The sequence below is a fragment of the Labrus mixtus genome, chromosome 11 (assembly GCF_963584025.1).
Source record: "Labrus mixtus chromosome 11, fLabMix1.1, whole genome shotgun sequence".
Lineage (NCBI taxonomy): Eukaryota > Metazoa > Chordata > Actinopteri > Labriformes > Labridae > Labrus > Labrus mixtus.
This window is the reverse complement of record NC_083622.1, coordinates 27,020,120-27,297,120: the sequence shown is the minus strand read 5'-3', so window position 1 is coordinate 27,297,120 and position 277,001 is coordinate 27,020,120. Positions and strand designations below refer to the sequence as shown.

At 40.3% G+C, this 277,001-nt stretch overlaps 5 protein-coding genes across 14 annotated transcripts; 3 read left to right on the top strand and 2 right to left on the bottom strand.

Moving 5' to 3' along the window:
- Positions 1-24,798: 24,798 nt before the first annotated feature.
- Positions 24,799-35,441, bottom strand: LOC132984338 (galanin receptor type 1-like). Its single transcript, XM_061051137.1, has 3 exons — positions 34,073-35,441; positions 33,911-33,976; positions 24,799-25,687 (listed from the first exon to the last, which is right to left on the bottom strand). Exons 1-3 carry the CDS (start codon positions 34,736-34,738, stop codon positions 25,367-25,369), a joined length of 1,053 nt encoding a protein of 350 aa, XP_060907120.1. The 5' UTR covers positions 34,739-35,441; the 3' UTR covers positions 24,799-25,366.
- A 10,796-nt stretch (positions 35,442-46,237) lies between these two features.
- Positions 46,238-95,390, top strand: LOC132984346 (myelin basic protein-like). The gene is made up of 4 exons (XM_061051147.1): positions 46,238-46,497; positions 60,560-60,618; positions 72,933-73,044; positions 95,092-95,390. Exons 2-4 carry the CDS (start codon positions 60,574-60,576, stop codon positions 95,388-95,390), a joined length of 456 nt encoding a protein of 151 aa, XP_060907130.1. The 5' UTR covers positions 46,238-46,497; positions 60,560-60,573.
- LOC132984347 (myelin basic protein-like) lies at positions 95,376-114,299 on the top strand. 8 transcript variants are annotated; one of them, XM_061051149.1, is made up of 7 exons: positions 95,376-95,646; positions 105,355-105,459; positions 105,647-105,673; positions 106,452-106,481; positions 108,438-108,521; positions 108,680-108,698; positions 112,709-114,299. In XM_061051149.1, the coding sequence occupies exons 1-6, from the start codon at positions 95,527-95,529 to the stop codon at positions 108,680-108,682; spliced, it is 369 nt and encodes a 122-aa protein (XP_060907132.1). In that variant the 5' UTR covers positions 95,376-95,526; the 3' UTR covers positions 108,683-108,698; positions 112,709-114,299. The 8 variants fall into 8 exon arrangements, with proteins under 8 accessions (XP_060907132.1, XP_060907137.1, XP_060907136.1 ...); XM_061051154.1 differs by lacking the exon at positions 106,452-106,481 and having other exon boundaries at positions 108,447-108,521; XM_061051153.1 differs by lacking the exon at positions 106,452-106,481.
- A 2,819-nt stretch (positions 114,300-117,118) lies between these two features.
- On the bottom strand, positions 117,119-181,983 carry LOC132984342 (zinc finger protein 236-like). Its single transcript, XM_061051140.1, has 32 exons — positions 181,895-181,983; positions 179,604-179,737; positions 176,900-177,064; positions 176,601-176,779; positions 174,693-174,823; positions 172,784-172,956; positions 167,737-167,859; positions 167,222-167,395; positions 166,216-166,396; positions 165,566-165,838; positions 164,641-164,844; positions 164,306-164,429; positions 162,089-162,349; positions 160,840-161,072; positions 160,090-160,197; positions 158,347-158,489; positions 157,731-157,834; positions 152,295-152,446; positions 151,469-151,645; positions 150,848-151,151; positions 147,570-147,673; positions 146,088-146,516; positions 142,795-142,940; positions 139,019-139,250; positions 138,749-138,922; positions 136,959-137,117; positions 132,260-132,417; positions 131,011-131,139; positions 129,508-129,702; positions 126,506-126,635; positions 121,558-121,731; positions 117,119-118,158 (listed from the first exon to the last, which is right to left on the bottom strand). The coding sequence occupies exons 1-32, from the start codon at positions 181,944-181,946 to the stop codon at positions 118,037-118,039; spliced, it is 5,547 nt and encodes a 1,848-aa protein (XP_060907123.1). The 5' UTR covers positions 181,947-181,983; the 3' UTR covers positions 117,119-118,036.
- Positions 181,984-207,473: 25,490 nt separating this feature from the next.
- On the top strand, positions 207,474-259,886 carry LOC132984337 (zinc finger protein 516-like). Of its 3 annotated transcripts, XM_061051136.1 has the most exons (6): positions 209,809-210,282; positions 237,888-240,213; positions 243,981-245,303; positions 249,843-249,947; positions 253,065-253,135; positions 255,796-259,886. In XM_061051136.1, exons 2-6 carry the CDS (start codon positions 238,446-238,448, stop codon positions 255,853-255,855), a joined length of 3,327 nt encoding a protein of 1,108 aa, XP_060907119.1. In that variant the 5' UTR covers positions 209,809-210,282; positions 237,888-238,445; the 3' UTR covers positions 255,856-259,886. The 3 variants fall into 3 exon arrangements, with proteins under 3 accessions (XP_060907118.1, XP_060907119.1, XP_060907117.1); XM_061051135.1 differs by lacking the exons at positions 209,809-210,282; positions 253,065-253,135 and adding an exon at positions 207,474-207,558; XM_061051134.1 differs by lacking the exon at positions 253,065-253,135.
- Positions 259,887-277,001: the final 17,115 nt, after the last annotated feature.

Genomic DNA, 277,001 nt, shown 5'->3' with positions numbered 1-277,001 from the left:
AACTATATGTGAAATACATATGCAAACCCCTGCCTTCCGGTTGAGAGCCCAAGGCACACCCGCCGAAGTGTCCTTGGGCAAGGCACCTAACCCCGAATTACTCAAGCTGCTTCATGGGTGGCGTTTGCACATTCAAATCTAAATTGTTGCACATTTATTGTTAAATAAATAATTGTTCATTTTCAATTAAGTCTCTCCTGATTGAAATGGCAGAGGCTGCTGTGTAGAGTGACCATCAGAAGTATCTCATCCCATTTATACAAAGCAAAGTCTTTGGGGGATTAGACTCCATTGTGACGACTTCATGTACTCTGAAGGGTAATGAGGCCGACAGCAGGATAAGAGACCCCCCTATGGAATCTAGACACTGGTGGTGGTGAAGATGAATGAAGGCTATGATGAGCCTGGACCTGGACTCTGCTGAGCTGGAATGGAGGTGACTGGGGCGGTGGTGGGTTGCAGCGGTTGCCCTGAAATGACAGAATGACTGTGGAAGAGAGAGAACTGTTAACATTTTGCAGGATGATTGGTTGGTTAATTACTTAAAGAATAAACACCCATTATGAGCTGATCACCAGAGCAGGTAGACAGAGGAAGTAGTTTAGGTTGAAGTGAAAGGATGAATTAATTTGTGAAAGAATATAACCAGTCTTGTCTGAACTTACGCTGAACTCCATCAGTGTGTGAATGGTGTGACCTCTGTTAACACTTTGAGTAGTCAGAATACCAGAAAAGCGCCATACAAGCTCAAGTCCATTTAAAGCTAACTAGCTTTTGTTCATATTTCGTGGGTCTATAAGTCTGAGCAATTATTTGATCATTTACAAACCTTGAGTTTGATGTTGAACATAAACACGATTCAAAATGAATCTGTCAGGGTGTGATTGGGGACTATGTTGGGTGTAATTTCCTGAATGAACTGAAAAAACAGTAATAACACTGCAAGAACATGGCATGTACAGACATTTCATATATTTGGTGAATGAAGTCTTTTCATTTTGAGTACAAACACAAGAAGGGAGGTAATGACTTATAAAGATATCTTAACTAAATCTCATTACAGAATTGATACCTTTTGTACTTTTGGTTAATTGAACTTTAATAGAACATGCAAACCGTACTTGCTTCTAATGAAGGGAACTCACTTTGCCTTTATACATTCACTACATGTTCAATCCAAATGCTATAGTTCCCCTTAATCTTACGAGTTAATTAGCATTTTTCCCAGACAAGTACAGCAGAGTGAAAGAGTAAGATGCAGTCTCTATTGATTAGAAATCCTTAAGTTGCCTGCCCTGTCTGCTCTTTTTTCCATCTTGTGCTTTCTAACTGATCATGATCAGGAGGCATATGTGGAGATGAATCTACAGACGGGGAATGTTGATGTGTGTGGCATCATAAATCGCTCAGAGGCCAGCAGCTGACACCTGCATGACATCACAAGCATAACGTCCCACACTGAAAACACTTTGTGTAGATTATGTTTGACTTCACTCACAAAGTAGTTTTATGAGGTTTATCTGAAAAAGTAGAATTTAAAAGAAACATTTATTCCCCATTTACATTAAATTTAACTCCATTGATGATTAATTGATTTCACCTGACAGGAAGGGTTTGAAAAAGAAACTACAGCTGTTAGATGTCTAGAGAGTACAAGTAAAATAATACACTGAATTTGTATGGAAGTAAGGGGTTTGAATACCTGTATTACAGCTGTTTTATCAGAGGTGCACTGCATTAAGGTAAGGTCAATGTTTGGTGCCCGAGTATAGAGTGTGCAGGAGGAGAGGGAAGAAACACCTTGGTGTTGAGTAGACTGAGAAAATCAGAGTGTGAACTTGCAGAACAAAAACTGGTTTGAGGAGAAGCAGAAGTATCTGTAGTTACATTTGTGTTTTGGTTAGTGGACAGAGACCGCAGCAGCTCTGGCTCTAAATGATGTCACCAGTGCAAAGGGAAGCAGAGACTTGTTGTTCAGTCTTCTTTATTCAGACTATGTTGTTAACAAACTTCTTTTTTTTTTTTCCTAAGTGACTGGGCTTATAAAGATGGGTCCTCACGTTAATTTCTAGTGCTTCCTGACAATTTATAGTAAGTATTCCTCATTTTGTTCTGGCATGTCTACCCCCAAGTCCCCCAGTTTGAATAATTAGACCAAAATATCTTTCTCCCTTTATTTGGGTAAGTGGCAGTAGTCAGATTCTAATGGTACAGTTAACATTGAGTGTTGACCGGTAAGATGCAGGAGGTCTACTCTACTCTCAGTATAGTAAAGTTTATGCGATGTTGAAGGCTCCTACGGCACGTTGTGGGAGAATCCCGGTAAAGAGAGGTATGTTGATTTGATGCATTGTTTTAGAACAGTTTATAAATTATATCCCCAGGTACGACTGCAGGCCACCACAATGGCAGAGGAGTTTATGCTAACACAGTATTGGCTGTGAGCTCAATGCTGGTGACCATGTTTGATTAAAGAGAGGAAATGCCCCGTTCTACGAGGGTGCAAAAGGATGCATTGCACCCTCATAAAATTTCTGCTCTAATTTTTTTTCTAGAACTGGGCCTGGACAACATTTATAAATGTGACTCCAGTTCCTCAGATACACACAGACAAATTTGGCTAATAATTGTGCACACAATGTAGGCCTGTCATCACTAGGCTCCATCCTTGTTTTCTAAAAAAACATAATAAACACAGTTCTCTCTTCCTGCCCGTATCTGTCCCACACACGCACGCACACACACACACACACACACACACACACACACACAGTAATGTATGTAGTGTAAAGCACTTTTTGTAAAATGTTAAGTTAAATTATTGTGGTGTCATTTTGTATTAAGGCATACAGTTGGAAACAGCCTGCTCTCCTCAAGGAGGACCCGGGGTTGCTGTTTGAAGTTGAGTTGAGCCATTAACAGTTGGTAGAGAGAGAGTCAGATTGTTCAGATTGATTTTTGCACATAAAACATTGGAGTGAACACGTCATGTTTGGGTTTATAGGTCATGAGACAACTAAAGTCATCCTAACAAACAAAATATCAACTGTATACATCAATTATTAACTTCCACATGATTTACAATTTTAGATCAAACAAACCCTCAAACAGGAATAAATAATTATCCAAATAATAGTGTCAAATTATCAATTTCATTGTAACAGTCAAAAATGTTTTTTACTCACAGACTGAGAAGTATTTAAACGGAGGGGGGCGGCTGTTGGTAGAGTCGGTCAGCTGGAAGGTCGGGGGTTTGATCCCAAGTTCCTGCAACAACATGTCCGATGTGTCCTTGGGCAAGATACTTAACCCCAAGTTGCTCCAGCTGCTTTGTTGGCGGTGTATGAATGTGTATGAATGAGATTAACTTCTGACGATAAACTGGGCAATAAAAAAAGTGGAAATTTAAGATTTTGGTGTTCTGTCCTGAAATACCTTCGTAACATTTTGTGGTTGAGGATTCAGCAACCATATATAGTAAGTTACTGAGGGTGAGCACTGTGTACTTTCACTTTTCTTTCTACCTTTTATACTTTTTAAACTGTACCTCCAACTGTTTTGTGATGTTTTTAACTGGGTGTGTGTGTGGTGGAATGTTCGGGGCTAGTCGTGAGTGACATCATCGATCGAGTGGGACACAGTTCTGAGATAGTTTCACAATCTTCCGAACAAATTGCTCTGCTGATCACAATTTTCAATCCACACAAATAAATTTACTCTCAAAATGTAGGAAAACTTGTCCTCTCTCACTCATTAAGTTTTCAGGACAAACAGAGTAACGGTTTTGACACTGAGCTTCAAAGTGGCAGGTGGTCTGTATCTATCTTTATGGAGGTTATCTTCGCAGCTATTGGCTAGTTACATGGTCTTGGCAAACAATTTTTCACATAGCAACAGAAACTTCGGCCAATCACGTGTACACTGTGTTTCCCGCTCACAACGGCTATAATATAAGGCTTCTATCACAATAGAGATTTGTCACAATTAGGACATCCATCAGGACAGGAGCAATGGTAAGGATTAAATATTATAAATATATTATAGCCTTGATGCTAGAAATGTTAGCCTACTGTCTGATGTTTATATTATTTAATTGCGAAAGAATGTTATATAGCCTAAGACATATAATTATTAGATGTCGAGAAAACAAAGTTAGAACTTAAAGTTAAAATTGAACAAGTTGCCACTCTTTTGACTTAACTCAAACGTCGGTTGGATTGAGCCTTTATAATAGTTCAATATATTAACTAATTATATCAATTGCCAAAATTCGATAGAGAAAATCTCATATAACAGAGAGCATTGTATCATGAGGTTATCTTCGCAGCGATTGGCTAGTTACATGGTCACGGCAACCGACTACGTCACATAGTAGAAACTTCAGCCAATCACATAAACACTGTGTTTGCTGCTCAAAAACGGCTGTAAGGCTGCTGTGATTAGATGGGTTTCTTGTATACAAACAGTACTGGGCGCACGCAGCCAGGGGGCAAAAAGAACCCTTTAGTTAGCCATGATAAGTCAATTGATATCAATGTAGATGCCGTATTGTTTGTAAGTTCTTGTTGATCATCTGTTTTGTTTTTCATCTGGATCATAAATCTGAAAAAAAAACTTGCTGAAATGTCCATGAATTTCGCTTGTTGTGTTGGTTGTTTGGGATGTCTTGTCTACAATATAACATAATGCAAATCCCTAGACGCATATAATTATATACTTTGTGGTCATGTGCAAGATGTAAAGTTTTATGACACAAGTTCAGGGTTTTGCGTTTTGAGGGCAGGTGTCCTGCCCAGCCAGAGAAGTGTTCCCCTCTGCTACAAAAGAGAACAGGGTAGGTGAAAAAATCACTGTGTTTGAAACAGTGAAGATGGGATCGGCTTGGGATACATCCTTCGGGGAAACACCCTACACAGGGCAGCCCCTCCCTACGGGATAACAATGACGGCAGAAGAGCTCTTGTCACTGTGGCAGATGCATGGGGAGGACGTTGTTAAAGCCCATGAGCCCTCCAAGGTCGATGGCAGAAATGAAGGGGCTGCCAGGGTTGTTCACCCTACAGGGAAAGGTGGTGGAGGTCAGTATAACACACACACACACACACACACACAGACAGACTGATAGATGTGATTTTGTTGATACTTAAGTCTGTGCATGGTAAATGTTTAATACCAACAAATCATTTCTTCCATTCAGCTATCCACCATTAGACCCGTCAATGTTGGTAGGGACAGGGTCCCAATGAGGGAAATTGTCCTAGAACAAGTAAGTTAGAGTAATAAATATTAAGTAAGCTCTCTCATTTACCCTGTGTCTCCCTGTCTCTTTGTTTATTGTGTGTTAGCAGGATGGACAGCTTCAGCATTGGAGTGACATAGAGAGAATAAAAGCACCTATAATGTAATGATGAAGCACCTTCAGAGATGGAGGTAAAATGTGCCAAGATTTCTTTAAGTAAAAGGGAAATTAGGGATGAGAATGCACTAGATGAACTCGTCCTAACTGCTACACTGGAGATAAGCTCAAATGGTAAGGAACCTGTGTACGACGATCGACCAGAGTCAAGCTCTTCATTGCCTGAGGAGGAGTTGAGGAGGATGCATCAAAATGTGAGAGATCTGTAGAGGGACATGTAAGCAGCACTTTTGATGAAAATTGAATTGTTTTGTAATATGAATGTTTGGCCTGTTTTAGGTAACTCATTTATTCTATCATTGTGGAATGATTTACATCCAAAAATGGGTTGTCGTTTCAAATGTATGCATACTGGATCAAAGCCCCATAAAACGTAGTACTGTTTTTCTATTTATTTAAGGAAAGTAAGGTATCAGCCTATGGAGGGAGGCAGCGCTGTTCCCAGTGGCTGTGGGTGTCTGCCTGAGCGTTAGCCACCTGAAGGGACAGGACGATGGATTCGGTTTTAAGACTCAGTCCACACAGTATACAGCTCTTTTGGTAGGTTTTTATCAAGTCTCAGCTAGTTATTGATTTCAAAAGGAGGAAATGCAGCTAACAGACACTCCAGTCCTCTGCTTTTTTGCTAGTGTCTCGTTTTACCTGCTCGTTTGCTGCCCTTAGAAAACAGACGAGGTCTGCAGCTCTGTAAACTGGTATTTGTGTGGTTGTTCTTTTCTTACCTAATGTGGTATCCTAAACTAGCCACAGTTACAGGTATAATCGTCAAATTGGAGGGAACTTTTCTAAAGTGCAAATACACATGCACAGATTCAAACAATAAACAACTATTTTAATAAGGCCTACTATGTTTTTTTCAGCTTTGTGTACAATTAAAATGAAAGGAGCAACATTCAAAAAATTGGACTGAGCTGTCTTTTTTTTCTAAATAAAACGAACTCTAGTTTTGTTTAATAGCTTGCCATGAGGCACAAATTGTAGCTGTTTTCCAGATGATTTGGTTGTTGCACCAATCACTGTCTTGAAAAAGGCAGTTTTAACTCAATTTCTTGCCACCAGGTGACCAACTGCCGGGGGGAAGATGAGGTGTTGGGGAAACCTGGGTGGATGCATCTCCTCCAGGAGAATGGGGACCTCCACCTCATTTCCGAGGAGATGTGGAGCAGATTGTTTGTTCATTTAAAGAAACTCCCCTTGCCAATCCAGATTTCTGTTAAGGGGGGTGGGGGGGTGGCAGGGAAAAAATGGGGAGGAATAGGAGAAGTTGGAGAAAGAGATGAAGGAGGATGAAGAAGGGAAGAACAAGGGAGAAGAATAGGAGGAGGAAAAAGGGGAAGTTCAATGTTTTTATTTTAAAAATGCTATGTTGATGTTCAATGTGTGTGTGGTTAGTTCTTGTATGTTAAAATATGTATATATGTTATTTGTTAAAAAATAATAAATAAATACTGTAATTGAGTAAGGGTTGAGTTTACTTGGACAAAGTGACTGTAAAATTAAAACACAACATTAACTACAACAAAGGAATAACAAAAAAGAAGAAGCCTATTATTGTTTGAGCGATGGTGAGTCAGTGTGAGGCGGTGAAACTAAAGTATGTATTGGGGAAAGGGTACGTCCTTCGGGGATACACCCTACATGGGTCAGCCCCTCCCTATGGAATTTCTGTCACACAAGGGACTAGGCTATTTAAAAGTGCTCCTATAGAAATAAGCGATCAATTAATTACTACTACTTCTTCTACTACAAATACTTCTACTTGTTCTTTTTTCATTCAGCAGTGTTTTACTTCTTCATCTACTAATACTTCTGCTGCTTCTGCTAATTCTTCTTCGTTCAGCAGTGTTTCGCAAAACATTTCAGCGGTCAGCATTCCCAAGCATTTTCCATAGGTAAATGCAAATTGTCTAGTTAATTGTTTGACAGCCCAATTTTATGAAACTTGATTTTTAAAATGATATTGTAAACTTCCTCACATGAGAATCTGGGAAACCAAACACAACTTTTCTTTGAATTTAGGTTGCACCAGTAGAACTGTAAAACCTTTTCATTACGTACAATAAATTGTACATTTGAATATTGAAATATATTAATAAATGCTGGTGGCGCTATGGTTTTTGTGTTAGTTTCATTCTGATTTCTACATCAGTGATTACATGCACAGTCCGGTCTTCTAAGGTCCGGGATAATGAAGGTGAGATGACGCTGATGAAATATATGTGGCGGACTTTTATTTACTTTATTTTTTTTACGTTTATATATCGTCATATTAAAAGTAACTTACTGAAAACGGCTCACTACATGAAAGCAAAAATAAAACTGCCAGTTTGAATGATTATGATGATGTGGATCTGCATGTATCTATCAATTCACCACTTCGCCGTCTGTGTCGCCAATTTCCCATGCCCCCAAAATGTACGTACGCCTGGGTCGGAGTTTGCTTACCGGTGCGCACATTTTACCGTCAGGTTTGTTTTTACAGATCACAAACTTTGCGTGGGAAATGGCGTACGCCAGTTTCAGGCCCCATTTTGTGCATACACAACATTTATAAATGAGACCCCTAGGGCCTAATGTAGAAAAAGCCCCGTTTCCACCAAGCAGTTCAGTTCAGTTCGTCACGGTACAGCATTTTGTGGCGTTTCCACTATCAAAAGTCAGGAAAGGTCCCCAAATTACCATCCCGTACCGTCTTTTTGCTACCCTCGTGTTGGGGTGCAAAGTCTACCGATCCGACCCGAAAAGGTGGAGCTAAACACTGCAGTCTGTTGATTGGTCGAAAGAATCGTCACTTTCTGTGCAACAGCGGTAATGAAGGACGGTTGTATTTTTCCTTGCGGCCTCGTCTGAAACAAAGCTTCATTGCGTTTTGTAACAAAGAACCACAAGCCGATGAGAAAGACCACGAACTGCTGGATGTCCTCAAATTGTTGCTCTTTGTTTACTGTGTCACGTTCTTCTTCTTCTTCGTCAAATTTATTAGCGGGGTATACATTTTCGCTTCCAAATATTTACTACAAAACAAAAATATTTCTAGAAATAAGTAAATATTTACATTAAGCCTGAATATCGAAATCTTGAAAAACACGTAGCCTATCTTTACGTGTGCAATTATTTTATGTTTTGCAGTCCCGAGCACATGTGAGCAGGGAAAAGATGGGGCAATCTGGGAAATAATACAACCTTGAGGACACTCAGGGAGGCAACAGTCCCAAAATGTCCTCACCAAATCCGCAGGTTTCCACAGCTCACGCGAGGCGCAATATTGAGGACGCTCTGAGCGCTTTCTTGTTGCCGAGCTGATGAAGGCCTTCATTGCCCTGCTGTACGTGAGAGGAGCGTACAACAAGAACATTGAGTTGGAGAGCTTTTGGTCATGAGGAGTGGCGACTGGCGTTCTTCAGGGTCATGATGCAGAGGAACCGTTTTAGGGAGATAATGTGTTACCTGCGCTTTGACAAAAAGGATGACAGGCATGCCCGTCTGTGCAGTGACAAATTTGCCCTGATGTCTGAGGCGTGGGGTGGATTTGCTACAAACCTGGGGCGTGCATTACTGTGGATGAGCAGCTGTTCCCCACCAAAGCACGGTGCCGCTTTACTCAGTATATGGCGAATAAGCCAGACAAATTCGGTATAAAGTTCTGGTTAGCTGCAGCTGTTGAGACCAGATACTTTTTGAACGGCTTCCCATACCTCGGCAAAGACGACACGAGACCGGCTCATCAACGTCTGGGGGAGAATGTGGTGATGAAGCTGGTGGAGCCATACGTGGGAAAGGGAAGGAATGCAACAACAGACAGTTTTGTCACATCCCTCACCCTGGACAAAAACCTGCTGTGGAAAAACACACCAGCCTGGTCGGTACAGTCAACAAGGCCAGACGAGAGCTGCCGCCTTCAGTCCAGGAGCAGAGAGGGGGAGCTGTTTACCACGAAGGTGCTCAGGCATGAGCGGGTAACCCTGACGGTGTACCAGGGGAAACCAAGAAAGAGTGTCGCACTCCTTAGCACCAAGAACCCAACTGTCTCCATTGGAAGTGATAGGAAGAGAAAGTGAGAGACTGTCACTTTCTACAACGTCACCAAGGTAAGCTATTTTATCATTTTACTTTATCATTTCATCAGGCTACTCTATTATTATAATAATAATAATTATCATTTTTATTATCAGGTCGGGGTTGATGTGCTGGACCAGGTCGTGCGTACGTTGTTCAAATTTCCGCAATGACGGGGAAATGACGGGGAAACAACCCCATTTGCAGAGAGGAGGAGGAGCTTCAATAAAAAAAGTTTCCTCTCATTATTTTGCAGTGTTTTTATTCAAATGCATAGCCTAATATAACCAACAATATAAAAAAACAGCGCACTAAAAAAATCTCACCTAAAGCACTTCTTTGGGTGAGATGGGACAGCTGAGAGGTGTGTTGTTAGCGGTGGGGAGATCATCGAATTGCCCCAACTGCAAACCGAGTCATCACCGCCCCACACCCCTCTGGAAGTCTGTTCAACTAGAGCAGGGGTCCCCAAACTTTTTTCTTTGAGGGCCACATAACTTTGCCTTTCTCTGACGGGGGGCCAGGGTCTGTCTGTAACAGAAAATAACATGTGCTGGAGTGACTACCGGGTATTATTGTGGAGATGGATTTCATCCCAGGAGATTTTATTATGATTATATATTTGCTATGCCTACTGATGCAAGTTTACTTTCAGGATATTTGTTTATTATGCCTAATGCTAGATAATTTTATTATTTTGTTATGCACTTTAGCCTAATTACACGTGAGCATTACTTATATCTATTACTAGATATGTAGCCTATTGAAGAGCATTATTAGTTCCATAATTACATTTTTTCATACTAATTTTGCAAATCAAGTCTGAAAAGAGGGCTTACCTATTATGCATGTTCATCAGTGTGAACTGTGTGCCTGCATCTGGCTGGTGAGGAGTTCAATGTTAGGTTCCATTCTAGTCACAGCCAGTCTCAAAGACTGATGCAAATGTTCATCAGTAAGCCTTGATCTCATCTGAGTTTTCAGCAGTTTCATGCGTGAAAAGGTTTGCTCGCAGATATATGTGCTGCCAAAAAGTGTGGACATCTTCATAGCATGCTTTTTGATGTTTGGGTAATTGTCTTTTGGGAGTGCCGCATAGAATTCAATGAGATTGTTGGGCTTGAATGCGTCTTTCAGAGCATCACAATTCTGTAACTCGGCCAACTCAAACTGATAAGCAGGCAGGGCTTCGTCAATGTCGGCAACAAAGGGGTTCTGGAAAAGACGGATTTCCTTCGAGTGAACATGTAATTCACGGAATCGCGCACTGAACTCCGTCTTCAGTATTTCCAGTGCTTCCAAACACTTTTCAGTTGGAAACGGGACCGCTGGTTTCTCAGCAGAGAGTTTTTGGGTAGCAGGGAGATGGGTGAAGTTTTGCTTTTGCACCTGTCCCACAAGCAGCACTAGTTTCACCTCAAATGATTTTATGTGGGAATACATGTCACAAACCAGCTTCCCCTTGCCTTGGAGCTGCAAGTTAAGGCCGTTTAACAGTTCTGTCATGTCCAATAGAAAAGCAAGATACCATTTCCATTCTGAGTCGATCAACTCCGGGACAGTCTTCCCTTTTGTCAGGAGAAAGGCGTTGATTTCGGCTCATTTCTACCCCGGCTCAACCATCTGATTTCAGTGTGGTAAAGCACATCTCCGTGCACAGACTCTAGTTCGGAGAGAAATTCTTGAAACTGTCTGTGTTTCAGTCCGTTTGCCCTGATGAAGTTTATGCATGACACCACAACCTTCATGACAGCATCCCACTTTAGCACTTTGCAGCACAGTGCTTGCTGGTGAATAAGGCAGTGAAATTGGAGCGGTGGAGCAAGACCTCTTTGCGCCATTTCGCTGTTCATGCACCCTACTATCCCCCTAGACGTGCCCACCATACTCGGAGCCCCGTCGGTGGTGATGCTGGCCAGCTTTGACCAGTCAAGGTCCAACTCTTCCATGGTTTGGCACACTTTACCGAAAATATCCTCCCTTGTAGTTGTACCTTTGAGACTTTGGAGGGCTACCAGCTCCTCGGACACTTCAAAGTTTGCGCTAACTCCACAAATAAAAATGAGCAGCTGTGCTGTGTCCTGCACGTCATTGCTCTCATCAAGTGCTAACGAAATAAAATGAAATTCTTTCGTTTTCTCCTGCAGCTGGGCATATACATTACCCCCCATTTCTTCAATTCGTCTGGTGATTGTACTTGCTGACAGACTCACTGCATTGAAGACATATTTTTTATCGGGGCACACCTCCTCTGCAACGGCACTCATACATTTCTTGACAAACTCTCCATCATTAAAGGTTCTACCGCAGCTAGCTATCAGTTTAGCAACGTGATAGCTGGCCCGAACGGCTGACTGGTTCAGCTGAACTTGGCGTACAAATGTACTTTGCTGAGCTAACAGTCCAGTTTTCAGCTTTGACAGTTTGTCTTTGGCCTTGCAAGCTTTCATACTTGTCTTTATGGCGGCGCAGATTGTATTCTTTGAACACAGACACAGCTTCCTGACAGATGAGACACACAGCCTTTTCTTTCCATTGAACAAAAAAATAATCATTTGTCCACTGCTGGTTAAATATCCTGCATTCCGAATCAATTTTTCTCTTCCCTAACCTTTTCGCCATTTTTTTGTGTTGTTGAGGTTTCTAGCAGGCTCACTTCTCCTGATCGGCCTCGGATGCGCTATCAACACGGAACGTCACTTGTCGTCAAATGTCACGTTCTGTGCGTTTGTGAAAAAGTTACTTACAAATTCATTTACTAATAGATAATATTGGAAATAGTTAACAGCTAAGGAACATTTTATTTAAAAAGCCAGACTTTTACAGGTCTATAATAAAAAAAATATATATATATATATGTACAATTTTTATTTTCAAAATGCAATTTTGGAATTGTTCTGAGGGCCGGGCCAAATGTGGGGAGGGGCCGTATCCGGCCCGCGGGCCGTAGTTTGGGGACCCCTAGACTAGAGTCTTGTTTAAATCACAGATGATCTAAACTTAAACTTAACCTACAGTCTTCACGTCAGAACAGATGCAGCCTGCAGCAGGTTGGCCGTGTAGCCAACGTCGTTGGCCAGCAGCCACTGGAAGGTCTGGCCCCGGTACTGACCAAACAGCATCTTCATCCTGCTGAGGACGAGCCGCTGGTCAGACGGGTCCCCTCCCAGCGCTGTGACCCGGGCCCGAGCGTCGCCCTCTGGCCAGAGGGCAGTGGGGGGGCCGGTTGGCTGGCCTGGCCTGGCTGGCCCTGGCCTTCACCTTCTGGGCCACCTGTACGTTCTCAGGGCTGGCCTGGAGCCGCAGATCAGTGGAACACGCCAGGTACACAAAGGCAGGTTTGAAATCCATTTTTCTACACAAGAGAACAGAACATGTGAGAAGCTGGAGGAACATCATCATTTCCCATGGCTGGGAATATCACAGTTTGCATACATGCTGACAGAGAAAAGGATCAGGCAGAGTGTGATTTAAAGCTAGTGAATCCTCCCCATACTCTGACTGATTCAGCTCAACAGGACACCATTACAGTCACTTCATATGGCTTTACAGACGCTTCATATGATTTAAACGATTCTTTTCAGTGTTTCCGCTATGGGCAGTGTAACTGCACACGGTCTGAATAGATGCAATTTTATATAATCTCTGACAGACTGTTACAACCTTATAACGTCCACAGACTGACTTCGAATGAATGAAAAGTTTAAACAGAAACATGTTCAGTGGGTAATTCCTTTAAAAATGAATAGAAATAAGCAGCGACATTCAACTGAAGCTAAAACAGCGTCCCGTATACACTACAGTAGCACCAAACTTAAGCTAGCTTCGTCTCTTTAATTAACTGTTTTCACAATGTAAAAATAGTGATAACAGCCTCCTAACTTTGAACTCAAAGCTACCGTAACACAAAACGAACCGTTAGGAGGCTATCGTCTTTTAGCCCCTCGGCACATTAAGCTCGTTTACTAACGTTTATGACATCGTCTCAATACGTACACTCAGGTTACATTAATCCAACCAAGTCTGTTAATGTGCACACGGAAAAGTATTGAATGTAAACAAAGAGAAAAGCTTCTTACCTTTTAATGTCGAGTGTGTAGAATAACGTCTGCTCTCTCTCAGTAGCGATAACAGACTGACAGCCTCCGTTCACGTAGAGTTGAACCGCGAGGGATGTTAGTATTCAAGACAATTCTCACTAATCGGACTGTCGCTACTAGACAAGACAATATCGCCCCTTCGATCTCTCTTGAAAACCTGCATTCTGTGTCACCTCTCTCAGGTATTCAGCCCGTTTGCTGATTAGCGTAATGCAGGAGCAGCTCATGCGCTCGGCCACTCCTTTTTTATGATACTCACTGCTGAGAAGATAATTCAAAGTGCCCCATTTTAGTAATTTTCGTATAATGATATCAACCTTTACGTTGCTCATTATACATAGGTTTTTAATACAATTCAGGGAAAATAAGTATTACACATATTTAATTTATAAAAAATCTCAAAATATTTTTCAATACATTTCCCCCTTCTTCCCAAAACGTCTCGCGGGCCGTATGTAACCTGCTGTCGGGCCGGATGTTTGACATCCCTGCACTAGAATATTCTGAACATACACTTCAGATTAATGGATGTTTTCCTCTTACATTTCCTCTTCCCTTTGCTGTTTTAACTTTCTTTTCAAAGGCACCTAGGTTGAGAGGAGCACTCACTGACACTCTTGCAAAACCAAGCATGCTTTAGGTGCTGTTATAAAAGCACATATTTAAAAATATAATTACTGAACTAGAAACCCTGATAATCATCATCTATCACTTGATGACAGATCTGTGCTAGAGGCCTTTATCAACCTTTCAAATCTCTTTTGAAACATTTTTTATCTTCAGTTAATGATATCTGAATATGAAAAATGTATTACATGACTCCTAACTGACCTTGGCCATGGTGAGGTATGTTACCGGGCGGTAACTAGTGCATTAATATTCCGACCTGTGTACCAGATAGTATGGTAGGTGCTACATTCAGGGTGATTGGCAGTAGCTGATGGCTCAGCAATGGAGTAAAGGAAAAGGAATTAAGACCATCATCAGGGACCTCTTCAGCCTTTGTTGCCATGAAGGCACAAACCTGTCCTGAATACAAAGCAGGCAATTTACAGTCAGGCTACAAGACTGTATAACTGCTGTTCAGTATATACTTAAACCTTTTCCACAGTCACGCAACGTATTGATTCCCTGTGTGTAAATGACAGGGTATCATGTAGAAATAAGGAAGACTTTCAAACAAATCTTAAATACCTGGGGAGTTAAGGTTTTGTTTTTTCACTTCAAAATAAAAAAACAGAACTTTGACCAATAGGCTACTTGTTTTAGCACTACTTTGTGTTTCTTGCTATTTTCTCCCTGCTGTGACTAAAAAACATTTGGTATTATAAACCATTGGTTCCAGGTCCTTTGTTTCTTCCAATAAAGTATATCCATTTTATTCATGTGTAATGCAAGGCCCGTTTATTTATACAGCATATTTCAGCAACAAGGCAATTCAAAGCGCTTCACACAAGACATCCAAAGCATCATGACAAAGGGCAGAGGAACACATTAAAAGAGACATCACTCATTCAAACAAAACCTTTGAAGAAAGCTTAAACTGAAGCTGAAATATAAAAAGTGTTATATAAAAATAAGAGTAAAAGTTACAGTTCAGTTGGAGTTAGAGGTAAATCTTGTTAAAACAGGTGAGTCTTCAACCTTAATTTAAAAGAACTGAAAGTTTCAGCAGACCTTCAGTTTTCTGAGTTTGTTCCTGATATATGGAGCATAGAAACTGAACCCTGCTTCTCCATGTTTGGTTCTGTCTCTGGGGACAGAAAGCAGACCTGTCCTAGATGACCTGAGTGGTCTGGATGGTTCATAGTTAATAAGGTCACCAAGTAACATGGCCCCAAACTATTAACTGCTTTAAACCAGCAGCAGTACATTAAAATATATTCTCTGACAGACTGGGCGCCAGTGTAAAGATCTCAGAAGTGCAGGATGTGATTCACTTTCTGATTTAGGCAGACCTGTAAAGACACTTTTACATTAATCTAGTCGACTGAAGATATATGGACATGTTTTTCCAGGTCCTGCAGGGACATAAGATGTCTAATTCTTTATATATTCTTCAGTTGATAGGCAGACTTCTGCAATTGTCTTAATGTGACTTTTAAAACTCAGGTCTGAGTCCATCACTACACCCAGATTTCTTGCCTGGTCTGTGGTTTTCAATTTTACTGACTGAAGCCGAGTGCTGACTCTTTATCGTTCCTTCTTTGCTCTTAAAACAATCACCCTGTACCTGTATGGATTTCTCTTTTTTATTGTCTTGCTTTATTTATGGACAGCTTGGATGTAGCACTAACATATGGATGATGTATAATGCTATGTATGCTTTTGTGTCCTTGGCACAGGGTTTAGATTAATTATTTGTAATTTGTGTACCTCCTCTCTGGTTGTGTGTGTGTTTGTGTGTTCTGGAGAGGGGGTGGGCGTGTATGTCCATGGTATGTCCACTAATTTATATTTTCTATGCATTTATCCAGTGCTTGTATGAGGCAAGATAGATATGTGTGTCATCTGTGTTATGTTAACTGATTTTGTTGTTTTTTGAGCTAGTGGGAGCATAAAGATGTTAAACAGAAGAGGCCCCATCAGGGAACTGTGGGGAACTCCACATTACATGCAGATTAGATTGCCAATTTGGCAAGACTGCCTTATTATTTGTGGAAAAATAAATTCAGCTTCAGATGCTGTCATCGGTTCTGAGGCTTTCGTGTTTTATTTTTTTTGTATTGTGTGTAAGTGAGTCAGCCTGTGCTCTTGAGGTTGGCGAAGCCCATGCTGTTTCCCTAATGCTTTTCTGGGAATGTGTGTGAGACATGGAGCTCTTAAAAGAAAATTTCATTTGGGAAGGGCTTTGAAGTACCCATGTAACTCATAATCACTGCTGCCTGAAAGCAATGCAACATGTGAAGAAAAGAAGTCCTGCTTTATGTGTTATGTTGTCCAACTATCAACAGCTTATGTGTACGCTGATTGCAGTCTTTCCTATAAACTTCACAGCTGCTCCTTCATTGTACAGTTGTTTGTGTTTGCCATCAGCAGCAAACACATGGTGTTTTATCACTTATCCTACATTAAGAAAAATAAATGATCTTAATTAATCCATATTTCTAAAAGCTGTTCTCTAACCTTGTTTTCACTATAAGCTGATAAGTCGTTATTACAAGAACATAAACAAGCTTGACGTTCACTTCCACTGCAGATATGGAACCAGATTTATGTCAAAACTAGACAGAGCAATTAAAGCTACCCAGAAGTAAATATATTGTTTCACATGCCCAGATATTATGTGCCATGCACATAATAAAACTTATTGCATTTTATTATTTGCGTTGCAGTAAATATATATTTGCGGCAGCTTTATTGGATTAACTTGTTTTATATACCTTGTATAGGAGCCATGTTTAGGAGTATGAAGTGCAAAACACAAATTGTTCCAGCAGGTGTCACCTTTAGGTTAAGGTGATACTCTAGGTAGGAACTTTCCCTGGGGTGTCAGGTGCTGCTACATGTATCTTTCAAATGTATAATTTCAAAGGTTATAAATGCAGATAGTCACATACTGGTGACACTTTTAATGTGGCTGTATCCTGGAGATGTGGCGTGAGGAAAACTCTTGCTCCATCCATGTCCATTAAATCAGCCAGCTTAGAGAAAATGAGGATGAGTTGTCTGTATGTGGGCAGAGTTTGCAATATGCTTGTTTATGACTGAGGGTCTGACGGTGGTAGTGATATTTTAGTCTCTGCTTCAGTCAAGTGTTTTTCTGCTCAGAGGGAGCTTTTTGTCTGATCTTTTGTGGCATAAAATCAGTTTAAATGGCTCCAGCAAACCTCAAATTGTGATTTTATGATTAGTTATAATATGTCCTTCATTCCTGAATTGAAATAAAGAGGTATTATTCAAAAGAAATCTATAAAAAGGATTGAAATTGGATTAATTGTCTCTCCATTGTTCTTTCTCATTATATTTCTTTAATGGATACAGAATCCATTCATTCCATTTTAATCGAAATTATTTAATGAAACATTTTCAATCTGAGTCCTATAGTGTCAAATATAGCCATTGATGTGAAGTATTTGTCCCCTTAATTAGAAACTGTACAGGTCATTTCACCTCCAATCACTGTAAGTTTCATGTTCTGTTACAAGCATGGCAGAGCTGTATCAATCTCACGATTGACACCACTGTTTTCATGTCTTGTGTGAAGTCAACATTGACATTGTGATGTTGCCCAGACCATGATAACCTAAAAAATAATAAAATTGGTCTTCAAACTTCATCCAATTTTGGTACAAAAACATAATTTTCAAATATTAATTATGTGCAAAAATCCCAAATGTTTGGGATTGATTTTGAAGCTTTTGTCAGATTTTGTCTTGCCCCTTTCAGATGGACATCTGAAAAATATTCTATATATAATATATATGCAAAATATTGAGAATATCAGGACATACATATGCAATCACATCATCTGATGTCAGTCACAGGGAGAGCATCTGTTGGAGTTAAGTCCATACCAGGCCCATCTTATGACAAAGAAACTGCCACCATGACTCTAAAATTTGCAAAATGATGTTAGAAAATATGTACATAATTCATGATCGAATAAAGTCCAAGCAAGCTAGTTAATTCTCCCATCGTAAAGTGTATCTATTATAGCAAGGCAAAAGTCAGCCAGTCTGGCAGTTTATAATCGCTGTTGTGAATTTTAATCAATTGAATAGACAAAAGTACAAGTCCTGTGTAACAAAGATTTGTAAATTAGCTGTGCCTTACATCAAATTGATCATATTTATTCAGTGCCAACAGAACAGTGCTTGTTCTCCAAGCTCGAGTGTCCCTGTGTTTGTTGCCTCTGTGTTTAATGAAAGTCTGGTGACTGTCTGAGATATGAGATTCACTATCAGAACATAGGTTTTACACAAGGAGATTGGAGTTTATTAGTTTTTCAAGTGCACACAAAAGGGACTCATTAGGAGATTGTCATCATTTGGTCTGGTGTAGTTTTGTGTATTTCAGAGTTTCAATATCTTTTTCTTGTTTTTGATCTCATTCTTCCCTGGTGTTGTTTCTTTCCCTTGTGTGTTATCTTAATGTTTCCTTATTTAGTCTTGAGTGTTTTTGTTTTGTAATTTCTTATCCCTGTGTTCCCCTGTCTAGTGTGTATTTTATTGTTAAATTATTGAGTTCTCTGGTTGGTCCGGCTGGTTGTCTTGGTTCCAGGCTTTAATCTCAAGGATTTTGTGAAATGTCAATGGAGGGTTGGAAATGGGAATTTTAATTCTGGAACCAGAGCCGCGGAAAAAGTGGGAGGTCACTGTTGAGCTCTATAGCTTTATCAACCTAGAAAGAAGGTAGTCTGCTGTCATGTTAATTAGCTTTTCTTTTTTTTTAAACCCATGAGGGTGAGTGATACATAGTTTAAAGTCCAAGTGATGATGAACTCCATATCAACAAGATCCAACACCAGTCATGAATGTATAGATCACTCTCGTAAGCATTAATCTCAGTACAGGTTTACAAAACCAGCTATGGTCAGAGGTCGTTCTCTCACACTCTGGAATGAGGTCCCATATTATATCAGGACAACAACCTCAGTTATGCATTTCAAGCAGGCGTATAAACATCTCCTGATGAATGAACAGACAGTTAATTAATTTAACTGATGAGTTAATTTCAGTTATTCCCCTGCACCTCTAATTGTCTGTGTTAATGTTAAGTCTGACTGTTGGTTGTGTCTGTTGTCTGATGTGATCTTTGTTTTTATGTGCTGCAGAACAGGAATCTGCTCAGTGTTAACTGAGTTGGACCCGTTTAATTGTAACTTGTAATGTTACTATTAATCTTTACTGTATGATGAATGAAATGAAAAATAAAACACTTGTGGAGTGCCTCATACCATTCAGATTTCTGAAGGTGGTTTCCTATTAGGGATCCGGTCCCAGATCCGAGTACACTTGACCCCAAGGTGGGTTCATTTGATCAGTGCATGGGAATACCAGCTTATGTCATTTTGGAGCTGCTTCTGGCCTGCAGAGGGTGCTATATGAAACGTCTTAGTTATTGACTGGAGGGACGGAGATGTGGAATTGAATGATTATCAGTTTTTTTAGCAACCTGCAACACTGACCACTGCACAGAAAATAAAGTAACGTAAACTACACTCACTAAACAGCACCAAACCCACACAAATGCTTAGGTCTATATAATTTTGGTTCACTTTATTTCAATTCAATTTATTATCTACAAATGGTTTTGTCATGATTTGGTCTTGTTTAGTTATGTGCTTTGTGTTTTGATACAGGAGGTGAGGTTAAGATTATACAATTAGACAATAATAAATTTGCTATAAGTATCTGTAGCTGCTGTTAGCTTAGTTAGCATTGCAGCTTTGCTTTTAGCTTACCGCTACGGGAGCTGTGCTCATAGTTGGATTTCTGATTTTGACATCTCAAACTAGCTCAGGAGCTTATTCACTGGGAGGTTAAAGTTGTTGTGGTTGGTGATGGGGAGGTGGGGGGAGTACAGTAAGTGGGAAAGACTATTTTTATTCTGATGATGGGGGAGAAGTTGACGATACACTAATAGCTAGAAGTAGAAGGAAAATCAGGCTGATCCCAAGAGGCATGAGTGTGGGTGGTGGTGGTGGTGAGGAATTGGGACACACATAAAAATACACCTCACCAATGTATCCCCTGTCATATAATAGTCTCTGTAGGTTTTGTTTCCTGTCTGCATTGCAGGTCTGAAGTCCTTGTCTTCCTGGTGCCCATAGGGATTATGTTTTCCAGAAAATACTTTTCACCCATGTCCAGTGACAATTAACCCCCAACCCCCCAATTGTGGTGTATTTCTGTTGCATTTGTCATATGAGGTTTTGTGTGTTTTTAACTTTGCATCTAGTATGCATTAGCAGCTTGTTTTCTTTAAAGGCATTTGTATCAGTCCTATGTAGCACGTTATCTCATTTGCAGCAGGTTTCCATTGTTGTATATGGACTTTTGATAGTCTTGAATCAAAAGACTACTTGCACTATTATGAATTTTCAGCGCGTTTCTCCCAAAAAACTTTCAGGCTGTTGCAGTGTTTGCCCTGGTCGACCACCATGACAACAAATACCATACTGAAACAGTGTGCAAGAAACCATCTCCAGCTACATCCGGGACAATTCTGGTCAAATGTGGTGTAGCAACAATGTGCCTTATTGTTTCATGTAAAGAAAAAAATCAAATAATAATACAGCAACTGTTTCTACTTTTTTCAGCTGTATCTGAGATTTTCTTTCCTATTTGAGAAACTGAACGTGGGTAACGTTTCTGTTCACTGGGGCCTATTTTATGACCATTAGAAACTTTATCTGTGAAAAAAGACCCTTCATGCTAGATATTTACAGCACAGCACATCATGGGAAGACAGGCTGTTTTTCTCAGGCCTCTCAGGGATCATTGGGATGATTCGATGCCAGGAAATTTACTCCACTTGTGTGTTATCAGCTAAACCAAACTCTGAGCGGAATCCAACTGGTGGGAGCCTTCCTCTTCTTCTTAATTATATTGTATAACGTGAGTAGCACTGCATGCAGAAAAAAAAGCCCTTCAGAATACCATCCAGACATCGCATTACTCTTTCTCTTGTGTTGCATTTCAGGCAAGGATAGATAACATAGTCAAGAATAGATATTTTTTTTTTCCCCTCCTATTCAGATAAGTTATGTGGAATAGCTAAAGAAAAACACCATAGAATCTCAGTGGAGCTCATAAACCAATGAAATCTGTACAAACAGGATCATTCAAGTAGATGTATAAAAACCTATAGCTATGAAATGATATATTGCCAAACGCCAGACCGCCAAACAACTGATTCCATCAGATTTATTCAGCGCTATGCTCCTTAAGCGAAGATGATTGTTATGTACATAATACATATTACAGAAAAAATACCAAAAATTACAATTGTAATTGGTTTAAATATGGGTTACAAGAAATGTGTAAGACTCACACCCTCCCCCCACCCAATATAATATTAAGTTTAAAAAAACATTAGAAATGTGAGCTGAGAGGCACTGTATTTCATTAAAGAGAGAATGCAATGTCTTATGGTTTAGGATGTTTCCATGCATCAACCTTTTAGCAGTAGGTTTGTAGTCCCCGACTAGAGCAGTGTGCAGATAGTAAGGATTGGGGTGTATAAATAAAAAGACAAGGTAACACATTTTTTATATCCGAAAGAAATAAGAATGTGCTGAAAAGCTAATACCAACATTTAATAATCTGCTACCATCTACAGCACGTTATGTGCAAACAGTTTGCATGTGGAGTATTTGTATTCAGCCCGCACCATGATGTCTGTAGTTTGTTAGTAAATGGCTACATTTGAGAGACTCATTTATGATGCTATTTGAGATAAGTTTGTAAGGTTCCAAACTTAAGATGGATTTATTTATTTATTTGTATACAAACCTGAGACATAACTTAGTTTAGATGACTTTCTTCTTGCTCTGTCACTCTCTCTCTTTCTCAGCATCTGCAACCGTCCTCTTCCTCCTAGCCTCAGCTATTGTATCAACCAGCACAGAGAGCTAACTGGCTTCTTTTTATCACTGAAGGCTGCTCTGTGAACTGTAGTGCCGTAAAACCGTATACGCACTTCTTGCTAGATGACCTCGACCCGGACGCCATTCTCCAGTTATTGTGCTATTAAATCCACCTTTGAAACTACTATTTAAAGGTGGAAAAGTTACACATTGTTGCTTTAAGTGTTAAAAAAATTGAGCAGAAATCTTTTGTTCATGTGCTCTTTATATGGATAATTTGAAGAAAACAACACTCGATGTGTTTCAGAAACACATCACAGAAAAGTCATTCATTCACATGTAGTCCTACTGAAGCTCCACAACAAAGCCTCGAGTTCACACAGCTTTAATTAGATTCCTTCACAAATGCCCACTTTAAAAATGAATATTCTTAGTCCTGCGTGTGCATGATAGAGCATTCCCATCTTTGCAGTCAGTCAAGTGAGCAAAGTCATCAGCTTCACCTCCTCAGCTGTGTGGGAATAATGGTTGACTTACTCCTGGGATCCTCACGGACAGGGAGGATGAGAGTCGTCTGATTGCACGGATTAGTTCCTTCTCTCAAGATGAAGTTAGTGTTAATCAGCTGCTGCAGCAAAAAAAAAACAGCAGCAGCAGGCTCGCTCCCCTCCATGACAAACTGTTACCGAACCACAAGCTGAATATCCACAATGAACATAACTTGGGATCCTTCATACACAGTGGCAATCAAATGCATTCCAACATTTCTGAAAATGTACATAGGAAACTGTAGGTCCAATGGTCTCGCTTTTTCAATATTTTGTGTGTACTGGTGTAAAGCTGTGGAGGCTTGGCTCATCACATACACATTGTATACGACTTAAAAGTCATTTATTTTCACTCATGTTTCAAGTTTAGAAAAGAAAATAGCTACCAGCAAGGTGCAAAACAAGTAGAGAGCTCTATATTTTAAACCACCTGACTTAATCATACAACACATCACAAGCACAAAACTGTTTACATAGCAAAACATTATGTGCATATTTGCTTCACTATTAATATACAACGTACTGAGTTTTAAAACAATGGCATTCTTTTTTTTTTCTCAGGTGAAGTTGAAACTTTTTGTCAGCTGTTTAAGGAAAATTTAAAATGTGATCAATTGCACTGTCTTTACTCAATCTAGCTCTACTGTACCTCATAACAACTCTTAACTTCTCCACACTCTGTCTTCTGTTTTTCCTAATGTAAAAATAAAAGTAGGGAAATGAGTTAAACCAGGCATCACTCAGCAGATATTAGGTACTCCTTTTTCAGTCTACCAACAGCTTGCTTAGTCACGTTGACCGCATGCTGAACTCAAGGGAAATGTTTGACATAGATATTGTCTATAGCTTAACCTCGTTTTTTTCACTAAAATATGAAAAAAAGTTGCTTTGGTTGTCATTTAAAGTTTGTCAGCACAATAATTACCACTCCAGATCAACAACAAGTTAGCTAAAACGCTAATGCAAATGACGATCAAGTACTAGCCTACATTTCAGTAGAATTGGTTAAAAAGTTATTTTGCCCACTATAGCCTAAATGTTTTTGTATCTGTCAGGGGCTACATGTTTGAATGTTCAGTTCTGGGAATTCAGAAACATTCAAGCAGTGAGGAACAGCAGTGAAAGCTGTTTTTCTGAAAAAAGTGTACAAGCCATGTTTCCATAGTGACATTCAATGACACCTGCCAAAAAATGGAAACATGGCTCCTGAGCGTTTTACAATGTCCTTTAGGTAGTAATGTAAAGAATAGAGAGGTTTTAGAGACCACTCTAGTCTGTTTGCAACCATTGAAGAAACTGTCATTTGTTTTTATCACCCAACCAAACGATCCTTTGCCTGACTGATCTGACGAGTCATAAGCCCTTCTCTTGCTAGCAAAACAAACAAACTGCTATGCTACAGGTTTTTGATTGAATTCATATTTTATGTTATTTGAAAATAGGATTCCAAAGCAAAATAAGGCAAGCGAAGGGGTTTGATGTGATTGCTTAGTCATCTTTTCTTCTAACACAACAACATATCCAACTTAATCACTCCATCAGCCACGTTTCAAGTATTGAAAAAAAGTCTAAATGTATCCACAATTCATGGAAAAACTGGTCCACTCCAACTCTGGACAGTAATTATTATAGTTCATGTACATTCAACAAAGCAATGTCTACTTACATCATGAAACATTTTGGCAATGTTACGACATTTACATTCTTTATAATGTGGAGGAACAGCAAGTTACACATTTTCTCTTCAACGCGTTCTTCACATGAAACAATCTGATTCACAGTATAACAGCGAACACTCTAAGTCCCAGTGTCCACCTGTCGTTTTTTTCTGAGCGGCAGCGTCTTTTTTCAATTGTTTTCAAAGATGAGAGAGGGTTTGCAGCAGCAGGTGGTCGCCTGGGGAAAATGCACCGCGCTCAGCGTCTTTTTTTCCCGAGCGCTCCACCGCTTTTGCGCGGCTGAATCTTTCAACTTTTCAGAAAGGCACCGTCGATGTCACCGGCGCTCTTTTCCAAAATGTATGATATTCCCCCTTTTTTTTTCTGCCTATGGATCGTGTCTTGTTCCCATATCCTCTAGGCTCCGTGCCTGATGGGTAAATAAACTATCTAAAATGATAAAGCATACATTAAAAAAAATAACAGCGGCTGTTGTCTACAGACTGTTGTCATGTTTTCTTCTCAGCGCATAAACGCTTCATGCATGTGCTCCTGAGCGCACAGCCAGTGCTTTTCAGCCCGGAAAAAAATGTTAGGTGGACAAAGGGCCCAATGGTCATACTAACAGAGCATTACAGGGATTAGCAACTGTAGCGTATTTATGCAGTTTTAGAGCAGTATTCCAACTATGTTGTGACTCGATGTAGCATAACTTGTATTGTTATTATGTCAATCATATGAAACATTTTATTGGCTACCTTTGAAGTGTGACAGAATGTTAGTCATTCACTTTGAATGTACTGGTCAGGGAATATACCTTGATGTGACACGTAGATGTCTACAATGTAAATGAGTTCAGTCTAGAAACAGGATCAATTTCCTGAGTTCAGACCGTACTTGTTTTTATTACGACAGAAGAGAAGCAGAAAACAGAGACTGATCAAAAAGCGAGTAATCATGTTCTCCCTTCTCCTCTATTTCATGTTTTAATGAACAGCGCTCATGTGGAATTGTTCAGCTGTGGCTTTTGCTGTAGCCAAGCAAACATCCAAATATTCAGACATTGGTGCAGTTGGTCGAGGGTGGAGTGTCCGCCTTGCTGCGGATCTCCTTGATGTCGTTGAGTGGGGAGCCACTGGAACCGATCTGACACTTAAACACCTGCTTGTACGCCTTCCTGAAGTTCTCTGACAGGAATGCGTAGATGACCGGGTTGACCGATGAGTTGCTGTAAGCCAGGCAATGGGCGGCCACCCGTAGTACGAAAGAAGCTTGGTTTAACGGGAAGGTCCCGAACTCCACCCAGAGGTGAACGACGTGATGAGGGAGCCAAGAGAGGCAGAACACCACCACCACCACCAGGACCGTCTGAGCAGTCTGGAAACACAAATTAGAAAAAGACAGGAGTAGGAGAGAGATTAGTAAGTGCCCTTGGTGGAGACAGCAGTGATAACATTAATGATGTACTCAGGTTTAAGTATAATTCTGGATAAAAGAATAAATTAAAGTTTTAAGAGGATAGCACCTTGTACAAATGTCTGCTTTATAATTCTGGTACTGAAGGCTTTATTCCTAGTCCTATTCATTCCATGCTTCAATTCAACCTTTGCCATGTGCACACATGGACTACATCTCCATCTTGCTACACCTTAAGTAAATTCATTTCTGTCACCTTCACTGGATCATTTTGTAATTGCCTTTTTTAATGTAAAATACAGATTAGGTGAAGAGAGACGCTAAGTTTAAGAAGGGCTGCAGCTCAGATCAGAACCGCTTTAGTTCACAACCTTTTACTGGAGATACTTTTAGCCTTTCTAGATAAGTTTGAAATAGTGCACTTCTCTCCACAGCCTTCTTACTCACTCGTATTTCCTCAAAAATCGAATTTCAAATTTGACTCACATTTGTATAAGGTCACAACTAGCATATATTTTAATCCTTTCTCAATGCAAATGATCATAAATACCTCCAGGCGCTAAAGAGTTAAAGTGCACATGTCCATCACTAACATAATTAATGTTTCACTTTTCTCTTCAACATCACAATGTCTGGTTGAAGGGCTGCTGCTGCTGCTGCTCGGGGTCTACGTGGCAGTTTCACACTTAGTTCTTGTCAAAACATTTTTGCAAAAAACGTATTAATTTTCTATACTTTAGTTAATATAACACCACACATTTCACTGGCTTGATCATAAACTTGGTGGTTTGCACATTATATGTTGTGTTTTGTTTTGCGAATCTGGCTTCTTGATCTTTCACTGCTAGCTTACTTGTGTCCTTACCACAGACAGCAACAAACTTGTTTTAATAAAAAAACATATTTAATTTGGCACATTTGGGCGCATCAGCCTCTTTTATTATCGGCTCTTGGCTTTCTTGGGGCGGAGGGATCAACCAATGTCAACGACCAAACGTAATTACGGAACCAATGTTAAGCTTGTGTTTCCAGTTGGACAAGGACCTCCCTGACCATGCCTCTTGGCAGTGGGAGAACATATTGGCTTTAATGAAACACCACTCTAATAATTATGTATAGCAAGTGCAGCCTGTGTGATCTTTTTAATGTCACTGTACACCGGTCCTCGCAGCCCAGCCCACCATGAATTTTCCTGGTTCTCCAGATTAGCCACTACGGGCCTGTGCTAAAGTGTAGGTATATACTATTGGCTTAGTTAGTTACTTGGCAGCAGATACATATACAATGATAAATGAAGAATATCAAATTTACCACAGTACATACAAATAAACTGGACTGGACAATAAGAGGGACTTTACTTAAAAACTTGATTTACCTCATCTGTTGCTAAATATTACTTGTTCCCTTTTACCAATTGGCATCCAGACATTATCAATGAACGCAATTGACTAAAAATGCCAAATTAATTTTATGGGAAGTCTAAGGTTAAAAGTGGTAAATGTTTTCACTTCAGTCATGACTCAGCAAAACCAAAGGCTAAAGCCTGAGTGAGTCATCATTAAAAAGTAATTACATGCTGACTGATCTGCAGAGCCCCTCGACTGCATGTCAGGGTGGATGTAGTCCAGAACTAATTATTTCCAGTCACGTATAAAAATACACATAAATCAGAAGGGCCTAGTGTTTATTAGAAATCTTCTTTCTGTGTATTTTTCTTTCAAGGAAACATGGACTGTAAAGATACAATGTGCTCAAACATCTCCAGTCTGGCTTTTACAGAAATCATTACGAGCTTATTTAAATTGAGTGATATATTCCCCCCCGGAAACCCTCAGCAGGCATGATTATCCCCACTCACATCATCTTATAGGTTCTAATGCAGGTCACAAAGGATTGTATCACCTCTCATTAAGATTTACTGTGTATGATTATCCAATGGCCATTACTGCTACCAACAGTTCACCAAGGTGAGAACGATCAAAAGGTAATTTAAAACATCAGAATTAAATATGACTTCATTCAGATAATCACATTTCTGAAATGGTTAACTTGTCAATACGAATGTAAAACAGATGCTTGTCCAATCTGATGAAATGATTTGTGATAATCCTTTGAAAATGACAGTTGAGTGCAATATTGATCGATTGGGGTGTACAATAAATCTGAAAACTGCACCTTTCATATCAGAGAAAACTTCACCAACTGGATTGTATCATATTTGAAAATAAAGGTCAATATTGACCTTTGATATCAGCGTTACACACACACACACACACACACACACACACACACACACACACACACTGTCGACATAAATAGCCAGGGAGAGGTTCCCACAGTTCCCTTGGAGCTGTGTGTATTACACTTCTTGTTTGAATAGCCTCCATAACACTTTCATATCTTCACCTCACCCCGGAGAGCCATCAGTCAGGCTAATACAAACAACAGCATCACCACAGGAAGAAAGTTCTGAGTTGTGCTTTCACAACTGGATCATCTGAAGAAGACTGGGTCGTTTGGACATTTGGGAACATTGCAATAGCATTCTGATGCAGAACAACACAAACAAGCCGAGTTGTTAGTATCAGTAACAGTAAAAGCTGGAGTAGAATATGCAGAAGCAGTAGTAGGTTAGTAATTCATGACCGAAAACAGCAATTTATGATAATCAGCATTGAAATAGTGATAGGCTAACTCTACCCAACATCTCCATCAAATTCAACATCAGCAGAACATCATAGAACTCGACAACATCTCCTAGTTCAACAACTGGTTTAGTGTCAAGAATTTTGTCCAGCCTGTCGAACCAGAGGGATTTTAATTGCATTTTGTACCTTTGGGTAAAGCCATTGGAGTTTCTTGGCCTTCACCTGACACTGCTTGTTGAAAAGACTCTCTCATTCATGCGTTGACTCACAAGTTTGTAAACTATGGCGTCCAACTTTTGACAAATATGCTCATCTGCCCAAATGACAATAAAGTCACAATGCCAAGTGTGACTAGTACAAATGGCGTTAGTTTACCTCCCAAGTGCAAAAAGGAAGCTGTGACGTAAAGGCCATAAATACAGCACCGTGGTGGTGATTGGTTTGGATAGGCCTGCACAATATGACAAAATTATGCCATGTGCTATAACATTTTTCTATATTGCAATAACGATATGAATAGCGCTAACTATAAATACATTTAAAAAAAGAGTGCATTAGCCATAACTCAGTTTGTTTTGCTATCTGCTGTTTAATACAATATCTGTGTTTGCAACATATCCCCCCTAAATCCAAATAAATCCTCGAAACCTTGAATATTACACTTGTGCCTCCCTCTAGTAGTTGCAATGTACATATACTGAGGGAGGAAGCATTGCTTGACTACATGGAAGTTTTTTTAATTGTGTTTATTACAAAGGGTCATATCTCAATAACGATTAATTTCACAGCCCTAACTTTGGACCGCTTCACAACATTGAATTATAAACACAAAGAAAACCAAGGGGAAAATGCAACAATGCATAAATGGGTTATCAGAATTGGAACAAAGCAAACACGGTGGGTTACAGTGTGAAAGCACTCTAATAGAAATACATGCCTCACAGCCTCTCCTCTCCAGACATATTCTCTCTTTTAACCATTTTGTCAGACACTTTTGGATGATAGAATTTTGAAAAAGCATTAAAACTGTCTGTTTCTCTCACTCAATTTCTATTTTGTCACACGTCATAGTGTCAAAGTTAGCTGATGGAAGTGAATATAAAGACACAAACAGGAAAACAAGCAGTAACATGAAAAACTAGGAACTTTAATCAAAGCAATTGGCTACAGGAAACTCCTCAGCCAAGAAAGCTTAAGTGATGATGAGCTTTTCACATCTGTATGTGAGGTTCACAGTGTTTGTAGCAACTATTCACAAAGTGATTGTTAATTCTTTAAGGTCTCTTGTACCTGTAGTTCATATTGTGTTGTGTTTTAGCCATGGACCAGAATCAAAGTCAGCAGTTAGACTGATAAATATATACATGTATATAGCCTACAGTCATATCACATTAGTATCATTCAAGGTAGCCTCTCTGTCAAACATTAGCTTTAGTCTACTGTCCTGTTATTCTTTATATTCTGTACACATGCTGTTGAACAATCTCTAGAACACTGTGCAATATTTTAATTTTCATAATCCTCATCAAATCCACCAAAAACTTCTCCCACACCATCGATGGCTCCACAGTGCTCCCTTCCCCCCACATCCGTAACCTTGGTGTCATCTTGGGCCAAACCCTCTCCTACGACAAACACATCACCAAAACAGCCTTTTTCCACCTCAGAAACATCACCCGCCACCGCCCATCCCTCGCATTTTCAGCTGCCAAGACCCTCACCCACGCATTCATCACCTCCAGATTAGACTACTGCAACAGTCTCTTCTATGGATCACCATCACACTCACTCAAGAAACTCCAATACATTCAGAACTCCGCAGCCCGTCTCCTCACACACTCCCGCACCAGAGACCACATCACCCTCGTTCTTCATGACCTCCACTGGCTCCCCATCCCCCAGCGTATCAACTTCAAGCTCCTCATCATCACCTTCAAAGCCCCCCACAACCTGGGGACAGGGCTTTCTCTGTTGCCGCTCCCACCCTCTGGAACTCTCTCCCAAAAAACATCAGAGACTCCCCCACACTCACCTCCTTCAAGAAATCCCTCAAAAACTCACCTCTTCAACACTGCCTACCACCACTAACCCCCCCCCCCCCCCCCCCCCCCCCCCCCCCCCCCCCCCACCCCCACATTACTTCTTCATTGTACTGTCCTCGTCGCTTTTTTGTTTTGTTTTATGGTTTTATGTTTTGTCAAAGCGTCTTTGAGTTCTTAGAAAAGCGCTATAAAAAACCAATGTATTATTATTATCATCTATAACCATCTGTGAGTCCCCTCTGGATATTTGACTGACTGACTCGTATCATTGAGGTGAAACTCATAAACATACCGTTTAATTACTGGCTTTTTAGCCTTTTGTTCAACACTGACAATTCCAGTAAAAGGTTATGTGAGGGTTTGCCAAGAAAAATGAATTCCAACACTCTGGAAAAACCAAGTATACAAACCAGAAGCCATGAATCCAAAAACCAACAAGATTTCTGATTGTCTTTGTTGGATCACAACATAAAAAACCAGAGGGGAAAATAGATTTATATAGAGCAGAGGACTTCCAGATGGATTAAGAAAGATTTATTACTGGCTTTGGGGATTTGGCTCATAAACAATCTCATTTAAATGAATCATATTCCTACTTTGGGTGCCCCAGGGTGATAAGAAGTTTCCTTCGCCATATTTCACAGCAACAGTGGGAGTAACCTTGCTCTTCCCAGCTGTCACAGCCTTGATATTTAACAGGGCGGTGGTGAGCTGCAGAGACTGGAGTGAGCCACCAAAAACTATTGATTCAACACTTATCTGAACAAACTGACGAAGGGGTCATTTGTTTATTTGTCTCATTTGATTCTTGTATTTTGTAAAATGCACCCCTTGCTAGTGTGACATATTGGGTCTGAGACATAAAAAACAGCTTGCAAGTACAACACCACTTGTTATAGATTAATGGCCCTTCACTACTCAATTCTAATTTCCTTCAGAATAACCATGTTTGGATTGGTTTATTCAGATAAACATCATCATTTTATAAAAAACCATATTTTATATTAATAGCTCACTTTTTTATTGGTACACAGTATTCAGGGGTCGATATTTTATTTATAACTCATCCAGTTTGAAATGATTGAGCCTGAGAGTTTCAGAACATTTGCATGATGAGGGGTGTTGTGGAGTTGATTGACAGATGGACATGTTGGAGCTGTTTGTCAGGACTTTTAAGATCTCCTCAACTCCGCTTCTTTGCCTGTTACTAGACTGAAAGTTAGGTTGAGATAACATTTCCAACATGGCCACCACCATCATTGGGCAAAATAAGGTATTTGGAAACCAATGGGTGACGTCACTGAGACTACATCCATGTTTTATACAGTCTAACCCAATGCAAATACCACAGCCAACAGCTCTCTATGTTTAGTTTGTATCTGTATGAGATGAAATAACTTATCATACGTTACTAGATGGAGGTCATTTGTATTCATCCTTTTATAATTGTTAAAGTGCTAGGACATGAGGAACTAACACTACAGGCATACAGAAGCTGGTAGAGAGAGCATCAGCTGATTAAGGAGCCAGGATGTTCTTCACAGATGCTGCTCTGTTGAACACACGCAGCTTTTTGCAATTACAATAATGAAGGTTCAAACAACTTGTGTCTCCCCACAAGGCAAATGCCAGACTAACTAAACAACTACACTGAGATAAATGAAACAGGACTGGGCTTCATCTGCTGACTTTAAAGCACTGTTTGTAGAGTATTGTTCGTTTTTAACATGGAGGAAATGTTGCACTGATAGTCTTGTGTAAAAAAGGTTGAGCTAGTAAATTACCAGGAAAATCTAAATGTCCTTTTTCCCTTTCTGCAGTTGTTTTAAGGCTTATGTAACACAGCACTTATGTATGGAGGAACACATTCAATCACAATAACATGCTTCTCAAACCCTCCCCTCCCACAAAACCAGGAGCCTGAACTCCTGCTTTCATGATACGAGGCAGTTATCAGATCAGACTGCAATACTGACCAGCTGTGACGGACATTTTACAGACAGACGGACAGACGGACGGATCAGCAATCATGCAGGCAAAAACTGATAACCGGCTCTCTGGAAAGCTTAATGACCTCCACCAAGAAAAGTCTTAATGGCAGTTTGATGACACATTTGCTATTTGGCCACTTATACATGAGTGTGTCAGTTAACAGCAGCCGTCTGTTGGGGCAGCAGCATCAGGGCTTGTGACTCTAAAAAGCTTAACAAGCTGATTAGGAGGGCTGGCTCTGTGCTGGGGACTGCTGTGGAGCCCCTGGAGGTGGTGATGGGGAGAAGGATGACACAGAAACTGTTGAACATTATGGACAATAACATGCATCCCTTACACAATCTCGTGTGTGAACAAAAGAGTGTTTTTAGTGGGAGGCTACGGCAGCTAAGCTGCAAAAAGGACAGATTTAAAAATACTTTTTTACCTACTGCAATTGTACTTTATAACGACTCCCCTTTAAGTAAGGACAGAAGACATTTAAACTTTTAAACTTTAGCCTGAGTTGCATATATCATATATCAAACTGTATTGTGGGCTCATGTTTTTTTGTATGGGTGGGACATGTATGTATATATGTGTTATGTTGTGTGTTTGTATGTATGCTGGCTGCTGGAACACCTAAATTTCCCTGCTGGGATGAATAAAGTATATCTTATCTTTATCTTATCTTATTATAACACTGATATTAATCCTTCTGTCCCCCTAGGAATAAACAGAGATGATGGAATACAGACTGTTGAAGTGGTGGAAATGTCACAAGCTATGGTATACACGACACCAGGCCGCCCCGAATAATTCTGTTCAAAGCTATCAGTCAATGTAGCTGTGATATATAGCTTCCTTAAGGTCAAGAGCACTGACCCCAGCTTTGAATGAGACCATATGTCAAGAGGAGAAAAGGCTGCAGCTCTGTTAACCATGAAGGCACTGATAGAGATACATGAAGTATTTCTGCAGAGATGCCTCTTTTGAAGGTAAGAACATCTCACCCTCTTTATAAATATTATTGCAATCTTCAGATTTCAATACAGTAAAATGCATTTTGGTAACATTTCTACGGAAGCCCTGAGCAGCCAAACATTTTTATTTTTTCCGTGTTTTCCCTTCATGAGTCATTTTTCTGCTGTTTTCTTGATACGGTATCTCCATTTTTAAAGCCAGTATGTCTAGATAAGAACGCTGGTTTTCTCGTGATAAAGACTTCTTTTCCTGAGATCTCGAGAAAGCTACCCCGAGTCAACTCAATGTCACAGGACAAAAGATTAATAAGTCAAGAACTCGAGACAAAACAACTGAAATTCAGCGGTTATCAGATCAGAAATGAAAGGCAAGGTTCAAAGTTATATATTTGAAAAAATATGTTACACTGTTTCAAAAACCTTTCTACAAAGGTAAATACATATTGTATTTAATTCAACTGGTTGAACATCCACCATCATTTCTATCTAGTGGTTATTCTGTGTTTAGAGATAAGCTGTTAAAGAGTAATGAATACATACCTTTTTCTTTGATGCCTCTGACTTTTTGGACATATTTCTTAGTTTTTTGTGCAAGTGATTTAAAACCTGTAATCAAGGAAATAGGGTCAGTATTTATTTGTGAGTGTTCAAACATTTTCATGATTATTAAATAACCCGAGTAAAAACGAGGACTTGTCTTACCTTGGCATAGCAGAAGGTAATCAGCAGCAGGGGCAACACATAACCAAACACAAAGGTGCAAAATACATAGATCTTCTTCTGGTTTTGATCCGGCCACACTTCCCAGCAGAAGGTGTGATTCTCTCCTCTGTGGAAGATGTTTTGGTAATACATGATCGGCGCAGCCATGGCCAGAGAGAGAATCCAAATCACCACCACTCCGATCAGAGCGTGCTTTGCCACCCGGATAGAGGAGGACTTCCTCGAGTGCACGATGGCGATGTACCGGTCCACAGACATGGCAGACAGAGTGAAGATGCTCACGAGCATGGACACGGTGAAGAAGTAGTGGATGAATTTGCAAATAAAAGCGCCCAGGACCCACGTCGGCATCATGTAAATAGTGGACTGGAAAGGGATGCAGAAGAGCAGGTAGGAGAGGTCTGCTATGCTCAGGTTGAGGATGAAGATGTTGGTGGTGCTCCGTGGTTTGCCCGGTTTGCTCCGGGCCAACACGGTGATCACCATGGAGTTACCCAGAACACCGAGCGTAAAGATGATTCCGAAAACCAGCAGCGTAATGAAGTTATCTGTGCCAATCCCGAATAAAAGTTTCTGGTCCTCTTCCTCCGCTCTGCTCAGGTTCCACGGCTCCCCCAAGAGCCAAACAGACTCGGACGAGTTCATGATTCCCTTTCCCTCTCGAAGCGAACTTAATATTTGCTGTAAATTACCTGTGGGAGGTCTGTATGTTGCTGCTGCATCATGACATAGTATATGAAGCGTGTTGGATCCAGTGCGTCTCCCTTCGCGCTCCTGTAAATACTGGTTTTCCTTGCTTGCCTAATTATTTAAATGTTTCATGGAATCCACAGCTCTGTTTTTTTAAAGTTACATTCAAATGATTTAGCAATATATGTTTCTGTAAAGACTGAATCAGTCTTTCCGTGGCGCGCGTCTTGGAGTCTTGGTGCGCATGGAGCGTGTGCGCTCAGTCAACGCGCTGATCTGACTCTGAAGCCTGTTTCCCTGCGCCTGGACTTTTCCTCCACAGTATAGCAGGGGTTGGGCTGTCTCATCACGTCAGCAGCCCTCGCACCACCTCCCAAGAAATGCGAGGGGGAAAAAATCTTCAGGATCTGTTTGGTCTTACACGTCTCTGAAACCATCCCTGGATTTCAGAGGCAAAAGTCATTTTCTCAGTCGCACTCTATCAGTGTCAACACATTCTAGCCTATGTGCAAAATTATTGTTATTAGAAGGTAGGGTTGAAAAAATTGCTGTATAGCACAAAATGAAAAGATGTGTTATATGTGTTAATCTTGATTGCTTTCTTTGAATGTTTAAGGTCAATGCTGTCACAAAGAACTGAGTTATATTAAAGGATGCATCTCAGAAACAGTACATGCAAAAGGAAATATAGACTTGAATATTTTCAAAATGTCTTCTTTTATTCTAACAGACTGCTTTCCAGACTTCAAGAAGGATTCTGTAAATCCTGGAGTGAGTCCCACATGAAGAAGAGGGATCCATATGGATATAAAAAGCAAAAGGATACAACAATTAAAAAAATAATCCTTAAAGGCTTTATAGGTGATTTTTTGATCCAGCAGATGTCGCCCTTGAGCACCAGCATGAAACCAAAACAACTTGCGGTGCATTGTTGTGTTAGCATGCTAATGCTAGCGATCTTTATTATGCTCGTATCTTCACACTGCATGTAAATTTACCTGAAATGAGCGTGATCTAGAAACACAGTTAAGCAGTGAGTACAGTATGTTATTCTTCTTTTCTCTAGTCCCTCAATTAAACAACTTTTATACACGACGGGAGGAGTCAGCCGGCCGTCCCAACGATGTAAACAAACTGAAGATAGGACTCTGAAAACTCTGAAAACATCACAGACAGTGGGACTCGGGTGTTACACCCATTGTAGACAGTCATGACTCACAGAGTTATTTTCAGAGGATATACTTGATTTCTATTACATGTAAGTGTGAAAAATCACATATAAAGCCTTTAAGCACTTCAATTACTATTCCTTTACATTGATGCTGACAGATGTCTTAGTATTTCCAACAGACGTCAGATGTCATGAGTTCAAATAGCGGAAAATAATTATAGTCTTTGACCGAAGGGCAAACTGAGCGCCCTCAGGATCAACAGATTCCCCAGAAGACTAAAGGGTCATATTATAGTCCAAGTTTATGAATTTTTCATTTGTGAACTCTTGGCTTATTCTTGACTGATGGGAAACCCCATTGAGTTAAATTCAGCGGAGACACAGTATTGAAATACTGAAGCGTTTATCTCCAGAATCACACAAACCTGTCCATCATGCTGCTGTCATAATCTACATTTAATCAATAAGAGAGGCAAGCTGGCCATGCACAGGAGCTGTTGGATCATTTCTATTGAGTTGTTTGCTGATTATTTTTTCAGCTAAGTCTAACTGAGTTTGAAACGGTCAGGAAGTTGTTAAACCATATTCCCAATCTCAACACCTCAGCGCTAAAATGGGACTTAGTATGTTTGACAGTTAATTACTGTATTTAATCCATTAATAGCAATGACCTGCCCACGAGCTCAAATAAAAAATATTAGCCTTTTTATCAAACGTGGATTGTTTTCAGTTTGGATACATTTTTAAGCTTAACACTGTGTTTTCTTTAGGGCCCGACCCATATGTACTTTTTGGGGCCGATATTGATATTGGGGTGAAAAAAAAATCATATCATATATATATAATCATATATAAATCATATCATATCAGCTGATATCATTTTTAGATCTATTTCAGTCTTTAGAGATAAATAAAGATATGCATGTTTATTGTGTTGATCCCATAAATGCAGTTATCAAACACTTGTGGAGAGATATATTATGAAGACAACATGGTCACTCAACTGAAAAGTAACTGCACATGTGTGTGCATCACAGCTTGACACTTTGGAGGTCGATGATGTTTGTTGTAATCCATATATGACACTCTGCTGGTGACGCCTAGAAATAGATCTGCTAGTGTAATACAATAATACTTAAATGAATGCTATCTGACTAAAATTAGCCAAAACCGTGACTGGATATGCTAATATCATCTGGCTGATAAATTGGTCAGGGCTCTAATCTTTTTTTTTTGCCAATTATAACACAGCTGTATAAAATACTTGATTACGCATAGCAACGGTCTGCCATCCCTCAACAGATCTTTGTTGGAAGAACAAACCATTATAATGAGACGGATGCAGATTCCAACAGGCTTTTTGTGTAGGTGAAGAAATAAATACATTTTAAATCAAATGTATTGCCGTGCAATAAGCGGGATAATGTATGAGTAAATGGGTTGTTATTTTGGAGAAAGCCTGGGGTCTTGTCTCACCCTGAAGAGGTTCCTCCACCATAAGAACCTGCTCACTACATTATACCTTATTTATATGATGAACCAGTATGGATGTCAATGTGACACCTTATAAAGAATTATTTTGGGGCTTTTAATACCTTCATTTTTAAATAGATAATACAGTGGATAGAGTCAGAAACGAGTGAGAGAGAGAGTGGGGAATGAAAGGGGCCACAGGTCAGATTCGAACCTGGCCCGTCCACTTTTAAGGACCTCAGTAAATGGGGCGCGCACACTAGCTGCTAGTCTACCGGTGCCCACATCTTTATTCTTAAACATGCAATAAGTTCACATTTTCTGTCACTTGGGGGCAGCAGAGAAAAGTAATGATCACAACATTGACTTATTTTCTCCTCTTAAATTAAATGTTGATCTTATTTTGAATAAATTATGTATCATGCACCCTTAAAGTTGTATGGGTGCTGAGAGAATGCAACAAAAGAAACCTCATTCACTGTTGCTGTAGGATTGAGAATCAGTGGCTAAAAGACAATCTGTTGGAGTGTGCCTGTGCCTTGGGTGAACAACATTGTTGCTTGGAGCCTCTTTGTTGATTCTCTGGCTTTCACTACCTTCCCTGGCTTCATGACTCTGTTTTTATGAAACGTCAAACCCTCTGTTTTCCCAGGAGAGGCATTTAAAAACACAAGTGGGTCAAAAAAGAAAAAGAAAAATTTTGTGAATTGATGTACTCATGTGTTGTATAAAAAAGCAATGTAAAAATACAGCACTGTTTTTCATTGGCACACACACACACACACACACACACACACACACATATACTTAAATATGCAGCAGATTATAATTGCTTTATTTTGAATTTTGCTCATTAATAGCTTACCTAACAGTCATCAATGATTTTTCAGTATGATTTACTGCTGTTCTGTGAAATATTTGACGCTGACAGATTATTTCAGCAGCATGGAGAAATGCAGGTTTCATAGTACTTAGTGATTGGCTTCATGTCAGAAGACACTTTCCTTTCCACTTTCTGTTGTTTGCTTTTCTTTTCCTTACCAACATAACCATTGACAATGGTTTTTGTCCCATGACACTTTTCTGTACTCGAAGACAAAATTGGGCCGCAGATTCAATGAGTTGTGCCGACAGTGGTGGCAGCAGATCTGAATGGAGGTAAGAAAGAGTTAGGACAGACTCATTTATTTGTTTCTGTTTCAGAGCCCACTGTGCCTCCAAGCTAACAGAAAAGTTTCTGACTGGAGAGAGGGCATGTGTGGAGCACACACACATCAAAGTCATCCATCCATCTATTCATTTGGACAAGATTTGATTAAATGTAATCTCCAAAGGGTCAGTAATCATTGTTATTCAAAGGTCAGAAACACAACAACAACAACAACAACAACAACAACCAATTCAGAAGAGATAGATTAGACTATTGACATTTTGACATTTATATTTATGTTCTTCAACTTTTGCCCTTTGACATTTTTGACATTTTTGAATGCTTCAATTTTAAGACTAATATTATTGTAATACACAAAATATGCTTTAGCAGCAGCTGGTTACCTCAGTTTAACCCAGAGACTTGAAACATGTCAAAACATCTGGCCTAGCTCCGCTCTGTTCAACTGTACCAATAAAGGCAGGGTTGCTAATTTTCCAAAACTAGCATGATTTTGAAAGTAGCATTCCCTCAGTGCGCCGTCTGCAACCCTGCATTTAACTGCCTGCAAGCACAACTAAAAGCTCAAAATTGAAAATGTTTTGTCATTTTTTTAAAATCCAGAATCAATCAAATCTGTCTCAAAATCTCAGTAAAGTGCAGTTATGTTCCATACAGATCAGCTTTATTTTCTAAAATATCACCCTCATCTTAAAAACAGATTACAAGAAAATAAGTAAATGGCTGTCACAAAGTTGGGAGGCCTACAAGAGACAGATTAACCCAAGAACAAGCAACATCTATACCAGAAGAGTCAATATAACCCAGCTTTAACTCTCCTTGTACTGTATGCGTTTAGCTCAGAAAAAGCTGTCATTTCCTACATTTCCCAAAATGCACCTAAATTGCAGCGTGTGATAAACATCCCTGTCAGCTGAAAAAAAATTGAACCAAGACGATTTCATCAGGGCCGTTTTCTGAGCATTTGGAAAGTTTCCTTCAGAGCCAAAGACGACATAACACAACCTTTTCCACAGCAATATTCACCCTTAATCTTTTTCATCTTAAATGCAGACGAAAGCATAACGGAAAGCAAAGAGGAGTTTTCCTCAGATGCTATTCAGAATTTGGACACCCTGCAGCATCCCTGTCAGTTGACTGTTATTTCCCTTTTTTATTATCAATTTAAGAATATTTAATGGATATCTTCCACTAGATGGGGCTATACTATATTTAAGATATGTATTTAAGACATGTTTCAATCCAGCTTTGACTAGAATTAAAATATTGTAGATATGTGTTTGAATATATTGGCCCCTCTGAAAGACTGTCTGCTGCTGCCATTGGCTCTAACTCCCCCTCAGCATGTTTTTTTATGGAGTCATCAGTGGAACTAATGAGAACACTGTACCAGCCAATTTGAGTTGGCAAAGTCACCCTGGTTGATCTCTGTGGATCCAAACAGAAATTGCATATAGCTAGAACATTTGGAGATGCGTAATCACACTGATATCTCTGTACGGTCAGTTCCAAACAAACTCAGCCTTTAAATCTGGTTTTCTGCTTTTTCTGACGCACATCAGGGATCACGTTCGTATGGATTTCTTTCAGCAGGCAATGCTATTTTTCGAATTACAACTGCTGCCTCAGTTTCAGTGTCCTGGAATTGTATTACACATGCTGCACCGCACATTTACTGTCAGAAAAAGATAAAGCAGGTCAATTTCATTGCATTTTTCCCTTTTATTGGAGAGGGAAATTAAAGAAGCAAACAAGAAATGCATCTTGCCCGTTTCTCCATGTAAACCTTGTCTGAAAGTATGTGAGGGTTGTGAATTTAGGCACTCAACAGGCTGAAGGCTATAAAGTATAAGAGAGTATTTTACTGTGAAAAGAAACTCATGCAGAGGAAACTAAATCCTACTATAGATGTATCTATATATAAACGTTTTGGACATCACACATGCATCATTTAACCCATCATACATCTGTACCTATCAGCCTTGTAAGTTCATCCTTGTGTGAGATGATGAGATGATTTGTCATTATTACCATCCAATGCAGGGGGCTGCGGCTTTGCTCTATGTGAGATGTTATCTAGCTTTAGCTCCCCCCCCCCCCGACACACACACACACTTCTACACGATTAAACCTAAAAGGTGAAACCAGGCGATGTTTAATATCCATCAGGTTTCTTGGAGGTCATTAGTCAAATGTGTAGAGATAAGGTGCAACTGTTCATACAATGTCCTTAAGTGCCATTTGAGTTGAGGTAGTACCTTTTTTATAAACATTCATTAACCGTGAACATTAAGAATGAATGGATGTCACAGCAGTGAAACGTGACGTCTCTACTTCAGATCAAAAGAACTGAAAGCTTAAAATTGTCACTTTCTGTTCCTACTACACGCTTGGTCAGTGTTGCCTCCGCTTATGTGTTTATCAAGAGAAACATCTGTCCTGCTCAGATGAAAATAAGTTGTTTTGCAACCTTTTGCAGTCTAGACATTTTATGGATTTGTATATACAAGCAACTATCTTTTTTAAGATGGAGCTTGAGTGCCCAAAGGTATGGAGATAAGCCAGCAACCTATCATTAGCCTATACCTGCAGTATAGGCTTTACCAGGATGCACCTGAGAAACCTGCAGCCCTCGTTCTGTCTGCTCCCACTGTGACACAAAGATAACATACCTCCTAACAATGGTGAGCATGCAAACACACTGATGAGTATCAAACCCAAACGTAACTAAGGGTAAAAAGCACTTTATAAAAGCGTTTATTGTCAGGTTTCTATAAACACTACACAGTAAGCGTTGCCCCATGTAACCCCATGTAAAACATGAATATGAGGCAGAACAATCATCTTTTCCATTTACTTAATTAAATTATTCAACTGTGTGTAATGACGCCTTTACTCATCACCAAGTACTCACTCAAAGAGCAATCCACTTAACAAGGGCAGATACAGGTGCTTTCCCTTTTGTGCATTTTCACTGTGCACGTGGCCCTAGCATCATGTAGCCAGCTGGAAGCAGACAGGTTACCGTTTAGTCCTTTTTCTGAAATAGACCTTCAAAATAAAAAAATATTATTTTAGTCATTAAATTTGTTCTGGAAATGTTCTGAAGTAGCATGACTTATTTCATTGTTAAGCTGTGTTTTGATATAAAGGCAGCGCAAAGAAAGTACTTTCAACTCATATTCAAACATGTTTGATTATAAAGAGAATGGTCTTGATTGGGTTTTTTTTTGTCAGAATGAGAGGTTTTTTTAGATTAAATTTGGGGTACATGAAGAGCCATTTGTTTCTCTGCTCGATGCAGGACTGTGCCAATGTCCTTATTTTTTTCTACCAAGGCAATTTCAGTTGCATCGAGGTCACTGTGGCCCAGGAGAGGGGGTCGGATGGAGTTAAAAGGGCACACATGTGGTCTGATGTTCAAATCAGAACATTGCGATCAAACTTTTGCACAATGAAAGCTAAGTTATCCAATTGAGATGTTCAGAAAAAAAGTCATTTTGTTAAGTTTTGCTGTAGGTTCCTGCTGTTTTTTTTCTTCCTGTCAGCATAAAAAGAAGCATTGGTTTGGGCCCTGTTTGTGGTTCTTTTCATCTACAAAACAGCATGAGATAGCACACTATGTACAGAGAGCGGAAAATTCTTCAAGCTACATCTAAATGAAGCTTTTAGCCAAGGATCAGGAGAAATGCATGAGAACCTTCAATCACGCTAATTACCTTCCAGACAAACACAAGAGGAGAGCAGGACACCTGGATTTATTTCCAGCGTGCAATCATGCAAAACATCTAGCAATACATAAAAACATAAAAACATGAGGATGCCGTCTGCTCAAGGCATGTAATTCACCATCTGGTCTTGTCTGCAACTGGTGAAAACCGACAGCCTGAGCATCTTGTGGGGTTTGTTTCCACTCAGCGATAGAGGATGGAGTTATATCTACATTTATTTTACAATGTTTGAACACATATGTATATTTGCAAGCAATAAGCAAATGTTTCTCTCTCTCCTGAAACATAAAAGACAAACAACTCCTCCTCCCCCTGTATTACTGTGATAGATAACTACTCATGCTTGTTCGACTCATCTCTGGCTATTTCCATGACAACCAGTTGCTGTATTAATGTTGAAATTGGTCCAGACTCTAAGCTAATGGGTTATTATTACATGACTGCTGATGTTGAGTCAATTTTTCTGCCTGAGGCTGATCTCCCTTGATAACCCAACCCCCCCCCCCCCCCCCCCCCCCCCCCCCCCAACAACACCACCACCTCCACCTACTCCTCACTGCTAAACTCTGGAATAACAAAGGCCGTCAGGAGCTCTGCTTTTAGCTGGATGCAGGTCTTCTGATGATTCGATTTCTCTGGTCATCGCTGCGTTATCATATATCAGCATCAAATCTGATCATCTACACTGAGGTGCAAGACTGAGCAGTACACAAAGTCCTTTCTTTGAAATAACAATGCACACTCATATACATGAAACAGTTGCACATGCTTACAATTATAGACATAAATTGGACATATTATTATATATTTTTTAAGATATCTTTTATCGTCTCATTTGTTAGTGTTTTTTCTGTTAAGTGTTCGAATGTGATTGTAGCTGCTGTGACATAATTTCCTTTAAATTATTAACAAAGTATCTAACCATCCATCCATCCTGTGATGGTCATTAAAGAATCAATATTCTGAATGTTATTTCAGTGTGGAAGATAATATATTGTTATTTTAGGTCATTCATGAATGCAGTTTTAATGGTTGACGCTGACAGATTATTTCAGCAGCATGGAGAAATGCAGGTTTCATAGTACTTAGTGATTGGCTTCATGTCAGAAGACACTTTCCTTTCCACTTTCTGTTGTTTGTCATGTTCATTTATATTAGCTTTTTTAAATTTCACAGATTTTCCTCATGTCTCTTCCCCCTCTCTCTTTTTTTCCTGTAGTATAAAGGGAGAGCAGCTTATTGTAGTGCTTTAATTAAAATAAGTGAACTTTACACTCTACTAAAGCCAGCTGAGTTAACAAACAGAAAAAAAAATCGATTGGATTTGTAGGTTTTTGAAACATCCTAATACAAACCTGTCAGTCACAGTCTCACACAATCACATCTGAGAGAGCGTGGATCCAGACTGGACTGAGCTAAAAACATAATCACAAACAACGTCAATTGACAAAGAAATATACAATAGTGTGCTATATGATTAAAAAAAAAAAACCCTAGGACTATCTCCCCAAATAACCCACTAAAACAATACAATGGAAACTACAGTTACATACAGATCAACTAGAATAACATGTGTTCACTGCCATGCTGTATGAAAGGATATTGTGCAGAGGCTGTTGTGATAAGTCAATAACGGCTGCATTGTGCTATTGAAAAAAACCAAAGCTGAGATTCATGTCAATCAAGAAGGACCAAAAATGTATTCAGATAAAGTTGGTCATATTTTGTTTAATAGCAGCTGCAGTAGAATATACTCCATTACAGCAAAATAGCTTCAAAGAAATCACAAATGAAAACATCCCTATAAGACCAATGAGATGATCGCTATAAGTTTACAAGAGATGATAGTAGCAAGCAGTAACTTCTGTCCATGAAAACCCTTCAATGTTACATCTCCGCCGTCCGAATTAAACTACAAATTACATAGCCTACTTTAAAGACTTCTGTGAAACATTATCTGCAAATGTGTCATTACTTCTATCACACTTAGAGACAATATTTTACTAAAGCTTCAAGGGCTCCTCCCCACCGGATCATTGATGGACGGCTTGCCTGAACAACACCCCACATACATACAGCATAACAATGAGTAAGGTCTTTTGCTTTTTGTAACATAACAAAGAGTAAGGTCTTTTACCTGCTTTTTGTAAAGTGTCTCGAGATAACACTTGTTATGAGTTGACGCTATACAAATAAAAATGTATTGATTGATTGATTGATTATACAATGCATTTTTCATATTTGTCAAAAGTAATAGAATAAATGTAATATTTATTTTCCAAGTCGAAATATTAAGACAACAAAATAGTGAGCCCTCATGATTTTTTTGTCTGTTGCTTCAGGTGCATTGCCGACAAATTGCAGGGACAAATGAGTCTGTGGGGGTTTGGACTTGACCCTGATGATGATTGTTTCAAGCACAACTCAGACTAGTCAACACAAGCTATCACACTGTGCTCAAACTCGCTGTCAGTATTCACTACTTTTGTCACGGTGAGTCAACGGGACGTCTCAGGGAGCGGCTGCTGCTTCACCACACAAGAACAAAAAAAATTGACTATGTAAGGATGCTACAGAGAACACTACAAACTAGAGGAACAAATCTAGGTCTAAAATCTCAAGACTGCTATATGAAAGTGTCTTGTTTTGCCCCTGACTCACATGTTTCCAGTGTAAGGATGAATGTCAAAGAACATCCAGTTTAATAACTGTCTGAGTATTTTAGTTTTTGATCAAAATGACGGGGATAACTTGTGTGTGTGTGAAATGAAATCAGAGATGAAGAACATTTGTTTGTGTTAGAAAAAATCTGTGAGTGAGCTAGATGAGAGAGCACAAATTAAAATAAATGAGCATATTTCAGACATTTCTTTAGGAGTCATTATATAAGTAAGCATCAGCACTTCATTGTGTTAATTTTTAAATAAAAACAAATACACTAAGAATTGTAACACGTGTGCTACCTTTATGTTGGTAGTATAAACCCCCCTGTGAGGATCTTTCATTTTGTGTCCATTTTGGCGCCCCCTGTGGACAAAGTATTAACCTACTTCTTATATTTTTGCATATCTTGTCCACAATATAAGTGATAATTTTTTCCCAACAATAAAAACAAATCTCATCCTGCTATCTAGTAGCAATCAAATGTCTCAGTGATTGTAAACTTATGTTGTGGAAAATGTTAAAAAGGAGGCTTTTTCTTCTTACACCCTGCAGTGGTGGGATTTCAGCCTTAATAATAAGCCTATACTGTAGCCCTCAATATAAAATCAATGTGGTTGCTGATGGCCTTGTGCTTTTTTTTTTTTTTTTTACCATATAGGCTATAGAGGCATCGGTATTGATTTTAATTTTTGTTTTAGAACCAGTAGAAACTCCTCACATTAACTTTTAACCAGATCAGATTCATCGAGCTTGAAATGGTGTGCTGCTATTCAGAGACTATTTGGTATTTTGTGTCAGACAAAAAAGGCTACCCTGCATAAGAATGAGAATTTCTTACAAGTGAACTTTAGTTGATGAAAGGTGCTTGCCTGTAGGATGGATTGTATCCAATAGGCCTAGTAATAAATCCTTTAAACCATGGGTATAAAGAAGTTGCTGTTATTTAATGTCACCCATCTTATCCTCAATAACAGTGCTCGTAAGGTTTAATTTTTAAGCTCCTGCAGGCTGCCTGTCATTTTGCTGCTGATAACACACAGCAGAATGGTGCAGCTGCAGAGATGACAGAATGAGCAAACCCAGTCATTTTTTTTTGCGAGTCTGGTGTAGGCTAATGTTTCAAAATCACGACCCTCTGTCGCGGGTTTACTCCTCGACATGAACCATAAGTCTGATCATGCACAGACGTGCACCAACGTGCTTTTTAGCTCACATTTCTTGGCGGACTTAAAGCTGCATTCCGCCCCACCCCTTACAAACAACATCATCACCACTGTACCTAAATCAGGAAGCATCGAGACACGTTTGTTTGTTTCTCTGTTTCTGTTTTTTTTTTGTACGGAGACACTTTTGGTGATTACAGCAACGTCGACCGATACAGAGGGAAAATACGTAGACCTGATTGTTGATGATCACCGTCGACTACTCAGAAGACTGACAGTCTGGTTACATCCAGTGCAAGGCTCAGCTGTGGATGCATTTGACACAGACTAACCGGAGAAGGGTATGTGCACAGTCAAACTGGTTAAATACACATCAATATATTCATAAAGCATGTGTAAAGACAGACACATTTAGGTGTTTACGTCACTGTCGCTTTATTGCTGTTTTTACACGGCGCAGGATACGGGGGTGTAACGATAGTAAATGTGATCCACGTCGACTTGTTTACAGTGTGAAACAGCCGTTTCGAAACCTGCACGGAAAATATGCTCGGAATGCAATTTTCTACTTCGTCCAAGTCGACCTCGCTCTTTATTAACGTAGCCTACGTAGTAAGTGTTATTAAAAAAACAAAAAAAGCATCCCTGCCACCAGACAGTGTCACTGCTTTGTCATGTGCTTTGACAGCGTCGCCCCCTCCCTGCTGCTCTGTCGTCCCACCAATCCCAGTAAACAAATACAGCATCTTAATGCTTCTTCACTTTTAAGGCGATATTAAAGACAATGTCATTAAGTTCAAGGTACGACGTCAATATCTAGGTAGTTTTCTGAAATTCGGCTGACAAATAATATGTGAAGCAGTAGGTGTTAAACCGAACAACACTGTTGTTTTTTTTATTTGCGTCACATTGTTTACTATCGGACACCTCAGTGTTTTGGTGGCTGTGGACTACTGGCAAGACAACAACTGTGTCACCTATCATTTGAAATATATTTGTAGCAGTTTGGAGATTAATTAGGCAGATTTGTCAGTGTCCTGCTCTTCAGCAGTAAATGTTAGCATTGCTTTAAGCTAATTGAAATGTTTTGACATTCCAGACACATGGGTTTATTTGAATATCATTTCAGGCTAGTAGTCACAAACATAAATCAATGGACTTAAAACCTGTTGCCATGTCATATTTAATGTTCAATGCACATGAAATTCACTTCACATACATCTGTTAAACTTTGTGTTTGAGTATGAATTTGTGTTTGTGTATGAATTATTAACCAACTATGCCTTTACAATTTGTATAGGCCTGACAAGTCAAAAGTAAATGATGTGTTTAATCATCTTTAAATATGTTAGGTCTTCCATTGTGTTTCTTTTTGTTCTGTCAGCATTGCTTTCAGGAGACCAGAACATACAATGTAAAGCCTTGAGGAAATTAAGTATTACATCATTCTGCATACTAAGCAAGGACTGGTCTGTAGCAAGCTCCCCTTGTTACTCCACTTTACATGAAAACAGTGCATGCTTGTAACAGAAACCACACAGGTCCTGTTGGTCTGCATTGAAGAGCAGCTGCTTACCACTGCACTATTGGTCTGCTGAGAAGTGCTGGGATAACAGTATGACATGTCTTTTTATTTTTACACCTATAGCTGGTATTTCCATGAAAAAAACGATGGTTTCAAATTGGTGACATGCTCTCAAGTAAACTGTCGCTGCTACTTACTTGGTCTATAAATAAAGTAGTCGCACATCTGTCTGAACAGCACTGATTTATAAAAGCTGGCAACCCTGAATTTCCTGCAGCTAGGGAGCACTCTTCAAGGTAACCTCTGGCCTTAATAGCCTATAGGTTTAATGCTCTCAGTTGACAGACAGAAAACAAAGCTAATCATGTTAGTTGATACAGAGGAATCACATCTTATCAGTTGCAGTGTGAAACTTCACTGTCACACACTGTAAGATACTGTTATTAGTCTAATGTTTAATTGTTGATGCAGATCAGAGCTCAACTGATAAGTTAAGTACTTCTGATGAATTCTGTGGAATAAAAAGCTTTGGAATACTTTCTCATTTGTACCTTAACCTTCACATATTTCGCATAGAGACTTCTGTTTGCCTTGAACTACCTGAGCTGGGAAAGCCACAGGAATGCATTCCTTTGCATTTCATTGGAGTTGGCTCAGCTCAGTCAGTTGAGAAATTGAGCAAAAGAGGTTTTCTAAGACGTCATGTGTGTCGCTTTCCATTCCTTATTGCTTATGGACAAGGACAGCTTATAGCAGCAGGCCTCAAGTGTAGTTTTTGTATCAATTGAAAAGATTTATTTAAGTTGGCTATATTATATATAGTGAGTGAAGTTTCCCCATCATGCTCAATAATCTTCTAAAACTTGAGTTCACACTCTTATCTGCATTCTGCAGGTAGAGCACTGAGGTTTGACAACTTCCGTCCTTGCCTTGACTGAGAAACTTCCTCTGTTTTCTCATTTCCCCTCCCGTCTGTGCATGTTCTTGGCAGACAGGTTGAGTCACATTACCTGCTATATGAACACCCCTTGCACAACAGCGCAGCAGTCTTGCTAGCTTTTTGCAAGGCGTGGTGCTATACTGACAGCATATTCTGCTAACAGCAGTGGCGTCACAGCTTGCGATAACTCAGGCTCCTCGTAGTGGTTGCAGCAGATGGTTGAGTGGAATATTTTGCCTCCAGATCCAAGCTGAGAGGTTGCAGCTTGGATTATTAGATGGAAACCTCAGGTTGTGTATTTACATTGAGAAGTATCGAGTTCACACTTGAAGCTCCAGGCTGTATCACCATGACACCCCAGGGACTGACTGATGGTGACCATGCATAACAAAGAAAAACAAATATATGCCTGATTAACACAGCAATAGCTTTATACAACATGGCACCCCTGGGAGTGTTGATTTTCCGCTGTAGTCTAATATTCCCTCAGAGCCATATGTGGCCTTTCAAGAGGAAAGTTCCACAGCAGTCTGCTCAGAAAAAAAAACAAAAAAACAGTTGTGCTGATAAAAGCCCTTAATTTGTCTACACACTGAACCTCTGTAGCATCAATAGAGTGGGTGTGCAGAAAAGAAGATATAATAACTTTTTACCATTAACCTGATATGGCATCTATGTCTGGATATGAGTTCTGAGTATTTTTAGGTTTTACTAATTCTACAGTCTGTTGTTGGCTGTTGTAATAGGGTACTTACCTAAAACCAGTTATTGTTTTAATGGTGTAGTCCGACCAATTTATCGGCCAGCCGATAATATTGGCAGATATATGCATATCCAGTGACTATCGGTATCAGATCATTTTATCGCAGGTACACCGATATTACGAGATTTATTCACCAGTCAAATAGCATTTCATGAAATAGCATATGTGATCAACGTATACTCTCAGTTACTTTCCAGTTGAGTGACCGTCTTGTTTTGTTATAATTTCCACAAGTGTTTGATATGCATTTTTGGGATCAACGAAATACACATGTGTATCTATATCTATCAATATACAGATCGATCGAACACAGATCTAATTAAGATATCTGTCGATATATCGGTGTCAGATTTTTTCTCTCCAAAATTGATATACTGTAGGTATCGGCCCAAAAAGCCCTATTTTTCGGTATCCTTGCTGATATGTATGTTTGCATTTTTTTGTATTTTTGGAAAACTTGTTACACTATCAGAACAACTGTAATTTCCAGGGGAAACATAGAAATTGTCATGGTATGATATCTCTGTCAGAAGAAAGTCTGATTATTTGCTGTGGTATGAGTGAATTAACATTGTTTTAGGGAGGCAATAATGTTTATTTATTGACTAACTATTAGCCAGTTGAGTCGAAAGGCATCTACACATCCCTGTTTAATAAAGGATTTGTATACTGCATCAGAGTGCCGTGGACTTTCAGTTCAGACTGCCTTTCTTCGCAGTGAGCTTTGTTAGTAATTAGGACAGTCATTTATTATTTAGCCTTTGTTTATTTATTTTTCTATGCACATAACTCCTGTAAATTTATGTCCTCACATTTTTCAGGGTGGCCTGTATGTGTGAAATGAAACTGCCACATTTTTCATTTTTCACCCAGCCTCCGAGTAGATTTTCCACAAGAAGCTTTTGGTGAGCTGATGTGATATCGAGCAGCAACATTTTCAGGAAAATTCACCACAAGCAAGTGGGCAGGGGTGATGACATTTATATCCTACGAGCACCGACAACCAGCATGATCTTTAAGAACTAAAGCTGCTTCATGTGCCTCTCTGCTCAGCAGTAAACATATTCCACTTACTTGTTGATGCTATAAATACATCAAACTACAAGCAGCATTGATGTTAAGGCACAAACTGTAATCAGTGTCAGACTGTTTGTCCACTATTTCTGCACCAGTCATGTCCTGACTCCTGAGATCCCAACCCCTCCTGTCCAAAGACTTCAGAGATGCCTGTCCTGAAATTTAAATTACCAGTAGTGCATGTATGATAAAGGCTTACGAAAGCAACGATGTGTTAGCTGCAGCTGGACCCGCTCACAGATGTTTCTTCTCTGGGTGGTGAAGCTGTTGTAGTACAGCCAGACGCTCATGGCTGACTGGTCACTAGGCTTACAAAACTCTGACATCTTGGCTCGTCTGGCCCACATACAACCATCCTCACTTAGTCCCATGTGTAGTGCTGTAAACCAGACTGGCATTGTTATGTAGGGCGAGTCATGATGATTATGTTACAACAGCTGTTTTGAGAATCAATGTAGGGCTTTATCCATTACTTACGACGTAACATGTGCCAACCAGCATCCCATTCCTCTGCTAATGTGTCAAGAATTTGAAAAATGAATACACTCAGTTCATGTGAAGTCATAGGATCAGTTTGGTTCTACAGCTTGGTGTTTGTGGTCCTCTTTGTGCATTCTCTCCAGACGGTGGGTAGGTTGGTTTGTAACACCGAAGACACAGAAGAGTTTGGAGACGTCACAACTTATCAACTGTTAGCTAATCCTCACCCTCCCTAGTCACTGTTGCATTGCTTGTGGTTTACAATAATGCTGACAGACTTCAAGCTCAGACTTTAAAGTAATATTTGAGACAAAGGGAGGTAACAAGAAAGAAGCCTTAGTCCAGCAGCAATGTGACCAATTGTATTCCTTTTCACCAGCAGTAGCTACTGTAGGCCTATATCTATGAAAGCTAACATTAGGCCCATCAAAAACCAGTCACAGTAACTATTGAATAATTGCAGCTCATTCATAATGAGTAAGTCTGAGTGTTTATGTGCTGATCCGTAACATATACACTTAGAGACTAATGCTACATTGTCACGTCCAATGAAAAAGTCAACATGTCCCCCAACTTGTTCAAAGGAACAGAAATTTTACGAGATAAAAAGCATTGTAATTGTCACTTCAGATTTTTAATTTGACTAAACCTATGTAATATTTTGTTGTTGTTGATTATATACATTACCTCAAATCGTTCTTACAATTATCAAAGCCAGAGAGAGCCGTGATTTGATTGTTGTAACAGGATAAACCTTAATTCAACCCACAAATGTAGAAATTATATTACAGCGGCAAACATCAAGGAAAGAAAAAAAAAAGAACCCAGTGCGTAATTAAAAATGAAAAGAGACGAAATATAGCTTCAGCTGTTACTAATGTAGTCTGAACATTCACAGTTATATAGAAAAAGACTATCATGCAGACGGTGTACAAATTGAACATGTTGATGCACCAAGTAAGTTTCTTGTGTTATTGCACATAACTATCAGGGGATATTATAATGGTGAGCACGCATTTCACGCTTATAAAATCGGCAGAATACCTTCGAGTCATCTCCCACCTGAGGTCGGATCCAGTCTCTTTCTCTCTCTTCCTAGTATTCTAGTATTGCATTGTCACTCTGTCGGTCTGGTAACACTGGCCAAACCCTACACTAATAAGCGGGTTTCCAGCCCCGCTCGCCCAAACGAGTGCAAGCGCCAAAGAGATTACGAGGTGCATTGGTGTTTTTGTAAAATAAATCGTGTGAGAATCGTATCGTGAACCCAGTATCGCGAGATGAGTGAATCGTGACATCCCTAATGGAAGATATTGTAATATGATGTTATTGCACAATTAGTTGGAGTGAATTGTTTCCAGCGTGTGTTTTGTGATCTACTGGGAGTTGGCTTTAGTTTAAGAGTCTGACTGCAGCAGAAAGGACCGACCTGCGGTATCTCTCCTTGGAGCGATACCTAGGAGCTGCCCAGTGCTGTGACTGTAGCATGCAGGGGGTGGGAAAGGTTCTCCTTTAGTAATGATAGCTTTGCCATCATCCCCCTGTCTCCCACCACCTCCACAGTGTTGAGGTTACAGTTGTTACGCAACTAGAGGGCAGGTTTGTAACATAAAAACCCGAAGTTATTTCCACAGTCCCCAAACCAAACAACAGTCTAGAACAGAGCTGGTTTTCTTTACCATCTTGTCAGTCTGTTCCTGTTTGCAGCCGTAACACTCTATTCAGGATGGCTGATGCCCCCACATAAGTCATGAAAAGTCCTCAGAGTGCTCCCTGCACTATGAAGGACCTGAGTCTCTTCAGCAGAAGGAGTCTGCTCTGGCCTTTTCTTATACAGTGTGTTGGTTTCGTCAGTCCAGTTTATTGTTCAGGTGAACACCCAGGTACCATAAGAGTTCCTCCTCAGCTGTGGTCTGTTTCTCCACTAGCTGCCACTCAAACAATAGAGATGGGGGGCATCTTCTATGGTAATTTCCAGTTCAACCTCAGACTCTGTCATGATGGCTGCTGCTCTGTGTCTCAGTACTGATATCACAAGACAGTTTTCACCCACACAGGAAATATTGTGACATTTTAATATCACAAGATCTTGTGGCACGAGATCTCAGCACACCTCTCGTATAAAGCCAGGTGCTGTGTTTGCTATTCATCAAGTCTTTAAACATATTAGACTGTTACTCAGACTGTACTATCAACCTTAGGTACATTTTATTGTCTCATCATTACTTGTATATTACATGCTTTGTTTATGTTCTGAATTCCTTCTTATAGGCTGTTTCGCCATTTGAAGATAATAATATGTTCCTGTTCCTAATTTATAATTAGTAGTTTTTCACGTTAATCATTACAAGAGGAAATGCTTGAAGGACATGACTAACAAGTGTGTTGGGCAAATTTAACTCCCACTGATAAGGTGGTCACAGTTTCACACTGGCAAATAAAAAAAAAAAAAAGAACAAAGACACACACACACCGTTAGCCAGTTGTGATTAGCGTTTCTTTATAACCGAACATGTAACTCCACAAACTTAGTTAATTAAATACATGCTCCTTGACCTTGGAAGCCCCCCTGGTGAATATAGTTAGTTCTAGTCATTATTATATTGTAGATGGTGGGATGTGCTTACAGATGCGGGTAATGTAAGGGTAGATAACCACTTAATCAACTTTCTTTTTCCTTCACTTTAACCTGGATCTTTCAAACAATACACAGCTTTGTTCTGGTAGCCTCACAGAAAATGAGTGGAGGCAGAGAGAGAAGGGAAGAGAGAGGAAGTGAGAGAGGGCTAAAAAACCACCCGGGCTGGATGTCAGGCTTCCTGCAACTGAACTGTACGGAAAGATCTGCGTTTTTTACCATGTGTCATTTGTGTTTTTAGCTTTAAGTGCTGCCAGGTATGTTACAGGTGTATTTTCGCACGTGATTGGCATCTAATTGACAGCACTTGTGGGATCAGCTTGGGCGTGCTGTTCATGCCAGAGTGACCAACACAACCATGCTCAACAACTCCTGGTTGAAGAATGGGATGCCCATTCCGAAATGTGACCAGGCTGGTGACCAACATGAGGAGGAGGTGCCAAGCTGTTGTGGCTGTGTATGGATCGTCCACATGGTTCTGAGGTCCCTGACATTGTAAAATGAATGAAGTGTAAAAAACGTATTACTGTGGGAGAGTGCAATCATCCATTCCACCAAGCAACTCAAAACAGGAGTGAATACCAACAGAAGAACATTGCAAGGGATTTTGGCACATTTTTTTAGTGCGCTACTCACACATTTAGCTGTGTTGCTCATTCCACAAATGCAGGATCCTTATAAGTTATACCTCGTTGTAAAGGTGACTAATCAGGCTTTCCAACGATATAAAATACAACACACAATTAGTATTATTAAAGGGGCGAGATAATTGACCAAAATAATGTTTCCAAACTTTTTTTGAGGAGTTTAGAAAGACTCTGCTGCACTGCTTTCACAAATCAAACCAGAAGCTGTTTGGAATATCAACAGCTGTGTGACACTGGCTCGTATTTTAAGTGCATAATAAAAACAGTCAATCTTTGGTTTATCACCAGACCAGACATATGTATGATAACATGCTGTTACTTTGGCTCTCTGCAGGAACTTCCTCTGCGTCATCTCCTGTGTGTTCAGCACTACAGTGACCTCTGTCTCAGTGGAGACACTGAACCTTCCTAAATCCCAAAACAACAAAATCCCACTACCAAGTTCATACTTCCAAAACATTATTACTATTTTCATCTGTGCTTTTGTGGTTATGCTTGGAGGGAACATTTGGATGTCCATGCTGTCCAGAAAGAGCAACATACGCACACACCACATTGTTTACTTGGCTCGGCACATTCATATTTTCTGTGAGTCACAGCCCCATAAAAGTCGGTTTCATGACCGCTGACTCTTTGTTTGAGGAAGTTTCCCCCTGACAGCCAGTCCTGGTGCTTGTGAAATGCATTTGCACTGTATTGTTTTTTCAGCTCTGTTTTTGTAAATCTTTCTCCAGAATGGAAGCACAAACATACTACTACATGCTATACTGCTTCTAAACCCGATTGTTCCAACACATTTTATTGCGCTGGTTGTAGTAAAGTAATCCATTCTCCCTTTTGTCAGTGTTATAAAAAGCTCATCTTATCCTGACAGGGAGATTTATGTTGCAGGAAGGTTAATATCCCTTTGAACTTCACAGGCGCACAGCCTGTGTATTCTCCCTGAGAAAAAAAGCAAGGATTGTCTTTACTGGGTGATAAAATGTTATCTCAACCACATTTGCAGTAGACTATTTGCATTACAGGTATAGCATTCAGTAAGCGGTCCTCCTATCTGTCTTGTAGACAACTCTGCTGTCATATATCCCTTTTATTCTACAAAATGCAAAATAAGTTGTTATCCTCGCTGGGTAGAAAAAGCACCCTATTTTTATGATCCTTTCCCCATCGTTCTAGTGTGATACTGATCCATGATAAAGTCACAGAGAAGAGAAACTATAGCTAAAGTAATCCAGAATATAGAGGAAACCGAAGACATATAGGAGATGCTTTGCTTGAATTCCAGCAGACAGGTTTTCTTTTTTCCTTTTCCGAACTAATGACCCCTTTCATTATGCTTGTTGATGTAATGTAAAAACATTTGGGGGCTTGTAAGGATATGGATTCAAAATAGCCTCAGGTAATGGACAGCTCAGACACATAGATAATTGCTCATATGTGCTCTGCTGGATGGTAATGGATTCTTCATTGCCGGGCTCTGCAAAGCCACACAATGATAAGAGCTTTTTTTTTTCCACCCTAGGGATGTATTCAAAAGGCAAACAGAGACATATTAAGAAATGCACTGTGACAGATCTTGCAATTAACTGCAATTTATACAAGCTAAATTGAGAAGCAGCGATTTAATTTGTCTTTTTTTCTCTCGCTGCATGTTTTCCAACAGGTTCCTATCTCTTGCTTAATTACAGGTCAATGTGTGAGGAGAGCGTAAAAAGGCCTGAGACTGAATTGTGCGCTGCTTATAAAGGACTACAGCTCAGTTATAATTGCAGCCCTATCTCCTCTCTGACTCCCTCTCACGCTATTATGCAACAGGCTTTCACTGCAAGTCTTTGCAGAGTTCTCAGTTTTGATTGTGTAACATTCAAGAGTGAAACTGGCTGACAGGAGTCACACTCAGTCTCACAGAATCCCTGCAAAGTCTGACCATGAGCGCCAAACACTGGAGGCATCAGAGGGCATCAGTTTAAAGCTGGAACCTGCCCACAAAGACACGGTTCATGTGTGAACGTGGTTTTTGTTTTGTTTTGTTTTCCTGTTGGAAGTTCGTTGTCTTGTACCCTGATAGAGATTTCATAACGTTACGTGCAATTGTGAAATATGTTTCCTTTGACCCACAGCCTCTTCTTTATACGTATCAAATGCTCATAGGATCAGAAAAAGCCTTTTAAGCAGATTTGTTCCCTTTTGTGTGTTTCATTTGATGTATGAAAGGCTTGTACGAGTTTTGTCTTTTTATTTGTGAGAACGCTGCTTAAAAAAAAAGAAACAAACCTATTTTTAATTGCACCTACTGGTATTAACTAGAGGATCAAAGAACAACATGTCAAGCAAGGTTCAGCTTCTATGAGCCCAACCCTGATTTTTCCCCTTACTCTCCGGTTCACCTCAGATTTATGGAGTTTTAGCATCTTTGCTCTAATGGCTTTCACTATACTGTGATGCATGCTACTCTGATTAATCCCAAATGATTCATGTGTTATTGGAATTCCACACTTAACAGAAGGATGTTGTTGATATAATTGAACTGATTGAATTGATTTGAATTGAATGTATGGCTATAGGAACATGAGATAGTCCAAAAGATAGCTGGTGGGGGGGTTAGGTGCCTTGCTCAAGGGCACCTCAGCAGTGCTCAGGAAGTGGACTGGCACCTTTCCAGCTACCAAGCCAGTTTCCTGATTTGGTCCATGCTGGGACTTGAACCGGCGACCCTCCGATTCCCAACCCAAGTCCCTACAGACTGAGCTACTGCCGCCCAGAATTGATGTTAAACCTTCCCTTTATCGAGTGTTTTTGAAATACTTTGAATGGATCTCTCAACACACTTCAGTCACAATGGATTAAGCAAAGATAACAAGGTTTCCTTCATGGTTGGAGTGAGTCCAGCTGCTAAAAACATCACCTTGTGTGGAAGTGGGATCTCAGAAACTGATATCGCTGACTCTGTTTGTTAGTAGCATTATTGTCTGGATAGCTAGCTTTATTGGGCAGCATCCACACAGGAACTAAGTTTGTACCCAGTGCTTGTCATTGAAATCACCTACATTTCTCCTATTCACTTACAATACTATCAACAACTTAGTTTCCAGCAAAAAATCTCTTGAACCCACTGTCAGCTGCCTGCTCATCTTCAAACAAAAGATGAAAGTAACAAGCTAGCTAGCAAACAGGCAAGAGAACTTCACAACCGAAGAGCAAATATTAACCCAAATAAGACAGTGAATTTCAAACCAGAGCTAAAAGGGAAATTAAATATTGTGTTTATATTTGCGAGGTATACATCTAAATGAATTGCAATGTTGCTGTGTGTCTGCTGGAAGAGTAATTCGAGCCACTGCTAGCTAGCATTAGTGATTACTTGGTGAGGAACAGTATTGTAGTAGATATATCCAGGTCTAGGAATCGAGCTCGGACTTAGGCTTAGACTCAGATTCAAGCATTTACTGTATTTGGACTCTGCATGGAGTGGAGGACTCTGACTTAATTGACAAAGACTGTTTTTTTTATACTGTTGTTATAAGGCCCTAATTATTTATTCAGTTCAGAATGAGGACTGATACTTGCTCTGTCCACCTGCATGCACGTTCAGTAACATAATTAATTTAATTACCTTAATTAAAACATTTCTTAAGATGAAAAACTAAAGATTATCTTGGAACAGCTTGGACTCAACTTTAAGGACTTGGATTTGACTCTCCGGTTATGGGGACTAGACTGGGACTCGGTCAGGTAGGGACACGCCTAGACTCAGACTTGATATAGATTCTTTGGTGACTCAGACTTGAGTTGGGCTTGAGCACTGGGGATTCGACTCAACTGTGCAGGGCAGTGTTGTAGCACCAGACCTCAAGTCTCTGACTTGAAGTTTGGTGACTTGTCTACACGCTGGTGCAGGGTGATGTGTTTACATCAAGCTCCTTTCTCTCAGGTGATGACTATGCGAGGCTGTTAAAGGGGGTCTTTCAGATTTATTTGTTTCAAATTCAGTTCTCTTGGGTTTAGCTGTTAACCTTGAGCTATGTTGTTTTTATGTAAAGTCTTACATTCTTCAAACTGATTGCATTTTAATCAGCTCTGCTCCCCTGTGCTCTCTTTTCAAAGTATAATGGATACAAAACACCTCTCAATAGTTCATATGTGCTCACTGGAGGCACATGAGGCTCTGTGTTACATTTAATTAACTTGACTTGACAGTTTATAAAGAAAGGTGTTTGTGTGTGAAGAACATAAAATTGCCAAGATTCCATCATTAATTATTCTTAAAGATTATATTAACATTTTCATTGAATTCCTTTGACTGATGGTGAAGAAAGAGCGTTTTATTCTTGTGAGTTTGAAATGTAAAACTGAATTAATGAACATTCTTGGCTTTTTCATAGAGTTCCCATGCCTTCTTGTCTTGTATATTATTCATACATAACGTTAAAAGCTTGTTCCAACATCTTTTTGGGAACATCCGCACCCCATCTCTGAAGCTTATTACCAAACTGCAGAGTTGTAGGATAACCATTTTTGACATGGTACATCATAATTTTATGTCTATGTATTGTTCTACGAGAGAGAAAGACCAGAAAAGGGGGGGAAAAGTCAGGATGAAAGCCTTTTCTGTTGACTGAAAAAGCTCCTAAAAGCCAAAAATGCATGCTGTGATTATTGGAAAGTAAAGGAATTGGTCCTTCAGAGGAAGGAATGTATTTTTGTCTTTGAGTGCATACTGCTGGCTAGAGATTCATGCAATATTAAGCATTTCCATTTGATAATCTATAACCTTTTTGCTGTGCAGCTTGAAAATATGACTAAATTACCATTTTCATCAGCCTCAGCTTGTACTTTTCCATGTATCACATTTGTGTGAGGATGAAGATTCTTGGATGGTTTTATGTTTATTTGAGTTGTGTGCTCACCTCAGCCTCAGGTGGCCTCCCCAGAGGTGTTCACTTGAGTCATACTTAAAAGCAAAGGCATTGTAAAAGTGACCATGGAAACAAAACTACCAACACAGTGTCATAATTTGTTGAGACTGGCCTTCACCTTTTGATAATGCTGAATCTTAAGGAGAAGAGTTATTGAATAGGATATTTTAAAGTCCTATGTTTCCTTGTAATGCCAACACACTTCAGCAGCAGAAAGTGTTGATGAACAGACTGAAATGCAAACCCCCACAGCAAAGTAATAGGTCTGAGTTACAAAAAGGTCCATTATGAACTACGGAGATCTGCGTCTGATTTAGAGATGATGACACTAATGAAGTATCTACAAATCACTGGCAGGTGGTGCTTCACAGCAGTGGTATAACCTCAGGGCAACACAGAGCATCTGCACATAATATTGTAATGAATGTTCAAGGCATTGGAGGGCTACAGCACATGCAGAGAGGGAGTGTGGCCACAGACCAGATCTGGTTGAGAACAGCTTGATTCACTCTGATCAATCTGTGCTGCATTTGTGTGTAACCTCACCTGTGTCTGGGCTGCTGTGAAAGCTTTCAATCGAAAAAAATCAAGAGCAGACCAAACCAGTCAGCCAGAAGTTAGTTTGGCTAGAATGAACCCACAGAACTTTATCAACATAATACACAAACAACGAGAAGTATAGCACAAGTTTTACATAATGTATTAATGTGCCCGTTAAGTACAAAAATAGGCAAAATAACAAGTAAAGCGATATTCTCATAATTTGCCAGACTTTCACTCATAGGCTGATGTTTGGTGATGTCATTGACATGTGCATTATCAGTTTCTCATTGACAATAACAGATAGGACGGTGATATTCCTGCAGCTGTAACACATACGGTACTTTACACATCTTGAAACAGACTTATAGGACCAGAGATCACAGATCAGGATTAGAACATTAGACCTCAACTTTAAATGCTTTCTCTGTGCAATATAAAATCCTAGATTCAATTTGAGATGCACATACGTGTTGCCGTGGTTACAAAATGATTATCATAAATATACCTCTCATGGCTTACAGAAAAGAGAAGATCATCACTGAACAAACCACAAGCAGAAGTCTTAGTCAGTTTGTGATTTTATATTTTCAAAACAAAATCAAAGCATGGATGTCAAGGTTGATGTCAATCAATCAATACATCTTTATTTGTATAGCGCCAATTCATAACAAATGTTATCTTGAGACACTTTACAAAAGATATAAAGACCTTATTCATGGTTACATGATGTGAGATGATATTTAATAGTAGTCCACAGTAAGGAATCCAAAGTATGATGCTACATTTTCACACACTGACTCAAGATAAGCACTCTTTACATAAAATGCTGTTTGGTCTTCTCCTGGTGTTAACTCAGTCTCTGTTTCTCTTACAGTCTCTGTCAGCAGCATGGGCCAGCATCTAGTAAAGAGGGAGTCGCCTGCAGACAGCAAGGTAAACCTCCTCACTGTATTCTCTGTCACTTTTTGTGTACCTGACATAATGAGAATGTTGAAGTGTGTGGGTGAGTATGTCTGAGAACAAAACATCTGTGGAGAATTTGGTTTGAACCTTATCAAGTGTGAACGCCGGCCTTTATCAGCAGGACTTTGAACTCTGTTGATGACAAGCGGTAGAGCTCCATCAGTCATACAGGTTATTGTCCCTCCACTCAGCTAATGTGGCTTAGACTCTTTTTCTCCTCCCTCTAAAGCTTCAAAAAAGTTGCAAAAGTCAACTCTGTACAGCAAATGTGTTGAGAAGCAGTAAAGTATGACTAATGCAGAGTCTCGTCTCTTCATATGAAAATGTTTCATTGAGAGTAGAGGAGGGGGAATGAGGTGGAGAACAAATGTTGAGGGGATGACTTTGCAGTAGGGTTTTTAGTATTTTAATATATCATTTCACTTAGTATTATTGCAAACAAAAAAAAAGGCCAGCATATTTTTTATACTCAGCTTTTTTTGAAGAAAATGGAAATTCTCTAGGGATATTTTGCACATTGCATCCCCAAACAATCACCTCACAGCGACTGTATGCAACCCACTCTTAATTGAACTGTGTTGCCATAACAACATCCAAAGCATGATGAGTCTGGGTTAGCACTTATAGCTCCTCGAAAACCACAAGCCTCCCTTGCAAAATTGATTAATTACAAAATATTTGATCTGGAGCAAAGCACATCCTTGCTTGAGCATAAACCCTCTTCAGGTACACATCTTATTTACACACAAGCTTTGGCCCTGAGATCATAAGGGCTCTGGTTGGTTAGAGTAGAATTAAGTTGGCTTACGATATGACCGTCCATATACTACATGATCAAATCATTAAATCGTTGACATATTGTTATTTTGTCAAAGTTTGAGCTTTACTATCATTCAGTCTTTTTCCATCACAATCCACATATTGTTTTGTGATATTTAAGTACTCTGTCATCTTGTATTGCTGCTCAGTCAGATGTTCTGCATGAAACTGGTTTAAAGTGTAACACAGTTATTCTGGCTGTTGTACTATTTCCTGCTGCGCCAGGTCTTTTGTCCCGGCTTCAAGTGTGCAGAGCTGTTGGAAAAGCAGCGATTATTGTACTATTGTATTGTAAATACTGTCTTTGCTGAAATACAATGAATAGTTAAGTCCAATTAGATGGGGAAAAAAAAAACTTGACGGTCTTCTGGCAAATTAAGTGTAATTTTCTTCCTCTTCTCGTGAACCTTGAAAAGTCATTAAGAGCCTCACAATAGGCTCATTTAATTTCCTCGGAAGCAAGGTGCTCCAGGGCTACTTGAAGGAATATTTAGATGACTCTTCCAGTCATCTAATTAAAATGATATGTGGAAGAGATTTTATTTCAGATTTATTTTTGGGCTTATATTACTTTCTTGAGATTGGACACTGGATAGAGTCAGAAACCATTGGGTCTGAGAGGAAAACGCAGTCTTAAAACTCATTTATTCAGTCTGGCTTTTATATAGTGCATTATATAAATTCAAATCTTTACATGTATTGTCTTTTTTATCCTACTACAATTTTAAATATTCTTCTCCTATGTATTAATTTTAATATCTTATTGCTTTTATGTGTCATATTTTATTTTTTCATTTTTATACATATTTTTTAAAATTCTTATTTGAGTGCATTAGTCTCTCAATGATTTTATAAACTACTTTTTCGTCAAGAACTTTTCTGCACTCTTGTAACACACTTTGAACTGCAATTTAATTTGTCTGAAAGGTGCTATATAAATAAAGTTTGATTGATTGATTGATTGATTGATTGATTGATTGATTGTTTGTAAAATTCATCTTCAACTCACATTGATGGTCATTCAAAAGACACATGGCAAACAGCTGCAAACATGGAGTCCATCATGGGAATGTTTGGTATCAAATGGAGGAAGACCTTCTCCTGACCTCTATTTATAATTTATGGGGCGGCAGTAGCTCAGTCTGTAGGGACTTGGGTTTGGAAGGGTCGCCGTTTCAAGTCCCGGCACGGACCAAGTCCAGAAATTGGCCTGGTAGCTGGAGAGGTGCCAGTCCACTTCCTGAGCACTGCCGAGGTGCCCTTGAGCAAGGCACCCAACCCCCCCACCAGCTCAGGAGCGCCCACTGTGGGCAGCCCCCTCACTCTGAGACCTCTCCATTAGTGCATGTCCATAGGATCCTGTTTGTGCATGTGTGTGTATTTCAGCCTATGTTTGTGTAGCATGTTTACTAGACAGAGTGTAAAAACAAATTCCCCCTTGCGGGATCAATAAAGTATAAATTATTATTATTATAAGGGAGAAAGTGCTACCAAGTACACCTAACCACTGCATGGGGTCTCCTTGTGGTGTGGAGGGGAGTTAACTTAAATTAAGACCATAAAGGCTTAGGCTGCAATACTTCTTGAACACGTTTCTAGCATGTTGTGAGCAGTCCTAAACCCAAACTGTGAGCAAGGATAGAAGTACCCTTGAGTGTCAGCATGTGAGGCTTTAAGTGTAAATCCTGCTTCCTGTCTGTGTGATCTCACTAACTGCAGACTGCCTGGTCACTGTCTGTAATGGGCGGAGTGATCCTGCGACGTGCAGGGGACGAGGGGCGCCTGAACCAGCAGGGAAGCTGATAGCTCAGCTCGCAGATTGTTTGTCTCCTTTGCCTGTGAAGCACACTCGGGAGAGAGAGAGAGAAGAGCAGGAAGTGGAGAGGATTAATTTGTGGAGTGTGAAGCTGCCAGGAGAGGTGTTAGAGCAGCAAGTTGCACCTGGACTGCATTCTTATTTAGCTCCTATAATTACTTTGTACAGTATATCTCGCTAGGTCCACCATTTGCCTTCCCTTTTTCTTCCGGCTTGATCCTCGTGACAAAAAAGTCAATTTGAAGGGTCTTACAAAACAGCCGATTGTCATAGCAACAGAAAATGAACAGTGCGTGACATAGTAGGGCAGGTTGTGTTTAGACGCTTTTGTCTGAGTCGTGATCCTTCTTCCAATCCCTTATCGTTTCAGGAAGGTTGACGTGTACCCATTACACCTCGTAACAGCAGCTCTGATAAAATATTTCTCATTCGTGGTTAAAAAAAAGTTCACCCTCATATCTCACTTAGAATTGCAGCATGATAACTCAAGCCTTGATCCTACAGTTTGCTTACATTTTATCAAATGCAAGTAAGACCTCACAGAGTGCATTCTTTTCTACACTTTTATTTTCTTGCCATCAATCCCTTTTTTATTTATATTGCGCCGAATCATATCAAAAGTGATCTCATGACACTTTAAATAAGGAGCAGTTCTAGAAGGTAGAGTAATCCACAATGAGTAAGCACCTGGCAATGGTGACAAGGAAAAAACAGGCAGAAACCTCAAGTAGAACCAGACTCATGAGCAGTCACTGCAGCAAAGACTGAGATCAAACTTTATTTGTATAGCACTTTTCATAGAATAATAATGAATCACAAAGTGCTTTACATACAAACACATCAATATACAAATCAAATTTCTCAAGGGACAAACTCAAAAGACCAGAATGCAATGCTGTGTTGGCAATGTGACTACAGTAAAGGGTATGGTTGTGACTTTTCTTAATTTGAATGAAAGTACAACAGTTATAGTGCAGGTTTGCTTTTACTGTATCTTTTCCCAATCATGTCTCAACCCACAGAAATGGACCAACTGCTCATACTCATACATGTTGTTGCAGTTAATCATTTAAAAATGAGAAAAAGGTAGCATGCATATATCATTGTGTGAAATACAGGAAATAACAAACTGAAAGCGAATTACTTAATGAAAGCTGACTAAAGGAAATGACATCACATCTTTCACTGCAGAACAAACCCAACAACAAAACCAGATAATTCACTTCTTCAACATTACATCGTTTTGGTACATAGCTTCTACATTGTTCTCACGTTAATGGAAGGTATGACTACTTATTATAGAACATAGCTTTTCTGAGGTGTCATTGATTAATTCAAATAAAATAATCTTTAGAAACTTTTTGTCTCTACTGTGTGCCTGGTTGTGAATTCCTGTAAGTTAAACCGAGGAATTGACTCCTTTCTCCAGATGAGGGAGCTTGAGGCTCAGCTTGTAGACCCCATGCCTTCAGAAAATATAGGCTCCACCACTGCACTTTACCCAATTAGTCCAGCCCAGCAGGATTGTTCTTGTGTCTTCTGTTTCTCTGTGTGAGATCTGAATCACTTTTCCCACCCCCAGTCTGATCTACTTTTTCCTTCTTGTTGTGTATTTACTGGGAAAACCATTTCTGGTATTTTTTTTTTATCAAAAAGTGAAAGTGAGATACAGCATTGGTTTGAGAGAAACCAAACAATGAAATCAAGTAAAAGTCTTATTTCTGAAAATAGAATCACTTTCTTCTCGGCTTAAATAACAGGTGTAAGTGAAAATAATGGAACATCTGACATTTCACCAATGTTATTAAAGTATAAAACTGGTCTTGTGAAAGGGGTGTTTTATATCTTATTGAAAAGGTGAGATGAAATTTCTCTGCCATCTCTTAAGTTTGGAAAGGATGAAACACTGAAGCCCCAGCTATCACCAGACTTCTAGAAAGAGATTCTTTTAAATGTCTGATTGCAGCCAAACTCAGAAAGGTGTTCAAATGGCTGCACCCATCTTTCCCTGTCACTACTCAAACATAAGGAGTACTTTGGCACATTGAACCTCATCCAGTTCCCTGGTATTGAATGGATATCAGAGTGCTGAGTGGAGCTGGAGCAGCAACAGGAATCAGCGGAGACATGTCAAAAACTTTAAAGACTTAAAGCTTTAGAAACCTTTCTACCTTTCTCGTTATTTTTTCTTCACCTGATTCTCACTTGGCACTTGGACTATTTTTAATGTGGGATATTCCCAATAAAATGTCTCATGTTTGAAACAAGAGGTCCTTGATTTCAAAAGAAGACACAACTGGATTTCCCAATTTCCAGCTGAAATTACAAGAGTTGCTGGCATGTTGTATCACTGTAGCTGTAGCTAGTTAAGCGAAATGCCTCTGGCTGACTTTTAACATCTTTCTGGATCTCTTATTTAAAAGGAACTCCTGTCAAATGAGTCCAAAATATTCACAATACCCTAAAAGTCTGAGACTTAAGCTGTAAGAACTATGATCTGTTACAAAGGACCGGTAAGGTTTTTAGGTAATGTCGAGCTAGTTAGTGCCATCACTGTAAGATCAGACTGTTATTCAGTGTAACATAAACCAGAAGGCCATCGAGCATATGTGTTTACTTTTTTAACTATTTGATTAAAAAAAGTTTTTTGGGCTCAGGACTGATAGGCAAATTAAATATTATCTTGTATCTTGCCATCAAAGCAGAGGTAAAACTCCCCTAGATTTAACAATAGGACAAAAGTGATAATGTTTGCTTAAAGTCTGAGTTCAACCACCACCAACCTCCACACAGTCGGCAAATACAACAGACAATGCTGGTTGTTATTAGAACCTTTTTAAATTAAGCTTATTAGCTCAGAGCTCACCTAATTACTAACATGTTACTATCACATTTGTCCAGCCTAGAGCACACTACTATGTGGAGAAGTACAGATTTTCTATTTACAAAAAAAAAAACATCAGTTCTATCAATAATTTTTCTATATTTGGGGTTTTCATTGAGACAATATGTAGCAACCATTGGAGGATATGCATCTTACAAACTGGCTTTAACATTTCACATTTGTTGTTGCTGGGCACTCAATAGTAATCATCTGGTTGGAACATAGAAATGGCACAATTTTAAGGCAGCTCTAGTTATCTGAGATAATATACGTTTGCCTGTGTTTTATAACACAGTCTTGGCCATTAGCTGGCTGAAAGGTCACCATGTGAGGACAAAGAATAGCAGGGAGAAAACATATATAATTGGCAGGTGCGATCCTAATTGAGTTGCTGTCCTGATCTCCTCAACATGCCCACAGGGTCGGTGATGCTTCACTGTCTCCAGCACCAAGCCTTATGTTCAACGAGAGCTATATTTAATAAGCCAGCAGTAGCATGTAGTTGCGAGGACATGCTGACAACTGCTGCCCAACAACTGCCTCCTGCTGCTGCTCTGTCTCACGACGAGACGACTGCCCTCTTCTGTTTCCTCCCAACACCCCATGTGTTAATTAGGACAGACCATAACGTGTGGGACGATTTAAGAGCTGTACAATATATTCTTAAGGCGTACACAGATCTATTTTTATGTTACTGGAAGTTGTATTGTCCAAATCTCAAGCTTGAATTTTTCTGGGGCTTCTATTGCTTTCATTTCTTGTCACCAGCAGCAAACTGTTTCAAAATCACAATTAGAAACCTCTCCACTCATCCGTACATCAAATGTTTTAACATAATTCATTATTCTACAGTTTTGTGGGGAAATGATGCACTAAATGAATGTTCCACTGATTTTCCACTGAAAAATCATAGCTCAATTTAAACGTCTTGGTCCATCAATGGCTACCTCAGAAAAGTCCCCTTCTTCCACATTTTCACCAGTGTCCCTTTTAAGTTCACAATACAGATTGTACAGATTGAGGAATTGCATGTGATCGGAGTGTCTTAGTGTTTTTTTTAGTAATGTTTTTTTAAATCCCCTTTAATAATTGGTTTAATAAAAGGATCACTTATAAGTCACATTTTCAAGAGGCATATGTAAATGAGAGAAATGTAACTAATAACAAATGAATGCATTTCCAATTCTGCCTTTATTTAACTTATGGAAGAGAGGGAGCGCCGGATAGCCAAGCAGGCGCCGGGTAGCCAAGCAGGCGCCGGGTAGCCAAGCAGGCGCCGGGTAGCCAAGCAGGCGCCGGATAGCGTAGCGGGGGCCAGATAGCCTAGCAGTTATGTCTCCATATGAAGAAGCCATAGTCCTCATTGCAGCAGCCGTGGGTTTGAATCCGACCTCTGCCCTTTGCTGCATGTCATCCCCCACTCTCGTCTCTAAACACTATCTGTCAGTCTCCAGCTGTCATATCCAATAAAGGCAAAAGGGCCCTAAAAAAAACCTTTGTGGAAGATAGAAAAAAACATTAATTTAAATGTGATTGGCCATGATTGTCACAATCTCTTACATTAGTATGAAAGTGTTATTTATTTTCCAGAAGTGCACTTAGCTTGCTGCCAACACACAATGGAGAGCCACCATGACCGCCATCTGTGCCTGTCATTGGTTCTTGAACGTAGAACCTCTATTTTCTGCCTCCAATAATATGTCCTTAACAGGGTTAGAAACAGTACGTCCCTGGCAAAGATTCCTCCAGAACGCTTCAATAGTCATCCAATTAAAAATAAAGAGATACAATGCTGTTTGTAATTTTCCTGTAGGTCAAGATGAAAAATTGTCATTGTCAAATATTAACACAATCTTATTTATAGCAGAATTAATCCTGAGTTTCCTAAATGTCCAAAGATTTCAGCTGAACAATAATCGGGTCACCAGCAGCTCAGCTCATCAGACTGTAGATTAGTTTGTTATTCTGCTTTCTATACACAAACATGTGAGAGGTTGAAGCTAGAGCAAACATTGCTGTGTCTTTGCTTGAAGGTGTGTTTGAAAAAATACAAATAATACTGTTTACTTTGTGTGGTGTAATGAGTCTTTTTCTGCTCAAGTAAAAATGTGGAACTTCTATGGAGCTTAGGTAAGAGAAAATAAAAAGTTGTTTGTAAATCCATTCCCATGGTTTACAAATCTGTGCGCGCAGTGCACAAGGATTTTTAATCTGTGGGTACAGTTTATGAAACGGTGCATACAGTGTGCAAACCTGTGCACACAATTTACAAATGTGTGCACACAGTTTATGAAACCATACCCACAGATTGCAAATCCTTGGGCATGGAACCCTAAACCATGTGCACTAATTTGTAAACCGTTGGAACAGATTTACAAACATCTGGGGCTCAGTAGACTTCAATACAACATTCAATTTAATAAAATGAAACATCTTAAAGTGCATGCTAAGAAAATTAACGTCTTCTGAGACGTATACTGTTGTGATTGTATAAATAGTCATAAGCTTGTTTTTATCATTTTTGATAAATGGAAGCGAAATGTTAAATGCTGAAGTGTAATTTTAACCTGCTAGCATTTGTTTTTAACATTGAGTTTTATTTTTGTATAAGCAGCAGCAATAAAAGTGGCATTTATTTAGTTTGCAATGACTTCTTCATGTGAACATTTGATAGGATGTTACACAACCTTGTTGTGGGTGCAGGCAGCATAAATAGAACTGGCATTGATTTTGTTTGCAATGAACTTCTGAACCATACATCACTGTTGTTGGCGTTTCTCAATTTGTTACTGATGACTCCTCATGATTACTCTGATGTAACCCAACAGTACAATGTCTCCCTGGTCCAGTCTTTTTTTTTTCTTTGGTTGTCATTGCCACTTCATGAAATTAACCACATTTTATTATATATTATATTATATATATTATATTTTTAACTAATTTAGAAAATTCCACTTGAAATTGCAGTTTTTGGCTAAATCCATGTCTCTACATGGCTATCTCAGATCTACCTCTTTTCTCTCTTCAGTTGATTCCCTCAACTTCTCTGTCAGGACATTTCTTTATAAATGTGCTGTAGTGCTACCTTAGCTTACTTTTGTACTTCTTAGTTTGTTCTTCCAAACCTAAATACAAAACTATACATACATATTTCTATTATCTATTAAAAACAGTTTAAGTTTTATTCATCAAAATGTTGGCCTTCAAGACTGTTCTGTTAAGACTGTGTGGGTGGGATTTAAAAAGATGTAACTCAAAGTGCCCAGCCAACCCACTATATGCCGTCAGACTTGTATTCAAATGTTGAAGAATCCTGATTGGTGGATAAATGTACACTTACCTTAACCACAATTAGAAAAAATCTGCTCTAACTTTGGCAAAAGAAAGTAATATTAGTGTTGTACTCCATCACTCCTGTATGACAAAAGGATTTTTGAAGGTCATATATTCTGCAAAAGACACTTTACCGTGTTTTTCTAACACTAATATGTGTCCCTAATCTGTCTACAAGTCCATCCTCTCCGTCTTTTGCCTGCTCCACTTTTCAGAAAATGTGTGCTCAAACAGACCGTTTGGAGATCTTCCCTTCACAAAGGGCAGAAGGGCGAGAAAGCCCGAGCCACCCAAGCCCTTCCGGAGAGGGGTGTGGTCAGACACAGCTCATTTACATTTAAAGGTACAGACACAGAAACAGCCTGTTCTGAGCAGGGCTGAAATAAAGGGGTTTATAGACATGATCAAATACAGGATCAGAGTGGATTTAGAACAAGAAACTTTAGAGACATGTTTTGGGGAGCTCTGAGACTTATTTAAAGGATGAAAAAGAGAAATATATGTGACCTTGAAACAACTTCTAGTGGTCTCTTAAGTTTGTGATAATTTAAGGTGAAAACAAATTTGATTGTATGAGTTTTGAGAAATATGACTCAAGAGATAGGGACCACCCTCTATCCACTATTACTTCGGATTCAATATCAGGCTGTTTGAAGATATGCATTTGTTTCCCTGTAAATGAATATGATTGAAGGTCTGAACCAATTAACTGAGTCTGGATCTCTTCAAAACAAAACAAATGTACATAATAAGTGTCAGTCTTTGTGTGTTGGAAGAACATTTTTCAAAGCAACAGATGACCTTTATGTGATTTGCAGGTAAGTGCCTGCTCGTGATGCTTTTCTTCCCGCCACCACAGCTCACAGGATGGTGTCACAGTTTTTCTTCTCTGTGTGATCATAACAAGTGCCCACACTTCTTTGAGCCTGACATTCACTAACCCACACTGTCTGGAAACCTTTAATATAAGTGTACATTGTTCTGGCGAGGGGTGGAAATCTGAAATATTACTAGTGTTTAAGAATTAGCAATGAGCAACAAAAATCATCTGTGAATATACTGTATATATGCTGTAGAGCAATGGACATGACATGTGGACTTGTTCATTTTATGGGCAGCTTGAAAAAAAAATCATAATTTTTCTCTGATCCAGTTACACAAGTGTGTCTGTACTGGTGGGTATAACAATTGAACTGGCATTATGCATCAAGTTCTGACTTCAGCCTGAATCGGTCTGGCACTAATAAGGAGCTGGATCATTGTTTCAAATTGGAAACTCAACTCAAGTTGGACGTTGTTTTCATTGTAACACATATTGTGTCATTTTATTTTTAGGCTTCCTCAATATTAGGTCCCCTATTAGAAGGAGCAGCAGTGAGGGCAACAAATGTTCAGTGTAAACTGAAATGTATGCATCAATCATAAGACACTTTGAAATACACTGGCATGTTTGTCTTGATTTATGCGTTGAAATAATTTTGGGAGGTTTTTATCCTGCAGCTAATAGGACATCAAACAAATGTGATTGTGATGCAAACCCGTTTGATGATTGAATCACATCATTTCTGTTTTAAAGTCCTTATGAAATCAGTGCCGGAAGAAGACATTCACAGCTCTCATCCCATCTGACTCAGACACAAAGGAAGACTTAGTCACAGCACAGACAGCCGCTATCATTTGGTTTTAATTCACAGCTTCTGTGGTTTAATCTTAATTCTCTGCACTCAAGATTAGCACGGATTGTCTTATTAATTATTAAAAGATTCTTAAGTGACTCTTTGGTCTAATTTTGACACACTGCTGTCGATGAAGTCATCATAGCTGCCTGGAGCATTTATGATGAAAACATGCATCTACAAGTAGCTCAAATCTCATGTAAAAAAACACCACAAATAATATACAGATTCATGACACAGATTATCTGCAGTAGCTCAGTCTGTATGGACTTGGGTTGGGAGTCGGGGGGTCACTGGTTGAAGTTCTGGTGCGGACCAAAATATGGAATTGGTGTGGTAGCTGGCCGTGCTGGAGAGGTGCCAGATCACTTCCCAAGCATGTCCAAGGTGCCCTTGAGCAAGTCACTGAACCCCCAACAGCTCGGGTGCACTGCCTGCATAACAGTGTGTGGCAGCCCCACTCTGACATCTCTCCACTAATGCATGTCCACAGGTCCTGTTTGTGCATGTGTGTTTATTTCAGGCCTATGTGTGTGAGGAAACCAGAATCCTCCTCAGGGATTAATAAAGTATGTAAAATAAAAAATACATTTCCTGAAGAAAGTAGTCACAAATGTGTAAAAGAAAAAGACCTGTCATCCAAAAAATATTACATATGTGGCAGTCACCTTTGAGATAGTATCAAACAACACATTTATGTTTTAACGGTATGAATGTAATGAGCTGGTTGTATTCACAGACTGGAACCTGACAGGGTGAGACGAGACCCAGACAATGAGGGGTCTGTCTCTTGTATCTCTTTTCTTACACAGCTACTTTCTAAAGAAATGAGCAGATCTAGCTTTCATTACGCACATTAAAGTGAACATTTCCACTGATGTGTGAAGTGAGACAAGGTGAACAGATCTGCATGAATCAGTGCAGCACCTCACCTGAGTGTTTCTGCTTCGTCATGTTGGAGTCTGTAAACATTTTCTTTTTCATTCACCAATCTTCAAACACCACCATATCCCATAGCACGTTCTGTTACTTTTGCCTTCTTTTTGTAGTTTTGTAGATTTTTCTGTCTGAGTTTTTGTGTCTTTTAAACTCATTCCTCAGCTGTTACAGTCTCCTTTCTCTTTTCTCCCACAGTAAACATGACAACACCAAATAAACAAGGTTCCTGTCAGTGTATTGATATCATTAGAGTTCTCCAGATTCTGTGAATAGAGCTGCCTCCCTATAGGGTTACTATAGTAACCGTGTGATATTCTTTGAACCAGTTTGTTCTTCTTAACATTGGTGATCGATCAGGGGATAGCAGACCATTGCTATGCATAATTAGTCAATCAAGAGTCAAGTATTTTTTCACAGCCGTGTAATAAATAAAGATATATATTATAGCACATCGATCACATATTGATAAATTAATAAGTGATTAAAAATGTGAAAAGGTGACATATTCTTTTCTATACTCTTTCTTCACAGAATGAATCCACTTTAATCCAGATTAATGCAGATAATAAAATGTATTGATTTTAGAACTGGCAGCAAAAATTGGCAAATATCAATATTAATACAGCACTGTCTTTTTGAATGTGAAATAAATGGGTCAAAGTATAATTCTGAATGATAAAGTCTCTGTCGCTCTCTCACCCTCTCTCTCTCTCTCTCTCTCTCTCTCTCTCTCTTTTTGTTAGTGTCTTTCTTTGCTCTGTTGCCATGGCACCTCAGTTACTCACCTCTTCAATCTGTGTCTGTGTTCCCATTTAAGGCTTCATCACCTGAACCTGAAGCAGCGCAGACAGCAGAAGCAGAAGCAGAAGCAGAAGTAGCAGCAGCAGAAGTAGTAGCAGCAGAACCTGAATCCCAAGATGAAGTCTTTGGTAAGAGGTCAAGCCACTCCTGGAATCTGGATCTATGCATATACGACGAGATAACGAAACTAAAAACTCCCCGTCTTCTTCAGCCTTTACTATTGTAGAACAACTATAGCACAATTATTGAATCTCGTTTATTCTACAGAATTTTCGGTAAGATTAGAATAAAGAGTTAAGAAGTCAACTTTTTGATCTCCTTTTATGATTATTAGTCAGCTCTAAAAACGTTCTACATTAAAAGAAAAGTTTGTTAAGGGTAGCTCTTGCTGAGGTCACTTAAGCCATACAGAGAATTTAAAAGGTTTGTCATTTGTGAGTAATGAATCAGATAAACCTGAAATGACAGCTTGAAACCCTGAAACAGTTAGTTTTGCTTTTCCCTAAGCTACCCATGGAGTAATATCTGTTTTAGGTCTTTATCTATATCAACAGTTAAACATGCATCGTCACAACCAGGCTCAGTAGCTGTTGGTTCCATTGTGTGATGTTTGATGGACTGACCAGCCTGTTGAACAGTTAGACAATTATCCATGATGGATGAAACTGAGTGGTCTGTGGAAACCGCCCATTTCTCATACTGATTAAAAATCAAGTCTGTGTTTCATTCCCATAAGTGACTCGTCCAGTGAGAGAGGGAGGGGCTTTCAACAGGTTTTTGTAATTGCAATCTGTGCAATACTGCAGCTCAGCAGATGAGGGCAGAGTTCAATGCACAACAGAAGGGGGCTTCTGTCGATTCCATTTACTGGTTTACTTCAATACAAAAAAGATAGTTTGATGAAAAAAAGGAGATTTTATTTTATTTTATTAAGGCTTAAGCTGGAAAAATGATAGAGTATAAAGCACAGTGTATGGATGATAGATTAGAGTGTTAAGAGTGATGTCATAAAAAAATCCATAAACATTTAGCTGAGATTGCACGTTTTCCATGAAACAACATCGTCTATCTTGTTCTGAATGCATTAATGCCTCTGAGGCATCCTGTTGGCTCCTTTCAACCTTACGTCAAGAGCTGTTCAAAGATGCAGCCTCGGGTACCTCCCAGAGTGACCCACATATTGTATTTATTCATTTTATTACCTCCAATATGTGCTGTGGCCAAATGCCACTGACATCGAGTGTGTTGGCTTCTTGTTGCTGCCTGTTGGGACTTGGTTTATGTGTCAAAAAGTAAAGTTAAGGAAAAGTTTAAAACAGGGACAGTTTTATGTTTTGTTTTTTTCATGCATGATGAAAAACTCAAGACGCTGACCACATTTGTGTAGGACGAGCACAGAACGTTGAATAGACAAACGCTGTCTTTGACTCTCTGTCAGTCACTTGTCTTCAGGGTGAACTGAGGTGAAACCCAACAGAAGGAGGGTTTGGCTGTATGTCCTGCCTCAAGTAGCTACAGCTGCTTATTTTATTTTGATGCCAAAACATTGTGTGTTGAATTACATTCCTTTTACAATACTAAAAAACTTTTTTTAATAACTTGATCCTTTGAGGCGAGCAAAAAAATGTAAATTTCTGTAAACCAAAAAGTGACACAACAAAATACATTAAAACATGAACGGTAAATGGACTTGAGCTTGTAGAGCGCTTTTCTAGTCTTCTGACTAATGAACGCGCTTTACATCGCAGGTCACACCTACACATTCACACACTGACGGCAGAGGCTGCTATATAAAGTGACCATCAGAAGTAACTTATCCCATCCATACACATTCATACGCAACCGACAAAGCAGCAGGAGCAACCTGGGGTTAAGTGTCTTGCACATCGGCAATGCCTCTTGAGGCCCTAGGAAAAAGTCAATTGGGGGGCCTTCCAACCCACGTTCAGCAGGGCAACGAGAAGAGTGCTGTCAGATGGGCCCCCCTTAGGGAGGTTTCCTACCGTCATTGCAAAATGTGCACATTTGAGGCCGCTGCTTCGGGGCCCCAAGCAGTTGCCTGCTTTGCCTGTTGACAAGCAGCGCTCTTTTGTATTACATGAGATACTAAGCAGGGCTGACAGATAGAGCCCCATTAGGGGGGTTTCCTACCGTTGTGCACATTGTGCACATTTTTAGCTACTGCTGTGGTTTAAAGTTTGTTAGCCCTCGGGGGCCCCTAAGTGGCCTGTGGCCCCAAGCAGTTGCCTGCCTTGCCTGTTGACAAGCAGCGCCACTACACATCAGTGGACATGTAGCTGCAGGAGCGTGGGATCGAATCCCAGACTCTACCAACTGAGCCACTGGTTATACTAACCTGTCCATTCTTAATAATGGTTAACCCAACGACACTTACATCATGCCCAGATTACATCCAGTGGTATGAGGTGATGTCATTGAGCTTCATTAATCATAACTTTCACGGACTATGCTGTAGTTGATTAAAAGTTGTATTTCTGTGGGCATATCAGATATGAAATCGACTGCACATTCATCACGGCTGAACTCAATACACTTCAAAGCCAGTGTTGTTGATTTTGGAGAGATCTGTGATGCAAGCCCTTTTGTATTTAAAGCAATAAGCAAATAGTGTTTATTGTAAATATTGTGTTCCCTTCAATGCCTTATGTAAAAACCATAATTGTGAGCAAAAAACTTTAATCATAAAGCTTTGAGCTAAAATTACACACAGCTGTTACTGCACACAGCTGTAGCTAATCACCGCTAATTATACGTCAGGCCACATACTCTCAATTATGAACTATTTCACTCATCCAATGACTGTAGAGATTTAGAGTTTTTAAAAGAGAGAGAGTGGGCTTACAGATAGAGCGGGGAGTCTTTTTGAGAATCATTTTCTAGCTCATTGCACGAAAATCTTCATGGAGAAGTTAGCTTAAAAGTTGTCGTGTGAATGACCAACAGTGGCAAATAGAGGGCGGTTAATTATTTTTATTTAGTTTTTGTGTGAATACCATACAATTGTTTGCAATGTTTCACCTTAAATACATTCTCATTCAGGAACTCCAGGTTTAAGAGCTTTAAGGTCAGTTAAGTTTTTCTGAGAGTTACAAGTCAGATACTCACACATTAACATTTTAGATTCGACCTACTAACAGAAAAACATTTTATTATAAGGTTATTAATGACTACAACCATGTTTTCGATATCATTAAAAAAACATAATAAGCTAATGACATAAATTCCTATTAGGTATTAAGGCCAACTAAGTGAGTGAATTTCTTCAAAGTAAGTAAGTAGTTATTAAGTAGTTGAGTTGAATTAAGGATTCTAGGAAATCAACAACAAGCCTCTCTAACTTTGGATCATTATCATGGAGAAACAAGTCTGTGATTTGCCAGATACTAACTTGGCTAAAGTATACATGAACTAACCACACAGACCTGGAGATACATGTATTAGAAAAATTAGAGTAGGGGTTCAGATGGCCTAGCAGTTTGGTTATGCCCAGCATACATAGTGTTCAAGTCAGGCGACCAGGATTCAAATCTGACCTGCTGCTCTTTTCCAAGAAATGTAATTCCCCACTGTCTCTTCCTGACTTTCTAATGTAACCACTGTCCCCTCCAATGAAGGCGAAACAGCCCAGGAAAAATGAACATAAGATAATTCAAAAGTTTGATTTAGAGCAGTGGGATGTGCATTAGACAATTATCTTGACCTTTTCTGATGTACATAGTTCTCAAGTTTGGGTGATTTGTGGCTGCTAACTGTTTGATTAATCTTGTTTGTAAGGCGTAAACGAGTTGATGTAGGTTGTATTGACATTATTTTAAAATATTCGACTCAGTGGATATTTTGTTGTTTCTAATTTTACAGAGTAAAATCTGTGTCAGTAGTTGTAGGTCGGTTACATGCCCTCTTTATGTATTGTAGTGAGGACCTCAAGGATTATTGCCTTACACGACCTGCCTGTGTTAGATTGGGTACTCAGGATGTGACTGTTATATATAGATGTGGTCTACTGTGCTCAGCTTTGCTGGCTGCAGCACCTGTGAACAAATCTCATTCCCCTTTAAGACTCTGGAACCATACAGTGTAAAATTTAAAAATGCCATAGAGGTTAAAAAAAGTACCAAAAAGTACATAAGAATGTAGTGAAGTATTCTTAGATCATTGTAAGCTACTAGAATGTGACATTAACAACTACTTCCACATAAACATGTGCTATACTTTCATTTAACAACCCTAAAATGTTTAAGTGGTGCTTTGTCTTTTTTTTATTCAGTAAACTTTCTTTGATAGTTCTTGGCCTGTGTTCATTAACAATATGGATTATATTCTCCCGCGTCGGGGGAAGATCCTTCATAAAGGATGGATTACGGACGGCCTTGAAACAAAGGTCAATGTTTACCTAACGTCAAACAAAACACATTTCTCAGCCTAGTTGCAGTGTGTTTGTCTTGTGTACACGCATAGCTGCATGATAGAATCTTCCTGGGTGTATATGGATTTCAGGTCATGACAGCATTTTTCTATATGTAATCATGTCTCTTTGTTCATCGAGGGAATTTATCAGATATCCAACCCCCTGCACCCATCTGCTGTTCTCATGGATGCATTAGAGCTGGCAGAGAAGGTATACCTTGAATAAGCTCCTTTTTTTTTCAGAATGATGTGCTAGATACTTGATAACGCTCCTTCTCCTGCAACTAATTAATCTCCCATGTGTTCAAACTTGCCATTGAAGAGCATGAGACACAAGTGACACTTGAAAAAAAGCAGCCCACGCTGAACATGGTTTCATTATTTTTATGTCTTCAGGGACAACACTGATGATGGGCAAAGACATAAAGCAATCTAACATACAATAGGTTGTTGTTGATTGACTGATCTTTGAAAGGAGTCCTTGTAAAACTCAGCTTCCTCACACAGCATCTGGTCACTCAGGAAAATAAAACAACATACACAAAATGAATAAGGATGCAGGTTTAAGTTTTGAGCACTTTGTAATAACTAAGGTTTGCTTGAGGTGAAGGCAGAATTCATGGTGTGTATTTCTTTATTTGTAAAGATCAGAAAGCTGCTTCAGATTCCACTCTGTCACTTTAACTAGCATTTGATTGGTAAACTTTCTGATAGTGTAAAAATCTATTTTTTTAAAGCCATTTTCAACTCTTGCTTAGGGAACCTGGCAGTTAGGGTTCAGTTAAAACCTCATTCTTACATGTGTACCAAGGCTGATCTAATCTAGCACCATTATGTTGATTCAGGGTGTGGGCAGCAAAAAATAAAAGGAATTTCTACCAAACTGGCACTGTGGGAGTGGTTTATGAGGGGCAGGGAAGCCGTGTTTTATTGGGGCCTGTTTTGGTGGAGTTGTAATCAGCAGGCGTCATGACTCAACCCAGCCGGTTCTGCGGCTGGGGACGTCTCCGTGCAGCACTTCCTGTTTGCACTGCTTTTCCACTGAATGGCAAACACCCCCATCAGCTGTGCGGCTGTTAAAAGCCCATTATGGCTCCATTACCTGGCCCAGCCTATGGCAGGCCTCTGCTCTGCTCAACAGACCCCCTCTATCTGCCTGTTCTGTCCTGACTCTGCCTGGGTCACTGTTTCTTCATCGTCACAGGGGGAACTGAAAAAAAGGAACAGCAGTAGTAGGTAGAAAGACAGGGGAACAAGAAAAAAAATGGGATGGTCCTAATCAAGGTTTCCCAACCTGCCATTTTTTTAAAATCAATTTCGACTAAAGAGACATAAAGGGAATTTTCATTAAGCCCATTGTTTTGCACAATATAGCTGATACATTGATGGCTACACTATCATAGTTAAAGAGTCTGAAGTTGAACAAACCACAAAGTGTTCGGTATATGCAGCAGGGATCAGTCTTTTACATGTCAACAAAGACAACAATGAAGTCATTGTTTGATTGTTTTTTCAGATTAGGTTTTTTTGTCATTGATGATGTGTTGAAGTCAGCCATTGTAGGTGTTGGTCTATCAAACATAACATCCTGAAAATTGTGATTTGATTCACCTGTGAAACCAATGGCCTTCTCTTTTTTTTTCTTCTTTTTATGTAAAACACATGCCTAATGAATGTCCTTCGGTTAAGAAACATATTTATGCATTAGTCAAGTTACATATGTAAGGTAAATGGTGCATCACTTGTGTAATTTGCATTTATTATGGAACTAGCGTACACATTTACATAAACCAAAAATGATTTTACATAAAAGAACCATGATTTATTTTCTAGAAATGAAAAAGTACTTTTAGTTCCTACTTCCTACACACAACCAGGTTGTTATGTTCCTATAATAACCAAATGCTTTGCAACGTTAACCACATGTTAATTGACATCTTGCTCTTCAATATGAAAATGAAAATGGCATGATATATTTGGAAAATCAAGCTTGATATTCCTTATTTAAAATCACTTACCACCTCTTTATTTTGATAGTGTATATTTTCATAGATGGATTTTGTATTTGACATGGACATCACAATTACATTGGTTGAACCAGATGCATTGTTTGAGTGTTTAGCACACATGCTAATTCTAAATACTCACTATTGCTAACGTGACCATATTGTCAGACTAGATCATCCTAGTGTTGGAGCCGGTAGCCTAGTGGTGTCCTCCAGGTGGGCCGTACAACCTGTGGCTCCTTTCCCGCATGTCATTCCACTTTCCACTTTCTCTCTGTCCCTGATTTCTGAGTCCACTGTCCTATCTCTCCAATAAAGGCACAACACCCCAACCCTCCCCAAAAAATATTTTTTTATCCTATTCTGAAGCTAAATGCATTTGACCAAACAAACATATTTGATGAGTTTGGAGTGAAAACAGAGTGTTCACAGTGCACAGCTCATTTTTAGAACAAGGTACAGCATTTAATCCAACAAACAATGAAACAGCATGCTCCACAATATATCAGAACCGAAACAAGTACAACATTAATTTTCTTACCTGGTATCAGAAATGTAGCAGAAATCAAGTATCTAAAGCGTGTTTACATGGACGGGACAGCCGGCCGGCTCATCCCCTCGCGAATAAAAGTTGTTTAATTGAGGGACTAGAGAAAAGAAGAATAACATACTGTACTCACTGCCTATTTGAATGTCATGTAAGCGTTTCTAGATCACGGTCATTTCGGCAATTTCGGTAAATTGACATGCAGTGTAGCATTAGCATGCTAACACAACAATGCAACACAAGTTGTTTTGGTTTCATGCTGGTGCTCAAGGGCGACATCTGCTGGATCAAAAAGTCACATATTCTTCCTTCTTAAAACGTTAACATGATCCATTAAAAAGTACACAACATATCTTTGCAATGCTGTGCATCACACCTATAGTCTTTAGTCCCTTAATGCTATGAATCTTTTGATGTGATCGGATGCATTACAGTGTTGATAAGCCTTGTGAAACCTTCAAAATAAGACCTATTCCAGTGAGTACATTAAAGGATAAACATCTACCATCATTAATCTATGGGCTGCTTGGTTCACGCACAGAGAAAACAAGGATGTAAGTGTAAAGGGGCTTTAAGCTGCTTCTCTGGAGTGATTCAGAACATGGGCTTTTGTAATTAGTAAATAGTTTGTTTTTGTGCTTAACTCCCCTCCTACACACTGACTCAAGAGGAGAGCTTCAGTTAAATGAATCCATAGGGGTTACCTTAGCTCTTATGCTGAAGATCAATTGGTTCTCATGCCAAAGAGTTGGATAAAAAGTTTTCAAAGTCAAGAACAGAGTACAAGGGAGGCTATGACAACAAACGCAAAACTGTATTACCTAATATTCCTGCATGTTAATTATGGACGCTATTAACTTCTTCTTTTGTCATAAAGAGAGGAAAATGTAAGAGAGCTGCACTGACAGCGACAGAGGCAGTGGTCACTCCTGAGTGATCCAGAGGACAGCTCCTTTGGTCTCATATCACAAGAAATGACACACTGTCTGTGAAGAACTCATTTGAATTTCTGCTAAAGACTTTTTGTGAGAAAGTCAGTGTTGTGAGTATGCTATAGGAATGTTGATAAGTGTAAAATCCTCCACCCTGGATGTCATGAATTAAGGAAGGATGTGAAAATGTACATAATTATGAGCAGTGGGACGCAAAGATTAGATAAATGCACAGTGAGCAACAAATTAGATCCTATTTTTATAATCCTGTTTAAATTAAAGAAGACTCTTAGAACCCACACTTACTCCAGGCCACAAACTACATTTCATAGTCACAGGGGTTTGATCCCAATTATGATCCTGCTAACCCCACAAAAGTACTCGTACTTCATAACACCCTGAAAATGCAAACAGTGAAGAGAAATAGACGTGGTACTTAAATCAGAAAAGGCTCAACTTCTTATAACAAAGCAGTATTTGATGGAAGCTAGTAGCTGGCATGGCCACAACATAAGAGATTGTCCTCTGAAGATCATTTTCCATTTGAGATCCAATCTGTCTTAAGGTCACACTTGTGCTTCTATTCAGGATATTGAATGATATTGGTGTGAGCCAGTTATCACATATTTCATACACTTTGTGCTTCCCTCGTAATTGCTTCAGGGACATACTGGCTGCTCTTGAAAATCTTGGAACCGGCTTTAGCGGATTGTATTGATTTGGTCGAAGGCTATTGGGGTTAGTCGGAGTGTTCTTCTTTACCACTGGCCGAGAGGAAGCAGGGGCATGATCAAACACTCCCCACCTCACTGTTTTTTCATTACTTTCTCCGTAGAGGAGCCTCTGAAAACACTGATCAACCTGTAATGCAAAGAGACTAAGAGCATGCTCTTCAGAAATAAGATTTTACCCCCTGAAGGTTTTATATCAGGGTTAGATTATAAGCAAGAAGGGCTGGATGTTGGAGTGAAAGCAGGGCTGTGTGATGTGATGTAAACAGCTTGTTTTTCATTTATCGACGTGCCCTTCATCCAGCCCACACACAGCCTCCTCTGCTTCCTTCACTTATAATTGTATTTCTGTCCTAATTCTGCAGCCTTCATTGTGTCCTTTAAATACTAAATGTTTTTCTGTGGTCAGTGGAAAAAAGGGTAGGAGTAAAGTGTAGTCGTTTTTTTAATCAATGGATTTTTATGTCATCAGATTGAAATACAATATAGCAAATCTCCTGATAAGAAAGAGAAATGGCTTGTAGCTCAAAAAGCAATTTTTAGAAGGCAGATTCAGCACAAGAATCCTTCTCTTATGACCATGTCATTTTATGAGTATGATGCAATTTTTTAGCAGAAGCTAAAGTGTTTCCACCATTTGTTCAAAAATGTTAAATGATGTAATTCTTAAAATGTTAAATGCAGTGGGAAACATTGCATTTAAAGTTGGTTCAACATTGTCTTGATATTTGTTCCCATTATGTAGTGATTTGAATCAAACAAGTTTATTTTCTTTGTCACACTAGGTTATTTCGATGTCAGTGCCTCCCAGCTATAGAAAAAGGAAAGTGACATTACACCATTGTTATTGATGATGCAAGTCTCTACAAACTCCTGAGCCAATACCTGGCTATTCAGCATAACAGTCGACCGTCTGGGGCTGTACACGCAGTGTAACAGCTTTATGCTGCCTAAATGACTCTGGCGAGAGCAGTAAGAGTGATTCTTACCTAAAATTGAGTGATCTGTAGGGATAGGACTCAAATGTGGTGTTGGAAGCATACTGGTTTCTGCTGGTGTATGAGTAGAGAGCATTTCAGCCGGCATTTGCTGTATGCAGGAAAACAGCTGTGAGAGAGAGCAAAAGGGGACGGCACAATTTACTACTTTGCAATACCAGAACCCATCAGCAATATTCTATCTATGATTTAACTTCGATGAATGACGTTAAACAGATATCTACATGCAAGTGCAGGTCGATTGGTTCTTGAACTCACTTCTCAAGTTGCTATTTGATTTACTGAAAGCCACAAAAAGTTAGCTCTTCCTCACAGAAGCTATAACTTTGTGAGAAGAAAGCCGATGAGTTCCAAGATTTAAATGAAGAAAAACAAAACTAATTAAGAAATAGATTATAGAAGAACAAAAAGCGCTCCATGCTAAAGATAACTGTAGAGTCAATCATGCCAATATTTTAAATTCAGTGTATTAATTATATAAATATCATAATATGTCATATAGCTCTCTTTGTAAGTTGAGTTAGCCTTAATTGCTAAGTTTCAAAAAACTGTTTGCCATCCACTAAAACCTCTTAAGACTGTTAGAGCATCACTGACAGCGAATGCAGCACCACATTGAGAGTCTGAATGAGTTTGTCCCTGTGCTGCATATTTGTCTTCAGTACACATTTATAAGTGCAGTGGCTCAGTCATTTGTGTCTGTGGCGGAGACTGACTCTGGCTGGTACGGGCCCTGGCACTGCCAACATGAAGCACCTCCTTTCCTCTCCATTCAAAAGCTCTGATTGTTAAATGGCAACATCACTGGACCAGTGTTCTGTGGTTTGACACCATTGTTCAGATTCTCCCTCTGTCCCCTCTCACCTCTCATTCTTGCCCTCTGGCCTCTGATCTCTTTCCCTTTCTTGAAGGTTTTTTTTTCTCTAAGATGAATAATCTATAATCACACTCAGACTTCCAAAAGATTCTGCATCGACTGCATGTAATCCCCCTCCCCCTATGATCCACCTAAGCATTCCTGTTAATACAGGTGTATTCATTTCCTTGTGTCTAGAGCTTTCCTTATTGATTTCATAAAGACACACAACCCTCTCATAAGCCTTTCTGTGGATTCTCGGCCTGTGTGTTTGTGCGCTTCGTTGCAAGAGTTTATGCCTCAGTGTTGCTATGAGTTCAGTAGACCACGTCATCCAGCTTGGACCATCTGGCAGGACAATCACTGAGTGTGCATGTGTGTTAGCAGCTGGGTCTGTGGCTACAAGGGTCCAAGGGGAGGGCATGATGGGTAACCAAGAGAGTACAAAAGCACTACCCTAGCTACTGCATCCCATATGTCCAACAAGATGGACTGAAGTCCTTCCCCTCTGAGGAAAACAACAAACTCGGCCTGAAGTGGAAGAAATGCAGTAAAAGTGTCCTTGTCCATGTTTGGACATCATATGTTTAATCAAGAAGCATATTGAAGGCTCATCCACTTATAGTTCACTCTTGGCAATTAATTGTGTGTCACGGTTTACGGATGTGGTTAAACTTTGCTTCGATGCTTATATTTCACATCTGTTGGAGTTTTCCCAAGGATACAAACAGATGGAAACGTTCCACTTTTCATGCTCACCTAACGCAGCTGGCAAGGAAATCTGTGATTTGGTTGCCTGCCTTGGGTAAAAAAAAATTTAAACATGTTTGGCATTCAAAAACTTTGATAATTGTTTATCTGGGCAAGGCATATTTTTTATTAATTACACAGTATTCTTTGTAAGAATTCATTTAATATTGAACCGCTTGGTAAGACATTCATGGTTCAATACGCGGTTGTGAATTTGCGATTTTTCAGTTTTGCGTACAACTAGCTTTAAATGCATTTTATTAATCCCCATATTGGCTATGTTTGTGTGTGCCTTTGTGTTGACATCGATAGGATAAGGAAACTCCCGAGTCCCCCCCCCCGAGCTAATATTTAATCACCATGCGCTAAAGTTGGGGGACGCTGACAAGACTGGTAGCGAGCAGTGAGGAGCGGCAGCAGTATAAGGAAGTACAGCCGTCTTTCAAATCGGTGGTGTGGTGATATTTCGCTGTGTCAGCAATGAGTATAATAACAAGGAAGAGACAACAATGAACAAAGACATGATGAAAGTGATGCTCGTTTTACACATGTCGCCTACTCAAATGGAAAAATGTACAGAGTTTGGCTAAGTTTACAGAAACATACTCCAGCAAGCTGTTATGTTACTAACATGGAGCTGCTGATTGTTATACACGCCAGCTGTAACCAGCAGATGCTTCAATGTGACCTAAAACTCCTAAAAATGTAATAGTTTTAAAAAAAAAGAAAACGCTCCAATGGGTATCAGAACCGAATTGAAACCAAGGTTAGTATTGAACCCTGGGCTGATTTATATGTTGCATCCCAACCACTTATTGAGCCTTCACTGCAAAGATGCCTTTTCTATTCATTCTCTATGCACTCATGTATGTAGCCATAAGCACTTGTCTCGCTTGTGACGACTTCCCAAATGCTTCATGAGCATTTGGATCATAATTACAGATTTTCACGTTCTGTGTGATATCAGCAGATCCGAGTGCCATTAAATATCCAAAGATCAACGTGTGTTGTTGGCTATGCTATGGTGTATTAAGAAATGGAAAAGGAAGACCAATGCAATCAAGTTCAGGATCTGGGGACAGGAGATTTATTTGTGACATTTGGACTACTTCCTTTGGACACTTCCTGTGTGCCTATTGGGTGCACTTATAAAGCTTTCCACACTTAATGAAGTTGCCTGCTTGTAATCAGATTGACTGCAGTATCATAATCTGCATTCATTCATCTCAGACCAGCATATAAAGCTTTATCAGGTCTTTGCTTTATTTAAATTGAGCCTTGTTGCACTACTATATCTTTTACTGTTTTCCACTGTGTGAAAAACTGACTAGATGGCCATATCTTGGTTAGCAAGATGTAGCAATGGATGTAGGTTTACAACCATCCTGTTCTTACAAATGCTGTGTCTGTCACCTTGCTTTGGGGTCACAGGCTGTAATATTTGGAGGGTCTTGGGTCAACAGAGCTGAAGGAAGAAGTTGAAGTGTAATGTCTCAGTCGCAGCCTTTGACACAAGTATCCAACGGGCTTACAACTTCACATTTGTCCTGTCCACTTCACTGTTGAAATGTGTATTCAGGTGTCTTGGTGTCTCCAGGGGTGAGGAAATGTCCCATGCAATACACCAATGGCATCAACCCATGTTGAGCTCTATTCTTCTTCTGTGCTGACCCACTGTCCTACTCGAGACACCCATTCATACAGGCTGCCAATAAAAAACCTCATCCTCCACAAACATGTCTGTCATGACAGAGATATAGTAATGTGTGAACACACCAGCCTCAAAGTCATGATTCATGAGTCAGCTAGTAGAAAAAATGTCTTCATGTTTAAGGGCTGGAATCTGGTGGATTTATTGAGCGTCTTGTCTGGTAAACATGTCTTATTTTCCAAACTTTTGAATATGAGATTTTAGAAGTCAATCAATTTGTATTTACATAGCTCCACACATTATATCAATTCTTTGACTATTTAACATATAGATCAGGTCTAGGCTGTTCCCTATGTGTTTCATTATTTGCAGAGATCAAAAAAGTGTTTAAAGGCTTCATATGCGATTTGTCACACTTAAATATAATATAAATCAAGTATATCCTCTGAAAATAACTCTGTGAGTCATGACTGTCTACAATGGGTGTAACACCCGAGTCCCACTGTCTGTGATATTTTCAGAGTTTTCAGAGTCCTATCTTCAGTTTGTTTACATCGTTGGGACGGCCGGCTGACTCCTCCCCTCGTGTATAAAAGTTGTTTAATTGAGGGACTAGAGAAAAGAAGAATAACATGCTGTACTCACTGCTTAACTGTGTTTCTAGATCACGCTCATTTCAGGTAAATTTACATGCAGTGTGAAGATACAAGCTTAATAAAGATCGCTAGCATTAGCATGCTAACACAACAATGCACCGTGAGTAGTTTTGGTTTCATGCTGGTGCACAAGGGCGACATCTGCTGGATCAAAAAATCATATATAAAGACTTTAATCATCTATATCAGAACCCATTGGCTATCATCTGAGGATGATATTTGGTCTTGGGGATCCTCGTCCAGTATTACCATTGTTTACCCACTTAACAACTTGAGAAGCATATAGTTTGAGTTGAGACACTACATCTAAGATCTGATGGTAAGCTGCACTTACATGAAGATAGCTGATGATAGACATTTATTAAACGACTCGTACCACTGATGGGTACAGGGATTGCATTTGAGTAGATTGCAAACGGAAAGCAATACACTACAGTCACCAAAATCTGATCCGGCACCACCTACAGATCCTGCATCTTTATGCAGAATCTATAGCTAGAGAGGAATCAATCATGAGTTAGCATTAAGCGGAAGTGGCATTGAATAACTTCCTTTTAATGGCTAGAGACTTTGAGAAGAACCAGACTCATTTGTGAACAGCCATCTGCTGTGACCAGATGAGCTGACAATGTGGGATAGAGTTAGAGACGGAAAGAGATAGGTGGGTAGAGACATTGACAGACAGATACACAAACAGGCATATGTAAGCACAGCAAATTGCCAGTAAAACTTTAAGAAATACTCTTGCGGTTCAGATCGGATCACATATATGTCAGGGATCAGATTCTAAAATACACTAAAATACACACTAAAATAGGATATTTATGAGATAACTTTTCTACTCCTTTGCAAGCCATGACTCACAATGTGCATTGCAACAGCATTAGAAATCAGAATGCATCTCCGTGCATCTTAATAATGTATCACCTCTTCATTTTCTTTGCTATATACTCATTGCTACAGTTCCAATAACAATAACACAAGCCGTTAGATAAACGTGAACTCCCTTTTATTTAAAAAAAAATGCTTTTAACATAACATAAAATACACACACAGTTCGTTTAGCGGCTGTTTGAGTATACATGCACAGGCTGCTCCTGTAGCTCGTGTTGTTTGTGTCAGACGGACAATCGAGGAGAGTGAGTTCAGGGACTTTATCTTCCATTTGGATCGAACACTGAACCTACATGAACTAATTAAAAACATCCTGTATCACCCTTCTATTCACTAAGAATGTGTACAGGGATTATTGGCCGTACATTTATTTAACACCATGGTTATAAACTTGCCATTGATCTGCTGATCACATGTGGCCCGAAACCATGGGGCTGATCTGAACGTAGCAGGTATCAACACTGTGATCTGTAACTGTACTGTGATCTGTTGCACCTCTAAATATGACTTCTAATATTAATGACAAAATAATGCTATAAGTACGACTGATAATAAAGTTTGAGTCAAGCAGGTCAATGGTAGCAAGCACTCCCCAACCTTTAAAATGAGAGAGAGCAAATACTCTGTGGTAGATACAAAGTAACATGTTGTAATGAAACACGAATTCATACCGAAAAAACTAACTATACGCTTTATGAAAATAAGTTTTAAGCCTGCTGTCTGCCTGACAGGGATCTGCCTTCCCGGAGCCCTGAATGGTAAGATTCCTAAGAAGGGCCTGATAACTGAAAGCACTACCTCCCATACTGCTCATGGAGTTACAGGCTGGCCTACAATCTGAGAGGACTACGTTGCAAAGGAGTCCTCTTTTCTTCTCAAGATTTTAGAATCTTTTCTAGATTTTATAGGGAAATACATTGAGATAATGGGCTACAAGCTGGACATAGAAAGAATATGAAGATGCCAGCTGAGGCCTTGGATATAAGTTTTGGACATTTCACAGTTCTTTTACAAATTTTATTTTGCCTTCTGCTTTCTGGTTGGATGAACCCAAAAGTATTGTTGATCTGTGGATCTCTGAGAGATTAATAGTCAAGATATCTTTTAAATACTGTAGTGAATTTACAACCAGCAAAAATGGTTATATATGCTATGATCAGTCAAAAATTAAGAATAGTTTCAAAAGAGGTTTGAAAGTGATCCAGTGAGTTAAAGTTGATGTTTGTCTCTTCATAGATCAATGAGAGGAGCTGTTGGTGAGGGCTGGGCAGGGTTGTTATTTAACTTGGGAACAGTGGAAGGAAAGCCTCACAGCTGCTCAATAAATACAGAAGCTCTGACACTTTTGTCTTTGTAATAAAGTTTACAACACTTAAAACAAATGATCCAAAGGCTGCTCATGCCACATTTCATCAATACAATATAGAAGATTTAATTCTGATATTCTTTTTAATTGGACAAGGCAAGATATTTAGTCTTAACATCGTGACATCCCTCTCCATTCAAAGTCCCTGCTCAAAGTGAAGTACAAAGGTCATCAACATGGCATGAGTTCGGCCTTAAGAAGGGAGTGGTTCTTCTGTCCCTCTTATCTCGTCCAGAACAATGTCTGTAGGACTGATGTCCTGGATGCCAGATGGGGTTCAGAGACAGAGAGCTGCTTTTTACTTGAGGCTGGTGGGTGCTTCAGATCCACCATGAATGCAGTGGCAGGGAGATTTTCAGCCCCGGGTGGGAGGTTTGGTCCGGGTCCACATAGCGATGTTTTTGTTTTTTCAGAGGAATGCTTCCCGTGCTTCGATCCCACCACAGTCCTTGTTGTTGTACCAGATGCTAGGCCACACATCCTCTTCACACCGAGGAAGAGGAGGAAAAATGAGGAGATTGAGGCCCACTCTCTGCATACTTCCTCCTTTCTAGATTCTGATCTTCCCCTCTTGCACAGATCAGAATGTATTTGCTCAACCGATCAGATGCCATATGTTAATGTCTGCAGCTGATAATCACATGTAGATGGTATAGGAGAAAGTTGCGCTGATTGGTATTTTTTCTTGGCTCAATGATAAACGAAGAAGCGGCCAACCATGTATTTGTCCCCTACAATTTATTTTTCCAGCGCCTTGGCTGTCAAAGGAACTTGTACGAGTTGTCATGTAGAATTAATCAAGAAGAGGAAACAGACTGTTATCTTGTCTACCTCAGACTGCAATAATGGCTGGTTACAAGAAACAAAGTCTATTTTAAATGAGACCAGTATCTCTCGGTGCTTAAAAAGGTCACATATAGGACGACAGTTTCTGACATTACTGTCTTCTCTGGTGGCTGGAGGACCTCTCTGATGAGGCTGTGATGGGCAGGCCTGAGAAACTGTCATTATCTTGGGATTTTAATGCATGAATAAATCCAGTATTTATGACAGAGGCCAACGAAGTCAAGCAGCATTTACTCAGCGGGTTCCTGCTCTCTTTTCTTTGCAGTGTTATGCAGCAGACCACTTGATAATTGGCCCTTAGTGTTGTTTACAAGTTGCTTTTGCATAAACTGATATTCTGAAAGACTTTACAAAGGAGAAAGCAATGTGCAACATCTTTTTTTAATGTGTTTTCTTTTTCTCATTAGCTCCTGTTTAAAAGCATCTTGAAGATCAGTATCACAGAGTTATTTATCCTTTGAAAATTCCCAGTTGTTTCCGATGTTAAAAACACTGACACTCATAAACCCTAGACCCTAAACTGTCAAGCACTTAAACTTAGAGTTTTTTCAGAGTTTATTCAGCTGTCCAATGATTTCCTCTGAGAGCATTTATTAAGATAAGTCTGCATTATCAGACTGAGCGCCGCAGTTGTAATTACTGAAAATGTGTAAGGTTCACTAAGGAGAATATTGAGCTCAGCTAGGTGCTTATTAAATGCCAGACTTGAGGCACTTTTATTAAACTTAAAGAAAGATAAAGTCATGAAGGAAGAAAGTGTTTGATGTATCATAACTTAGACAGTGAGCCTAAGTCAGCACACAGAGGAGTACATGCTGTCACAATGCTGTCACTGACCCAGCCACTGAAACTAGGTATCTTTATGTATGTATGTTCTACCTGAGTCTCTAGTTCATCTTACACATGCTTCTGTAAGAGCTAAAGGTAATGATGCAGGATATAAAGCTTATTACCTGAGGAGGAATTGTTTGTCATAATATACTCAGGGAAATAAATGCAAAAGCTATGGAGGAAAAAATGAACTTTTTGAGGATATGTATTCAAAATGCAAATATGACTGCAGAAAAACAAACTGATAAAATCATCTTGTTCTTCCAGTTTCAATATCCAGCTGTCTTTGATTTTTATTTGCAGTGCCATGTGCAACTGTCTTGTAAAAGTTCAAACACCAAAATACTTTTCCAATTTCCTGCCTCGCCCTATAAAACATACAGTTTTCTTTCATTACAGCTGTAGCCAGTGTTTGTTTTCATAAGCATCTTTATAATCTTACAAACAAAGACATGTGAATCATTATCTTTTAATCGTCTATATTTGAAACCAAGGCCTGTTTGTCAGACACTGAAAACAGCTGATTACAATCACAGCGCATTAGGGGTCATTACACCGTCACTTAATAACTGACTTCTCCCAAAGACTGTCAACATTATCGATCAAGCTTCTGATACACTGTATGGTGGGTGATTACGGACTCGATAGCTCTTATCTTTAGTATACAGATGACCAGAAAACCAATAAAATCACTGGAAAGTAAATTGCATATTGAAAAATCTTGGGAAAACAACAGTAGGTCGTTAGGGTTCTGCGCTTGAAAACAATTCAAGTTGCCTGTTTGTCCACTTGGGTTGACTCTCCAGGCTGTTAAAGATGTGTCTGGCAGAAGTCTGGCTGAAACAGAAATGCCATTACCTGCCTCAGTAATCCGTGAGTCATTGGTATTAATCAACAATCCTCTCCATCCCACACATGTATTGGGCGCTAAAACCCTGACTTAATGAACCTTTAATAGGAGCACACGGGGAGTCATCTGACTAATAAGTTACTCATCAGCACATAACCTTTTATGGGCGAACAGGGTGAACATGCACTCAGTATTATGCTGCAATATTACGAGCTCTGGAGGACTGTTACGGTTCAGCCATGTCAGGTTGTTTTTCTCGATGTAATTTGTTCTTCATTGGTATGCTAGTGGTGGGCAGGCTTAGAAATAGGATCAACAGGTGACAGTTGACAGTTGAAGAAGCCTCGTGGGCATGGCCAGTGAAGGACAGAACAACAGCAGCCTTTTATTTATTCTTCTCTCTGCTGCTCCTGAGAGGGAATAACATTTTAGTATAACATCTATTGTTGGTAACAAACACAGACGAGTTATGTTTCAGATTTTCACAGATCCATAAAACACTATAAACATGCAGAGTGACTCTAATGAGGTCGCTGTTTGCTGCCCAGATCACGATCCTGCTTTTCCCCTGGTCACCGGCAGCTCATGCTGACTCCAACTCCCTGAATGAACTTTAACAGAAACCAACAGTGAGCGGTCTATTCTGGAGTTTTTTTATAACTTTGTTTTAACTGCAGTAAAAGTTTTCAGGCCAATGAAGAAAAAGAAAAATGCAACCTGCTGACTGTGTGCACAAAGACTGTCTGCCAAAAAGAAGTACTTTGGGAAAAAAAAACAGGAGAGCCAGCTAAGAAGCCCCTCACTGTTATTACATCTCAACTTGAAGACTTTTCAAAACTCAGGGGAGAGGGTGCCCAACTTTTTCTGCAGTTTTTAAAACAAAGTCACCATAATAGATCTCAAATAAGTTCTTTGCTACTTTCAAACATGTTTGCAAGATCCATTAAATATATAAAGTAGCAAGACTGAGTGTCAATGTGTTATTTACTTGTCCTATATATCCACACAGAGACAATTAGCTTAAAGCAACTCATAGATTGCACCAATTTTTCAGATAGTTTCATTTTTGCCATCAGGGTGGTTTATATGCTTCTATAATCACATTAAAACATATACACAGAGAGAATCTGACTACATATATATTTTTTTCATTTAAAAAAAACAGCCATCCATCTATTCATTATCCATACCACTTTTCCCGCGGGGGGGGCTAGAGCCGATACCAGCTGTCATTGGGCGAGAGGCGTGGTACACTCAATCACAGGGCTAACACATAGAGACAGACAACCAGCCACTCTCACATTCACACCACGGGCACTTTAGAGTCATCGGTTGACCTCATGAGCATGTATTTTTATTGTGGGAGGAAGACAGAGTACCCAGAGAGAACCCAGGCAGGCATGGGGAGAACATGCAAACCCCAACCAGAAAGTCCCTGAGTCTCTGACGGGGACCTTCCCGCTGTGTGGCAACAGCGCTAACCACTGCACCATCATGCAGCCAAAAAAAAACAGCTATGCCTTTTAAAAATAAAAAGCCTTATTATACGCTCTTCACTCTACCTTCGAGGGCAAAATGCATTTCAAATCTCTCTGAGCTGCCAGATTTCGACAGTTGTTACCCTAACCCTGAACATAGCAATGCCCATACAATGCCTCTGACCACACCTCATTTTAAAACTATGCACCAAGAGGCACACAGGTGGGATAAGGTACATTGGTCACTTAAAATGGGCGCTGGGTGAGAAATGACAACTGATTGAGTCCAAATATAGCAATGACTGTTGCGCTGTGTTCTGAGCTGCTTTGCACGAGGTGAAATATGGCACATAATCTTCATTAAAAATCTCTGAATGATGGGGCGCGTTTCTAGCTCAGTGATTACAAAGCAGGCCTGCACGATATGAGACAAAATTATGTGATGTGAGATATCATTGTTCAATATTGATGATACCGATATAAATAAAATAAAAGCTGTTTTTTTTTCTTCTACTGAACTGGCACTAATAAATCCGAGGGTAGTTTATAGCAAGCTTTAGCTTAATCTGACTGCTTCAAAATGATGTGAAAGCATGAATATTATACTCAGGCCTCCATCCAATAGATGCAATGTACACATGCTGAGAGAGAGAGCATTGCTTGATGACATTTTTTTTTATTGCCATAAATTCAGACTTCTGCGATGTGTTTATTGTGAAGTATCATATCCAGATAACGATACAATTGTGATTAATTGTGCAGCCCTCTTACAAAAAGACCGACCATGTTCGACTCCAGCCAATGGCCATTTACCGCATCATCCTTGTTTCTGACTCCACTCTCCTGTCCTTCCAATAAAGGCGTGATAGCCTATAAACCCTCATTAAAGAAAAAACTCTGATGAGATTAATCCGACATCTGCCTTAGAGCAGCTGTTAATCTGCAATAATAATTACAATGACGACTTTAGTGGCCTTTCAAAAATCTTTTTTCAAGGTGACAGGAATATAATCACCAGGACGTGAAACACAGAGTGAGAATTTAATGGCTCCTTTTGCAGCAGTGCAACGTGTGTTCATCCAGGCTGAATAGTTCAAGGTACTGGGATGATGGACCATTCAGCTAAATTGTTTTCTATGAAATACTCTTTATGGCCAAGTCATTTAAAAAAGCATACTACTTAAGTGTTTTTCTTGTCTGAAAATTGTATTTCTGATTTAAAAAATACTACTGATGGTACCAGTCTGGCAAGACGGAGAATCATATCATCCCACAGGATGAACAAATATGAACATAGCTCTGACTGAGGCATAGATGTAATATATTTTATAAGAATGATGTGTGCAGACAGGCATGGCCTTCTCAGGTCTCCTTCCCAAGAGAGCTAAAATTAGTCTCCTTCTCAACAGTCATATTTGCAACCCAATCTTCTATCTAGTACAGTATAATGTGTGATACACAAGTTTGAGGATCATCCGACCAAATAATGAAAGATTATTATGCTGACATGTTATTTGCGTGAATTCAATTTTAGACTCTAATTAACTTCTTCATGGTACCATTTGCTCTGCACCCAGGGAAAGTCGCCCGGTTGCTCTGAGTCTGAGGCCTCGAATCAGATAAGTGACACCGTGCATTGGGTTGAAAATCCATACTTATAGGAGTTATTTTAGTGACACTGGGCCCTTTGTCTCTCTGTAATAACTATGCAGCTCTGACAAACGGCCTCTGTTTTCAGCCATTATTAGCATGCAGATTCGCTGGTGTAGTGCTACACCATTTCTGCTAGTACAGTGTGTATATTGTTTTTGGAGACAGGAATGCACTGGATGTCCTCTGCAGTGGGAGCTGGCTAACTAAATGGATAGCTGTCAAAGTGCATGTTAGAGAAACAGCTGGGTTTTTTTTTCCATTTGCAAAGATGGTGCAGCATTAAAATGTCAGATAGATTTAGGTCAGTATCATCTTGAAGAAGCTTAACTTGTGAACCTGTGTAACCCAATATAAAGAATAAATGCTTCTTGTAAGCAGTCTAATGCATTAAATTGAGTTGGGAATTGTTAGCACACCTGCTACATCACTGTTTTCACTCTTAACTCTGCCCCAGAGAAACAGAGGGTGGCCTCAGAGACCAAACACTACTCAGGAATAAACACCTATACAGTGTCTTTAATGGCACATTTCCCCTGTTCCCTGTAGAGCAGGTACGATTAAATGAAGTTAAAAGTTAGCTCTGCTGGTGTCCGCTGCAGCAGGAAGGGCACTGCCTCGTCAAAAGAGCCCTTTGTGCTGCTGCGGTTTGTTGTGTGCCATGCAGGCCCGAGCCCATAGATGACCCTTGTTGTTTCTGCGCAGGCCTGGGTGAGGCAGATGCGAACCAGAACAATGGCTGCGTCTCGGAGAAGCCGGCGGTGACTGACTCCACGGGCGCTGAGGGCCCCCGCCAGCCTTGGACCGACTCCAACACAGCCGACCCTGACGCTGCCACGCCACGCCCCCACCTGGTCCGCCTCTTCTCCCGAGATGCCCCGGGCCGAGAGGACAACACCTTCAAAGAGCGACCCTCTGAATCGGACGAGCTACAGACCATCCAGGAGCACAGCGGAGCGGCTTCAGAGTGCGGGTCGGATAACCCTGAACAGGACCTAGATTAGGCTAGCTTTTTTTGTGTCCCTCCCTCCCTTTCTTTTCTCTCATCCCTCCTCTGTCTTTTGCTCTCTCATTTACGGGAGAGACAAGAACCCCACATTTGACAAATAAAAAAAAATACTACCAACCACTACTACCACCATGGCATCCGCAAGCAGCTCCGCACAGGCCGCCTTCGGGCTGGGCAGGAGGAAGAAGAACCCTGGCCTCCTGGACCAGATTGGAAACTTCTTTGGAGGGGACAAGAAGAGGAAGAGCAAGGTGAGGAAGCAAGGAGAGTGGAGGTGAAAACTCCACCCTTCTCATCTATCTCAGTTCATTCTGCTGATTTGCTCCCAGAACCACTTTTTTTTTCTTTTTTTTTTTTACTTCTGATCGTTTAATCTTGTAAGAATTAGTTGCAACATATTTGTCATATAGATTTGTGTTGGGTTTTCACGTTGTTCTTATGGTGAACCGAAGTCTGACGTTGTCCTGTGATTCCCAAAGACTGGCTGAAAGGCTTTGAATATTCACTGGATGATGGCTTTGGGTGGGGTTTGTTCTGTGCTTTATTTTCTATTACAAAGAGGCTGTGATTTTGAATCCGTAAGAGATACATTTCTATATTGCATTGTTTTTTTTGTTTTTTTCTTTTGACGGTACTGACATTAAGTAGCATATATTTCTTTCCGTTCTATTTAATGTATCTGTTGTGGATGTGATTTGGTGGAATTGCTCTCGTTGCTGCTGCTTTGCAGTTTGTTTTATTGGAACATTCGTCAAACTGGAGTTTCAGTGTCTCAGTTCTGGTACTTCCCTTAATGATGATGATGAAAATGTGAGAGTTGCCAATATCATTAAGATGTGAAAGTGGTTTATTGATCCATTAGATACTCTGCAAAGAGTTCATACTACTTCTTTTAAAAACACAGGGAGGTACCTCAATACTGTTTGCACGTTGAAGCAGTCTGCTAAGTCACTTTTTAAGATTACATATATGATCAAAGAGAAATAAGAGTCTGAGCATAGTATCATCCTCTGTTGGGGAATATATTCAAGAGTCTGCAAAGTAAGAAAATGATTTTAATTATCCTGCAGACAAGTCATTATTTAAGCCTGCTTTAGTCTTGATTAACATCGTTCTGTCGTTTTTTATTAAGAAATCTTCATTTTGACATAATGTTCATTTCAAAAACTCACAAATCAGGCCGTCTTTATCTACAAACGTGCATTCCCATGCAGTTTTAGTGTCCATGTTTGGTTGTGGGAGGGAATATTACATTTGCCCTCCAGTGTATCAAACCGTGTAGACAGCCTGGGACCAAATTCAGACATGATGATTGGCACTCTCGACAGAGCTGTTAAGAACCAGACTGCAGGTCTGTTGGTTCCACCCCATGTCCACACAATGAGCTATGCACTCTGTGGTGCCCCCTGGAGGTGGTGATGAAATGGAAATGAAACTCTTAACTCCAAATTCAGAGCCGTTTACAGCAAACATGCATTGAAATATTGATTATTCTGACAGCACTCAAGCTAAAGGCCGAAGCCTGCTATGCTTTCAAGAAGAAGCATTTTAGCTCCATATTTGTTTTTATTTTTGACCATGACTGCTGTCTTAAAAAGGGAATATTACTTGGTATTACTGCTGTGGTTCAACAAACCAAATGGTGGACCAGTGGACATAAATATTCTCCATTTTAAGCTTTTCCTCTCATTTGTATCCAGTAGAACGCTGATCAGGGTGCTATAGGAAGGTGATTGAAAAGAAAACATCCAACAGCATGAAAATATGCATTAAATCCTCCTAAGCCTTATTGTCACTTAAAAAAACTATTCAAGAAAAAAAAACTATTTTCTATAACTGTTTGCTACAAATGTTTGCTTGAGCCTTTTCTGCTGATCAGATATTGTTTTGCTTTTGGAAAATGTTCAGGGAAAAGTTTCATCCGATCAAATTGAGACGCTCTCATTCAACGTTGGGTTTGTGACCAGTTTTCTGCAGTATTTGTTTCATGTCTCTCTATGCCATAACATTGTACTTTGCTCTCCATATTGCTGACAAGTTTACTCAAACAAAGATGTAAAAATATATATATATTTATGTATTCACCAAGGGTTTGCCTTCAAATGAGGAGTGTTCACATCTCTAGTGAATGACAGGTTTGCCCCACCTCTGTTGCCTCTAGCAAATAATAATAATAATATTAATACAACCTGCACTTGATTTTCTGCTATAAAAAAACATATTTTTCCAACAATTCAGCATGAAGACAGATATTTTTTAGCTTAGACTCTGTCTGTGTGTGTGCACAGATTCTCCACAGACATTTTTAGTGTATTCTTTAAAGTTGAGGCTGCAGTATTTGTGGAAAACATTGTGTCTGTATTTTCTGTTGCATCTTGAAATGCATGCTAATTTCAGTCATTTTGAATGCTTGGCAGGTTTCCTTCGTGTGTTTTTTTTTATATTCTATCCTTTTCTGGATTTATGTACTTAGTTTGCAAACAAAGCCAGAGCCTGAGTTCTTCCAGAAAGTAAGGATAGTATATAAGACATGTTTTATAAGTTGTGAAATGACGCCAAAAACAACAAACTCCAGCCTCAGGACATGAAACAACTGCAGGAAATCTGCACTTGATTAATTTTTCAATTATAGGGATGATTATGTGCGAATAGACGTTTGCATGAACAGCAGCTAATCAAGCAGAAAAGAGGACTCTTATTGAACAGAGGGGTTTTTTATTTCATTTTATTTGCTCTTTAATTGTTTAATTCCAAGAATCAGTTGTTTGTATGTAAGATCAGGCTTTAGCAGAACAGCTCACAGTCAGAACTGAACCTCTTTGGTACCGTAGTCTAACCCATGGTGTCTTGGATGAACACAGCAGTGCATCGGTGCTGATCCCTGTCGTGTAACGCCTTCAGCTCTGCAGTGGAGACCTGTGACCGTTTGTATCTGTTGTGAACTGTTTTGACCAATGACCTGTTCCTAACCTGATCCTGTTTTTGTTTTTTTGCTTGATTAAAACTCTTTAACAACACCCTCAGCGCTCTCTTTGTTTTGTTTTGTGTTAATCCATATGTGGCTCAATATCTTGCATGTGTTTCTTTAAAAGTGTGTTTTAACTTCTCTGCTAACATCCAGCCACTTTGGTAAGATACTTTGGTAAGATACTTGATTGTTTTCTTTAAGTTCAGCCCAAAGCACAACTTAACAGTCAGTGATTCAGTGTGTTTGTGTTTGTCCGCTACCTCTAAAATGATCCACTTTAAGACAAGTATGAATTCTAGAGTTCAATCAGTCACTCAAACAAAACTGCAAAAATAGAGATATTAGGAAAGAAGAGATGCTGTTTATCTCGTATCTCAGATATGGATGACTGAAGACTGCTTTGTGCGCTTTAACAGAAAGTGACATGAAGAGAGAACCTAACACCTCTCAGTTTGTTCGCTAAAAGAGCACAGATTGTTTGTGTTCCTAACAACAAGCATGCATGAATTAAGACTGATCTGAGAGAAGCATCGACACATTTAAGTCACTTAAAGTGCGCCTAAAGACTTTGCATTTGCAAGAGTGGCATCATGTAAATCAGGATTATGTCGCGAACAAAAGGAAATAGAAATCAGCTCAGGAGTGCAGTCTGTTCTGGCTCATTTCAATTTCTATTTACAATCTGAGAGTGTGTTTGTATTCAATACTTGGTGAGATGGTCCAACAAGCAACTAGAGCCAGGCACCCTGCCACAGACAATAACTGCACAAAACAAACACTGACGAGATTTTGGATGGAAATGCATTTGAATTTAATTTCGATGCAAGCTGCAAATGAGTGATACTGCAGACGGGACGGCAGGCCAGTTTAATCAGTCACACATGAAAGAAGACAGTGAAACCTGCTCACCCTTGCTGAGCTCCAGAAATGAGAAGTGCAAACATTGCTCAAGCATTTCATTCCTGGGTTGAGAAAGGCAGATACATTCAACCTAATAAGACTTTAGGGAGTGTATGAATAATATTTGGGGGTCCGTGAACGATCACGTAATTTATTTTTTAATGAAATAAAAGCACATGCCAGAATAATAAGACTCGTTTTTAACCTTTTCCATGTCAAATTGAAAAATAGACAACCATCCTCACATTGGTATTACGGAATTAAATTACTGATTTTGGGCAAAATTTCAGATGGATGTTCAAATTTAAAACCTATTTTTGTCAGAACTAAAGTGTGAAGTTGGAAATGACATGGACATGTCATGGACACAGTCTCAGTGAGGTCACCCATTGGTTTCTGAAGGGAAGCCAATCGATGGCGGTGGCCATATTGGAAATGCTTTATCAGGCTAATTTTGGTCAACCCAGTAACAGCCACAGAACGGGAGCGAGGAGCAGGAGCCTCCTGACAAACAACTACAATGCCACCCTATTTGTGAATAACTCTTCACCTTAATATCATCAAAACATCTGGGTCATTTATTTCAATATGTTTCGATAAGAAATTAGCTATTCAGACCTTCTTTTTTTTGGAAAAAAAGAGTAAACAAATTTATTTCTGCTGTAAAATAAATGGGCATTTTAAAATGGGTGTGCATATAACGTCTGGCGTGACTTTTTGCCTCAAGTGGACATTAGAGTGTAGTCCAGGTTTTTGCACCTTCTCTTGGTAATTACCTATTGGCAAAACAAAGAAAAACCTCCTGAAAGAAACTAAAACGGCACTCTCCCCATTATAGTTTGAACACGTGCCCTAAACAATTCAATGAATATGTCTGTATAGGTTCTCAGTCGTCCAGGTCGTGGTTAATCGAGGCTCCAAACACAACTGGACTTGGTTGAAGACCTTGAAGGCGTTTCACCTCTTCAGCTGGTGGAGGGAGCTAGAAATAAAACCCTGTGTGGATCATTAGCATGCTACTGATCACGGATGGTCACATGGGAGTCGTTAGCTGAGTTGTGGACCTAGTTTAGCCTAAAGTCGTTAACACCTCGATCACATGCGGGTCATTGGGGTCACATTCTCCCATGTGACGATCATGATCGTGATCATTAGCATGCTAATGAGCCGTAGAGGCTTATATTTCTAGCTCCGTACACCTGTTAGTTCAGAACTGAAAAGGTCTTTCGGAGGAGAGGTAAAATATCTTTGAGATCTTCAGCCTAGTCCAGTTGCCTTTAGTTCAAGCTACGTTAATTGAATAAAGGTTTTTATGACCATCGTTCAATAAAAAAAAAGTGCAGTAAACAACAGTTTGAAATTACTGTTTTGATATAAATATAGTCAATTAAAAAATAAATATCACCTCTTTTGAAAAAAAATCTGACCTCCAACTGTTGTGATGTACATACAGTTCCAAATGTGTAATTAAAAAAAAAAAATTGTATCATTATTTCAATCTGACTGCACAGATAATTGCTATTTTAGCCTCCAGTAGCAGTTTGATCTTGTGAGCAAAAAGACCCGATTGCCTTTTAAGTGGAACATTGAAGTATTGTGACACACACACACCTTTGTATTTGTGTTTGGATCACCATATGACTCTATGGCAGATAGCTAGATGTGACTGTTTAAAGAAAGAAGAGCTGTTTCATCTGATTCATTCATTGCTTTAGGGCTAATACTAGGAAATGGGCTGCATATCTCAACATAGATCAGGGTTAATGGAAAATGTAAGTCTTGTTTTTCTTTTATGATGTTGATGCATGAAAATACTCTGTCATTATGAAGATGGAGATTCTCAGCTATGAATCATCAAATCTTCCGCTCATGGGATTAATTATTAAACATCCTCCATTATGAAGCAGATGCTGGCCATGATGTGATCTCTGACTTCAGCTGATTAACCTGAACTTTATGACAAGTGCTAGTTCTGTGTCCTGATTGCCATCCTGTTATATTTGTAGCTGGAGCCAGACGATTGTTAGCTTAGCTTAGCATTAAGACTTAAAAAAAGAAAGGAAACAGCTAGCCTGGCTCCCTTAATAACAGGTTGTAGACACATAATTCAACTTGTTAATCATTGAGCATTATGTTTTCTGGTCAGCACTTGACTGTTGGGTAGGTCATTTTAAATAGATGATCACTACTGAGCAGGCTGAAATATCTCACAAATAACAATATTGTATCATTGGTCGTCATGACATGTTTCATACACATATGGATGGCTAGCCATACATTTGATAACAATGAGCTCGTCATTCCCCACTGGACAATGATCAATGGCTTTTCATGTAACACATCTTATCAACATTTTAATGTTCCAGTTTTTGACCAAATACTTGCACAGCAAATCACATCTCCTGTTATTGCTAATTAGAATATCTGAACATGCTTACATGATAGACAATTTACTGATAAACATATTGTATGCATTTTGCAAAGCTAGCATTAACAATTAGCTCTCAATACACCTTTGCCTAGAAAAGGCCTGACGATGGACACTTCTTTTACCTTTTGATAGAGATAACTCAGTCATTATTCTAAACTAGGCTAACCTCTAACTTGTTAAGTTTTAAATGTAGAAAGTTGTGTATCAAACTTCTTTTCCAACTCTCAACAACAAAAACGATGTTATGTCCTAGAATGTAAAACTACTTATTTAAAGGCATTTGTTTACATAGAAATGTTTGTGTTGATCCAGTCTGTATCCTAAAATAAATCCACTTTCATTCAAGACACAGTGCAAGACAAAGCACCAGCTAAAGAAAATCCAACTCTATTAACCTGAAACCCAAAGGGAAGGTGTTACAACACTACACTATTTGTATAGCCTACATGGAATGCATACAGATTCAATGTGTGCAAATAGACAAATTAAATAGAGTTTTAGTCCATCTGCACATCCTTTTCACTTTTTGTCTCTGTTCTGTCTCATCTGACTATAAACAGAGCAATGATTGTTAGCTCCTTTTTTAAAAGAGACTACTGAAGTGGGAGTTAAATGAATCCTTGTTGCCTAGTACAAAACCCCCAATTAATTTAGGAACAGGAATGTAATAATATAACAGCTTGGTAATGACAGAATGAGTCAGTGTCACAGCTCAAGATCCAAATTTCTACATCATCATTAAAATCATGCCAGGAGCTAATGAAAACCCAATTTGCTTTTAATTGAACCCACCGTTAAATATGTGCAATATTCACCTGAAATTTAGAGGCATCTGCTGCAGGTGTGCTTTGGTGTCATCTTGGAAATGTTTCAGCTTTTTCAAATGTAAAAACAAATATAAAGAGTTTTCTAATAAGAGGGGGGGGGGAGATGAGAGGAGAAGAGATATAGAGGAGGAACTCACTCACATCAAAGGGAGACAACTGGCTGCACCAGCAGAACTCATCCTGCATTATTTGATCATCTATTTCCTCTCCCATCTCGTCCTTTTCTTTCCTCCTTCCCACCGAACAAAGGCCACTGAGGGTGCCCTATTTTCTCCCCTCCCTGTCATTTCTGCCTTCATTTCCTGTCATCATTTACATCGAGGTAAAAACAGACGCACACGGAGACACACACTTATGCATGGGGACATCATTAAAGGGGATCTGTGGCACTTTCAGAGCCTGCAATGCACAGCAACCGAGAGAGTAGATGTGCGCCCATTCAAAAGGTTCAAATAGTTGTTTATGTGGACATTGTAAATTCAATGGACATTATGTTTTTGGAATGGAAACAGTATACCCTTTAAAAACGCCACGATTGTCCAGCTAGCTATCCATGTGGTTGGATCGTGCTCCAGTTGGAAACCCGTCTTTTTTAATCTATCTTTCCTTTCCTGTATTGATCTAATGGTTGTTTTGTCGATATTGAAAAGAAAACAACCCTTAAAATACAGTGAAGGTGACATAAAATCTAACACCCCATGTCTGTCAGATTGCGTAAATGGTGGTGGTGGTGAAAGTCCCCCCCCCACCCTCACCCCCTTCTGTTGCCCTAGGCTTCTTTGATGTGAGATAATGGCTGTGAGTCATCAACAGTTTTCCTATCCACCACTCAATCCCCCTCCCCAAACACATACACATACTGGTATAACCACACACCGCACACACACAGGTATATCCACACAAACACACACACACATACACACACACAGGCACAAACACACACACACACACACACACAGGTACAAACACACACACATACACAGGTACAAACACACACACACACACACACACACACACACACACAGGTACAAACACACACACACACACAGGTACAAACACACACACACACACACACACACACACAGGTACAAACACACACACACACAGGTACAAACACACACACACACACACACACAGGTACAAACACACACACACACACACACACACACACACACACAGGTACAAACACACACACACACACACACACAGGTACAAACACACACACACACACACACACACACATACATTTTTCTGTTACATCAATGGGGTCACAGAGAAGAATGAAGGAGGCGACATTAACAGAAAAGTCTGCACATTCTGAGTGGGAGGAAATTAGATTTTTCTTGTGTGGGCTGCAGGTTGTTGATGGTGTTCAGTATTAGAAGAATTATACCTTTCACCTTTTATGTATCCGTGTTATTTTGCATGAAGATTTTGTTAATACACAAGTGTGTTTTTTTCACATTTGGAGGCCTAAAGTCAGAGCACATCACTTTATTAAGCCTTCACGCTGACACATCCTTTGTAAAGTCTGAACTCGCTGCACTGATTTTAAACTCTGGGTCGTCTTTGTTCAGATCAAGTCATTGACAAGTAAATACTGACATCTTCACCCCCTACTTTGTTCCTGTTTAATTTGTTTTTAGTCACTCGTGGACAAAGAGGTTTTTGGGTTAGGGGTTAATGAGGCGGTTGATTGAATGAATATCAGTGACTTTAGTCAGAGCATGCAAATAGCCAGAGCAGCTTTTTCCTACGATATAACTTTATACTTTTTCTTTCTTTTAAAGATTTATTTTTGGGCTTTTTGTGCCTTTAATGGATAGATAGGACAGTGGATTGAGTCGGAAATCAGGGAGAGAGAGAGTAGGGAACGACACGCAGGAAGGAAGCCATGGGTGGGATGTGAACCCGGGCCGCCCGCTTGAGACGACAGCCTCCATGCATGGGGCGCGCGCACTAACCACTGCGCCACCAGCGCCCCAACTTTATACTTTTTAAAGGGTTAAAACGTTCAACTAAATCCTAGCTTCCACACAGTCCATGTAGATTCTGAAACAGATGGGAAACACTTAAGTTTGTGCCCAAAACATCCTTACATAATAATAATAAAAAAAAAAAAAAACAATGTCCCATCCTAAACATGCCAAAAACAGATTCATTCACAATTCCACTCAAAAAGAAACATAATTGATAGTTCAGGTAAGTATCATAATTTGTTCAACCATTTTTGAGCCTGACTGTCTAACATCAGCCGACACCTTGTTTTTAAAAATCGATTCAGATATTCAGTGCAGCAGTTAGTTTGTATTTGACCTTATCAGTCCCCACATTTGAGGAGTGATGGGATGATATCTTAAACTTCACCAGTCGAAATCTACAGGTGGAAAATGGGGGGTTGGTAGTGGGGCTGAGTAGGAGTGCAGGTCGAGAGAGCAGAAATCTTGCAGATAATTGGAAGGAGGTGTTGCCACGTGACTGTCTAGAAAGAGGCATGTGAAGTGTGAAATCAGTGCAGCTCGAGCTGACTGCCTGAACTCGCTCGCAGGCGTCGCCTCATTAATTGGAAGAATATGTGATACCTCAGTGGTTAACCTTTTAATCTCACATTTATCATTTCAAAATGTTGAAAAGATCCTGATGAAACTGTATTTGAGGATACTCCAGGACTACCGGACTCCATTCCTGAGTAAGAACTCAGGAATGGAGTCCGGTCATTTTTATTTTGAGGCATAAGCACGTACATTTATTAAACAAGTAGGCCTATTGTTCTTTTTTTCTCCCCTTTCCTCTCTTTTCCTTTCCTCATCTCCTTCTCTCTTTTCCTTCTCAGGGATCTTTCCGGGGTGCTCTGTCACCAGCCCCTCAGAAAGCCTCCACCACTTCCCCACGTAAGAAGGGCCAGGAGAACGCAGTGGTCCACTTCTTCCGCACGATCGTGAGTAATAAAGATAACACTGTTCATCTGTGAAGGACTGGCAGTACCTAGAAACAGGAGTCTGCGTCAGCAGTGTTGCTACTGTCTCTGTCAGTGTTCCCTCTGTGTGTCTCTCTATGTCTTCTTTGTCTTGTCCCTCACTAACTCTGTCAAATCGTTTTACTTTTTGTCATTTACTCGTCTTCAGGTGTCCCCTGCCCCTCCCAAGTCTAGGGTGAGTCTGCTTCATCCGGCTGTTATTCATTTTGAAGTTAAAAGTTATACAGACACACAGACACACACACACACACACACACACACACACACTAAATGATAAGAAATAACAGACAATACATATTTTGTTTCTTGTAAAAATGAATAATTTCACAATTCATTACCCTCTGTATGTTTGCCGTATTTATTTTCTGGCTCAAATTAAGAAGTTTCTTTCAGTATAGTAAATACCATGTTTCAGTCAATATTGAACTTTTTTGTTCAAGTTGACAAAAATATGAATGGCAGTAGTCAAGAGAGACAGTAAGAGAAGCAGTTATCAAACTAGTGGAAGTCAAACCAGACCAAAATCAATTTCTGACAATATAAACTCACTGCAAAAGACGAGTAAAACCAAAAATAGTTTTGCTTGAAGTTTGAAATAGGTAGCATAGAGGCAGAGTACTTGAAGGCGTTCATTAAATACTGAAGTTTATTTGAATATTTCCCATACACAGTATTTCTTTCTTTCTTTCTTGCTGCTGAATGTCACTTAATCTGTACTCTTTCCTTTGTGAGCATCTTCCTTGCTCCTCTCTCCTTCCCTCTGCCTCCCTCCCCTCTCTTCCTCTTCTGCTTCCGCCCCCCGTGACCCTGTGACCTTTTCCCCCTGGACGGACCCTCCTACCTGCCTCCTTCTCCTTCCCACCATGCCTTTTCTCTGAGTAAGAAACACACTTCTATTTGTCCCCTGTCTCTTTTACCTCTTGTCCTTGTCTCTTGTCTCTCCGCACGTCCAGTGGAGAGGACTAGCAGCCAAGATAGGCCTGGTAGGTGGTTTAAAAAAAAAATCTGCAAAGACACAGGTATCATGCCTAATTAAACCGATAGGACAATTGAGGCCATCCTCTCAAACATCCTCCGAGCGTGATGCCTGTGGCTCTTTGTCCATTTAGTCTCCATCAAGCACTTTAGCCTCCATAATCTGACCGTACATCAGCGATAACGCCCTCATTTCCTTCAGACCCAAGTCCATTTTCCAATACTCCATTCCCATTTTGCAGCTCCGCAGTGTGACTTATCCCTATCATGTTCATGTATTGTATATTCATGATAACACAGACATTATTCTGCTCTTCATTACCCTTGTTTCATTTCAAAAAGTTCCTCAGAGACTGAATGAAGTGTGGCTGCCTACTGCTTCATTTAGCGACATTATCTCATTTAAGGTTCTCATATCTGTGCCAGTGAGTGTGTGTAAAGTGTGTGTGCTTGTTCTGAATCAAGAAGCAGCGGAGGGTAAAAGACAAGGACAATCTTGTGTGGAGACCATTTGAAGATGATTAGGGTGGGGCAGGGTGACCCCCTGCCCCACCCTAGGAAAGGAAGGGAATTAACCTTTTTTTTTGCCCTGAATTTGAAACCTATGAAATATAGTTGCATATATAGTAACATTACTTTCACTTGTATCTAGCCCGTTTGTCATGGGCACAGGAGAGGTACAGGATTTAACACAAACAGATTTTTGAGAAATCCATACATTTGTAATTAAGACATAAACGGTATAAAAGATGTACAGCCTTTATGTTGCTATGGTTTTATTTGTTGATTCTGGTTGCCTGATTTCTGAACAACAAGTCACCATATGTGGACCAAAGGTCAGATTCATGGTACTATGTCCCTCCCTATTCTTGTTAAAAGGTTGCTATGACATCAACTTTGTCATCACAGGAGGCCACACCCATTACAAACATTTATCAATTTAACATCATGCTATCGATTGAGAACTTGAACTCATAAGAAAAATATTTAATGATTTAATTTGAAAATGATTATTTTCTTAACTTGTCTCATGCAAATGGATATATTTTTGTAAACCCTCTACTGGCCATTAGGAGTATTGCAGGCTTAATGCACCAATGCAGTAGCTTTACTTTTAAAACCCAGTTGTTTCCACTCATGATGCACAGCCCTTGAATTGAAGAAATAAAAGTGTTACCCCTACACAAGAGAGGCTTCAAAGTTAACAATAATGATGCCGATGAGGGGCTATATATTTTTAAGAAGTAAAATAATACTTTTTGGTAAGTTTCTTTCACCTTTGGTTTTTCATCCGCGTTTTGAACAGTAATCTTTTACAATGTTGCCAAAATAAAATACATTTAATTAATTGGATTACTGTGAAAACTCAACTAAAAATGTGCTTACTAATTGGCAATTAGACACAACAGAAAACAGAAATTTCAAGAACTTATTAGCATTTGCTTTTAAGGATAAACCAGATGAGCATATGGGCAAAAAATTTCAGAAAGTAAACTGCTGTCTAAATTTCTTTTCTTTTTATTTAGTTTTTAGTTTTTCACCAAAATTCCACAAAAATAAGCGAGCAGACACTCGTCTTTAGACCAAACTTTGCTGTATTTTTGCCTTTCTAACTCATACATAATTCATACAAAATACTTGGAAGAAAACCTTGCCAGAAATGGAATAAAATGACACTCTAAATGATAGTTCATAATTCGTACACTGTGTAGTCAATGCACCTTTCCCCAAAATTTTTGGTGTGGGGTTTTTCTGGAACAAACCCTGGAAGGCTGGTGGAAGGAATGTTTTATTAGTGTGTCCTTTTCCTCTCCTTAGTTTCTTTTACTTACATTTTTACACCCTCACTCACTGAGTGATAATAACTCTGGGTCTCTCAGTTTAAAAAAGGTCAGCCTTGTCTTAATCCTCTGCTAAATAACTCTGAGGCTCTTTTAACACAGTCTCTTTCCTCCCTCTCACAGGGCGATCAGAAGTCACAGTCTGCTAAAGCCAAAAAGGGCGGTGCGGGTGACGGCAAAGGAACCCTGACTAGGATCTTCAAAATGGTAAAAAAAAAAAAAAAAACTTTCTTTTTTTAAACCCTTTCTGAGTTATCTCCCAGAGGCCTCTTTGCTCTGCCTCTCCATTCTGGAAGTGAAATCTTATTGAAAGTGGAATATTTCCATAATAACTTTTTTGCGCCTGTTTCTTTCTCCTGCCTTAGTGATGATATCAGCAGCAGAGTGAGTAACTGATACGTGCTGGAGGAGTGCTCGACTTGAACTCACTCCACATTTGTTTGAAATGCTTCAAAGACATCCTAATCTCATTACTAGAGCAGCAGTAGAATAATAACGGGCTTTTAGAGACAAGATTGATCATCATGCATGCAACAAGCTTCACGCTAGTACTGATATGATCATGCTGAACATGAAGGATCCACTTCTGAGGGGTCCAGGGGGCTATCGCTAACATACTGTACCTGCTGGAAAGTGCGGGATGGGCTGCTTATGCAACATAACACTTTTATGCAATATCATCAATCACACTGTAAACACACAATATCAATGAATGCAGGGCTAAATATCATATTATAATAATCTTACGGTATGTTTGAAGCTTGTCTTACTGTCTCTGTAGAGACAGATTTACAAAAGTATATTGCCAAATATATACAAATATTTAAACAATATTTAAACATATTTAAACAATATTTAAACATATTTAAACAATATTTAAACATATTTAAACATATTTAAACAATATTTAAACATATTTAAACATATTTAAACATATTTAAACAATATTTAAACATATTTAAACAATATTTAGTGACAACTACTCTGGAAAAAATGACAGCGAGATTTAAAATGAGTTATTTAGCGCAATTAAGCATTTATTTCATATTCATAGTCAGAATATTAATGCTACTCACAAGGTTTAAAGTAAAGTAACAGATTTTTTAAGTGAACATTTTCAGAAGTCTTGTGGCTGCTCATCAGTTGTAATTGATTTGGAAAGTTGGCATTTTGATCCCAGCTCCTGCAGTCGACATGTCGAAGTCCTCGGACAAGACACTGAACCCCACATTGCTCCTAGCAGTGTGTGAATATGTATGCACACATATTATTTCATACTGATGGGCACTTTACACAGCATCCTCTGCCATTAGTGTATGACTGTTGTGTGAATTGGTGATGTGTAGTGTTAAAGCACTTTGAGTGGTCACAACACTGGAAAAGCACATTATAAGTACAGCACTTTAACCATTTGTTCATGAAAAAATATAAGAAAACAAAGCGATCTCTGACCTACTCGATGTCATGTAGGAACCATTATGACAAAATTGGTAAATATCAATGGAGTGCACTTTTTTTTAATAGCTTTAGACCACTTAAACGCTCTTACTCTACATGTAATATTTAACCTTTCACACATTGAACACTGATTGCAGAGGCTGCTTTGCCAAGTGCCCGACTCACCATTACGAGCCAACCAATCACATCGTTCTCTCACACACGGATGACTACACCCTCAGGAGAAAAATTTGGGTTTCATTGTCTTGTCCAAGAACACTTTGAAATGTAGCAGCCAGGGATCCAACCAACCTTACAATTGAGAGCTGACCCATTCTATCTTCAAGCCCAGCAACCCGAGCATCTTCTAACTTATGTGCAAATATTCCCAAATAGGAAGTGAATACAAACTGGCAACTTCCAATGACAGTTCAAGTTTAAATAGATGGATAGTCAGTCGTGTTCATGGAGGGGATTATAAGAAAAAAAAAATGCATTTATGTGTGTTTATTTTCTGTCTGTGAATTCGTAATTCCACAACTTAGGTTTTTTTTTCAAACTCAACAACTTCCATAGCTCCCAAGGATAAATGTAAAAAAACAATCTTCTTGACACAAATGGAAGTTATGGCTCTTTGCTCATTTTTTCACGCTCCCACATCAACATTCAGTTTGAAACTGCTCACCATTCAACCAACTTTTCAGCTTTATCCCACTCATTAGCACTTGCCTCCAAACACTGAATTCATGACGGCTTGAATCTCAAATGAAGAGAGCAGCTTCTTAACCTTTGATTTGTTTTGAAACATCATGAAAAAAGACTTAAAGCTTTCCCCGCTCCACAGGTTCCCCCCCCTGTCAGCTTCTAATTAGCCAGCCTCTCTTACTGTACCTAAGATTTGTTTGTTTAGTTGGTAATGACAGTGGAGAGAAAGCTTAATTTCCCCAGAGCTGTGCCCTCAGATGTAGTGGCTAAATAGTTGTCACTGAAGTACAAGAGAGTAAACAGCTCCAGAGATGATACAGTTCTGGGACGCTCATGTTACATCCCTATGATACCGCTAATTAACATTGACAGAGGGATATAACACTACAGGCTTTAATGTCCAAATGGGACTGAGAACAAACACATATTCACTTCCTCTTGGTTTCCGTTCTTTGTCTCTGTTCGAATGCAGATCTAAAACCTAGAACTGCAGAATTTTTCACTCTTTCATGTCGGATACTGAATGTCATCTGCAATGTTTGAAAGAGTAGCTCAGAACAAAAGCCCAGTCTCTTGCCAATGTTAGTGCGTAAAGAGGGCGGGAAAAAAAACTTCTGACAATGTGGATTATCTTCTCAAGCAATCCATAAAGATTTGTCTCGTTTGTATAAGCTCTTTGTTTCCTGATCTTCTTCTCGCTCCTCTTTTTTTGATCTGAGTAAAAGAGTGCGATGGAAGAATTACCATAATGTGTGTCAGAGAAGCCTTTGTGAGAAACGCCGGATGTCGTATCTGAAACTTTGGGACAGAAAACAAGTCTTTGCCTCTGAAAAGATGAAATGACTGAAGGCCACAGAGAAAACACATTTACAATATCTGTGAAACAATATGTAATTACCTGCGGCCACTGGATAAGACATTCCTTTCAGACTGTTTGACAACTCTTTTCTCTTTATCTTAGAGACAAATGAGGCAAGAGCAAACTTAGACAAAGAAACTTTTCTGGAGATAAAAAGAAAGATTTAGGAGGTGCTTATGAAGTATGGCCTCCCATTGGAAACAAAAGCACTATATGGTGGCCCATTCTACCCAGAAATGAAAAGAAAATGGAATATTTTGAAGTTCTGGGGGAACATTGTGAGGTATTAAATATTATATTGTAAGTATTTAGTCATAACTATACAAACAGTCAGTACAGGTGGACTTAAGGTTAAAATTATAAAACATGAAACACAAGTTATTATAAATATGTCAAAAATAGATTTCTGGATATTGTGATATACTTTTGCATGAAAGTGGTGTTGTAGTCAAGACCACCGTAACCGAGACCAAAGCATACCCGAGACCAGAGTGTAAGACCAAGACATTTAGGGATTGAGACCAAGTCAAGACCAAGACCAAGGCAGGGCGAGACCGCTACAAGGCCAAGACTGTCAATATCACTGAAAGTCATCATCTTGTGTTTAGGGGGCGTGTCACTCATTTTACACTGGGAAGGTTGTGGCGGTAACCTGGCGATAATAACATCAAACTACGTATGAAATTAAGTTATTCATTCTTTTAGAAAGGGGAATTTATTCTTCTAGTTTGTAATGATGTGGCAAAAAAATAGCCTTTCAGTGTTGGTCTTGACCAGTCTTGATTAAAAATCCAGAGTCTGGGGCGCTGGTGGTTGCAGACTTTCTCAAAATATTCAACAAGTTAAAAAAAAGTCTTAGCATGTAATTTGCATTTTTTCTTTTTTCTTCTTTCAGCCTCCATAGCTATGCATCATTTTAGGCTTGATAAGCTAAACATGCTAACCTGCTCATATTGATGGACTACTCAGACGTTTATTAGGGATAAGTTCCGCTCTTATTATTTGGATGGAGAACTTTTTAAACACTCAAAGCTTTAAAATCAGGCCGATAAACATCGCTACTGCTTTAAGAATTGATGACCGAAAGTCTGATGAAATGGTTTTCTCTTTTTTTGGCTGAGACCTTTGAATATGTTCTAACCTATTATGGTGAAATGTTAAATTACTCACAGCTAAGTTATTAAATGTCACAGTGTCAGTGGTGAAGTGAATAAAACATTAGCTCAGACTTTGTGATCACAGAACATGCTTTTATCCTGTCATCACAAACTGACTAAAAACACCATTAAGCAGGACTCCTGAAACATCAGAGCAGACCCTTAATGCAGAATCAGACGTGAAGGACTTCTTACCTCCTCATATTCATCGTGTGTTGTCTTGTCTTGTTATTCAGGGAAGTAGGAGTGCTTCTCCAGCCAAACGCTGAAGTCCCACAACAACCCCCCCATCCAACAGCACGAGGGCAAAAGGTCAAGACCACGGGACTCAAGTGGGGAAAAAAAGAGGAAGAAAAGGAGGAAATCTTGTCACACCCTAACCTCACCCTCCCTTCCCTACCTCTGATAACACTCTAATTATGTACGCTAAATCCCCCATCTCACCCTAGTATCTCCCCACCCCCTTTTTGGCTGGTAGATAGCGACACAATCTGTTGCCCCCAACTCCCCCCCCCCCCCACCCCCCCAACCCTGTCCATGCATGCTTTGTGCTGAGTCTTTGCTGTCATCATGATCGGTGTGAACTGTTTGCTGAAAGTGATCCTGAAGCCGCTCACGTGTGCAGCCTGAATGACACCCCCATATCCCCCCCCGACCTATCCCCAACCTCGACTATACCCACCCCCCGCCTGCCATGGCTCTCGATTCATGTGCTTGAGTTTTCTGTGGATGTCTTTGGAGGCTTTTCTAACAAAAATGGTGGCTAAACCGAAAGCAGACCTGGAGTAGGTGAAGGTTCCGGCCGGTGAGAGTCCGACTGACTTGACCGTCATTGCCGCTTGCTGATTGGACGAAAAGAACCGGGTCGTTTCTGGTTTAGTAAAGAGCGGTTATCTGTCTTGTTGCACTTGTCTTTGTCGTTCCCCCAAAAACCCTTTTCTGTGAATCCAAACACAAACCTGTGTGTCTTTAAGTTGTGTATTGTGAAAGATAACAGATTTGACATTATTAAGAGAGCCTTGTGGTCATTGTGTGTTTTTATTCAACCTCCTGTGTTTTAGCGGTTAAAGTGTCTTGTCTTTAATGTTGATCTATGTTTGTCCTAAGAGCCCGAGGCTAGCTGTGGATGTTATGGTTAAAAAAAAATAATTTCTAAATCTTCTAAATCAATTTTATGCAAATGTGACTGAAAAAAAAGTCATTTCTAACGTGAATTTTTTTTTCACACTCTTATTTCCTGTCCATATATATCCCTTCTATTGCACTGTTTCCAGCTTTAAAAAACTGCCATAATCTGAATCTGAGGCGAGATTTGGCGTTGCATTATTCCAGATTCAGACATCTCTTCTTTGCTTCAGTGTAGTCTAGGTCACTTCTTTGTCCCTTTTGTTTGTATCTTACACAACCATTAAAAACACACAAAAAAAACCCCTAGCTCAACAACAAGTGCCTTTCCTCCTCACTACCAAAGCAACACACTGCGTTTCCTCACTGTGGGAAAAACACAAACACAATTTCAAAAAGGTGCTCTCAAACTAACTCTTTCCAAGTTTTATGAGAAAATAAAAAAAGGTTTAGAATAATATTTCAGCACCAACACCGTGCTGATGGAAACATCCTCAATGTGTTGTAAAGCAGGCGTGTGAAAAGTGTAGCCTTCATCTCTCCTTTTGTTTGTGCGTGCTTGAGCCTTTGTGAGTGCTGTGTAGTGTTTATCTGAATGGATCCTGTGGTTGAATGTAAAGATCCTCTTCATTATTGTATGTGTAATAAAACATGACCAGCCACTTAACTGAGAATAAAAAAATAAAAAATAATAAATCTCTACTCTCTGGTCCTGAAGTGTGTTTTGTTCAGTGTGGCTCAAAAAGAAGTGAAGTGGAGGGAAATAGTGTCATTAGGTCAGGTCAGAGTATGGACAGACAAAGGTATGACATAGTTCCTCTCATAGAGCCCACGAGTCATTTCGTAATCAGGATTCATGCCCAGCTTTCAGAGCTTCTGAGGACTGCAGCAGATGGAGTACCATTCAGTCAGAAGTGTGTGCACTCACTGTAATGGTGACAGAGTTCATGCATTTTTATGACATGACCAATTACAAAAGAACATGGCACTGAAAAATATGAATGAAATACACAACTTTCAATCCATATTTCAGGTCTTTAAAGGACATAATGGGAGTTATAATAATGGATCTTTTATTGTGATGTCTGCTCTTGAAAGGTGCTATACTTACTTAATGTATATCTCATAACAAAATGTTATTCAAAACAATATCTGTATTCATGGAACATAGAGGGAATGAAACACACTTCCTGTGAAACTGTGAAATCTGCTTTGACAGAGTGACCCACTTACAGAATGGGGACAATATTCAAAACACGATAAGATAAAGGGGACTAAAGGACAGGCATTGGTTAACATGTATTATTCAAACACAATACGTAAGGCAACCTTACATGTGTGGACCAGATAATTGTTTTACCAGAGAATGCAGATCTTGAGAAGAATATGCGGGATAAGAGAATGATAAATGTGAAGTATGTTCTTTTCCCCCCCAAAAGAGTTGTTCTCCATCAAAGACTGTAAATAACAGTGGGCGAAGCCTGAGTAAGTGCACCCATTGGTTACCGAAGGTGGCTTTGGAAGCCCGTCGATGACGCCTCATGTGCAGTGTGTAACATGATATTTGAGCTAATCAGACCAATTTCATTTTGTGAACCAGGTCATAAACATGTTCATTTCTGCTGTAAAAACTGACATCTGTGAATGGGTGTGTATGTGACTTCCTGGGCTTCTGCAGCCAGCCTCAAGTGGACACTTAATGTACTGCAGTTTTTTTCACTTCCTGCTGAGGTTGCTGCTTGTTCTGGATAAGTTCAAAGGACCAGGGGCGTGGCCTGGGTAGCATGGCTCACCCCTGAAATCTGATTGGCCTCTCAAGGTGACAGCTCATACTCCTAGACTATGATTGGCTATTTGGCCTAGTCAGGGCCGGACTGAAATTCAAACCTACTATTTGGGGTAGTGTTGAATACGCTGCCAGTAGCTTTAGATGCATTTCAATGCTGTTGGCCCAGATTTACATTTTTGAATGGGGATATATCTCTTATAGAATTTAGAATGGAAGATGTATTCTGGTATTTCTATATAATACTTTTACCACTCTACTGTGTTATTTTCTCAGGTGAAACAACCTTCACACACGAATGTAACATCAGTATAACACCCTCATGTTAATAGCCTAAGTAGATATGTGGAGGCAGAAATAGTAAATAAATGCATACTGTAGGTGTGTGAGAGCACAAATAGTTAATGCCACTCTAGCTTAAGTCAGTGCTCCTGTTGGGCCACCCCTGTCAAAAAAGTGTGTACACGCCCCTGCCCAGGACTTTCAAAGGAAACAGCAAGGTGGTCTAAGTTAGGCCTAAAAGCAACAAAGACAGTGGAGGAAATAATTATTTGATCCCCTGCTGATTTTGTAAGTTTGACCAATCACAAAGAAGTGAGCGGTCTATAATTTTTATGGTACCTGTATTTTAACAAACAGAGACAGAATATTAAAAAAAAGTCCAGAAAAAAAACATTGTATAAAGTTATAAATTAATTTGCATTTGATTGAAGGAAATAAGTATTTGATCCCTTACAAACCAACATGAATTCTGGCTCCCACAGACCGGTTATGTACCGGGGAGGCACTCAGATTAGTCCCGTCACTTTAAGAAAGTACTCCTAATCACTGCTCGTTATGGGTAAAAAAGACACTTGTCAACAGAATCAATCTCTTCCTTTACAACCACTCCACCACCATGGGTAAGACCAAAGAACTTTAAAAGACCTTTCAAAGGACATCAGGGACACGATTGTAGACCTGCAAAATGCTGGACTGGGCTACAAGACCATCAGCAAGAAGCTTGGTGAGAAGTAGAAACTGTTGGTGCAATTATAAGAAAATGGAAGAAATATAAAATAACCATCAATCGCCCTCTGTCTGGAGCTCCATGCAAGATCTCGCCTCGTGGGGTAAGGATGATCATGAGAAGGGTGAGGGATCAGCCCAGAACTACACGGGAGGAGCTTTGTAATGATCTCAAGGCAGCTAGGACCACAGTCACCAAGAAAACCATTGGAAACACACTGTGCCGTAATGGATTGAAATCCTTCGGTGCCTGCAAGGTCCCCCTGCTCAAGAAGGCACATGTACAGGCCCGTCTGAAGTTTGTCAATGAACACCTAAATGATTCAGAAAAGGCTTGGGAGAAGGTGATGTGGTCAGATGAGACCAAATTCAACTCTTCAGCATAAACTCCAGTTGTTGTGTTTGGAGGGAGAGAAATGCTGAATTCCAACCCAAGAACAACATCCCCACTGTCAAGTATGGAGGGGTAAACATTATGCTTTGGGGCTGTTTCTCTGCTAAGGGTACAGGACAACAAAAACTCAGTGTGAATATGATGGGATCTTGGGATGCATCTTCTTCAAAAGATATTTGTACTTATGAAAACTCTCCAAAGGGAACTTTTGATGCAGACATAAGATGTGTATGAATCCTACTCAGCATGGAAGTGAATCAACACATTTTCAAAAGTGTGAAACTCTTCTCCAATTAGAGGAGAAATCCTTAAAGACTGATATGAAACTTTAAATTAGTAGAAAAATTACTTTAATCTTCTTACTTCATTATGGACAATAGAAAATACAGCTGCAAAAAAAGAGCAAAAAACTGCTTACTTCTGTACATTGGCACGGCCTTATAACAAATGCAATATTATGCTCAAATTACATATTTCCAAATAAATTCATGTCACGCTGGTTCATCAGAAAATATATCGAATCTAACTACACATATTTACAGAATGGATCACAGTACAAATGTTGCTGCTGTGGGTCTCATTGATATGAAAAACAAATACAGTGCTTACATATTCACTCACAAGCCTCACTGCAACATGCTTGTTGCTTAACATGTTTGGTACAAACATTCTGGCTCTGTTTTGAACTAGAACAAACATGTAACATGTTTAAAATGATATTCACTTCAAAATAAAATATGTACATTATAAATATGTAAAAAAAAGAAAAGAAAAAGTGCCACAAATCTGGTTGGCCAGTTAAAAAATGATGTTCTGATGTGTTACATAGCAGTTAATGACAACAGTGCAGTTGTTTGTAGCTCTGCAGTAGTTAAACACAAGACTCTCAGAATACTGCTTCCTCGCTTTGCATTGGGGTCAACATGGGAATAACCTGCACATCCAGAAGAGAGAAGTCTATGGGATGATTGTGTTTATTAAGTCCAAACTCTCCAGAGGTCACCATATTCATGACCGACTGACAGCAGCAAAACAGATTAATGTCATTAAGCCAATCACAGGGAACCAGATCCCCCTAACTCCACAGCTTAGATCAACAACAAGGGACTGCTGCTGGGGGTGAAACCCCTCCATTTACAGAGGAGCAGAACTTCAGTAACATCCATCTTTTTTCTAACCAGATAAACCTTTGAGGGGAGGAAAGTGTTTTGGCACGGCATCATATCGATGTATGACTCGTGTGGTTTGTGTTCAGGGGAAGACATTGTGCCAGTGTTCTGATGACTCAGGAACCACTTCCAGGTCAAGGTCAGCTGTTACTTCCACCTGTGTGGCCGTTTCTTCCTCCCCCATGGACACATCGTGGACCTGACCTGAAGAGAGAAAGAGAAAAAAGAAGAGTGTGAAAAAGTTTGCATGAATCACATTCAGTAAGCCCTGTTTGACATTTACTAATCACTTTGTTTATACACCAGAAGGCCATTAACACACATTAACAGAGTCGCTCCAGCAGCTGGGACTCTATTCGAGTTGCCTGTGGCTGTCATCCAATTGCGATTTCTTCTCCTCCTGACTTCTCCAACATTTGATTTTAATATCTCACTTCCTATCAGTTTTCTCTTCTGCCTGTTACATAAACTACATGATTAGACATGCCAGATGTGGAATAAGCTCACTGTGAGTGTTGAATAGGAGCCACCTGTCATTGTACATTCAGCACTAAATAACAATATGTCTCTTTGGCACAGGCTGAGAGGTTCAGACATGCTTCATCTCCAGCTGCAAGCCACACTCTGGACTCAGTTTTACAGTGGGAGTCATTTCATTATCTTGGCTATTTTACTTCTCTGCAGCTGAAACCCTTGAAACACATATTCATTATTTTGATAGAGCATAAGTGTGCTCCTAGAAGCATGAAGGAGAATGAACAGGAGGATATTTCATGTACTTAAAATAAAAAAGATTGCTTCGATGGCACTGTTCCAGCTTAAGTACAATTTGACATTCTGCAACTATCCTGAGCAGTGAAGCTGTATTAATTTTCCTGTCAACACTTGTCAAGGCCAACGCTATGAAATCACATGAAACTGTGAAATATTCCAGAGGAATAATAATTTTAAAAGCCACGCAACAACCTGCACTGTGTTACAAACACAACACATGAACAGCATGATTTATTCTCAGAGTCACAAATCATACATTGAGGAGACAAGTGTCTACAAATATGCAAGCAGCTCTGTAGGACGGTTCTTAAAAACTTTTGATGCCTTCATCTAAATGATGTTGAAGTTTATGTGCAATTAAAAAAAGAATGTTTAGGGAGTGGGGGGGCTTTTTATGCCTTTATATAGAGTCAGTAGAGTCAGAAATCGGGGAGAGAGAGTGAGTGGGAAATGACATGCGGGAAAGGAGCCACAGGTCGGGTTTGAACCCAGGGCCGCCCCCTTGGAGGACTACAGCTTCTGTAAATGGGGCGTACACACTAACCACTAGGCTACCTGCGCCCCTTTTGTAACCAGATTGAAAAGTAATGGGAAATGTAACTCGTTCTCTGTGAGCCATCACTGTCTGCATAAAATGTCCTACGAATCCAATTTAAAGATTTTGAGACATTTTCCAGGATGAGTTAAGAAATTTGACCAGCTGATGGCACAAAGAAAACATCCCCACCTGTACATAATCTCATACATCAGTGTGAACCAAAGTGGTGGTGATATTAGCTACTGCAGAGAAATTATGTTGCTAGTTTTGCCGTACATATGCATTGCATATGCGTAATAATTCAAACTCCTGCCATACTTTAAAAAACCTTTGCAACACAAGACCATTTCTGAGGCGCCATCATGTAATATACTGAACCTTTTCTCCAGCATTTGAAGTTTTTCCTTGCCCACATGTTCCCAGAGAGGCTTCAACCTGTTTCCTGCTTTTGGTGTAAAAGGTGTAAATGGAAATCTTTGCATGGTTGCTTCAGAAAAGCAGCCAGACTTAGATTACAAACACAAGTAGGTGTTTTTTTCTCTTTTCAATCCCACTTGAGTATTTCGGTCGCATTGAGGGAGCTCTTACTGTGAGATCTGTCCTCTCCATTTGTCTGATCAGAGATGTGAAAAACAAATTCACTCTTCATACTGAAAGTTGAATAGGTTCTACGGCTGGGCTTTTCCCCTCAACTTCATGATACTATACGTATCCCGATACAGAGGCCAAGATAGGTGATACTTGTTGATTTTGTTATAATGTCCATGTCCTACACAGAATACATTAGCTGTTCCTTTTTATCGAGAATAACAGCAAAGGCAGAGTTTTAAAGCTCCTACAATTTAAAATTCAGGTCCTCGGAGGAGCTAGATATTCATAATACCAGAGCATTAATGAATGCAAACATTCTTAATTTATTCAAATTGAAAAAGCCCTGTCTGTCGTCTCTTTCTCTTTTTTTTGATGAAACAAAAATATTCTGGTTTCACTCGACTATGAGACCACATGTATTTGAAAGAACGTCCTTTAGCTTTTCCTGTAGTTTCTGTAATGAATCAAAAACGAGCTGGGATTACACAGCGTGGCTCCCACTCTTTAATCAGCTGTCTGAAGCCTTCCTTATCATCTCTGCTGTACTGGAGAACATCTTTACACAAATACCATAGAGCATAGAGCATAGTGCTTTTGTCATCTTGTGAGCTCGTTTAGAAGCTGCTGGAAATCATGACTTCAATGTGTCATTCAGTGCTGGTTAGGGCGGCACACACAGGCCCTGTGTAGTGAGTCTAGCTAGCACAACTAGCGACTAGATGAAGGTTGGTTGAATATTGCATGACTTGTGTCCAACCTCCACTTCCTGGTGTTTGCAAACATCTGAGGTGTTCCCATAATCTTTGCTTTCAGTTGTGCTGGCAGTGATAAAAGTTTCTCATCCATGCTAGTCTTTTTTAAATTTGAAACATGCGCTGCATCATGTAGTTTGGCTTCTACTGCCGCCTATCTGCTTTATTGTGAACTGCACCATAGACGCTGTGTCTTTCAAAACTGTCATCACAGCTCTGCGGCCATATGGATTCTGTGATATCTGCATCAACGCATGTATTGACGAGGAGAACAATGACGATGCATTGCCTTATTGTTCTTTTGACCACAGCCTTAGTAAAAGTAGTGGTAAGTAAAGGTCAGGAATTAGATCCCCAGCTCCTATATATATCCATACAAGCTCATTTACCATTCAAGTCCATTTAGTAGGTGTGGTTGCTTTTTGAATCATATTGCTATTTGAAACTAAATGACTTAACAGAAGTTTCAACAAAAAGTATTGCACACATTTCTCAGACATTATCTGAACTGGAATCATATGTCTACAGGTCTACAAGGACTTTTGAATGACAACAGGAAAGCAAAGGGGGGGCTTCAGCCTAAACCTTAACAAAGGCTGTCTGGGAGACATAATGACTTTACATCCAGGATATGTGTGTGCTCATATCAAAAATAAAACTGTGCTGTCAGCCTCAAGTGGAAGAAGTCATTTGAAGTCGTTTTTTTTTTGTTGCTCCAGAATATTAAAGAGTCTATGAGAGAGGATTGTGTGTGCATGCATATTTGTGATGGAAAAGCATCAAAGGAGCAACAGATACAAAACTTGACAATGAGAGGCCTACTTATATGGAGAACTAAGCTGACAAAGATGAAAAAAAAAACAGCATTCATGTAATTTTCTTCCTCCGGCTGCACAAACAGCAACCCAGGGTTTTGGTCGGTGTGTGAATTAGTGTGATGCTGCTCACCGTAGCCGTGCGCTCTCTTCATGTGGTGTTTCATGTTGCTCTTCTGGGTGAATCTGATGCTGCAAACCTCACACTTGAAGGGCTTCTTTCCAGTGTGTTTGACCATGTGGACCTGCAGAGCGCTCTTCTGGTTGAAGGCCTTATCACACTGAGTGCACTTGAAAGGACGCTCGCCTGCAACAAAAAGCACACAAACCAACGGACACATGAGAAGAGAATGCTGCTGCACTCAGATGTCTTGTGCATTTAAACGGTGCTGTCAGATTTACTGTGATTATCAAAGTTGTATTTTATATATTCCAAAGAACATGACTGAATTATTAGACTATATGTGATAGGACAACTTCAAATAAAAAAAAAAAACTACTATGCTGTCAGAGCTGTACATGTCATGAGCTCCAAATAAGGATAAACATGATTGTGCTTTCATTTATTCAATGATTTTAAATGAAAAGTGCTCTGCAGTCGTCCCACATGTTCACACACATCCCCAGCTGTACATAATGCACTCTGTGTTCATTTGTGCTCTGACATTTAAAAATCAGTGTTTAGTACATATTGTTAATATGAAAGGTTCTAGTCAGGATGATTTGAAAATGAACCAAACACTGATGCTAAATGAGAATGAGAAACTTTCTTTTTACCAGTATGCACACACAGATAGAGATACATACTTTGTGTGTATCTGGACACTGAGAACAAAATCAAATGGTACAGATAAGGGACTAGTCATCCATTGCAAACACTGAAATACAACATCTTCCTCAAGAACTTCCAGTATTTTCAAAATGTTAACATTAATAAACATGGTAATGTTCAAGGGGATTTCTATATAGTTTTGTAAATCCTGGCAGAAACAGCCGCAAGGACAACATGCTCTGTTAAAATCTCTTGAAAGTAGGGCTGCAACCAACATTTTCAGTGTGAAACGATTTCCTTTTTATGCCTTTCATAACGTCTCAGACTCCAAGGTGATGTCCTTCACGGCCCTGTTTTGTTTGACGAGCAAGTCCAGACCCAAATCAATTCTATTTATTTGCAAAGAGGACGGAGGGAAGAAGCAAATACTTCAGTGTTTGAAGGTGGAACCAGAGACGTAATTTGATTTCTTTTACTCATCTTTTCTGCTCTACTTCACAGCCGTACCCTAGTTCAGTTGTCAAAGTCTGCTGCTGACTTTTCCCTGACATATCATTTAGGAGAGGCGGGGAATCCACCAAGTCCTGAATGTGGCGCTTTTAGGAAATTGTGAATCCATTTTGTGCATGATGTCTCTTCTGATACTGTTGAGAACTACCTTTTGTCGTGCAATTTAAGTTTTATGTGCAAATCCACTTCAACACTCTAACGCCTCGAGTTCTCTTTGAACTCTTTCTGCCTATTTCCTGTTTCTTTCGTATTACTTATTGATGTGTGGGTTCAATTTTCTGCATTTATCAAGAGGAAATAGTTTAAGGGCAGCTGTGACTCAGTGGTAGAGTTGGTGGTCTTTCAACCGGAAGGTTGGGGGTTCAATCCCCAGCTCCAATGTGTCCTTGAGCAAGAGACTTAACCCCAAGTTGCTCAAATCCATTTACCATTTTTATAATTAATTATCTAATTATAAATGCTGTCAGGCTTTGTCCTGTAAGAAGTACCTACCTCTGCAGTTGGATGTCAGTATAATAATAATATAAACTTATAAAAATAGTCTAATTTTATTCTCTAAAGGAAGTTTATGTTAATAAGCTGATTATTAAAAATGTCAAAATAAATCTTTGATAACTTTTAATGTAACAGTAAGTCACCTTTAAACAACTCTGTGCACATATTAAATGATCTAAGATAAACAACCAAGAAAGGCTCCTGTTTAATACGCCATCTTTGGCTGGATAACAACCGTCACTCTCCCTTTTCAAGACTTGTCTTTTCATTCTCAAAGAGCAGCAACGAACAGTGAAACATGTAGAAAAGGAACAGGGATGGATGGGTTTGTCCTTAAACCTTTGTGATGAGTCTCCAATAGAAGAACTGAATAACAGGAAGAAAAAAAGCCCTGATGCCTTGAGGAGAGGAGATGACACACAATGTAAATTCAGAATCTCTCAAACAGTATTAAAATCAGTCCATTTAAATGGAAATAGGCCAAAAGAACCGTTTCTTTATGTAAAGTGAGACCTGATAATCATGTCGGGTGTTTGGGATTAAACAGCAAGATGATGCATTCAAGGCCTCTCCCCTGCTTATTAGCCGTGTCTGCATGAGAGAATGACCTGAGTCTGGCCGGAGGAGCCGATAGCCAATAGATATCAAATCACTGGTGCAGCTTCCTCATTTCATATTCCCTTCTTTTAAGGGCCAGGAGTCTTTGTTTATGTAGACACATTAAACATGTTGTTACAACTCAATGCTCATTTGATGTGAAAATAAAGATTTTTTTTAACAATATAGATTGTTATTTCAGAAAACACTTTGTGCCCTGAAAGTGGAGCAAACTGATTTCAAAAGTCTTTATCTTGCCCGCCCAAAAGGTTTCTCTGAACATGTTGGTATTCATTGTTGTATTTCAGACATACAACAGTATGTGGCTGATGTCACATTCATGCATGATACAGAATGTTTACATAGCTGTCTGAGCATTCTGCAGAATTCAACATGTTTCCATGGTAACCAATTGTTTCTCTTCATTCACACATCCGTCTAAATCTTCACAGTGTGATGATACGGCACATGCATGCTGGAAACAAGACTGCTGTCCTGAAATAACACAAGGAGCCAGGTTACTATAGAGACCTGAAGGTCTCACTCTTGTACAAACCAAAAAAGTAATTATGGAAAGAAATGATCTTTAGAATAAATAGAAGAAAATGAAATTAATAGAGAAATAAATGGTTTGATAATTGAAGAAATTAAAGCACAAACTCATTTCACACTTTCCCCTCAGGATTTTTTACCCCAGAAATAAAAGTCTCTAAGGGATTCTAAAAGCCTGCTAAATCTAGAGAGAAATTTAAACATCTGATGGTGACCACTGATGGAGTCACACCGTTAAATAAACTAGAGTTACGCCTCAGTGTATTTCCACACAGCAGCACACAAAGATGCAGAATGGTTCCCACAGAGGGCTCCCAGTGACCTTGACCGTTGATCTGGAAAATTGAATCAATCCAAGAAGATATTTGTGCTGAATTTGAAACTATTCCCTCCAGGCATTCACATCCGACTGTGTTTCCCACAGGCTGACAGTGAAGCTGTGGTTATTATGGTGTCAGGGGATATATATCTATTATATATATGTAGTATAAATATTAGAAAAATGACATTACCCTTAAACAAATCAAAACAATGGGATAAGTAGGCTGACATTAAACAGGAAAGGTCACGCTGAAATCATATATAGGAACAGAAAAAGTCCCCATTACTCTGTGTGTCTCTGCGGGTTATTGTCCGTAGACCCATCTCACAACATCAGGACCAACAGGTTCACACTGAGAGACTTTTGTCCTCCTCTTTGATGGTTTGAAAAAAAAAAAACATATGTTATGAAAACCCCTTCAAGCGTTGCTTATATAACATGTTCCCAAGAATAGGACCAAGTTCAGGCCATAGTGACTCTGACCTTTGACTATTGAAATGAAGTCAGCTCATCCTTATTTCACAGTGGATGTTTGTGCAAAGTTTGAAGACTTGCTGCCTAAGCCTACCCCAGATAATTTTATTTATTTATTTTATTTTACCTTTATTTAACCAGGCAGGTCATTAAAGACTTTATATGCGACTTTATAAGACTTTTTATCACTTAAATGTAATATAAATCAAGTATATCCTCTGAAAATAACTCTGTGAGTCATGACTGTCTACAATGGGTGTAACACCGGAGTCCCACTGTCTGTGATGTTTTCAGAGTTTTCAGAGTCCTATCTTCAGTTTGTTTACATCGTCGGGACGGCGGCTGACTCCTCCCCTCACGTATAAAAGTTGTTTAATTGAGGGACTAGAGAAAAGAAGAATAACATACTGTACTCACTGTTTAACTGTGTTTCTAGATCACGCTCATTTCAGGTAAATTTACATGCAGTGTGAAGATACGAGCATAATAAAGATCACTAGCATTAGCATGCTAACACAACAATGTGAGTTGTTTTGGTTTCATGCTGGTGCTCAAGGGCGACATCTGCTGGATCAAAAAATCACATATAAAGCCTTTAATAGAGAGATTCTTATTTACAACGACGGTCTGGCAAAAGACAGAAGCCTTTAGGGGGGGCTGAAAGGAAAGGTCAATGTTAAAAGGACAAACAGCACAGTTAGAAGATAGCAGCGTATAACATTTCCAAACAGTCACAGAACAAGATGAGACAAGAACAGGACAACACAAACACTTCCTCTCACCACTGTCGCCGAAGTGACATTTTAAAACTTGAATAATAGACATTATTGTAAGAATGATAAAATACACATTTCAGAAGTTTGACAACATAATACTGATGATCAGAATTGTGTTACTAAATGTAAATTATATAAAACTATTCATATGATTTTGTATATGAATACTGATTTACTTTAAGGAAACTTGAGGAACTTTTGGTTTGTATCGATCTTGGTGCTCCACAGTGGACAAAGAAAAACCTCTTATTTCTTTTTTTTTTCAACAAAAATTCTCATCCTGCTTTTAACACTCAAACAAATCTCTCTGACACCTACTCCGAGGTAGTGTTTTCACACATTAATAGTTCAGTCAAAATCACAAATCAGTCAGTTTTGATGCTAATAGTCTTGTTTTCTTTTGTAGCTCATAAACAGGAATCAATATTAATATCAGTCTGTTCCATAACCAGCTAAAACCTCCTCACAGGAGCTTTCACACACAAAAAAGTTTGGGGCTCTAAAGATGATATCAGATCATGCTAAGACTATTTCAACATTTTTTTTGTCATCACTGTGAGAGTTTGCTCCATCATCCTCGTACCTGTATGTGTCCGGTTGTGTCTCTCCAGCTGGCTGCGCTTGGCGAAGGCTTTGACGCAGGAGGAGCAGTTGAAGACTCTGGGTTTCTGGGAGCTGGGTGACGGGCCCGGCTGGTGAACTCGCTCATGTTCCTGTAGACAGAATTTAAAAAATAAAGTATTTTATGGAGTTTAAAGTGTAGTAAAGTCCCATATCTAGAGATTGATGATCTGTCTGTTCCACTCTGAGAATTTGACAAATAGATTAAAGCACATATCACATGGACTCTTGTTGGTCTGGCCACTCTAACAATGATCTTTAAGGAGGCTTTGATCCGACTCTGTGTCATCTTGAATCCTTTCTTTATGTGCTTACTGTTATTAATAATCAAATGCTGTGATCCTTGGGAAATGCTAAATCAATAGAACGCAAACTTCAACAACAATGCAACAACACATTTCACCACCAACACCACATTCTTGAGACTGATCTATCCAGATATTTAAGACTTTCTTTACATACACAGATAACATAAACAAACATATCTGATGAGAATGACTTCCTGAATTTCCTGTATAAACAAAACATTTATGACATATATGTAATAAGTTAATACTAGAAAATAAATAGGAAAAGCTTGATGGTAATTTAGCTTCATAATTAAGAATGATTCAGGGTTCTGTTTATGTATTTGCAGCAAGTTTGGCAGTAACTGCAGTTGTTTCGACTTCAGCAGCACGTTTCAGCCGTTCATTCGTTTTGGATGTTTGCGTTTGCCACGTTTCTGAATATGCTGCCAGTTTGTCTTAATGTAGCCGTGTCAGCCGTGTGCCGAGCCTTTGCACCTACCGGCCACCGTACAGGTTACACTAAAGGATCTGGAGAAAAGTGAAGCATCCAAAATCTGAAATGACTCTTTAAAGTCAAACTGTCAACTGACACTGTCAACAACAAAACCTTCCAGAATTCAAAGTCGGGTCACGTTTCACCTCAAAGTCTCACAGCTGCAGTGAACACGCACTGGGATTTTATAGAAAGAGAGAGGATGATAAATGCTGATGAAACTTTGTTTACTGTGTCACATTTATGAAAGACTGAAGGAACGGAAGAGATCACCAGAATACTGATGATTATAAAAAAGCAGACAGGCACACAGGATATGGAAACAAAGGCATAAATAAAAAGTTTGTTGATATCAAACATGCCGATGCTTGTGTAGTAATTGCATCAAGCCTATAAGGAGATAGAAGACTTTGGAGGCTGTTTTGGGGTCATTTAAGAGTCTCGGTTAATTAAAAGCGCCCTGGGTTAGTTTGAGAAAAACAGAAAAACTTTCAAACACACTAACAAAAATGAAAAGAGTTTTCACTGCTCAGTGCATCTCTGCTTCACTTACCATGCTCCCGTTCATTAAAGGTTATTTCATCACAAAGAACAACTTCTATGAATGCTGAATAGCTTTCTTACTACAAGACATGATGTGTGTTGACTGAATATCAAGATAGAGCAGTAGCTTAACTTAAAGCAACAACTTTTGTGAAACATGCTAGGTAGCTTTGTGGCTATTGAACACATCAGGTGTCTGCTAAATATCAAGCTACATATCAGTAGCCTTTGATCAGTCTCTAATCACTCTGTGTACAGCTTTAACAGATGAGATTTAGCAGGTTAAATAGTGATGTTTGTAGTTCTAATTTGTTGCAGCTATTTCAATTTGAGAGTCTTTATGCAATGTTTTCAAAATGGCTGAAAAGATTAGATTGGTCACACCTTACAATGTTTTATTGTCTTCAACTTTAATTAGTGATTTAAAAATAAGTCCTTAATCCTTGAAATGAGTTAGCATTTTATCCCTTTCGACGAGGATTCAAAGCTTGATTAGCATGAGGTAAAACGTCTTCAAGAGCTTCAAACAAGTCCAGTTGTTTTTGGATTAAACTTTGAATGACCATGACCTGGATGACTGAGAACCTCCACAGACATAAAGATGATGGTCACTGCATTGGCATGTTACACATATCCATTTCATGTTATCAGGGTCATACCATATAAAGTTCAGTTTATCCCCGGCCTGTGTGAAAGTCTCCTGATGTTCCCTAACTGATCTGGTAATATCTGCCAGCAGAAATGCCTGCAATCAATCTAAAAACTTTCCTCAAATTAAAAAGTCATATAACTAGGTTTTCTCGCTGTCATTAATCAGAAAAAGATTATTATCTAAGAACTGGACAAGTGAAAAACAACAGCCGTCTTAATGTATCTTCCACTACACGGTGCCTTTAAAATGATCTAAAAACAACATCTGAGCTCTTATTGTAAACTAATGAGCACCCAGGGGACTCGGAGAGGATGAAGCTCGGTCATTCAGACTGTAACACCCACCTATTCCAAGCCTCCTTCATATTCAGTGTGAAAGTACTGCTGAGAAAAGCCTGTGGCACAATGTCTTTTCATGGAAATATGGCATATAGTTGGGAAAGAGCTTTTATATAAGCCCTTTTGCTCCTCATCATCCCTGCTCTGGTCTGAGAGCCCTGGCATTTACGTGCTGGAGTGTCTCACCCACATCATGAGGATCGTGAGTAAAGAAAAGTACCTGTGCTCCTCTCCCCACGTCAGCTGCAAAATACCTCTCACTTTAAGTGTTTTTTGATGCGGGGAGTGACACTCCGACATCTCAAATGCCACTCGATGAATTACTCTTATTTTTGCCTCAAATGGTGAGACACATTTTGTTAATGGTATCCCATCTCTCACTGGCTCCTTCAATCTAGCGTTTTTTTTTCCCAGCCTGAAGCGGAGGACACGATGACTTAAGATAATGTTTGTGCTGAGATTGTTGAGTTACAGTTTCCATAAAAGCTTCAGAGAACCTATTACTTTTATTCATTCATATGCAATCTGAAACAAGTCCTTAAATAAATTGCTAAAACAGAAGATGCTGCATTCAATAAAATCCATCACTAAACGTTTAAAAGCAGTTAAATTGAACATTCCCATACACGCTTGAACGAGAGTTGTTACCTTCAGGTGTGTAGCTCTCTTGAAGGCCTTGTTACAGAGGCTGCAGACGTGACAGCGATCCTTGCCGTGAGCTTGCCTACAGTGGCGTCGCAGTGTGTTGACGCTCTCAAATGCCTCGCTGCAGTAGTAACACTGGTTCCGATTATCAACCTCTGTGTGGCCAGACTTCCCGCCCTTATGGCCCTCAACCGTGATCTAGATCACAGAAACAAAAAAGAACAGATTTAAAAATGAACACAAAATCTCACACCTACAAAAGCAGTGAAACTATCTGTATTATCGGTATAATACGTCAAATTCAAACACACAACCAAAGTTTCTGGAGACCAATCTTCACTTAATTTAGGCAAAATGTCAACTAATTCTGTACATCTCAATAATACCCTCTTTTTTTAGATTATTAGTTTATTGTATGTTTCTTTGAGCTGTCAATCAATTTAAAAAATGTATGGTGAGTAATCACAATATTAAAATATCCTTATCTACTTTTAAAAAGGCTAAATACTCCAAATGCAAAGAACGATTTGAAGCAGCCTGTTGCAGAAGAGCCCAAATAGATGATTTGTGATTTCAGGGCATATCAGATTTCAAATGAGGCCCAGGCCAACCTCTGGATCTTCCCAGCTAATCGTGCACACCATGATGCATGTGGAAGCCCCTCTTACACAACATCATGGATGCAAACACAGCATCACTCTACGGCATCAACTACATTAACACTTTGTACAGTTTAAGCCAACTTGAATGCATATGCACAATGTTGAGCCTGCCATTACTGCCTGAGAATAAAAGACAATGAATGGATTCCCCAGTGCAACAGATGAGTCTCTTTTTAAAACCTGCATATCTGTTCACTATCTTCTCAAGTGACAGATTTGAAGTCGGACTAAACGCATCACAGTGAATAAACTACGTCTCCACACCCTGACCCTGAGACTGACTTGATCTTGAGATGTGATCTGTGAGTATATGACGGTGAATGTGTTGAGGACTCTTACATTACATGACAGGAATCTGTGTGTTAATGATGCTTATTATTTGTACGTTCACAGTAACAGAAAAAAAAGAAAGGCTTGAGTCTTAAACGCCGTTCTCATCTTTTTCTGATTGATACAAAAAAAAAAATCCCAGCGGAGTCTGCATCAGGATTTGTTACCCCCATTTGTTCTTTAAAAGGTAATCAACGTGAATGAGGAATGTCACAACTAATTTGTGTTTAAAAGTAATTAACACATTAAGGTCTCTAGAATCAATCACATGTGGGAATGCTTTCACATTGACAGCACTAATATTTTATCTTCTTACCTCTCAATCCATTCATGTCAGCATAAAAGTTAATTGGCAGACATTTTCTTAAAATAAGCTTTCCATCGCAGCAGATTCCTGGGTTCATTGTGATGTCATCTTAAGCAGAAAGTCAGAGATGTGTAACCCCTCATTTGTTTGAAAGATACTTAACGCCTGGATATCTTACATTTCACAATACAAGAAGAACACACTCACGTTGTATCCATTGTCAGACACTCCGTTTGTGGACTGAGGATGGTGGCTGACCAGTATGACCTGCTGGCCTGAGCCGGCTGGCTGTCCTGTTAGACCAGAGTCATTCAGCACTGCAGGAAATCCTGGACCCTAAAGATTTAAAGACACTCACATTATTATATAGGCTGGATCTTTGTAACATAGAAATAAGTAAGGTCTTTTTACCTGCTTTTTGTAACATAACAATGAGTAAGGTCTTTTTACCTGCTTTTTGTAACATAACAATAAGTAAGGTCTTTTTACCTGCTTTTTGTAACATAACAATAAGTAAGGTCTTTTACCTGCTTTTTGTAACATAACAATAAGTAAGGTCTTTTACCTGCTTTTTGTAACATAACAATAAGTAAGGTCTTTTACCTGCTTTTTGTAACATAACAATAAGTAAGGTCTTTTTACCTGCTCTTTTGTAATGTTAACAGACAAAGAGTAAGGTATTTTACCTGCTTCTTGTAAAGTGTCTCGAGATAACACTTGTTATGAGTTGACGCTATACAAATAAAAATTGATTGATTGATTGATTATGTCAACTTATAGAGTCCAGCCATCTTGAGAATTAAATAGACTTTAAAGGTTATAGATGATGAAAAATAAACTTTATAAATACATTATGAGATAACCCTGTATGTCTTTTGCCTGCTCCACTTTTCAGAAAAATGTGAAACAGGCTGTCTTGGAGATTTTCCAAATGTGACATCACAAAGGGCGGTAACCCGCTGTGGGTGAATTTTTTTATTTGAATTTTATATACTTTAGTAAACCCTGAGAGGGATTCTGTGTTTACACTCTGTTATAGAGAGACATGCTTCTTACACACATAGACCCGTATTACACACATGCACAAACAGGATCTGTGGACATGCATTAGTGGAGAGATGTCAGAGTCGGGCTTCTACACAATGCTACCAGAGCATTTGAGGGTCAAGGGCACCTCTGCAGTACTCAGGAAGTGATCTGGCACCTCTCCAGCTACCAGACCAACTTCCATATTATAGTCCGCATGCGGACTTCAGCCGGCGACCCTACGGTTCCAAACCCAAGTCCCTATGGACTGAGCTACTGCCGCTTTCAAAAATCTTCACAGATGTGTTTTTGGGACATGTGAGACTTATTTAAACTTTAATATGTGACCTTTAAAAAATATCATGATTCCAATAATTGGCTAAAAATAAATGCTACATGTTAGTTTGTGTGTACTATGGATCTGTTTTACCTGTGTATTGAGATTTAGAGTGACTCCATCCAGGATACCCTGGGCATCAGCCAGTGTCAGCGTGACACTATTATCACTTGCCACACCTCCTGGTGACATCACTAGGCTCTGGGACGCAACAGTATGTGATAGGGTGGTGCTCTGTGGCAGGCTGGTAACTATCAAGAGAGAGAAAAAGCAAGGTTAGAGAGAGCATTTACACCCATTACCATCAACTAGTTAATGACACCATTTTCAATACCAGCCAGAGCTGTATTCCTTTTGTAAGACTGTATACAAACAACAGGATTTCTTGAAATGGGAACCATTACAGGCCATTAAAGTGAGCGGCTGTGGAATGAAACCTTTAAGAATGATTACGTTATTTTGTGTTTACAGTGATTACTTTAATGACACATGAAGAAGGAGCAGGTAGGTCTACCTTTAGTGCATGGTGATTCTTTTAACTATAAGCCACTGTTAATACTAATAAAAAAATACTTGAACTATGAGTTCAGATTGCATAATGTCATGATAGAAGAGATCATTTTTTAAATATTGGTTTCACTGTGAATGGGTACATCAGTCGCTTTTCTCAAGTGTTTCTGACAAAAAATCTACAGAAAGAGAGTTTGCTGTTGTATTAAACCAAACCTGGCACCATTGTCTTTTTACATTACTTGACATTACTTCAAATTCCCCTCAATTGAAAGTCAGTGTTTCATCTACACTTTGTTCTTCCTTGAATAAATGCCTCTCTGAAACAAACTACAGACAGTTATGTCTGACAGTCATATGCGTCATTTAGCTCCTTGTAATAATGAAACACAAGGAACAAAAGAAATGCTTCTGAGAGTCAAGGATGGATTCATTCCAGATGATTGAATTTGAATCAATGTAAAATAAAAATCTCTCACTCTCTCTGCTCTAGAATGGTTTGTAAGGTTACAGGCCCAATCTGAATTGAAGTGACTAGTATGCTCTTGGTGTCTCGGGGGAAGCAGCAGGGAATGTTTTTCACTTGAGTTGAGAGAGTGGGGGAGAGTAATGAAGAGAGGGAGAAGAGAGTGGAAATCTGATTAAGCTTCTTAGGTGACAGACATCCAGTCGACAGAACAATCAGGAAGCCATCTCTCACAAAACAAATCATATTTGCTCACTTCACAGCACACAAGCCCATTACTTTGTTATCCCTGAGCGGTCTCACTTTATTCTAAGTAACAATCATTCTCATTTGACTTTGCCACACACAAATGTCAATCTTTTGGATCGATTACTGTTTAGCACACATTCATACTTCATGACAGATTATTTATAGTCCTAAAAGACTGGGTATATCTTACCCATTGAATGGAGGCCTGGGTATATTTTACACATTGAATAAAGCCTGGATATATTGGCCCTGCTTTCACACCATGTTGATGCAGTCCGATGAATTATCAGCGACCCTTTATTTATTTTGGATTCAGGAGGGACATTTTGCAAACACAACTGTTCTGTAAATCATGGATAAAAGGAGATAGACATGGTAGATGTGAGTTGTAGCTTTAATAGCTAAGCTTTAATATTTGTTTATTAATCCCACTGGACTTGTATAGCCATTTTCCAGTCTTTTACACTGCAGGTTAAACCTACCAATTTCCGACTATTACATACATTGATGGCAGCGGTTGTTATGTAAAGTGGCCATCAGTACTAACTAATCCCATTTCTACACATTCATATTCCTCTGACGAAGCAGCGGGAGCAACTTGTGGTTAAGTGTCTTTCCCAAGAACACATCAGACATGTGGCTGCAGGAGCTGGGGATCAAACCTCCGACTTTCTGTTTGAGAGAGGACCGACACTACCAAAGGGTAGTGACATCAGCCGCCTCTTTAGGTCAGGTTTCATCGAAAGGTTACTGAACTAGACTGAAAAACAGGTTAAAAAAAGCAGCTATAAGTGTTTACTGCAACATACCTGAATGACTGTTTTCCCACGAGAAATAAAAGGTTGCTTTTCTGTACTCTTGTGAGGTGAGAAACGATCAATTTTTCCATAAATATTAAGAGTAGTGTAGTGGTGAATTTCCCACTGCTATAAACGAGAATTGCAGTAGCACATTGGAAAGGGCTTAGTCCATTTAGAGTTCAGGAGCATCATTCACTGCATCATCATATGATGTGACATTTAGTGTAACATTTCCACTGAGGTATGTGTGGACCTGGGTAAGACCTATTCACCCATGAAAATCTACCTCTGGGCTATTGCAGCTTCACAAATGATTTTTAATGGCTCCATATTGTGTTAACACACCATTGCATGCCGTTTCATGAAAAAGGGCATTGATTGAAGGACTGTTTGAGACGCTCCACCAATGTTTCATCCCTGGAGATATGGCTAGTTCCGTAAGCAAGGGAAGTTTCTTTTGAACCATTAAAGGAATACGAGCTGAAGTCACTCTCATGCGGTGGCCTGTGAGTCATGCCTGTCATGTGGCCTTTGTATTTGAAGAAGCTACAGCATACCGCTGTTTTGGTGAGCGCTGTTATTCGCTCTCCTGACAGACAGAAAAGGCTTTGTCATCAGTCACACATACTGAAAATACATCTCAGTCTTTTTGTCAAGATTTATTATGTGATTCATTATTTGTAGTTTCATCCAGCAAGAGTTGAGTCTCATCCTACACAAATCCCTGTTCTTTATATGATGGTGGCGCCTACATACGCTTAAAGCAGTTCAGATAAGGACCTCTCATTAAGTGTGGGTGTTCACTCCATTAAATGGGTAGCCATTAGTACGGCTCAAGAGGGTAATTGTGGTGATATATGCATTGCAGCCAGCTGGGTACATCCTACTTTGTTGCAAACCAATAGACTTAAAGTGGGAAAGTGGATCAAGTATTGTTACGACTGAGGGCAGTAGGTCACTATTGATGGCTCGATGCAAGTCAAAGGTGGCTTTTGTGTGCATTTATGGTGTTTCCACAAGAATAAAGCTGTGTGGAAAAAAGTTGACTTAAAGAGAGAAGATGGATTCTTTATAACCTGAACAGCTGGCCTTTCAAAACACTTTCTGTCCCACAGAGATTCAATATAACGTTTATAATAAAAGTAAACCACCCAAAGGTTATCAAAGGTCCAATATGGAGATCTTCATAAATGGTAACAAATAAGTCAAAGGTTGTGGCATCTTTCCGCCTGCTGACAGGTAAGCATCCTTTTTGTTGGCCAGTTGTTTTATGTTTTATACAATAAAACAAGTTAGTAGATTGGCTAGTTAGTATCATGGATCAAAATTGCTACTGAAATAACTAGGCAAGCTAAAAAAATGTCCTATCCAGTCAGCTAACCATAACTAAAGTGTGCAATTGTGGTAGATTAGCCAGCGAGCTGTAGCTTGGCTAAACTGCATGGAGGTAGTTTATTGTAAAATGAACTGTTAAAGTAATTTGCAAATGGAAAGCCAGACAGCTCAAGTATTTGACTGACATGATATCTTGCCATATAAGCTATCTAGCAATATGCCCGTGCTATTGGGCTGTCAAAACCCAGAGAAGGCCTCATTGTCTGTAACCTTTATTTCTGGTATGACCTTTTATCCTATTTGCTGGGTTTACTCTGCGTTATGGGGATCCAGCCATTCATTAAAGTCAAAATGAAGCAAGGTTCAGGAGGGTTCATCATTTATATTTTTCCTGTAAATGGACCCAAATCCTCTTAAAACAATCAGTCTATGGTAGTTAGTGTCAGCTGAGAAAGACAGGCCAGGTCTCCTTTTCAACTTACAATCGATTCACACATTGGCAGAGTGATTCTAGGTCATGTGTGAAGCATTACATCATTCAAATTTAACTAAGTGCATTTAAATTAAAATCTAAAATGTAAATATCACTCCCAACTCATTTTAGTACATAAGGGAGTAAGATGTATTTCTTTAGCTGTCAAAAGCCCTTTTCATGCTGTTTTATTTTCTGCAATATTGCTCTAACAAAGCTCAGTGATGTTGTAATATTGGTGTCCCAGTCTGTGAATTCACATTGCGTGTCGGTGTTGAGGAAGCATGGCACAGTTGGAGCTCCGTATAGACACACAGTCAGACATGCACACACACACACAGTGTTGTACTGCTGGCTCTGCTGAAACCATTTCGCCCGCTCTGTCAAGCCTCTGTTACTACCTCTGAAGACGGTATAGAGTGGGGATCACTTTGACCCCCCCCCCCCCCACCCATTACGCCTACGTGCACTCAGATTGAATCCAAAATGTCACAGGGGCGTTTAACATTACGACTTGAAACAGCAGTCTGAACAGGGCTAAAAATTTATGTGCATGGCTGGTCATGAATTACGGTAAGAGACAGGGATAGAGGTAAAAAAAATGGATAAACATAACACATCGCTAACAGTTTCATTAACACTCTCTATTAAAGTTTCGATGATGAGGTGGCACTGCGACACTATAAATTGCGATGCCAATTTGGAACTTGCTGTGGCATTTTGACTTCAAGACAAGTACATTGCAGATGAGATTTCCACACGCTGAGCAGGGTTTTGATTAAAAAACAAAGGCCACAAAATCACTTTCACTGTCTCACATAAGGACAAGACATAATATCTGCTTCAGGGACTGAACACGATTGCATTATCCTTTTGGTATTCTGTTCAACACAACACTGAGAACATTCCTTTCCAGTCACACATAGATACTAAAACACACGCGGTGTTACTCGTCCTTACCTGCCATTCCAGTGTTGTTGGGGCTCTGAGGTAGGAGGTGGTCATTTGTGATGGTCAGGGTAGCGTTAGTGGGCTGGCTGTTGAGTGGAGATGCCAGCCTGATGCTGCCGTTGATCTCAGCACCATTTGGGTGGCTATGTTGGGCAAGCAGATCCTGACCTGCGAAAAAAGCAATTACTCCACAATCAGAAACATTTAGCTCTACTTTTTACACGTGTTCCCTTTCTAAGCTTTGGTTGTTTGGCTGTAAGGAATACGAAGTCAAATAGTGTGGCTTATTTGAGGAGGGAAAGTCTTGTGTGCACCTCTGAAAGAAGGTACAGCAATATAGATAAAATGAAAGAGACTCTAAATTACTTTGGACATTTTGTTTGGAACCCCTTCACTATGATTTATCTCCATGTCTTCACGACTGCATCCAGTTTATGGAAAAAAAAAATCAATAAACTGAAAAAAAACCTACAAACTGAATGTCTTGGTGCAGCTTGAAGATTAAGAAAAACAAAACATAAGGCGTTACATAATAATAACTTGCAATAACCCTGGTCTAAAGGAAAGAACAATAAATACAGCAGAATGCTAAATGGAGGAAGGCTGAGTAGTGCCGGGAAGAATCTCTGTGCTCCAGTCACGCAGCATGAGATGATCTATGATGTCTCAAACGGGCTCAGACACTAACTACATCAACACAGCTGATACTCATATATCCTGAGCTTCTATATAGGACCAAAATATTGGTTGGTAAAGAAGGTGCATCACTCATGAGCTCTGATACTGAAGCTTTTGATCTTGTTTTGTGTAGGGGCTTCAGAATGTAAGAAAGGGTTATGAGTTATTAGTGTGTCAGTTTTCTTTTCTTTCTTCCTGCAAACATGCTTGCCTGCATGAGGAAAATCAATAAAGGTGTTTTGGATCCTACAGGGATGTTTTCTTATCCATTTGTTATTCTTTGATTGGTTCTGTAGTCGGGACAAGACAAGGTTAAGGTCCACAGCGTGATGCTCTGTGTTTGCTGTGGTCAAAAGAAGTGCTTGGCTACTTTAGTACTTTGCTTTCGTTTTAAGAAATACCCCCATAGTACCAACAAAAATACTTCATCTTCAACTGTATACAATATTCAAGGTGAATAGGAGTAACAGAGTCCAGAGTCAAGAAACTACCTCTCCCACAATCTATTGCGAATGACATCGCGTCTTCTTAAATTTTAACTTTTGTCGTTGTTACAGTGTTTACTCCGGTAACACAAGTGTTGTAATATCTTGTAGTTTGTGTTGTGGAAAATATAAATTACATTTACTGCAGCATAATAAAGTTTTTAGTACATTTGATGTTAGCTAACTAACTCGCTAGCCTGCTATCAAAACTATCTGTTCGCATTCGGTGCAGAGGGGCGGGAAACATTGCCATGGTAACAGCGAAAGCTCCACCAATCAGAGATGTTGCTTTGACACTCTACGATCGTGCAGTGTAGTTCTTTTCCCTAAATCTCAAATAAACCATGTTTTTCTTTAAATGAGGTTGAACTCATATGAACTTGTGTCTTCCACAGGAGCATAAACCATCGTTTCACACACACTCGTGGTAAGTCTACCTTGGATGGTTACGACATTATCGCTTATAATCAAATCAGCTGTGGAGAAAATGAATGGGATTTTTACTTGAGCAGCCACACTGTTGAGCCCTATAGGATAACAGTGTCGTCCCCCAGTATGACATCAGAGGCAAAAGTGGTGAATTATTACATTCCACCACTGTCTTGCTTGACCTGCATTGTATAAAGTTGTCCTGACCTGATATGGTGAGGGTGATCTCCTGAGGGTTTCCTGCAGCACCGCTGGCACACGACGCCGAGGCGAGGGCTTGAGACAGGCTGGAATTGTTGATGGTCAGCGTGATCTCCTGACCACTGGCGCCTCCAGCTACCAGCCCCGAGCTGCTCATCACATGGCTTAGATCCTGAGAACCTGTAGGATCCAAAGAAAAAACACACTTTAGCTATCCGTGTCATGTGATTTTAAAGAGGGCTTAGTCAGTTATCTCTAAAGTCATCACATATGTACCTGAAGCATCCTGCTCAGAGAGACCGGCCATTGTGACCTGAGCAGGGTTAATGGAGGAGGGCTGCAGGGCCAGGCTGGTCAGTGGGTGGAGCACAACATTTGCAGATACCGAGGGGTCAGAGGAGGACATGAGCTGGCTGCCAGAGTTGGAGACGAGACCAGTATCAACACTTAGGGGTTGAGAGAGGAGGCCGCCTTGTTGTAATGTCTGCTGCAGGAGCGCTGGGTCAATCTGTGAGAGAAATCAAAAGATACTTCTCATGAACCATCTGTGTATTCCTTATTTGCACTGCTCATCTCTGTACACGGGGAACACTATAAATACACAAAGATCACAGTTTTATAAATTCACCTTTAAACCAAGAAAGCCTACATTTATACATTCTTGTTTAAAAACGTTTCTTTTGTTATTGTATGTTTTCTTAACTTGTTTAAATTTTAAGTACATTTACAATTTTCAATTTGTATCTTTAGGTCAAACATGACACATTATATGTATGTATGCGACCTGGCACAGCTCTGCTTCTTATTCTCTGTTAATCACTCACTGTACTTCATTTTTGTGTTTTTATTTCACTCTTGATTTGGAATGGTAAACCGATGTGTCCCATACCAATAAAATCCCTTTAAATGCATTGAATAATTTACAAGATAGATTAAATGTGTTTTCGCTGAGGAAGAAGGGGGTGGTATTTTTTAGAAATGTTTTGGGGCACAGCCACAGCCGTAGGAGTGACGGTTTCTTTCTGGAAAACATTTCAGGATCATGAAGCAAAATGCAATATATTCCACATTATTACGCTTTTTGACAACTTCAAATCCATGGACTACATTTCAGTCAAAGAAGTCAGATGACATTTGTATGAATGAACAAATGTAAAAGTTGTGTTGCTTTCAGTGTGTAGTTATTCATTGCCAATGATATTCTGTCAATTCTTAGAGTTTCTGTATTTAAACTCTACCAAAAACGAATCAAAAATGATGCAGGCTACTCCTAATATATTCTTACATGTGGTTGTACAAAATGATTCTGAAGACACTGAATGCTTTTGGTTGAACAAAATCAGAACAAATTCCAGGATTAATCTATTGATCAAGCATGTGAGAATTGGATGAGCTTCATCCGACACTGTGCAGATTAGAGAAAACATTTTCATTTGTTATTTTTATAGCTGATTGAACTAAACTCATCACGGGCTTCCCATGAAGCAGCTCTGTTCAGTCTCGTTCTGGTGCTCTTTCTCCTCCAGTAGACTTCTTCGTTTGGTTTGATACAAACACACTTACAAGCTGACAAAAACAAACACCCCGTCTACAGTTGTAGAGCTGGCACCACATGATGCCATGAACAAACCATCATTATCACAAACAGTGACACACTTTATCTCACATTTAGAAACAAATCGATTGATTGCAGGACAGTGTTGACAGGGTGCTTTTCTATGAACAGGTGGTAATTGAAATGTGTCTCTCAGAAGCACTTTATTAACATTACACTCCAACAGAAAATGAAGCTGATGATGAATCAACTCGACTCCGAATATTTAGCACATTTTTAATCAGTGGAAGTAATTGAGTGAAATGATTCGGATGAGATGATAATACACCGCGGGAAGAATTAAAAAGTCGACTGCTTCAACCGCTCGATTAACTGATGAAGATGAAGGATTTTGTCTGAAAAGGCTAAAGTATTAACAAACAAGTCACAAAAAACAAACTGAATAACTTCCTGATATTGGGTTCATTAAAGGGGCTATATGTAACTTTTTACATGTATAAATCCTTTTTTATTTCCCATTAATAAGCGAACGGTTAACTGATGTGAAACAGTAGATGTTCACTGTCTATCTGTGTTGCCTGTATAAAAAGTTTCCCCGGGTTGTATTTTCTGCGAAAGCTCCAGGAAGTGACATTTTATGCTTGTTCTCAATGTCCTCCTCACTCCGCTCTGCTTACAGAGATCAACAGTACAAACTCGTCACACACTCCCGGTCTTCACCTCCATCGCCAGAGGTCGTTTTCCACACACTTCTATCCGCTCTAGGAGCTCTCAAAGGTAGACAAACTCATCACACACTCCTGCTCTCAGCCAGTGCCTGCAGAGACTGTCGTTTGTAGGATGGAGAATGAATACAGACACACAGACTCCTTCACAGACGTTCACATGTGTATGACCACTTACCTCCTCTGTAAACATTATGACGGTAAATATCCAGTGTTTCGCGGCCGATGACGATGCTCGTTTGTGTACGTACGAGCACGTATGACGAGCATGCGAGGGAGAGCGAGCAACAGGTTACTGGTGCAGTTCGCCTAACGGCCATGCGGTGTCACTACAAACGCAGTATTTTTGAAAGTTACATATAGCCCCTTTAAATAGCAGCAACAGTGTAATGGTTTGGTGTGTTCTCATAATTTGAATGTTCACAGAGCTTTTCACTTCAAAGTGTAAACAACAAGTCTACACCACTGCTCCACTTTAACTTAATAAACAAAGTTTATTTTGTATTATTAGAAATGTTGAGCAGAGAAAAGATGAGGACATAAGAAAGTTTTTTATATGTTTACTACAATCCTACATTATGAATGACCACAGCAGATAAGGCTTATATAACAGAAATATTAAACCATTAAACACTTTAATACCCAATATTTTATGTCTCTTTATATAAACCTTACTTGAATGGCCTATCATCCATTTACAACTGCAGAGTTTCAGATTTTGTATGTATTACCAGTAACCATACACCAGTGGTACTCAGCCTTGTTAGCCTGAAGAGCCACATTGACCAAAAAAATATTTCTGTAAGCCTCTTTCTTTCCTAAAGTGTGTGGGAAACACAGTGACATGATATGCAAAGAATCATTTCTGCTGACAATGTTTCCCTTTTTTAAATAATTATTTTTTTTCTCCAAGTAGGACCTAAAAGAGCCACAACTAGTCCCAAATGAGCCACATGGTGCTCGAGAGCCTCGGGTTGAGTATCACTGCCATAGACTGTAAATATTGATGGACTGAGGAAGCCTGAGTGACGTCCGCTATCTGTAACTGCAGGGGGCTCAGGAGGCTCATCGGCAGCAGCCGCCATGTTGGAAATCCAGTCTCAGCCTAACTTTCAGTCAACCTAACGACAGGCTGAGAGCTGGAGCTGAGGCGGGTTTTAAGCCTTATGACAAACCGTTACATCGTGCCGACCTGTCAATGATGTCAGCTACGGGACTAACAATGGATAACACATATCCGATAAACGGAGCAGTTACATCAAAATAAAATTGTCCCCCTGTCCGGTCTGTGCCCATCATGACAATAACTTATACGACTTTTTCCATTTTTTGTACCCGCCTGTGAACATGTTGTACTGTCAAATCTGTTTCGCCTGTCATGTGTCTGTGACTCCCAGGCTTCATGGAGCCAGCCTCAAGCAGACGGTCGAGGAACAGCAGGATTTTGCACTTCAGCTTTTGCTGCATTTTGTCAGACCGGAGATTGCTGCTTGATATTAATGCTACATTTAGGTTGGTCATTTTCTCAATGATGGTGCATACTTATAAAGTAATTAAGGAATAAGCCCGTTAAATAGACATCACCTTTTCTCATTTCTTCTCTAAGTGGTGCTTCAAATGCATTTCATGAGAAATAAGTTTCAGTTTGTCATATTAATAAAAGGCAGCTCCACTTACAGGGAACTTGATTCCTTGCCAAAATAAGTTTATGTATTGTACATCTCAATAACGTTAGATCAGTGTTATGATGACGTGGAGGATGTGTGTGTTACCTGGAGTGTGATGTTGTTGATGTTGCTGGTATCGATGCCAGAGATCTGGACGTTGGGGCACACCAGGTTGGCAGGCGTCAGCTGCAGGTGGATGCCGTCCAGTGTGGTTAGACCATCTGTTAGAGACACAGTCAGGTCTCCTGCAGCTGTAGTGCACACACACAAACACAAACACACACACACACACACACACACAAACACACAAACACACACACACACACACACACACACACACACACACACACACACACGCACACACACACACACACACACACACACGCACACGCACACACAAAGAGGCAAACATGCATATTTAGATATTTTACATCTGATATTCGCACTCATCCCATTTTGTACTAAATGTTTCTTTACCTTTGGAGCAGCAGAGGGAACTGAAAGCAGTTATTTTTTCCAGCCTCCACCTGTGCTAACATTTTATAAACAACCTTCTGCTCAGCTTATTCAACTGATCATTCCAGGGGAATACAAAGTCACAACATTTCTATTCTCAGGTCTCAAATAATGACTCCACTCTGTTCGAAGGTAAGAGCAGGTAGAGAGCCAACAGGCTTCATGAATAAAGTGACGTTTCATAGCGTGTTGGTGTAAAATAAAGAGATAGCTTTTTGTGGTCAAATACAAGAATGACCCTGGAGACACAAAGATCATATTAAGTCTCTCAAAAACAGACAGGGGTTTATGGTTACATAAACCAATAGTTTATGTAAGTTTCACAAAACAAAAAGACAGAGAGAAAGAGAACATAGAAAAACCTGGAAATGATGTCTTCCCAAATGGTAAAAGTAGAGACTTCTTCTAGAGAGGTTTAATTTTAGACAAGTCTACACTTTTTCTTTAAAGGAAGAATTTGAAACTTTTTGATCCAGTAGATGTCGCATTTGAGCATCAGCATGAAACCAAAACAAACTGTTATTTGGCCATGCCTCCTCCATACTGAAGCCTTCGCTCTCCTCCAGCGACACACATCAACTCCTCGCGTTTGCACAAGGGAGTTTTCAAATTGGAACGCACCATAATTAAGCACTAAGCACAAGCGGGGGACAGAATTGTCCTTGTTTCGAGCTGCACTGTTGTGTTATCAGGCTAATGCTAGCACTCTTTAGTTAGCTCAGATCGTGATCTAAAAACACTTAAGTGACATTCAAATAAGCAGTGAGTACAGTATCTATAGTCCCTCACTACACAAGGAGAGGAGTCATCCCGTCCCGTCCATGTAAACACGGCTCAGACAACATCACAGACAGCCGGGCTCACACTTCTCACTCACTGTAGACAGTCATGACTCAGAGAGATATTTATAGAGGATGTACTGGATCTCTGCTGTATTTATGTGTTAAATGTCACACATTCTGCCTTTTAAAAAAAGAACAACCAGAAATACAGCAGAGTAAGAGTGTAAGAAACTAGAAACTCCTGGAGCTGTGTGCAAAGTCATTTTATGGCTGCAGAATTGAGTCAGACTTCAGTCAACACATTAAACTTAGATGCATAGGAGGATAAAGGTGCATAATTCTGCATTTAAAATGCACAGAGTCTCTGTAACAGCCAGAGCACCAAGACAACAGTCCAGTATCTTCCTGAATCTGTTTGATCAAAACTTAAAAGGGTACTGTTATTTCCCTCCATGGCTATTCAAAGAGCTTGATTCAAAATGGACATAAAACTACCTTATCATATATACATTATGTATTTGATTTATCTGATAATCCTCTTTCCATTTCAAAGCTGAGTGTCATTTCTTGCCTATTCAGAACCAAACTATTTTATCCACACTTCACAAACCTCTCAGAGCAAAATCCGGATGTGTGAAAGCCTATTAAAGGTGTAAAAAAGAGAGACCCTTTAGACACCTAGATGTTTTATCCACATTCAAAATGCAGCTGTTCTGAATACAAGAATTTAATGTGAATGTTTGTCAGCTTTTGGGAGGATTTCTGCTGCCTTGACAGAGCAGATTTGTGTTGAAACTGTCAAATGGTTTCCTGTGATTGGAGGAACGGGAGCGCACAAGAAGTGGATTTTTGCTATAACAAAAAAAAAACATGCTCCTACATGTGTTGGCCTTTTAGTCAATGAGAGGGAATTTATGAGCACCAGGGCTGATGCTTCCAACTGATAACAAATAAACAGTGTGCATGATGATCCCTTCAGTATTTCATTCACCCCCATAAACTCACTGCATTTATCATCAGCATGACGTTGCCATCAGGGTAAGAGCCCAAAGCTAATAAAATGTGTTATTGGTTTTTGCAGAACAGAGCACAGACACTTTTTAGGATAATAAAATTTAGTGTCTTCATTTAAGCGTTTCAGGTCATTTCATCCTCTCCAACTTATCTCCTCAAACTGCAGTGATTGGTTTCTTGGCACACTGCTCTGCGCTACATGTGTTAATATGCTAATTATCTCATCTTATAGTGTTCCACAGTCTTACTGAACTGCCTTGGTGGGTCTCTGATTAATTGCAATGTCATAACTTTTTTGTTGAAATCCAAAATCCTGCTTGGCTTTAAGTAGGCCCGCCCACAAAAATGGCTGGGCACCTGAAAGGCCAAATAATGGGCCATCACAGGACATGATTTAAACTAAAGTATGCACATTCAATCAGTAGTGTTTGCGCTAGCCTCCTGGCTAACATTAACTCCCTCTGGGCCTTACACCAGTAACATTATTTAAAAAAAATCAACTGTAAATAAAATTAGTGTTTTTTTTCACTTAAAGAGTTAATGGTGAGTATTTAGGTTTAAATAAAATGCGGTCATTTTTGTTTAAAATTAGGATGGACCATATTTTTGCTAAACTCCATTTGACTGCCCAGAAAGTTTCCCCTTTATCGGTATGGACGGCCTTGGCTTCAAGTACCTGATTTATTTTGGAAATGTGTGTGGCTTTTATGTGAACATTTTAATTTGATCAAATTTACAAAACCTGAAATAGCCTGTAGGTGTGAATGAGGTGTTAATGGTTTGCCCTGTGATTAGCTGGCTACCTGTCCAGGATATACCCTGACTCTCAGCTAGGATCAGCTCCAACCCTTGCTACCCCCAACGAGACAAGCAGTATAGCAAACGTGTGGATGAGGGATTTGAGCTAAACTTGATCATATGATATACATTTGATTTTGTTTTTTACAATTACTTGAAAATGATATACAGCACATCATGTGTACTGAAGTCAGATTGACCTTTCTCTGGTGATCATACAGTTCTGTTTATTTAAGTGGTAGTTTTGGGATTTTATGGTTGTGTAAGTTGTGTATCCCTAAATCTTACCTGACATGGACGCAGGCAGGATGGCCCCTCCCACTAGTCCCTGTTGTAGTAGATTCTGGTCAAACTGGCTGGCTGGGAGATAAATGTTGGGGTCAGAGTTGGATGTTTGTAAGAGTCCCACAGGTTGAAGAGCATCTGAAGCCACATGCTGCTGCCCCTGGCCTGATGCCACACCCTGTCCAGCCGCTGATTCATGGCCCTGACTGGCCTGACCAGCAGAAGAGGCAGAGCGCTTTGATTTGTTTCTGTCGCTGTTCGGCCGGAGGTGACACTGGATGTGTGTTTTGCGGTGGCCGGACGTCCTGAAGCGGAGTTCACAGAATGGACATTTAAAGGGCTTGGAGCCGGTGTGGAGGCGCATGTGCACTTTTAAGCTGCCTTTTGTAGAGAAGGAGGTGGTGCACATGTGACAGCTGAACAGTTTTTGGCCTGCGAGGAGAAGGAGAGTGTTAGCTGCAGTCAGCTGAACATGAGTAGAGGCTGAATCACAGTTGGATTTTAAGCAATGTTGTGTGTTCTCTGTGACAGGCTAAATAGCTTCCTGACATCAGACTCTCATATAAAAACAGAAACTACACAATGTGTTGTTCATCATGTCACATGAAAGGATGAACAAGGCTAACTGTTTCCCTGTTTCAAGTGTTGAATGCTAAATGCTAGCTAACTGGCTGTTGGTGGTAGCTTTATATTTACTGCACAAACTTGAAAATGGAACAGCTCTTCTCATTTTACTCTTGGCAAAAAGAAACAACACAAAGTGATATTCCCCAAAATGTCAAACTGTTCATTAAAGGTCACATATTCTCCTCCTTTTCAAAAAGTGTAAATAAGTCTCAGAGCTCCTCAAAACATGTCTCTAAAGTTTCTTGTTCTAAATCCACTCTGATCCTGTATTTGATCATGCCTATAAACCCCTCTATTTCAGCCCTGCTCAGAACAGGCTATTTCTGTGTCTGTAGCTTTAAATGTAAATGAGCTGTGTCTGACCACGCCCCCTCTAGAAGGGCTCAGGTGGCTTGTGCTTTCTTGCACCATGCCCTATTGTTTACGTTGAGAAGGCAGACTCAGAGGGCAAAACAAACACCTAGCTGTGGGAGTGTCACCCACTTCGGAGAGGGGTTACTGCCCTTTGTGATGTCATGAAGGGAAATATCCAAACGGCCTGTTTAAGCACACATTTTCTATAAAGTGGAGCAGGACTTTTCTCATAATTGGGAGGTTTGTAGAGCGACTAGGGACACATATTAGTGTTAGAGAAACATGGTAAACTGTATTTTGCATATTATGTGACCCTTTATAGAAGTGTAACTTAAAGAGTTCATTAAACTGTGTGGTTCAGGCAGATCCTGTTTTGTTTCAAATGGTCTTGTCTTAACTGCCACAATGTTCCAGAAATGTAACAAACCGGTAGGCGCCTTGTAAACAGCAATTACTTCAACCTCAACCTTATGAAAGATGGAGAATAATGTGATCATGGATTACCTGTATGCGTCTTCACATGGCAGTCGAGGGTAGATTTCACTGTGAAGCTCTTCCCACACTCATCACACTTGTATGGTCTTTCGCCCGTGTGGATCCGAATGTGCCTGAATATTGAAACAGAGGGACACAGGGTAATTGTTACACATCACAAACACATATGAGAGATTCAGAGCGGGGGGAAAGACAGTGAGCGATACTTTGTTTGTTTGTATGTGTGTGTGCAGTAACGGAATCAAGAGTCCAAAAGAGCCTTTTCTATGTGTTTCTGTGTTTACCCCGAGAGCGCTCTCATCTCTTATTCCTTTAGTTCAGAATACTGTTGTTACAAAAGCTTCAAAGAAAGTTGCAGACACAGCTGGACTCCAAAAATGAAATCCTAATTCCTATGTATGACTCACTGGCCAGTATCGGAGTTGTTTAGGAAATAGAAAAGTCTGAGCTGAACAAAGTTTGAGGATGTGGTTGTAACTTTAGAGTTCTAATAACAAGCTTCCAGGGAGATGTACACATTTATACCTTTTCTAGGATAGGATAGGATAATACTTTATTGATCCCCAGAGGGGAAATTCGGGCGTCGCAGCAGCACAGACAAGTAAGCTTAAAATACACATTAAACAGAATAGATAAGATAAATAAAAATAAAAACAGGGGGTATATACAACTACAAAATGAATGATGAAGTTAACTATGCAGGGAATTGAGACAGTATATGCAGAGAATGACAAGATAAAGTGACAAAGCCTGCCTCCACACATTTTTAAACTCGTTATCTTCACTAAGGGTGGACCGATAGATCAACATGTGACTGGAACCATCCAGTTTCAGCCTGCTCGGCCCTGACCGATGACCAGCCGGTCCTCACGAGTATAGCCGATTTGGTGCCAATCAGACGCACACACACACACACACACACACATTTTTTTAGGGCGCTACTCACACGAATGCACGTTCCTTGCAAGTTATACCTCATTGTAAAGGTGACTAATCAGGCTTTCCAACGATATAAAATACAACACCAATTAGTATTATTAAAGTGGTGAAATAATTGACCAAAATAATGTTTCCAAACTTTTTTTGAGGAGTTTACATTAATATGGATAATTAACGGACATAAACATGATTAAAACTCTTTGCAAACACAAATAGCTTTCACGGAGGCAGTGACAGACAGATCATCTGGAAATGAAATACATGTACGGTAATTTGTTTATTTGCACACATTTATACACTGATGTCAAAGGCTTCATTTATTTATTTGGATGGTAAAGGGAGAGACTTCATAGTCTTCTGACTACTCAAAGTGCTTTTACACCACATGTCACACCTACCCATTCACACACTGACAGCTGACAGTTGTTGCTGCAGGAGCTGGGGATCGAACCCTCGACCATCCGGTTGAGAGACGACAACTCTACCAACTGAGCCACAGCTGCCCCATTAGCCTCAGCATAAGCTAAGAGCTATTCTCCCTGAGGGTGAGCAGAGGCAGCCAGTTAAGGTGCCTTTACACTTCTTTACATTCACACACACTCTCACACATCGTTGGTTTTGCTGACAGGAGCAATAAGGGTTCAGTATCTTGCCAAGGACACTCCGACACGCAGCAACAGCCAACCCGACCGTACAGTCTTAAAATAAAATTGAACTTGGATGCCTACCCTAAACCAAGGAATTTAGTCTATGCCAATTACAGTGAACATCCGATTCAGCAAAAATGGGGGAGAAAAAGGGGAGAAAGGGACTGTGTTGGATTTAGAGACATTAAAGGATTGGCAGTCTCATTATATCTATATATATATATATATATATATATATATATATATATAGCTGCGTTGCTCTATTTAGAAGACTTCTTAACAAACAGTAATATGTTTTACATGCTCTGTTCAGACAATTGGTCGTGTTAGATTCCACTTTGGCAGCCTCAGTTACCTAAAGCTCTGGAGACTGATTAACACATGACGTTTATCATTTTAAAAGAATGTCCCTATGTCCAAAAGAAAGTAAAGAGAGAATGTCCCTGGATTAGCTAATGAAGCTAGCTGCTTTGTTGCCAGTTACTTCTTAATCAAGAACGAACACACAAACAGCCTGCAGATAGAGATGCTTCTTCTAAAGCAGTCTGTCAAACATTGATTAAATAACTTATTTTAGCAGTTCTCCCCTTTAGCGATGGGTTAACAATGTTACCTACATTTTAACTAACAAGAGGAAAGCATGACTGCTGAATTCATTCTGGATAAACTACATATTCCAAGTTATCTTATCAATAACATATGAATTATATTCATGATTGGGAACACAATTTAACTGGTTTATTAATAATGTATTTTAATAATGGCCTGCATCATCAAATGTATAAGTTAGCATTAAAGCTGTAGAAACTTTTCTTAACTGAGCTGGTACCATAACAAGGTTGTTTTGCTAATTGTAAGCTAGTAAAATGTTCATAGGTATTTTATAATTGAGGTTTTTGAAAAGACTTTCAGACAATTTGCAACTTTGTACTGTCATTAACCGTCGTCATGATCAACTGGGCTGAGCTAAGAGAGAAGGACGGAGGTCTAACAAACTAAAAAATGTCTTCTTTAATACAGTTAGCTACAAATGCTAATCTTGGTGCAAATCTCTGTAATGAATGTGCTTCAAGACTGAGGCAATGCTTGTTTATCAGACGGCCTACTCTGAAGGTGGCTAGTGCAAATGACCTTGTAAAAATACTTACATTTTCCTTTAAAGGCTTTATATGTGATTTTTTGATCCAGCAGATGTCGCCCTTGAGCACCAGCATGAAACCAAAACAACTCGCGCTGCATTGTTGTGTTAGCATGCTAATGCTAGCGATCTTTATTATGCTCGTATCTTCACACTGCATGTAAATTTACCTGAAATGAATGTGATCTAGAAACACAGTTAATCAGTGAGTACAGTATGTTATTCTTCTTTTCTCTAGTCCCTCAATTAAACAACTTTTATACGTGAGGGGAGGAGTCAGCCGCCGTCCCGGCGATGTAAACAAACTGAAGATAGGACTCTGAAAACTCTGAAAACATCACAGACAGTGGGACTCGGGTGTTACACCCATTGTAGACAGTCATGACTCACAGAGTTATTTTCAGAGGATATATTTGATTTATATTACATTTAAGTGTGAAAAATTACATAGAAAGACTTTAAGGGATCGTAAAGAAATGTTTTACGTGTATTCAATGTTTCCATTGTAGCCATGGCGAGCAGACATTTCCCCAAGCAGACAGAAAAATAGACTCAACTCGTACCTGACGAGGTCACTGGGCTTCTTGAAGCTCTTTGGGCAGAAGTTGCAGCAGTTGGCAAACTTGGGTTCTGTTTCCAGCTCCACCGCCTTGTCTTTAATCTCGCTGATTCGGTCCCTCTCAGCTGCTGACTGGGCGAGGATCCGCTCCGACACTGAGGCCTCCTCCCCGGGGTCCTTGGCCAGCTCAGCTGCCTGCTCCTCAGTGAAAGTGATGATTTCCAAACCCCTCCTCTTTGATGCCTTTTGCTCCCCGTCCTCTTCCTCTTCATCGTCTTCTTCAATGTCTTCAGCCTCTAGACCTACAACTGAGAGAATTGTTTTGGATTATAAATGTACCTTTTCTTTGGCTTTGACTTCAAACTAGGCAGCTCAAACTGAGAAGAAGACGAGGGTAAATGGAAACATTTCAAACTTGAGTAAAAATATAAACTTGTCCTAACAGCAGGAATTAGCACGCCCAAAGTTACCTTTTGCCTTCATTTTCAAATCATTTTCATAGCCTAGACATGACAGAGTGTTCAAACTCCTTCCTGACTGTGGAGATGAAATGCAGGTTAAATGACCCTGTGTCTAAGAAGTAAAACGTAATGACACATCAAAGCGGTGTTGTTGGCGTTCTTACTTTGTTCCTCCACAGCGTGCACCTTCCTCATATGCTTTTTACACAGCAGGCTGGTCCTGAAGCTCTCGTCACACATGGAGCATTTGTAAGACTTGATGTGGATGATCATGTGGCGGTTCAGGCTGCCGTTGGTGGTGAATGAGGCGTCACAAACATTACATTTATAAGGCTTCATTCCTGTCAGGAAGAGATGAACGGGTTCAGCTGGTGTCTGCAGGTTACACTTTTATTGTTTTGGGACTTTTTACCTCAGAAAGTTAAACCAAAACAATATAAAACTTCACAACTTTTCCAAACTTTTCACTGACAACTTATTTACTGGTTATTTTTCATAGTCAATTAAACAAGGCACAATTAATAAACATGACCTGAATGTACTTCTAGTTTTTTAATTACTTACATAAATCAAATGATGTTCTAATCCTGTTCTCAATCTTTAATCAAGGATAACAAATATTACAAATACGTAGGATAAATTATTTGTTTATAAGATTTATTTTGGGGCTTTTTATACCTTTATTGGAGAGATAGGACAGTGGATAAAGTCAGAAATCAGGGAGAGAGAGAGTGGGAAATGACATGCAGGAAAAGAGCCACAGGTCGGATTTGAACCTGGGCTGCCCGCTTGGAGGACCACAGCCTCTGTACATGGGGCGCGCAAACTAACCACTGCACCCTGTATAATAACTTATTAAAGATTTGAAATGCTTTTAGAATTTTGACAGTTAACCAGGATATATTGAATCGTTTTGCATTTGTCTGACCTACTTTATAACAAAGATATTGGAAGATTTCTCAGAATTCCCATGGAATAAAGTGAGCTCACCTGTGTGTGTGTTGAGGTGAGACTTTAGAACCCCAGCTGATACAAAGGCTCTTCCGCAGAGGTGACATCTGAAGGGTTTCTCCCCTGTGTGTGAGCGCACATGCTGCTTCAGGTGGCTTGACTTCTTAAAGCCTTTATTACACCAATTACACCTGAAAAAGGAGAAAACAAACATCTTATCGAGGCTGTTTTCTGTAGTTAGAGTTTGTGGTGGACATGGTTCCTGCAAAGATTGTGTGCAGTGAAGAGCAGAAGCTTCAAGAATGTTACCTAGGCAACATGTTGTTCAGACTCTAAAGCATTGTTGTTTATTGATCATCTTTTTTCTCTAGCTTCTATTCTGCAGATCTTAACCTTTCTATGGATGATACAGTAACACAGCATGGATATATCTGTGTGTTTACCAAATGTAAATAAAATAATACAAAATAAAGATCAAATAATACTTTACTATATAAAGGTTATTCCTCGATCACATGCTGAAGCTCACAGACCGGGAGGAAAGACTCTTGTCAAACATATACAAACATATACAAACAACACGTCTGCTTCTTTGTCAGTGTTTCAGAAACGGAGCAACTCAAGACAGAATACATCATAAATGATTTCAAAACCCATGCCGTGCGACTGAGAGGTACATTCATTGGCACCATTCAACAACAAACGATGACCCTTTTTGCTGACAGCCAAGAGTCCACAATCCCTGAAGCAGCTGGCAGGTGACATTAAATGTTTTGTGTCTTGTTGTTGTTGTTGTTGTTGCTGCTGCATAGAAAGGTACGAGTAGCTGTTCATCATCACCTGTGATGTTCTGAAAAATTTTCAAGAATCAAGAGGATCCTTTTACAAGAAAGTTGTAGAGGATAGCTACCACTTTAAATCTCTGACATTCCCTGAACACTATGTGAAAAAATAAATTCTAAAGATTTGGATGAATTAATTTATATTAAATTCATTTTCTTATATTATTGCTGAAGGTTTGTCACATAGGAATATCTTACTCCACGTCATCCATCCATCCGTTATCGATACAGCTTTTTCCCGTTCGGAGTCATGGGGGGCTGGAGCCGATACCAGATGTCATTGGATTGTTCGTCAGCCAATCACAGGGCTACTCCAAGTCATGGACGCATGACGTGGAGTCAGGTATCATTAAATGTTTTTAGTTAACTATCACTGAAAAAGGTTCTGCAGGGCAACAACCTCTCCTTTGTTAACCATCAACCCTAACCTGCATACATATTAAAGGTCACATATTATTCTAATTTTCAACCACATTAAAAAAGTCTCAGAGCTCCCAAAAACATGTCTGTGAAGTGTCTTGTTCTAAATCCACTCTGACATTGTATTTGATCATGCCTATAAACCCCTCTATTTCAGCCCTGCTCAGAACAGGCTGTTTCTGTGTCTGTACCTTTAAATATGTAAATGAGCTTTGTAAGACCACGCCCGCTCTCTGGAAGGGCTTGTGTGGCTCGGGCTTTCTCGCTCCATGCCCTTTTGTTTATGGTGCGATGGCAGACTCAGAGGGCAGAACAAACACCTAGCTGTGGGAGTGTCACCCACCTGGGGGAGGAGTTACTGCCCTTTGTGATGTCATGAAGGGAAAATCTCCAAACGGCCTGTTTGAGCACACATTTTCTGGAAAGTGGAGCAGGTGAAAGACAGAAAGGATGGACTTTCCTCATAAATTAGTCAGATCTTGCCTCTCCTCTCTGTTTCCTCTCATATCTGCCATCATCTACGCCTCCCTCACCACTAGAATTGTTCCTTCATTATTCAAAACTTCAGCTGTCACTCCTATATTGAAAAAACCTGGTTCAGATCCTAACAACTTCAATAACCTCCACCCCATTTCTAACTCTAACATCTCCAAAATTCTGGAAAAAATAGTCGCCACCCAGCTACAGTCTCACTTAAATCAACATAGCCTCTATGAGCCCTTCCAGTCCGGTTTCCGCCCCCGTCACAGTACAGAAACTGCTCTACTAAAAATCACCAACGATCTCCTCATTGCTTCTGACTCCGGCTTACTTTCCATCCTCATCCTTCTTGACCTGAGTGCAGCCTTTGACACTATCTCACACCCCATCCTCCTCAGTAGACTCTCCTCCATTGGCATCACTCACACCCCCCTTACCTGGTTCCACTCTTATCTCTCAGGCCGCACTCAGTTCATACAGCTCAAATCCTTCAAATCCGAGCCTTCCCCAGTCACTACAGGTGTGCCCCAGGGCTCTGTCCTGGGGCCCCTTCTCTTCATCACCTACCTTCTCCCCCTTGGCAATATTTTCCGTAAATTCAATATACTTTTACAGTGCTTCGCGGATGACACCCAGCTCTACCTCTCCAGTAAACCAAACTCCACACTTCCACCCTCCTCCCTCACTTTTTGTTTATCTGAAATAAAATCCTGGTTCTCCTCAAACTTCCTTAAATGAAACAGTGATAAAACCGAGATCCTTCTCGTCGGCACTAAATCCATATTATCCAAAGTTGGCAGTTTCTCCCTCACTATTGACAGCTCCTCAGTTTCCCCTTCCCCTCAGGTTAAGAGTCTGGGTGTCATCCTCGACAGCACACTATCATTCAAATACCATATCAATAACATTACCCGGTCTGCATACTTCCACTTACGAAACATCAACCGTCTCCGCCCCTCCCTCACCCCCCATACTGCCTCCATCCTTGTCCACAGCCTTGTCACCTCCCGTATTGATTATTGTAATTCTCTCCTCTTCGGCCTCCCTCATAAGTCCCTCCATAAGCTCCAACTGGTTCAAAACTCTGCTGCCCGTATTGTCACCAAAACCCCCTCATACCATCACATCACCCCCATCCTACAGCAACTCCCCTGGCTCCCGGTGAAGCAAAGAATCATCTTCAAACTCCTCATGTACACCTTCAAGGCCATCCACAACCTCACCCCTCCATATCTGTCTGACCTCCTTCACATCGCCACTTCAGCCCGCTCCCTAAGATCCTCCTCCTCCATCCACCTCAACGTACCCTTTGCCCGCCTCAGCACCATGGGGGGCAGAGCTTTCAGCTGCTCTGCTCCCCAGCTCTGGAACTCTCTGCCACCTGACATTCGCAACATTGACTCGCTCCCCATCTTAAAATCCAGACTCAAAACCCATCTGTTCAAGACCTCCTACTCACTCTAACATTTTAAACTGAAATTACACTGTCCTACATTTCATTTCTTTATTGTATGCTGTCTTTTTATCGATCGCTGTTTTTAAAATGTTGATTGTTGTACAGTGTCCTTGTGTGTCTTGAAAGGCGCTTATAAATAAAATGTATTATTATTATTATTATTATAATTAAAGGGTTTGTAGAGAGACACATATTAGTTTTGAAAAAACATGGTTAAGGGTCTTTGGCATAATATGTGACCTTTAAAACCTTGAAAACAGTAACGTGAGAATGTTAAAATCTGTTTCTACCATACTCCTCCAAGATTTCATCAGATCACAGAGTTAACAGTTCCATCCCTTCTGTAAATCTAATGATGAATGACTTTAAATCAATTCAACAAAACAGGAGCGCGCCTCGGTTTTCTTTGGGTTCACACTGTTTCTACCGTTGTACAAAATGTAGCGCTGCATATTTTTAGCATGTCTGAACTACAGATTGAGATGTGATAACACAAAGAGGAGTTGTCTGAGAATAAAATGAATGTATCTCGAGGGAATACCCTTTATCTTATCTAGTGAAAGGTTTCAAATGAAAGATGCTGACGACAAAGAAAATATATTGAAGGCAGAGAGATGTAGAGAACACTGTAGAGTTTGCCTTTTATTTCCCCTGGCCCCCTTTTTTATCATGGGAATACGGTTGTTTTGGTTTTATAGAGCACATAAAAACTATTCAAACACTACATGAGGGAAAACTTAAAGCCAATAACAAACACAAACAACAATACTCAGTCCCCTGGTCTGTCTTTGATTACAAAGCATTCATGGGTCAAACAATATGAAAGCAACAGTTCACATTTCTTAAAGAACTGCTGCAATTTAGTCGAGGTGAACTGATTGACCGGCTGGTGACCAGAATCAGAGGATTTTCAGCCTGTTCGGCCGTGATGTCCAAGATCGTATCCAGAATAGGGAGATCCTGTCCCACTGAAAATGTCAGCTGCAGCTTCACTGCTCATTAGGCCTGAGTGCTGTAGTTCAATCAGACGTCAGTGTTGGTGAAGGAAAAGAAAAGCTCTCCTGAATGATCTGGATCCAAACCCCTCTCAAAGAACCCTTAGAAAAGGAGTTTCTGGTCCAATCTTTAGCCACAATGAGCTCTTTGGGGAAGCCAGAGACTTTTCATCACTGTGGCATTCAATCCATGAGGAGGCTTGATGATTGCATCAAATGACCCGGTGAGGTTGTCATGGCAAGATTTATTATCACTATGATTTCTCCTATAATACCTTGTCATGTTGAAGCCTTTTTTAATAACACGCTGAAACTAAAACCCTTGGCACCGAATATTAAATCAATAATAATTAAATGTATGACACGCTGACAGCGCAGTGGAGAGATAGAGAGAGAGAGAGAGAGGGAGAGAGCATTTGCAAATGGACATCAAGTAAGTGTGGATGTAAAACAATAACCAAACATTAAATCTTGAAGCCTAGTGCTGCTTGTCGGGTCAATCTCTGTCTCTCTGACAAAGACAAACATAAGACAAACTTTGACAGCTGTCTTATTTGAATGATCCATCCACAGACTGAACATGCAGGAGAGACTGTTGTGGACAAAAAATATTGGCAGAGACCATAGAGATGTTTCTGCCTTTAGTGTCTCTGCCCTCCGCAGAAAATATATTACTTTTGATACTGCGCTGCCATTTAAACAATGTAATACCATAAATAACACAGCTAGTGATGACAAATTCACTCACTTCTGTCATTGGAAAACTGTGTTCATCATGAAAACACCCTGCAGACTTTGATGAGAGCTATTTTAAAACAAGTTTGTTGCCCACAATGCATCACTCTGTATGGGAGAGAGGAGCTGTGTACATGTGACACATGGGCAGTGGGTTAACAGCCTCTTTGTAGATTTCAATGTGTTACAGAAACAGGACCTAGAGGTTGATTTCACACTAGGGACCGGGGCCCTGACCCAAATACGCTTAACCCCAAAGTCCGGTTCATTTGATCAGTGTGAACACAGATTTTTAAACCCACTATGTGCATACTGCCACCTGCTGTATCTGACTTTGTAGATACACAAGTGTACAAGGCACGGTACTAGACAATCATGCCTAATGTGAAAACACCCTTAGAGAAAATGAGGATGTGCAAAGAGAGCTGTGATTACAACTGCTGGTGATTTTATCGGGGGCTGGATTTCCAAAAGTGAAGATGTAGAAGCACTACCTGAAACAAGACATCATGCATGTACGAGCAAAAGAAACAAGTGTGAAGTTAACCTGTAGGCTCTTTTGCTGCTGTCCTCACTGTCATCCTGGTAGTCCTGTGTTTCAGTGGTCAGCTGAAGCTCCTCCTGACTGCTCTGCTGAAGGAGCCCATTTGTCTACATAGGAGACAAATACCCTCACTTTAACACTTCGATTAAGTTTGCTTTAGATACATTAATACATGAAATACAGTACATGGATGATGTCAGCATCATTTTGGGTATTACCACAGAGCTTAGCTAAGCCGAGAAAACACTGAAAGAAGGGGTTTATTATATACCAAGCTCTGTACCCAGTGTCATGTATAATCAATATCTAAGCCAGGCTGATAATCAAGCAAATCTTTGCAACATTTAGAAAATTAACTGTAGCTATATTCCAATCTGATTACCTTCTATTAAAGTTCATTTTTTCCTTTTAAACATTTTTTATGCAAATGTATACAGCTACTTGTTAAGACGTAATCTAATTTCCTACTCTATAAAAGATGCCTGAAGTGCACAGTGAAGACACAATGAATAATCCACTCCCCCACCGCATGATGTTTGGTTATAATTCTTCTTTCTAAAAAGGAAAACTAAAAGGGGGGTAAAAAGGGATAAGGGTCTTAAGGAGCACCAGGACTCACCACCTCAGCACTTTGAACGTGGAGCAGGTTTGGAGGGTGATAGCTCGACGACAGGGCCTGAGACTCCAGGGTGCTGGAATCCTGCAGCTGCTGAACTGTGGAGAACTGGGACTGATTGTAGCTCGATTCAGTGATGGTGAAGCCTGAGGGGAACAGCAATCAACAGAGAAGAATCCGTCTCCAGTTACTAATTGGATATTAAAGTACTTGCTGATTGTAATTACATTTTCAACACACACAAAAAACACACACAATTGAGTTTTGCAAAAACAATTCTCTGGATAAGCACTTTTATGAGCAATAGGAGAATTTTGAATAAAAATGTGAACCTAGAAGCGGACTGCCTCATAACACAGCAAATAAAAGCAACAGTGAATCTACAAGTAGGCAAAAAGGAGTTGTAGATAAAACAGTGTTTCTCTCAGCAAATTTCAAATTGAAAAATTATGCAATAATGGGAAAAATTTGGCAAGCTTGTGCCACTCATAGGAGAAATAACAGGCACAAACTGTGCCTACCATCAGTAAGGATGAATTCATTAAACGTTTATATCAATTCACTAATACTGCTGAATGCTGACTCGTATACACAACAGGAAATACAGCCTGAAGCAAAAATATAATGGATGAGCCTCGTCTGTTTTTGTAAGAAATCTGCATTAATGAATTGCAATAAGAACAACCCAAAAACACTAAGAAGGATGGACTGTAATCTGACCAGAGCAGCCATTGAAACTGTGACATGAGAGAATGTAACGGCTGCTAAAGAGTCCCTGGAAGCTAAACTATGTGTTAACGTAGCCTATACTGTATTCACTTATGATATGAAGATATTTTAAATGTTAATGGACAGTACATATAAGCAGATGTAAAAGCTAGTTACTGGATTGTATTGAAAAATGGTCACTAAGGTCTGTGTTGTTTTGTATTGTAACACTTTTGACAAGCTAAATTGAATGAACTGCTTTTATTCAATAACAAGGCGTGATCAAGACAGTGTCCTCTGTCTCAGATATCACACTTGCAGAAACTGTTCTTTTTAAAAGGGGCAGAGTCAAGCGTTTCTATTTTAAGGAAATCAAAGTGCATGAAGTCAGTAAGAGTAAATTCTCAATACAACATTCAACCATTCAGCATCCACAATGCATTATATTTCTCTATGAATTGGTTCTGTTTGTGGGCGCCTGTAAGTCCATGTGATGGGGTGGTGAACTCATCATGCAATATCCACAATACTTTAACATGGCAAGCTGTGAGGAGAGGCAGCGATATGAGGAGGCACCTCCTGCCAGAAGTCTGATTACACAGCAAGTTGACAAGAGTCAGTCGACATGGTAACAACCTGGTACAGAAGCTGGTGGGACTTAAGTAGCAGTAGTATATGTTTGAGAGCACTACACTGGATTAAGACAATCACAATGAAGAGAGAAAGGTTGGTTCCATTCTCAGAGACAGTTTATTGAATGTGACTTAAAAAAAGATTCACTTTATTGAGTAGAATTGATTTTTTTTTTTTTTATAAATAAAGATAGATACACTCAATAGTGATTTATTTAAGGTATTATAATTATGATAGTTAGTTCCACAATTTTCAGACATCCGAATAAAAATGCATACACAAGTGAACCTGGTGTGACAGAAAGTGTGTGTGTGTGTGTGTGTGTGTGTGTGTGTGTGTGTGTGTGTGTGTGTGTGTATGTGTGTGTGTGTGTGTGTGTGTGTGTGTGTGTGTGTGTGTGTGTACCTTGTGTTAGAGCTTGCTGGTCAAAGGCAGGCTGAGGGAGTGCTGGTGACTCAAACTGGCTGATATTCTGAGGCAAAGCATGCTGGGTGGTCACATATGAGTCGGACACTACGGAGACAGAGATGCAGAGCAACACAAAAGGTTAGTTTGGTACTCACAGAGACAGAGATTGATAGGATGTAACTTAATCGTCCTCTAAAGAAAAGTACAAATGGAGTCAGAGTTTATTTTAACAGCAGGTTATGTTGGATCATTGGTAATTGTTCCACTTCTTTTTCTTTCTTTCCAACATTGCTCAAGAGTTCAAAATAATTCTCAAGTGAACAACCTGTGCAAACTAAGAGAAGGACCATATCAAATCAGAGTAAGTGAAATAACAAGTATTCAAACAGATGTTCTAGTAGGCAGATATTACTCTTTGGAAAGAAGAAAAAATAACTACAGGATAAACATGACCCCCCCCCCCCCCCTTTTTTTTAAATCTAACAAAAAACCTCCTTTGAATGCAAGGCAAATCCGAGTCTATACAATATTAAAATGTAACTTCATATTAATGGGGTCAAGAGTTGTAGCCTTGACAACATGAGCTGCATTTTAAACTGACACTCAAGTTGGTGTGCTTCTGTGCGAGCCCCTTAGGATCCATTATAAAAAATGTAAGACCTGAGAGATCAATGAAGGTTGACATTCTAGTCTCTGAGGTAAAAGATGGCCACATCCTGGACCTCTTAGCCCCGCCCCCCTGCTTACCTTCTGCTTGTACGAGGTTTTGGTCAGTCAGAGGTGCTTCCAGTGTCACTTGTTGAGTTCCATTCACAACCTCCGCCTGGCCCAGTCCAAGCATGCTTTGCTGCTCTGCAGAGGAATCAGGCGGTTGTTGGAGAGAGTCTCCCTCTATTTCCACCTGCATGTCATGTGCCACAGGGCCCCCTCCTAAGGGGTCATCTGTGGACTGGGGTTGCAGCTGCTGGGCCAGTTCATACCTGGGACGAGACGAACAGAACTTCAATATTTAATAGTGATTGATGCAGTTATGTATGTTACTGTGTGTAATTGGAACTGGTTTGTATGGGAAAAAGGAATAAATTCATGAACAGACACCGTCATTATGTTAACCTGATGATACTTTTTTCTTTATGTTATTCCGACTAAAACTGGACTTCAAAAATACATGTAACATGTAAGTCTGAGTGGAATCGTTTTTAAAGTCCAATTTCTCAACACACCTAGATAGTGCAGTTTGGGGTCGATACATTCTTGCATGTATACACCTCAATATGCCTGAAACTGGCCTCTGTGTTTTGCACATACGCCACAGTTCCTTTACCGGGAACTGACCCAGAAGTTTGAACAGCTGAAATGCTTAGAGGAAACACGGGAAAAAAAACAAGATAAAGGTATTATCACGGCGAGCGCTCAAGCGAGAATCACCCGTCTTTACACAGACAAGGAGACAAAGGTTATGTTGCGTCAGCTGAAGGAGTTAAAAAATATTCAAAGTAAATGGGGCGCTGGTGGCGCAGTGGTTGGTGCGCTCCATTTATGGAGGCTGTGGTCCTTCAAGCGGGCGGCCCAGGTTCAAGTCCAGCCTGTGGCTCCTTTCCCGCATGTCATTCCCCTCCCTCTCTCCCTGATTTCCAGCTCTATCCACTGTCCTGTCTCTCCATTAAAGGAACAAAAAGCCCAAAAATAAATCCCTTAAAAAATAAATATATATATATATTCAAGTAAATGGATGCAAAGAAAACAGTTTGGCGCTTGCTATCTTGTTTGTCGCTTGTGAGGTATGTGACATAATAGGTCAACTGGAAGAAAGTTCAATGGTAAGCAGTTGAAAGGGGGCATATCGCCTCCTACTGTAGTGGAATTGGCCATACATCCGTCAATAATTAGATTTTCTCCAGTGCTTGAATCTTGTTCTAATCAAGCCAAAGCAGCCATAATAATCATCGCTCCACTTAACTGTGCAATTAAACGTAATGATCGACAAATCACGAACCTGTGTGTCTTCATGTGCTTCCTGCAGTTGGGCGACGACTTGAAGGTCTTCTGACAGTAGGGGCACATGTAAGGTCTCAGGTCACTGTGGGTGGTCATGTGGCGTCGCAGGCTGCCGCTGGTAGTGAACGTGGTGTCACACATCAGGCACTTGTACGCCTTAAGGCCCGAGTGGGTCCTGATGTGAGCCTTGAGGACTCCCGAGGAGGCAAAGCCCCGACTGCACTGCAAACACTTGTAGGGCCTTTCTCCTGTATGAGACCTGGGAAGGTACAACAGAGGTGAATGGGGTATAAATCTGCAATTCAGCATTTAGAAGTAGGAAACATTATTGTGATGTTTTGATTATGAATTATATAAAAGTGACTGGAAGGTCATAGATCATGGCAAAAGAGCGTCTGATTCTGGTCATCAGTCAAAAGTCAAAGGTCAGAGTTATCTTTATTGTCCCCACTGGGAAATTTGTTTTCAGCCGGAAACATACAACACATAGACAACACTAATAATCCACCTGACATTAGGTGCATAAATACATAAAACATGCAACCTGAAAGCCCTGCAGAGATGCTCCAGCATTTGTGCACCTTTAATATTATACAGTATATAAACATTTATTACTCGGCTGATTTCAATCAAATTCCCTGAAAACATATAATGTGTTAAAATTCGAGGTTCACCAGACGATCAGTGGAACTCTCACTGTCACATGGCTCTACTAATGGAGATGCAAGTTATTATACACCTGCCATCGCTGATGAGGAACAGCAAGCTGCAGCAGTCCAGAGAGACTGTAAGCGTTTCAGCTCCTTTATTAAGATTTGTAATAAAATAGCCTTCTTCAAGTGAAGTTGACTCAAATGCTCGAGGTTGGACATGATGCCAAGTTTAGGATGTTGTAAGTTTAGCACCACAGTGCTGTTAATTTGATGTTATGGTACATCTTTCCAAATGAACTGTAAAAGCAGGATATGTAATAATTAGAAAAGATTTGGGTTATTACTTGATTTGAGCGTTCATGTAGGGCTGAAAATTGAGGAGTGTTTTTCATAATAAATGCTGGACATCATCCAGCTGCTTCTCCTCATATCCATCTGCTCACAGCCACTCTTTCTCCTCCTTCTCTCACGTTCATTTCCTCTCACCTCCCCCGGCACTTTCTAAACATACCTCAACACATCCATTTCTCTGTTAATTGTCTTGTTTTCACATGCTTTGCTCTCTCCTGTCATTAACCTGCTGACTGTCTGATGTTCATCTTAAGTCTTAGGGTTATACTTAAAAACATTTCCTATCTATAATTTGGGACATAATACTCCTCGTTAGAGCTTGCTTCTTCAATTTGAGTTGATTTTAAGATTGTCTGGATCACTTTTACAGCATTTCATGGAGAGGCACCTGGCTTTAATGCTGAATTTCTTCTCTCCTAACAAGTCGAAGGAAGAACTCAGATTCTCTGACAGGGCCATTATAGCTGTTCCTGAATCCCAGCTCAAGACTAAACGGAGGTGAGCTTTTCCTCCAGACAGGATTTATCAGCTCTGCTATTCTCTCCTTGAAATTCTGAGGCATGTAGATTACGTGATTTACTTTAATTCTTAGAAACTGCTTCAAAAATAATTTTTTCTAAAAAAAAAAACAGTTTTCTTAGGTATTCATTTGACCCGTTTTTAATTATTGTAGTGCTTTACTGAAGTCTCTACCATGTCGAGCACTGTTCTAAAGGAGCGTCATGAGTTTGATTTAGTGTCATTAACCAAACGCTGACATTTGTGCTACATCAGGCAGGTGATGTTTTAGAAGCGATGTACTGTGAGAGACACTTATAATATTGAGTTTTATGAATCATTTAAAATTAGAAATGCATCCACCATCTGTTACATTTGAATACATTTTTTATGAAAATGATGTGCAAACAAGTTACGCGGTTAACCTGGTGATGAAGCTTATTTGATGGCTTTGAGTTGACAGGTATATCACTTTGTATTCAGTGTGGTTGTCAATCTGTTACAATGTATTTATTAGAGCATGAAGCATCTGACTTTTGAATTTTTATTTTTTATTTTGGCATAAACTTTTTTTTGTCACACTCAATTGGATGGAAATGAAAAAAAATGTATCATCTACCACAAGATAAAATAAAAAATAAAAATGTCTTAGCCCTCAAAAAGTCGTATTGCCGAAACTCCTACAGCTCATGTTGCTGAACAAGAAGTTTTACCTGACATGTTGTTTCAGATGGCTCGATTTCTTGTAGGCTTTACTACAGAACTGGCACTTGTACGGCCGGTCATTTCCCACCACCTCCAGGTATTGTTGTAACACCAAGCGAGGGTTCTGGAAGCCTGTTGAGTAAGCAACATTAAGGTCATGGTCTTCCAGGTGAAAACTGGTTTTCATTTTATGCAGACATGCAGCACATACGGTGAAACGTCAGTAAAAAAAAGTGACTGAACAAAGAATTCTGCTTTAACTAAAAATAAATATCTTCAAATGGTGAATACAGATTCAACACGTGGATGAACGTGGACCTGTCAACGCGTGGCGTGCTCTTACCATAATCAGTGATGAGGATGGGTTCCTGCAGGGGGATATCAGGCAGAGGTAGGTTACTCTTGGACACTTTGGCTTTGTTGGTTTTCCGGGGGAACTTGTGCTTCTTCTGCTGTAAGCTTTTGAAGTGAGAAGCAATGTGTGTTTTTCTGTGGCCTGATGTACGGAAGATCTTTTCACAATGAGGGCAGGGGAAGGGACGGACACCTAGAAAGAGAGGGAAAAGAACGAGGGATCAGTGTTTAGAGAATAAGTCAGATTCTGACATTTTGCTTTGATACAAAAATCAAATGTTTTTTTTTTTTAATTGCTAGAAATTATATTAAAATGTATAAATTGACTCTCCCTGAGGGGATCTGAATACATCACATAAAACTTGCACATAAACCAAAACTGTAAACAAACTCAAACATTTTAATTAAATGTCTGTAAACAAAACATTTACAAAGCCTTTCATATATTTTTCTTTGACACCAAATTAAAAAACAAGGAAAAGAGAGCATTAGCAAGAGGTGGATAAGAACGCATTTTTTAAAAGCCTTAGCTGAGAGTTAACACATAACACAGACGGTGACATTACACTGCAGTCAGAGACCAAACCAGCGTGCATATACACACGATAATAAGCCTTTTTGTGTTTGTCTTCATGCTGACATTTCATACCCAGAGGATGAATTCATGTTCTCTCACTTGGAAGCACAGAACACAATGATAGCAAACATAGGAGTGCACAGAGTGGCAATATGTACACAGGTATAGTGTTTGTAATTTGCTGTATAATTTGTGGTGACATACAGCTGAACACTAGATGATAGTGAAAGCATCACACTGAAAGCATATACAAGGGTCCTTTACATTATGTGCATACTGATTATGTTGGCACAAGGTTATGTTAGGTTTAACAGGTGTGTGATGCAAAGCTTCTCACCTGTATGCAGTCGCATGTGGACCTTCATGCTTCCAGAAGTGGAGAAGCACTTGAGACAGCACTGGCACTCAAAGGCCTTGATGCCCGTGTGCGTCTTCATGTGTGCTGTGAGGGTGCTCTTGACAGCGAAAGCTCTAAAGCACTGTTTGCACTTGAAAGGCTTCTCGTGCGTGTGGATGCGGATGTGGCGGACGAGATCGCTGGGCTTCTTGAACTCCTTGGAGCAGTACGGGCAGCCATGCCAGCGAACGCCGTTCTCCTCCCTGATGGAGCCTGGAAATGAAATAAAGAGTGAAGCAGCTGTACAGGGTTTCAAAATTAAAGTTGAGGGTGCATCAGAAAATAAAAACTACAAATCCCACTGTTGCATCCAACAAAGTGCTCTGTGGATGGAAAGTATAGCAGCAACTCTATCACTTGAGGCTGCAACATAAAGCTATTTGTTATCAAAAGACGTATACACCATCATTTAATTACACAAATGCAAATTAGTCAAGCACATCTATTTAATGTATTTTTTGTATGTAAATATGTGGTATATTTACTGCTGATTAATCAGGTATCTGTGTTGTGATTTTTGTTTTTCTTTCTTCTCTAACATGGTTAATGTTGAATGTTTTCCCCAGAAAGAGAAGTTTATGTTTTTAAACCTGGCATTTGAATAGGTTTCTTGAAGATGCTCCTTTTCTTCTCTCGGAGCGGTCTCTCGGGAGCTTGTACTTTCTTGATTTCCACAGCGGCGCCCTCCTCAGTGGTCTGGTTCTGTGACTCTCTGGATGTTGCGTCGCTGTGTGGTTGGACCACGCTCAGCCCGCTGTTCTCCAGCGCTTGCTAAGAAACAAAAACAAAAATCTTCTCAATCTCCACAGCTTCAAAGTTGCCTTCATGAACAATATAAATCAATTCTGGAAATACAAGTCGATTGTTATAACGGTATGTTTTCAACATAAATAAAAAATACATCATCATGTAAAGGTTTTATAATATGATACAGTTTCATGTTTAGCTTACACAAATGTTGCAAACGCTGACAACAATTAGCAGACACAATAAAACTATTGGCCAAAACAAAAGCCTGTGATCATAACATCCCTCTATGCTGTAGAGCGCTCGCGCCATTCAATTGGGTTGTACTCGTTCATAAAGCTTCATGTTCCAAATTCAATAACGTATCGTCTCTTTTCTCCTGGTTGGATATGTTTTCATCACTATTCAGTCAAATAAAGGAAGAGACTTGACAGAGCTCGAGCTCAAATAAACATCGATCCAGAGTCTTTGTGGAGAAGTTTCTACCCATCTCGCCCTCATTAAAATATCCCTCATGTGAGTCCTCCAATCACCAAGAAGAACATTTCCACTTAAATGGTTCTTGAGTTGTAAACTGACAGATGCTGATGTGTGTGTGTGTGCTGCTATGCCTAATTGCTGCCAGCTCACTGGGAGAAAATGTTAAAAAAAATTGGAGTTTTTTGCTCATCCTCATATCTTCAACACCGTGTGTCACACTGAGAGGTCGGAGCAGAGAAGGAGCGCTACCTCGTGATGCTTCGAGGTCTAAGGTATGTAGTTCCCAGCAGATCTGCAGGGTCCTGAATACCTCTGAGTTTTGCTCTGACAATCCAGTTGATTTAGTGAGAGTGAATGGCCTTCACTAACCTGCAGGATGTCCTGGTTAATTGCAGTTTCCAAGACCATAGCAGGCTCTGGAGGTTGCGGCTGGGCTGTCTCCACGCTGACCTGTTCAGACAGCTCCAAAAGTTGCTGGATGACATCTGTCACCCCCTCGCCGCCCTCTGACGCTCCAGGAGCTTGACCCGTCGTCTCCGTCTCCTGGGGGGGGGGGGGGGGGGGTAGATATGGAAATGGGTAAGAAAGAGAGAAAGAAAAGAAGAGGACCAAAATTGACAAAAAATGACAAGATCAGGACATGCTGTGATCTGAAAGTGAGCTCAATTTTATCAGGGGCTTCCTGTGCATTATTAAATAAAATGTGCCTACATCTGTTTGACTCAGTGGCATTTTGATTTACCATGCATCATGCCAACAGACACTACAACAATACAAACAGTGCTTGTGCTTAAATACTGAACAAAAGGTTGGTGCCTCTGTTGATAGGACATGACACATTTCTTCATACAACCATTTTGCTTAAGTTATCAGGGTTCTTTTACCGGAGTACTTGAAGGCACCTCAATCACTGAGATGTGCATCTTGCTAATGTGGGCATTCAGACTGCCCAACTTCTTGAAAGAGCAGCTGCAGTCCATGCACGGGAACAGTGGTACGCCTTTTGTCTAAAAGGGAACATAAAACAAAAACACAAAAAGATGAATGGCGGCTATCATAGGGCTATGTACAGTATCTGTTTGGCTACTAAAGCTCACATCCAATGGCTCAGTCCAGTCACTGACAAGCTTCCTGAAGTGTGGTGTCCGGCTATCCAGGTATAATGTACTCGGATAGGAAAGCAGAACCATCGCCAGTGGGTGAAATCTAGCTTATACCACTGCATTGACCCCCATTCTGTTTTGTTTGTACCTTCAAATGTGTATAGAAATACCTGAAGTGTAAGCATCATGTTTGAGTTAGAGCTGTACATAATGTTTGGCAGTTCCTCTAAAATTAAAGTTGCGATGAGACCTTGAATACTTTGTCATGTTTTTTTAGAATAAAAGTCTATCAGTCTAAGTTATATGTGTCTGAAAGTGTAAAGGACAATGCTTTGTCCACCACTGAATCTGACATGGGAAAGAGGCAGTGGTGACATTTACATAGAAAACAGTGGAGTTTGTCGAATCTGCCTCAGGGGAGCTTTGAGGAGAAAGAGAACATTCAAAACAGCCACTGGGAAATTTGATAGGGTTTGGCAGACCTTTAGACCCAACTCTGTTTAAAAATGAAGAGGGAGAAACTATTCGAAAAATTAACCACTGAGAATACATCCAGAAATGAAATGACAGAAGAAAACAAAAAGAATTCTAAGTTAAGATAGAAGTGGTGAAGCAGGGCTTTTTGAAATAAGGGCACGGTCACACTGGCCATCTGTACCGTGCCCAAGCACGCTTCAACCCTGAAGTCTAGTTTGTTTGACCAGTGTGACCGCTCTGTATCGTGCTCACGGTACACTTCCTTGGCTTTGGCACACTTTGGAGAGGTGTGCTTCGGCACGGTACACTTCATGCACGAGCACAAGCACGCGGGTACACAACGCTGACAGCCTTCATTATGGAGAAATCCAGAGTTTCATGGCTGTATCTGACTAACATGACTCAATATAAGACACAAAGTAGTGGGGGATAAGTGTGGCTGAACAGTGATTGTTTACAGAAAAAGAGAAACTCATCAGAAAGGATGAATTTGGAGCTTGTTTTCTTAGATTGTGAGGGCATCTGAGAGGTCCAGTCAGACTGTATCACAGTCATTATGGTGGCTACAGGTATGAGTAGGCTATGTTATGGAACATGCTGTAAAGGAAAGGTGGTTGGACAATGAGAGTTTCACTTCTCGTGTGGTCAAGATGTGTGTTGTCACTGTAGTGGTAATCATCCGGTGAGAGCAAAAGAGGAGACAGAGGTGAAATGGGTGTCATATGAAGAGGAGGAGGTGAGAGAGAGATTGAAGATAGAGATAGTAACAGTGAAGACAGGATCAGGACAGAAATTGGGATGTAAGAGTGTGAAGAAGGGAAACATGGCAGAAATCTAAAAGTTGAGTGGTGGGAGGTGTCGGAGGTTCAGAAGTATTTGGTTTTGTAGCAAAGGTAATTTGGTGAAAAGGGATCCATCTAAAACGGGTTATACACTTATCTCTTCTGGGTATTGAAGGTTTGCAGGTTTGTCGGCTGGCACATTAAGGAATGAAAGGTTTGGAATTGGTTGTAAAGTTCTGTTTTAAAAGGGTGTTTTATTTTCTATACATACTGTATATACCACCCCTAAAATCAAAGTCCTTTTTACGCTGTTAGAACCGATGCACATCTAAAAAGTTAATTTAATGAAATAGAAACAAGAATATGTAAGTATGGCTGCATTTGCTTTCAAAACATGTGCCTAAACACACCTTGACGTGTCAGTTGGGGAGTAACAAGCAAAAGCAGTTTAAATAAGATATTGTGTAATAGATGAGATTTTTGGCTTTTTAGCTCAAGCGTTTCTACAGAAGTGAAGAAATTAATACTTTAAATCCAATCTCAAATATGAAACATGCAGTCAAAAGTAACGGAGCAGTGTCGGTTCATACAGTGGCCGTTGTCAACAGACTGTTGTCATAGAGACAGAACGGACATGCAGTGCTTTTCTTCTCAGCAGACAAACGCTTCATCTGAGCGCACAGCCAGGGCTATGTGGCCTAACAGTGCCTTAAAGGATCCAATGAGGTCAATTATTCTTGCTTCTCTCAGATTGTATCTTTATTTCAAAGCTTTTTTGTCAGTATGTAGCTTTCATACCGGATTCCATAAATCCACAGAAGCAGTAAAGCCGGCCCCTTATGTTGATTAGGCAGATCACATGTTTGTGTTACGATACTGTAGAAGAACATAATCGCCAATAGAAAACATTAAGAAGCAGTTCACACCGAGCAACGAGGACACCTTGCTCGAGAAGATTTTCCTGAATATTTACTGTTGCGTTCACACATCGTCACACCTGGACTTTATGCAAAAGTTTTACTAGGGCGCTAGCACTCCAACAGCCCCTGTTGGAGTTCGCAAATGCAGCAAGCTAACACTTCAAACTTCACCAAGCAAAGTGAGCTGCATGTGAAAAAAAAGTATTAAAAGTTTCAGTCAGAGTGCGACACTAGGTGAAAGCACACAAGCCTTTGGAAATCTATTCAAACTTTATTTTAATTCTCAGATGCTAACTTGTATAAACCCAGTTGAATTCTTTTTTCAGCTTGCACTGGCAGTTGTCAACTAGATTAGTGTGGTACTCCATGTGCGAGCACAAAGCATCTTTTATACTTTGAGGCTTTGTTATCTTTTTGGAAAAAAAAAAAGTCCTCCAGCGCTGAGCTTTGTGGCATATCCACTGATGGGGGACCCGCTGCACCTCCTGTGATGGAGATCATTGTGTTGCTTTACAATCAGACTGCCAGAAAGCTGACCAGGTCCAGACTGCATTCACACATTATTGGAAGCAGCCTTCAACAAGGAGCTATTCCCAACACTCTCTCACCACCTTTTAATGGATTTCTCTTCAGAGAAAAAAATTCTAAAAAGGACACCAATACACAAACATATTCATTATCTGTCAACGTGGGCCTCACCTGGGGAGGACTTTGATGTATCAAACTCTTTCCACTTCTAAACCACCGGTTTCACAATGAGGAAGTGAACTCAATGACATAGAGTCGTTAGAGAGCAGAGTCCAGGCTAAATTAGGGTAGAAAGAAAATTGCATGGCTCTATAACATTAGCTGCTGTGAATTGCTTACAAAAGGTAGGAACCAAATGAGGAACAAAGAGCTGCAGTTTCATCTAGTTCCATTCCCAGCAGGACAAACAAATATTGCAGGGTGTCCCCTTGCATTCAGAGTCCCAATCTGTGAACAGGAGAGCTGTGGTCATTCAGTGTGTGAGATCGGTGTGATACAGTAAAACAACCGTTGGGCTACAAACGGAATACAATGTATATATATACAGAATTACCACAAAAAAAACAGCGTATAAAGTAGAGATAAAAATATGTGATGAACAGCAGTATGAGCTAGTCCATAATCTGAAAGCATTTAATGGTCTTTGCTCTTTTGTGGGTTTCCTTTAGTTCTCTTGCTTAACAAAGATAGGTAGCATACTAACAACATGACAACAAACACAATTTAAAAACACCAGCTATTTTACTGGAACCATTCTACATGTGACTATGTATAGGTGGGGGAGAAGGCAACAATTTCCCTTGTTAAACGAATGGTAAATGGTAAATGGACTTGTGTTTATATAGGGTTTTTCTAGTCTTCTGGCTACTCAAAGCGCTTTTAATTCCCTGACACACCAAGCAGACGGCAACGAACTAGTGATGACGAAAGCCGCCCGTGGCATCGCCTCATGTCTTGCCCAAAAAGTTGCACTAGAACACACCGCAAAGACTCCAGCCGACAGCCAACCACCACGTACTTTCTGAGCATGCCTGAGAGGAAATAACTCTCCATGCCACGCCACGGGAGTCCGTTGTTATGATACGAGAAGACCATATTCACACCGCTGTCGCACACCACTCGTATTATAGGTAGCCTACTCAAAAGTTGAAATCGGCGCTGGCGTTGTCAGCCCTGGGTCTTTTAGTGGAAAAAGAAAAGAAGAGGGCGGAGGCGTCAAATGGGTGAAACAGCGGATACGGCATGCTCAAGGGGCTTTCCCGAAACCGTTGTCGAGAGCATAGGCTGTAAATATTACGAGAGCTGGACATAAATGAAACCTCCCAACAGCCAATCAGAGAGATTCCTCTCACCGACGCCGACTCAAAATGTTGAATGGGCCAAAAAAAAGGCAGACGGGGGCCGACGGGTAACGACGGAGCCGGACTACCACAAAAACTAGGGCGACAAAAGCTCACCCGACGGTCCAACTAGGAAAGAGGGCCGACCATCTTCTCTGGTGTGGCGGGGTCTTTACACCGCAGGTCACACCTCCCCAATCACACCCTGAAGGCAGAGGCAGTTATGTAAAGAGACCATCAGTGTTAAATAATACTTTCACAAACATTCATACGCTGCCGTCGAAGCAGAGGGAGCAACTTGGGGTTAGGTGTGTTTCCCAAGGACATCAGACATGATGCTGCAGGAGCTGGGGATCTAACCAGTGACCTTCCGGTTGAGAGACGACCGACTCTGCCAACTGAGCCACAGCCACCCCACAAATGTAGTCGGTGACAAAAACATCATCTCTATTCATAAGCACTGAAAAAAAGTCAATGAGTCCTGAGGATGTAGGGAGGATGCAGTGTGTCAAACTTGTCTTTTCCTTCCAGACAGAGAGAAACATTTATGATGTGCAAATTGGAGGGGTATTCTAACGTTCTTACATTTCTCCTTTTCTTCCCTCCTCCACATTTCAAGAGCACTGACAGTCAGTCCATTATTTGACTCAAGTTAATACCTTCACTAAATGTCATGAATTGTTTTATTCCTCAACTCCCCAACCACACATGCATCTGCAGAGGTGTTTTCTGGACAGCGTTTCAGGCAGTAAGCGTGAGTGTTTGTGGATTTCACTCTTACCTCTGAATGAACTCTCTGGACGTGGGAGTGCAGGTTCCCCTTCTGGGAGAATGAGGCCGGGCAGAAAATGCAGAGGTGAGGTTTCTCTCCGGTGTGTCTCACCATGTGAGTCTGCAGCACCACCTTCTGGTTGAAAGCCTTCCCGCAATGTGAGCACTTGTAGGGCCTCTCACCTGGAGAGCAAGGTCAAGTCAAAGACGGGTTAAAGAGGAGACTGGAAACAAAGACCATCAGTTGGCTTGACTTGGTTTCCAAGCTTGCGCAAATAATTAGAATTTAAACTAGGAAGAAATTCTGGAGAAATCTTTAACATATCTTTTTTTATGAGAGATATTTATAAGCAGACGAGTACATTTCAAGCACATGATTTTACTTCAGATAAATGACTCAATACAGGGTTTATGTTTTTTGTAGAACATTTTTTTCCTCTATATTTCAGCAATGTTTGACGAAGATAATGTTTATCTTGAGTTTTTACAATCGTCACATTTCTATCTGAACTTTTGGCTGTATTACTTTTGGCAAGGAAAAAACACAAAATGAAAAACGTTGTCTATCCATAGGACACTCAACAAAATCCACAAAGTCTCTTTTCTTTGTAATTCCTCCTGCCATATCAACAATATATATATATATAAAAAAAACTCACTGGAATCATCAAACATGCTGCTAAAATCACCGAACACCATCCAAATCCAACTGTCAGAACTTTACATGCAAGCAGCAGAAAAGAAAAGCGGTCTGCATCACTGCGGACCGTTCACATCCCCTTCACCCCTCGTTTCAACTGCTCCCCTCAGGCAGCTGTTTCACAGTATCATTGGTTAAAAAGAAAACTATTTTATTCCCACTGCAATACGCATTTTGAACAAGGCCAGATAAACACTACTTTGCACATGTGTTTTCTCCTATTTATGGAACTTTTGGTGGGAATGTTTTTATGTTACTTGAGCCTCTAACCAAAGGTCATTTTCTGCCACTATGTGAAGACAATACCGTTTTTTTAATCTTGAATATATTCAAATAGCTAATGTTTTACAGATGACCCTTTAAAGTTATTATTAAAGCAGTGATTGTTTGTGTCTGAGTAGTATGACAATCCAATTGTATTCCTCGACACCTAGCCGTACTTCAAGCCCAAGTTATATGACTCAAATTAGATAGATAGATAGATAGATAGATAGGAACTTTATTAATCAATCTTGTACCCGTTCCCACTCTTCTAAACATCAGAAAGAGAGAGAGAGAGATAATTAAGCATTGTGTGTGTCTGTGTGTATTTGGCAGCCGAGTGTGTGTGTGTAGTCTTCCAAAGTGACTCTTCACCTCATCAGCTTAAGAGCTGCTTGAGATTTGAGGCACAGATGAATTGTTTCCATCCACCATTAGTCATCCAGCCAGCCAGACAAACAACTGAACATGATGTGTAAACATCATGTGGGCGGAGGCTGCTGGCTACTTTATCTGACTGAACCCAGACAGATGAACAAGCACATGCATCCACACAAAGATGTTAGAATGTTAACACTGTATGGCAACTCTCCCCACACAGGGCAGTGAGTGATGCACTGCACTAAAGGTTACAGTCCCTGAGAAAATGAAAGGGTAAACTGCTCGGTCAGAGGTGGCTATGTCATTGATTCATTTCATAAAAGTACATTTAGTCTGGAGAGACAATTGAGAGCCTTTACTTTCACTCCAACAGGTCACTGCAGTCTACTACTGTGAGCTACAGCCCCCAACCAGCAAGCTGTACAGTCCTACATAAATCTACCAGGTGGCTGTGCATTCCATCATTAATATAAAATAAATAAAAACAGGTTTGTCCAACATTAGAAACAAAACTGTTTCATCTGAGCACAATATGTTCCAAATGCATGAAATCTGAAACCCTACACTTTTGACTTACCTGTGTGTATTCGTATGTGCCTCACAAGCTGGCTGGGCTTTTTGAAAGCCTTTCCACAGTGATGGCAGCTGTTTGAGAACCCGCTGCGGTCGATGTTCTTCTTGTAGTTTCTGGAACTAGAGTTAAGCGGCCTGTGGAGAGAGGAAAATCACAGAGGATCATCAAAACAATGAAAAATGTACATGTCATATACTGTAGGATTTGTCATATACTGTTTGTGTGAATGGAACCTCTCTACTCATTTTTTCAATGACGTCATTTGGACATTGAACCTTAAAGTGTTGTCATTTGATGCAAAAATAAAGATAAAAACAAGCTCCTTGTTTGATATTATATTAAATAAGAACCCGAAACCGCTTCAATTAGAATGTATGAAAGAGCATTTTTTACAGAACAAGTGTGAAAATAAGTTTGAAAAAAAGTGCTTATTTCTATTTAAACCAGAACCGTGCTGTTTATTTTGCACTATTACTTTACCTTTTTAAATTGTTGGACCTTTCTTTCAATTTCGCACCTACCCTATTTAAATGATGTTTGCAATCTGTCTCTTGACGACCCTGAGGAAGGCCACAAGCCGAAAGGCGTCGGTCTAATTTGTTAATAAAGTTGATCATCTGGAGCTTTTTTTTTAACCTCTTCAAGCCTTTCACTCTTCATGCATTTCGGTAGTTGGTGAAGTTGTGCCAGAATAGAATAGAAATGTTTGTGTTTACAATTCTCTTTTGTCTAAAGAGATGTACAACTAAGAGGAATTACAAGCAAGGATCTAGATAGAAGGAAACAATGTCACTGTAGCTAACAAACTGCTTCAAGTCCAATCGGTCCAAGGTGATGACATTAAGCGCATGGTGAAAAGAATTGATTTTTTTCCATTTTAATCTATTTTTCTTGTTTTTGTTTCCTTGTTTATTTCATCATAAACATCTTAATCATTATCAATTGGTTGAGTGTAGAGGGCGAAGGAGTTGTAGTCCCGGATGAGGGAGTTCAGGTAAGGAAGGGGCCGTTTTTGTTGCTGTTATGTAAGCGAGCAGCAGGGTTTTGAATTTGATGCGAAACTGGCAGCCAGTGGAGGGCCACGAGCGGTAGAGTGATGTGTGCTGATTGGGGAATGCTGATGACAACTTCTGCTGCTACATTTTGAATAATCAGCAGAGGTTTGAGTGTGAAAGCTGGAAGACGTGCCAGTAAGCAGCTGCAGTAGTCAACACTAGGTGCAGGTGACACTGTGTTTTATCTGTGACCATCAGATATTCTGGGTTTCTATTTTTCCATTAGACCACATCTTTAATTTCCACGCATGCAGATTTAAGTTGATAAAGCATGAAAATGCAGAAGCGACATCCTCAAGAGCTGTTGCTGTTACCTTTGTTGTGCCTGGCACATTCTTTCACCTTGGTTTGAATGTATAGCCTCCCTTGGTGACAGTGTATGGATGTTTGGCACACAGCGTGGAGGACTGTTAGCCTTGTGGGGGCTTATTTTGGCTCTTTGGCACATTCAACTTGTGAGGCTGAATGAGAATGTACAAACTGTGTTCCCTGATTTCTTGAATGCCATGTTACATTTCACTGAATGGATACCTGCAGAACATATTTTTTATAACCAGAAGTATAATAAAAGAATAAAACATAAAGTAATAATAAAGACTTTAACTAAAAAAAAATCATAAATCTCATGTTTGTATCTCCTTAGATCTACATGGTGCAAAAACTGCACACTACTGTAATTCAGTTGGCATTAATCTTGGGAAATTATTTTTGAATAATGTCAAACACTGACTGAGGACAGATTCAGTGCATATATATTACAATCACAGTTTCTTTAACTGTTAGATTGCCTTAACTTCAAGCAGTTTTGTCTGACTTGGTCAAATGCAATAAATCAGCATCTGTAGCCCTGCCTGACCTCATCTTGGCGTGACTCTTCATGTGCTCCTTGAGGTGTGCTGACGTCTTGAACTCTTTGTCGCAGGTCTTGCAGGTGTAGACCTTGACACCTGTCAGCTCTTTGCGGTGGTCCTCCAGGTGCAGAGAGAGCTGGCTCTGAAGAACGAACTCATCCCCACACTCGGCACAGATTAAATTCTGTTAGCAAAAAGTGGGAAGGATGCAAAAAAACAAAACGACGGTGAGTTTTTTTTGTTTGTAACGGCTAGCCAATGCAAATCAGTGAATATTTCAAGTTGAATTGGTCAGCTGACTAACCTCCTCCTTCTCGTGGAGCATGACGTGAGATTTCAGGCTGGCAATGCGGGAGAACTTCTTGTGGCAGACGGGGCAGGTGAAGTCAGAGGTTGTGTGTGTGGATTTGTGGAGTGTGAGATTGAATTCCACATTAAATGTTTGTGGACAATGGTCACACCGATGAGGCTGCAGAGGAGAGGAGACAGAGTCAGAGTATTGAATTAAATAAGTGGAAATTACCTTTCACATCTCCCTCTGCACTCAGTCCATGCTGCCATCGATTCTTACTCTTGGTTGAGAGAGCCTGATTGATTGAGGTGTTACTTTATTGATATTTTGACTACATTTGTTAAGTTGAAAAGCTTTATCCTCCTACTCTTCAGATTAAAAAAAAAAACTGTCTCCTGGACTCTTGAATCCTGTTTGTACTTTGCAAATAAATAGAGTTCAAAGATAATATTCCTGTCATCATTGAATCATGAATATTTTACAAGTTGGTGTTTTCCACAGATAGATAATACCTGGGTGGTTTGCCGCCGCCCAAGTGTATTTGCCGACGTTTTTTACTTTTGATATTTTTATTTTATTTTAACCTGTTTAAGATCGGCGTTCACAATCAATGAACCAGTGGGCAAACACTCCTCACTCGCTATCTTGCGTCTTATAACCTGCAGCACATGACACATGCTTTGCAGGTGATCAGAAAGAGATAGCTGTAGCTTATCATTCATCCCTGTCCATGCCTTGATAGAGGTGCGAGATCTCATGTGAAATATGAACTTCCTCATGTCTCTGTTTTACTCTGAGCAGGTGTTTGCTGTCTACGTCGTTCTGCACTTTAGTTGTGGATCGTTTCCCTACTCCTTGTCCCCTTATGTATCATTTGTTGTGGTAACAGAATATCAGGTGAAAAAAATTAAATACCAGGTTGGTTTATTTTGACTCCTTTATAAAACTCACTGCTGATGAGAAGTATAATGTCAAAGATCAGACAGATACAGGCTTAGAGAAACAGCAGTGGGGGGGGGGGGGGGGGGGGCTATTTAAATTAAGAGAGAAAAGGTTCAGGTGAGGAGGGGGTGGTGTGTCAGTGTGTGTGTGCTTTGAAAATCGAAACATACACAAGAACACTGACTCATGTGGTGAGTGTTGACAATAATTGTTTTCAGTTGAGCAATGTGTATTGGAGCATGTTCCTACGTAGGACCACAAACATGGCAGCAGAGGGAGGAAGTTACAACAGCCACTGACACTGAATCACTTCTGTTGATCAGTAAACACTGCAGCAGAGGACATTACGACTCTGATTCAACATGTACAAGAAGGTTTGTTCTGTTCCGAGGGGTTTGCAGGGGTTTTTATAGTTTTCTCAGCTATAGTTCTGCTGTAGCAGCTGTGACTGTATGCATTTTTCCATATTGGTCTTCATCTGGGGGTCAGACTGTGTCACTGCAGCCTGACAATAGTTCCCACTGTTCAGATTTCAAAGGCAGAGTACATGTTGTGCTTGTGCACTCCACAGCTTTCCAAACATGGCAAAAAACATGTCTCACACAGTCCTGCATCGGGTCTTATTTAGAAGCTCCACCAAGAACGTTCTCATTTACATATTCTAAATTAGGGGGGGGATCTATATCCTTATAATGAAGGTTTTAGCATTGGCTCACATTGGAAGGAACACATATACGCTGACGCTGATACTGATACTGACGTATCCCTTAGTGCCAGATTGGCAAGATATTGTCGGATGACCGATATATCAGTGAGACTCCAAAGTAGTGGCACTTTTTTTTCCTCTAATGTCATTGTGCAAAAAGAAGAATAGTTATTAATTAGAGATATACAGTACATGGTAAATGGACTTGAGTTTGTATAGCCCTTTTCTAGTATTCTGACCAATCACAGCGCTTCATGTCACATTCACCCATTCACACCACATTCACTCACTGATGACCGAGGCTGCAATGTAAAGTGTTCATCATCATTAGCTAATCCAATTCATGAACACTAACATGGTGCAGGCGTAGCAGCGGGAGCATTTCGGGGTTCAATGCCTTCACCAAGGACACTTTGACATGTCACTGCAGGAGCTAGGGATCAAACCCGACCTACTCTCTACCACTGAGCCACAGCCACTCCAATGTGTGTTGTGTGAGAAGAAAATACCCCAAAAATGTCTGCCATGATACTGATAAAAGAATAGTCAAGTAAAGTAGATTCTGCACCAACACACTGTACAATATCTGTCTCACTATTCAGTAGAATGCCCTGAAATTTCTTCTGCTGAGGAGGAGATGAGCAGCATTAAAGAAGAAGGAAATCCTCAGGGCACAAAAGGAGAGTTTAGGCTCGTCCAGGAGCTGCAGCACTCCAACGACCACTTCACGAGCATCACACACATTTTAAACACACCTGGTAGGCCCAAACTGTTGGACATTTCTTTCCAAACAAGAACTTTCTTGTCGATGTCCCGGTAGGTCTTTAAACTAGACTTCAGGAAAGTGAGACACTGTTTGTTGTGATCTGATCTACCCTCCTATTGGACGTCTAAGAGTGATGTGCCTAAGTTGAAAATGTTTTATAACTTCCACACAGTGCGCACAGACAGCAAGTTGCGCTCAGTTTGGCGGGGCTAGCATACTTCAACAACACTGTCTGAAAAAATACAGACTGGTGCATGTTCTATGAAAAGGTCAATGCCTGACTATGATAGGCTGATGCTTACCTTATCATTACTCTCATGTTCACGTAGATGTTTCTGCAGCTGGCTCTCAGTGGTGAAGACCTGGGAGCAAATAGTGCACTTCTTGTCCCTGAGCTCTCCATCACTGAAACTTTCCGCCTTGGAGTCACTTGGATCTGCATCTATTGAAAAGTGTGAGAGAAAAAAAGTGTGAATGTACCAGTTTTGCACAAGAGGCCTCTTTCATGACACAGGTGCTGAAGTCTGTAGCTTTATATTTTTAATAACCGTCTGCTTCCAAAAGACTGTTTTTATACGCCCCATCATTTATTGATCCTTTCTCCAAAATAAAACTGTGTGGTCGATTGTTTTAAGAACTAGCATGCTGAAGACAAGACACTTTGGCATTAATATGAAAAATATTATTCTCAAACTATGGACATAGATATTATGGAGTTTGTATTATTTTAATGATTAGTGTATAACAGGATCCTTTGGGACCCATTTGATGCCTCTAATGCAACCTCCTTCCTGGGGTACACATGGTAGTAAAGTTGAACAGTAGCCTAAAACCCTACTAAAGTAATCTCATAGGGCTGACAATGTTAAAGTCTAATAATGACAGGAGGAGATCAAAATTGAGAGATTGAGGCAGAAACTGACACCCTCTGATATCACTCTTTATTTAGTTTTTTTATTTGTCAGGTTAATAAGCGTTTATCCTTTAAATGTTCATGTCAGGGTGGAAATAACAATAGTCAGAATATACTAACATACTGGATTTTCTAAATAAATACAAATTAAAGAGCTAAATATGTGTGTGAATTAGGTTTGAAAGACTTTACATTCATCTTATCTGTCAAGCAAGGTGTGTCAAAATCAAATACTACTGGTATATTTTTTGTTTTACTCACTATCACATGAATAAATCCATCAACAGTGATGTTTAAGTTTTTATAGGACGATTTTTGTCTGAAATTGTAAGTGTTATTTTACTTTTAATAACTTTCAAAAGCCCTCTTTTTAATATTAATTTCCCCCTTTTGTCATTGTGTGTTTGATGTATTTGTGTGTGAAACACTTTGAATAGCCTTGATGCTGAGATGTGCAAGGCTATATTTAAATTTAAATCGCCTTGCCTAACATTTAACACTAATGTTCAACAGCTTGGTACCACGCGTCCTTGGTCTGTTACTGGCTCATACATTGATAGAAAACTATGTGCCTGAATTCCATTTATTGAACACAGTATGAACTCCCTCTGGAGCTGATATAGTTTTGATGTCCAGCAGGTTCACTTATCTTGCTTCTATCCGCAAAATCATGTGGGAACGATTTGGCAACTTACGTGTCATAATAGATAGATAGATAGAATCTTTATTATCATTGTATACAGGGACACAACGAAACTTTGTTAGCAGCAATCCTAAACAGCAGCGTTTACAAAAACAACAACATACAAAAAACAACAAAAATATATATTTGTGGTGATATGAAAGAGAAATATGCAATAAGTGACCAGGGAAATTGCTGTTCAGTGAATGAATGATAATAATAATAAATAAATAGACAGTTGTGGTGACTGAAAGAATATATAGTTATTGTTCTGCAGTGACTGATTAGGTAAACACATATATATAGAGAGAGATATAGTGCAAATAAGTGAAGTTATAGTGCAGTGAAAGAGTATATACAGTTATTATTGTGCAGTGACTAGATGAATAAATACATAGACAGTTAAAGTTAAAGTGCAGTGACTGAGTAAATGATGTCTAGGTTTGGCCAAATATGTACAATATTGACATTGACACAGCTTAGCAATCTGAATGATTTCCGACACACATGTGAACACTTTGTTTGGATCATGTCACAGCTGACCAACACAACACATCCATGAGCAGCTGGACAGCTTCACTAACAACATCTAACTCACAGCTGCAAACATTTAGCGTGTTAGCCTCGATGCTACCAGTAGCAACGTAAGCTAGTTAGCAACAACAAGCTAACAAATGAATTACAAATAAACTAATTTTAAGTGTAACGACCAAATATTGACTAACACCACACGCTACCGCGGTTCTTCTCCTCCCGGACACCAATTTAGACTGGAAGCCAATAAGAAGAGGCACCGAGATGTTATTAATATCATTCCGCCTCAATCACTCCTTCGCCGCACAAAGCAAAGCCCACCCGCAATACTATATCCGGGGACTATATACACTACATTGAAGTGTCATTATAAAAGATACAGAGCTATTTAACCGAACAATGGCGGGTTATTTGGGTAGCCCAAACTCCGTATTTTTTATTAGTTGCATTTTGGTACTTGTTACCTGTGTCGTCGTTGCTTTTAACTCTCTGTTTGCGAGGCCGGCCCCGCGGCATAGTTCCAGTACTCAGGGTGGGTGTGCTGTGAACGATATGCTTTTCAAAATGGCGACTCTGTCATCTGTAGACAGCACCATGAAGACACACAGCTGCATGGAGTAGGGAGACATCTACCGTTTGAGTAATTGTACTATACAACTTCAGGTACATAAAAAAACAACTTTTCTCTTTAAATTAATGATAAACGGAGCGCGCTACATTATTGTAATCAATAACTAATTAGGCCAATTTGTTATTTAAAAGTAGCCTATATTAGATTGACTGTCAAGTTAAGTTGTTGTTTTTTTGCAGCCTACTCAGGATAAAATGACTGCATTCAATGGTATATCCTCCTTAATATAAGTGAGGAACCTGTTTGACCATAGTAATCCTTTAAATATTTCAGGAAAAATTATTGAAAAGCTTTTGCACACCCCTGTGACCCCAGAATTCTATCTATTTAGATAACATCCTGGTTGTGGAAATAAAGGTGAGTTTATAGTGGTGGAAATATAAGATAGAAGGCCTAACAATACACAAAGCCTACAGATTTTTATGAAACATAATCCTAATTCACAATGATAATTCTGACAAAAAAAACAAACAGTTGAATGAAACAGCACAGAACACAAGAATATCACATGAATAATTAAGTAGACCAATTTGATTATCTTTAATATTTTAAACTTTTCCGGCTCCCTACAAGCAACACATGTTAATTCCCAAAGCACTGCTTTTGGTACAATTTGGTGGTATTATAGAGAAAACACCACAACGTTTCTGAAAGTCACTGATAGTCCATGACACATGAACTACGAGGTATTATATGAAATAAAAACGTCATAAAGTAGCCTACTGTTTGATACGATGCCTTTAAACTCCCCTTAGCAGTTTAACTCCCATAAAAGTAACAGACATACAAATAAAAAAAAGGCACTCTCAATTGCGTGTCATTGACAATATCATACCTTGATTTTTCAACAAGGTTTGAGGGTTTGAGGCAGCTTGTAAAATGACTTTACTACATTTTATCACCAGCAGAGGGAGGCAATGAGTCATACAGTCATTTATGGACCAATAACCCCAGCCATGTCAATAAACATACTGATGGTCATGTTCGAGACTGCATCTGTAAACGACTGCCTCAACTTTGTCCTCTGGATGTGAACAACATATAGCTTCTAAGCAATTTTTTATAGGCTATGTTCTGGAAATGTAACATGCCACTTGACCTGACATCCCTACTTAAAGACACACATTAGACATGTTTCATTATTCTTTTCTTGTCCTTCTGTGTTTTTAGCTGGTATGGATACTAAGCATCTCTTAATTAGAAGTCAGGAGAGTCTATTGTTTTTAAATGGACACAAACATGCACTCTATAAATAGCGGTAGATTACAGACCATAGTTAGCAGAGCTGTGTGTTGGAAATAAGGAAGAAAGAGAGACTGAGGATGGTCAGATTTAGAGGAAGTAAAATAAGGTAACGGAAGACTAATGTGAATTTAAGGTGGAGGAATTGTGATACGTACGATACGATAAGTGTTTGCTAAATGCCTTTTAGCCTTTTCAGATCTGGATTGTTTGATGGAGTGCAGTATTATCATTCAGTCCTAATCACCAGCAGTTGTCATAAGTGAAACCAGTAGGCTTATATCTGCAGTATTAAAAAGTCAAACTCAAATCCTTACCTAGAGCATGATTATTTTACGATTACTTTGAACTAGTTGAAGGGTTTAATTGAATTATGAGCATGTTGTCTTTCATTCTGCACTTCCTGTATGGATAACCTGAGCTTACATTGTTAATGTACCCAAATTGAGACAATCATTTTCTTATCATGTTATGCAAACATAAACTGTTAGGACAAGTGTTTGTTGAGTTCAATCATAAACTTCAAGTATTCAAATATGAACTTGGTGCATGTGCTATGTAACTGTTGTTGCATGTATTTTATTTTGTTGGTTTAGTTAACAGGGAAACATGCAACAAACATTGCTTCATGGTAGTTGCCATGCATATAGGTTTCTAGCCGTGGCTGTCCCTGGATTAAAACAGAATCATTGGACTTAAATAAATACATAAATAGTGATACTTTACAAATTCAGACATTATAAACTCAATACAAAGAAGAGACTAAATAGGAATAAACAGTAAAATGAGGATTATCAGAGGGAACATGCAATGCTCTCAGACGTGCTTCAGTTTCAGCCACTGTTTGACTCGTGTCTTAAAAACTTTGAACTCGGTCAGTTTTGTTTTAAATTTCAGATGGTAATGTGTTCCTCAGGTGTGTTCCTCTTCTGTGTTCTGGTGCTCTACAGTTTCCACCCGATGTTGACTGTTCATTTTGTTTGCCAGCTGATTGTTTCTAGGGCGAGGTTGTTTACACAAGTAAAAATCTGTTTTATAAAGGAAAGGTTAAGAAAACATCTCAGTATATTTTGTTTCTTTAGAATGAGGGGATGGTGTCATCTAACTGATTTCTGATCCATTCTTCTCTCTCCCTGTTCATAGAAAGACCTGATGGGTGTAACTGTTGTTTGGTTGGCCCGACAAATATCATAACATGCATAAACCGCTGAGCTGCTTCTATGGAGGTATGTTGTCTTATTGAAAAGGAAAACAGTAATTATGTGTGTGGGCAGTTTAAGTATAACTTCTCCACATGTCTGTCAAACTCACTGTACTTTGTAATGCTTAGTAATGAGAAATATTAAGTATAAATGCTCCGCCACACACCTAAAGGAAAGAGATGAAAAGAAGTGGGAGTAGTATTAGCTTGTTGAGAAGAGAAAGGAGCGCCACCCCCGTCCAGATGTTGTTTTTTTCAGAACAACGAGGGTTTGACTTCCTATAATCTTGAAATATTCAACATGCTTGAATACATACCACAATTAATTTCAACTTTTAAATGGCAACTCATAAGTGAATACACTGTTATATGGATTTATCTTTTGATTATCCTACATATAAGCCTGATTGCCACGACAACATGTCTTCCCCATGTAGGCCTCGTTAAAAAAGGTGGGAAGCTTTGACTCTGCTGTAATTGTCTTTGTTTCTAAAAAAAAAAGGGGGAAGTCACCCCCTTGACTTGTGAATAGGCATCCAACCAAGTGCATGTTCATTGTGTAAGAACATCTGTTCCTGCCAGGCCTCCAGTCACTCTGCCTGTCCCCTCGCGGCTGCACAGGCCACTGATCTCACCGCTGAAAACAAAAGACTGGACATCTTTCTGACCTTGTGGGATTGTCCACGCCCATCTTTTTCCCTCGCTCGTTTATTTTCTCCTTTCTCTCTGGTTGTCTCTCTCCCCCTCTCACCGCAGTCAAAAGACGAGTGATCAATCATTAAAAATTGTCGTGGGCTCACGGTGCGGGGATTGTCAGGAAGCCCACCTCTGTAGAAGACAGGCTAAACTCATGATGTGAAAAACATGCTGTGAGTGAGAGAGTGTGAGGGGGCTGCTGTTGTTCAGTCGCATCTCCAGCCTTGTCATTCATGCTAACAAGACTCACCAACAACACTGACATCAATGATGCTGGCTTCTCTTTGCCACAGACTAGACATGAGTCAGACTTGAAAATGTGGTGCATGTTTGCAGCACTTTGCAGATGAGGTATCCAGTGAAAAGGGGCCTGTGCAATTAAAGATTTATTCCTTGATTTCTTAGCAATCAGAAGCTTTCATTGCATTTTAAACGACACCAGAACGGTGACAGTAAGAACAGAAACACATTTTTGATTCAGGCGTGAATCAAAAATCTTTTTAAACCAGGACATTGTTGTCTGCAGATTCAGTAGACAAAGCTTGAGTCAGACTCCCATCCCAAACAAAGGATAAATTCAGACATAAAATTCCCCCCATGTAGCACAAGGCTTGCCTTTAGCTTCCTCGATGACGTGGGGGGGGGGGGGGGGGGGGGGGGGGGGGTGAGAAGGGTGACAGGTCTTACAATGACCCCTGGAATGACCTTGTTGGGTAACATTTCACATCCTGCCAGTGTTTCTTCTCCCAGGTGTGGCAGAGACTCCCCCTGCGCTGTCAGAGAGCACCGTCCCCATCCATGGAACCAATCATTCTTTGGCATCATGGAAACAGCTTCTGACAGCCGCGGTCGCCATGGGCGTCCTCCCCTGTGACCATCCTCGACGGGGGACCACAGAGGTAAGGCCACGCTCAGCAACACTTTATGGTCTGCTGGGTCCCTTCTTTTGTAAAGAAATTATCGATTATGCAGGCTAAAGGAGTGACTTTTGACTATGCAAGGGATTTAAAAAAAAGTGTTTTATGGTACATATCCAGACCTTAAACACAGCGGAAGTTTCGATGGTTAAATATGAAATTCTGCGGCTAAGAAAGAGGAGAAAATATAGAATCTGAATAAGATACGAGGAAATGAATATTTAATATCTCACTGTCGGTAATTGACACACTGGAATGAATAAAAATTATAATGAGATATTGTTAACAGCGGTAGAGCAGAAGTGAAACAGAGAAATAAAGAAGAATAATTTTGGTTGTAGAATATAAGAACAGAAAATGAAGATGTGCATTGTATACTATACAACAGTCTGACATCTGATATGCAGACACCTTGTGTTTCAGTGTACAGGCGTGTATTTTATCAACTGCTGACACACAAAGCTCATAATGAAGTCAAATAAATGCTGTGAGATGTGACAGAGTTGGTTTGATAACCGTTAGATTTTATTTTCACTCTCCCATTGTTCCTGGTTTGTCTCTGCCTACCTTTGTCTTCTGTCTCGTGCAGTTCTCAGTGAGTGTACTGTGCAGAGGGATGTGGAGATAAGGGAGCTGTTTGTGCATATCTACTATTTAGCCTCCCACTGGGTGTTGTAGGGGAAGGAGGTAAGAGAGAGAGGGGGGGGGGGGGTGAGTGAAAAGAACAAGAAAGCATTACACAAACAAAACCATGCAGCTGATCAGGAAAAAAAAGAAGTGCACACTTAAAAAAACACACAAAATAAAGCCCAACTCTTGGTCAGCTGTGCTTGAGAGATGAAATAGCTTCGCAGGAGTGTTTTGTAATCAATAATGCATGGCTGTCCATCTTCGGGAAAAGAGAAAGCCCCTCCAAACACACCAGAGGCATCAGACACTTTTCATTTCATGCTGAAGGTCAGCAGAGCAGCATGGACGTCCCTGCAGTGCATATCACCAGGAAGTAAACACATAGAGGAAAGACTTCTACTGTTCATTTACTGCTGCCATATAGAAACATGTTTAGATTCTCCCCCGCATGCTGATTATACTCCTCTGATTAAGTGCTTTTAATGTTATTTCATCAATAATTGAATCTTATCTGTTTGGGCTGAAGGCTGTAAGTGTTATAACTTAATATTGGGTATCAAAGGAGACACTTAGTGGACACTGATAGGTCCAAATGAGGTACAGGAAAAAACACATTTTCTTTCTTTGATTTGTTAAAGTGGACTGTAGAACACAATTAGACAGTGAGTACTTTTTTTTAAATTACCCCGCGTATGCAAGCATACTTTGAAATGCAGATTTAATGTATCACTTAAAAAAAAAAAAAAACACCTAGGTAAGGTTTTCTGTGGTCCACCATATTTCTGCATGAATTTTCCTCATGTGTAATTGTGCTCACTTGCACTTCACGGCAGCTGGCTGGTTCAGTAAAAACCCCTCGACTCTGCGTTGTGCATAGAGTGATGAGCGGGAGGCTTGTCTTCCTGCTTATGCCGCCATTTTTTAATCTTCTATTATTAACAGGAACAGGAGTAAGTACTGGTCGGTCATACATTCGGCTTGTTTCGATAGTTCACACACGGCACACTCAGGCCCCACTCTCATACACTGACAAAGCATTATCATTTTGAATGAATATAAAACACACATACATTTGCACAATAATATATATATGTACTTGAACAGGAACAGAGTACGTACTGGTCAGTCATACATTTTGGCTCATTTTCATAGTTCACGTGCAGCACTCTAGAAAAAGACACAGGAAAATTTAGAAAATTTAACACAGGAGCTAGCTAGCTGGCTACTTTGTGTACAATGTTGTTAAGTAGACATTTTACCACACAGAAATTACAATCACTCACTCAGGGGTATCTTATTAACGCATCTATACATCGCAGTGTATTTATGAGTCCATAAAGTGTCAATACAAACATATATGTACAATAGTTGTACATGGTACTGTCAAAGACTAAAGGCTGCCCATTGAGTGTATGTATGACACCTGAGAGAGGGCGCCCTTGAGCCATTTACACAAAAGAAAGATAAATCTCACAGTATGCAAGTAGAATAACAGACACTATAAACTCTGTTACATCTTTTAACTCTCATATGTCCTTGTACTTCAGTTTTGTTGGTCAGCCTTGAAGGAGCAATTGTCCACTTGGAATCTATTTTTCTAACGTTTCAATGCATGATTAATCCTGAAGGGGAACCAACCACGAGCTGTCTACCAATTCAGGGGGTAGCATCCTTTTCGAAGGACGCAGGCTATGAAGGATCCAGTCTGTGTTGACCATTCAGACTGAACTGAAATGTATAGTCTGGTCTACAGAAGATTCTCTGTTTCCATCAACAGCTGTTCCCTATGGTTACTAAGCACCACTGCTGTCACCTAGCAACATTGACAGCTGCAATGGAACTAGCTTACATAGCCATCATCACATAACGTTACCTGTTATTTTACAGATACTTAACAGAAAGTTCATCTTAATTTGAATCCTCCGTGGCCTGGTCAAGTAGGACACATTAAGTTTGGTGCATTTGATGGAGCCTTCGAAATGGGAAAGCCTTCAATGAGCCGCTGGAAGCATTCAGTCTTTAAATGTGACCTTCAGAGGATGCAGCCCCTGAAATGAAACACAGCTTGTTCAGTGTGTGGTCCTTCATTTTTAATTAAGGTTTTAATTTAACAATGATTATAATTGAAAAATTAGTTCTATTGTAAAACTGTTACCTTCTTATTCTCTCATCTTTAATCTTCTTTTCTTCATTTGTAGGTATCTGAAAACGATTTTATTTATATCTGGCACACAGAATAAATACGCAGTAAGGATGAAGTGAAAAGTGTAATGAGTAGATGCCATTTTCATCTTCTCCTCATTATCATTTCATCTTATTCTTATAACTGTATTACTGTGGTAACTTGTCCTTGATGTTAATTCATCCTCACACTCCTGAGCATTTTTATCAACAGCCTTCTGCTCAGTCTGGATAGCTGTTAAATATTAATCTGCCTCTCCCTCCTTACTGCATTATGACAGTATGCTCATCACCTGCTCGGGAGCCATGGGCCTGGATCGATTTCCCACAAGCTTCCGCACATCTGGATTTTAAATTATTCTAACCACAGCACAGCACAGCCTCGCCACAGCCACTATAAATACAAACATGCAGATACACAGACTTATAAAAGAACCGAGGTGCCCCCCCCCCCCCCCCCCCCACACACACACACACACACACACACACACACATAACAGTATGTATAACTCTTTATACACAAAGCAATACAGCGTGTACTAATCCATGACTGCCTAAATGCATTGCTCTATATAGACTAAGAAGGACCATCCATTATCCCATCCCCCACTTTTATTCACACTCACACAGATACAGAGTACATAAAAAAGTAGTTATATTTGACTTCACAGATGCACATACATGCATGCATCCACCTTATCACACTGTAAAAGCCACAGCGCTATGCTAACGCTGCTGCACTGAGGTTGACACATAGGGATAATCAGCTTCCTACCACATGAAGCCCAGGCCCCATGACGGCTCCGATCAATTAGACAGCATTAAAGGCCGGGCCCAGAACAGGCCAAGGAGACTTCCTAATGTCTTCTCTTCCCTCTGCAGGGTGCTAACAAAATCCATCTTCTCCCTCGCCCCAAACCTAATTACAGGTAGAGATGCACTGTGCAAGATGAAAAGCAGGCAGACGCTTTGATAGATGGTGGGTTCCTGCAAAACAGAGCAAACAGGCAATTAACATGACAATGGGGATGAGGCAGGGGTTTCATACAAAGACACAAGAGTATGTTGGTGGTGGTGGTGGTGGTGGGGGGGGGGGGGGGGGGGGGGGGAGCAGAGGTGCACACATGTGAAGTATGCGTGTGGGTTTGGGAGACAAAGACACCAAAGTGCAAGTATAAAGGGAGTTTAGGACAAGAGCTGAAAACTTTGATGTGTTTTGAAGTCCTTTCAGTTTGTGTGTTGTGGTGAAAGAGAAACAGAAAACAGGCGTGCAGGGAGTGACCAGAGGCCTAATGGAGGTGTTGGAGTCCTGTGCGGAGATAAATAATTGATCCTTTGACAAAGTACACCTCATGAATTTTTCACAGCAGCATATTTGCGGGTGAATCATGAAGATGTGATAGCAGTAGCGGTTTAAGTTGTCAGGGGGAAACTTTGGAGGAGCTGCTCCTCTTCAAACGGTTCATAGAGCTGACCAAGCAATCTCTTATTTCTAAGACAGTTTGTGCGCTTATCTCAGCGAGAATGTGACAAGTTATACACATACACCATTTGTACTGGATTGTTTTAAGTGTCTCATTAAGAGACAACTATAAAAAAAGGTGAAGTGAAAGCAACAGTATTCACTTCCTGAGGAGTCGTAGATCATTGAACATCAGTTTTATGAGTCTGTGGTGTGACCAGTGCTGTCCTGTTTGCTGTTGTGTGCTGGGGCAGCAGGGTGGGGGGGTGGAGCAGGACTCTCTGACGGTAGTGTCAGAGTGGAGGATGCTGACTAGGTTGCAGGTCACCTGCATATCACCAACTCCACGCAGCACTAGAAAAGCACAGGACAATGTTCAGTACTAAAGGCTTACCCCCCCCCCCCCCCCCCCCCCACGATGCACCACTATCAGACGATATAACTCCTCCCTCTGAGAGTCAGACATCCTGTCTGCCATGTCAACTTATTTCACTGCTTTACCACCCTTTATTACTTATCATTCAACTTCAACTTGTGTGTGATATGTTGTATGTCTATTTTCCTTCTCCTTAGGCCTGTTGTAATTACTAATGTAATGTATTTTATTGTATTTTAAATCTTAACAATTGCATTTTAGGTTGCCTACTGACAACTGGCCGGGGACTATAGCTGGAAATTAGCCGTAAAGGCTAAAGCTGCTTCTTTTACTGTACAGTAAATTAAAGGGGACTGTCCACGAAACAATAAACAAATAAACTAAATGAAACTAAACTAAACTTATTACACTATACACCCCTTTGTATGTAACTGATCTGTACATTATTCACATGTCTTGTACATTCTCATATTTGATTTAATGCAAAAGTCATATTTTTTTAATACTCTGGATACACATGTCTGGTGCATATTCCTATTTTTACATATACGTGTTATATTTATAACTATATTACTTTGCTATATATTGTTTTTATTGTATTGTACATATAACATATATCTTTATGCTTAGATTTGTATTTAATGCTCATCTTATATCTTTATGCTTATATCTTAGATATCTGTGTTTATATTCTGTGTAGGAGCAATGCCCCCCCCTTCCCCCTCTCAGACAAAAGGCTTAACAACATTATACTTCTATAGGCATTGTGTTACACTTATGTCAGAGGTTTTATGAAAGTTAGAAAGAACTTGGCAGCCCCTTTTTTTGGGTACGCAGAATATTTAGTCTTTCACAAGGTTGTAAATCCTTTAATACAAAACTCACAAATCACAAGAGTCCAAATTCATAGTTTCAGTGTTGTTATAGACAGCCTAGCTCTGGCAAAGAAATACAAACAAAGTAAGCAAACCCAACTGAAGCAGTATCTGAAAAGTTTAAAGACTGCGAGCCTGCCAGTAAGGGGGGAGGGGAAAGTTTTCTATGGACCAGCCGCATGGGGGGGGCATGGAAGTCAGCAAAAACAAGGGTCCTTCTGATTTAAAACAAAGGTAACAACATGAGTGAGGCCATAGTGTGTCTGTGTGGACATGCAGTAAGTTGCCTCTACAAGTTAGTCTCTCCCAGTTTACTTTTTTTTTATAGAAGAGAAAGCAGGTGCATGCATTGATATCATAAATCAAATCTGGGGAGGGCCCATACACTTTCCTTTGGGCAGGCATAGTAGCACTCTTTATAACACATATTCATACTTAATGTTTTTTATTATGTCAAAAAAAAAAAAGATAATAAGAAAAGCTCCAAACCCACAGGATGATTCAAGTATGAAAAGAGAGAGTATCTCAAAAAGTCCTTACAACAGCAGTTTTGGCAGTAAGCCATGATTTCCTGTGAGAACAGCAACCGAAAAGACTTCTGTCAACATCCTATAGATAGACAGCTTCAGGCGTGTTCTCAGCGACAGCTAAGCATATAGACATGATAGACCACCTGCCACTGAAGGATAAATCCATTCTTTTTTTTTGTTCCTTTTTGTCGAGTCCCTCCGTATAAACTGTCTGTGATTCAATGACTGGCACCATATCCTCATCTTGTGTCTGTAATAACTGTCTCGTCAGTGGAGAGAGACGGTCATTCATTCAATCAGTGTTGACAGCAAGTATTGTTCTGAAAGTGGATGGTTACATATTTTTAATCTTGTAATTACATTTTCAGGAGACTCGTCTACCAGCCAGTGGTTAAAGCACCGTCAGTGGAAGATTTCACCTCCCACAACAAATACAGAAACATCACTTGTTAGGTTAGGAGCAATTTGGAATAAGATCCTGTGCTTAAGTCAGGAGCAATAAATGAAAAATAATACAAATAGTAAAATTCAAAAGACTCTTTATGAGCATTATAAGTACAATGTTCTATAATGTGTAATAATCATTATGATAATCAGTGTTTATGTTGTAATTTATGATCCTATTTAGCGTAAAAACACTGACAAAGTAAGTTGTGAAGTTTGCTACTTTTACAACATGTCAATCAGGACAGAAGTTTGTCATCCATATGTGCCTTGTTAAAGACTGAATTTGTTCTGTTCAATAAATGAAGCCCACACAATACGGCTACATCTACTTTTACAGCCTGTGTGTGCTTGTTAATCTACTCCATGTGGGTTACATTTTTTTAAATTGGTGACCCTTTGTTGACCCACTGATAATCTTCAAAAGCTGTAGATTTGAACCCCCCCCCCCTCCCCTCCCCTCCCAATCCGGTCCCCACATCTTTTGTGTAAATGAGGCGATCAGCTATTGTTCATACAGTCTATACCTTTATAAAACACTGTTGTATCGATCTGCAGCTCAGACTACATTCTAACTCAAACACACACACACACAAAAAAGTGCTGTAACCCCCTGCTTGATGGTCCATCACATGATTGAAATACACAGTAATTCCCAGTCTATGGCAGAAATGTTCCTGTGGGATTAGTGTTGTGGACAAGACTCCTTTGTTTTAGGTTTTGAGTCGAACATTCTCGCCACTCTCAAAATGATTTCACAACTACAAACCTCCTTTCTGCTCAGCCACCAGAAACCCCTGAATGTAATCATCCAAATCACCCTGGACCTGCTACCACCCTTTTTTTTTTTCTTTTTTTTTTTTTAATATATGCCATTATTCATCGGAACACAAAGAGGCTTGTGTTTTCATCGCACTAAATATTTGTGTTACATATTCAAGCTGAGAGTAATTAAGCAACAAAAAGCGTGCTTCAAATGCCAAGCTATATGTCTAGTTTGCACAATACAGTTGTGTATCAGAGAAAGGCTGTGAAAGAGAGACTCGCAAACGCTTTCAAGGGGGGGACGCTCTGGAACTTCCAATGCACATTTGTCATGCTTTTAAGTGATTTACAAATGAGAGGCATGCAGGCTTTGTGAGGGCGAGAGAGAAAGAGGAAGAGAGAGAGAGAGGAGCTTTGTGTGTCCCTGCCTCCCCGCAGTATATAGATGGAGTTGGAAATTGTGTTTGTGCGTCATCAGTGGTCATTAAAGCAGGAGATAAACCAGAGCCACTTATAGTGATGAAGGAGAGAAGGAAAAAGGCATGATGGTGATGATGATGATGAATGATTTTCCTTAGTCCTTTGTATTTTTAGTTCATCGCAGACGAGCGTAAACAAAATGGCAAGAGATTTCAAGCATTATAAATAAGTGATCAAAGTTCTAATTATACCAAACAAGTATGTTATTCTTACATTTATATTCACTTTACTGCAACTCCCCTGTTACCACACCCACTCATTCCCATGCACACAAACACACACACACACACACATAGTTTTTCATGCTCTATCAAACACACACCCTCACCACCACACAATTATAATACACAATATCTCAAGTAAACTGACAAGCTCAAAGTGAGTGACAATATTTTTCCGACTTTACCCCCCACCCACCCACCCCAACCTTTTGAACACTTTTGACTAATTTATTCTGACTTTCTTTCAGAGTGCAGGGGTGGCTTGTTGTAGCTGGGCAGCTCTTGAACAAAGATGAGAGGGAAGAGAAAAAAAAAGACAGAGGTAGAGGGAGGAGGGACCATCGAAAAAGTTGCCCATCCCCCCCAACACACACACACACACACACACACACACACACACACACACACACACACACACACATGCCTTTACCATGATTTCCTCCCTCACCTTCCTATATGAGGCCTGTGTTTATTTAACTTCAACTTAGCTTTTAACGTTCCAAAAAATAATGTGAAACACCCAAATTTATCTTTATTCATGTGACCTTTTTGGGTCTAGTGTTGATTCAAGATTTTTTTTCTTTTTTTGAAGTTTCTATGAGGCAACAGGTTTCTGTGTGTAGACGCTGCTTTCATAAACACTTGTTTCAGTGTGATCCCATGCATACATACACTCCTTTTGCCCCCAATTCTTTGTGACTGAGGTCATAAACTCACACTTTTCTATGTCAGCTGTTTTGAACATGGCTTCTGTGTCGGGGCTATTGTTACAGGCCTGTGTGTGTGTGTGTGTGTGTGTGTGTGTGTGTGTGTGTGTGTGTGTGTGTGTGTGTGTGTGTGTGTGTGTGTGTGTGTGTGTGTGTGTGTGTGTGTGTGTGTGTGTGTGTGTGTGTGTGTGTGTGTGTGTGTGTGTGTATGTGTATGTGGACTCACACTCCATACTTTGCAGAAGGGATTGGGGGTAGTTAGGGTGTTGTGAATTGGGGTGGTGCTGCCCAACCCCACCCCCCCACCCCCTACCGCCGACACACACACACACACACACACACACACACACACACACACACACACACACACACACACACACTCATCACTCCAACAAAGTACCGATATGGATAATTACAAAGTGTTTGAGCTCTCAGGGCAATACAAACAACAGCTGTCTGTGGCATAAGTAGGAAAGTCAAACACACCGTTGCGTACCCAGTCACACACGCAAACACACACTTTGGATATAATTAGCATGATCAAGATAAGTGGGGGGGCAACTCAAGACGTCTGTGTGTGATTGTGTGTGCGCTTTGTGCTTGGCAAAACAAGTATTTGTCCTTCAGATGAAGATAAAGGCGCACTAACTGGCAGGCACCAAGATGCTAAATGTTAACTGGGAGAGCCAGCACGAGGCTCCGTTGCCCCGCTTACCGCATGTTTATGTGTTCACCAGATGAGACATGACTGTATTAAAGATTGTCAAAAAGAGCAAGGCATCTCAGCCATGTGTGCTAGTTTTTTATCCCACAACTCGTGCACAGCTGGTGATGGACCTAACCTGCTTTATTCTTGGCTGGAATGACAGTGTTCTTACTCTTGGCCCTGCATCATATATTCCTGTCTTGAATGTGTAGTGAGCTGAGGATATTCCTTTTTTAATTTGTTTTACAGATGTGACTCTCTGAGGACCATTTATTAATCTGGTCTGAAAAACACAACTTAATGGTGTAAAGAACTGCTGAAGAAGAAGTTTGTTGGCAGGTGATGATTCAGGTGTTTTAGCTTTATATAAATTCAAATCTTAACATTTTTGTATCGTCTTTTTTATTCTACTACAATTTTAAATATTCTTCTCCTATGTATTAATTTTAATATCTTATTGCTTTTATGTGTCATATTTTATTTTTTCATTTTTATAAATATTTTTTAATTCTTATTGGTGTGCATTAGTCTCTCAATGATTTTATCAATGATTTTATAAACTACTTTTTCGTCAATAACTGTACTGCACTCTTGTAAAGCACTTTGAACTGCAATTTAATTTGTCTGAAAGGTGCTTTATAAATAAAGTTTGATTGATTGATTAATAAAGGTTTACTAATGTTTTTTCAGATGGGTGTCATATGTTAATGTAAAAAGTCAAATTTTCACACCACCTTAACTCTGACTTTTTTCCTGCCAGCCTCTAGTAAAATGTTGGAGTGAAGTCAAGGTGAGCTGATGTGTGGATGCAGCGAGTAACATTCAGGTACTTTTATCTCAAGGGAGTGTGCGGTGGTGATGTGACTGGTGAGATATCAGTGGAGACTTCGTCAAATAATGAAGCTGTTTTTTACTGTCTTTTCTTGCCAGTATCCTCCGCTCTATTCTTTACAACACAAATGCATCTTACTACATGTAGCATCGATACAAATGCAAAACCTTGTCATCATAGCATTGGACTCTGTTGCTTCAGCCACCTTCTTCCATTTGTTGTAAACATTACACCTTGACATGTGTGAATGAGGAAAAATATCCGGGGCAAGCTGGCTGTCCTGACATTTTCGAGAAATTGTCAGATGTTCCTATTTTCCACCTGAGGCAGTTGTCATTTTTTATGCCCAGCACTCGTGTGGGTGTGTTTGGCATGTGTTCCCATCTTGAAGACACAGAAAAACGACAGCACCTCAGAACACCTGAAAGCCGGTCTGAAGTCTACACTCTGTGGTGCAGAATGTTCCTGCTATTTAGAGGACATTTTAGAACATGGGCAGACATCGGTGAGTTCACTACAAACTTCCACTGAGCATGTTTGATTGTTCCAAATACTCAGGAGCACACATACTCCACAGTTTAATATCAGTGTATCTGCTGATACATTCACACTTAGTTTTTAATAAGATAGAGTCCTGATAGAAGGAGACTAGTTCTGTCTTAAACATACAAAAACACAAACAGAGAGTTGAATTCAAATCATTCTTGTACATACAGTATATGAGTACCAGCAGCAATCAAGCACACAGATATGGGCGCAGACTGTCCATTACACCAGAGGTTCCCAAACTTTTCTGCTGAGCCCCCATGTGGTAGATACAAATATTTTCAAGTCCCCCTATACAGGCTATATGGATATACACTAAACACACGGTCAGTCACGCTCTGTGCTAATAAATTCCTATATCTTTTAGAATTGATCTCAAGTCTACAAAAAATACAGAGTAGCAGCAAAATAAAATAACAAATGGCTTTTACAGGGGAAGCAATTAAAAGTGACACTGCAACATCAAACTTCCAAATTGTTAAGATGTAACTACATCATTACCTGAAGCAGATGTTTTTAAACCTGACTTTTTGAAAATGGACAATTCCCCCAACATAAAGAAAATGATAAAAATCCTCTTGTGAGATGTTTTACTTCCAGTCCTATAATTAATTTAAATAGTGTGGACTTATTTTGTGCTACAGATCTTCTCAAGTGTGAGTATGCCACTCTTAGTTCATTTTCAATGTTTCAATGTCCAGCTTTGATCTGTATTTTGTGTTGATTGAGGCTACAGCAGAAAAACCTATCTCACAAAGGATGTGGCAAAAAGGAGTAGGCTATGGCTCTCTTCATTACCAACCATTGTACAGGATAGGCCGAGGGCGAGTTATGACTCCTAATATTTTATTGTCTTTGTTTATCATTGTCAGCCTTTTGTCTACTTGAGAACTGTCTCACACAATTTGCCGTTCTACCAGTGCATAGTTTTCTTTTTCTTTATTTCTATCTGTTATTTCTTACAGCCTTCTGTGGACAGGTGTTGCAAATCACTTAGCATTTTTGCTATAAACACCAAGAGCAGTAAATCTGGGACTCGTGCATGGTTAAGTGTTACAGCACCAATGCTACACTATGTCCAACCAATATTTATTAGATGTAATAAATAAGGATTTAATTCATCAATGAGGTCACACTTTGAGGCCTCATGCGAAAATGTTTTCAGCATCTTTTTTTTTTTTTTTTATTCTTTCGGAGGTGTAGGAATGCCTCAGCAAAATGCAACTTCCTGTCCTGTGTGTGTTATGTGTGTTCAAATGCACAAATAACAAGCCAGCCTGCAAATGCATGTGGCTCTAAAGGCCCTGACACAGCAGGGAGATCGTCGACCGTCGGTCCTAGTTGGACTATCGCTGAGCGGTAGTTTTAGAAACCGCTCCCCTTCTTTGATTCTAATTTTAATTAATCTAATTTTCTCTCGAGCTCACAAAGTTTCCAGAGTGAAACACTGATTCATCGCTGTAACCCTTCAATGATATCACTCTGGAAATGATAAACCCACTGCTGAAGTCAGTTTCAACAATAACAGCCGTAGTTGTTTTCCAAGTTTCAGCTGCAATGTTTCAACTTTCCAGCAGTGCAGGAGAGGTAGTGAGTGTGGGGGTGGGTATGATAGTGAGGCAGATTATTTGAGTTGAGGGTTAGCTGAGTGGGTGTGTAAGCAGGTTTTTAGATTTACAGTAGTACTATTTCAGATTTTGTAAGTGTCTGCAAAGCAGCTTATATGGGGCCTGAACTCTATAGCTGCTCAAGCTACCATCATGTTTCATGGATAAATCAGAGGTGCAAGTTAAAAAAAAAAATGAAGACAGTGACACTGGGTCTCACCTAAATGTCCTCCTGTCAGCACATTTACTCAAAGCCTTTGCCAGGTACTTCTAAAATGTTAAAAAACCCCAAAGCATTAAACACATGAGCCTGACTCACACATATCTTCTTGTTACATTTTATTTTAAACAGAGCACTGTATAGTAAAACATAATAAATGTTGAAATGGTTTGTATTTAAAACTGCTTTGATTGAATTATTGAAAGCAGGCTTACAGTTCTAAACTGCGATAAAGGAATTATTTCAACATTTTAAATTAAATGACTGGAATTTCCATACTGTAGTATGATATTTTACTCACTAAGAAGTACACACACTGTTCAAATTGAGTATTTTTTTGGTGTTCTCAGTACTAGGATTTTGGAGTTTTTGGATATGTTTAATGATGTTTTCACTCTTTATGTTTGTGCACTCTTTTACTTTACTCTGCAGGTGCTGCAAAAACAGTTTCCTCTGGGGACAGACAAACCTTTTAATCATTTTAATAATCCTATTCGCCTTTAGTTTCTTAAATACGTAAACAATTAGTAAATATACATATAGGGCTACATTTCTTTACTCAGATTCTAAAACTAGTGAAAACAGAAAAATGAATCAATATGTAATGTTTTAACTAAAAATGTTACTTAACCATTTATAAAACAAATTAATACGGTTCCAGTTAGCAATGTGTAAAACTAAAAAAAAAATTGAATAGAGCATATTTGCAATCTGAAAAGAATCTGAAGCAACTTCATTACATGCACAATGACTGCACTGGTCATGCACCGCTCTTGTGATTTAGAAGTCCTCACCCCTGGCCACTTGCACATACTGTATGTTTTCTGCGCATTACCTGCTGCGTACACACAGCGGCTCATCATGAATTCATGCAAGAATTTGACTAGGGGACTAGCAGGCCAAAGCCCAGGTAAGTGTGAAAAATGTGTTTCTTTCTGTTCACACATGCATCTCACCCAAAAACAAATTGGGACATGTTGAGAAGTTTTGTGCAAGTGTGAAAACACCATTACTGTTACAGCGGCAGTTTTACAGTTATTCTTAAACAGCCTGCAGGCATTGTTCTTAGTTTAAATAGTCTTCTTTTACAGTATGTTCTCTCTTTTAACTAACAATGGTTAACTTAAATAGTTGTTGTCCACATTTCCTAGTTATGGAAATATTGCTTCAAATAACTTAAAGATATGTGAAACCCAGTGGATTATCACAGGAGTCAAAGTGCCTCACCCTCTGAAACTCCTGTGACCTCTTTTAGCAGCACACAGTGTGTATTTCTTTCAAAACAGGTTGCCCTGGAAAAAAAACAGAAGAAAGAGAGTAAACTGCTGGTCTAAGTGACACTTTAGTCTCACTGTCACAACCTAAGTCACATAAAAAACATCGGCTCACACATACAGACTTTGATCAGGTCTGTTTTGAATCGACACATTTTGTAATTGACCTCTAGTTATATCTCTACAACATACAATGTTAACATGCTGAAGAAGATATGCTCGCACGCACTTTTTGTGTGCAGGCTTATCTTCTTCCTCAGTCTGCTGTTTTTGCATTGCCCTGCACCTACTTAATGTGCCTTTAACTACCCCTTTTTCTGAAAGGTTTTGGCATGGTCACAACATACAGATTTATTGTGCACTTGTGTACAAAGTGCTATTTCTCCACTTCCCTGGCAACTTCTTAATTGTTCTTTTCCTGGTACAGAAATAAACCCCAAACCAAAGGCACTTATCAAAAAGAGCTGCAACTCAGATGATTTCTCCTAAAAAGTTTTTAATGTAACTGTTGTGAGTGAATAGAGTGAAAAGTGTAGCTGCCTTGTTATGGGATCAAATGGTCACATTTCAGCAGCGCTGCATATACAGCATGGTTGTAGAGCAGCTAAATTGGAGTAATAGAGCCTCATGCCAGACAATAATGTGAGTTAAGTCCTTTAGGGCAAGGAGCTGCAGAGATAGCCAAACAAAAGATAATCAATATCATATGGTGTGTCGCCTGGAGTCTAGACCGGCCTCTCTCCGGCATACTCATCGCATGCCTGAGAGCGATCTCGTCTACTGCCAGATTCAATGTCAGACACAATGTCAGACAGGCAACACGTACGGGCCAATGTGTTAATTACAACATCATCACACAAACAAACATGTCCGTTCTACATGACAGCTTTCAACACAGGGTAGGATTGTTTTTTTTTCAAATGTGAGAATGGGGAGATAATGTATAATGTAATCTGAAGTAGACTGTATATAAGAATAAAGACTACCTGACACATTCACCTCAAATATTGTAGGAATTGAATTTCTTCTCATTAAGGTTGGTTATTGTAGACACCATAGTGAAAAGATTTGTTAAATAAACAAAACTTGTATGACTTTATTAAAAACATTAGTCCAAGTTGTTCTAAAGTAAAAATGTCTTCATTGGTTTTATATAAACAACTACCTTAAAACTTTAAATAAAAGCCTTTTCCAATTGTTATACTAGCCTGGTGTCGCCGCACGTTATGACATATGAAGGCAGGTCTCAGTTAGAGGCCTCTTTGTATTTAATGTTCATTAGTTTGCAGATTCAAAATGTATAAAAAGGGGTGTCTGCCTCTCCCCCACAGGGCAGCAGGTTGGTGGTTGGGCTGTCAAAGCAAAGAACAAATCAAATAAGTGATTTGTAATTGAATTTCTTTATTTATATCCTTCGTTTTATACACAGTTAAATATTATTTCTGGTGCTAAATTACAATTTGATGGTGTGTCCCATATTCGCTCTGCATGAATTTAGTTTGAAATTGATTAAAGGCCCGTCTTGTATTGACGCCTGTTCCAAATAAAAGAAGGGTAATTTCATAAAATGAAGGAAATAAAAGCCTGGGCTTTTAATTGAAGTTTTGTGGTACTCAGTATTTCAACCATTCCAACTCTGACTAATAGTTACTTCTCACTTTGTTATCTCTCTTTTTCCCCTGAATTGTATTTATTTATTTATTGATCTAGTTTTCTGTTACAAATTCAATAATAAAAAAGAAGAATTGTTTTTGACAAAGAAAATATCTTGTTTTCCACCCTCAACATATTTAAATATTTATGCAATGCTTTTGTTGTTGTATGTGGTTCAATATAATGTCTGGCCTATACATCATTTGTGTAAAGTCTAAAGAAAGATTTTTTAAACATTCAATTTTTTTTTTTTCAATTTTCATGATTTCAAAGAGTTCTTAATAACTGGTATTTAAAACAGTCTTGAGCATTGAACTGAACAGAAATTCCATACATATAACATTTGTGTAGTTTAGATGAAAAATAATACCTTTCGGATTTTGAAGTATGAAAAAAAAACTTTAAATGACTTGCAGCCATTTTTCCTTCTTTGTTGTCCTCATGAATTCTTTTTAAAAACAGTTTCCACAGAAATGACAGCAAGCTCACTGACCTGAAGAGAGAAGAGGAAGTGATAGTACGTCAAGTCAGTGAAAAGGATGTTAAAATGAGTGTTTTTTTTTTAATACAGTCACTGGATACTGTAAATGCATGAACAGCAGTAGTGGTCACAGAACCCACTATAGACTCATTATTGCTTTACACTGCAGTGTGCATGTGTGGAACAAGGCTTTTAAACAGGCAGGCAAATGCAGCCGCTCAAACACAACAGACACCTTGTCCTGCACCTCACCAATTCAAAGCCAACACCCCTCCCTCCCTGCTATCTCCTTTGAACCTGTGGACTCACAGACCCTCTGTGTGTTTGAATTAAAGGGCTGAGACCAGCGTGGATACACCCCCTCCTCCACGACGAGTTGCATATAACAGGGTCGCTGTCACTGCTAAGATAAACCATGCGTGCACACGTGGCAAAGGTACAACAACAGCTCCCTGACCGACTTCCTGTTTGCCTTGTATAAGTCAGACATGGGATCCTTCTGTGAGCCTCGCAGTGCACTCACAAAAATGACAGCGGATTACATGATACAGTCCCATCGCTTTGATATTCTCTGTGTATCCCTGATGGTTGTTCTTGTCTTATTGTTTGCTCTCACTGCACCTTGTCTCTAAACATGCATGAATGCCTTTGTATGCAACAGGGAGGAGGGGGGGGGGGGGGTATGCAGCTACCTTCTGCATGTGAGCTTCTTTGGGACTTTAGTTCTCCTGCAATCATCTAGTGCACATTTTTAGTGTCATATTTTTCACATGTGCTCATGCAGAGAATGTGCACACTGCATCAGTTTGTGTATGTGTTCAGGGCTACATTGTGTGTGTGTGTGTGTGTTTGTGTGTGTGTGTGTGTGTGTGTGTGTGTGTGTGTGAGTGTTTTTTTTTTAGAGTGATAACTCTACTGAGAGGCAGGCAGACAGTTGGGAGGGTAGAGGAGGAGGAAGAGGAGGAGTACTGAAGACAATGTGAGCGCTGCAGTATGATCCTGTATCCATCAGGCTGCCTCCTGCAGTCACTGCTGCTTAAAATGCACTGCCACAGACACACACACACACACACACACATATACACACTCTTTCTCCGTCTCGCTCACTCACTCACTCACACACATACACACACACACACACACACACACACACACAGACACAGGAAATGGCCTCAATCACTGTAGCACACAGTCCACAGTTTCTCATTCCAGATGGGATTATGATGTTATTACTGCACGATTACACAGCATAACTATATTAGCAACAGAACACAAACCTGGGACTTCTCAATCAGTCACCTTCCCTTTATACTGAGAGGACTTTTCAACAAGCCTTCCGTGCCTCACACACACACACACACACACACACACACACACACTCTACACACCCTGAACTAACAACAGCAGGAGTCAGCCATTTACCTTTATCTTTACCCTTCCTGCTGCTGCTACTGCTGCTGAATGAGCTATTATGAGCTTGATTTAACAATGTTTTCGTGCTGATGGATTGCCATTTTTATGTCTCTGAATTTATGTTGATCCAGTGACGCAACAAGGTTTGTGTTTTGGGAGCCTTTTTGCAGGTGGATGTTGCAGCCCAGCTGTGAACAACGCCGCTAAAATAGCATGAATGATTACTCATGTGGGTGGATCCACTGCTCGCTTTCCCCCTCCCCACCCTATAGAATTTGATAAGATGGAGAGGAAAAGGTGGTCAAAAAGAGAAGGAGAGGGAGAGAAACAGAGGAAGGAGAGGGGCTGAGATGTGGAAATATCAAAAGAGGAGAGGAGGGGAGGGGGAGCAGTGAAACCAGGAAATAGATGAGATCCAAAAAGCTGTTTTCAGATTGAGTCAACAAGATAGTGAAAGAGAAGAGTGAGAGTGAGGGAGCTGCACTTCTTCCTGTCACCATGAAGAAGTAAAAACAAGCCTGCCTTTCTCAATTCTAACTGTAATGTATTCAAACTTAAAACGCTTTGCATCTCTCGGAAACCCCCTGATGAAGAAGAAAAGGGCATTTAACTCAACGTGTACATGAGTCTGCCAACATTTCACCTAATTGCCAGTGAAGAAGGCAAAAAATGAAATGGATTTATTTGTTTTGTACTGACTGAGCACATCTGACTTAAAGTGTTTTCTGAGCAGCTGAATTGAAAGAGGTGTGGTGTCGGGGTTCAAAGAGGCATTATTTGCCTTATTCAAAGGATGTAATGGGATATCCCATCAATATTTCACGTTGTATAGCAAGACGTGGGCTTCCTCCTGCTGCTCCGTGATACGGTATTTGCTCTTGGGCTGGTTAGGCAACAAAGCATAGACCCATCACCAAACCCCTCCCACCACCCAACACTCCCTGAGGTATCTCCTTGAGGACTCTCCTTGCCAGCTGACAATTAGCATTCAGTCGCTAATGCACTACGAGCTAATTGAGCACAAGGGGGCTGAAGGTGTCAGTCACTGGAGAAGGCTTCTGAGCCCTGCGGATCCTGGAAGCGAATGCCTGTGCCATTTTAAGACGAGAGGGGATCAAATGTATTGAACCAGTTCAGATAAAATGGGTGACATCAACAAATTAAAGTCAGTATAAGCCCTTTTAGATTAAAGGAATGTTTCTCCTATGTTTACAATATAAGGAATATGAATTTCTCTATGGTTGTTACTCACACATTTACATCATATTTGTTTATAGATTATAGATTTATAGATAACACTTAGACACACAGATGTCATAACCAGCAATGTAAATCAATGCTGCTTGGAACAGTGCACATCATTGTGTTGAATAGAAACGGGGAGCTATTATAAGAGCTGCCCTTAGGTGTGCGTTTGTGTCTGCCACGCATGCACAAGCAGCTCTGCATGCGAGAATTGTGCACATGCATGCATTGTTTGTCTGCACATGTACAGTAGAGCAGAACACTTTTTAATCCCTTGTTTTTTTAAAAAGGTGAAGGTTCACCGAGGTTTGTTTAAAAAAAAAAAAAAAAAAAAAAAATGCTGAGCGGGTGACCTGCAGTCTGAAGGGCATTTGACGAACATCAGTGGAGCTTCTCTGCCGCCCAGTTGAGAGAGAAATGAAAAAGAGAGAGAGAGAGCGGCGAGAGGAAGAGAGGACACCTTGGTGTATGTTTGGACTGACATTCCCTCTGACTTGGAAAGCAGGAATGAAGAGAGAAAAGGGCTGTTTTAAAGACTGATATCTTATAACAGGAAGTATCTGAACAGTGACTCACACACTACAGGGAGAGAGACAGCGAGGAGCCTCTGTTCATTGTGTTATAACTATGTATCACTTATGTGCATGTGTGTGTTTGGCATTATGTTCATGGGTGTGACTGGATGGTTTTCACATGCATCTAATAAGGAGCGTCAGTGGTGACATTGTGTGTATGGGAGTATCACATTTTTCAAAGCATGCAATGATGCATTTCAGTAGTGTGTGTGTGTGTGTGTGTGTGTGCAGATCACATTTCAAGAATGCATCACTGAATTTTAGCAGTTAGTATGTGTGTGGTTTCTGCTGAGGGCTTTGAGTGTGTCTTCATGTGTGTGTTGTTTTTGTGCTTAGATGATCATATTTCATAATGAACTTTCTTAAAATTCTCACGTGTCCTAAAGTGTTTTAGGATATTAGCATATTTGAGGAAACAGTGATGCATTTAAGTGCTTATGATGTGTGTGTGTGTGTGTGTGTGTGTGTGTGTGTGTGTGTGTGTGTGTGTGTGTGTGTGTGTGTGTGTGTGTGTGTGTGTGTGTGTGTGTGTGTGTGTGTGTGTGTGTGTGTGTGTGTGTGTGTGTGTGAAAGCTGAGGGAGCCCACAACGAGCTGCACAAAGCACTGCATCTGTCGTTACAATTTAAGGGGCTTGTCGCTGATACCACGTCCGTACGTCTTAACTCACTGGTACATCAGCAGTCAGCAACAAAGCTCCCTCTCACTGAACACATGCTGAGCAAACAAGCCTGACCTCTGCACAACACCCACAACAACACTGTGAAGTGACACTTATCACACACGACTTTAGTGTACAATAAACTGTACAGAAGTATTTGTATGGAAGCTACACAGCCTTGTTGTGGGAATACATAGAGTGACTATAAGACGTGCTCATAAAAGCCACAGAAGACACAGGTATATAATTATATGACTAATCACATTTATTGGGATCCGTTTGAATATTTCTACACCTTTTGATTATCACATTTATTTACATGCTTTTCTAGATTTTCCAGTCCTGCAAGGGAGTTACTTTTAACCCTTTTGTTGCCCATCAGATTATGTAAATCTTAAAACAAATAAAATACTAAATTTAGTATTTTTATGCTTGTCTGTTCAAGGAAGAGTTCCACTTTAGCTACATCCAGCCCTTTGTTGGTGTAACCACATTGAGCTTTTTCAACAACGATTGACCTTACAGAGACACGTTTTTTTTTTTTTTTGTCATTGTCAGGAGTGTGTAGAACAGGATTTGAACCTGCTTGACTGAAAATTATGTTGTTTATCTGTAAAGGGAAATGGTTTGAAAGTCACTTTAGATAGTTCAAATCTAAAAAAAAAAAAGGTCAAAGTCTGCAAGTAAAGCTAGGACAGATGTTCAATGTCTGAATGCATTTTCATTTCCTACAGGACTTTTCCACTCAAAACAGAAAACATTGCCTTGCCAGCACAGAATGAGACAATAAACTGATGGAATAAGTAAACAATGTATAAATGGATTTAATAAAAAATGGGAAGTGGGCTTTCATAGACTTCATTTAACTAGTAATTCATTTCATTTAGACTTTAATGTTGACATATTTTCTTAGGTTTCCTTCCATTGCCAAAAACGCGGCTCCACTGCATTCCTATATAAACAGATATATTCCCTCCCTTGGACACAGCTGTGGGTGTTACAAAAGGGTGGATGAGGGAGGATACTCTCAAGCCATCCATTTAGGCGACTATTCAATGACACCGTCTTTCGTTATGTCCCTTTAATTTACTGTGACATCGTTTTAAATCTAAATTCAAGAATGAGTAATACGGTATAGCCATTTTCAAACCATATACGCACTTTTTGGAGTCTTTAGTAATATCAACAACTTTTCGCTGATGAGACAAAAGCAGATAGTTCCATTTAATGCGGGAGGAACCATTCGGCTGCCGAAAAGGGGTCGTTAGGAAATGTCAAAACAGACACAGCAATACTCAGTTAACTTGTTTTTATGTTAGCTTCGTTTTTTGTGTCTAGAAATGTAACATGAGTGTATTCCTTTATTTTTGAAATGGAGTTTGTTTTTTTGGCAGTAGTTTAAACATCCGGTTGGAATCCCTGTTCACCCCTCCGAGGCAGAATAGACTCAACCTACTCAATCATGCACTTCAGCATACACTGCAAAGAGCATGCTTTCACCTTTAGGATTGTCTGTGCTTCTTGAAGTCACCCTGGATTATTCTGGTGGATAAAACAGGTATGAAACATCTCTTTTTCCCACTCTCTTGTATGCGCATTACACAGTGTGCTGGACCACATCGTGGGCTTTGAATGGGCTAGAGGTGGAAGTCGATTGTCTGATCTTGATTTATAAATAGGTTACATGCAGGAAAGGCAAGAGTTGGGTGTTTTAATTCGGAGAAAAAAAAATCTTGTGTGGCCTGTCGGTGATCATAATAAGGAAACACGGAGTCATAAGGGTGAGAAAGACACTTGTTCAATTACCTCTTTTCACACCCACAATATAACTTCGAGTAGTTAAACGACACTTGTGAATTTTACGAGTCAGTTGTGTCAATCTTTGAAAACTTAGCCTTCTTAATGTCTGTAATTAAAAAAAAACAAATGTAGGAATAGCCTTGATTCATATCCTCCACTAAACATCCCCGGGACTAGACAAACTTTCCACCAGTTTACCACTAAACACACTCATCTCCTTTTTATTTGGACAGCGATCACCTCAGCTTCAAACACACACATTTTGTGGCAAGAAGAATAAAATAACAGACATCCAAACTCATCCAGGAGATGGAGGAACACTTCCAAGTCTTCTTTTAAACACTGTTTTATTCACACGGAGAAACAGACACACAGGGTGGGAGGTGGACGCTGGGGAAATAGTGGTGGTGGTGATAGTGGTGAAGAGGGGGGGGTTATATACTAGGAAGTCTTGTCCTACATAATAGTGATGGCACAATTGCCACTGAGCAAGGCACAGGTGCCTTTAGCTGGAGAGGGTTGTGCGTTGTCACCCACCAATAAGAGGATGTGAAACCGCTGGAAGATTCTGTGACGATTCTCTTCTGCTTTCTTTTCTTTTGCGCATATTCAAGCTCCTACAACTCATCTGCATGATGTGTTGGTGTGTACGTGCGTGCGTGAGTTTAAGGTGGCGCGGGGGGGGGGGGGGGGGGGGCGTGCAAATGCGCGCCCATGTGCATGTAACTTCTTTTTTTTCTCCCCCAATTGATAATACACCTACAGGATGTGAGTCTGCTGATATAGGGACACAAAGGGGCCAAGCTGCAGCTGCTGGAGTGTGTGTGTGTGTGTGTGTGTGTGTGTGTGTGTGTGTGTGGGGGGGGTCTCTCAATGCAAGACTGTCATAACTACTGACGTTTTATGTTTTCGTTTTTTTGTTCAAATTCTCTTACGTGTACATACAGGTGACACCAATATGACATAAGTACGCATGCAGCTCAGTCACAGACAGCGCTATCTGCCTGTGGCACCAACATGTCTTTTTACGCACGTATCCCGCTGCGCATGTATTTTGTTGAGACTGCTGTGGAGCTGATTGTTCACTGTCGCCTCTTCGCCTCTTTTCTACTCTTGTGCACCTTAGACTAAATACACACAGGGACACAAACACATCGGCGGATGGACCCCGCTGATATAGGAAGCGATGGAGACATACAGGGAACATGAAACAGAGATGTTGGGAAATATAATGTCTCTCTGCGTGGACTGCAGTTTAGTGACAAGGGACAAACTTTTCTGCTTCTCATTTTCGCCCTCAATCTTGTCCTCGGTGTTTCGCTCTCTACGGGGCTTCTTTCCCTTCACGGTGCGTTCAGGTGCAACCATAGATTCCGCAATTTCCATAATCCAATTGCACGAGTTTGATCAAAAATTCAAGTAATTGTTTTAGAGACAAAAAATACAAATGCCCTAATTTTTTTTTACATAGGAAAGACACGTTGGCCTACTCAGAGTTCCCTATAGAGAGGCCCTACGTAAATTATGGGAAATAGTTTAGGCATGAGTCTAAATTAATTAATAACAACATTATTCTTAATTTCCTATTTGATGAATCTGTGAAGATTCGTTTTTCATAATTTATCCGCCAATCAGTGGGTTTCATCTCTTGATGTCAGGAAATATAATCAAGAAAGAAAAACAAAAGTTAAAGCCTACACTATTAAAGGACAATTAAAAGTCATTACAAATGAGAAACTAAGAACAGCAATGGAAAAACAATTAATCATGAACATATTGTTGCCGGTACATTTTCTTAAACCCAGATGTAGTAACTATTTCTTATTCCTTATTATTGTAAATAGGAATAATAAACCCAGATAGAGCATCTACATTCTGAACCCTCACTAAAGAAAAACAGGATAGCTTCAGGGCTTAGGCTATCTGATCTTAATAAGTAGGCTATTTGTCTACGTATGGATAAAACGGGCCTAAAAACTATCTTCTTATATGCAAATGGCATAAAAAGGAGTCTTGAAAGCTCCCAGTAGCCTATTTAGCCCTTCACTGAACTTACAATGGAATTCCTTCGTTTGTCCTGTTTTTTTTTTTTTTTACTCTGGAATATCGCCATTTCCGACCGTACCTGAAGGCAGCAGCAGAGAAACGACAAGAGACAAGAGAGAGAGAGAGACACAGCGGAGCAGCGAGGGGAGAGAGATAGAGAGAGAGAGAGAGAGAGAGAGAGAGAGAGGAACCTGTGCTGTTCTATAACACGGGGAGACAGGAATCCGTCAGAGATAACCCGATAAATATAAACTGTTACGGTTTTTGGAGAGTTGAAGCTCGGGGTCTCTGTTGTCAGTCGCTGCTCTGGAAGCTTCAGAAGAGTGTCTCCTCTTATCTCTGTGGATCTGGACTCTTTACGTGGGCTTTTTTGGAGAGCTCGCACCGGTCTCCCCTGTATCTGTGTGAGGGTTTGTGCCCAGCGGTGTTTGAACTGGTAAGGAAGTGACTGTGTGTAATTAGTATTGTTTGTTGTTTGGAGGGTGCGTTCACGGGACTGCTGCTGCTTTAAAGTAATCTTTTGACTACCACACTCTTAACCTGTAGTCATTTCCTTTACGAGTGAATTAAGAAACGGGCAGCTAAAGGACATGTGCTGCTACTTCGGCGATAAGGGTCATTTTGAGGAATGTATGCCTGATAACAAGAGTATGGGACCTTGATAAATGAAGGCAACAGAAAGTGTGTTATAGGAGCCTAATATTGGGGTAAATTGTTTTCTTACAGGATTCTAATTGTGGCATTTTAGGCGATAAAACAGTGTTATAAAGTAGCCTAAGAGACCTATAAACTTAGAAAGCAGTAGCAGGAGTTAGAATTATTGCTATACCATAGGTGATAATACTAGGTAACATCCATTAAGGGAACAGTAAACATTAAGTGCTATAACAGGTTTATAATAGGGTTGTCATAGTGATCCTCCCTAGGGGAAAGCTGGAGTAGTTATCAGAGGAGATAGTTATGTAAAAGCATAGTTTGCAGTGTTGTGTGTGTGTGTGTGTGTGTGTGTGTGTGTGTGTGTGTGTGTGTGTGTGTGTGTGTGTATTTGAGAGAGAGAGAGAGAGTCAAAACCTGCTTTTTTCCGTGCTGTTTATATTCAAGGAAAACACAAGATAAAGACAAACATGTGGGCGTTGTCTGATATGTCTTTGAAGCAATTAAGAATTTGAATTGTCACATTTGTAGGGCTGTCACACACGCACACACACATATTAACATTCCTGTTGTCACCATGTGTGTAGGTGAGTTGAAATGTTTGGTGTTTCCAGCTTCTCTCAGTGTCTTTGTCGGTTGTATTATCCTGGTACAGTAGTGACAATCTTAATAAACTCAAAATGTGCACAGTATCATGTACCGGGAGTTTTCTGTACTTGACAGCATTTTCCCCCCTCTCCTTAAATATTGACTTTCTGCAGTGTGCTGTTTTTCTGTCTTGGTGTTTAAAGATACAGTATTTTCTCCTCTGTCAGCACACACACACAGAAAGAGATAGATAGAGAGAGAGAGAGCTATGAGGAGAGGGGGAGGGAGGGAGAGAGACAGAGTGTTGTTTTGCAGACAGGATTACATTGTCTCCCCCATGTCAGATTTCAGACACTGTGTTAAACATTTCTTCTACCGCCTGCAGCTCTTACTCTGTGGTTACACCCGGCAGCAATACAGCATAGCACAAAAACAACAATCAATGACCTAAGTTTCCCAAATCAACTGTTAGATAATAAATGGTCCTTGAAAGCACCACCTGTTCTTAAAGAGTACCAGGAATAAAAGGAGCCATATAGTCAGTGAAGCATTTCTGAACATTGCATTGATTGACTTTAGGTTGGACTTGTGTTTTTTTTGTTCAGGAGAAAGCCACAAATCTACATTAAGATTTCAATGAGGGGGTGTTTTTCTGAGAGGGTTATGTCATAGGAGAGTGTCATGTCTGAGGTCACTTGTTGAGTAGCAAAAGAGGAACATGACCTATGTTTATATGTCACATGTTGTGGCTATCAGCTTACTGTTATGATTCATGTTAAATCAACAGTTTTTTACAAAGGTTACAAAATTACAGGAAAACCTTTTTTTTTGTTTTAAAGCGAGCCTGTTGGAGATGCCTCACATTCACAAACGGGTCACTCAAAAGCCACGACATTACTCGAATGAAGCTTTTTGTATTTGATTGTCGTGCCTCTTTTCATACACTGAATAAATGCTGCACACATCGAGCTCACGTCAATAGGACTGTTTGTCTTCTGTAAGCAGTGTGTGTGTGCTTACTTTTCCATCTTCATGCTTATCATGATCATGAACTTTCAACTCCACCACCACTCTTTATCTCCTTCAAAAGACTTGACTGTTTTTGCAAAGTTCACTCCCCCCCCCCTGCCCCCCCCGCCCCCCATGTATATGTAGGAGTAAAATTAGAAATTAATTTTTTTGTCTTCTCCTTTCAGAATGTGGAAGTGTTTTATTGGTGTGCTGAAAAACAATGAGGACAAGGCAGGGCTTTGTGGTGGCAGAAATGCATTTTTAACCCATGTGAATGAATGGCGCCTCACATTCCACAGCAGCAGGCCCTTCACTGAATGGCAGCACTAACTCGGCTGTTTTCATTACTCATTACTGCCTTGTGCCTTTTCACCATGGACATAGTCATTTACCTTCACCAACTCAGAGGGGGGGTCAACACTAAAACAGAACCTGTCATTGGAGATTATTTGAAGCAATATTTTATAATTGGCTATAAACCAGCCCCCTTTTTTTGTTTTTCCTCTTTTGACTGATTGATAAGTCATTGGTTCTGCTGAACATGTCCTTTTAAAAATGTATATCCATAAATTAGATCATATCTTAGATGTATGTGAAAGCTCCTGTGGTGAGTTTTAAGATGGTTATGAGACAGACTGAAATTTGTAGTGATTTAACTCTATATGACGTCCACAAGTAAACAAGACCATAAGCGAGGCTGGCTATAGTTCTACATCGATATTGTCACTTTTAATGACAGTAACGTCTGCCATTGGGTAGATGTGTGACATGGCCATTTGCAGTAAAAAAAAAAACCTTCACAGCTAATAATTCAAAATGGGTGTTGCATTTTTGCCAGAAAACTATTAGTGCACATGTAAAGGACGAGATGAACAAAGAGACGAGAGTTACCACTTTGTCCACAGGGGGCTCAAAATAGACACAAACCAAAAGGTGCTTTAAAGCTGCTATAATAAAAAAAATCTCAATAACTGTAACCATGTAAGTTGAGATGTTGAACCCAGTGAGATATCACCCAACTCTACAGTTCCCCTCAGCCTAGCAGAGATGTATTGCAACTTCAGGAAACATTTTTTGGTGGTCTGACCCCAAACCAGACTGTATTCACTTTGACCGGTCTAATAGTGAAATGAGTCATAATATTTTCCAGCAAAGTTACCTGAAAAATATACCATATAGAAAGACCAAATAACCCACTATCTAGCAAACAAAGTGGTGCAATTACCAGCTGAGTAATCAGACACTTCTCCTAAGAGTTGTTGGAGACAACACCAGAGCTTAAAGGAGAGTAAATACTGGACTTACATTCATCAATTGGCCAAAACAAAAAAGACAGATTCATGTTTCTCCATAGTGAAACTGTAAATGAACCTTTGCTAACATGTTCATCAAATCAACTTTAAAATGACATGTTTATGCTGTGTTTACAGCAATGACTTTAAAATGACCTTTCTGGTTACCTTAATGGAAGACATGTTAAAAACTAAGAGTTGTATTTGTTTTTGTAATCATAGGCACCTATCTGCTAGTATCTCCTTAGCTAAATGTTCTTGAAATGAGGGGTTTGGTTGGGTGTCTTGATCTCCCTTTGGGGCAATGAAAAGTCCTTTTTTTTATGTGCTGCTGGGAAGAATTAGCATGGACCAAGCGAGGTCTTTGTGGGTGGTTTCCGGCACTTTTTTTGGAATTCATGGCTGGAAAAGTTCCAGAGCGAGCTAGCTGGTGTATACATGTTCATGCTCATGTCATAGATTGTATCCATTGAGTTCTTTTAAGAGTTGAATTACTACCTTGCTCTGACTTCCACTTCTTTATCTCTGTCCTAGCTGCTCCTGTTAGCACTGTGTGGCTTTGAACTTTAGTGAATATGGGAAAAAGTGAAGACATCAAGTCACAAGGCAGACATGTTTTCCTGCTGAGCTGAAGCTTTTACACGTCCTGTTCTTTCTCTCATCTCTTCCTTGTTATGCTTTAGATTGTATCAGCCTCTTTGACATGAAAGCAAAGATGTATCTGCCTTCACTGGCTTAAATAACTTTCTGTGGCATATTGAGGTTGGATTATTGAGCCAGACAGAAAACAAGTGCAGACCTGTTTTAGCTGCTGTTCCTTTTTCTTCGGGGGTTTGGAATCAGAAATGAAAAAAGTACCATACAGGAAGAACTGCTCTCTTTGCTGGCGGTCCAGACAGTCCCATCATTTTAATATGAGGTTTGGTGTCTGTTCTTTGGTGACGGCATTGATTCCCTGCTGCATGGTGGGGGGTGGGGGGGTTTCCACTCTGAAAGGGCAATCTCTCTGTGTTAGCCTAGAAACACCGAGCTCCTAGATTAAATTATAAATGAGTCCTCCATGGGAAACGTAGCACTAAATCACTGGGCATTTACATTTCCTGCTTCTGTCATCCTATACATTTCTAGTTTTTTAATGCTAAAACAGTGTTTGTTGCCAGTTTTCTTGAAACTTTGTTGACATGTGGGGCGGTTAATCCCTTTATTTGGCTCTCACCTGCATCTGTCAAACCCACGTGGATCAATAAGCCATGCAGCTCTCTACAGGTATAATAGAGCGACGCCTGATGGCTGTCTAAATGAGACCCAAAGAAAATGATGTGGTAATCAGAGGATTAAGATAGGAGAGGGGTTAGTGTGTCTGAGGGGTCAGGGTATTGGGGAGGGGGAGGGGTTAGTACCACCATGGTTGTAGGATGGGGGAGACAAATGCGGTTGTAGTGTTGCATATTGCTCACCTGTTGCACGTCTTGATTCTTTTTTATTGTAGTCAGCCAAAATGATTGAGCTGAGATTGTTATAATCAAACTTAACCAATGCTACACATTCTATTGTTTTTTTTTTTTCCTCTAGAAGTTCATTCTGTATTCCAGTCGAGCAGAAAACCCCTCTGACATAGCATGTCATCATGAGACTACAGAAGTCCCCATGAATATTTCCATGTTCTAAGGGGATCTTAATATCAGATAATCTTTTTATGAACAGTTGAACATTTCACAGTGTGATTTAGTTCCTGAAATGTGAAGCTATATTATAGTTGGAAGTCAAGTGTTGACTGATTGATTCAGTGCTAGTTCTAGTAAGTGTAACTAGAATCTAGTTTCTAGATTGACAAAAAAAACCACATTATACTATATATATATAATATGTACTACAAAAGTTACAACTAATATAAGAATATCCTCGTAACAGATACAAAAAAAGCTATCAAATAAAGTGCAAATGTGTCATGAATTACAATTTGCCAGGTCAAATTTCCACTACTACTATGACCATATACAAGTTGTACAGATGTCTACAGTATGTGTGCAGAAGCTGCATCACTTTGGACAGAGATGCATCACAGTGAGTGGCTGATAATCTGATAATCAGGGCTGGGTATCGACCCCATTTATCAGTGCAGCTCTGTTTGTATTAACTTGAGGATGCTCACAGCAGCGTGGCGTTTTTTTTACACAAAAGTGGAACCACACTTCAGTTCCAATGATTCAGAGCCACACATTATTCTACATTACAAGGCTGCATTATATGTCCACCGATTTCCATTTTACACATTAATCGATGATCTGATGAAATAACAATGACTGACACACCCGCGCCGAGCCGGGCGTGCTGGATTCATCAGCTGTGTTTATCAGGTTTGGCTGACATAGTGATCATAGTTAATAGATTTCTGCCTGCATCTATGAAGTGACGCCTGGCATTGTTGCTGTGATTGGAGCGGGATTAAAGAAGAGAAATAAGTTTAGCTGGGAGAAATAGTCCAGAGAACCATGTGGCTGTGATCAGGGATTGAGAGAGAGAGAGAGAGAGAGAGAGAGAGAGAGGAACAGCACTCTTTGTCCAGCCCAGATGTCACTGTAGTAGACTATCATTATTGATCCACTGCATTAAACACACACACGCACACACACATTGATGCGCTCATTACCTTAGTGAGAAAGAATTAAAATGGGGATTTTAAAGTATAATGTCATATCTGTTACGTAAACACTGTAAGCATGCTTCATTTAAGAAATGTCTTAATAGATGTTTGATTCTTTCAAAAAAGATCATACAAAGCCCTCTGAACTATAAGATCTTTTTTAAACTATTAAAAACATATTTGATTGTGTGTTATGCATCTCGTCACTGACTAATCATTTGTGTGGAACAGGTTTTTCTCGTCTCCACATTTCTTCCACTTTGCCGGTCCAGTCTGTTTGTCTCTTTGTAAGACCGTGGCCTTCCTAATGCCCCCTTGTTCATATTTGATGGGCCACACAAACTGTTTTGCAGGGGTGACGGCCGGGCTCGGTATAGGGAGGAGGGGACATGGCACCCAAACTTAATCCAAACTCACAGCAGCCCAGAGGGTATTAAGGGGAAGGGTGGGGGTTGGGTGAACTGTTTCCTAAGCAGAGAGAGAGAGAGAGAGAGAGAGAGAGAGAGAGAGAGAGAGAGAGAGAGAGAGAGAGAGAGAGAGAGAGAGAGAGAGAGAGAGAGAGAGAGAGAGAGAGAGAGAGAGAGCGAGAGAGAGAGAGAGAGAGGCTCCTTTTTAGCATTCACCACTGTGCACCAGTTCATAAACACGCTCAAAATGGGAATTAAAAAGTCTGCAAAGTATATGCTGAATCCAAGAGTGTATCGATTAAGGGTGTGTTTTATGGTTTCCCAGGTAGAAGTCCTGCTTTATTCACAGCTGTTGACAATTGAACTAAAGGAGTAGTCAGTTTCAGGTGTCAAATTCTGTTTTCACATATTCACTAAACTCCTGAAAATGTCCAGACATTGTCAGGCTGAGCTGAATGTTTAACAACGAAACAACACATTTTTCACTCCGACTTTAATCTGATTTATTCCTGCCCGGCCCCCTTAGTAAAATTCCAAAGTAAAGCCCGGGGGAGCTGATTCAGTCAAAAAAATAGGAAAATTCCCTGAGTTTGAACCGACCGGTGATGACATTTAAATATCAAGTGACCGGTGAGCAAACGGTGTGCAACAGGTGGGAACTTTCTGCTCACCATGTGTGTTCTTCTCCCTTGTTTGTTAAACACTGTGACGTCAAATTACACGCAGCATTGATATAAAGGCATAAACTGTCATCATAGCATCAGACTGTAATTGCCTCACCCTGACCATGTTGGTGGATTAACGTCATGTCTTGCCTCCTGAGGCCCTGAGCCTACTGCGTCCCATAGGGGAAAACTTCACGCTGTGAGTTGACATATAAGAGCAGCTCGGGAAGATGTCAGACAGGCTGTCCTGAATGTTGTTTGAAATCGTCCGACTGGAGTACATGTGTGGAAACAGCTAAAGAAAGGAGTGTCACCTGTAGGAGCTCAATGCTCATGACGAGAATATTTTCAAGATTTGTTTGCTTTGTTTCTCCTGGTAGGCTGGAAGCAGAAATTCAACACAAATCCACATGAAGGACTTTATCTGTTTTGTATTTTTTACTGAAGAAAATTATTTGCAACCTTTCATTCTGACTTTTAGTTTCATTTTGATGCAAATATGTAACTGCTACCTACTCCACCCTACACACACACACACACACACACACACACACACACACACACACACACACACACACACACACACACACACTTATCTCCCATTGTTACTCATTTGAGTATGAAAAAATAACTTTTAACATGACAGACAAACGTTTATCCCCGTGCTCCTCTATGCCTCTCGGCTGACCCACATTCATCATCTATTAGTGTGTAAAGTTTTTTTTCCCCTTCTTTTGACAGACTGAACTGAACATAGTGGTTGTAGTTAGTGGAGTTTGAAGGCTAGTGATGTTGCATGTCTGACCAACTCAGGGAAACAAACTGGAAATGTCTCCAGGCTACTGCAGCTAATCATTCAGCGCACAGAGGAACTGATCGTTAGCCTAACCTTGCCGGGATTTGATCTAGCCTGTGTGTGTGTGTGTGTGTGTGTGTGGGGGGGGGGTGGGGGTGGGGGTGCAGATGTACGGAAGTTTGGACTTCATCCTGTCAGAAATGTTTGTTTTTCTGATTACAGATGGGAAAAAAAAGACATCATTCCTTTTTTTTCAGCTATGGGATCACAACTTTAATGATAAAAGTTTGCTTTTTTAAATGAGCAGGACTTTTTTTTTATGGCGCTGTAATTGACGTGCCTGCATGTCACTATTGTTTTGTCTCTTTTTTGCTGGGGGAAAAGAAAAGACATCCTGCTGTGGTAGGGCAGAGCCACTCATATGGAAATAAAGAAGGCACTTAGGAGTCTCTCTTTGGGCTGGAAACTGTTGGCCACCTCAAAAAAACAGTCACAAGAATGAATCATACTATTAAGTGACCCTATTTCTACACTAAAAAACGTCATTACCAGCCAAATAGAAGAATTTGAAAAAGTTAATTTGGGCTGTAACGTCTGAAAATATCTGTCTGTTAATTGTTCTCCTTTAACTATATATGCTACTTTGCAGTAAAGAGACTGAGCAGGCGTTAGGTTACGAGGAGTAATACAGCAGATCTGGCAGGGTCAACAAGGTTTAAGGTCACAGAGGACAGAGGTGAGGAGGAGGAGGAGGGTCGCTCATGGGCTAAAGGGTTTAACCCAAATCCACATTAGAGCTGCACTTCAATACTGAGCATGAAAGCAAGATGAATGTAGTTGCAAGCACAGGTGTAAATCCTCTTGCATCCATTTCTACTTCTCACCTGTATGCAAATACTCACGAGTAAGTCATTTCAGTGTTTTGACTGTGAGTGTCACTATGACATTATGAATTCTCTGGCAAGACCATTGCTGTATTGCATGCTTTGTTCATGTTGCAAAGAGCCGATTGCAAAGATTATTTTTGCTCTTCACTGGAAGGGCTTTCTGTTTGACAGATTACTGATGTGATGAATTACATAATATTAAAGTGAAAGTCAAAATTAACACACCACAGTGTGAGTAAAGGAGCACTTGTAGAAAAAACCCTCTGTAATGCTTTAAGACTGATAAATGTCCTCTGTGTAACTTGATGTCAGTCTTAAAAATAGGCATTTGCAAATGATTAAAACATGTGGCTGTAGATAAGACAGCAGTTGATTAGCATTTTTAGGGATACATTTTTAACTAATATTTCCCCCCTAGGCAGTTATTTTAGTCAAAAAAGGTTTTTGGTTTTTGATTGCAGGCGGTCAGCTAGTAAAAGTGGGACTGTTGCCACATTGGATTGTTTTTGCAGACGGCTGTTCAATCTTTTTTTTTCTTACTGTAGTTTCAATCAGCGCCATCAGCAATGTCACTACTGCTAGGCTAGCAAACGGCCGCTGAGAAGTTCATCTTCTTATAGCAGGCAAGTGCTGATGTTTACAAATTCAATTCATAAAAGTGATCACTGCGTGCTTAATCCATTCACTTCCCATCTTATGTGGTTCCAGGGAGCTGTAATGTAAGAATCATCCAAAATCATTGTTCAAGCATTTATCAATGGCAAATTGTCCCCTCTATTTTCCTGTCAAACGTAGGCTTTAATAATTGTGAACAGGTATTTAAGATATATATTTAAATGCCAGTTTTGTTTAAATGTTACAGGGTTTAAAAAAGGCCCTTAAAAAGAACACCCTGATTATGGGAAATGTGTTTGTCCAAGTTTGAAAAGGAAGAGAAAGGCAGGAAAGAAAAAGACAATATGATTGGCTGCACTGCCTCGCCCATGATAAACAGCTCATAGCAGGTTTCACAATGCTGCAGACGTTTCAAGTTGAAGTACTTTTAAATGACCTTTTTTGTGTGCACCTCAGTTTTTTGGTTTCATATAAATTCCTCTTGTGTGTATCACATTAAAACTGGAACTTGAAAACTGTTCTTAAAAGTGTACACATCGTTCCTATAACAGGTTGTTAGTGCTGTTAGTCTATTTACCACGTCATGGGCAGAAACACCACATTTTTCCCTCCTCTGGATGTTTGCTCCCAAATTGTGATTCCTGAGCTTCTGTTTGCCTCGTACCTCAGCCCCAGCTGCCTCTCTCTCTCGTTCTGTATGTCTATTGCTCGGGGGGGCCTTGCAACTACACAGGAAAGAAGAGACCAAAGACAGGGAGCTTTTTCACTACCCCCCACCACAACACACACAACCCCACTGCCCCACATCCACTACCAGCAGCAGCAGCAGCAGCAGCAGCAGCACCACCTTTTTCCACTGGCTCTTGATGTTGTGTAAAGAATCCCCCAGCACACTCACACCCTCCCTCCAGCTCTCCCTCTGGCCTCAGTGCCCTGTTCCCACATTGTATCCAGATGTGAGGAGGATAGTTGAAGGGAGGAAGGTATAGGGGCCCCTGGTAGTGCGCTCCTCCACCCCCCGACCTGATCTTAAAGCATCACAACAGCGCAGGTTTCCCAGTATTATCAGCTTAAAACTCAACTAAATGGGTTTAACTTGTGGAGTAAATATCCCACAATAATCTTATTTCCCACATTAAAGGCTTCTTATCTGATGTTCCACAATATCTCTACTAGTGCACACATACACAAATATCTTTATCTTCTTGGGATTGCTGTGTAATACTAGTGACCGCTTCTGTGTTTTTATTGCTTAACTAAAACCATGAAAATCTGTTCTATCTCGAGGCCGACTGGCTGTGGTCATCTAATCCCTGGCCGTAGACCTCTATTTAAAGAGCATGGCCGCTAATCCCTCCAGATTATACCTGACCAAATCCACAAAATCACCCAATTAATAGTCTTAAGAAGGGCCACAAAAGCTGTCCTTCTCTAAAAAAAAAAAAAAGAAGAAAAACCCTGAAAAATCTGACCCATTTCTGGAGTCATAATCTGAATCTCAAACAGAGAGGCAGGTGGGGTACAGAATAATCCTTGAAAATGGGAATATATCTGTTTTTTTTCTGTCTTGTAAATATGTTAGTCTACGATTTTGAGACCATTGTTATCTCCGATTTACATGACCCTCAAACTGTGCATGCTGTGGGTGTATATAATGTGGTTATTAAAGGTTGTATCGTGCCCTGATATGACCATTTGTAAATGCATATTGATTTCCTACAGTTAGGTTTGAGTCAATCCTGCTAGCAGCTGGTATGCTTAAGTCTAAATACCTAGACTGCTGGCACCACGGGCATCATTGTCCCAGATAGAGCTGATACATCCTTGGATGTATTGGGTAAATTTCGAAAGCTTGTGCTGCCAACACTTTAACTGAAGCAGCAGGTAATCCGTGCCAAGGTTCTGTATTTTTAAAACGGCTATGTTTCATCTTAAAAACCTTTTCAAGGAAATCCAAGTAATCAGAGTAGAAAAGCTCCTGTACAGCATTTAATACAACATCACAAGATCAAAACAAGTCCGCCTGATTATTTTATTGTGCCAGCTCAGCAAGGGTTATTGATTGACTCTACAACAAAGAGGCAATCAATTAGGAACCACCTTTTAAGCAATAGCAAATACATAACAGTCAGTTGACCCTGTCTGATCTGCAGTAAAAGACTATAATCACCTTTGTATTACTGCATGTTTTGTGTAAACTGAATATGACGCAAGCTCAGCTCATAATTGCTGTTATACTGTTGAGACAGTATTCACAGTGGAGCTTCTTCTGATCTCTTCATAACATGTGATCTCTCTCCATTTCTGTCCTTTTAACAATAACATGGTATATTATAGTTTTCCTGAAGTTGATATCCACGACACTATTTCATTTGCTTATCTTAGATTCACACAAATGTATGCAAGTTACCTAGAAGACTCTCTCTTGTGTGTGTGTGTGTGTGTGTGTGTGTGTGTGTGTGTGTGTGTGTGTCTAGGTGTGAATTGTCTCCATTTTTAGTAACCCATCCTGCAGTCTTTTTGAGTCAGGGTTCGGCACAGATTGTGTTGTGTAAATGTGTCCACTGGTGCGATGTGGAGAGAATGACAGTGTGCGTAATCCTCAGTCTCTTATTTCTTGTGTAACAGGAGGGACTGTCTGTTTGTAGCGTTGGCCCCACTGGCTGCTTGGCTGGCTTAATGGCTGTTTTTGCTGCCTGGCTGATGCAGGTAACTCCCGATGGAAAGCGTCTGATCTCTCCGGGGAGATCTGCGCAAACATGACTCCTTGATGCAACATTTGCTTTCTGCTGTTGCTTCTCTTGAGTTATTAGTGCAGCGTTAAGTAGATTGCAGGGTGGTGCTGTTTTTTTTCTGTGAGTTTTTGCAAAAGATAAAAAAATGATATTCATACAAAAAAAACTCAAAAATGTACAACTAATGAAAAAAATAATATTTAAACTCTCCTCTTAAAAAACAACTTTTACTGCTAATATGTTCAATTCTACAATGAGAATAGCATATATTACTATTAAAGGAGATCTATTATGATCCATGTTTAAATCCATACACATAATGTTATGATGCTGGATGTCCATACCAAACCTCTGCAAAGTTTTGATTTAACACAACATACACAGTTGTTGGCAAAATCCCCTGACGTGGTTTCCTGCTGCTCTGAACGAGACATTACGAGAAACTTGGCCAGAACCCGATGTCAGGTTTTAGCCGACGTATAAAAAAGTATAAAAGTTGTAGGACATGCCTACCCCACTGGTTTATTTAAGGACTCAAATTTGAGTTGGGGGGGGGGGGGTGCCTTAAAGAGACAGCGGCTGAAATGAAGCATTACAGGCAGAGGCTGAAGTTAGTGGATTCTACTGATGCCAGTATAAGATAAATAAAGAGGTGTTTGAGCTACACATCTGGAAATGCTTCTAAATAGATGTCCTTGACTGACTAATTAATGGTGAAAGAGAGCATATCAGATCTTCTTAAACGAATGCCTATATCCAATCTTTAGGTTCTTGACCGGATGACACACAAAAGCATTTTCTGTTTATGGTGTTTTTGAAAGTGTACAGACATTATAGGGTCATAAACTGCCTTTTCAATGAGGCACATCTATCCTTCCAGTCGCTGTCTCTGTGCCAGCCTGTTACACTGCAGTTTGTCCTAAATATCAGGGTCAGCCACAGAATGAAGACTATTGATTTATTGTTGGTGTCTAATAGTAGGATAAGCAACAGAGCAACTGTGGCTTGGTAATACTCAGTACATGTTATTATAACAACAATATTATGTCATCCTCAAATGACTGATGGTCTAACGCTTCAGCTAAACACATGTTTTATTAATGAACGCCAGAAGAGGGGAGCGGGTGAAGCAAGGTTAATGTTGAAGCTATGCTACATGATAGTGCTCACTGTTGCTGTGTTAGGGTTAGGGTTGGAGTTATATGTGTAATGTTAGCCTGCTAGGATGCTCAGAATGACCATTGTCACCATCTAACTTTTCGCATATTAGCATGCTAACACTTGTTAATGAGCACAAAACCAAAGTATAAAAAGAAAGCACGAAATACCACCCTCATGTTGGTGCTATTGGAAAAGTCAGAAGATCATCAAGTCAGCAGGATTTATAAAAAAAATAAACTCCATAGCAATCTGTCCAATAGGTGTTTAAATATTTCCGTCTGAGTCAAAGAAATAAAGTCAATTTTTTTTCCTCCCAGTGATTCCAGAAAGTAAAAATACAACAAGGTGTTCATTTGAAGGGTGTCATTAACACTGTTGGAGTAAACACAGTAAGTTAGACAGCTGAGAAGTTGACACAAATGTGTAACTATTAAAGTATCACTGTCGCTGCCTGTGGGTCATGCCATTTTAGGTGATGCATGCTTCCAGATGCTGCTCTGGCAAATCCTCCACTGTGTAAACACAGCAACTGGTGCAGCTCAGTTGTGCATGGTGTTTATTGCAAACAGGTTGAGAAATGTTCCTTTTCTACCAACGTGATGCCGCACTCTGCTTTTTGTGTATCAGCCTGCAACTGAGGGGTGAAATCAGGATTCAGCTATACTGAGTTTTTCTCCACATATTGTGCTGTACTTTGAATCATTCATCCCATGATTTTCTTTCACATCTTCGATGAAATCCACGCATTCATCTAACTTGAATTTTTTTTTCCTACTTTAGTGTACATCTTTTATGTAATTTGATCAATTATTTGTCATATTTTACATTGAAACCACTCAAACTGCATCGGTTTATCTTTTATTTCTCTGTTTTAAAGAACGTATCTTTTAGTCGAATGCTCTCAAACTTCCTTTTTAGTCTTTAATTATTCTGATTTTGATGCTTTTAAACTGGAACATCTGTTTAAAACAGGGAAAAAAATACCTCAATTTTTTTTTCAAACTCACCATTTAACACAATCTAACAAACATATGAAAACACAAAAATTAGGAATAGACACACATGTTTTGCATTGTGCTGCATAGACACACACTTTAATTTGCACTGTGCGGTGAGGGTTGATTGGGAGGTTGAGAGGTTAGAGTGTAACTAGACTAGCAGATTGTCCCTGTAGGTCTTTTAAATGAATGTTGAGAGAGTGGATTCTGGCCGACTTCCTGTGCTATATGGTTACACTGCAAAGAATATCTGTCAAAATCAGCAGGTGTATCAAGGCTATTAATCATTTAATAGTTTCAGTGACAGAACAGCAGTCAAAACTAGTAACCAGAAATACAAATTTGGTTTTGGTCCCATTTTTCCCCTCACAGTGCTAATAGTCAGAATTCCTAAAAAGTCAGAGTCTTCCTGTGCGATGGACATTTTCTGCAGAGCGCAGCCCACGGCCTGCATTTCTCTCTCTCTCTCTCTCTCTCTCTCTCTCTCTCTCTCTCTCTCTCTCTCTCTCTCTCTCTGTCTTCCTCGATCCCTCACACATCCCTCTCTCTCCCTCTCCGTCAGCTCTTGTTATCCCAATCTATCTCCTGCCGTGACTTTACATCACTATTTACCACTTATCTTCCCTCTGCTGCCCTCCCTCTCGTTATTTGCTCTGCCTTTTCTACTCTCCTTGACATGCATCTCTCCCTCTCTCTCTCTCTTCAGACACTGCCTTGTTTTCCTCACTATTAGTTTAGAGGTTTTCCACTGGGTGGGTTAACAAGCTGGCATGATTTCATCAATGTGAATCAGTCAACCTGATAAGATGTGACCCAGAAGGGATCTTTGGCTCTTTTTATACAGCCATCCATCAAGACTGCGTAGCCACTATACACTCTGTCTCACTGTGATGCCTGTCAGCCCTCGGATGAAAGAAATGTGTCATATAGTGTCAGTGTAGCTTTCTAGAAAACCTCAGTGTCCTGTATTATAGAACTTACAGTGTTTGTTAGTGTCGTCTATCTTCCCCTGTCGCAGTGTGTTTGTGTGTGTGTGTGTGTGGTGCTTTATTATTTTTGGCCCAAAAATATCCTGGGCAGATGTTTCGGACACACAAACACATGCTCGCACACACACACACACACTCTATTATATTTCTTTGGGGACATAATATGGTTATAATGGGTTTATGTTGACCCTGAATGTATTTTTTATTTCCTGTTGTATTGCCTTCCTATTCCATAATAATACCACAGGGACTTAAACAGCATGTCTGGAGGACACAATAGTGATTTTTTTTACTGTAGCAATATTCACAGTAGACCGGAACCGTTTTTATTATACATTGTTTATTACAGTATAGCTTCACATTCATCTCTACATTTTGCTTTCTTGCTGCCAGTTTGACGAATGGATGCTGCTCCTTCATCTGTTAACATGGCGCTTTTGACAGGCAGCCTGTTAGCTTAGTTTAGCACAATACAGAGGTGAGCAGCTAGCATAGGTAGCCTATGTCCAAAGCTAACAAAGTCAACTTGCCAAACTCTAGTCAAAAAAATATTTCTAATGTATTTAATGTAAAAAACAAACAAACAAATCATTATAGATAAAACATTGTGGTAGCTTGCTGACTTGATGTTACCTCAATAAGATGTTATCCTTAGGTTTTATGCTAAGTTAAGCTAGGTGTCTGCTGGTGATAGCTCCATATTTATGCTAGGTCGTAAATTGGCGGGGGTAACAGAGGAATAACAGAGGCAAAATGGCGTCTGTGAACTCAATGGAGCTGGCAGGATCTAACATTTGCAATGCGGTAACTGTGGGATGTGTAAAAATGTAAACAGGAACAACAACATTGTGATGACTGGGCTAAGTTGCGCCCCTTTTGTTGTCTTATTTCTAAACCATTAATTGTGTACTAATATGGACAGTGCCTCTCTTTCTCCTTCCTTTGAATTAAATGAAGATAAAATACTAGCTGGTGGAACAGCAGAAAGAACGCCACGCCCCTTCTGCTAATTGATGCACACATTTAACTTACTATTAAAAGGTCCTAGACCCCTCAGTACGGTACAGTCCACAGCAAAACTGTTTCTTGTTACCGTTTGAAGCAGACACTCAAGGTTATGATATGTTCAATGACTGTATTATTCGTTTTTGTTACGTTAGCTAATCCAGTTGAGAACACTGCAGGAGAGTCATTTTTTGAAAGAGCTGTCAATCATGACGTGACACGGTCTTTATTTAATTAACCAATAAGAAATACTTTGAAAAACAAACACTTTGACATATATCAGCATCAACATTATTATCAAACACAGTTTTGACAAAAATGTACTTGATGTAAATTTGATGCTGACATTTTGACCCATGTCCGAACTGTTATCAGGGATGAGGCAGGTTTCGTAACCTATGCTGCAGTGAGCAGCCAGCAGGGGGAGCTCTAAATCTTTTGACTTCTCTCCGAGGCACCTGTTGCTCTGTCCATTTTAATATGCAGTCTATGCTCTAAACATTTAAAGGAGATTCCTAAAACACCAAGATATATACATTTCACTAAAGTTAGAATATAAGAGTTCCAGTTACTTTATATGCATTTACAGCAACCACAATAGTTTTCAGTTTGTTCTGAACACACTGTTGAACTTTTATCATCCAGTTTTTGTGGAAACGTGAAGGGTTGTCTGATGAAGACATACCACCATCAGTGATAGACGAGGGATCAGAATTTATTTTGTACTATTACCAATATATAATTCTAACTATTGTTACACCTTCTCTTAACCTATCTTGTTCCATGTAAGATGTATTTATTTCAGTGGGTAATCCTATCTATAATGTTTAAGTGTTACCCAAAGGTGATTCATGGTGAGTCATCTGGCTCTGTCTTTTACTTCCTGTGGTATCACACACGTTTCACACATATGCACACACAGAGAGGATTCAATACCCAAAACGGTTTGCTGAGCTCAATAATACTTTTTCAGGGGATGGAATTGGATTTTACCCCCGGGTTACTTTGTTAGGAGTTGTGCGTGTTAGGAGGGGGGTTGGCGTGTGTGTTTGTACTTTGCAGCAGTGTGTGAACCACCTTGCAACAACAACAACTGCCTGTTGGAGCCCACACACTCTCTCTGTAGTAGAGCCATCAGGAGATTTCTGTGGAAACCCTCCCATCCTGCCTGCCAGCTTGTGTGTGTATGTGTGTGTGTGTGTGTGTGTGTGTGTGTGTGTGTGTGTGTGTGTGTGTGTGTGTGTGTGTGTGTGTGTGTGTGTGTGTGTGTGTGTGTGCGTGTGTGTGTTTGTGTGTGTGTGTTTGTGTGTGTGTGTGTATGCGCGCTCAACTGGTAAGGAAGAGATAAAGGCAGATCTGGTGCCCTTTAATGTTCACATATCTCCCCTTGACAACTCTTACAGGATGTGTTCTGCAGAATTTGCCTGGAGGTAAGGACAGGTTGAAAACAAAGTACACAGTAGGCAACAAAAAGTAAATGAGAAGTCAAGAAACATTCAAACAGGCATTTTGTATTTGCTCTTGCAGGAGAACAAAACTAGAATGCAACATATCAGTAGAATTAAGGCATGAAAATAGATGCAATTAAGCCATTAAAGAATGATATCTAAAACAAAAATCATTTTAATTCTCAAATAATTCAGATCCACACATTTTTAATACTTTCTAAAATTACAATTAGCTTGCATCTGAGAAAATGGTAGCTCTGACACATTTTCTGAAAAAAAAATTTGGATCTTAATTTATCATCAGACAGAAGGTTGAAAATGTGTTTTTGTTCCCTGCAGTCACAGCTGTGGTTCACAAATTTTGTCTCCCCTTTAGAGAGTATTTTCAAGTAACCCTGCCAACATATAAACATCAAAATGAATGAAAACACACAGACACCTTCTTTTTTCTAACAAAGTCCTTTAGAATTTAACAATGTGCGTACTATACCTCCTATTGTTATTCGTATTTGTATTTATCTTACCTATTCTGTGAATTTTGTATAACCTACTTCTCTGTCTTGCTGCTGCAGCGCCCGAATTTCCCCTCTGGGGATCAATAAAACATTATCTTATCTTATATCTTATCTTAAAAAAATCAAGAATTACAAAGTCAGCATGTGACAGAGCCAGCATGTTTTACAGAGAAAACAAAAGTGACACTGCAACATGCATCTTTAAAAAATGTTTAATGTGAAACATAATTCATTGCGATTCACTGGTGTGAATTGTGGTCTCCTTACTTGTTCTGCTTCAAACTGCCATCAACTTTAAGGTACACCACACAGTGTAGTCTCTTTTCATTAATCCCCCTTATACATGTGAACTGAGTGATCAGCTGTTACTCATAAATGTTAAAATAGTGAGTCAGCCTCCTTATAAAATCCCTCTCTTGACTGTAGCTTTTTATTTATTTACTTACTTGGATCCTGATTACTCATTGCAGAGGTTGTCTCCTGAGGTCATAAACCAAAATGTAAAATTATAATATTTATTTGAAGTCCAAGGCAAAGGAAAGCGGTATTATTAGTGAATAATAGTAAGTTAATGTGCTGCTGTCTTTTCCATATATGCTTCATTTAAAATGCCACATGATTAGTTTCCAAAGGCCCCGGTTGCAGAATAATAATAATCCATTCCAACACATACCGCTGGACATTAAAAAAAAAGAAAAAAATGTGATATCAGAAAGTGTGACAGTGTGAAGACCGGTGGCCAGCGCTGAGGTCAGCGGTCTAATTACACTTCAGAGAGAGTGATTTAGGTTCAGTTGCAGAGGTTGAGCAGGGGGGCTGCAGACGGATGGAGGAGTGCAGAAGAAGAGAGAGAGCTGGGAGAGGAGCAGACAGTTAGGCACGGTGTGATAGCGGATGGAGGAGTTTCAATTTAGATTTAAATCGAACACTATTACCACGAGTGCCTCTTCTGCTGTCGCTGCCAACTAGTAGCTGTTGCTGATTGTTTTACCTCTTGTCTGTTTCTGCTCCCGTCTAATCCCTCCTTCCTTTATACCGCCTCTCTTCATCTGTGATTTCAGTGTGAGTTACCGGGAGCTTTTCTCTCAGCTGTCTGCATGAAACTTTCCTAATTATTAGTCTGTTTGTTTCCAAACTAAAAAACCTAAAGTTCTTCTCAAAGAAACAACACACAGGAAATAAGAACAGAAATTGACAACAATAATTCATTTTATAATAAGCTAAAATGAGAGAGAGGGAAACACAAAAAAAGAAACAGTGAAATATTAGTGATGATGAAATTAACCGAGGAAAGAAAACAAGAAATTAATCAAATGAATGAAATCCTAAAATCATTGAATAATGCAAAAGATGACACTTTTACTAATACAACAACAATTATACAAAACATTAACCAAGGCTGGGAAAAATACTCCAAATGAAAAGTTAAAAAAGACAGGTCTTTAAGGGTTAAGGGGTATAAAAGACACAAAGCTCCCACCAGTGCTCAGGGACATGAGGGATATTTGAAAGAGAAGCATTTAAGGAGCTAAGTGATCTGGCTGGAACATCAAATAAAAAGCAGATCTGTGATATATGGAGGAGCGAGGTTATTTTAAGCTTCATAGAGTTTCAATCTGTGGGGTTCTTTTTTGTTTTGTTTGAGTCAAGCATTTGAAATGTTTGAATGTTTTCAGGAAAATGAACAAGATCCTATTACATAACTATAATTTGACCATCCTTACAACTAGGATTAAGATTTGGATTGATGGTTAGATAAAGGTCTAGGTCAGAGTTAAAGCTGGGTTCAGGGATTTAGGGACAAGTGATTAAAAGCAGGATACTGAGTTTATGCAGGAAGCATATCTTTTGTTTGTGAAGGGAGTTTAGATCATGTAATGATAGTTTAGCCTTTGTTGTACAGTGACAGAAGATCGCAGTGTGTGTGTGTGTTGTATGTGTGAGTGTGAGGAATGCTGCTGTGTTGAAGGATGGGGGGGGGGGGATCTACATGCAGGAGCACCCAGGGGTTAACGAGCGGTGTGAGAAAAACAGGCAGAGTTTGAGAAAGGGGGGAGTAATGCGCAATCACACAAATACACACATATGCACTATTATTCCCAAAGGGAAGCTGACGATCGGGCCCACGAGGGAGGCAGCTCTCTTTCAACAGAGGGCGATTAAAGCAGCAGGTATCACTTCATGTTGATCAGATAAGTACTCTACTTAAAGAGGAAATAATATGCAAGCAACTTTAATAAAAGCACGGTTCAGTGCCGGAAATGCTCATTGGTCAAAAATGAAAAGAAAAAAACAACAACTTACAATTGCTTACAGCATGTAACATGAACTTTTCAATTTACGACAAAGTGGGAATAACTCCTCACTCCCACTAACCTGTCCAGTAATCCCACTAGCATGGACTGGTCACCCAAAATGTGACATGACAGTATTTACCAAAACACTTGCTACTTCCTATTCACACACACACACATGCACACACACACATACACACACACACGGACCCAGTGGACACTTTTCTATCCTAAAGCTCTTCTCACGCAAATAGAGTAGGCAGGCAGGATCCCCTCTCAGTCTATTTATCAGAGGAGGGGGGTTTGAGGAAGGACAGACAGCGTGGACCCCTTCCATTGTTCTGTCTGGGTTTAAGGGATGGGGAGGGGGGGGGGGGGGGGGGGGGGGGGAGAGGGGGCAGGGATGGAACTAGGAATAGGATGGGAATTGGAGACCCCAACAATGCCACCAAGCCCCCTACTGCTCTTCCTGCTTATGAGCATGACCTGCTCTGACAGACCAGAGAGAGACAGACCCCCAAACACAGCGAAACAGACAAGAACTTTATAACTCAGAGAAAACTTCAACTAAATGGTTTGTTGATTAGAACAAAACTTTTCCTAGCTTTCAATAACGTGGGTCAACTTGCAGTTAAACTAGACAGGAGGCACATGTGAAAAATGTGATCCTAACTATGACACTTATCTGTGGATTGGGATTGCTGCATTGACTCAGTCATGTGTCATGTTTATTCTTCCAAGAGTCAAACAGAAACAACATGAAATGGCACCAATGAGCCAAACATGACCAAAACTGGAGCCTGCAAAAATAAGACGAGACAAGAATGAGCATCAGATATACATGAAATCAAAAATAAATGTAATAAAGTACTAAGTGGGTGAGGGTTAAATGCAAAGAAACAATGCATATAGTGGATATAGATATATGTTAAGTGACAAAGTAGGCTTATTGACAGTTACTGTATATGCAGTGATAATTAGAGGGGATAAAAACAGTAGCTATAAAGAATGAGAGATATTATGTGACATTAAAAGCCATTGTACGTGATAATAATGATAGCACACCATAGCGACAGTTTCCCAAAAGATAGTATAAGATAATATTGCGAGTGATATAAAAAGATTCAAACATTAGAAATGTAATGAAAGTCATAACCGCACATGATAATGAACAAAATATGTCTTAATATGACAAATGAAGTTTCCTGATTGAAAAACTACTGTTGATAAAACACATTAGATATGAAGAGTCAATCTGAAGTTGTTGTTTTTTTGTTGTTACAAACTAAACTTAGAAAAGACCTAAATGAGGGAGCATCACGTAGCCTAAACTGGACCAAAAGTGACACACAGCTGCAGCACATTCATTGCGTCCTGTCTCTAAAGGATTGTCCCATGTAGCCTGATCACACACAGAAATGCATACATGGCCAGATGTGGCTCTGTGCAAGTATGTGAGTTATGTAAGTACATCCTGGAATAAGCCCATAGCAACATAAAAAATGGAAGTATTATACACTCATTGTAGGTTTAAGGATCTTTTTTGTGTAAAAACATATTCTATAGCATCTTTTAAAAGAAGTAATTGACCTTTGTATGTGTTTGATTTTTCACTCTCATACATGCGATGTAACTGAGTCTATCCCACCGCACAGCAGTTGAACACAATCCTTTTCTTTTAACCAAAACAAGTTTGCAGAAACCTTTTTTTTTTGTTTCACAGCGGACACATTTGTCACCCTGAAAATGTCCTAAAGCTAACACCCTGTAGGTATGTGTGTATGTGTTTGTGCGCGCATCCAGCTGTGCTTCATTCCTCTTTCTCTTCATCGTGGAGCTCACAGCAGACCTCTTTGTCTGCCAGTTTAGAGCCGGGTGTGAGGTGAAGAGCAGTTTGTTCATAATGGATTATTGATTGGTCTGAGAATACACTGCCTCTGCACTGTGTGTATGTGTGTTTGTGTGTGTGTGTGTGTGTGTGTGTGTGTGTGTGTGTGTGTGTGTGTGTGTGTGTGTGTGTGTGTGTGTGTGTGTGTGTGTGTTGTGTGTGTGTGTGTGTGTGTGTGTGTGTGTGTGTGTGTGTGTGCTGAAGTCTCCATACCATCCCCTCTGTCCCACTTTTGGCACTGAATGTCTCCACTTTATGAGCGCCTGAACAGAGGATAGCAAGGTTTTGGGAAAGTGCTCTCTGTATGTCATGCTCTGTGGAGCAGTTTATGTGTTAATGCGTGTGTGCTTGTACGTGTGTGTGTGTGTGTGTGTGTGTGTGTGTGTGTGTGTGTGTGTGTGTGTGTGTGTGTGTGTGTGTGTGTGTGAGCAGCTCTCTGTATGGGCCGTTAAGCTCTCAATGCCGCCTGTATGAAACAGTGTTAAAAGCCCACAGTGTACATATAGACTTTGAAAGGATGTGTGTGGACAACACTAAAAGCCCCCACTGTTTTGCTTCTTGATTCATTAGTTTCCTTGTATATATGTATGTAAGCGTTTGTGCATGTGTGTGTGTGTGTGTGTGTGTGTGTGTGTGTGTGTGTGTGTGGGGTGGTTTTCCCCATTTTTCTTAAAACTTAAATAGTCGTCCCTGTGTTGCTGCTGTGTGTGTGTGTGTGTGTGTGTGGGGGGGGGGGGGGGACAGATCCCATCACGGCTGAAGGATGTCCCACACGAGAATGACCCTGCAGTCATTATCAGTGATCAGGTGACAGCAGGAGTGAGTCACCGTGTTATGAAAGCCAATCTCAGCACCCTTGGGTGCTGTAGATTTGTGTCAGCGCGGCCTCTGAGATGATTGCTATGATGAAGGTGCTTTCTGGCTGGATGACAGTGTGGATTCAATCAAGAGAAGGTGCTAAAGACCGCCGCTCTTTTCTAAAATATTATACAACTCTTTGTTAATTGCTTAACTTTTTAAATAATACACTCCAGTCTATCCATAAAGTAAAAGATGCTGGGGTTTATTTTCATACAGTGCATCAAATGTGTTCTGCAGGCTGAATGTGCAGGGGGCCTCTAGAGGGAGCTATTGAGCATATTGTAATGCATAACAAACAATTTTCAAGGAACAGGCAGTTTTCTTTCAAACTTTGCTGTAAGACAGAACAATAACCCAAAATAATAAACAAAAAATATTATATAGTTTAAACATTATATTTGCTGATTGTGTGTAGGTTTTTTTTTGTCAAGGTAGTATAGATGACACAATTTAAATCTGACTTTGGCACAGTTCATCTGTGTGAAAACAATTACAAAACAGAGAGCTGTACAGCTGTAAGCAGGTTCTCTCTGCTGGCCCGCCTGCACAGTTTGACACTGTTTGTTTCCAAATTCACTCCAGATGTGAACCTCAGGAGACTGCAGGCACAGAAATAGCCAGGCTGCTCTGCAAATGTAGTGCATGGATGGGAAAATAAGAGTGGATTTCCTCCTCTTCGCCCACCTCAGCTGCCATGGTGCAGCGTTCAGAAAGCAGAACAGCAGAACAGCAGAAGTTGAGCGTGCAAAGGAAGGGGGGGGGGGGGGGGGGGGTTACAAGGAACAGTTTGTTTTTATGTTTGACACTGCAGTCATTATCAGCTGAGAGTAGGGCTCCACTCACTACCAGTGAGTCATGGTGAAGCAGCTAAAGTGACCATTAATGGCATGACTGACATGAGACACATGACGGTCCCAGCAAGGGTTAGACGTGTCTGAAGTTAAAGGAAGACCATTTTCCTGCAATAAACAAAAAGTCAGTTTTCATTGCAGTCACACTACTGTTAGAAATACAAAATCATTTGAAACTTAACTTTATCCATAATGTCATTATTTTTGAGTTTAGATACCTGGAGGATGTTAAAGACAGATTGAAGTGTTCTTATGAGCTTGAGGAAGACACTGAATCTATTTATTGCACCATTATAGCCTTTAACAGAGCTTTGATGCCTCCTCCCTGTTCTGATGACTCTGATGATTCCTAATCTTGTCCGGCTCTCCTGGACAGTTTCTCCCTCCTTAAGCCCATTTTGCCATCCCCCCCCCCCCCCCCCCCCCCCCCCCCCCCAACACACACACTTTGCCCCTTCAGCGAGGAGCCTGCATTGTTTCCCTTCTGGGGGATAATCTCATTACATTTCAATTTGCACATGCGACTGTCTGGTGGATGACAGGCTTACTGTTGAATAGACCCCCCCCCCCCCCCCCCCCCCCCGACCTCCTGACACCCAATCAGCAAGGCCATTTAATAGGAAATACGATTATTAGCCTGTTTTTAGTGCAAGAAGTGGAAGAAATGACATGGTATTTATGAGTTACAGTAGGGTGTGTAGGCAGGGAGCAGATGGGACAGATGGAGGGGAAACCCACAGAGGATGGATGGATTGAGTTGGCTTTGTTTTTGCTGGTTTATGTCCATAATCACCTGATTGGTTCTAATGTCATGTGTTAGATGTTACCCCTCCAGCTTTGCTGTTCCTCACTCAAGTGTTTGTCAATGTATGACTTTTTCCTTTCTCCCTTCTCTCTACATTATAAGCTACGTTTAAGGGTGCCTGAAATGTTCTCCTTAAAGGATTCACTTTTGTGGTTTCATCCTTTCTAAACAGTTATGAATTCATTCTGAAAGCTTCTTTATTTGATAGGTACGATGCAAATTAACAAAGTTCTGATACAAAGACTTAGTCTTTGCTGGTTCTCAACTGTTGTTGCTAGAAGAACCTTTATATGTGCAGTGCATACAGCTTAGAGTATCACATGACATGTCAGTAATAGCACTAATGTCTCATTCATCTCTGTACCGGTTTGTAAATGAATGTGTAGTATGGCAACAGACTCGAAGAATTTTAATTTTGTTTTCTCACATTAAGGATTTGAATTGTATGCAGGAGAATTAATATCATAAAGCAATATTGTGAAATAGCTCAGCAGTTTTGTTCATTAATTATTCCATCATCATCAACTATGTTCTATGTTGCCCCTTTGTATTGTCTGTATATGAGCACAGTGATGCTTTGAGCTACATGTTAGCATGCTAACATGCTTTTGTCTTTGCTACAGCTGGAGCTGTTTGAAGGTCATGGGTTTTCTGATTAACTGTAAAATCAATGTGTTTGACAAATTCAAAATTTTACCTGATAATGTTAAGTCAAAAGTCTCCAAACCAAAGCAATAAGAATTCATCCAAATTCCAAAAATGACAGCGATGGCATCCTGGTCAGTTCATTTATTAAAGAAAACATCCATAAATGTGAACTTGCTGTAGAGGATTCATTTGGGTAGCATTGAAGTTATAAGGACTTTGCTTCATCCTCTGAGAAACATAAAGATATATGTAGAAAATGTGATAAACTGACTGAGAGAATATGACCTCCATTTATAGGGCAATGATCCTAAAATGGATAAATGTGGTTTCAAAGCCTTGAAACTAAATGATCTACATCTGAAAATAAATGAAGTTTCACAGTAATGCCAGCCACAGCTGCACTTCTGGCTGTAGCAGCACTTGTTAGCTGAAAGCCTTAGCTTACTAAGCACTCCAGGAGGAAGCATGGGGAACCATTGAGGCCGCGCCGATTTCAATAGCATAAATCATTCTGGATAGATAGGTGGCTCTGGTGCAGAGTAGTCATTTTCAGTGTGAGAGTTTAAGACATATGATTGTTCTTGTGCTAACTCCCCTCCTACACCACCTTATCCTCTTATGATTATGATCAATTATCCACTTATAATTAGAGGCTGGCAGTAACTCAGCTTATGGGCCCTGGCACTTTATATAATAGCCTGTAATAATGCTGTCAGTCACATTTCATATAGTCCCACTTTCAGGCGCTAAGCATCTGCTGAAATTAATACCCCAGTAAAAAACGTGTCAGTGATCAACAGTTATAACAGAAAGAGATCTTATTTAATGATGTTTCCAATGAGCGTAGAGAGCGCGAGAAAGGAGTAAGGGTGTGTTCAACCCTCACTGATTCTTGTGATAAGAATTCTACCATGCAGCAAAAACCAATAATCCATACTGAAATGTGTGAAAAGAGACCTGACAGAAGTTTGACATGTGAAAAATACAATAACGTTCAATATGTGTGTAACTAAAAGCAGGATTTTAAGGTTTCAGTATTTGAGCAAACAAATGAAATGTTTCTGAGAATATGCAAATTATGAAAATTGTCCAGCGTTTAAAGGAAAGCACAATAGTGTGAAAGCCGTTCTCTTTTTTTTCTCTTTATTTTGCTCTCTTTCTCTTTTGTTTGACTCTCTCTCTCCTTCCCCCCCCGACCCCATTCAACTCCAGTCTGAGAAATAGAGCAAAGCAAACTGTCTGAAGAGCCACTTCCTGTTGTGTACTTAAGATCCCTGTCATGTGATGGTGTCAGTTGAGGCGGGTGTGTGAGGCCAGTACGGGGAGAGAATATGGTGGCACTGCTGATCTTGCTGATGTGAACAGAGTCTCCCCCTCCCTCACCAACACTGACCCCCCCACCCCCCCACCCCCCTATTCTGTTTGTGTAAAGTGTCGACTCAGCCAGTGTGGTGTGCGAGCCCCCCTAGCCCTGCAGTAGTCATCGACATTCACAACACACAACACACACGCACACACACACACACACACACACACACACACACACACACACACACACACACACACACACACACACACACACACACACACATCCATAGAAATAGGTATGTAGTGGGTTAATTTAAATTAATTTAAAGATACGGTGAGATGTGTGCATCTGGTTTGGAAAGAGAAGGTGTTTGTGTCTGATGTGTCTCTATGACCGACAAAAGCAACAACCATCAGCAATAAGATTTATGAATCCTTCTTAGTCTAGTTTTTTTAATGCCCCATACCTGCTGCTCCAGGGCAGGTGTCAGACAAGTAACAAGCTGCAGAAACATTTTTCTACTTTTTACTAAACAAAAAAAAAAACACAGTGAGTGATACACTTAAAGCAAGATGAGCATTTTTTTTTAGAAAACACAGCTTACACATGTACAGGACAAGATCAGTGAAGAGAAAACTGGCACTGCTTTGTCTACAGGGGGCAGGAGAATCAGGGAAAACCAGAACTTTCTCACATGCACTTTAAGCCAAAACGTTTATAAGCTTTCACCAAATGGATTCAGGTATTTAAAAACGGCAGAAACTCATCTACAAGTTTGATCATCAAACAGATTTTGTATTAACTGAACCGAACCGTGTATGGAATCTGTAGCTTGTGTAATCCATTCAGAAGAAGCAATTTCCGTTTTAAAAATGTTTTTGTTGGTAGTAGACCTTATGATTATCACGACAAATCTTGTACTTAAATGTTTTGTGTTTCCCTCTAACCGTCTCCTCTTTCTCTTTAATTTTCTAGGTGGATGATATACAGAACCTGCAGGACGTGCAAGAAATGGATACTTCTTATAAACTGCTTCTAAACTGAAGAGAATGAAGAGAGGCCTGTGAAATAATGACGAAAGGAAGTGTGGAGGATTACCCTGATGGAAAGACCCCTCAAATTGTCTGTCCAATGACACGATGATGACCGGGAATTGAGGGAAACCTTTGCTTTTCTACGTACTAAGATATTCTAAAACTGCAGTCTCACCTTGAACATTTCACTACATCAGTCCAAATGATAAAGCTACACAGCATAGGTTTTCTATGATGCCAGTGGGACGTAGCTAGTTTAAGGCTCTGATTCACTGACGGATGAAGATGGATAGATGGTGACACATTGAGTAACTCCAGGGTACTAAATAAGCTGCCGTGTAAGCAGCTGGATCTCTGGATGACTGGAGGTAGATAGTATTTTTAATTGGCCAACAAAGACGCACTAGATATCCCTAGATGTGCTGCCGCAGATAGCAGTAGTTTCAAGTTTCATTGAGCTTGTGAGAGTCTAGGTCGAGAGGGTTGTTAAGTGTGAACCATGAATACTAGAGAGAGTGTTGAGTTGATGGAGACCCAGGAGGGAGGCCTGAAGGAGAAGCTGCTCGGAGGGAAAATGAACCCTGAAAATGACGTCGAAGGTGAGGATGACAAAATCTCTGGGACCTACGACTGCAACATCTGTGGACGCAGCTTCCCGTTCCTCAGTTCTTTGTCGCAGCACATGAGACGCCACACGGGGGCTCGCCCTTACAAATGCCCCTACTGTGACCACAGAGCCTCTCAGAAGGGCAACCTCAAAGTCCACATTCGCAGCCACAAACTGGGCACACTGTCTAGCCACCACTCCAACGATGATGAAGATGGCGGGGCTGAGGAGGAGGAGATGAGTGTTTCAGAAGGTCTGGATGGAGGTACGAGTCCGACTAAGAGCAGCTCGGCGTGCAACCGGATGATCAACGGGGATAGTGGTGAGGAGAGCCGGAGGAAAGTTCCAGGGAGGAGCGTGAAAAGAGAGAAGTCAGTAACCGACCAGAGGCCTTACTGTTGCCGTCTTTGTGGCTATGAGGCCCTGCGAGAGGACCAGCTCCTCAGCCACATTGAGAAGGTCCACATAACAGCGGACGCAGACGACGAGGCCACTGTTAAAGAAGAGGCTGTGACTGAAACCGATGTGCCCCAACCCCAGAGCGATGGGAGTTTCCCCTGTGAGACCTGTGGCCAAGTCTTCTCCCAGGCATGGTTTCTCAAATCACACATGAAGAAACATGCAGGCATCCTGGACCACTGCTGTCGAATCTGCGGACGGCGGTTCCGCGAAGCGTGGTTCCTCAAATCTCACATGAAAACACACAACACCAAATCCAGGTCACGGTCGAAGGTGGAGTCGGCCGAGATTCCCGCGACCATCAACGATGTCACCCAGGATCCTGACGTTATCACTTGCTCCATTACAACCAATTATCAAGTGTGTTCCAAATGTGGCAACCTGTTCCACAACAAAGAGAGCCTCAGGGCCCATGAGAAAGTCCACGGTCTCAGCTCCTGCAAGAAATCCCAAAGCCAAAACAGACTCAGCGAAGATGAGGACACACCAGCTGCTAAAAGACGTCTCCTTGACTACCTGAACCTTCAGCCTGCTCAAGAGACCCATGAAGAAGGGGAAGAAGGGGATAAGAGCGAGAACATGGTGCTTGGTGAAAGAATCCCAGAGCTAGATCCAGTCTGCAGCTACCAGGCCTGGCAATTAGCTACTAAAGGAAGGGTTGTGGAGCCCGTGGAGCCAAGTTACAAAGCCTCCTATGGGGGAGGAAGTATGGGCGAGGAAGCCCTTGCCGAAGCAGCTGTGGTCTTTGAGAAGGAAAGCAGTCGTTATGTCCTGCAGAGTCAAGAGAAACGCAGCAGCTCAGGGCGACGTAGCAGCTCTGGTTTGGGAAGCCACGCTTCATCAGGTGACCGGACACCAGAGAGCCTTAGCGACTCAGAGTACAGGCCTTCTTCTCGTCAGGACCGAAGGCGACCATCTCAGTCGCAAGCCAGGTCCAACGAGTGCTTTGAGTGTGGGAAGGTGTTTCGCAGTCGTCACCAGATGATCGTCCACCAACGGGTCCACAGAAAGGATGGGGGTAGAGCATCTGTGGGGGAGAAGGAAAGAACTGCAAGGGATGACCGATGGGGCTCGACCAGTGATCCAGAGTCAGGCTCCCCTAGCCGGCCCAGCACTCCAGGGTATGGAGACTCTCCACCAGGATCAACCCTTGGAGACCAGGCTTCAGGGATGGGTACGGCAAACTCTGGAGAGATTACAGGTTGGTTGAAACTTAAGTTTACCCTGTCCTACATTATGTAGCCTTGTGTTTTATAAATAAAGCCAATGCGGAATTACCCATAAATGGACGAGCAAGGGACAACTCAGCTTGTTGCAGAAAGGAGTCTGATTGTATGAAACTAGAGGGGAACCCTGTTTTTTATGGTCTAAATTTGTATTTTCTATTTTTCTGAATTTCAGGTTTTAATTCTGATCAAATTTAAGACACAATCAAAACAAGCAGGATATGCTTTAAGTCATAACTACCTGTAATTGACAAGGATAATGATGTAACAATGCATCCACTCATTCATCTCAATAAAGGCCAAATGGCTTAAGGCCAAGATGTTGAAATGGAGGATTAACAAAACAGGGAGTTTACTAACCAGTGGGTGATGTCACAGTGGCTACATTCATTACTCTTATTTAGTCTAAGGTTTGCCCTTTTATTTACATTTTCTGCTTTGATATGGTTTTAAATTTAAAGAATCAATGTAGAGGCCGGTTGATAAATATTTATGATTTGAGAATCATCCAGTTTTATCATTTAAACACATACTCAACATAGTTAAAGAGTTCATGATTATTTCACTGATTGTTCATATAATCTTGATAATGGACTAAGACAATAAGAACATCTTTAACAGTTAAAACAGAGATCATAGCACTGATGGTTCCTTTGGTGCTGTTTGTGTAATCGCAGAAGACGGCACCACTGCTGTTTCAGTGATCTTTTGTCTCATTTTAAAGAACAGATTCTACCTTAATTATGTAGCATTCAAACAATATATAATGATAACAATAGGAAAACATATTTGCTATGAATGGTTATGAATGATATTTGCATAAAGTCATCAATAGTAAAATGTTCTGCAGAGTTTTTAGTGCAGCCTCTTTCAAGCCTCCCACTCATGGCCTCTGACTGTCACTCTGTAGTAAACATCTGTTGATGAAACAGGCTTTATGTAGGTGCAGCTCTTCTGTCTTTATGGAGTGGGAAGTGGAGCCACCGTGTGGTAAAATGTCAACATTGCATCCCACTGAAGCTCTTTTATAGAGAGCTGCAGAAAAGAACTATCAAATATTGACAATAAAATTTAACTACCACTGACTATACTGTTTACAACAGGGCAATTATTTTCTATCACAGGGCAATAAAGCAGACAGTTAAGTTAAACCTCGTGACTTTCAGTGGCATGTCAGCAGAGAAGAAGGCATTTTTGGAATGCCTGTCATTTTTTTCACCTCCACAACCCAATAAACACTGCAGAGCAAAAAAAAAGGAAAACCTACCCATGCAAGGGCAAAACACCCATAATCATGACTAAAATAGGCTAAAGGAAGGATCCCCGTGTTTGACTTCAGAGCTTTGTGGTCTTAATATTTTATCTGAAAAATCTCCCTGAAAAGACTTTTTTTGGTGCAGGTATGGATAGTGGATAGCTAAGAGCTGTCGTGATTGCTTCCATTCCTCCCTGTTAGAACAGACATTCAAAAATAGCAGCAACATTTCTTCAGGCCTGATCGAGCAGTGAGCTATTTCAGGTCTTCCTGTCTCAGGAAACTCCCTTCGCCCCCCTTATCTGTGTGTGAATATGTTTTTTGCTCTCCTATTGATGCCATGAAAATCTGTGTCTATGTTCCCGTTTACTCTTCATTGACATTGTTTGTGGTGTAACACCTCATTTTTTAATTCTGAAACATAATAACAGCAATGTTCTCTTGCATTTGGAGGCGAGTATTACTTCCTCTTACAATTGAAGGTGTTCTCTATTGTATTCAATCACTCCAAAAGCACTGACATGATGTCTGGATTGACGAACCACTGTTTCTTGGATACATTTTTATTTTCTTTTAACAATGTATTCAAATTAATAATACAAATATAAAAGACAAAAACTACATTAACAGGAGCTCTGATTATTGTGATGTCATCAATTTAAGCCTGTTACTTGACAATTCATGATTTTCTTTTAGTTTTTGTGACGAACTTTGTCACAAACACATCATACATTAAATGAAGAGGCCATTTGTCAAGAAAGCAATCTGTCCATCCAAATGTCCCTTCTCTGTTCCTTGTGACTCTTTCCAAATATGTAAGGTCACATCTTGTGACACCTTCACTGTCTCTCATCCACTCTTCTTACCACTGAGCCAGCCAGGCTGTCCGATGTCTGAGGGATCAGTTATTTATAGAGTCACCTCCCGATTGAGAGGGATTGAGGCAACGGGGAAAGAGTCATTCAGAGGACAGTTTAGTTACAAATGTTCTGATGTCTCTTAAGTTACTTTTTGGAAATGCAAATTGGAAATTTCAGCTTAATACGCGTACCGATGGGATTCTTTCCCCCTTAGCGGTTAATACTGTGTTAACAGATTAGATCTCTGCACCGCAAATTTAACAGTGTGAGCTCACATCTGAGCATTCTTTCAAACAACTCTACACAAGTGTGAAATTGAGGTTGCTTTTGCACCGTAGCTTTCAATGTTAAGGTTTCATGGATAGTTTTGTTCTGTTTGTTCCCAGGGCACACAGTATGTTGAGATGTTTACTCCTCCTTTCACAAGACAACAGGATGTCAGCATTATAAAATACATACATACATACATGGTATTCAGTTTGTATTTTTAGGCTTGTTTGCATGTTTAAATATGAAAGAGGGACCTATGTTATTTTAAATCAGGATGGTACCAGTATTTGGATGGCAATAAGAATCCTTTGTATGTAAAACTATTAGAAATCCCTGTATGAATTACTTTTTTGATTGCTTGATCCGACTGGTCATTAATGGAGTAATAAAGAACAATATTAACCTGCTAAAAAGGAAAAATCATGCCTGACCACTTCCCTATATAAGTGCCCAGCCCTGGAGCTTCACCTTGGCAGACTTTGAGCTGTGTTGTTGCCAATATGGAAGCCAAATGAAAAACAGATGGCAGGTAGCTGGTGTTATTGTAAAGACGAGAAGGAGGAGTGCAATTTGAGCTGTTGCATCATTGGAGACTTAGGTGTGTGTGTAGGATGCTCTATTACCTGGTTTCTCTTAATTTCTGGTTTTATGTTTTATTTTTATTTTTATTATTATTGTCAACATGATGACTTCTATATATTTATTCACCGTTAATAATTACTTCCACTCTAAATTAAACGTATTCTACTCAAAGTGTGCTCTTATGTAATTATGTGTTTAATCCTAAAATTGTACGCTCTGAAAGATATAAAGTTTTCCTGTGACAACAGTAAAATTCATTTGCCAGGACAGACAGGTCACAAACGCCATCTTGTGGCAAATTTATAGAACTGCACTTTGAGAATTAACATTGATTCAACAACACTGTGCAATCTAATCCAAAACAGTTCAAAGACCTAACCATAAATAAACACATTTTATTGTTACACAACATTAAATAAAAAAAAATCCTTAATATAAAGTAATAAAATATTATCTTTATTTAACTCTATTCTACTGTGTTGTTTGTAACCAACCAATCAAAGCTTGAATCAGTAACAACAGATGATATCATTTTAATGATTAGTTGTTTATAATTGTTTTATATGTTTATTAACTTTGTAATAGAATAAGTAACAGTTAGATTTTAATAATCTGTTTGCATGTAAATGTAAAGGGGAGATTTGGGGAAAGTGGTAAACAGTGCCCCCTCGTGGCTGTGCAAGAAAACTACACTTGTCTGGAACAATATGAATAAGGCATCAATGGTTTCCTGTACATTCACTGACCATTATGTTCTCTTTTCTTTTCCCTAAAGGAGAGAAGCCTTACATCCGCAGCCTGTCAGACTTTGTCACCACAGAGCTGCAGACCCATTCAACTCATGTTCGTGTGCAACACCCGGCTGCCTCTGATGACAGACCCAGCCCCATTCCAAGCCCTAGCTCCAGCTCAGACAGGGGCACCCCCAGTGGTTACCCCAAGCTGAAGAAGGCTCTTCTACAGGGGTTGAACAACTCTGCTTCACCTTCTGCTCACCGCTCAGCACGATCGTCCCCACTCGATCCCTGCCTGACCCCTGTGGATCTCTGTGTGAGGGCCGAGGGCTGCAGGGGCGTCAACTCCCTTAACCTGGACAGGAAGAGCCTCCCTAGCCACAAGTGCTCCTTTTGCTCCCACTCCACTCGCTACCCCGAGGTGCTCTGGATGCACCAGACTGTGGCTCACCGCATCAACAGCAGTAGCTCAAATCTTGCTCCAAAATGGGCCTTGAAAAACAGCTCCAAGGGCTCCAGGGACAACTCCTTATCCTCCAAGAGACGTACTGGTCCTCCACCAGTCCTGGAGGGAAAGGAGTGTCCACCGCTGCCTTCATCCATGCGCACCCAACGCACCCAGCCCCCAAACTACTCTACTGAGGTTGTGAAGAAGAGCAAGCCTGTTAAAGCAGCCATGCCTTCGTCGTCTTCTGCTACTCCCTCCTCCTCACTCCCCAGGGGCCCCTCATCCACCTCAGGCAGTCAAGTCGTGAGAGTCCCTGTCCGAGCAGGTGGGAGCTCCAGCAGACACACGGAGGACCAGAGTCCTCAGTCTCGCTTCAGGCCCAAAGTGGATGTTTACCCTCGAGGAAGCTCGTCCTCTTCTTCCAGCTCGTTGGAGAAGAGCACCAGAGCCCTCTCCCGTTCCTCAGCCCCGAGCCCCAGTTCTGCTTCTGCATCCCGGATCTCTGACCGCTACATGATGCCTCAGGAGGGCCTCGGCTTCATGCTGACCAGCAAACACGGTCTAGCAGAGTACAGCCGAGCCAGGGGTTCCCCTCATCAGCCACTCGCCAACTCCCAGCACAGCCAGGGCCGGGCTAACGCTACGAGGCCCAGCACCATCACCCACAGCTCTGCAGCGGGACTTAACTACGGGGCCTCCCAGGCACATGGAGGCTCTACGCAGAATCCTTCCTCCTCCTCTTCCTCCTCCTCTTCTTTGCCTTCAGAGGCTCGAGGGAATGTAAAGCAGGAGCTAATTGCAGAGACACCAGAGATGCCAGCTGATGTTCTTGGCTTCCTCAAAAACTACAGTCCCCATGAGCTCGCATCTCTCTACCACCGCTGGGGTGCAGCTAACGCACTACTGGATCCCACTGGTAGGAAGTTTTTTTAAGCATATTTTCACTGAAAGGCCTATACTTATATTTCTCCTATCACCACGCAATATTGCAGGGTTTTTTGCTGATATTTTAGATTTTTGATGGCTGTTTTATATCTAGTATTAAAGTCAAGACCACCTGAACAGAGGACCCATATCAGACAAAACTAAGACCAACTGATTTGCACAGTTTAGGCCAAGATCAAGTCAAGCCGATTCCAAGCTAAGAGTACGAGCAGACAAACAAAAGCATGGCACACCTTCCCTTGATCCTGCAATCCATAGGCAATCATCTAATAACCTGAAAGATCCACTTTCCCTAAAAATGACCCCAAAAAAAGCAATTAGGATTCTGCTTTAATCATCTCTTTCATTGCCAGAAATAGCGTATATGTTTGCATGTTGAAGTTCAAAACAAGAAATGTCTGTATGGCCTGTAGCGGCTAATATTTTGTGAGTTGGTAAAAATCAACCCCAACTGAATACAATATCTTCTGTAAGGTGATTGACCTTCCATGTGAAGAGAGTAGAAAGACAGTGATTGATAGAGACAAAGAGTAGAAGCTAATGAAACTGAAAGAACATGCACTGCCGACCAAAGCATTAGGAGTTCCCCGCTCAATGCATATGCTTTGGGCTGCAGTATCTCGGTCTGTAGAGACTCGGGATGGGAGGCAGGAGGGTCACTGGTTCAAGTCTTGGTATGGAATTAGACCCTGGTTGCTGGAAAGGTGCCAGTTAACTTCCTGTGCACTGTCAGTATGCCATTGGGCAAGGCACCAAACCCCCCCCCCCAAACTGCTTGGGGCGTCCGTTCATGTTTAGCCCCCCTCACTCTGACATCTCTCCATTAGTGCATCTCCAAAATTGTATTTTTGTGCATGTGTGTGTATTTGAGGCATATGTGTGTGTGTGGCATGTCTCTAATTAACAGAGTTCATTTTTTAAAATAATTTCCCTCCGGGGGATTATAAAGTATATTAAAAAACAAACAAACAACAATATATATTTGGTCTGCAATGCACTTATAGCCAGACACACAAAGCTATGTCTCATATTTAGCTTTCTTATCCAATTGAAAGACAAGACTAAGTAAACAATGTGCCTGTCTAAGACGGGGCAAAACCTTTAAAAAAGTGGCATTAACCCATCATATAGACCAACACTGATTTCAGGCACTACAACACTATTAACATCATCAAGTGGGAGAGGCTCTTTCTCCTCATCGTCTGCTCACATAAAAAAATCCCCAGAAGATCTGTTGCATTGGAGAAAATGCCAGATGTCAAGAGTTGAAGAGGAATGTTTTCCAATGACGGAGCATTGTGATAGTTTGGAGTAGAGTTAGCGTAATCTGACACAGGAAAGAACCCAACAGACTCAGAGATCCAGACTTAACATATGAACCATATTCAATCATTGATAAATATCTACCCCCTTTAACACACACTGACTCTCTCCCTCACACTAACTCGCCATCTGGTATGAGAGTGATTGACAGACACAGCATCAAGGTTCTGAATTAGTAAGGAGAGGATCCATTGAATGCACATGCTCGCATGTTTGTTAAGATAAAATAAAAGGCTGTAACTGGGGCAGTGTGTGCGCCTGTGCATGTGTGTCCATATGTGCTTGGATTTTAGATGCAAAAGTGTGTGTGTGTGTGATTTTTTTTTACTTTGAAAGACGTGAGAGAACCTTTTGCTTCTCTCAGGTCTGCGAGGCATGCCTAGTCTCCTGCTCCACTCTCCCAGAAAGCTGTCACAAACTGTTTAGGTCACGGCTCTGCCTGACGAGAGACTCGCACAGATGCGAATGGAGCGAGGCGAAACAGGGATAGAGAGAGAGAGAGAGAGAGAGAGAGAGAGAGAGAGAGAGGGAACATGCGAGGCAGAGAGAAAGATGAGACAGAATAATTACCCCACCAGCTGCTTTGGAAATGGTCATTACCAAACATCCACGTTATTTGCCCATTTTTTCAGTTGTGTCTCTAAGGTCAAGTGGGGCTGTACAGAGCCAGAGGTCAGAGACAACAGCCCCAGAGCGGACGCATGACATCGCTGTCAGCCGTCCAGGCGCATATCGTCACCATCCGCCTTAGCCCTTTGAGTCACATGCTATAAAGTGACCTTTTTTGAGCAACTGAGTCTTTCTCCCATTTCTCCCTGTAATAAACTCGTATGAGTGTGTGTGTGTGTCTGCTTGTGTTTTCCCGTCCAGCTCTGTCTTGTCTTTCATTAGTGCATCAGTGAGAAGGGCTGGCTGCCCAGAGTACAAGTAGAGTATCCAGAGGCCAGCAGTCGGGCTGCCAGAGACACTCTCTGTCACCTCCTCCGCCTCCCTGTCCTCCTTGTCCTGCCCCCCCCCCCCCCCTTCCGTCTACATGGCACAAACACACACAAACATATACACACATCTATAGGGCACTGCCCAGGTGTAGTAAACCAGCCTCAGTGCTTTTGGGGGAGTGTAGTACAAAAATCATCTCCAGGCCCCAGGCATGTTATCTGTCAGCAGGCGAGGTCACAGGAGTGCAATGTGCATGTGTTTGTGTGCATTAGTTTGTGTTTGTTTCTAATATTCACCATTTCACCACACCGTCTTAAAACAACACCAGCAAAAAAGACGATTATTACACGACTGACATCTTTAAAACATCTCATTTAAAAATAATGAAAATGTTGAAACACAAAATACACTTATTCTGTTTGACCTCATATTGTTACAACAGGTTTATTTATGTATTCAGTCTTCTTCTACTGACACATTTGGGGCTTTATGTCCCTTAACAATTAACTTCCTGGTTGTATTTTTCTATTGCCTCATTAGAGTTTCAGAACTCCCCTTTACTGTGTGGACTAAGACATTGCCTGGTTTTCCAGACTTGATGTACATTTGTTTGATAGTACAACACATAAAGTAATGGAGACTATAGTTGGACCGAGTATAGACATTTGTCAGGCTGATAATGATGTTGAAAAGACGTATCGAGAGTCATTTTATGCAAACATCGACAAGTGTTCTAAACGATCTAGTTTGATGATCCCTTTGACACTGAGAGAGACGCCTCATTGTAACTCATGTTGTGGGCTATATAAAACAAGTACTTGATTTCTAATGTCTTATTGGCCGACGCATCAATATTGATTAATGTACTGAAAACAAAATGATGAAAGAATCATGATTGGGCCACAGGTGGACTAGCGGTTTAGGTCGTGCCCCATGTAAGGAGGCCATCGTCCTCCAAGCAGGCGGCCCCGGTCTCCAGTCTGGCCCTTGACTCCTCACCCCTCATGTCATTCCTTACTCTCTCTCCCTGGTTTGCTACTCTGTCCACTGCCCGATTGATTGAAGGCATAGTTCTTCTCACATGTTAATGAAGTGATTTAAAGATGGTCAAGGATTTTTTGTTGGGCACGGATGATGAGATCTCTTCACCACCTGAACTAACAAAGCGAAAACATCCTGATATTTATGAGTTTGAAGTCATCAAATTCAACAAGTTTCTTTTTTCATTGTGCCCTATTAACATGTGAAGCTGTCTTGTGCATATACAAATAGAGTGTTGTTGTGTCATTGTGGGTTTGTGTGTATGTGTGTGTGTGTGTGTGTGTGTGTGTGTGTGTGTGTGTGTGTGTGTGCGTGTGTGTGTGTGTATAAAAGTAGAAAGTGTGTGCAGCCTATGCCTCACCAAACACACATAAAAACAACTCTTAAAGCACACACATGCAGAAACACACACCTGACATGTGACACACGGGCAGCAGAGCAGGCACATCACAGCCGGGGCGTTTTAATTGCCTGTAATTTATGCGGTGTGTGTGTGTGTGTGTGTGTGTGTGTGTGTGCTGTGTGTGTCTGGCTGTCAGCCTCTGAGATGATGCTGTGTGACAGCTGCAGTCCAGCCCCTGGAGCTAGCCGCTCATAATGACACATTAGACATACTAATGATGCCGGCGCGAGTCCACTACTGACGCTACCTACCTCCCTCCACCACCGCCGCTCCATCCAGCCGGCCTCTGCTCTTATGTACACCCCACTCACTCTCTGCCCATTACTGACCTTTACGTCTTCATTCAATCTCCGCGAAACATGGAAATGTCTTCTGACACAGAATAAACTGATGCTGATGTTCACCTTTTCACCTGCTCTTCTTAGAGAAAGTCACATGTGAAATCTCGCATGGGAATTCAAAGCATATGTGATTTAAGGACATGTTGGCCTTTGTATGTGCACATGTAACTCAAAAAAGTCAGAATATTTGAAACTGAAGTTTAGTGGTTATATCTAAAACCTATGCCCAAAAAATGCTCATGATTTTAATTCAGCTTCACAAGATACGGTAGGGGCAAAGCTGACGACTCCTAATAAAGACGAAATATAGCAAACTATTGTTACTGAGATAAAATCAGGTGGACTTATTCAATGTCTTTTTTTGACCACAAAAGTTACTTCAGCTCAGTTTTTTTTCTTCAGTTGAATGTGGAATATTGAACGTATTACTCTGTGTAATCGTGTTATTTTTTTTTCTCTCCAGGGATGCTGAGGTCTCTCATGCGGCAGGGACAGTACTTCTGCCACGAGTGCGGGAAGAGTTTCAGCCAGCCGAGCCACCTGCGCACCCATATGAGATCCCATACAGGTAAAGTTCGTCTTACAAAAGTAATACAGGAACACACAGATTGCATAAATACACATTATTGAAATGTCTGAAGAAAAATAATTGACTCATCAAAAAAAAAACTGTTATGTAATTGTATCCGTACTGGTGATTTTTAGATGTTTTTTGTTTGGATGAAAATCGGCTTCACTTCCTCATTGTTGGAGTCCCACTACAGTCCAAGCATATGACCTGCTGTATTTGTGAATATAATCATAATAGTTAAAACTGTAACCATTATAAAAAGTAGCAATCCTTCAATTTATACCAATCCAAACATGTGATTCAGGTGACACAATGATGAAATGAGTATTACAGTTAAATTAAGATGACCTACTTTCACTTAAGCTTGATCCAAACATATACGATGAATAAGTTAACCTCTATTATGTCAATACTTTGTGTTTGCCATAAAGAAAGGATTGGTCTGTTAGCTGTTTGAGATCAAGCCCAGCAGGTCATGATATATCAGAGATCTGAAAAAAAAGTTGTATGTGTTACTCCACACCAACAGGTGAACATATGGGATGAACAACAACCCACAGCATGACCATATAAATTCAAAGAACACACCAGGAAAGACTCAAATTTCAATAAGACTCGAAAATATCTAAATGTTAAAACCGAGATCAACTCAGGGATAAGACGACAAAAAAAACACCAAACCCCTGTGAGGGGCAGCTTGGCATCAGTCCCCCGCTCCAAATGCCACTGCCTTCAGAAGTCAGCACTGGGCTTTTAAGCACTGAGGCCAGGTACCTCATTGTGCATCCGTAGCTCCATCTGGGCAGAGCGGGAGACAACAGAAGGGGAGAAGGGACAAACAGTACAGGGAACAAAAACACACACACACCTATTGGTGCACATAGGTTTCTGTGCCTCACTCTCCAGGAGCAGAGACAGAAGAATAAGTCCTGTGATATTTCTTTAAACATGAGTATTCAAATGCATATGGAATAATCAAAAGACATTATGGATAGAATATAATCATTAATCACGTCGCTGGGGCATCAGTCTAGGAAGACTAACAGCATTTAGCGAGGAAGAAGCAGAACCTCGAAGTGAATCAAAAAGTTCAGCATGAACATGAAGAACAACCTTATTATCTACTTGTTATTCATGTAAAACTAAATGTTCCCACATTTTTTAACCACTCCACCAACAGTCACTCACCTGCACACACACATCATCGTCCTCGCAGCTATTTATTCACCCTGCAAACTCATCGCATGAGATATAGAGAATATATGCATGGGGATTCAACATTCTCAACATTTTTCATTGTCTTGACTCTGAGATAAATCACAACACATCTTTTTTTTGTTCAGCTGAGTGTGACAGGCGGTCTGTGAGTCGTCCCCGCCCTGGGCTGGGCAGCTGTCTCTATTTTTTAAAACTGAAACATGATTTGCTCCGGATACTGACCTGTGACAAATTGTATACATTATTAATCACATGTCAATTAGAGAGATGGAATTGTGCATTCTAATGAGACGGAGCAGCATTTGTCCTCGCAAACCTTATGAGGACATTTGCATGTGTCCTGATGCCATTCACCAAACAGCTTGATTTAGGCATACCTCTACTCCCATTCCTCTGCTTTATGCTTTCCCTCATCACTTTCCCTCTGTGTCTCAGTCCTGTCCTCTACTCCCATCTCCTTCAAAGCCAATGCATTCCCTTACATGCCTGCCCCTTCCTTTTCATTCCTGTACTTCACCCCCCTTTATTTCCTTTCTTTTCCCAGCTCTCATCCCTTTCTTTTTCTTTGTTACACTCTCACTTTCTCTTCTTTTATCTCTTTTGTCTTGTCTGACTTCAGCCCCTCCTATCTCCAGTCCACTTTGTCTTTCCTTCCTTTTTCTGTTCTCTCTAATCCACATTTTTGCTTCTTTCGTTTCACCCCTTCTCTTTCCTCCCCCCGTTATATCTCTCTTCTATCTTTTTAAATTCCCCATCCCGTTTCCTTTAACTACTTTTTCGTTACTTCTCATCTTCTTTTGCACCCTCCGTTTTTTTCTATGATTCATTGTGCTTTCCTGTTCATATTTTCTGTCTTGTCTTCTCTTCCCATCTTATCTTTTTTGTTCCCTGGATTGCTATTTCTTTACCTCTCTTGTTTCCTCTTATGGTCTCTTCTCTCCTCATGCTTGTTTCCCTTCCTCTCATTTCACATCTTTCTCTCCCCTTTTCCTCTCATTTCCATTTCTCCTCTCCTCTAGTTCTTTTTTGTATTTGCCGTCTCCGACTTCTATCCCTCCACTTCCAACATCTCTCATGTCTTCTTTCTTGTTCACCCTTTCCCCTTGTCATCTCACCTCATCTCCTCTCCTCTTTCTTGTCTTTCTCTCTTATTTTTGTCTATCCTTTCTCTTCTTCTCTCATCTTCTTACATTTCTCTCTCTCATAACTTCTTCCTTCTCGTCCTCTTCCCTCTCCTGTGCTGTCATGTCCATCACCCGTGCTGGCAGTGATCACAGTAGACAGTGTGATAAGTAGCTTCTTTATAGAGAGTGTGAATGATATGTGGCACGGCCAGTGATTCCAAGTGACAGAGGCCAAATGGTAAGTGATGCAGAGCTCAGCTTCCCCCGGAGCTGCATTGTAAACAAACACACTGCATTATCAAACACACACACACACACACACACACACACACACACACACACACACACACACACACACACACACACACACACGGCCATGCATAGGGTCTGTAAACACTCGCCAAGGCTGTAATTAATGTTGTCACCGACGGTTGTCTTCAGCATTGACTTGCACACGCAGAAAAGGCCAGCCACCCCGAGGCCTCTATTAACATGCGTCATATTAAATCACTGACTCTCCTCCACCAGGTTCCATCACCATCATCAGCACCATCATCACCATCATCTTCACTGCCAGCTCCCCTCTATTAGCAAGGGTGTGCTGGTGGCAAACGCTGCTGTGTGCGGGTGCTGGTGGAATTAAAAAAAAAAAAAAATTGCTTGTGTGGATCTGGTAGCGCTTTTAACCGAATGCCCTCCTCCCCCTCTTCCTCCTCCTCCTCTTCCTCCTCCTTTTTCCTCCCCACACCCCCTCCTCCTTCTCCCCCCACAGTTGGTTTTGATTTTAACGGACTCCACAGAGGTACTGACGCTCACACCACCGCTTCTGAAGCTCCCAAACAAGTATGTGGCACGATGGCTAACACTGGGCTCCCTCATCGCTTCTGCATGTTTCTTCTTTTTTTTTTATTGTTGTGTCACCTCTGCATGTATGTGTGTGTGTGTGTGTGTGTGTGTGTGTGTGTGTGTGTGTGTGTGTGTGTGTGTGTGTGTCTATGTCAATCCTGCATCAACAGCCTTTTGTTGTTGTTGTTGTTTTTTCTCCATGTGTAACAGTCACATGTGGCACCCTCTGCACCTGCATTAACACCTGGCATTCTCTCATTCTGCTGGATCACAACATGTGTATCCAGTGTAAAAATCACAGCTGGCTGATTGAAAAACTTCAGATTTGATTTCAAACCGACTTTTCAAATCACTTTCGCAATTTAATTACAGCAAAAACACAAATGGTGCTATAATCAATTTAGAAAAGGCTCTTACATACCTGATTGGACGAAGCCACAGGCACATACTATACATGTTTTTAACTGCTTCTCGTAGGGTTCTTTAGAACAAAGTATTTCTGATTATATCTGTATCACCTCTTCACATTTTACTATGTAAAGTTATGTCTTGGCCTGCACTCAATGTACATTTTAAAATAAAACTACAAACAATTATGTTACTATGACTATAGCTCTTCCGTAAATTTTGCGATTATTCCCCGATTTTATCAGATGTCTTCTGTTTAAAAAATTGAAAATATCTGTTTGGCTGATAATATATAAAAAACATTGAAAAGCAGTTTGTAAAACTAAATATTTAAAACAACAATTACTCAGTCAATCAGTTGAATTCACAGGCCACACAGCCAATCCAGCTGGATATATGTAGTTTTGGTACACTGTGCACAGGAAGTGCCTGTACAGGAGGGCATTCAGGTCGTTACCAAGGTGACTGATTTTATGTGCATCCTTTCGCAAAAACTGGAGTCATACGTCCAACATTTACATTTGCTTCAGTGTTGGCTGTGATCACCTCGGTGCATTTTCTGCAATGCAACACAGCGTAAAAAAAAATATAACATGGTTCTACTTTTGGCTGCAAACAGTAACATAGCAAGCATGAAACACAACGGACACATGTAGACGACGATGTGTTGAACCTGCAAATATCTGCATGTAGAGGGAAACGCATGGCTTAACATTCAGAAGCGAAACACAAACACATGCTAAAGTTGATTAAGTTACATTTGAACAGACCACCGGATCACTGTATTGGTACAAAGATAGAAACTTGAGACCCCCCCCACCCCCCAAACACACACCCACACAAATTCTAACTACAAAAGATAATAAGATAGTAGAGATGAGATGATCTTAGCAGGTTTCAGGTGTTCTGTTTCCAACATTTAAGACACTATTGTATTCATTTGATGAGAAAATAAGTTGTCCTTTGACCAGTCATAAAATCAATTCCATTTGAAACAAGAGAAATAAATGTAGTGTGAGTGGTGAACATGTAAATCAATTTTGATTATGAAATCCCTCGTAGTTTGTCGAATGACATTTCAGATTCTCAGTTTGTCACAGAGACGAGCGTCGAGGCAGAGGAAACAAGAGGAGTAAATCAGTTTCTGCTCTGACATTCTGAGAGTGCTGCTTTCTACACGCCGCGCCTCCATCTTAATTAATCACACATCACACACTCGCACACCCGCATGGACTCAGATTTACCGCACGCCATGAATGATGGGAGCAGGCGCGGCGAAGGGGTCCAATTAGATGTTGTGTTGACGCTGCTTTACGGTGACGATAACCTTTAGTATAATGTAGTGCACCGGTTCCGTCAGCGATGTTTCCTCTCGCAGGACGATGTCGTGGAGGTTCTCGCTTTCCTCTCACGTCTCCACCTCGCCATCTCTCCAGCTGTTTTTTTTTTTTTTTAGATTTTTGTGTGATTAATTATACCTTTTTTTTGTTTTATCTCTCTCTCTCTCTTTCTCTTCCTTCTTTCTTACTCTCTGTTGTGTTTCTGATGATGTATGATAACAGCTATATTTCCTTGTTTCTTCTTCAGGGAGAGGGGTGCGGGAGGTGGGCATGGGGAGTCATTTGTTTTCCTGCTTTGATACTCTTCCATTTATCAAAATGATAATTAGGTGCAATTAAATGGCAATCTCATTTGTTTTGTTCAGGTGTGTGTGGCTTATTCTTTTATTATTTTGTATATTTCTGCCGAGGTGTCTGTGCCATTGTAGGTCAGTCTAATTAGAAGAGAGAGTATAGGGTGTGTGTGGAATCTCGTTGTGTGTGTGTGTGTGTGTGTGTGTGTGTGTGTGTGTGTGTGTGTTGGGGGGGGGGGATAGACTAGGTGATTGAGAGAAATGTTCAGACAGGGTGTGTGTAGCTCTACTCCAGATGGCAAAAAAAAGGTAGAGTGAGTCCATCAAGGTCCAAATAGGGAAGAGAAGTTAAACTTAAATGCTACTCTTAACCTGCAGAAGGTTTAATTTACAGCTGGATGCCATTATGAGTCTCAGTCTTTGTTTGTTGGTGTGTTTTCTTGTTTTTCCCCATTTCTTTTCCAACTGCAGCCACAGTCTCTGTGCTTCACATTCTTCTGTCATGTTGAATCCCCTCTAAAAAGTCACCAAATAGAATGTATGAGTCCTCTCTGGCTTCCTCCTGACCTTTCATATTGTGTGTGTGTGTGTGTGTGTGTGTGTGTGTGTTCACCAGGGGAGAGGCCATTCTGCTGCCAGCTCTGCCCATACCGAGCCTCTCAGAAAGGGAACCTAAAGACGCACGTCCAGAGTGTCCACCATATGCCTTTCGACAACAGCCAGTACCCCGACACCAGGAGTTTGTTTCTGAGCCATGAGGAGCAAGGAGTGCTGGATGCCAAACACCCACCAAACAACGGATAGAGAAGGATCGGGACTGTGGACTAGACTAGTCAGGGAATTAAACATCCACAAAAACAGCATCACTGTTCTGAATGAGAGGACTAAAGGATGGACCCAAGCCTCTACTTAACATCTATTATCCCTTCAAATATGTTTCTGAAAGGCCCTTGTAGTTTTTAAAAGATTTGTTTCTCTATATATGAAGCTTGTTGCCAAGCAACTTTAAAATCAAAATGACTGACATCAGAAGACAAGAGTTTCTCATCTACTTGTAGAAAGACTTTTCTGGTAATGTTTTCCAGATAGAAACTCGGGTGTCAGGTGTGCACACTGGCTTGAAATCCCCCCCACGCAGAAGAAATGAAGAGTGAACTGAGAAATGTCCGATCAGCAGGAAAACTGGACTTAACGCTGATTGATCGGTGCTCCTCTTGGTCTTGTTTGAAATGAAGGCTGAAGAAAGTTAATAAATTGTGTGTAGTTTACATCACCTTTAATGATTCATGATGACTATAAAAGGCCTGCAAAAAAATGTAAAGAGTTGCCTCTTGCTGCCTTTTTGGAGGTACCAACAGGTGAAGTTGCCTCGGGCACGCTTTACAAGAAAAAATTAAAAAAGAAATTGAGCTTGAATTCGAGGGTTAAATCAATGACTTGTGGCATTGCATGGCTGCTGTAGTTGCCCCCCATCTTTTCCCTTTTCTAAGCTTTATAGTAAAAGAATTGTGCATTCCTCAGGACACCAATCATCAGAAACAGGAGACACTCTGCAGTTCATCAACAGTCAACAGACACACTGCAAGTTTGATTCATCTGGGATCTGACTCATAAATAGGAATACTTCCATCTGTCTGTGTGTGTGTGTGTGTGTGTGTGTGTGTGTGTGTGTGTGTGTGTGTGTGTGTGTGTGTGTGTGTGTGTGTGTGTGTGTGTGTGTGTGTTTACGTGTGTGGGTTAAACTTCCCTACACTCCAAAGTGTAATGTTAGGAGTGCAGTGACCACTCTGAGTCTGTGCAGTTGATGATTAGAAGAAAGGAAGAGAGAGAGAAAGAGAGATGGGATTAAAAGAGCAAGAGAGAGAGAGAGAGAGAGAGAGAGAGAACGCTAATGGGGGTGTCTGCTTTAGTGCTCATTAAAAAGAGTGTGCGTTTTTAATAGCCAATATAAATGAGCGGACCATTTTTATGGTCATTCAATTATTGTCCATTTAAGAGGAAGGGGCTGAGTGGAGGCAGTTTTCATCCATAACTCCTTCATATTAGGGGAGGTTTACGGATACCGACCCTTCTGACTTTGAATTAGACTGACTCTAAAACAGTTGGAATTAAGAGAAGATGCTATATAGCTCCCAACTTGAGTTCCTGCTAACAAAAATATGGCCTTGCTAGAGTTAGCTTAATTTCATATTTCTGAAGGGAACCAATAGCTTTCTGGCCCTTCGGTCTCCTTAACCCATTATGTTATGAAAGCTTTGATACCAAACCAATCCTGCAACTTTTGAAGAAATCGTTTTAACTGTACAGAATAAGTTAGCTTCAGCTAGTAGGTTTAGCCGGGCTTTGAGCTATGCTAACTGTGCAGAAACAGATGCTAGGACCAATTTGTTGATAGAGTTTAAAAGGTCTAAAATGATATGCTGTGTGAATTGTGAAGATTAGGAAGGTGGAGAGATTTAACAAATTATTTTTGTTAAATCAAGACTAACGTGAAAATTAAGTAAAAAAAAAAAAAAAATCTCAACTTCACAGAAACGGTAATGTTTTTCACTGGGAAGAGTGACACTATTACCAAAAATACAAGTCTTCAACACAGATTCTGTTTCTCTTTCACCTTTTTCAAGCCATCGTGTTTTTGTAGTGTAGCATTCAGAGCCACACTAAGTAAGTCCGTATTCAGGCTCTGTGCTAAGCTAAGCTAATTAGCAGCTAATTGCTTTACCATCATGTTGAATGCAAAACACAAGAGTGGTATCAATCTTTTCATCCGACTCTTACCTAGACAGCGAATACCTAAAATAAAGCAGACTTATTCCTTCAAACCTGTCGAGTTTGTCCAACATAATATAACATGACCTTTTATTCATCATGTCCACTTCATATTAGCGCTCACCTGGAAAAGTAAACAACCAGAGATACGGTGCTACTTTACTAATAAGCCAAACTCACTGGTGCTGTCAGTCTAGTTTCTTGAATGGTGATGAGAAGATTTGCATTCGAGGAGAAAAGAGTGAGGAGGTCAGAGAGAGAGAGAACAGCCAGAGGTCTGAGGTCAGGCTTCCAGAGAGTTCAGGTATAAACACACCAGATGGAGATTTTGAAGGAAGTTGTAGAGCTGTCACAGCCTTAACACAGATGTGTGTGTGTGTGTGTGTGTGTGTGTGTGTGTGTGTGTGTGTGTGTGTGAGAGAGAGAGAGTGTTCTTTAATGCTGTGTATGTTTCTTTTTGTTCCAAACTTCTCCACACTGTATAAGAGGTCGCCTCACTTCTGTCCTGCAGCCTCACTGCAGATGCTTTGTACACTGGCCTACCTCCTTAGCAAAGAACACCTATTTGAAGTTCATTGGCTGGTTGGCCTGGCTGTTCTTTGCTATAGGAGGACATACCTGGGGCTTTTTTCCCCTTCTCAATAGCCTTTAATGATTGAAAAAAAGCCATGCCTTGATATATTGGAGTAACAAACCGGAGAACTCATAATTACAAAGTAGGACTAGAGCCGTAGAGATGGTGTTGTACACTTAAAAAAAAACTAAATTCAAACAGGTTAAAGGTTACAGAGTAGTGTACATCCCGTCTATTTTAAAACCTCAGTAGTTTTTACATTATAATGAAAATGGTTGCTGTACCAGTGGGTCGTTGCATACAAGATTGTATGCTTGAAAAAAAATGCCTGATCATACACAGGTGTGTATACTGAAGGTGTGGGTAGTGAAAATACTTGAAATAAGGATACTCTAGCCTTGGAGGTAGTGTAGTACTAATACCAATGTTGTACAGAATTCCCTTTAAGATTAACTCCTCAGTTATGAATTTGTACTCCGAAGTGTGACTTAGAAAAACTATGAAGCAGGAGTGAGTGTATGTAATATAAAGTGTATATCTGTAATCCACTCTTTACCAAACCCTTATATACAGCGGTAGAAACCAAATGGCATTAATAGTGCACTTAGACTAGGTTACTGCTTTAACCGTTCTCAGTTTGCCCCGTTCTAGCTAAGGTTTCTTTGAGAATGTTTTTTTTTTTTAATGGTGCCGGCTAACACTCTTCAATGTCATTTCTGGTTTAGAGGCTTTTTTGTTAGCATAATTTCATAGATTTTAATGACAAAGGGTTTGTTCTGTGACGGCTTAGCTCATGGAAAGTTTGATAATGCTAGTTGCAGCAGTGCTTTATTTTACTTTTTTTCAACAACAAAAAAAAAAAAAAGATGTAAGAGTGTGTTTTTAGTCTTTCTCTTTGCTAAACTGCAGGATTTGTTCAGTAGCTAGTCATGGCTGCCCTCCCAGAGGGGCTGGCAGGTGTTGTTCTTTTCTCTTTGCTTGTTTTTTTTTTCTATGATGCCTCTTAAGTTGTATTATTTGTGTCCGTATTGCTTTCTTTTATTTTTTATTCGTTTTGAACTTCATGATTAATTTACCTTAGAAGACATTATTATTATTCCAAATGTATTTGGTTGATATCTGTATTTATTATCACTTCAAAAAGGATGCGAGGACAGAGGCAGACAGGAGTGTTTGTTTAATTTGATTTTTCTGGGTTGTTTTTGTTTTTATACTGTGTAGTTTTCATGCCAGCAAGCCGATGTGAAAGCTCTACCTCGTCTGAGCCATTCTCAGTTCTGTTACACTTTTGTACATCATTTCAAAAAGATGTAATGTCATGTCCACAATAAAGACACACAAAATGGCACCTGTTGGCGCTGTTTCATCTGGTTCCGCTTGTTTGTTTAAATTTACCTCAGCCGCTGTGTGACTGAACACTTCCAAGTTTAGATGAAAAAGCTCCGTGCGCTCGCAGTCTGCAAATGTTCCTCTTCCCTTTTGCTCTCACTGACGGTGTGAAATTTACAAAGAGGCATGCAGTGCTCTGAATATTGACAGGATTAAAAACGGAGCATATTTTGTATTCCTTTGTGTCTCTTAACACAACTTGTTCTCACCATGGTCACTCACTGTCATCTGATTTTACTGTCAGCTATGAGAACACAAGCTGGACTGGTAAATATTGAATAGAGCCAGTCAGTCATGTCCATATTTCACCCAGGCCTCAGCTAGAGGAAACAGAAGCTCGACACAATCTGCTATGAATATGTCACCATTTTGGCAGAAGAAAATAATCATAGAGCTGTTTTTGAGAGTTTACCATTATGTTGTGTTATGTTTAACACTGTCAACATGTACTAAATGCTATGTGTGAGGTTTACTTATTATTCCTATATGTTTTGCTTCGATCAGTCCATACATGCAGGCCAGGTGAGCTGGAAGACCATTTTGAAATGTAGAGATACATGATTACAGTCCCATAGTCTGGAGTTCAATAAATATACACTGTAATCCAAAACCAAAGCCAGAATGGAAATACAGGATAAATAACTGAAGCAAAGGTAAAACATTCTCCACTATCTCCACTGACAGATGACTTGAACAGTACTTCTCTCCATCTTTCATAGTAGTGACATCCAAAAACATAGTGAATGTCTGCTCTTTCGTGCTGAGCGATTAGTTTATAGTATATTTTTTGGAACTTTTTAGATAAAAACATTTGCTTTCTGCAGCTAGAGCTGAAACAGAGCAAGCAAAAACAATAAGGTTGTAGCTGAAGAGCTCAACGATGAGCTGACACTGCACCTGATAAAACCAAGCAGGATTCTACATTTTTATATCTGCATGCACCAAAAGATTTTCCTGATATGAATATTTGCCATTAGAACATTTGGAGAACAAAATTGAATAAGGATTGTGATGTCAGTGAGCCGTGGCATGCTGTCTTTAGTCCTTTTATACTCTTTGGTAAATGGTAAATGGACTTGAGCTTGTGTAGCATTTTATAGTCTTCGGACTACTCAAAGGGCTTTTACACCGCAGGTCACACCTAACCATTCACACACTGACGGCAGAGGCAGCTACGTAAAGTCACCCTCAGAAGTAAGCAATCCCATTTATACGCAACTCATGCAGCCGACAAAGCAGCTGGAGCAACTTGGGCAAGTGTCTTGCCCAAGGACAGGTTGCTTAATGAAACCCCCAACCTTCCAGCTGAGAGACAACCGACTCTTAACAACTGAGCCACAGCTGTCCTTCTCTTTATCTTGTCTGTATCTCATCAAGTTTAAGTGAAACTAAAGTAGCCTGCATCATGTTGAAGGCAACTGTTTTTAATAGAACATCTGCATGTATGAACTCGTCGTTAGGAAACATGTGAAGAAGGACAGCAATTGTTACCTCAAGGTGATGACATAAAATAAGATGATCTGATGATTGGGACATTTTACAAAGAATAGTTACAAGACAATTCATCTTAACTTTTATCACACTTTAGAAAACAGACAGATGGTCTGCCCAATTGACTGCGGATGGACGTCACATCCACCTCCTCCCATTGTACAAAAGCCAAAAAATGCCCATGGGCACTGACATCTTGTGATATCATTTGGATCTGCACAGTGGTGATTGGCAGGTGGTACTGACGTCTGAGTAATTACATCGGCGGTATTGACGTCAGCGTCTCATGGTGTAAATTCTCCTTAAGAATAATTTTACCATCCCTAAGCCTGAAGTCCTTGGAAAAAATGTTTTTCTCCCATAATATAGAAAGAAAGTGGAGGGAACTGCCACTTCCCTCCAAAAATCAAATAGTTTAATGTTACTTTAAGTCAAACTGGTTGTCACTTTGAAGACCCCAGGGTCTACCATCCTAATTTGCTTCTCTAATACCGTCTGCTCTTCTAATAGAGTCTATTTCCCCAAACCTTGTGGCTCTGTTTTGCTCGGCACACAATCTCCATCACCCCAAAGAAGAAAGGGAAAGCGGTCATGATTCATGAAGACGAGGTGAAAACAGATCAGACCTTAGCCATGCTGCATGCTGTTCCCTTTCATACTGAGTGACATGTTTGATGGATAGTGACTTTGATGTTCATCGGGCCCCGTTGGCACCTTGATGTCCACGTGTGGCCGCGCGGTTGAAGTCGAGCTGCCAAGCAACGGAGATGAGAACCCCTCACCCTTCAACTGCGAGGGACCACCTAGGGATCGGTTGCTACTTTGCCAGTCTCTTTCATGCTCCGTGTCTACGTGCACCATCTGTCTGTCGGTTTGAGTGACGGCTGACTGACAGGTTCCCTCTGAGAACATGGCACATAACGTTAATGCCAGGCAGGCCCGCGGGCTGAGGAAAGACTGCAGCTGCCCGTCACTCTTCCCAACCTCATCAGTCACTGCGAAGGCAGACGTGACGGCCCTGAGCTCCCTGAAAAACCTGTTCCCTGACATCTCTTCTTTCTGTCACACGGTGTCAGAAGCCGACTGACTGAATGACTGGCAGAGGAGGAAAATAAGCTGAATGTCAGGCCGACTCAGATTTGATGGATAGGTGTGGTGGAGAACACAATACTGTATAATGTTCTTTTTTATTTCTTCTTTTTGTTGTTTACTTGTGTTTACATGGATGTGAGATTTCTTTTACAGATGACTTCCCCTGTTGTTTGGACACATGTCTTTTTAACAGTACGAATGCATGTTTATAGCTAATATATTTGTGGGTGCAACTCCAGTTTTGAAACAGTATTTTTTGATTGATCTGGTTTGTCCATCAGTGCAGAAAAAGGCCCTCTCCAAACCTCTATTGAAGTATTCAACTCTGCACTCTGTCAGACAGTTTTGGTAACTTTACAAAAACCAAATCTGACAAGCACGTTTCATGCTGCAATTGAACAAGAAGGTAGGCAGAATTTAATCTCTTGCTCAATTCTTTTTTTTTTCTCCCTAAAACAAATATCACTTTTAGTTTGTTGTTCAAACAAGTGAGTTTTGAAGAATAGTTTCAAAGAGAGACTTTCCAAACCTGTCATTATTATGGCGTCTTCTGTTCTGTGACAGATTTTCTTCCTTCTTAGGAACATGACCACTTTTGTAACTCTAAACAATCTAGCTTTAGATGTTGTTGGACAAATTCTGTTTACCTGCTTTTTAAAAAAATCTGAGCAAAGCCAAGCCTTAAGATACTCCACTGTCATAAATTATCATTTTATTTTCAAGTCAGTCAAGAAAGAGAGGTTTAAACCAGAAGTATTACTCGACAGCTCTCTGATCCCATATGGAATGCTAAATGCTAACATCAGTACATTTTCATTTTCTGAGTGTTAACATGTTAATATAACCCTTGAATTGCCCCCAGGGACAAATAACGTTTTTTGAATTTGAATTTGAACTATGCGAATTAGCGCTTAACATAAAGTTTAGTTTAGTCTAAAGGGAATTCAATGAAATTTGGAGGAATTTGGCCATAGTGTATAAAACACTTGTCATTCATACAGTATACTAAATGGATGGTTAAGGAATAAGAAGAGCCATTGTGATTCATGCTGAGGGAAAATGTTAGTTCTAAAGCCCACGAGAAGACATCCAATAGTTATAGAGACATTTCAGTCAGGACCTGAGATGGACAGGAGAGGATCAGAAGAACAGGACGCAATGCTAACAAGACAATTACTTTATAATCCTCTGGGTTTCACTTCAAACTACTATTCAAATGATAAACCAAAATAGCGCATAACTTTTTTAATGAAATCCTGTTGTTTCAAACTGTAAGATGAGACACTTTCTCTCTTTGGGGCTAATTGTTTGGTACTATCAGAAAGTGTCAGTGACCCATACAGAACCCTAACTGACCCTGGATTTTTTTTTAAACAAAAAATCCCCAAATGTAGCCATTTAAACCGATTGAAAGAAAAACTCATACTAAAGCTTAAGCTGTAGTTGGTCATCTCAAGTGTGGCTGCAGCCACGTTTCCAATGCAAGACACTCAACCCCAAGTTGCTCCCGCTGCTTGTCGACTGTGAATAAATGTGTATGGTTTCCCTTATACGGTTCCTGCCTTGAAGGATGAATAGCAGTTATCTCTCTGAAGCTTCCTTTTTTTTCTTACTTTAAACTCTCTGTTATGTTCTGTCCAGAGTCAGAGGGCATGATCTATATCTGCCACCAGGGAGCACTATGCCTCTCTAATGGCTGCTAAACGGCCTTCCTCAGGAGTACAAGGGCCACATCACAGACCAAATGGCACTTGTATATGTGCAAAGGCCGCGGCGGCGTGGGCGGGTGGAAGGGGTAAATATACTTAAAACACACTACGGCGTACATTTGGCGCGGCAGCCTTGACTACAGTTACCACCAGAGAGTCCGACTCCTCCGCATCTCCCAGGCAAAAGGCCAAACGCATTTACAACACTTCAAGTGTCTGCGACACAAGAACGCCCTCTCCACTGTGAAATATGTAAATATTGCACTAATCAAAGAGTTGTGGAATCGCAAAATGCCACGGAAAGGTTATGACCCGGAGCCTGTGCTAATAGGGGAGTGAGGGAGGGGGGGAGGAAAGAAGAGGTGATGGAGGGTGGGGGGGGGTGGGGGGGGGGGGGGGGGGGGGGGGGGGGGGGGGGGAGGGGTTGAGTTGTGGTGGTGGGGGTAGCAGAGGAGTGACAGCTACCACAGGCGTTTCTCCTGCCTGAGGAGGACCTTCATATGCTGACCTCCGCCTCCTGCACTCCGGCGCTCTGACAGTAATGAATAGGAAGGGGCTGTTTATGCATATCAAATGTTATTTACTCTCCCACAGTCAACTGTAGCCACAGAGGAAAGAAAGAAAGAGGAGCAAAAAAAAAAAACAGGATATTCCCAAAGACCGTGGGCTGCCATTAGAACAATGTGGACGAGAATGCAGAGGCCTCCGCGGTGCACTGAGGTTAATCTATCTATCGCAATGAATTACATGACATGGGTTTTTTGTGGGGCTTTGGCTCGACTTGCTCCTAAAATGCTGCATTGTTCACCGCCTTGATTTTTCTCCAGGATGGGAGCGCCTGACAGATACAGAGTACCTACATGAAAACAAGCCCTCGTAAGTATCTAAGTGAACTTGACAATGAACTCCTCTTGAAATCTAGCCCGCATGATTATTTACTTCAACTATCTCCTGCTCCGCCAAACCAAAGTCTATATCCAGAGACAGAATCAGGGGGGGGGCGTTAACACACATTCTAGTCATGTAATATATTTTTTAAGCAGGATTAATTCCTTTCCACATTGACATGATTGGTCTTAAATAGCGCAAACCTTAAAGCCAGAGGGAGGAAAAGCCTGAGCGGAATTATTCAAGGGAATGACGTTCGACGACAAGCTCAAGAAAATAACCTTGAGCGCGAACAATGAAGAATCAGCCCGCCAGAAAACGTTTGTGTTTTTTTTTTTTTCTCTCTCTTCCCGAGCCGGCGTGTCATCGTCATCGGTTTACGGCTCAGCTTCATTTTCCATCACCCCTTGTGAGAATTAAGTTGGATCTTAAGTATGTAAATGAGAAAACCTATTCTGTTGCCCCCCACCCCTCTCTTATATGAATCCCAGGACAGACCATGACATTTAACATCGCCTTCACTAATTTGTGCTTAATAGCCAAAAAGTGATTAGAATTAACATTAACGACATTTCATATGTCTCCCCTTCTACATCCATTACCTCTTCTCTGCTGCTGATACTTAACCAGCTAATGCTGCCTGCTGCCTCCTGCAGCTTAAATTACACGTTACACTTTTGGCAGAAATCTTTCAGTCGCCCCTTCTTTTTTTCCTACTCTTGACTTCTTTCAGCCACTTTGGGAGAGGACAACAAGGAAGGAGAATTAAAGAAAGAGAGGGAGGAGGCGGATGATATAAAGCCTTTAAGTTGAGAATCTATTCTATCGGTCACACCCTCTTTACCAATTGACACGAGCAACGCAGCAGATTAAGAATAAGGGGTGGGGTGGTGTGGGGGGGGGGGGGGGGGGGGGGGGGGGGTCATCTCTCCTCTGGCTCAACGCCCGCTCTATCACCCTCAGCGCTTCTTGTTGAAACAAACGCAGTCCGATACCCTTCATCTCTTTTTTTCCCTCTTCATCGGCTTGAACTTCACTCTACTATAATAGTTCAAATCCAGCAAAGCCAAATCACAGAGGATCACAGGGCCTGAAGTAAACCCTGGCATTTTATTATCTTTTTTTGTGCTCAGATCTGTTCATGGAGGAGATTATTGTTTGAAAAAATGAGCATTGTGTTTCTATCAAACGACAGTCTCCACCAGCCCTCCGCCCTCCTCTCTGGTTATTAGTGATGGTCGCCAACCTTGTTCAAGGGCACTGAGCTTTTCCCATGTGTCTCTATAAGGGGGGTCAACAGATCCTTTAGCAAACATAGGGAGCAAGGTGGTTCAACATCAGCTTCCTTAACTACTGTGCTTATATATGGTTGTAATGAAAGAATAATTTGTACTTTTGAGGGGGAAATGGGACGTGTGTAAATTTAAACTCTTGTCAAATCACTTTGGATGTTTGAGCAGATATTCCTTTTTAGGAATCTGAGTTCAACCAAAAAAAGGAACCTTCTTGATTAAAATAACCAAACCAAACTTAGTACAATCTTAAAGACAAAATAGATATATTTGTATTTTAACTTCATTTTCCAATTGTCATGGCAACTTTTAATTTCTTTAGCCACAATCTACTCAAGACTGCCGCATCAGAGAACTGAAGAACTGAAAACATGTTGGTACTGAGAGTACATGTCAGAGGTAAAGTAAAAGAGCTCGGTAATGTTATTTCATTTACAGCCATTGATACTGTTTCCAAATTCATCTGCTTCTTCATTAGGTCTTATTAAGATCTTAAACTGGAGGTCAGAGTTTACACACTGTCTGTTTGTTAACTGTTGAAAAACAGTTGTAATACAAGGCTGCTGGACAGAGGTGGCAGTAAAAGAGGAAAACACTGCTGCGGACAAAGGCGAGAGAAGGGGTGTTTTTAGTAAAGGGGTGGGGGGGTTAAAAGGGTAAGAGGGGCTGGGGGTGATCACGGGTAATGGCAGGGACCTAGCCGCTGACAGACAGGCCAATCTCCCGCCTGGACAGACTCAAGAGAGATGTGTCAGTCTCCAGCGGCACCCCGGGCCAGCCGCACCAGCACACCGCTAAATGTGTATTGGCAAAGTGTCGGTGCCAATGCCATTAGCCGGCGTACTTAAATTCCCCTGTAATTTTCTATGGCGCTCCTCGTTATTGGCACCTCTGATGGGCCGAGTGTTTGAATCCTGGTTCAGCTTTAATGGATGAGTGGTATTGGAGAGCGGAGGGGCCATTTGTTATCACTCTTACAAGACATGTCCACATGCACATTAACACATACACACAGACACAGAAGGTTCCCTAATGCCTCTCTTTTGTGGCTACAAGGTTAAACCAAAGCTCACCCTGTTCTAACATTAACTAAAGCTAGCAAACAGGATGTTCGGTTAAAAAACACTTAATTATATAATTGTCGACATGAAATAAGATTGAATCTTACAACATTTACAGTAAATAAATCAGACATTTTTTAACATATATTTTATTTTTTAAAATATATCCTAAACATTTTTTTCCATTACAAACTAACTCAAAATAAAATCAATATTTATCAAATATTCAGAATCAAAAGGAAGATGCTGGGGATCCCTCATAGGAAAAAAGGTTAAACATTTTTTACTTGGCTGTTTTTGTCAAATCACAGGTGGCTGTGAGTTGACATCAGTTCCACCAAAAAAGAGACTTCTTAAATATTTCCATTCAAATAATTTATTCAGTCCCAAAGAGGTACAAGTATCAAGTTCATTAAATACAAATCAAGAATTTAAGATTCATTACAGAGTCCAAAAATTACACAAACAGAAAAACTTAGGTAACATATTTCTGACCCATAAATCTTCAGATGTATTTCCCACTATTTTTTGAATCACTTGATTACATTACAGAACTATAACAGTGAAAAGAAGCTTCACCTCCACCAGTTACATCTCTAAAACGCTACGTACACATTGATGTATTTTTGAGTGTGGGTCACAAGGCACATTTACCTCTTTTACAAAATAAATATTACTAAAAGTACTTTAGTTCTTTTAAAAATGTAACTCTGAGATATTCTGAGTAACTCTTCTGTGTTACAAATACAAACGTAAAATGTATCTTACATTATGTCTTGTGTCGTCCCATGGGGAGATTTGTCTTGTCACCCCAAGTGCTGCACACAATCAGCTGCCTCTACAGTATAATCAATAAAAACAATAGAAACAAATACATTCCACATGTAAACAAAGAAGCACATACCAATACAGAAAAATACACAACAACATATATTCATGATCTTGATAACCTGGATGTCCCTCATATCCTCTCTTCTCCTTTAGGGATGCCTTTTTGTGCTGTTGATGGTTTTGCTACGAGGTTTATTTTGGGGCTTTTTATGCCTTTATTAAGAGACAGGACAGTGGACAGAGTCAGAAATCAGGGAAAGGAGAGGAGAGGGGTGCTGGTGGCCGAGTGGTTAGGGCACATGCAACATGTACAGAGGCTATAGTCCTCAAGGGTGGCGATCCAGGTTCAATTCCAACCTTTGGCTCCTTTCCCGCATGTCATTCTCCTCTCTCTCTGTCGCTAATTTCAGACTCTATCCACTGTCCTGTCTCTAAATAAAGGCATAAAAAGCCCCTCACCCCACCCAACAAATAAACAATAATAAATCAGGCAGAGCGAGAGAGTGGGGAATGACGGGCTGGAAAAGAGCCATAGGTCAGATTCCAGCCAAAGGTGCTTGCTTGGAAACCATAGCCTCTGTACATGGGACGCATATACTAACCACTAGGCTACCGGCAACCCCCCTTGTCACTAGAATTTGATGCAATTGATGAAGGGAACAAAAAATCCAAGCTGAAAATCTTGTGTATGTTTTTCTGGCTGACAACATTAATAAAGGTGATAATGGCGGAAGAACGACATATTTCGCTGCTAACTGCTGTGCCCCAGAAACTGAGAACATCTGCAACCACTGCAGGAGTTTTTCACACTTTCTCTAACTTGGATGGATATAGCTAAGGTGACAAATCTGCTAACTCTCCCTTGAAACAAACAATCCCCAACCACCAATGAATATTCCACGCTCGCTTACAATTGCAAAACATATCACAATCCTTACAAAAACAAGCAATTAAGTCTAAAATAGAGTTCAAACATTATGCATTATCACCTTCTCATTTCACAGCCAGGACAGATGTAATGAAGGAGAATACTTTGGAGACATTTTCTACCTTCAAGTGTTGATCAGGCCTTTTTCCAATCAAACCCCATCCATTAGCTTCATGGAGCAACAAGGACAAACCTGCATGAGAACTAATTGTGATTAGCATTTGGTTTAATTAAAAATTTCAGCATAATTCTTCCTTGATCGTTATATGATGGGTGCAAAGAAATTAAATTATTATTTTTTTTACTTTCTCTTTCCATCTGTGACCCAAAAAAAAGCACATTAACACTGCTGGAATTTTCATGAGCATACAATTGTCAAGTTGTTTTTGCACCCTTATGGGATTTGCATCTTTGAACGTCTCTTTTGCAATTTTTTTTTTTTTTTACAGATCTAGCTCTCTCCTTTCCGGCGACATTGCCCCATAGAGCATCGAGGGAATACAGCCTTCATCAGGCCAAGACAAACACACGCTTAAAAAAAACACACACACACACACACACACACACACACACACACACACACACACACACACACGAGCCGTCCACAAAAAGTTAAACAACTATATACAGGAGCAATTTAGCTCGGCTGTAATTTGTATATAGTGTTTGACAACCTTGCTGGAGAAGTTTTCACCCTAGAAATGCTAAGTAGTCCCAGCAGGAGTCAGTCAGGAAGAGGAGAGGGAGTCTTTGCTGTTTAATGTATTCTTCGGCAGCCTAGAGGCCTCCAAAAACGTTGCATGTCTTTACCATCCAGCTTACACGCACACACACACGTGCACACACACATACTCACATGTCTGTCGGCAGCCAGGCTCTGAAGGAACGTTGCTAATGGGGCTGTTTTTAATGAGCCAGGGAGAGGAGAGTGACCCTTTCGAAGGTGAATATCTCTATCTCTCTCTCTGTCTGTATTATGCTGTGTGTTTGCATGCATGCCACTCACACACACATACACACAAACACATTCTCACATATATGCACACTTGTCCTCGTGATGTTACACCAAGTTGTAATATTTATGTCTAATTGTTTTTAACTGGCATAATTACTCGCAGCTCTTGGCTCATTCATTCATCCGATCGTCTCATCAGGAGAGAGCGCAGAGACATCAGAAGGGAGAAATGTGTGTTTTTTACGGCTGGAGAGCCTGCATAAATTGTAAGGGTTTGAAAAAAAAAACCCTGCAGCAATAGTTCCCCGCAAAGCTGCAGGAGATCCGTCGATTTCCTCAAGTTCCACTTCACGTTGCAAGGGACATATCCATCCCCAGACAACCATTTCACTTTATTTCACTGATTTTATGATCCTTTTTTTTTCACTGCAAAGAAAAAAGGAAGGTGAAGAGAAAGGAAGCAGTTCTGAGAGCAGCCAAAAGATGGCACACTATGTATGGAAGGAAAAAAAAAGGGGGCCGTTGTGATGATGCGGCTGTGTGTGTGTGTGTGTGTGTGTGTGTGTGTGTGTGTGTGTGTTAGTGTCTGTGTTTAACCTAGAACCTGGAGAGCGTCTGTGTTTCCTCTGCTGGGAATCTTCTGCTTCCAGGATCCATTCAGGAAGAGGAGTAGGAGGAGGAAGTAGTAGGAGCTAGGTAGGTGAGTGGATGTCATGCTTCTGCTCATGTTGCTCAACAGGCCAAACTGTGGATGCTCTCACACTGAAATGAACCTGAGGATATATGGATGTGCCATTTCATCCGCTTCATTTTGTCTTTGTGGAGTTTCAGTGCAATCTCAGATAATAGGGCTTACAAATAACGGCTGTTCTGTTGATCTGACGCCTCACATTGAAAATTGATGCACTAACCAACCAGGTAGGGCAGATTGAGAAGGTTAATATTTCTGTGTTCCTAAAACAAATGAGAGTGGAATGAAAAAGCAGCCCTTCATTCATCATTTTTTAAACAAATTTCTCATGAAATAACTTCTTTAATGCCACTAAAGTCGTCTTTTTATGGATGTTGCTGATTTCTTTTTATCATTTTTTTCCTCACACTGGTGCTGCAGAGACAGTTCAAATCTGTTGTAAACTATTTCTTTCTTTTTTTTCCAGACATGAATGATTAGTAATGTCCCTTCTTTGGTTTATTGGGAAGCATCATATTACCGCTATCACAAAAATGCAACATGAATATGTGACATCGTTGGGCTCCGGAAATAGATTATGTTAATGAACTGCCTTTAAAAAAACGATGTATACTCACACCTTATAAGTGCAAAGGGATACAATGTCTCAAATCTAAAATTGAGCATTTATTTATTTTTTCATGGTTATATATAAATATACTGCTCTCTATCGTTCTTCAAAATTCAGTCGGGTGTTTAAGCTGTAAGTGAGTGTAACAGTGTGTTCAGCAGTGTGATTACATTTGCTCTGTTACCACACAAACACTTAACATCTCTCTGCTTTGGACATGGACATGCTGCTGTATTCTACACAAACACACACTCTCTCTCACACACACACACACTCTCACACGCCCATGCTACAAGACCACTGAAAATCAATGTGACAGGTTTCAGTCGTCCCTCAGTGTACACATCCCCTCTCAGACTCTCTCCTGACATCTGCTCGATTACCTCCTACAGCCACACACACACACACACACACACACACACACACACACACACAAGCACAGACGCCCTCCCCGTGGCCGCTCTAAGCCCCTCTGAGCCATATGAAATGTAGTCGGTGCAGGAGAAACCAGATACTGCTGGCTGTGTCACATTGCGTTTGCCGCCACCCGTCAGGAGCGGGTCTGTTTGACTGCCAGACGTTATGACAGCGTCAGTCATCCTCCAGCCCAGCAGCAGGCTGCGGGACAGAGGAGAAGAAGAAGAAGAAGAGAGGGAGGAGTAGGAGGAGAATGAGGGGGGGGGGGGGAGTGAGTAAGACCACCACAGGCTGACTATAGGAGGAGGTGAGAAAGTGAGCAGCGTTGTGCGTTTACGGGGGAACGATGTGACATTTCAGATCTTACATGGGATCATTCTGCTAATGCCTTTTAAACGTATAAAAGCAGATATAAAAGAAGGTGATGGACTTCTTTCAGCAGTCACACTTATAGTCATACCTGTTTTTTTTTTTATGTTTTAAGATTTGAAGTGACATTTCGAGAGTCTAGTGGCCCTCTAACCTCTTGCAGTTTTCTTTTGTGTGTGTTTCTGTGTCTGGTTTGGGGATTTGACAGCTGGCAACTTGGTGATTGAGCTGCTTATCCTGTCAGTCCTGACAGCCAGACATTTTTATTTCATTTTATGCTGCTTTATATATTTTTTAGGGCTAAGCTGCAGGAGGGTGCAATATGTCAATGGGAAAAAAAACTAGCTAGCAGCCCCCCCTACAACAATCATGACAGTCAAGGACACACACACACACACACACACACACATAAACAAACACAGGTGTATAGTCAAAAACACCTGCACCTCATACTTCCCATACACACACACACACACACACACACACACAGAAGATGTGTTGTCAGGCCATCCGACAGCCGACAGCCCCGCCAGCTCCCATGTGGCCTGGAGAGTTTCCAGACAGCAGGACAGGAGGCCTGGACAGCAGCACCTCATGCCCTCACCTCATCTTCATCACCCCCACCTCCAGCCTCACCTCGCCGCCTTTCACTGTGCAGGACAGCAACCCTCAGAAGAGCCGGGCAGGATGAGAGGTGATGGACAGGCCGTCTCTGGTGTGAACTCTCGCCCTCTCCAGCCGACGTCATGGACAGACAGCTCGCTGTGACAGAAGGCGAAGAGTTTAAGTGGTAATCCTCAAAACGCTCCTGCTTCTGCTTCTCTTTGCTGCTGTGATGTCTTAGCTTTGTGGTTTCATGTGTCAGTCAGTAAGTATCTGTGGAGTTTGATGACTTCAAATGATGTTGTGGGTGGTGATCTTTCAGCCACAGTGGTGGTCAGAGCTCGGACTCGCACTTATTTCATGTTAAATGTCAAATGCATCATGCACCTCTGGTGTGGCTCATGCTTGGATTTTAGAAGAGCAAATGTCAAAGTCTTATTAACAGCCGGAATTGTATTCACTAATGTGTTTTATCAGTGATCAAGGGCTATAAAATCATTTTAAAGAAGCATGTAGGCTTTAGCACAAGTTAAGAAAAATATTTCTTTTAACTTCTTCCCTTCTTCTTATCAACTATCGTGAGCCCTATATAATATTTATTTATCTTATATATAGATGTATTTTGTTTGTCATGTGGAAATAGTCTCTGAATATTTGAGAGAAATGCAGAGAGGGTTGTAAGTCCCCAGTCTCCCCTAATTACACATCCCATTAAAAGTATTTATTTTGCAGTAAAATGTTCCCTTTGATTGATATATTGTTATGTAAAACATTATAAGATTGTGACTAGCATATTTATAATATACATTGTGGACTTGTAGATACTATTAAAGTCATTTTTCTAAGCTAAGTCCATTGGTTCCCATCTTAGGGCCTCCTCCTGAGGGACACAAGATGAATCAGAATAGTTGAGAGGATGAATGTGTCTTTTTACAAAAAAAGTAATATTGAATCAATTTTAATTTCCTGTTCTAAAAAGTATAATGAACATGCAAGTGCTAACAACTCGTAGACATTTGAAACGTAACAAGTGGCTCTAACTTTCACTGGGTGACAAGCCACATTTTTATTATTCAATAAGGCTAAGTATTTTTCTACAGTAAAGTAAGGTAACATTTAAATACATAGACTCTAGCTAATAAATAAATAAATGTAGAGGATTAATCTTTCATTCAAGGTATAATGGAGTCAAAGTATCAATTTGCATAATATAGAAATACTTGAGTCAAGTGCAGGTACCTTGAAGTGCAAAGCCTCCTTCCACCACGCAGTACGAACGGCATGAATCCGCTGAATCCTGCAGAGTGTGCAGTCGCAGAGAGATACTTTCATTCTGCACGGAGCTCACTCAGTGCTGCTGTCAGTCTGCCTCATGTCCATTCTCTGTATCACTACCTCTGAAATGAAGGCTCTCCGCTATGAATGATTAATAAACAAACCTATTAACAATGCGGCAGACATTTCACAAAAGCTTCATTTTGCGGAAATACAATCTCCCTTTTGTTAATAATGTCCATTAATCATGTGAGGATGTCACTTAACGCAAGGTTAATGAAACACTGCTAATGCCTGGCTAATCTATCCGCAGTCACAAAGCCGCCGTAACTGTAATGCCATAGCCCTTTAAACTATTTTTTTCCGGGAGGATTCTCAGCGTGTGATTGATGGATGCGGGACAGGGGATGTCCATTATTTAAAGTGGAACACAGATGCAGAATGTGGGGTCAGCTGTGGGCCGGACTAAGAAAGCTTTACCTGTCCAAATGGCTAAGATGTATGGGAACACTTTGGGGAGAGAATCTAAGTATGACATAACTACTTGATAATGGATTTATTGTGGCGCTCACTCACAATCAAACATCCTCTTCATGGCCTTCTTCTCCCATAATCCGCAGGGAAACTATTGATGGAGAAAGCGGCTTAAACTAGCACTGATTTTTTATTTTTTTTGCATGTTGATGTGCGTGTATTTTTGTGCACGCCTTGTTCTGACTTTCATTTTCCAGCTGTCAGGCCGACCTATTAAACAGAGTATTATTTTTTTTATGTGTGTGTGCATTGTGTCTGTGTAAGCATGGCGCAGTGTAAGCACAACATTAGGAGCGAATGTTTATTGTAATGTGAGTGTCTGGTGCCAGCTGAGCTGAGCTGCAAGCTGTTTGGAGAAGCGAATGACTGTTTGATTGTTTGATGACAATGTGAGCCTTGCATCTCTCTTCCTTTCGTCTGCGTCTCTGAAGAATGCTGACATTAAATGTTTGATGTTGGCATGCACAACTGATGTACAAATAAAAACCTCACCGGTGAGACATGTTTTTTTTTCCCCCCTCTTCTTCTTGCATTTTGACAATACATTTGTTGTTTTTCTGTTGTTTCCAGATTTGATTCAAGTTTACCTTTTCCCCCCTTTTTAAAAGTTTGGATTGTTTTTCTCTTTTTTTTTCTTCTTCTCCCTCTTGAACCAGAAAGTCAGGAGCAAAAAAAACTGAAAATTCACTCGTATGACTTAAGGAGTAAATGTTTTAAATTGGAACGCCTCTTGGTTTTTCAATAGGGAGTGTGTGCAGCATGACGTTATGAGAGTGGAGGAGGTGCTGGTGGAGGAGAAGGCAGGTCAATATGAGTCCTAATAAAGCGTGAGTTCATTTCGCCCGCCGCGCTCCCCCCTGGTCACCGAGCGCTCCATATACAAGTCAAATCGGCTTTTTGCCTCCCCAAAGCTGTGTGATTTATGACCCGACTCCATTGACCAGACCAGCTAGTTTTCATTTTTGTTAAATCACGCGCCCTCTTAAATGAAACTATTGATTTAAAGTCAGCTTACTGAGGATTTAATTTGTATTTGGAAAATTAAAGCAGGTAACGCTTTATAATTTCACACTACACTGGAGTAGAACCAGTTACCCCCCTATCCCAGGACCCAACACCACCTATACTCCACCCTTATTTCCCCCCCTTCCAGCGTCCACTTTGTGTGGCCATTAATGACTTTTAGACAGGGAGAGGAGGGATTTATAGCCCTGGGACACCAGCCTGGACCGTCCCATACTTAGTGCCCCTTTGCTGCCACAGCACATCAGCACTTAACTTCATGTCTTTCCTCTGATTTCCTGCGACCTTGACTGTCTCCGGTGTTGTCTCAACTTGACTTTCCTGCTGGTCAACACCTCTGCTGTTAGCTGTCAGTATGCTGCTGCTGCTGCTGCTGCTGTCAGTTCGTTACGGAGCGACTGAGAAAATCAGGTTAACTCCTTCTTTAATCCATGTATCAAAGCAAAGCCTTTGTGTCGGTTTATTTGTTTGTTCGCTGGTTTTGTCACCACTGTTCTACTTTCTCGATTCTTGGGGAAATGATGTTTCAGTCCACGATAAATCACAAGAAAACCCACATGTAAACACACATCCACTACATTCTGGTATTTTTCAAAATGGCAACAGCCGAAGGAAGCTACTTTGTTACTACCTCCAACAACATGTACCCATGCGTGCCATTTTTGACAAAAAAAAAAAAACCCTGCAGAAATGATGCATCTCACCTTTTCAAAAAATACACTCTTGTGGTTAGAAGAGGGAAGCTTCCATTACAGCTCAAAAACACGGTGACATATTTGTTACTGATTGTCCCTCATTTGTGCGGGAGAAGACATCCTCACTGTCGCCTTGTCTCAGCTTTGTCTCCAGGTTTTTGCTTCCGCCGTCTCCTCTCCGTTGACACTATGGCAGCCAGGCTTTACCCCTCTCTCCCCCCCCTCTCACTGCTCCCTCACCCCTCACCCTGCCATAAGCTCCTTCACCAAGCCCCTCATTAACCCCTCCCTTCTGCCCTGGCATTGAAAAGGCGCTGTCTTTAAACCTGTCCCCGCATCTTCAAAACTGTTTTTCAGCAGTGAGCATGTGGGCGGAGGGGTGGATCACTTTCTCCGAGGCCCCCGCAAACCGACTGATTTATATTATATTTAGTAATAATAATCACAGTTATCGCGCCGCCTCCTCCTCCTCCTTCCTTTTTGTTAGAGCCTCCCGTTAGCGGGGCGGTGGGACGGCATGGCTGTCTCCTCGGCCTCCTCACCTCCGTGCGGCTGTGTGTGTCGATCAGCCTCCATAAAGAAGAGGGAGGAGCGGCGGGTGGGGGTGGGAAGCTCTAGGGTGTCAT

What these genes read in the sequence shown, in the direction of transcription:
- LOC132984338 (XM_061051137.1), bottom strand. Translation starts at nt 34,738, where the DNA reads ATGAACTCGTCCGAGTCTGTTTGGCTCTTGGGGGAGCCGTGGAACCTG. An exon ending in TTACCTTCTGCTATGCCAAG is followed by an intron (nt 33,977 to 34,072) that starts GTAAGACAAGTC and finishes CCTTGATTACAG; the next exon opens with GTTTTAAATCACTTGCACAA. An exon ending in CAGAGGCATCAAAGAAAAAG is followed by an intron (nt 25,688 to 33,910) that starts GTATGTATTCAT and finishes TTGTGTTTCCAG; the next exon opens with ACTGCTCAGACGGTCCTGGT.
- LOC132984346 (XM_061051147.1), top strand. Translation starts at nt 60,574, where the DNA reads ATGGGCCAGCATCTAGTAAAGAGGGAGTCGCCTGCAGACAGCAAG. An exon ending in AGTCGCCTGCAGACAGCAAG is followed by an intron (nt 60,619 to 72,932) that starts GTAAACCTCCTC and finishes TTCCCATTTAAG; the next exon opens with GCTTCATCACCTGAACCTGA. An exon ending in ATCCCAAGATGAAGTCTTTG is followed by an intron (nt 73,045 to 95,091) that starts GTAAGAGGTCAA and finishes GTTTCTGCGCAG; the next exon opens with GCCTGGGTGAGGCAGATGCG.
- LOC132984347 (XM_061051148.1), top strand. Translation starts at nt 95,527, where the DNA reads ATGGCATCCGCAAGCAGCTCCGCACAGGCCGCCTTCGGGCTGGGCAGG. An exon ending in ACAAGAAGAGGAAGAGCAAG is followed by an intron (nt 95,647 to 105,354) that starts GTGAGGAAGCAA and finishes TTTCCTTCTCAG; the next exon opens with GGATCTTTCCGGGGTGCTCT. An exon ending in TGACTAGGATCTTCAAAATG is followed by an intron (nt 108,522 to 112,708) that starts GTAAAAAAAAAA and finishes CTTGTTATTCAG; the next exon opens with GGAAGTAGGAGTGCTTCTCC.
- LOC132984342 (XM_061051140.1), bottom strand. Translation starts at nt 181,946, where the DNA reads ATGCCGCGGGGCCGGCCTCGCAAACAGAGAGTTAAAAGCAACGACGAC. An exon ending in GCACATACGAATACACACAG is followed by an intron (nt 172,957 to 174,692) that starts GTAAGTCAAAAG and finishes CTTGCTCTCCAG; the next exon opens with GTGAGAGGCCCTACAAGTGC. An exon ending in AGGTGCCTTCAAGTACTCCG is followed by an intron (nt 167,396 to 167,736) that starts GTAAAAGAACCC and finishes CCCCCCCCCCAG; the next exon opens with GAGACGGAGACGACGGGTCA.
- LOC132984337 (XM_061051135.1), top strand. Translation starts at nt 238,446, where the DNA reads ATGAATACTAGAGAGAGTGTTGAGTTGATGGAGACCCAGGAGGGAGGC. An exon ending in CGCACTACTGGATCCCACTG is followed by an intron (nt 245,304 to 249,842) that starts GTAGGAAGTTTT and finishes TTTTCTCTCCAG; the next exon opens with GGATGCTGAGGTCTCTCATG. An exon ending in CCATATGAGATCCCATACAG is followed by an intron (nt 249,948 to 255,795) that starts GTAAAGTTCGTC and finishes TGTGTTCACCAG; the next exon opens with GGGAGAGGCCATTCTGCTGC.